The sequence below is a fragment of the Balearica regulorum genome, chromosome 2 (genome assembly GCF_011004875.1).
Source record: "Balearica regulorum gibbericeps isolate bBalReg1 chromosome 2, bBalReg1.pri, whole genome shotgun sequence".
NCBI lineage: Eukaryota > Metazoa > Chordata > Aves > Gruiformes > Gruidae > Balearica > Balearica regulorum.
In genome coordinates this window covers 28,745,680-29,034,037 of record NC_046185.1, presented here as the reverse complement: position 1 = coordinate 29,034,037, position 288,358 = coordinate 28,745,680, and the positions used below count along the sequence as shown (strand labels likewise).

At 37.3% G+C, this 288,358-nt stretch overlaps 1 protein-coding gene across 2 annotated transcripts; it reads right to left on the bottom strand.

The window, feature by feature from the left end:
• Positions 1–71,910: 71,910 nt before the first annotated feature.
• MMP16 (matrix metallopeptidase 16) lies at positions 71,911–257,192 on the bottom strand. 2 transcript variants are annotated; one of them, XM_075743767.1, is made up of 10 exons: positions 256,745–257,191; positions 165,190–165,338; positions 157,771–157,893; positions 145,990–146,294; positions 123,788–123,949; positions 120,735–120,952; positions 96,159–96,297; positions 85,589–85,739; positions 81,019–81,134; positions 71,911–74,781 (listed from the first exon to the last, which is right to left on the bottom strand). In XM_075743767.1, the coding sequence occupies exons 2-10, from the start codon at positions 165,291–165,293 to the stop codon at positions 74,447–74,449; spliced, it is 1,653 nt and encodes a 550-aa protein (XP_075599882.1). In that variant the 5' UTR covers positions 165,294–165,338; positions 256,745–257,191; the 3' UTR covers positions 71,911–74,446. The 2 variants fall into 2 exon arrangements, with proteins under 2 accessions (XP_075599882.1, XP_075599881.1); XM_075743766.1 differs by lacking the exon at positions 165,190–165,338 and having other exon boundaries at positions 256,745–257,192.
• Positions 257,193–288,358: the final 31,166 nt, after the last annotated feature.

Below are 288,358 nucleotides of genomic sequence, written 5' to 3'. Positions count from 1 at the left end.
CTGTCCTGAACTTGGTATGTGTTATATGGAATGCAATCACACTTTGTCTGTGAGGGTTGGCTTGAGAAATTTATCTTTTCCCATGTTAATCTTGCCAGTGATCTGATTATATTGTATAAGCAGGATATTAAACTGAAAGACAGACCCTACCACAAACCCTAGATTCTAACTTGCTTGGAGTAGAATCAATGTATACTCTCTTTGGAAAGCTCTCTTTGTGAACACCTGCTGCATTTATTTAAAAAAAATAAATAAAAAAAAAATATGAAAATATCAGTAGTAGTACTCACAAACATATAATAGTAGTAGCATTGTAGCTCTGATATTGTCTAAGAATAAAATGGAGACAATTTGTTGAGAGATTTTAGATCTTTCACTAAAACATCTGATTTAGCTCAAAGAGACAAGTTATTAGGCCTACAAACCCTTCTACAAATGAAGATAACACAGAAATAAGAAATTGGTCAGTACCAATATCCTAAACTAAGTGTACAGTAAGGAAAAAAAAAATAATCTTTGTTACCCATGTGAAAATTTCAGGCATTACAGATAAGTAAAGCTTAATTCTATTTTAGAACATATTAATAATGTGACCTATCAGTTGCATCCTATACAAGGGTGATTGTATAAGATGATGCACAGATGGTAGTGCCTATCAGCTTCCTCTTCCACCTCATGTCCCCAGCCAGCCCTCCTACCATTTCCCAGTTCCCTCAGTTCCAGGTCCGTGACCTTGCTGGGCGCACGTGGTGGCGGAGGGCTGCCCTTGCAGTTATGGCTGAGCAGTGGCAGCCTGTATCTTTTCTCTCCTTGTCTTAAGGCTGCAAAATGGTGCCAGTTTGGGGGGCAGGGGGTTCATTAGTACTTCTGTTTAAATTCTTGGAGGCCACAACCCATTTTAGATCTGCTTTTAGCAGTGAAAGCTTTGATAGATAGATATGTTTTCTGATAACAGCCTGAAAGTCAGCATAATCTGTGGTGACTTTGCAACTCTTTATCAACTGTGGACTGAAACAAGCAATTTTGGGAGAAACATGTGATCTGGCAGTGCATGAATAATGCTGGCATAACTTGATTGTTTCAGACTGAAATAATAGACAATTGTAAAATGGCAGGTATTGGACACATCTGGTTTTTCATATATGGATTAATCAAATAGCAGAATAATTAGGACTAGGCATTTGGAAGCAGTCTACAACTGAGATGGCTGGTATCAGTATTCTCCTTTCAGGAAAGAACTGACAAAGAGAATAAACTCTTAAATAAGTTAGAATTTTTAGCTTGTGCAACTGTGAATTTTATACAGAACCAAAGTATTGTCATCGCTGTTTCATGCACCATAGTCCTGGAAGGTACTTAACCATTTTCACTACAGTCAGTGGACAAGAAACATTGCATGTTTTGTAGAAAGCTTCAGTTCCTTCAGACGGGGTAGGGGCAATGCTGATGACTATATCAAAAATAGCTATTCCCATTGGCCATTTGCCACTGCCTTTGTCATCATCCATGAAAGAGTCTCCTGTGTCATACTTATACACACATTTTTCCTCTTCTCCCTTCCTAGCATCAGAACCCTAAGGGCACTGGTATTCCCTAACAGCCTTGACCAGCCTCCTCTGGGACCCCTACCTACACCCCTGGGCCCAGCGCTCTGTCTAAGGCCATTGCCCTCAACCTCTGTCTAAGTGTAGCTGTAGGATTATCTGTCTGCAGCCCTGTCTCCCAGATGGACATCAGACCCATCTTCTGGATGAGCCCCTCATGTATCTTGTAGCTCGTCTCTATCCCTGTCTTTGTCCCTTTCTCTCTGTGACCTTGATGGGACTCCTGGTTGGCCCCTGGCCCTGGATCAGCCCCTTGTCCTGTTGATGGACTGACTCTGTTACCAGCCCAGGGCTCTGGCCCCCTGCTCAGCCCCTGGGGTACAGTGCCCTGTCAGTCGTCCACTTCCAGCTCCTGGACCCCTGTCCCTCGGGGAGCAGCTCATCTTTGTTTAGCCCTGACACCAAGTGGGTTCCCTTCCCATTTGTTGTAGCTCTTTAATGATCTGTTTGGAGTTATAATGAATATAAGGCTGTACAGTGAAGAATGGAGAGAGGTGTGACACGAAGTCATGCCATTGAAAACTTGATAGCATTTGAGAGAGTTCAGTTACAGGAGATAAGAAGATAGAGTCCATCTCAAGTAGAAAGGTCAGGAATTGATTTACAGGAGGAAAAGTGCTGTGCATTCCCAGGCTAGACAGATTGCCATTTTCCTTAAGATTTGAGAAGATGATAAATAACCCATGCATTCAATTGAACAAACTTAAAAATAAAAGAGCGCGCTGCATATCTCTGAAATTAAACTACTTTAACTATTTCAATTCATAAGACTTTCTTTAAAAATGAGGTCTGAAGTGTCTATGAGCTTGTAAATTCAAAGATAAGTGAAACTTGGAAACAGATCTTTGCAGTCTTATTGACAAAACACGTAGAGACGTGTTCTGGTATATGTATAATGTAAATGTCAGATTGAAGATCTAAACACGGAATATAAAATATTCCTAGACACTTTTACTAGTTTCTGAAACCACTCTAGTCACTACAAGTAAAACTAAAATAATATGAAACTACAGTGTGATAGTAATATCTTTGTTAGCAGTTGCAGTAATAACAGTGGCGATCATATACCTAGGACTTGATGGTCCAAATAGTGTTGGATAACTTCTGTACATAGTGTTGTATGTGGTGTGTACCTTTTGAACACAGTACATATGTGCCTTTAGGGAAAAAGCACGTAGCTATAGAGGAAAAGCAATAAAGCATATTAGGGAAGAAAATGTAATTCTGTTGATGATAAAAGCTCATAACTAGTCACAGATGGCAAGATGTTAACAATAATGAAGAAAAGGCATGAATGTTCAAGAAATGTTAATGTTCTATAATTAGAAAGAAGCGGAACGCTATATGTATCAGATGAGGACAATTAAATGCTTTTTCAGGCCATTACTAGCCCCAGAGAATAGTAAAAATCTTCTATAGATATACATATTTAATCTGATTGTCTGAATAACATGAACCAAAAAGTCCTGCAAGAGCTGACTGAATCTGGCCTGCTGATACTTTGAATTTTCACAAACTAGGGGATACCAAGGGAATTTTACAAAACTAGAAGAACTTGTGATATGCCAGTAATATAAAGGGCAGAGAAGGCAACGGTGGCAGCTATAGTCAGTTGGATTATTAGTATAAACATTGAGGAGGGGTGTCAGAAAACTGATAAAACAGAGAAGTGATTTAATTAGGCATCAAAGTAATCATAAGTTCTAACCAGCTGGTTTAGGAAAAAAAGAACTTGTGAAGAACAAAGTGCTGATCAATACTGTGGAATACAGATTGTATTTCAGAAAAATGTTATATGCTGTTACATGTTGTTGATAAGTACATTCTAGAATCAGGACCTAAAACCATTGTCTCAGGCCACATGACAAATATGTAGAAAAACCTTTGAAATTTTCTAAAAATTGCTTTTTCTCCTTTTTAAAAATATTTATTTTTAAATTTTAACAAGGGAATTAAAATTGCAAGAGTCCTTTCCTCTGACACTTTTGATATATTGTTAATTTAACTTGTTTAATCTTCTCTTCATTTTTAGAAGGCTCTATCAGCTACCGTATATGTATTTATTCAACATCTGTTTCCAACTAGTATAGTAGACTAAATATAAAATTAAGATGCCAGCATTTTATTTAGTTTTTATTCTAGAAGGGTGGCTATTGTGTGACCACAATATTGCTTCTTCCTACTGTCTCGCTAATATCAAGAGCCCCTCTTCTCTCTCTCTTCTCTCCCTTCCCAGTCATCTTCCCTCAGTCTGCATTCCCCTGGCCTCACTTCCAGCTGAGTGATGGACATTTTTCCTCGTGCTACATCTGGCTGCTGTCTGACCTGCCTGGATCAATTCACCTCAGTAACTCAGCAAAAAACCAAAATCGAACCAAATACATTTCTGACAAGTGAGTCAAAGGAATTGGCTCATTATGCAGCCGGATGAAGACCAGGGCAAGAACACGTAACCAAAGTCATAAAAGAGAGAGCAAGAAGAGGAGTGGAGGGAGTAGGATTCCTCACCTTGGCAACAATGAGCCATTAGATCAGTTCATCTACAGCATCTGATGACACCATTATGAAATGTACCCATTTGCTGTTCTTGTATATGTGCCCTCTGAATCTTCATCTAAGCCAACCTCCATCGACTTCTCTTTTCTTTTGCTACCATTTTTTCCATTTATTCATCTACTGAAAGTAGAATGTGTTTGCAGCGGTGCACTGTCAGATAAGCACCTGTATGAACAAGGAAAAGAAGAAGTAAAGAAGACCAAGTCTACTGATCAGACTATGGCTTTAGTTTATCAGACCAAGGTTTTCAAAAGTGACTTGTCGATTACACATGCATTTTTTCCCTGGAATCTAATAACACACTTTTTCTCATATCATAAGGTATAGAGCAACCAAACTCTCAAAATTGTTAATCTGTTCATGTTTCCCCCAAAACATCTCCAGTCTCTTAGCCACTTTTGAAAACCTCAGCCGTGATGCACTCCACCGAAAGACATTTGATGCCAGTTTCTACGTACAAGCTTATTCATTGGTTTCAGCCTCTTCCAGAAAGACTGCCTGTGGGATAATGCACAGCTGAGTCCCTGTGACTATCCACAGACACTCATTGCCTTTAAGATAGATTCACATGCTCCAGGGTTTGCCTCTGTTTTAGAAATAGTACTTAGATCTTAAAAAGAAAAAAGCTTAAACATACAAATAACTTTCCATGTACAATTCTTTCATGGATGAAACAGTTATGGAAGCTAGGGAATTTTATGTTATTGTGTAGTGTGATGCATTGTACTAAATAAAATTACTAAAATTCCAACATTACTTAAAGAAAGATTTTATTTATTTATTTATTTATTTACTTTCAGTTAGCAGGTCTTTAAAAGATGATCACTGAAAATTAAAATCCTATTTTGGCTTTCATCCTGGGTCATGTCTAGGAATGGATTTAAAAGAATACTGGGCTGCTTTTCAGTCTATCTAAATTCTGATGAAGAGATTGCTACATACTGACATATGAATTGCATTTTATACCTTTGAAAAGTTTTACAACAAAAGAAGAGATAAATGACCAATCCAAAATCTAGTAGTAATCAACTTTATCTGCTTCAAACAAGTATTTAAGTTCACATAATTGACATTTCATCTAGGTTAAATTAATTTAAAGGGAATGGGTATTTTTTGAAATCTTACTGATTGCAAGATGGCCAAGGAATTGAAACCTAAACAAAAACATTCCACTGGGTGGAATGTTATTATTTTGTATAGGAAGGCCTTGAGAAATAACTGTATTACAGCTATGAAGGTTAAATAATTTTATCTGAAAGCAAACATAAGAGATTCCAACATCATCTTCTTCATCTGACATCTCTCATAAGAAATAAAAATTTTGATAGGGTAAATGGGGACTTGTGAAATGACATGAGGAGTATCTAGGTGCACCTATCACTAGTAGTTACAATAATATACACCCTTACATCATTTGAGGCAGTCTTAACCATGTGACCACATTTCCTTTCTTTGTAAGGAACTGTTCTCTCTCTGTAATATGCTTTAGATGTGTTTTGTTTCTACATCGTAAGATTATTTTTAGACCTAGAAAGGTAATATACTGTTTTCTTCTCTTTTCAGTTATTTAGGTTTCATCATAAAATGAATGACTTTTTGCGACTGAAATTAGGGGAATAGGAGTTTGGGCAAGGTGCTTGTTATCCTGTATAAATATGGCATAAGAAGCTAGGATCATTTAACTCAAAATTTACAAGCAAAAACCAACAGATAAACAAATACAGACAAGGGAGAAGCAAGGAAAAAAAGTCTCATCAAAGAGTTTCCTAACATCCCCAAGGCCAGAATTATCTGTGTTCCACTCTAATAAACTGAAAACTTAACCAATGTGTTAATGTGACAGAAGGCATGCTTGCAAGTGAAGGAGTTTGCAAGCACAGAAGAGATTTTCAGCATGGGTTTTCTGTAAGATATATTCCACATTGCAAAGTAGGAATAAGAAAAAATTATTTGAGGGTGAGCCAGCACCATAACAAATGTGTATCTTGACTTTAGCAAGCCAACTGGTAAAATAAAGAAATGATAATAAAAGATAATTTAAGGAATATTTGTCAGTTATCAATTTCATCATTAATATTACTTTTTATTACAGAAACGTGTAAGAATCTCTGACACCGATTAGGTGTCTACTGTGTATTCACTGTGAGATACAATCTCAGATCCATAGAATTTTCTCTATAAAAACACACAGGGTAGAGAATGAAACAGAGGTAATTTGGCTTGCCTACAAGTAAATCAGCAGCAGAGAAGAGGACAGGACTGGAATTTAAGATGATATCCAATGGAATATGATGCTTCTTTTGCTGTTTTGAAAGTATAGCCCTTCTTTAATCCCCATGCTGTTTCTGTTGTTATCAACTGAGGTTCTCTATTTTTTTCGTGGGTGTAGAGCATGATGATGTGCCAGTCCAGTTTTGTGGCTCTGCACATGGTTGTCATGAGTAGCTACAACATGGTCTAGTGGAGGGTGTCCCTGCCCATAGCAGGGGGGTTGGAACTAGATGATCTTTGAGGTCCCTTCCAACCCAAACCATTCTGTGATGATTCTATGATTATGTGCTAAATATAAACAACTGATGCTTGCAAAGGATGTGGTTATTCTTATTTGTAGAATATTGTTATTCTTATTTGTAGAATATTGTTGGGCAGTGATGCAAAAATCAATGTGTGCGAAAGGAAGTGGCAGTCATTGACAAGGAGAGGAACAAATCTTTCAAGGATACAATATCAATGATCTTCAGTCCAATTCAGGAAACAGAAGTCATTCTCTTCCATGTTTTTGTCAAAATACATTCTGAGCTGAGAAAGTCAAAACTAACAAAATCTTCCAAACTCTTTTGAAATATTTGTAGCCCCAGTGCTGAGTCAGCCTTGTCTTAAGAAACACCATCTGTTAGGTATTGAGTAGAAGCATTTCTTCCAGACCTGCTGACTCTGCATGATATAAGTGGTCCAGCAACTCCCAGAGAGTTAGTTAGAAGTTTCAATTTCATAAAACCTACGCATTCAGTGAAAAGGTCTTCTCCTCAACCTGTGCAGCCCGGAGGTGGAGCTTTTATTATTTACATTTGATTTATGCTAGCACCCACAAGCCTGACTGGAGATCTAGGGCTTGTTAAGTACTTCATTTTTTATTTTTTTTTCTCATACACAATAACCAAGAGACAAAAGCAAACCTCAGTGTAACTGGATTAATACCTCAAAATAACTGTGGTCTGTAGAGAAATGATTTATATATACTTAATAAATATATTGGCTCACCTCATTAAAAGCTCTGTTCTTCAAGCATTTTGTGGCATAATAGAATAAATTACTGCAAACATCTAAAAGGACTAAAGATCCCTATGCAAGAGCCTGGACCGTGCAGGACTGACTGTCAGTGTAGTGTTTTATGTGAGTGAAAGCAGTGCTCTGTATTGGAACAGCACAAGGAACATCAGACTGCAGTAAAAAGCACTGACCATTTATTCCCTAGCACTCTGGTCACAAGTTGTGATTCAGACAGACTTTTTTGAATGAACTGTTTATTTACAAAGAAAATATAGAGCAGAACATTATTTCAAGACATACTTTTGAAAATACTGCAGAGACCTGGGCATACAAGGTATGTGCTGTATACTCAATCTAGCTATGCAGCAGATAAGTACATCTTTCTAAGAGACAGTCTGTACAGTGCAAAACAGGTTTAGCCTTTGAATGCAGGGTAATCCCCTCTGCATATCAGAAACCATTCCTAAGTCAAGAAAGAATGAGCATGTGGGACTTGATCAGTTAAAACTAGAAATCTTATTGATTTTGTTTTCAGTAGAACTTTTTGACTTCTTTAATTGTAAAAGTTTGAAAATAAAAAAGAGGTTTAAACCTTCAAACTCCACATATTTATATGACACAAACTCCAAAGTTCTATGGCCTAAAATACTTTGGACGTTGTTTTGTTTTCTCTTCTTACATTGATATAAATTGCAAGAAAATTCAGTGAAGTCCGTTAGTTTATTTTCATGTCAACAGTCAGTCTGGCTTTCTCTTTCTGCTCTCTCAGAATATTTAACTAATATTTAATCCTAATATACTTTTGTCTTCAGTAAAAATGATTATGAGATTCCCACAGCAATATCACAACGATGTATAGATATATAATGTTATGGTAAATTAGGTTTGCATGGCAAGGTAGCAGGGGGGCTACCCTCTGGTCAGTTTGGGTCAGCTGTCCTGGCTGTGTCCCCTCCCAAGATCTTGGCCATGCCCAGCCTACTGGTGGTGGTGGTGGGAGCTGTTGGAGAGACAGCCTTGATGCCACAGGAGCACTGCTCAGCAGCAGCCAAAACACTGGTGTGTTATCAACACCTTGCTCGCTACCAATGCACAGCACAGCACTGTGAGAGCTGCTATGGGGAAAATTAACTCCCTCTCAGCCAGACCCAATACACCCCTGTAAATCATCCAAGAACTTCTGTAAAAGAGCAAGCTGTCTAAACTGAAATTTCTAGGGGAGCAGTAAATAAATATTTTGTTTTCTTTAAGAAAAGTGGCCCAGAACATAGAAAAAATGTTGAGGGAAAGAGCTAGTATTCATGTTATTTGAAAAATAATTGTTTGGTTGGAAGATTTTTGGTCTGTACTATGTTCTAGTGCAGTCCAAAAATGACCAAGATTTAGTGTTTAAAAATATGATTAGCAACCTTAAATTGTTCTCCTGTCTGATGCCGCAAAGAGTCTAGATAATAACAACACTTGTTTTAGATTTCTTCTATAATCTGTCTAAGTACTAGTACCGATACACTCTCCAGATTATGTTGCTGGAAGAGCTTTTGCTCAGTATGATAGCTAGTATTCTTTTGAAGCTGCTTAAAGTTTTCTTTTTCTTTCTTTCTTTTTTTTTTTTTTTTTTAATTCCTCTTTTCCCCCTCTTCTTACAAAGCTTGGAGGATATCCAAAAAAACTGAATTGGACAATTCTTTGTATCCAGTTCCCATGGCAGCTGTTTCTCCAAAAGATCTTTTGTTCCAAAGCCTCTGACTCTGCTGTAGAATAACATAAGTTATGTCAATTTTTCAGTATAGTCTATGTTTGGAAGTAAATGAAGGGCCACCTCGTTGCTATCCAACTTAGCTCTGATTTCCAAGTCATTCATTTAAGATGGGAGTGTTTTTTCATATACTAACTCCTGTATCTTATGAGCAACTTTAATATTTCAGTTCACTTAATATGGAACCTCCATGAGAAGAAAGAAGTGTCAGGAACTTTGAAATACTGAGGCTGCAACCATTTATGCCTGAGCATCACTAGAAATCAATTTTTAACACTGAAGAAGGCCTGAAACATTTGACATTTCATAAATAAGTTACAAATTCTGTTGGATTTGCATTTTCTTCAGATAAGGTTAAAAAAAAAAAAAAAGTGAAAAAAAGGAAACAGAAAAAGAGGCTTACATCTGGAATTAGTCTGAACTATGATTAAAAGGTACTCTTTAAATCCCTTCTTGATTTTCCCTCAGAAAAGTACACAGTTCATGCTCCCACATAGACCAAAGATAAATAAGTTTTCAGAGAAGGAACCACAAGCAACGGTCTCTAAAAGGGTTGCACAGTGAATTATGTGACAGGATTTTCTTGGGTTAATTTGTTGAAGTTTTCATGTTTGGTTTGCTGGTGGTTTTTTTTTTTTTTTTTTTTTCTTTCCCTATTGGCTATATCTCCTGTGGTTTCTAGTTCCTCTGTTTCTCAGACCTGGTGTGTAATCATTTGCCAGCTACACAGACTATTATTCAAATGTATGACTAGTTCAAGATAAATAGTACAATTAAGATACTCACATTGGAAATCTTTTTTGGAAAATTACTTGATGCTGGAGGTGTATCTTGCTACAAAAGGAAAAAAGATGTTTGTTAAATGACCAGAATGCCTATTGTTCTAAAAGTGTAAAAAATATCAGATACAGTAAAATCTTCTTTAAAATAGCACAATCCTAAAGAACAATTTAAAAACTTTATTCTTCCCAGCACTCCAGAGAATAAAGGTTTAGCACTTTTTTTTCCTCTTTGATAGATTTTCTGTTCATGGAATTCCTATTTCTGTGCAAAATTTTCTGATGCAGCGTTTCAAGCATTGTGGGAAATTTACTGGAGCAGACAGAACTACTGGGTTATGCAGATTGCTCTAATGAACGGTTAGGTTTCTAAATGTTATGTAAATCTTACCTTGTGAACATAAATCCTGCTGTAGGTATGGCCTCAGTATCACATAATATATTTGTGGTACAGCAAAGAGTCGAAATCAGATCTTGAAAATTGCACACTATGATCCTTAGACTATCTGTCTCCTCTTGAGACACTTTGTTCTGACGGCATCAGTGGCAATCACTGGTTACAGTATGAGGAGAGATGTCAAAAGAGTTCAGGCTATATGCTGGGTTTAGTCTCTTATCTACAAAACAGCAATGGAAAATGCTTATAAAGCATTTGAACCAGGTTTCTAGACAGCTGGTGGAGTCAGAGAGAAAACACATTAAAAAGTGACAGATTTATGTAAAATTTAGAAAACACTGGGAAGCTTAAAGGAAAAATAATCCTATCTTTGCATAAAAGGATAGAAAGAGAAGATGTAGTCAAATAGGACCCTGTATTCCAGTTATGTAAAATTGTAAAAGACTGGTCACTCCTGGATCTTATGAACCACATAGTTTTAACTGTTTTTCCTTTTTAGATGAAAACCAACAGTCCTGCACTTTGTTCAATGACTTTCATCGGGTTTTGTTTCGTAACATATAGTGTGCTTTTTTTTTTTTTTCTTTTTTTTTAATTTGACTTGTTTGGAGAAATTGTAATTTTGACAATGAGACAAGAATGGGAAAAAAGAATGCTGAACTTCAGAGCATGGTGGAGGATGCTCTGCATGAGCCCCCTTCAGCTTTTCGTGAGCAAAGCCAAGGGTATGAAGCAGTTTTTGGACTCGTTGACTGAAGTAAATACCATCATTACTAACAAACATGAAAGTCAAATGTTCTCTTTCTCAAAATGATTACTTAACAATAAAATATCATAAATGTGATACTTTGTGAGCAACAGAAGCAACTCATCTCAGTTTCCTACTGATTTGTATATTGAGTGTGAGCTCCTGGGTTGGATTCTCTCTATGAAATGTAAGGATCTCACACTATAACCTTTCCATAACACAGTTTATCTGCTTCTCTATCCAATGATCTGGTTTTGTTATTCACAGAAAAGAAGTTTCCAACTCTTCCATGTAATATAATTAAGATTGGACAGAGGGTCTAAAAGCTAATAAGGGGGTTCATGCATATACATACATACACAGAGGCTTATTAAATAAGCCTCATTTCCTTAGGAAACTAAGTAACACATCTCCTGCTTACAAATTGTTTGTGCTAGAAATTAAAGAATGTCTTAAAGGAAAAAAAAAAAAAAAAATCCCTCAACAATCTTCCCATTATCCCCATTTTCTTCATAAATTATTAACAGGAACGTTTTAGTGGAACTTTACCAAACTTTGCCTTAAACATTACCCTTTTAGATAAGCCTGTTAAAGAGGAGATTGAACCTGGACTCCTGGCTAAATTACAGCAGTAGGGGAATTTTAGACTTCAATCTCAGCTCCAACATTTCACACAAATTACATCAGAACTAGCTCTGCATTTTTACTTATAGAACTGGTCTTCCTTCAATAAGGACAAATAAGGAGGCTGAAATCCAGCTTGTAAATACATTTCTGAATTTTGTTTCAGAAATGGAGGAAAATACTTTCCTCTTACAAGTGGTAGATGTAAAGCTTGTCCTTGTTAGATAATCAAAACCAATACGAGTGCATGATGGTTGCTGTTAAATCATAATTGATTTAACTTATCTCACATAATAACCTGCAAATCTAGCAAGCATTTTAAATTGATAGAAATGGAGAATGTCAGAAAAGAATATGGTTCAGAGAAGACTGGAGTGCAACTAATATTAAGTAGAAATCTTGAACAAAAATGCAGGTTTTGGGGTGCATTGTGATTAACTCACATTCATCAATATTGAATGGTGAGGGTGACAAGAAAAGAATATATAGCAGAAAAAGAAGTTTTTCAATACTTAGAGGTAATAGGCAGAACAGGGAACTGTTCCTTCGTAAGAGAAAAACTAAATATGAGGCAAATACTGTGTATAATTTCCATGGGTAGTTGCAGACCTCCAATTATGCCTCCTAAGAAACAGCAGCAAATCTGCTATACAAATTGGTGTTCAGACTTTTAGAGCTGTGGGTGATTATTCATTTCTGTCCTGAATTCATGCTATTACAAAATCTCATGTATTGCAGTTATTTTTGCTCAGCACAGTAGGATCTCTCCAGTTTAATTCATTAATCAATAACATTGACCATGCACCAAGGGTCTAACAAAAACCCTCTGCACCATTGTTTGCCAGTAGCAGTGACTCCAGTCTTGCAAAACACTTTGGGAAAATATTTTTGTCTGCAGAAGAATTTCACACACTGATCTTTTTGAGCAGCAATCAGTCCAGTGAGAAAGAACAAGACCAGAGTAGGAACTAGACCAGGATGCATCACTCGTGAAATGGAGCTGTAAACCACTCAGGAAATCACCTCTTAATCTCTTTTTCTCTTCCCCAATTTGTGTGCCTTCCTTCTCTTTGACATAACTTCTTTAGGGAACACTCACCCTTTTGGTACAGTTCTTGAGTACCTACTGTGATCCTACTTTCAGTAAGGGTTCTGGATGCTGGTGTTAAAGAAGGAATGAAGGCACTACAGAAGTGCAAAATATATTATACAAGTTTAGTTTAAAAGTATTAATACAAATGGAGCTTTCTCGGAGTCCAACCAATTTCCCGAACAGTTGGAATCAGTTTAACTCAAATGAAAGTCTTACCTCACTCTTGGATGTCTTTCTGTCTCTTTCTGTACATTTCTACTACATTTTTGTGGAGAGAAATATCTCAATTTTCAAATTGAGCATGCTGTATTATAGCGACTTGAAGGTGGCCTAATTTTTTCTCATTTCAAATATTCTATTATTAATGAGAAATCCAGCCTAATTATATTTCCGTATGCTTTAAAATTAAAAATGACAGACCTCTGCAGAACATGGAAATATTTTCCAGGTCAGGTATTAACACTAGCATGCACATTGTTTATTTTTTCTGGCAACTGGCCTTTTCTTCTTAAACTCCAAAGTGATGTTAATTTAATAATAGAGGATAAAGTTCAATGCTGCAAAAGCCTTCCTGTCCTATCAGAGCTTATGCATATTTGTGAACCTGCTCCTTCCTCTATCTTAAAACCCAGAAATCCCTTTGGTTACAAAAGGAAATGATTTCTGGATCCTGTGATAGAGGAACAGAGGGATTAATGTCTTGCATCATCTATATTTGAAAGTGTTACAATTGGGATTCAGCAAAATCTGAGTTTAGAGTGTTTTTTTCTATAGGGTGACCTATAACAAGTTTCTGGATTTCCAACTTTTTTATTAAAAAAAAAATATTAAAAAATATGTAAACAGAAAATCAAAATATTATTTATCATGTCTTTTTTCTAGAATTAGAAAATTTGAAGAACAATAAACAAATTAACCTTAAATCTAAACTAATTTGAAGAGCAGTAAACAAGTAAAATCTTCAACACAAACTTATTTTATTTAATTCATTAGGACTATTTAAAATGCTTCACTTTCGTGGTGAATACTTATTAACATTTTGTCAATTTTGTTAGTTCAAATGTTCCAGAAGAGCTTTAGAGAAAAACTGCCTTTATTTCAGACCTAACTATATTTTCTGAAGTACAAAGAAAATACTTTTATCACATACTTTATCTTTCAGTAAAATGAGATAAAACTAGATCTGATATTTCTAATGCTAACTTTAAAAATTGCTCATCTGAATATATTTCCACTAACCAACCAACTCAGTATAAGAAAGGAAGAGGGGAAAAAAAGAGGCTATCAGGAACATACCCAAATACTGTGGCAACCACATTTAGAGCCTTCCATTCAATATTAAACACAAAAATACCAATTTGTATCACCCAGGAAAATGCCCACTGTACTGTTATTTCTGTCTAGCTCAGATGTTTTAAGCTGCATGTTATGATTCATGAATATGATGATTTGAGCAATGTTTGTTGTCAACACCATTCTTCCAAAGAAGTGATTCATATTCATTGCTGTCATATGACACTGGAAAAATGATCAGAAACAAAGATTTCTGACCTGTTTTGCTAACAATATACTCAACAAACTGTTTTCCAAGTCTTCCTACATTATCATGACACTTTGCATATTTCTCCATGATGCAGACTCCATTCACCCAGCTCCTAAACTTAATATTAATTTTCAGTTAGGAAGTGTTCTCACTTCAAAATTCAGGTAGAATAAAACATCATTACATTTTTATTTTTTTTTTAACCTAATAAGGTTTACAGCCCTGGTAGTTGATATAACAGATGGGTAGTTTTGCTCCAAGCCATGCCTCTTAACATCTAGCACAGTTCAGTCATGTCATGGAATCTTCTGGTTTGAAGACAAAGATTAGTCAAAGCATTTCCAAAGTAACATCAAACCAGGAAATCTGAATCCTCCATCAACTGAACCAATGAAATAATTCCTCCTGGAATCTTGCTGGATTTCAGTGTGTCACAGCTTTGATGAGCTTGAGGTGAATCTGCTTTTTCAATATACAATATAACCTCATTACTACAATGTCTGGGGCTGCAGACATTCTACCTGGAGTCAGAAGCACCTCAGAGACATGAAAGCAAAGTTTAAATAATAAGAGAGTAAATCAACAGTTATTGTGCCAAAAGCATGTATGGTAGGTAATATGCTGTTTTCTACTTATTTAGTGTACAATTTTCTGTCCTACTTAAGTTCTATTGACTCATATACTCTTTAAAATTCCTTCTAACACAATGTTGAAGTGAAGCAATATAATTTAAAAATATTAAACTTTCAGCTTCATTAAGTTTGAATATTTTTAAGAAAAAGGAAGTAAGATATCATCAAATATTCTAAGATTCTTTCATTTCTCCAATATTTCTTGAAGGAACAATATACAGTTTAATTAAACAATCCATTATTTTAAAATTATATAATACAGTCAATTTTTTTTCCTGCATTTATTTAGAGTTTTTCAGCAGGAAGACTGTTTGAAATATTTTATGCATTCAGATCAACCACATTGAGCATTACGTGTTCACTGAAAAGAAATATGAGCTAAATTTGAAAAGCATTAACAACCTGGGATGGATTTGTTTGGTTTTTATCCCAAGTATTTCCCTTATGTGATTTAAGGAAGTTAAATATTTGTTTACATATGTAGCATCTCCAATAGAAATAACCAGTTGCTAAGCCCTTTCATGTTCTTTCAAAACATATTATATACACTTTCTGTGCACTTTGTGATTGGAATCTCAAAGACATCTAAAGAAAGCAACTGATCCTGGTAGCCTCCCCGCCAGCTCGGTAAGCATTATCTACGTTTAATAGCTGGAACAACACAGTATCATAAAATGCTCATAACCCAGAAAATTTAAGTGCATTTCAGAAGCCCCTGTAAAAATAATGTGAAAGATTTTGTATTTCAGTATGGATTCAGAAGTTAATTCAGGTAACCAAAATATTTGTAACCCTTTATAGAAAGTTTGGGAAAATCATTTCTCATTTTGAAAACGGGGAAAGTGAAATTCAGAGGTTAGAATATATATGGTGTACACGGAGGTTTTGGTTTAATTTGAATTCGGGACAAAAACTGACTCATGGGAGGTAAATGCTATATGAAGAATGTATTCCATCTTTTCTTGAAAACTAATCTCTTCCCTCAAGTCTGAACAGCCTTGATTCTACCCCTCTCCCCCACTGGACCCCACTCCACAGTGTTTTCCTTGCTGTTTGCCTTTATGAAAACAAGAACTAAAAGAAAGATTTAAAACCAAGTACAATCAGTTCTCCACTTCTCTTGTAGTTATTACTTGTTCCCTGGAATATAAGAATTCATTGCCAAAAGCATTTTGAAAGTATTTTTATATTAAATTCAAAGTCAAATTATAAACCATATCTAAGAAAGGATAGTTACAGCTTTATAATGACACTAAAACACCGTTTACATGTCTGAGAGGTAAGACTGGAAGGCTACAGAAAGCTTATAGTGGGAGTAATAAGTGCAAAATAATATGGGAAAATCTTTTGTATGAAGTGCGACAGAAGATAGAAACAATTGCAAGAAATGGATTGGGCACCTTTTCTCTGCTCTGAAGGAATGATTGACAGTGATGCTGCGATTACTGTAAGAGCAAAGGGCTGTACTCATCAGCTCACTGCTGAGGGCTGAGCTGGCTGAGTCAAACACTATGTCCTCAAAGATCTGTGTTTCCAGAAGATCTTGTTTTGAAAGACAAAACTTTTTCCTCTGCTCTTCTTTGTACATGCAAGCCTTGGGTTTCTACCTCTAAGGTCAGTAACTTGGATACCAAGCTGTAGTCTGCATTACTTTGACTCACAAAATGTATGGAGCTATTTAGTGGAAAACATGACAGGAACATCCCCATACCAAAGCATTCAGCTTCTTGTTCCAGCAAAACCTTTGAACAAAATTCGCCTAAGAGACTTCTCATTTCAGTTTTCCAGGAAAACAGGGTATGGAATCACACAGTAGTAAAGGTTAACCCACAGAGAAGTTACATCAATGCAGAAATTACAGGATACAGTGTCTTCTGCAAACTGATTTCTGTATCTAAATCTTTAGTTCTAAATCTTAGGCAAGTGTTTAACAAGTCAGATCACCACCTATTTTATAAATGGCTTCTGGTTATGCAGATTTCTCTTAAAAAAAGTGGAAAAGTTTATATCTGGCATAATAAAATCACCTCCAATTTATACAGAAGCTCCTAACATTTATATCTTCCCCTTAGCAAGGTAACTCTACTATGGTACCTTGTACCTGGTTTTAAAAGTTCTGGTTTCTAAGCCTTTTCTAATTCTATCTCCTGTTAGGCTTTAAGCTGCTCAGGGAAGTGTTTAGGGTTTTCTTGACTGTCTACTTAAATTTCCAGGAATTACCTGACAACCGTTATACAAGAAATGATCCTAACACTGAATGGTTATCTGAGAGTGGAAAGAGAATTGAGGTGAACATTACATTTGGACAAAACAAGAGATCAAGTGGACGTTCCAGAATACCTCAGTAACATCATTCAAAATCCCATGTATGATCTAAATATCGGTCCAAATCTAAAGACTAATGCTGAGTCTGCTCTAGCCACATGGTAGCAAATTCAGGCTGTGTTCTTTATGTGACTTACGTTGCAATCTCCAGTGGAGCTGGGAAAATTAAAATACAGCTGGCAGAAAGGTCTTTCTACCAGGAAATAAGTACTGTTTAAGGGAATTCACCCTTCAGGGCAGAAAGTCTCTTAGAGGACAGGTGGAGTTTATGTGCCCTGGAGTTAAGCCAGTGAACTACACAAGAAGCAGCACAGATCAGTCAGTCATTTTAACATGCCCACATCTGTGTTCAGAGTAGTTGGAAGCATTTTAAGCATATCGCAAGCCTGCTCGTGCACTAAAAGGGATATAACAACACTGGCCTCAGGTAGGTCACCTGCTTTAGGCTGCGGCAAAGAGGAGGAGGAGGATGTGTTGCACTGGGGAGGACAGACACCATGGCGTAAGGTCTATAACACACCACTGCATCTGAGCCTGCATGTGACTCCATTCTCTGTCAATCTGGATACTTCCACATCGAATTCAGGACATTTTTGACAATCAGTGCCATGGTATTCTGAAATGCAAACCAAAGAGGCCAAATTTTTAGCTGTTTCAGCTACTGTGAGCCATTGACTTAAAGGCAGAAATTCTAACAAAAGTAACTAATTATACAGATTCATATACATTAGAGAAACAGTGGGCAAAATTGTAATTCAGTCATCCTGAACAATAGAAGTAACTATAGGTAAATATTGAAATGCTGTTGTAACTCTTAGAAAAAACAGTGTAGCAAACTACTTGCAGCTCTCTTACCAATCCCTGTGTAGAGCAAGAAACAACCTCATATCGACCTGAGTATCTGCCTGATGGCAACATGAGTATATAGGTGTAGGAAAAGGAAATTTATCCTGCAGAATCTGTATGAGAATAAGCAAAATAAAAAAAGAATGTGGCATGGCTTTTCAGTCATGATCTTAGTTTGCCTTGTGGGCAGTTAGGAAATGTTGCATAACTGTTATTATTACAGTTATGCTTTTAAAACTCAGCAAATCTGCAGCAGAAGTTAGCAGGGACAATTAGCATTCATTAAGCCCTACTAGTCAGCTTTCAGCATGGGACCCACTTAAAATTTCTTATGTATTCTGATTCTTACAGCTCGTTCTTTTATGATATAACTATTGTTTAGCAACAAAAGCCTTTAAATAAACTGGTTTCAATTTAATATACCCCTCCATGTTTTCCCAAAAGAAAAGCCAATGTGAATCCTCTTTCCATATGTAGCATTTCAATGGGGCTTGCAGAAGAAGTCACAATCATTTTGCTGGTGAACATAGACACTGAGAGCAAGATTTCTGTCAGTAGTTCAAAACTAGCCAGCTGGACAGTCTGGGATGTCAGTGAATATTTCCCTCTCCAGAAGTGATAGACTTGCCAAGGTATCCGTGAGTGCCTACTGGTGTCTTTTTCGGCATTGTTCCCTTTTTGAGAGTAATGGAAGAATTAATTAGGGGTACTCTTCACTGGGGGGAAAAAAAGTCCCCAGGTTTACAAATCAGGCTGCCCTAGATGTATTTGGAGGATGATCTCTGTGTTGGGTTTGCATGGCAAGGTTTTGGTAGCGGGGGGGGGGGGGGGGGGGGGGGGGGGCTACAGGGGTGGCTTCTGTGAGAAGCTGCTAGAAGCTTCCCCTGTGTCTGATAGAGCCAATGCCAGCCGGCTCCAAGACGGACCCGCCGCTGGCCAAGGCCAAGCCAATCAGCACCTCTGGGATAACATATTTAAGAAAGACAAAAACAGTTAGAGAGGGGTTTTGCAGCCAGAGAGAGGAGTGAGAAGATGTAAGAACATCTGCAGACACCAAGGTCAGTGCAGAAGGAGGGGGAGGAGGTGCTCCAGGTGCTGGAGCAAGATTCCCCTGCAGCCCGTGGTGAAGACCATGGTGAAGCAGGCTGTCCCCCTGCAGCCCATGGAGGGAGGATGAGGGGGTGTAGCGATTCCACCTGCAGCCCGTGGAGGACCCCACGCCGGAGCAGGTGGAGACACCTGAAGGAGGCTGTGACCCCGTGGGAAGCCCACGCTGGAGCAAGCTCCTGGCAGGACCTGTGGATCCGTGGAGAGAAGAGCCCACGCCAGAGCAGGTTTGCTGGCAGGACTTGTGACCCTGCGGGGGACCCACGCTGGAGCAGTTTGCTCCTGAAGGTCTGCACCCCATGGAAGAAACCCACGCTGGAGCAGTTCATGAAGAACTGTAGTCCATGGGAGAGACTCACGTTGGAGAAGGTCGTGAAGGACTGTCTCCCGTGAGAGGGACTCCATGCTGGAGCAGGGGAACGATGAGAGGAGTCCTCCCCCTGAGGATGAAGAAGCGGCAGAAACACCGTGTGATGAACTGACCGTAACCCCCATTACCCGTCCCCCTGTGCCACTGAGGGGGGGTGGAGGTTGAAGCCGGGAGTGAAGTTGAGCCCGGGAAGATGGGAGGGGTGGGGGGAGGTGTTTTAAGATTTGATTTTATTTCTCATTCCTCTACTCTGTTTTGCTTAGTAATAAATTAGATGAATTCCCTCTCTAAGTTCAGTCTGTTTTGCTCGTGACGATAATTAGTGAGTGATCTCTCCCTGTCCTTATCTCGACCCACAAGCTTTTCATTGTACCTTTTCTCCCCCATCTAGTGAACGAGGGGAGTGATAGAGCGGCTCTGGTGGGCACCTGGCCCCCAGCCAAGTCAACCCACCACATTCTCCCAGCTCTCCACTGGGGCGGAAGGCGTCAGACGGAGCAGCAGACAGCATGGGAAGCAGCCGGATGGCTGCACAGACGTGGCAGCGGGGGTCTAAAGAGCCTCTCCATAGAGGTTCAGGGGGGAGCAGAGCGGCGAGCAGGGGTAGGCTGTGCTGACCACTGCAGGGCAGGGGGAAAGGGAATGAAGGAGATGCTGTCCTTAGCCACACGCCAGAGCCTTGCTGCATGGCCAATGTTGTGTTTACACAAAGCTCATTCCCTGGAAATGAGAAACTGCTGTAAACAGAAATGTGCCTTGAAGCCAAGGAGCACCTGGGGACTTTCATTCTCAGCGTTACAAGAGCTTCACTTCATTCACTCTCACTATGAGAAGGTCCTCTTGTATTCCAAAAGACTGAACCAGAGCAAGTCTGGACTGTCGTTACTAGAAACTTTCTCTGAGTGTTACTTTTGGGAATGGCCAGAAAAATACTTCAGCATTCACTGTAAGTGTTGGCTGTGTCAACAGAGTCAGTAGCAAAATATTTATTCTTCTTCTATGGGCCTTCGAACAGTTTCTAAACTCTTTTAAATGGTTTCTGCTTATTTCAAACTTTGCTATATGATAAGTTAGGGATTTAATTGAGCACAGAAAAAAACAGTGGATAGAGGAACCTACGTGTTCTGTCTTCCAAAGCTCCCATGAAGTGACACACACAGGTCTCTTGGTACAGTCCTAAATCTAGATCTGAGCTAATCTCAAAATCTTATCTTCCAAGAAATAATAGATTTTCTTATCTAAATATCATTCTTATGCAATATTTTTTCCATTCTTCTTGGAAAAATGAGAATCAGCAACCAGGGCACCTGCCAGAAGAAAAAAATACAAGCTGAAGCTTTCTTCCACAATATTTTCACTTAGCGTATTTAAAAATCTCTTAGTTGAAAGAAAAATGTTGCTCATGAATTTGATAACTTCTGAGTATAGAGTCATATTCTGTTATTATAGCAAGCTCTGCTAATTTTCATACAGATTTTTTTTTCTTCAGACTCCTGGAAATGATGAAGTAGTTACGGGTAACTTAAATGGATTTTCCAACATTGTTTAATTTGAAATTTTATGGTATTTTTGCACAACTCTGACCATAGCCAGTATTAAGTAGCAATTTTCCATCTGGGTAGGGTGACATGTCATCCAGATGGTACTGGTGTTTACTCTAAGGCTCTCTAAACATCTGTCTTGCAAAGAATTTAAAGTATTCTTTCCTCTCTGAACAGAAATTACTACTGATTTTTCTGCACTGTAAAAACATTATTTTCAGATTAACAGCAGGCAAGCCATCCCTTACTTCTTTAGGAGAGGTTATGACATAGATCCTGTGGGAGAATAAAGCTTAATTATAAGGATAAAAAGCTTAAACTCTAAGCCTGTCTGTGTTGGATTGGACTGCAAAGAGATAACATGCATGAAAAGTCTCATTTTAGATAAAGTGTTTGTTCCTGTGTCATTCCTATTAACCCACGGGCAAATATCTAATTGTCCAATGGCTCATTTTTGGTTCTGATCTTCTGGGACACCTGAGGTGGTGTGCCATGGAGGTGAGTGGAGCCTGCAGAAGCAGGTGGTGAGGGCTGCTCTCCCTCTTCCCACAGTGAGTCCCTGTTGGCTTTGAGTCTGTCTCGACAGTGCTCCAGACTTGACCTCTCTTCCACGGCTGATGGCTCCTGACCAGCACAGGGGCTGGAAGAGAGGTTTGTTGGCTGTGCTAGAAGTCAAGTTTCACCATGGCGGTGAGCCAGCATGGAGTCCAGATGGGGCTGGCTTCAACAGGAGAGTCTGTGATGAGGACAACAAGCTTAATTTTATGTGAATCAGAACAAATGGAAGATGGGATTCAAAAAAGCCTACATTTCATTATATGTAAGTATATGAGGAGAGAAAACAGAGTTCAGTCTCATTGTGGAGAGGGCTGGGTTGCTGCAAATAAAAACACTATTTGCACATGTAAAATATTTTGCCGTGAAAACCTATAACAACACAAAACTGGATCTCCATTCATTGTAGTTTGCTTACTCACTTGCGGAGCTGATTAGTGTGGATATTCAGCAGGTTCACTAACAGTGTCTGTATCCTGTGTAGTTAGTTGAATGCTTAATTTTACTGTTTGTATAGTAGTGTTACAGGCTGTATGTAGGAACTTTTCAGGATTCTTGTCAGTTACAAATGGACTGATCTCAACACGCTGAAAAACAGACCACATTTCTGAAATAATGCTCTTGTAATGCCCATCAGATCAGATGCAGAGGCATGTTTCAGAGAAATTACTAGTGAAACAGCTAAACTCAGCAGTCTTGAATAGGGCTGTGGACTTCCACAGCTAGCTCAGTTACTCCCATGCTGCGTGACCTTGGTGCAAGATATTTCCTCCTCCTCCTTGTTCCCACTGCGAGCTCTTTAGGCACTGTCGCCTACTGGGTGTTTGTGTAGTAGCTAACATAACAGGGTCCACTAGGCACAACTGTAACACAATTAATTGATATTAGTACATCTAGTCCCACTCTCTGACATTACAGGATTGTTCGCTAAGCAGCATTTTCTAGTGTTAGTGTCGGTCCCTTAATCATTATTTAGCCAAGCTATGCATACATAAGTCTTTTATTCTTCTCTGATAAATCAACCTCTCTAGGTCCTTCGTGCTTTTTATTGCATTTCTCTGAAGGAAGAAGTTAGAAAGGCACTAATAGTAAAGTACTTCTACATTTTTCCTTAATTCTTATCAGTGGTAAAAGTTTTATGTTATTCATACCCAATACATAATACCCATTTCCCAAAAATAGGCTAAACTGATCAAATGGGTTTTGCTTGGAGCATTTCTAACTGTGCCTCAATTTTCATTATACCTCCCACTGACACATTGTTAGCACTTTTCAAGACATGGAATAAAAGTTTCCACTCTCAGCCATATTTTTCAGGTGCCTCACCTGGCCTTCCACTGGTGTGCAAACTTCAGCCAGCACTGCCTTTGGATTCACTGACTCTTGAGTGCAAAGTTTATGGATTTGCATGCCTGAACATGCAAATAGATTGAGAGAAATAAGCTTTATATGAACTCCATATTCCTATAAACACATGGGGGATGGGTGCCAGCATTTAGGCCATGTAGAAAGGACTGTACACAAAACTACATAAAAAAACCATGGGTTTGAATGAGCAGAGGTAGACCTTACTTGTTAAAAATGTATACATTCCATCTTTTCTCTTAAGGAAGAACAGAAGAATGCTAGACACAATTTTATACACAATTTTAGAAGATAAACTGGATAAATTTGGGACTTGACATGTGTCAGTGTCATTCATCTCACATAGTACTCATCTCTCATCTTTAATAGTATATACTTGGTAGTGATCCAAACTTTGAAAGATAGTGCTGATAAAAAGGTGAACTGCAAAAGCTTGCACAGCAAGCAAAGTTAGGTCTACATAGTCTCAGTCATAAATATTTTTTTGCACAGAACTTGCCATATCACCACTAGTCTCTTGGGATCCATGGCTAATAATTATAATATACTTGAGAATTTTTCAGTGAGTAAATTGTTTCTTTTGCAGTGGCAACAGTTGCACGGCTTTAGCTACAGGCAAATTTTGGAGAAGGTACTGATGTCCTCACACTGATAGTTCCTCACATGAGTAAATCCACTGGAGCTGGTGTTCCTATCTGAGTTAATATCTGCTGATGGAAAACTCTGTAAACAGTCTGTGAAGAATAAAAATTATTTTCAAGTTAACTACTGGAAAGAGGGAAAAAGAGATAATTTTTTTTTTAATGAAAGGGATCATGCTAAAGTTGTCAAGAGAGCAAACAAACTAGCATTGCAAGCATAGGCAGAGATATCTAGACCGCTGAGCAGCACAGAACAGATAAAATTACTCCAAACACTTGGTGTTAAGTGTTAATTGCCTGAGCCTCTCTGAGACCATAGGAGTACGCTCTGCTGCACAACCCAGTTCTTATGTAAAGTAATTAAAGACAAGTTTAGGCCAAACTCTTTGACATACATACCACAGATCTTGAGGAAGTTTGTCTAAGTACTTAAGCTTTCTGGTTGGATTTTATCATTGTGGTAGATCAAGCTTTACATCCATGGATGCAGTCCTCAAGGGCTTGATTTTTGTAAAAGTAAAATAATATTTTGAAAATACAAAATAATATTTTGTTCTGGATTTGGCCAGCTTGGCTTAAACCTATGTCCAGTATTGATAATATTCCTGTATATTTTAATTCCACAAATTTTGTAGTGCTGTAACACAGACCAGCCACCTAAATATGTCTTTATCTCTGTATGTTTGAGACATCCCTTTGATTTCAGTGTGATGTCTCATGCATATAAGTGCTCTGCAGGATCAGAGCCAAAGGTTTTAGTATTTTGCAGGACATAGACCTTATAAACTAGACATAACATGTATTATAAAGTAGGTAGATGGCTTTCAGATGCAGACGTAATGCCTGCTCCATGAACCTGTACATATAAAAGAAGAAACTATTATTTTGCAAAAAAAATAAAAATCAGTAAATCAAAATGAAATTATAATATTTTTTATGATTTCCTTGAACACAGAAACCACGTCTCCACACAGTAAGAGTTACTGAGCTCTTACAGAAAATTATTGTAAAAGACTCTGAGACAAGAATCAATAGAGTAACTCTCCTATAGCATGATAAACATGCAGAAATATTGCCTTACGAATTGGCTACAGAATCGAAGTGTCAGGTATAAGCTTCCTTATGTAATCACTAAGTAGGATCATCATGAAGTATTAATGTATTAGTCAATAAAGTAAGTCTAGATAAGGTCAAACACCTTAGGTGTTATCTCTTTAGCTATAATTGCTGTTATAACGTAAGTTTATCAACAGCATGAAACATCCTGCATTTTAGCAGAGAAAAAACTTAGGTGCGTAACAGGTTGTAAAATAAAGCGAAAGAATAAGCAGCACATAACTCTGACATTCATGTTCGTAGGGCTGCTTCTGGAACTAAAGCCTCTTCCCAGGGCTGGTGCTGCCACTGTGCTCCTTTTGCACAAGTTAAATGTTGCAGAGACTGGAGACAGTTTGCCTCTTGGCGGCTTAGGATCCTCCATCCATACTGTGCTCCTTAGTGGGTCATTATACTACGTTCCTGAGGCCGTGACTTAGTGTCCTGGTTTCAGCTGAGAGGGTTCATCTTTTTTTCTTTTTCACAGTAGCTAGTATGGGGCTATGTTTTGGATTTGTGCTGGAAACAACGTTGGTAATATAGAGATGTTTTTGTCATGTTGGGCCTGTTGTAGAGCAGTGCTTACACAGAGCCAAGGCCTTTTCTGCTTCTCGCACTGCTTTGCCAGTGGGACGGCTGGGGGTGCACAAGGAGTTGGGAGGGGACATAGACAGTACAGGTGACCCAAACTAGCCAAAGGGGGTATTCCATACCATGTGACATCATGCTCAGCATAAAGGGGGGGCTAGCCGGGGAGGGGCGGTAGCAGCTCGAGGACGCATGGCTCAGGGACAGTCTGGTTTTGGGACAGGCCTGAGCGTGCAGTCTGAGTTGTACGGTCCTTGGGTGAGAAACTGCATTCTGTATCACCATTTTCGTATACTCTGATAAGTACTGTCTTGGTTTGTTTTGTCTTCCCCTCTCCCTTTGCTATCCTAGTAAACTGTCCTTATACCAACCCACCAGGTCTTGTCTTTTCCTTCCCATTCTCCTCCCCATCCCATTGGGCGGGGGGGGGCGGGGAGTGAACGAGGGGCTGCGTGGTGCTCAGCTGCCGGCTGGGGTAAAACCACGACACTTAGCAATAATGATTCAAAGAAGAGAACCTGGCTAGGTCACCCTGGCTAACATCAGCAACTGAGTGGCCTTGCTGTGCTGTTATTTCTCATGTTCCTCCAGCAAGTCATGTTGTGCCCAGTAGTTTCTCATCCTCTTTTTGGTTAGCCTAACCTTAGGCCAGGGCCTAGCCTTAACACAATTTACAATGCTTTTAAGTGCAATGTGAGTGCAAATGAAAGCACAACACTACTTGCAACTCTCTTGCTGTCAGTTGCAAGTACTACAGGTGTTAGCTGCACAAAGGTAGACCTGTTATGAAATGTTTGCCACTGATGAAATTGTCTGCAAAAGCTGGTCGATACTAGTGCTCGAAGAATACATTTACTCTTACATCATCATCAAGTGTTCCTAGTATTGAAGGGGTTTAGACTTTTATCAATTAGGATATTTTTAAGAAAGAAGAGAAGCTGTATATAGGATGAGAAACAGGCAAGGAATAATGAGAGTGATTCATGTTATACATGACTTTTCTGCTTGTTGACGTATCTTAATGAAACTAGAATATGCCAAAAGCCTTCCACTGATTTCTCATTCTTATATCAATTTAAATGTATTAGGATTTTGATGAAATGCAATCAGTCAGCAAGACACGGTAATTTTCAGTACAAGGTTATTTGCAACTGTACATTCAGAGTTATACAAAATATTATGTACCAGTCATTCAAGGGGATTCATCTCAGTAAATCCATATATTGATTTGAAGCTTTATTGACTACAAGAATAAGCCTGATACAGGCTTGATCTTGGAAGGGGCAGCATCCAGGCACAGTGGTCTGTGAACACAGAATTCACTGACCTTCCTCAGAAATTGGAGGAAGAATTGTCTGTCCTTTCTATTTATATGCCATCTACCAGATTTCAAAGTTAGCAGTGCTGTAGTATAGAGAAACATCATTATCAGCTGCAGTGTCCTGGCAACCCCGAATATAACAACTTAGTCATTTTAACTGGCTGTTAGAAAAAAAAAAACAGGTTTGTAGCATGGACAATTTCCTGAAACTAGTTCATTAATAGTATTTCCTTTATAAGATGTCATTTTGTAATGGGCTGCAGTCTGAAGACATAAAAGTAAGGTTTCAGTCTTTAATCTATATGACCTAATTAGTCAGGAAGTTTACACTAAGCTCATCAGCTGGAAGGCCTCATCGCCTATTTCATAACAATGAATGTGTCTTGATTACATTGTGTTTCCTAAATATTTCATTAATGCTAAGTTGGGAACATTTGTGTTCAGCAGAAATCAGGATGTAAATTTTTGTCTTCTACGTGAGAAGAACAAATGGAGAAGAATAACTAACCTAAACAACTGGGATTATTATTGAAGTTAATGATCTCCTTTGGCAAGCGAGAAAGACCAGCCTGACTTTCAGAAGGATGGATCAACCTCCTTCCGTACTACTGGTAACAAAACCTCTCTGACATCTCTGCAGATCCTGATGAGAATAGATGTAACCATGTTTGAATGGCTGAACAATTTTCTCCCATGTCATTCTATGAATCCTAATGGGCAATTATTTTTTCCTCAAGGCTCGGTTCTTTCTATCATGTCTTCAGTATGCACAAGTGACTTCTAATAGAGACATAAGATAAAGAAGATAAAGAAATTTCCTACTATAATTTGAGACTCCCCCCCTCAAGATTGCAATTTTTTTTACTAATAGCAATTGACGTGCTAAAAGAAATCATATAATTCTAGTCTAACACAACCCTGCAGAACTTAAAATATCAGCAGAAACACACAGGTTTCACCTTTCAGAGTTAATTTGATATTGCCAGGGAAGACTTTTGGGCATTGAAGCTTCATCAGTGCTTCTGAAGCTTCATAAATGTCTAGTATGGTCCTTGGCATGAGCCTGGCCACTCTCCCAAACAATATTTAGATTTGAATTGTGGATTTTCATAGGTCAGAATCCATTCCTCATAGGTAATTTCATGCAGCCTGTTCTGAATCGTAAGAAAGTTTAATGCTATGTAATAATAAACTATGGACTGTGTTCTGCCAGTTGGCTTTAGTGCCAGAGATCAGTCACAAGCCTTTTAATAATCTTGTTCCACATAGAGATCTCATTTGGTTGTGTAGAGCTACTTACCTCTTTCCTCTACTCCCATGACTCTTTTTTTCCCAAATTTGTTTCAATAAATCTGTTCTTCCGTGCATCATTAAGACACTTTAGGAATTCCAAGGAAGTTGTCTTAGAATGAAAAAGATGTCACAGAAAAAAGAAGTCCACCAAGAGGTATTGAACAAGAAGATATGATCTTGGCTAAACAATTCCCTATGCTGCTGATTGCTCCGGGTTTGGGGGATTTACCAAAGAAACATTGTTATACCATTACCTCCTTCTTGTACTTCTTCCGAATCACGTGCAATGGCTACAGGGACTGCTCTGTACCCCTACAGCTATTGTTTTGTTCTTATAAGAAAAAAACAGAAAAATACCCGTGGGAGAGATATTATTGTTCTTTTTCATAAATAGTCTAGGAATTTTTATTACATGCTGGCATCGTGAAAAATAGCAAAGTTTGTAGTCTAGTGTATGAAAATCCATCTTGATGATTAGCATGATTATTGTGGGGTTTTTCCTGCAGTAATTATCCAAAATTAATGAAAGAGGAAAGCAGGAAAGGTTCATATCCTGTTGTACAATAGACTAATTTGCAAAATCTGTTAAGAAGGAGGAGTTACAGTAATATAAAATATCACTCCCAAATATGATTACATTAAATATTGATATTTATCTTTTGACAACAGGCTTTTAGAGAACACCAAAAGATCTATCAATACACACACACACACACACATAAAAATAGTCACACACAGCAGTTTTTAAAATGTAATAAATATTACAACTAAATATATTTTCCTATTGTCATCTATGATTTTCTAGAGAAAATATTAAAAGGCAAAGTAGCAAAACCACATCTATTCTAAATTACACAAACTAGCTGTGAACTAGTGCATAACAGCTTATAAGAACAGTATTGGAAAAGTATGTAGGATTGATCTTGTTCTTACTGAGTTCTGTGGGATGTTGTATCTGGCATTTATTGTAACAGGACTAAATTTTTACTTCTAATTTAATTTTTTTTTTTAAATAACAATTTAGCTATTAAATTCCAGATATTATTCCTGTGCCAGTGACTGATATCAATAAAATGTTTTTTTCATAACCTTGAATTGTAGTCTTCACTGTTTAGTTTTCCCATTATACCTGTTTCAGGCCCATTGTTACATGGTAATTTTATGTTTTAAACTGCAAGCTTAACTGAAATAATTTGGCTTTTCAAAATAGTCTGAATATACTTTAAATTTGATTTTTAATACATTCTAATAAACTTGTACTCATACTAGCAAATCTGCTCTTGAAGTAGTATTTTTTCCACTGGTCCAGTGAACTTCATTTGACTTTTATTTTCTTTTCACAGGAACACGGTGTCAACCAAGATATACTTTGCCGAAAGAAATGTGTTAATCTTCTACATGGTATGTAAAAGGCTACCCTCTCTCTTTGATCTGTCACAGTTTAGATGCTGTCCTACAGAGTATAGAAAGTATTTCTCACAACATGCTGAAACATGTAGAGTTCAAAATTACTTTTTCATCTAAACAAAGCAAATTGTGAATACCTGATTTTAAATTTTGGTTGACAGTGGTTTTGTTCATTAACTACAATTTTGGATACTGTCCATACAAACAATATATGTCAAATTTCATTTGGAAGATAATGTATATAGTGAGACTTTGCAGACTTTTTTTGCCATGTTAATATCATTCTCATTACAGTTTTTCACATTTCTGTCTAGACTGTTTAAAAACAAACTTTCCTAGCATATAGCCAGGACCCAAAATGTTTATATAAATAAATTTCCTTATAATCATAGATCAGTTATGCATATTCTTCAAACACTGATAAAGAGTTAGATATGTCTCTGAGCTAGCTAAGTTTGTGGCATTTTTCTGACAAAACATACCTTACAAAATATATACCATTCTTTCCACAGTAAGTGGATTCTTCTTGACGATAAATCACAGGAAGCTAGAGCAGAGTCATGAATTACTAACAAGAAAGGGTAGTTCTTGTTAGAAATCTAACCATTTGCAGAGATTGAATGTTGTCAATATTTAGCTCCAACCTGGGTTTAGCAAAAAGCTTCTCCCATTTTACTCACTAGTTTTGAATGCCTGTCTTATCCCAGATCCCTCACTTTTTGCTATACACATATATTTCAACTCATGAGGGAGTTTTTCCAGGAAATGGAGCCCACTGCATTAGAATTTTTCATCTTATAGAGCAATTTGTCTGTTCTACTGTCTTTCTCTGTTCTACTGGTAGTACTGAAGTGTACTTACAGAAAAGAAAATATCTGTTTGAGCAAAGAACTGTAGATTGACCTTAGCCCAGAAATGTATATTACTGCCATGTATTTTTATCCTGCGAAGGGTACCCCAGAGCAGCAGTCTCCAAACTGGGTGCCTGCAGACCAGGGGGTGTGCAATCCACTGGGGTTTGGGAAGGAAATATTATTTACATCATTAATGAATAAAATAACAAAATAAGAGTGTTTATTTCATCTTTACCTCATCCTTTTTTAATTTCTAAGGGTCTTGTATGTTTTATAATGTGCATAATATAATATTACAGTAGTAAATATATATGATTTATAAATAAAAAAATATAAATATATTGGGAGTGTGTGCTCAAAAATTTTTGACTGATACAGGTGTCTAATCAAACATGTTTGGAGGCCACAGCCCTCAAGGGCCCCTGTGTAATTACAGAATTGCACAATATCTATAAGCCAGGCAAAGAGCAACCTCTATCTTCCTCTATAGGACTTTGTACTCCAGTGGCAATACTAACTGGAATGGCTGCTGACACACCACTCTGGCTTATCCTACCACCTGGGTTTGTCCCAGAGGCCTCCAAATATATATCATATTTAAATTTTCAGCATCTTGATCTTGGATATGTTACAGATGTTCCTCAGTGGTCAGTACTGGGATCAGCGTTGTTTAACATCTTTGTCAGCAACCTGGACAGTGGGATTGAGTGCACCATCAGCAAGTTTGCCAACACCACCAAGTTGTGTGGTTCCATGGACACGCTGGAGGGGATGGATGCCGTCCAGAGGGACGTTGACAAGCTTGAGAGGTGGGCCCGTGCGAACTTCATGATGTTCAACAAGGCCAAGTCCAAGGTCCTGCATATGGGTGAGGGCAATCCTAAGCATGACTACAGGCTGGGTAGGGAATGGATTGAGACCAGCCCTGAGAAGAAGGACTCAGAGGTGTTGGTGGATGATAAGCTCGACATGACCTGGCAATGTACGCTTGCAGCCCAGAAAGCCAACTGTATCCTGGGCTGCATCAAAAGAAGCATGACCAGCAGGTCGAGGGAGGTGATTTCCCCCATTGTACTCCACTCTTGTGAGACCCCACCTGGAGTACTGCGTCCAGCTTTGGGGTCCCCAGTACAAGAAAGACATTGAGCTGTTGAAGAGAGTCCAGAGAAGGGCCACAAAGACAATGAGAGGGCTGGAGTGCCTCTCCTATGAGGACAGGCTGAGAGAGCTGGGGTTGTTCTCCCTGGAGAAGAGAATGCTCTGGCGAAACCTTACAGCAGCCTTCCAGTACCTAAAGGGGCCTACAAGAAAGCTGGAGAGGGACTGTTTGCAAGGGCATATAGTGATAGGACAAGGGGTAATGCCTTTAAGCTGAAGGAGGGTCTATTTAGCTTAGATGTTAGAAAGAAATTCTTTACTGTGATGAGGCACTGGCACACGTTGCCCAGAGAAGCTGTGGATGCCCCCTCCCTGGAAGTGTTCAAGGCCAGGCTGGATGGGGCTTTGGGCAACCTGGTCTAGTGGAGCGTGTTCCTGCCCATGGCAGGGGAGTTGGAGCTAGATGATCTTTAAGGTCCCTTCCAACCCAAACCACTCTATGATTCTATGATTGATTCTATGATTCTATGATTCATTGCTCATCTAGTCTTATGAATGCTCTATAGCAGGTTTTCTGTATTTCCTTACCTTACTTTTATTTCTCCTTCCTTTCCACCTTGTTCTTTGTGACTATTTCTGTACTCACCCAGTTATTTTATTCTCTTTACCATCCTCTTGTCCTGTGATTGTCCCTATCTCTTTCTTTATCATATGCGCTCATTTCCACATACTTATTCTATGTGACTGCTTCACCACAGAGAAACTTTAATTTCATGCCAATTAAGTAATTACAAACTGCTCCCAAAGACAGGAACAAGTGTAAACAAGAAAGGGAGAAAATAGCAAATGCAACTTTCCTATCTTGTAACTCTCATGCTCTCTTGTTTGCAATCACTTACCTTGTCAGATCTAAGTTTAGACTATAATCTCCTCAAGGCAGAAACCATTTTTCACTTTCCTAGAAACTGTTATGCCATCCTATTGCACTATATAAATATTGGTACACATTTTTAAACACAGTTAATCATTTTGTATGCCACAATGTTCATATGTCCAGCTAAAGAGCGCTTAAAGTCTTATAAATTTTATATGGCAGGTAGTATGCACTTCCTAAAATGGTGTTTCTTTAGAATGCCATATATTGGGTAACTGAGGTAATTAATCATGCTAGAAAATTTGAGCTAATAGAAACATCAATCTTATGCATTTTGCACATGGAAATCTCGCTGGCATCACTGCCAGGAAGAGCAGAGGAGAAAAGCAGTAGGAAAGGAACCACTCTCTATTAGGAGCCGCCCAATCCAGCAGCCTGATGAGGTGTGGTGGCTGCAGTTCCACCCAGCTCATTACCCCAGCCAGCAACGAGGCTGAGCACGTAGTCCCAACAGGTACACAGACAAACACACGTATACAATATGCATATCCACGCATCCAACCACACCAGCTAGCACAAGCAGAAAACAGCACCAGGACACATGCAGGCAGCACCGGTGGCCTTCTTCAGTTCCTCTCTCCGATCCATCAGGTTAAAAGCCTTTTAGTGGAAATGTGCACATGTGTACCATCTGGATCCCTCCAGTAACTGGCCTAGATACTCAGTCTGCACTGGAACTGGCCTCTGGATCCCATTCTCCCCAGTTGTTATCAGCTGGACATAGGAGCCCCAAGACCTGCAACCCCACTCCAGCTGCTGGTACAGACCTACACACACACACAAACATACACACTGTGGATGCATCTAGTAACTGATCTTAGACACTCAATCTAGTAACTTGCCTTGAGATCCTCTTATCTCCTGTTGCCTCATGCACTGGTACACCCACGTGCAAATGGGTCCCTTGGTTGAACCGCAGACCCCATGGTCAGCCCAGTAGCTGGCTTGGTCCTCCTGGTCCTTCTAGTAACCAACTGGCAGATGCGTTGGTCTCTCCAGTGTCCAGCCTTCAGTTCTGGGCATTTCAATACGTGTTTCCCAGGCCACTTACTTACCCTGCTTATCAACTAGTCCGGCTTGACACAAATAATCACACAGTGATATATGTATCCACACACTGTGCGCACACTTCAGTCTCTATGAAAAGGAATGTATGAGGCGCTAGGAGAAACCAACATCAGTCAGAAAAATGGCTGCAAGAATACCATATGCTGATTTCAGCCAGATTAACAGGATCCCAGTATATTTACTTGCAACTGCAGACTGAAGACAAGGGACGGTGAGTAAATATTCATTACTCAGATGTGAAAGAATGGAAAGACTGTCAGCTCCTAGAGGACAAAAAGGCTATTCAAAACTAGCATAAGACAATGCCAGGAGACCTGAGCAGGGCAGGACCCTTTGCCTTCTGTGTCATCTCAAGGAATCCTGCTCAGACCCCCTGGATACAAATGCCTTGGAGTCTGCATACTAGATGGACTGCTTGGACACATCATAGGTTTTAGTGGGTCTGAGTATGTGGGTAAGACCATGTGAGTGTGAATGGATGATATAGGCTTAGTTTTATAATTAAATCACCTTTTCCTGTAATGCCTCAGGCCAATCTTTGCTATATTTCTGTTGCTATAGCATTGGAACATTATTTCCTACAGACTGGCTGAGATGTCATCTTGCTTAACGTATTGACTGAAGTGAATCCCCATTATTAGGTACACTAGAAATTATCTCAAGAATTTCATTAGGTGCTTGACATGTAAATGTTTTGTGTGGCAACATGTCATTCTACCACACCTAAATCTGCTTGTGAATCTGGCTGCATTTCAGTCACGATCCATTCATTAGGAAAGATCTGTTTTGGAAACCTTGTCTGATCAAAATCAAATTTGTTGGCACATTTAATAGGCAATCATTACTGCTGTATTTGACTGCTAAAGGGCTCAAAAACCTACTAAATAATCTCACAACAAATTCTAAATTTACAGAATAATACCTGTACTATGAGTTTGAAACTTCCCCATCCAGCCAGTTGTTGTCTTTTTCTGTATTCACAGAAGTAGTGTTATTTCCATTGTACTATTAAATGACAAATAAACAAGCACAGATTCTTACAATCTTAGAAAAGCTGAATTACTATCAAATAAAGAGGAGTTTGGTCTTTGGAAAAACATCAGGATTTAGTCAAGTGGTTGAAGCTGAATCTAATGAAATACAATTACTTACTGAGCAGCCAGAGTGTGTGGGTGAAGTGAGACTGTGTGAGGGGGAAGGTTTGCGTATGTGATGTATTGCTATTTGTAACCACCCTTCATACACCAGGTGGTACATTTTGCTTCCCTAACAAAAAAAAAAAAAAACAAAAAAACCCACCAAAAAACAAAAACCAAACAAACAAAAAAAACATTTCTCTCCACTACAAAAAAGTGCAATTTTCCTTTTCCTTTTCTTGTTTGTTTTGATATGTGGAGTTGGGGTGTAGAACAGCTGTAATAACAAAAGCTAAAAATATTGTAAGGAACTAGACAAGAAGTGCAGTATACAGGTGACTGCTAAACTTACAGGGATGAAGCACTGAAAGGGCCCAAGGGTCGTATCTCCTTTCGTACCAGACATATTGAGACATGAATGGCAGAGCATTCTAAAGGTAAGAATTTAAATATACAAAATGACTTGTAATGCAATGCAAAAGTTTGTATTTCCTTCTCCCTCTCCTGTAGGAAAGTTTTCCTCATCATTAGAATAATACTGTATCTCTTGGATCCCCTCACTGGCTCCACACATGACTTTCCAGAGAACAGTGTACTTTCTGCAGAGAAGGTGTAAAGTGTGTGTGAAGGTCTAGTGTTTAGGGCACTCTCCTTAGAAGTGAAAAGCCTGAGTTAGACACAGCCATGCTAATAAAAGCTCGAGCCTTAGGTCAGCTACTTCTGTACCTATTGCCCTAACCCTAGACAAGATAGATACTCAAGTCTGGGGAAGGTGAGAGTGAGCTACAGCCTCTCCCCCACCCCCATTTCCCAGTGCATGTATTCATCACCTCCCTGCTCAACACGCTTGGTGCTGCAAATCCCACTCTACAGTGCATACAGTTATGAAAATGCAATTTGCTCTGATCTTTTCTATAATAAGCTTGCCTCTCCCTCCTTCTGATAAATGCTCATTTTCTCATGCTCCGCTTTCAAGACAACTTCTTATGGCAGAAATAGGCAATTAATCCTTACGGGCACAACTACAGGTGCGGTAGCAGAGCCAGTTCCTCCCATACATGAAGACTTAGTTTTTCAGCAGTCACACAGATTACTTTTTTCCCATTTTTACATTTTAAGAGACTTTAAGAAATGTTTATGTGTGTTTGCTGTCCACAGCAGTTACTCTTCAGTTTCAGGTTAATTGATCTTATTGTACATTTTATTTCCCCTGTTAAAGGGAGCTGAGAGCTCTTTTTTCAGTATATGCTTTTTTACACTCATATTCAGCGTGTACACATATATACTCCTTCTTTTATAATATGACTTGTCGAGTTCTCACTCTACTCAGATCAATGACAAGAAGCTACTGAGTTTAAGTCCAGAATTTCATCTACAGATACAGAAAATAAAGCTCCTTCCAGCTTGCTGTTCCAGAAGAGGAACAACCCCTTTTTGCAACAAACATGGTTAAAGTACTGTAATTTATTTGTGAGACAGAATTAAAGACATTTTTGCCATCTGGAGGAAACATTCTGTTACCATGGGTTTGTTTTGAAAATTCAAAAGGTGGCATCCTGGATGCGTAAGCAGAACAAGATTTCTTTTTCAGACACAATGGCCTTACTTGAGCATCTGACAAAGCCAAATGTAACAAGATGCTCTATTCACTGCTTAAATATTTTGGTAGGTAGGTTTGTGTTACAAAATTGGGACTAATTCAGGTTGTTTTCTTCTTCAAAGTCCTAATTTTCTCATCACAAAACCGCTGAAGGAGGGATGTGGTCATTTTCTGTTTAGAATCTTTTTCTCTGAATTTCTCCTTAATTACAGATCTCTTTTCCAAATTTTACCAGCTGCTGCTCTAACAGACGATAAACAAACCAACTTGAGAAGATGTTGAGGAAGATGGAATCAGAAAACACGCATGGGATCTAGAAAAAAAGAAAATCTCCCTATTAGAGAATAGTGAGACTGTGTTTTAGAAAAAGGTTAAGTTACATATTGATTTTTCTTATGTATCAGAGCTCTCCTACAACCATTACAATAAAATCAATAAGTGTATAAAGGATAACTGGATGAAGTCCTGGGTTAAAACTGAATAAAATAACAGTGACAGGTTAATATACAGAAAGTGATGATCCAAGCCAAGTAAGTCAGCAAGTAACTCTAATCTATAGCTGAAAAAGTGAAAGGACTAGCGTCAGGTACTCAGTATAGGGTAAGCAAACTGCTGCATGCAGAGCTCCCAGTCTTCTTTTTACATTTGAAGCCTCACCTTATGTGAGGGTAGAGCACATCCTCAGCTTCTGTTCTCTGGCTTGTCTCAGGTGGATGCTTTTACTTCAAGTCCCCAGATGCAATACAATATACCACCAATGGTGGTACTGATTTTCATATTATTATTCTCTGTTTTCTTGTGTTGTGTGCTGGTTTTGGCTGGGATAGAGTTAATTCCTTTCCTAGTAGCTAGCATGAGGCTGTGTTTTGGATTTATGCTGAAAACAGTGTTGATAACAGAGGGATGTTTTCGTTACTGCTGAGCAGTGCTTACACAGAGCCAAGGCCTTTTCTGCTTCTCACACCACCCCACCAGCCAGTAGGCTGGGGACACAGCTGGGACAGCTGACCCCAACTGACCAAAGGGATATTCCATACCATATGACGTCATGCTTAGCATATAAGGGGCTGGGGAAGAAGAAGGAAGGGGAGGATGCTGGGAATGATGGCGTTTGTCTTCCCAAGTAACTGTTACACGTGATGGAGCCCTGCTTTCCTGGAGATGGCTGAACACCTGCCTGCCCATGGGAAGTGGTGAATGAATTCCTTGTTTTGCTTTGTTTGCGTGCGTGGCTTTTGCTTTACCTATTAAACTGTCTTTATCTCAACCCATGAGTTTTCTCACTTTTACTCTTCTGATTCTCTCCCCCATCCCACTGGTGGGGGAGTGAGAGAGTGGCTGCGTGGTGCTTAGCTGAGGCTGGGTCTAAACCATAACATGTGGGTATTAGAGAGGGTGTTCAATCAACTGAAAATGAATGTATTCAATAAAAAGTCAGTATTTTTTTAATCCATTAATTATTTGTAACTTTTCCCCCCCACACTATCAGATCCACTGTGTTACAGTGTGCTTTTGGGGAGCTTGTGCTATAGCTTCAGTATACATAAGTGAAATGAGATTGATGTTTACTGGGAAGTTGATGGAGATATTTTAGATCTACTCTCTGATCTTACCTGTTTTATTTTGCAAGGGAAAGCTATTCTGACTCACTTTTTTGAAAATACTAAGAACTGAAAAATTTCCAGAAAAAAGTAACTATACTGATGATCCGTAACTAAAACATACTAGGCTAATCCAGTGCTCTGAAACATGTCTTCTTGTCTTTTAGAGAACAACTATCTTAATTTTATATCTACTTTTCATACTAGATCCAAAGTAATAGTCTTGCAGGTCACTGTAGGTAAAAGACAGGTAAGTATCACAGAATCACAGACTGGTAGGGTTTGGAAGGGACTTCTGGAGATCATCTAGTCCAACCTCCCTGCTAAAGCAGATTCACCTAGACCATGTTGCACAGGATCATGTCCAGGTGGGTTTTGAGGAGACTCCACAACCACTCTGGACAGCCTGTTTCAGTCCTCTGTCATCCTCAAAGTAACGAAGTTTTTCCTCACGTTCAGATGGAACTTCCTGTGTTCCAGTTTGTGCCCATTGTCCCTTGTCCTGTCACTGGGCACCATTGAGAAGAGTCTGGCCCCATCCTCTTGACACTCACCTTTTAGAGATTTATAAGTGTTGATGAAATCCCCTCTCGGTCTTCTCTTCACCAGGCTAAACAGCCCCAGCTCTCTCAGCCTTTCCTCATAAGAGACATGCTCCAGTCCCCTCATCATCTTTGTAGCCCTCCGCTGGACTCTCTCCAGTAGTTCCCTGCCTTTCTTGAACTGGGGAGCCCAGAACTGGACACAATATTCCAGGTGTGACCTCACCAGGGCAGAGTAGAGGGGGAGGATAACCTCCCTCGACCTGCTGACCATACTGTCCTTGATGAACCCCAGGATACCATTGGCCTTCTTGGCCATGAGGGCACATTGCTGGCTCATGGAGAGCTTGTTGTCCACCAGGACTTCCAGGTCCTTCTCTGCAGCGCTGCTTCCCAGCAGGTCATCCCCTGACCTCTACTGGTGCTTGGGGTTATTCCTCCCTAGGTGCAGGACCCTACACTTGCCCTTGTTGAATTTCATTTGGCTCCTCTCTGCCCAACTCTCCAGCCTGCCCAGAGCTCGCTGAATGGCAACACAGTCTGGTGCATTGGCCACTCCTCCCAGTTTTGTATTGTCATCAAATTTGCTGAGGGTACACTCCATCCCCTCGCCCAGGTCATTGATGAATATGTTGAACAAGACCAGACCCAGTACTGACCCCTGGGGCACACCACTAGCTACAGGCCTCCAGCTAGACTCTGTGCTGCTTATCACAACACTTCGAGCTCTGCCATTCAGCCAGTTCTCAATCCACTGATGCATGTTGGCAAAATGTGCCCTCTGACTACGGGAGCTGACACGGAACTAAGGATTAGAACTGAGGTCTCACTGCTGGGAAAGGGCTTTTCTTACCTGGCCACCAGAAGGGCTTTGCCTGAATAATTAGTAATCTGGGAAAGCAACTTGAGGGCTACTGAAATAAAACTGGGGGGAAAAGGCTGTGAAGAATCTAAGATGTAAGAGAAATAAAGATTTAAAGGAAGTTGCACTAATTCAGATAAGATTACTATAAGAAGAAAGTTGCCTGAGGAAAAGAATGTAAGAAGCACTGACCTATGACAGGCCTCATCCTTGAATATCCTATGATTGAATATTCTTTTAACTTTTGGGTTTAATTGTTTTCTGGCTTCTCTGGAACACCCCATTTACCAATATTCTTTTTATAAAAGGCATGCACGAGAGCTGGGCACACATCCCACCTCAGCAGCAGCAGCCATACTCACTAGCGGTATCAGATGTTTCTACTACTCAGTGCTCAGCTGTCTGTATGCAATCACTGCAAACCAGAGTGTTATTCTGGAAGCTCACATTCAGCTGATTCTCCACTACGATCTCTCTCAGACTCATTTTTTCCTGGGTTTCATATTGGGAACCCAGCTTACATTCTTTGCTCCCAATGTATTACCTTACACTTAGTGAGACAGAAGCATGTGGATTGCACCCGGTTTACAAGATGATCTAGCTTTCTACATTAGTGACCTGCATTCTTCATTACGTTTACCACTCCCTCAATCTCTGTCAACAGCAAATTTTATCAGTAATGATTTTATGTCTTCCATGTCACTGGCAAACTTTACATATTGTACAACCAAGAATAGCTCCCCAGAGAGGTCCAGTAAAATCAGAAGAGTAGGTGATTCTCCATTCAGAATGACATTCTGAGACATGGAGTTTTAAATCCATTTTAAATATGTCATGTTGATTTTGTATCATTCTGGTTTCTCATTTAAAATCCAGTAAAGTCAAAGTACAAGACTAGAGTTTCACCTTTATCAATAAAATCTGTGATTTTTTCTTTCATCCTATTAATTTGATAAAACGTTTAATCATAACCACCTAGTGATGTTATTATTTAAATGACCCTCCTTTAATAGCAGTGCTTTAATGACTAATTGGTGCTACTGCATGACGAGAACCTGATTAACTGGGACCAAAGTGCCAGTTGTTAAGGCTGCCTATTCAGCTCTCTCTCTGCAGGGATTTAGATGTCTTACCTGAGTATTTGGATTGAAAATATTTATTCATTTGCATATACAACTACTAAGTATTATAACTCAGACAAATCACAAGGAACCAGCTCCTCACAAGGGCTTAAATATCTAGATACCACCTCAGACACTTGCATTTAAAATATAAACTCCCATAATGTACTTTATGTGCTGGTAGCTAACTCTGGAGGGACGTAAATTCCTCAGATGTCTAAGGTTTTACCGGTAAGATATCCTGGATACAGAGCATCTACTGCTGACCCCATGCAAAGCCACAAATGGCATAACAGAAGTGAATTGTTCTTTGTATATGTCAGGAATATTCACAAATTATGTGTTTCCATGTTTAGCTCATCTCTCATGCTTGTCTTAGTAAGTTTTCCAGAACTTCGTTAATGGTTCTGAGCTCTCATATAAGCAGGTGTCTCTTTTACCTAACAGCCCAATGCTTAGAGCAAGACTCATTTATCCACTTAAGAGGGAGTCCAAAACTCACCTTCACAGCCCTTGTTCTATTCAGGTCACATAATCACAAACAAAGCCTTACTTTTATCCCTCAGCTAGATTCAAGGCTCCAGGAGATGTCTCTGACCACAGGGGTCCCACAGGCTGAGACATCTTTTGCAGATAGGTGCCTGTGTGCCTGCTTTCCACAAAGAGTGTCGGGATCTCTTTCCTGAAATGCTTGTAATAGTGGTTGTCTTGGACCTTCATTTCTCTTTCTTTTCTCTCACTTCTTCTAAGCTGACACCACTGTGCTGAATGTACGGACATGCTTCACTCAGTCATTAGATGTTCACCTTTTCATTTTCTTAACTATAAAGGTAGAATAGAGGTATGCAAGGATTTTGAAAAACAGTACTGTTTAAATGAAAAAGAGAACACATATGCAGATGCACATGCCACCTGAAAAATTCTGTTTAGAAAAAACATGCTGACGCAGTCTCAGCACTGGAGCGTGCCTCACTATAACATACTTGGGCAGCTTCAGTGTGTGCAAGTATGCCATGTCTTTTTAATAGGAGACTAAATGACTTACTTACAAATGAGGCTACATAGTCAACAAAAGTGTAAATAACTTACTCAACTATCTGTAAGACCACAAAGCCCTATACTTGAGACTTTTAGATTACTTTGCTGTACAGAGAGATGCCAAGAGATATGATCTGGTAAAGGTAGTTTCCCTGCTTTTTAGTATGGGAAATATATATATTTATATGATTATTGCCCAGGTGTTTGAATTTATTTGACATTTCACGGCCTCGATCTTGCTATGATTTGCCTTCCTTTCTGGATCTGTCCCTCTCTGTTTACCTGCCAGAGGAATGCACCTGACATCTAAGAAGTCTCCTTGATGTATCATAAATGTTCTGATTTAGCACTTGCTGTTTCACCTGATAGGATCAATCTACCCTTTCCACATGCACAGTGTAACACTTCTCTCAATTAGCCCCTATCCACCGAATGTTTAACTGTGCCAGCTACAAGGCCGTGCTTGCTGATGGCTTCTCTTGAGTAATACAGAGCTGCAGTATGTTTGAACTGCTCTCTTTTACATCTGTCTTTCTGATCACTAGATTACTTTTTCTGAATTAAAAATAAAACTGTCATTACAAGGAACAGCAAGCAATGCATCCTGTCTCTCTTTGGCATTCTGATTCTTTTGTTTGAAACAGACCTTGGATCCTATTCTCAGAATAGTTTGAAAGACAAGGTCATATAATACAACTTTCTCATTTAAACAACATTAGGCAGTTATTCTTCAATTCAGACTATCCCATAGTGCTCTGCTCTTATTACATTACAGAGATGAGGACTGCACCTGGGGGGGGAAAAAAAAAAAAAAAAGAAAGAAAAAAGAAAAACAGAATCAAGCCAAAGGAACATTTTACATACATTAACTTCCTGGGGGGAGGGGAGGGGGGAGGATTATTTAAAGTTGATGCTGGGCACCTTCCTTTTTTCAGTCCTTTACAACACACTACAAAATGTTCAACAAATTTCTTTGCTTGTCATGAACAGCCAGCAGTTTCTCTAGTCTTAAAAGGAGTAATCATTGACAGTCAAACACACAATCACTCACATGCCCCAGCCAATAGACACAACACATAAAGAAGACAGATGAAAACATTTTTGTTTAATCTTAAATTCAACACTAGAATTATTTTTTTTCATAAATTTTTCCCTCCTCTCCCAAAAATATCTAGTTTCTAAAGTAACATATGAACATGCACGTATAATAACATGTGAGGTTATTATTTTTCTCAGCATTGGAATAATGTAGGTTATTTTCAAGTCCCTCTCACTCTATAATTTGGTTAAGAACTTCAAGTAAAATACAGGTTCAATACGCACACCTACCATCTTCTTTCTATTTAGCAAAATGGATATGGGGACAGTATCATGTTAACTGACATTAATATCCATCAAGAATAAGCAGGTCAGGAAGGGTCTGTAGAAGATCAGGCTTCCTGTAAGGTCAATGGAAAGACATAGGAACATTGATTCCATCACAAAATAAGCACCTAATATAAATTGCATTCTTCTTTCCTATAGGAAGCCTGTCTGTATAGGGGATGCCTACATCTTCATTCTGGATATGTCTACTTCAAAGCAGTTACTCTGGAAAGAATCTAGATAGCTACTTTAAACTTGACACCCAAAATACATTAAGTGAATCCAACTCCAAAGGATAATCCAAACAAACAAATTTAAAAATTGTTACCAATCACTTCAATAAAAATAAGTCCTAAGACATAAGCATCACTGACTGAGGTAAGGATTCAAAATGGAAAGACACAACTTTTTTTTGCTTTTGCTTTGCCTCCTCTTAACACTATGAACATCATGTCTAGTTCCAGCCAGAAGCCTTATAAATAGTTCCTAAGCCCAAGGAAGAGTCTGAAGGTCTAGATTATGAGATAGAGGAAGTCTCTACTTCTCCCTGTCTAACAATTCAAGTAGGTACTCTTTAATATTACTTGCTAAAACAGGTTCTGCAGACAAGCAGGCCTTAAATGACAGAAACATTATTATGGGCTGATTAAGCAGCTGGGTGGAGCTTTAAAATACTTTTGTGGTATCTAAATGTAGGATCTAATGAGGTGGAAGGTTTCACCCCATCCAAGGTACCTAAATTGGAAAAATCTTCCTAGATCCCTTTACTGTCAGGGAGAGGGAGACACTTCTAGAGGGGGATTCAGGTCCACTGATTCACCCCTCTGGGGGTGGTCTCTCTCTACCTGTTTTGACTTGGAATTTTCCATGTAGTTGCCCATTAACAGGAGAGAGGATGGGAACAATTCAGGCTTTATAATGGATAACAATCTTTCAGTCCTTTGAACATTTTCTCTTTCATGTACTACCCCTTGTTTGTTTGCTTGGTTTTGTGCATTGAATATATACTTTTTTTTTTTTAACACATTAGTGGACAGATATATAGCTATTAAATAAAACATCTGTTATGTGGCTTCCATTATCTGAAAGATAATTGGTTTAGAAGAAAGACTAGAGAGTTGGGGTTGTTCAGCCTGGAGAAGAGAAGGCTCCAGGCAGACCTCACAGCAGCCTTCCAGTACCTGAAGGGGCCTACAGGAAAGCTGGAGAGGAACTGTTTACAAGGGCATGGAGTGATAAGACAAGGGGTAATGGGTTTAAACTGAAAGAGGGTAGATTTAGACTAGACATAAGGAAGAAATTTTTTATGATAAGGGTGGTGAAACACTGACACAGGTTGCTCAGAGAGGCAGTAGATGCCCATCCCTGGAAACACTCAAGGTCAGGTTGGATGGGGCTCTGAGCAACCTGATCTAGTTGAAGATGTCCCTGCTCATTGCAGGGCAGTTGGACTTGATGACCTTTAAGGTCACTTCCAACCCAAACAATTCTATGATTCGATGACAGATGCCAACCAAAATATTATTCTCAGTACTGCCTGGTTATTGCTTGTTCATTTCCCCTCCGGGGGCAGTGCAAGGTATCATTATCCCTAGCTGTGCTCCAAACTTCACATTCTTCAATTATAGTAATTCTTCAATTATTTATGTATGATGTAATTTATGAATTAGATTGCTGTGAATACTCAGCATATCGGTCAAGGATTTTATTGGACCTTCAGTATTTGCATAGTATTTAAATATAATTTCTATTTTCCTCTAACACTGTCACCTGTCATTTTACTATGCATGGTAATGTATTCATTCTCACAGGAGCTTCTACCATAAGTTCAAACACTGCTAAAAGTTAACTTTAAAAAAGTAGGAGTTTTGGAGTGACTGATTTTTTTCAGAAACACAAACTGAAACTAAACAGGTGCCCCAGATGCCTTGCCTATAACTCTGGTAAATCAGCCTTTTTATGTTGTGCAGGAGTCTGGTGATGCCCACCACAGTGATTCACCTCTCTTTATTATATAGACTGTTTGGTTTGCCTGGCTTTCTCCAGTGAGAAGAAAGCAAACACTACTGATGTGTATTACATATCCACTCTTTCCATAATTAGAGGAGTTTTAGTTTTAACAGGCAGCTAAGAACCCCTTAAAATGAGTTGTCCTGTTCTTCTCAGACTCAAAGCAAATTGACATGGTTGTTGGATTTCCTGAAGTTTGTTTAATAAACAAACCAAAGAAAAAGTTAATCTGCAGGAAGATGACAGCAAGCAGTTTAAAGCTGATGGCAGACATTCTTAGACCCTCATCACAGCAAAATTTCATTTGAGCTAAGAGAAAAAAATAACTTTAAATGAGGTGCTGCTATGACAGGTTTTTTATTTAAGTAAAAGCTTGGAGTTATATTCTGGTTCTACACTTTTCTAAATAAAATGGGTTTGCACAACATGAATGGAATCTATCATTACCAATAGCTAAGTAGGGTGATTTTTTCACCTGATATTACGAGGTAAAATTATTTAAGCAACCAAGAACTGTTCCAGTAACTTGTATTAATCTATTGTTTTGGATTATGTAAAATCACAATAATAAAGTTTTTTACTTAAACCAGTATTTATATACTAAGCTTAAATTTCAATCAGCTATTCTCATGTTTCCATCTCTCTGTGAAAAAGTTTTTGTTCATGCTGCAGAACAAGTTTGAAAATTAAAATGCAGTCACTAGGAGAGATAAAACAATGGGAGAGAAAAGGTGATTCATGAGTTATCTTAGATCAACATAAATTGCTAACAACTCTGTGTTCCCCAGACTTCAGATCCAATTAGGTCAGGGCACAATACAAAATGCTAGCATTCAAACCAATTGGACATTGGACTTCTTTATATAAATTCAGGAGAATAAAGCCTGTTCAAATTTAACCTCAGATGCAATGTCAACATCTTAAGTATTTTTACTGGTGTTGTACAATTATGAAAAAAAAACAAAAAAAACCAAAACCCAAAACACCAAAACTCCATAGCTTTAGAGTTCCCATATATCATGAAACTCACTTTCAATGTCATTTATCATTGCATCTGAAGCAAAGCAATAGTCACTGACAGGCTTTTATAGACATAGTTAGTTTACGAATAGAGGCCACTTAAAAGAAGTGGAAGACTGTTTCTCTTTGAGCGACTTCTCAGTTGACAGTATCTGAAGTATCATCTCTTTAGGAAACAAAAGTTTAACTGAATTTTTTTCTTCATTAGAAGTAGAGTTCAGCAGTTGTATGACTGATTTTCTAAACTAAAAATGTCAGCAACGTAGCTGTAGTATTTTTCATGTCTATTAGTTCCATTAAATTTCCCAGCATTGAGCTTACATAGCAGGAAAAAGATCTTATTTTACTATGACTGGATATTTTAAAAGAATGTATACCTTCTCAGAAGTAAAAGAACTGAGATTGTAGAAATCCTACATTAAAAATCCCCCACAAACAAAAAATAATAATGAAAAAACCCCAACCCACAACCAAAAAGAACCCTAAAATCTTTATTGTAATATTTCCCCAAACCAGTTGCAGGGTGTCTATGTTTGCCTGAAATACCTCAAGTTATTTTAATAGATTCAGAATTGCGCAAATCCATCTGCAGGATTATAATAAAGTCACACACCTTTGAGCTAAAGTGTCTAGAAATGGGGAATCCAGAAGAAGGGAAAAGGAGTCCAAAGTAGGCACAAGGATGTGTGAAAATTTCAATTTGCAGCCATTTAGCTGGGAATAGGACTCCACGATTACTTCATAGAATCTTTTCTGTATAGGGTTGCCTTTAAATGACAAATTACATTAAAAAATATCATTTTAATGCTTTTAGCTTTACTTCTGTCATGGAAGCTTCAGTTTAGAAATTAGGCTCTGAAATACAGACTGAAAAATATCCCCTTTTTATGACAAAATTATGCTTTTCAGAGCAAGAACAGTAGTGCATTCACATGCACAACTGACATCTCATGTAATGATCCACAACCTGAAAAATATAAAATAAAGACTATGTTTACTGATAATGATTCGTTAGGATCTCTATCCTGCTGCCAACAGGCACAGGAAAAAGTTCTTAGGCTACATGTGCTGGCTACTCCTAGTGTTGATGGAAGAACTGAAACGTCTTTCAATAGCATCCAAGTGAAAGGAGATCTTTGTTCTGTGTTCTAGTGGGACTGAAAACATACATTTTGAAACTCAAAGGTGTATGCTCTAGGAAGACTTAGAAGATGTCTGTTAACTGAGGAGGCTCCAACAGGGGAAGTTAGACTAAATGTGTCACTGTTAAATTTATGATGAGTTCCAGAGGCCCAGACACTTTTAGGTTCCAAGAAATCTAACAGTAATTCAGAATATGAAGGAAAATTATTTTTGCGTGTACTTCACAAAAGCAGATTCATTGATGGCATAATTCTGTTTGAATAAAATGTTTAAATTTGAAGTTAAAACTTTGTTTACTAGGAACACAAAATATTTCCATGGTACAGCTTGAAAGAGATCAGAAAAAGTATATAAATATTGAAAGTATTTGGTTATTCTATAAGACTCTAGGTATATGTATTACTTGCATATTAGTATTCTAAATATCAAAATGAATAAGAGTTTTCTCCTGACTTACTTTGTTCTTTTATGTTTCATTTAAAAAATCTTAATGATATGAGTGATTGAGAAAAAAAGTGGGTTCAAATTTGGTTTCATACCAGTTATAAGACATTTCAGCTCTTGTGGTGCTCACAGGGATGCTCACCTTGCCAAAACGTCAGGTGACGAGGCAGGAACACGGGTGTAACAGTGCCTGTGAATGGGAGTCCCCAAACTGCTTGAGAGATCATTTCCCCCCAGTTTGAACACAGTAGCAAGGGTAATGACAAACAGGTTAAACAGTAACCAGAGAACCATCAAGGGACTTTTGAAGCACAGGAAGAGTCAGCTCAAGAAGAAGTTTAAGAAATGGGGAAATTTTAATGGTGAGAAGAGAGACTTTAGAGAGGAAAGATAGCAGCAAGGCTGGCATGACCCTGCCCGATACAACCCTGTGGCACCAGGGGCTCTGCATGGACCTGGCAGCATGGGTCCCCACGGCCACCCCAGCAGCAAAAAAAAGTGTAATATTTTAAAAACTGGAGTCCATGGGTATGTTCATCTTGTCTGTCTCTCACAGATAGCCTTATCCTATGGCTCTTCATAGTTTTCACTCCCAGGGTTAGGCAGGCTGTCCTGTACAGAAAAGAAGATTGAATTTTTTGCATCAATCCTTCCAACCAAAGTGGTATTAAGAAAAAGTAAATGAAGGCAGCTGTCCACTCTGCCCCTAGTTAACAAATTATTTGTCCATTTAATGCAGTATGTAGCACACCCCTGAGATGCAGATGAGAGAGAAATTGACAAATAGAAGAGTCCTTCTGTTGATAATTGTTCTACTTCGCATATCTCCCAAGCCAGAGAAATTGCTAAGCTATTTGATGCTGTCTTTTAGTGATGTTTACAACACATTTAGCAATTTAAAATTAGGAGTTTGTAGATATATTGAGGAAAAAGAAAACATTCTGAAAGAATTAGAGTTGCTAACATAATTAACTTGAAGAATCAACATGATAGTAACTTTTGCTCAATACACAATAATCTCAGAAGAGATATTATCCTTACCTCAGTTTTATGAATCATATTTTAACTCATCAAAAATGTTCTTCTGAAAGATTCTAGGTGACTATGAGATGATAACTCCTTTCAGTATGTCACACATCATGGCTTTTTATTGCTGATCAGTCCCTTTCTGCTACAACCACATACCTCAGGCAAGTGAGCCCAATCTCAGGAGCCTATCTCTCTTTAGGAAAGTATTTAAACATACACAGACATGTAAGCTTAATTTCCCTGCTGAACAGGTCTTAATCGTCCTGCTTAAATGCCTCACACATTTGGGGCTATAAAAGCTCTGTATAAATGTATGTGTTTGTGGTGGGTTGACCCTGGCTGAGGGCCAGGTGCCCACCAAAGCCGCTCTATCACTCCCCTCTTTCATTAGACAGGGGAGAAAAAGTACAATGAAAAGCTTATGGGTCGAGATAAGGACAGGGAGAGATCACTCACTAATTATCGTCATGAGCAAAACAGACTGAACTTAGAGAGGGAATTCATCTTATTTATTACTAAGCAAAACAGAGCAGAGGAATGAGAAATAAAACCAAATCTTAAAACACCTCCCCCCACCCCTCCCATCTTCCCGAGCTCAACTTCACTCCCAGCTCCAAACTCTGCACCCCCCCGCAGCAGCACAGGGGAATGGGGAATGGGGGTTACGGTCAGTTCCTCACACGATGTTTCTGCCGCTCCTTCCTCCTCAGGGGGGAGGACTCTTCTTAACGTTCCCCTGCTCCAGCATGGAGTCCCTCTCATGGGAGACAGTCCTTCACGACCTTCTCCAATGTGAGTCTCCTCCACAGGGTGCAGACCTTCAGGACCAGACTGCTCCAGGGTGGGTCCCCCACAGGGTCCCAAGTCCTGTCAGCAAACCTGCTCTGGCGTGGGCTCCTCTCTCCACAGGGTCCACAGGTCCTGCCAGGAGCTTGCTCCAGCGTGGGCTTCCCACAGGGTCACAGCATCCTTCAGGTGCCTCCACCTGCTCCGGCGTGGGGTCCTCCATGGGCTGCAGGTGGAATCTACACCCCCTCACCCTTCCTCCACGGGCTGCAGGGGGACATTCTGCTTCACCATGGTCTTCACCACGGGCTGCAGTGGAATCTCTGCTCCGGTGCCTGGAGAACCTCCTTCCCGTCCTTCTGCACTGACCTTGGTGTCTGCAGAGTTTCTTACATCTTCTCACTCCTCTCTCCGGCTGCAAAAGCGCTCTCTCTAACTGTTGTTTTTTTTCCCTTCTTAACTATATTATCTGTCGTGGTTTTACCCCAGCCGGCAGCTGAGCACCATGCAGCTGCTCGTTCATTCCCCCCCATTGGGATGGGGGAGAGAATCAGAAGAGTAAAAGTGAGAAAACTCATGGGTTGAGATAAAGACAGTTTAATAGGTAAAGCAAAAGCTGCGCGCACAAGCAAAGCAAAGCAAGGAATTCATTCACCACCTCCCATGGGCAGGCAGGTGTTCAGCCATCTCCAGGAAAGCAGGGCTCTGTTACGCATAACAGTGACTTGGGAAGACAAACGCCATCACTCTGAAAGCTGCCGCCCCCCCCCCCCCCCCTTCCCCCAAGCTCCTTATAAACTGAGCATGATGTCATATGGTATGGAATATCCCTTTGGTCAGTTTGGGTCACCTGTCCTGGCTGTGTCCCCTCCCAACTTCTTGTGCACCCCCAGCCATCCCGCTGGCAGGGCAGTGCAAGAAGCAGAAAAGGCCTTGGCCCTGTGTAAACACTGCTCAACAATAGGTCCATAGAACAAAAACATCTCTATATTATCAACGCTGTCTCCAGCACAAATCCAAAACATATCCCCACACTAGCTACTATGAAGAAAATCAACCCTCTCAGCTGAAACCAGGACATTATCACAGAGGCGCTGATTGGCTTGGCCTTGGCCAGCGGTGGGTCCATCTTGGAGCCGGCTGGCATTGGCTCTATCAGACACAGGGGAAGCTTCTAGCAGCTTCTCACAGAAGCCACCCCTGTACGCCCCACCCCCCACCCGCTACCAAAACCTTGCCATGCAAACTCAACACAGTGTTTGAAATTTATCGCTCTTCATAAGTACATGTGAACAGTTCTAATTACCCATTGAAAATCAGCTGTTACTTATTGCATAGCTATTAAAATACATTGAAGCATACCATTCTTCCAGTTAGGTATTTTAACTGATTCAGACATTTACAACATTTAGATATAATCAAGGTTCCTGGAAACTTTGCTGGAATCCTTGCAGGGACTTTGGTTTACCAACAAAGCTTTGAAATGCAGGAAGTTTTGCAAAGATAGTTGTTGCTACAATTTCTTTGCTAAGTTCTCATGTATACTTAGGAAATAGTTTCTAATTAAAGTGAACAATCAAATAGATTATATGTGCAGTGTATGGATGTAGTGGAAAATGTGGAAGTAAGGATGTGTAGTTTGTGAGGATATCTTGTTAGTTGGTAGCTAACACAAAAGACTAGGAAAAGAGACAGGAGAAGTAATAATTAAGCGCCCAGAACCACATACCCTAACGAGCCATAGATAACAGAGACAATATAAAAGACCAGAGCTCTAGTGCCTTGATTGAGACAGGCCATGGATGGAACCACTCAAAGCCTTGAGGAGGTTCAACCAGATGTTTTGTAACTGATAAGAGGGGAGAAACAAGATTATCCTGAGTCTCATGAGAAAGCGGAAACTTATTATGGGATATTTGAAGGGGTTTGTGAGATTGTGAAGTTTATTATGGAACGTTTAGGAGAAGGACCAAAGTAGTGTGTAAGCAAGTTGCTGGTCTGGTACACTTGACTGACTAAGCCCTTCACATGATCATCACAGTCTGTTGAGTCTTTTTATTAAACCCTTCTCCTAAGTGTTTTCCTGTGTGAGTGTGCTCTGTGTGTCTGTGCATGTGTGTGTGTGAGACCTGCTAGTGAGCATGAAGTTGGACTAGCCAGCAAGTAGGAAGAGTGATCTAAGTGTCTACTATGGAAGATAGAGACTGTGGATCTGTCCTGGTTCTGGCAAGGATAGAGTTAATTTCCCAAGGAGCCAGGACAGGTGAGCCAAGCTGGCCGGGGGCTATTCCATACCATGTGATATCATGCTCACCATAAAAGGGGGCTAGGCGGGCAGGGGCGGGTTCGGTGTGTCGGCCTGGCTCCAGGATGCCGCGGAGCCTCTGGTCGGTCGGTGGTAGGATCCGTAAATCGTTCTCTGTTATCACCCATTGTTACTCTCTGTTATCAGCACTGTTGTTAATTGTTTTCCCTCTCCCTTGCTGTCCCAGTAAACTGCCCTTATCCCAACCCTGGAGGCTTTGCCGTTGTTTTTCCGTTCTCCTCCCCATCCTGCTGGGGGAGGGGTGAGCGAGCGGCCCGTGGCACTTAGCTACTGGCTGGGGCTAAACCACGTCAGGATCAAAGAGGCTTAGAGGAGTGAGGTCTGGCAACTAGAGAGATTGAGGCCTGGAGCCAACTACTGGATAGGCTGAGGGTCTAAGGCCAGCTCCTGGTGGCATCCATTTACATGTGCATGGTGCTAGCAAACTGCAAGCTGGACTAGCCAGAGAGTCACACCATAGGTCTGGGGCCAGATACTGGGGAGCAGCTCCTGGAGAGATCCTGGGACAGGGCCAGCCAGCAGAAAGTCCCGTTTGTGAGTGCCTGAGTGTGGGCTCTGTCAGTAATCCTTGAAGCTGATTACCCTGCAGGTGAGAACAGGAGCAGGTTATTGGTATGATTCATGTCTGTGGGAGTCTTGTTTGTGGGCACGTGGTGCCTGCAAGGGCACAGCTCTCCTGCCTGTGTTACTTTGCTGCTGGTTGGTTGGTTGTGTATGCATGTATGCAAGCGTGTATGTGTATTGGGGGTAGCTGCTTGGCCTCACTAGGACCCAAACCTAAGCTGGCTCTTTGGGACTGGACTAGAAGGACTTCCCCAAGACTTTGGCTCTGGTGGGCTGGGAACGATAACTCCCTTGGGTCCTGATGCTCACCGGATTTGGCATCCCTTTATCTCATAGTCCTAAGGGACCCTTCTGAATGACACCTTGCACACAGAGGGTGGGCATTTCAGGTACTGGACTCATAAGCAGCCTTACCCTGATTCCTCCTTCCAGGACCCCCACCCCCACCGGTGTCCCCACATGCCTCCAGAAACCCTAATCCAAACACAAAACCTGTGTGGAGAATACCAAAAGCAATCAATATGACACCAAAAGAGAGAGGATAGCCACCAGTACGCAGAATCAGGGTGCCAATACCCCATTTTGTACAGTAATAGAAAGTTAATTAGGTGAAAACTCTTCCAAAGGAACCTAGAGCCATATCACATGCTATGGAGTAGACCCCCAAAAAGCTATTGAATTTGATCTGGAAACAGACACAATTCTTCCTTGACCTCCAACCTGACAACTGGTGGGATCTGGGGTACGCTAAACAGACATCCAAAAGACTCATTGACAGTACTAAAAGCACAAATGCATTTTTTTCCCATGTCGTGTACCTAGTATGGCCATCCTCTGAATCTCTTAAGGAAGTTGAAATGCAGTTCTGACACAGAATTGTCCAAGTACAAGGGGAAAAAATCTTTTTTGTCCACAAAAGCACCCAGAGGAAAATCTAAAGCATGGAATCAATTTAGTACTGTACAAATACAGTGGAATATGTTTCCTGTTATGTATCAAAAATTCATGGCCAAGTGTTATTGATAAAGAACTCATTTCTGGTACTAAAAGAGGAAAAAATGGTGATGGAAGGGAAATAATGTTAGTGTTATTTCTTTTGTCAGCTATTTTTTCTCATTCTGTTTTGATTTTTATTTTATTGTTCTATTTTGTATCTATGTAAGTAATATGTAGGCTGCTGACAAAATCACTTTTCCTTGGCCTCATTCAGAACACTGGCAAATATATGAAACTTCAGAAAAAACTCTTTAGTTTTCACTGAAGGGAAGATTTTCAATTTCATTGACAAAGTTAATTCTTTTAGGATTAAAATTGTCATTCACATCCAAGATCTGTCTTGACATTTCCTTGTCCATTTGTTTATGAAATATTGTGAAAGAACTGAACAGCTGTTAATTATGGAGGCAACTACTGCAGAAACCCCAGTGCAAAATTATGAGGCAAAATTTGCCTGTGTTACCTTGCTTGCTCCCAAAGGCCAGCAAGATATTACATGCTGGTCATAGCTTATCACCATTATTAAATCCATTAAGGGGTATTAAATAGATTAAAAGCAAGGAATCTTGCTTTTAAACTTACAGATAAAGTGATGATCTCTGTGGAAGCCATCTGAGAAAGTCCTCCTTAATCAGCCACTTTCTACATCACAAATCTTGAATTATTTTCTTAAACCTTAGGGAAAAATCTTTCCTTCTCTTTAGAAGCTAAGACAAATCACTCATTCATTGCTAACTGTACATCAGGTACATATGTTTTACTAAACCTTCCTGTTTGCATATATATATATACACATACTGAATTTTTGACAGGGTAAAAGATTTACAGATAGGCTGAGCACATAGAATTATACTGATTAACCTACTGTGTTAGGGAGGCAAAAGATATATGAAAACTATTCTAAGGATTAATATTTAGTTTTTAATATAGAAGTACTCAGTTGGCCTCAGTGTGCCAAGGCAGACTGTTCATGAGTCACACTGAGTACCAACACACAGAAGCTTGATGACGTAAAGATCTGTATCAGGGAGACTGTCATAATACGATACACTGGAATCCTTGTCTCAGTTTAGGCCTTCATCTGTGTAAAGATTCAATTACTAATGGTGAGCATGACTGTTATTTTAGCTCTCAAAAACATATTTTCAGGATCATTATCCCAAAACTCATCATCCCCCAAGTGGTTGATTATCATTGTGTCTGGTTTCAGTGAAGAGATAGAAAAGAATTACATGCACTTAGCCCATTTAAATATTGATATTAAGTATATCTACTAATGTATGGGTTCATATGAAATACAGAGTTCAGTAAATGAAGATACTTCACATTTACATTTGAAGTCTGTTACCCAAAGCAGTGGGAAGTTTGGTAGTTTACTCCTCACTGAGTCAAGTCAATTTTAACAAATGCTGCTTGTTTACCAACTCAATATATAAACAATTAATGACAGTATGAGATCTAGTCTAGCATCTTGAGCCGCTTCCCCAGAGATGCTACTTTAAATTTGCGTTGTTCTTATTCTTTTCCGCAGTCCTGCATCATAGTGTGTCAGGTCCTGTGTGGAGGACTCCCTGTGTCTCTGGGGGTGGCTTTTATTAAACAGCTCTAAAGAGATTTTGCTTCTTTGCATTTGTCAATTCACTTTTTGTGTATATGTCAACATTCAGTGTCTATGATAATTTGTAACAAGTTGATGAGCATCTTACCTGTGTGTTGTGTAAAATATCTACTTTAAGCTTGCCATCTGTTAGTTTAATTTGATTCACTTACAGGACAAGACAGTGAAAAATAACATCCTATACACTTATTCATAAAACTCATGTTTTTAGACTGTTTTTGTGTTTCCCCTCAGCTATCTTTTTGAAGACTCCTCCTATATGTAGCCATTTCTTATAAAATAGAAAGATCTTTTATAACTTTGCTCATCCTTGTAGCCTTTATCCAAACACAGCTACATGATACAATATTATTACTTTGCTACTATATGAATTTTGACATGCAAGTGGAGAAAAGGAGGCAGAACTTCAAATACAATTCAAGATACAGCTATGTAATGGATTTATACAGCAGCATAATTTTATTATTATTATTTTATTTTGTTCTCTATTCCATTCCTAACAACTTCTAACATCTCATTTACTTTTCTTTGCTGCTATGTGTATTGAACTGACATTGTCATAGATTTCTCTCTCATATTCCTAATAGCTTTTCTCAAACACTAATACTTGGCTCAGAAAGTATCATTATATGTATGAATTTTTTTTTCATGTGTTTCACTTGTACATAATTTCATTTATATGCATTTCATTTCCAAGTCCCTTATATTGTGCAGCTTTTCTTTTTATAATCATTAACACTCATTCCTTGTCTTTATTACTGTTAGTATCATCAGCAAACTTTGCCATATAACTCTTTCCAGATCATTTATGAATATAGTGAATAACAGTCTCCGGCAGAGACTCCTATAAGTTTTATTTATGAGGTCTCTTCATTGTGGAAACTAGGTAATAATGTGCCCCCCCCCCCCCCCCCCCCCCCCCCATTTTTAATAACTAGCTCATCCAGCTAAGGACCTTACCTCCTTTGCTATCACAGATAAATTTCTGTAAGAGTGCTTGGAGAAGTATCTTGCTAAATGCCTTTTGGAAATCCAGAAAAGTGTATCATCAACTTGATTAGCATTATTTACATGTTTCAAGAACACTAATAGATGACTGTTACTAAAGTAATTCTGATTCCACCCTCATACATCATATTTATCCATATGTTTACAAGTCCCTCTCCTATACTCAGTTTGGCCACTAGAGATGACAGTTTACTTGGCTGCTGTTTTTCAGATTTTGTGAAAAGCTCTCTAAAAACATCACTGAAGCTGCAACCACCTTCCAGTCATGAGGCAGTTTTAGGAAGACATGATACAGCACAATTCATAAATAAGTTATTTCTTTTTTCAGTTCCTTCAGAACACTTAAGTTAATTCCAGCAGAAATGTGATACTTATCTTCCTATCAACTATTCTTTAACATCTTATGCTGACATTTCAGCTCAACATGACACTTTGACAATCATATCCAGGCAGATAATTCAACCTCTCCATATTCTTCCACTGATAACACAGATACATAATTTTGCATGTCCACAGAAGTTTATGCCAGAAAACAGTGCCAAGTATACCATCAAATAAAGTAAAATAAACTTAAAGAATGGTTAGGAGGTGTTTCACCTTGGCCAGCAACCAGTCACCCACTGTGTTGGTTTTGCGTGGCAAGGTTTTGGTAGCGGGGGGGCTACAGGGGTGGCTTCTGTGAGAAGCTGCTAGAAGCTTCCCCTGTGTCTGATAGAGCCAATGCCAGCCGGCTCCAAGATGGACCCACCGCTGGCCAAGGCCAAGCCAATCAGCGCCTCTGGGATAACATATTTAAGAAAGAGAAAAACAGTTAGAGAGCGCTTTTGCAGCCAGAGAGAGGAGTGAGAAGATGTAAGAACATCTGCAGACACCAAGGTCAGTGAAGAAGGAGGGGGAGGAGGTGCTCCAGGCGCCGGAGCAAGATTCCCCTGCAGCCCGTGGTGAAGACCATGGTGAGGCAGGCTGTCCCCCTGCAGCCCATGGAGGGAGGATGAGGGGGTGTAGCGATTCCACCTGCAGCCCATGGAGGACCCCACGCCGGAGCAGGTGGAGACACCTGAAGGAGGCTGTGGCCCCGTGGGAAGCCCGCGCTGGAGCAAGCTCCTGGCAGGACCTGTGGATCCGTGGAGAGAGGAGCCCACACCAGAGCAGGTTTGCTGACAGGACTTGTGACCCCGTGGGGGACCCACGCTGGAGCAGTTTGCTCCTGAAGGTCTGCACCCCGTGGAGGAGACTCACGTTGGAGAAGGCCGTGAAGGACTGTCTCCCGTGAGAGGGACCCCACGCTGGAGCGGGGGAACAATGAGTCCTCCCCCTGAGGATGAAGAAGCGGCAGAAACACCGCGTGAGGAACTGACCGTAACCCCCACTCCCCGTCCCCCTGTGCCGCTGGGGGGGTGCAGAGGTTGAAGCCGGGAGTGAAGTTGAGCCCGGGAAGATGGGAGGGGTGGGGGGAGGTGTTTTTAAGATTTGGTTTTATTTCTCATTCCTCTACTCTGTTTTGCTTAGTAATAAATAAGATGAATTCCCTCTCTAAGTTCAGTCTGTTTTGCTCGTGATGATAATTAGAGAATGATCTCTCCCTGTCCTTATCTCGACCCGTAAGTTTTTTTTTTCATTGTACCTTTTCTCCCCTGTCTAATGAAAGAGGGGAGTGATAGAGCGGCTCTGGTGGGCACCTGGCCCTCAGCCAGGGTCAACCCACCACACCCACCCAGATGCTCAATCACTCCATCTCCTCAACAGGAAAGGGGCAGAAAATAGGTTGGAAAACGTCATGGGTTGATATAAAGACAGAGAGATCACTTACCAAGCATATTCATAGGACAAATAGACTCAGGTTGTAGGAAATTAATTTAATGTATTGCCAAATTTGGATAGTGAGAAACAAAGACAAATTAAAACACTACCTTCACCTCATTCTTCCATTTTTCCCAGGCTCAACTTCACTCTTTCATCCCTGACTTTTCTACATTTCTCCTCCCCGGTCAGTGGAGGGGGATGAGAGCTTTGGTCAGTCTGTAACAGCTCCTCTCTGCAGCTCTTTCCTCCCCACACTTTTCCCCTGCTCCAGTGTGGGGCTTCTCCACAGGCTGCCGTCCTTCAGAATGAACCTGCTGCAGTGTAGGGTCCTCCACAGGCTGCAGTGTGCGTATCTTCGCCACCGCGGTCTCTTCCATGGGCCGCAGGGGAATCTCTGCTCCAGCGCCTGGAGCACCTCCTCCCCCTCCTTCTTCTCTGCCCCGGTGCTCACAGGGATATTTCTCACTTTGTTTCTTCACTGCACTGCCTGTGCAGTGTTTTCACCCTTTCTTAAATACATTTTCCCAGAGGCACCACCCACTTGGCTGAGGGGCTCGGCTGTGCTCTGTGGTGGGTCCTGGCTGGAATCAGCTGTGTCTGACATGGACCAGGCCCAACCTCTCCCCACAGAGGCTGCCCCACTGCCAATGCCTGGGCACGGACAGCAGATACAATGGCTGAATCCCTGTAGGCCACCAAGGGGCCCCTGGGAAGGATATCAGGCAACTTGTTCCACTTAGAAAAAAATTGCTGTGACAAATTCAACTGCAGAGTGTGAAGAAACACAGAATCCGCACAGAATTTATCACTGACCCAGCTTAAGACATGCACTGCAAAGAGTCTTTGTTTTCATATCTAAGCTAGTGCCTAAATTCCTTCTGCATTGACTGGAGAGGCAGTATAGAATCAAATCTGTTGCCATAATATTTCTTAAATGAATGCTGAGGAAAAAACAATACTGAGAAATACTGAGAAAAGAGAGCATTGAAAATCCTTCTTCTCTTTCTGGGTTAAGTAAATGAATGACAAAGCTCTCTGGAGATTAAATATCTAAATTTTTCCCTTTTAGATACAGAGGAAAGAAGACTGAGCCGATGAAAGCCATCTAATTCCTAGAGAAGAGCCAGATTGCCCTGAGTTCAGGGGGCTTTAGAGTCCAGAAGTCGCCACACCCTGGGGACAATGCTTCAATGAGTCACCCACCTCCAAATGTGCAATTTACCCAATTCATCAGTTGATGTTGACACAGAGCTCCAGATGTTCCTAGTTCTTTCCCTGGCTGGTGGCTAAGACTAGAGGTAGAGTTGCACTGTCTTCCTCCTTCAGTGCTTCTTAACAGTGAGCTTGTCACCTTGCTTAACAGGTGGACTATTATGAATCATATTTTTGGTGTTCAGGGTATGGAGAGCTTAGACACGCAACTCTGTGTTGGCAGTTCTACTCATTTCAATACAGAGTCTTACAACAGCTGGCCAGTGGTGATTATGTGATTCACCAGGGGTGAAAAAAGTAATCTGACTGTGCTGGGAAGCTGAATTTTATTCCAGTTAGGCTAGTGTTGCCACCACCTAGGTATCTTTCTCACTCCAGCCACAAGACTACAAAAGCAGCTGCAAAACCACTTTATGGTCTATTCAGATGGAAAGAATCAGCCTTAGAGGAACTCCTAAGGCTGCCAGGCTCCAGACTGGGACTAACTGCTGTAATAATCCATGTATGGAGTATGAATGGAAGGAGACATGAGGGAATAAGATTACCAATGCTAAAATAATTACTTTTATGTATAAAGAAGAAAGCTCTGCATGAACTGTACAGCTTCTGAGATAAACAGGCACATATGATTGTGCCAGACTAATTTGGAGAGAGGTGGGAGAGGTGAAGTGAAAGTTTTTGTCCCTCAAGGAATGGCTCCTGCAGCCCGCATCAACAGAGGCATATGTACTACACAGTGCCATGTAGCCTGACCCATCAAAGAAATAATTTAATCTTCAGAACTTTCAATTTCTTGTCTCTCTGAACCACTTAAGTTCAATTCTTTTAATTAACATTTAAATGAGATTACAATTCCCTGTTTGTGTTTTCAAAGGTCATTAGGACTTTATGGCATTAGGCAATGTCCCTTGCATATCAAAGGATTTGAGAAATCTCACATCCAGGCATTTTATACTTTCCCAATACTGTTGATCTGGATTTATTTTGCTGCTTCCTTTTTAACTACTGATTGTACCTGGGCTTGATAAGTAACACAGCCAGAAAAATGTACACAGTCCAGATTTCCCCGAAAGTAAATAGAAACTCCACTGTCAAAATTAATTTCCATATGGTATAAAGCAAAGGTCAGGACTACTCCTTCTAAACACTCTGGTCTTTACTGCTTTTCTCATTTCTCACAGAATGTTTATCTTTCCCCTATTTCAATCTTTGTATTACATTAGTAATATGCTCTGTGTCCTCATTTGTCTGTTCCTTCATCCTCTGTGAGACTTGAGTATACACAGTATAGTAACATTTCTCAGCAAGATGTAAGCTTGTGCTGTATGGTATGAGGCAGCATATAAGCAAAGCACTGTACAAAGAGCTGTGCATGTGACATGGTTTAGCCCCAGCCCCAGCTGAGCACCACGTGCCGCTCGCTCACCCCTCTCCCAGCGGGATGGGGAGGAGAACAGAAAAACAAAGGCAAAGCCTGGAGGGTTGGGATAAGGACAGGTTACTGGGATGGCAAGGGAGAGGGTAACAACAACAGTACTGTTAACAGATATTCACAATGGGTGATAACAGAAAGTAATTTACTGATCCCACTACCGACCAATGCTCAGCCCATCCCAGAGCCACGCCGAGCCCGCCCCTGCCCGACTAGCCCCCTTTTATGGTGAGCATGACGTCACATGGTATGGAATAGCCCCCAGCCAGCTTGGCTCACCTGTCCTGGCTCCTTGTGAAAATTAACTCCATGCTTGCCAGAACCAGGACAGTGTGCAAAAGCTGTAGGTGGCATTCAGCATCACAGTCAGAGGGCATTCAGCACTGCTACCCTCTTTTTCCTCTCACCTATGTCCTGTCCTGCTAATTGATGTCCATATGGGATAGCTCGATGAATGTGTCTTCCCTATGCTGTTTGTAATGTGCAAAGGCTCTGCTACACACATGAATTTCCACAGTGAATCAGTGGAGGCACCTTCCTTACAGATGATAAGAGTGACTTAACTATACCTGAATTTTAGTTGACTCAAACACAAGAAATCAGGAAGTGGTACGCCTGGAAACAGTGTATCTCTGCCTGACACTTGTAAACGGGAGACTCAGGTTTGGTTGTCGCCTGGTCTCCAGCGGTAGTACTCAATTGTAAGACAGTCAGGTGTGCAAGAACATGTCAGATATTTAAACACAGAGAAGCATGTGATGAGCTTCCTTTCCATTTTCCTTCTTTTTTTCTGTTTGTACTGTGATTCCTGACAGTCCTGACATACCTTTTTTTTTTTTTTTTAATTGTGTAAGATCTCTGAGTCTTGCCGTTCCCAGCATCTTTTCCTATTGTCTGCATCTCTGTTCTTCCAGCTGAGGGGTGAAAGGGATACAATTCATTTAACTTACATGTCTTATAAAGAGAAAGAGTCTTAGATTATCTCCCAAATTTAGCTGTCTGTTCAATGGAGAGAGGAACCAATTTCTGAAGGCCACTAGCTAGGGTAAAAATCTGTTACAGTCAGGTAGAGCCCTAATGTGGTTACTTTAGACACGATTTTGGAGCTACAAGTTGACAATTATGCCCTATGCTAGACTTTTAAGGGGCATTTAAGTTCCTGTATCCTAAATTGATTTTCTGATAGACTAGGCCAACGTTGGAAAAGGTCTAACTTTTCTTTACCTCTGAGTTTGCTACAGTTCTGAGTCTAAACAGTGCCTGACTGGTTGTCAGTTATACCCAAACAAGACTTACAAGCTCATCCTTCTTCTAACTGAACTGAACTTCTCATGAACTGAGCTATTTTCAGAACAGGCCTTGTGCCTGCAAGTGTTATACCTGCTGCGATCATATAGCAGGGATGATGCTATCTTATCCAGCATGCCAGAATGATTCCTTGAATAACTGCCTCCCAAAAGAAAACACAGAGTTTATCTCTAAAAGATCTAGCTAGTGCAGTCCAAAAGAAAATCTGCAATTCACACACAGTGTGGACTGCCAGGGAAAGAGGACCTGTAAGAGATTTGGGAGCTGTGAGATCATTCAGATACTCCATATATTCCTTGTAAAACTAGTCCTTCACAGGTAGTAGAGTATTTCCTTAGAAAAGAACAACATGAATAGAAAAGCTCTTCAGGATCTTTTCAACCTGAATCTATTACTCTAATCAAAGTATGAGCAAAGACATGCAGTGGGAAGCTGGCCAGTGTGACAGAGGAACCACTTCCCAGTGTAGAAACAAGGGGAGTGCAGCCACACTTGTCATTTGTCATGGTGAGAATGTTTGACCGATGTAGAAAATCAAAGCAAAAATTATCTATGACAACACAAAAGCACCGCACAATGAATCTCTTCTCTAGCATTAGCAAGTGAGCAAGTCATGGATAACAAGGATGCATTGACATATCACTTCAGGGGAACATTTAAAATAGAAGAATCCTGGAAAAGTGAAGAAAGATAATCAATATGGTGATTAATGACAGTAATTTCACACAAACATCTGGGAAATTAAGCATGCTCTTTAGGAGTTGTTTCTTGCAGTGACTTGTGAAGGGATGAATGATTTGGAAGCCAAACTTCACATCAATATATTGAACAGCATGGTAGCAAAGATACTTATTTCAGCTTGGAAATTTTTCCAGAAATTAAATACTAATATAAAAACATTTTTGAAAAATATTGGTTCTTCAAATACTTTTTTGTTTGTTTTCTTGGATGCTGCTTTACTTTTGCAGCTTACCCACTCTGGTTCTCCTGAATTATAACTCAAATACTTCAGATTAAAAAAAAAAAAAAAAATATCATGGGGGAAAGATCCACTTAAGTGAAAATGTCTACATGTTGCATTTAATGTGACAAACACCGAAGTAAGACAATATGTTTTTATTAAGACTTGGAAAAGCTCCTTTGAATTCTGAATATTTGTGGAGAGGATCATAATGCACCTCGTTTTGGGTTGACAGAGGCTCAAGTGGACATTGATTAGACATTGATCAGAGTCTAGCTTTTTGTACTCGTGAAACACAGTTCAAATGTGCACCTAAACCTTGCATATTTTATAGCAAAAATCTCCAAGTAGATTGAGCTTGTTCCTGGTTTCCTACACACACATGGGTATAAAAACCCTTTAATTCTCTGTAGCCCAAGAAGATTTACATGTTTGCTGACATGAGAGGAACACAGATCTTTGCAAAGCTTTGCAAAGGATGGCCAAAGTTTTACAAAACTCTCCTTGGTATCTTAGTCCTGTAGTCTTCTATTGTGATTTGATTTCAAGAAAACTATTTTTTGTTGTTGTTGTTTTTTATTCTTCAGCTGCTTTCTAATCTGAATCATTAGACTCACTTTTTGTTTACACTATACTTTTCATGATTTTTCTTACACACCAGAAAGGAGTAAATTCAGCCACCTGTTCATCATTTTTGTAGTGTCTGTGACAGCAATGTCTAATGAGGAGCCCTTTAGACATTACAGAAGTAGGTCCACTGTCACAGATTCCACCTCTTTTCCATACAAATTAGTTTTTCCTACCCTACTTTGATTAGGAAAATTAACTAATGTTTCTTTCACCCTGTTCATACCCAGATATGTCCATACTATCTCTATACTTTGTCATTAGCTGTTAGGCATTCCTCTTCTGAGGCTAAAGTCAGCTGTAATGTTTTACAGCAGCTAAAGAGCAGCAGGTATCTATCTTACAGTAATATATACCAATTAAACCACAATGCCTTTATGAAACTTTTTTTTCTGTTCTCTTATTTATTGACAGATTTTTTTTTAATTACAACACAATGAAATGATGGTAAGTACATAAGATGCAATTGTATAAAAAGCCATTTTAACCCTTCCCTTGGTTAAGACACTTACAGCAGACAAGAACTGCCCCACCCCAATTCCCCCCTTCTCAAATGAAAACAAAAAATAAATATAAATTAATAAATATAAAACAAATCACTGCACAGCCCTTAACTCTTTGATTGCCATGGCAAGAACCATAATGACAATTCTAGCATGTGACTTTCTGTGGTTAAAGGTTGCCGCAGCAGTCAAAGGGTTATAGCATTGTAAACATAAGTACTTTGTTGAAAATGTTCAGTCATGTTAATGGTCTACAGCAATGAGATTATTATCATGACCCCTTGACCTTTAATTACACACAATTATAAGGAGTTAAAGAGATAATAGCTTGGTGAGCTGTTACATAGATTAATTAACCCATTTTGTTTAACAATGCACTATGAGGTCTTAATTTACTAATAAAGACAACTTGTGCATAATAAAACACTGTTCGATGCATTGATCAATAAAATCAATGAAAAAATCAGTCTAAGCACCACAAAATTTTGCCTGATTATATCTGACAGTCAATACACTTTAGCACCATTTAGTCAGCCTTGCATTTGCACACAAACAAGCTTTGTGTTTGTCAGTAGAAGCTACCTGAAGGAATAACATATGTCAGTTATAAAAAGGTTACTGTATAGAATGCTGTGTGAGCCAATAAAATAAAATAAAATAAAATAACAATAACAATAATAAAATGAAATTTAGTTGCAGAAAGCAAATAAATGCTCCAGTTATTTCGTTACTAACATATCCTCATAAGCCAAACATGGGCATGAAATGCATATGGGGCTATGCAGAAGAAAGGGAATAAAAATGAGAAATTTGCATCACCCAGAGAAATCATCACATCCATATTCTGACTTATTTTTCAGGCTTGGTAAATTAAATGAACAATTATTGGGTGGTTCAAGAAGTAGAGCTTGGAAAGAGTTGATGTTTAACAATATGTGAGTTTTATGGTCATGTTATGCATAAAACCGTTTTCAGAGATAACCTAACAACTGCACCAAGATCTTTGTCTCTGCATGAAAGGTTGATTTCCTCTTTCTCAGAAGTGGAGGGTACACAAGGAAATCACAGTGCGGGAAGAGTCACAATTGTAGTAGCTTCTAGCTAACATATTGGAACCAGAACAATTTCTGCTGGAATTACAGGGAGGAAGGAATGGCAACAAGATGGAAAATGAACTCACATGCTAAAATGACATCCAACAAGCAGAACTAAGGAAGAAATCAAGTTCTGGTAGATGCAAGAGTACAACACTTGGAAAGAAAGCAAGATGCACATTGTTCAGAAAGTAAGAGAAACAGGAATGTGTATGAAGCGTGGAAACAATGTACCCTTCTTGTACATATCCATATCAAACTGTGATTGACTACGCACTGACAAAACCAGCCATACATGCTTTAACTGTTAACAATACTAACCACAGGACTGGCAAGGAGCAGACATCACCTCCCTCAAATAGCTTCTGATCATATAGGAACACTTATCACATACAATAAACCTACAAAAGTCAAACATCTGCATTTTTCTCTGCAAGCTGTGACTGAACCATGCAATGAATCTGAATCCCAGACTACAGCAGCAGATGTCAGAGAGAACTTTTCATAAATATGTTATTTATGATGCCTAAAAATTAGAATCAATTAGAAAACAATGTATAATAGCAAAGAATTCTGCCATGCAACAGTGCTAGCATATTATGCTACAGGAGTAATGGAATGTAGTTGATGTATGTGTATGAACTGACTTGTTGTAGAGGAAGGACTCCAGCCACATAACTATTGTCTTAATATCCATGACACAGATTATAGGCATCAGAATGAAAAGGAGAAAGAGAAAAGGTTAAAGATGAGAACTGGAACCGCTGGAAATAATACAAATATTTTTGAAATGCAGCTTTCTAGACTGGTGACCTCTCACAGATGGCATAAAGCATGCATGAAATTGGTATGCAGTGACTGGCATCAAAAATAATAGGTCTCTGCTGTTACACCATTGCACTCATGACCAGGTGAGTAGACACAAGATGCAAATAAGGAGTTCATGATGGTCACTGCTGGCTGTACCACGTTATTTTCATAAAAGTCTTAAACGACGGCAGTGTCAATGGATGGCAGAGACTTCAATAATCTGAAGTGAGCAACTTGGAGCATTGTGTTTGGGGACTGGACAATAAACAAGATTTAGTGAAAGATATACATCAAGTTCCTCAGCTGTTCATAGGAGGTTTTAAGGAAGTCCTCCCTTTTCACTGAAGACTCAAAAAGCTGCATTTCCTAGTGACAGACTGTAAAAAGTTGTGTGTGATTAAATGAGATAGACAACAAAATTGTATTTTCTTCTTTTCTCTGTAGAGTGAACAAATAATTTCTCACTTGTCTGACAAAAGCATATAACATTAAATATTGCCTTAATTAGTCAGGAAACATGTCAGGGCACAGTGAAAAAAGGGGGTGGAGGGAAATCAGAAGTTTGATCATATTTATCAATTTACATAAAGAAATAACATGAGATGATCCATCTAAAGGTCATAAATTTCTATTATATCAGGACTGAGATATGGAGACAAAGATACATGGCTGTAATGTAGACTATTAGAGGTAAAATCTTCTTTGTCCTTCAGTATTTCATCCAGTGGAGTTCTTCAAATGACAGATAACTTTTTGGATCTAATTTCAAAAAATAAATGTAAGAACATTTCATTGTGACAAGTTTTTGCACAAGTTTTGCATCAAGCTGGTGTTAGTTTGACTAAATCTGTCTCAAAAGATTTTTGATTGCAGATAAATAATGTGCTCTCTAAATATATTTGTGGTCAGGTTTAGAGTAACTATACTGAGGAGCCTTTTGACTGACTGCTCTCTTACGGGTTATGACACCAAATATAGAATTCAGTGGACTTTCTACAGCTTAACAGGTATGCTTATCAGAGATCCATAATATTTTCAAAGCTATCACCAGCGTTCTGATACTATGTCTTCTTTTTTAATTGTTGATTACGTAGCAGTTACATGGAATTTTAGTGGTGTCAGTAGTCCTTGGCTCTTTCCGTTTATGATAAACTGGTTTTGTACTTGCAATTATAAACCAAAATGTTCTCATTCATTTTCTTATATTCTTCTGAAAATGAAAAATGGAAATGTGCTTATGCTGCTTTTTCTGTGTTTGTCTGCAGCCTTTGGCCAAAAAAAAAAGTTGGCTTTTCTGTGGATCCTAGAAGTTATGGAAAGAAGGTTCATGACTAATTTAAGTTTCCTTTGAGAAAGATTTCAGTAGGGTGTCCTTTAAATCTGTTTTTGTCATCACTGTGATCCAAGGTCTACCACCTTCAAAGGAATGCATATTGATATCAGATGATGACCTGTGTATCTTGAGCATTGAGAACAGAGATACTTGATCTATCCTATAAAATGGTTTTCAGCCAGACACAGTAAGACAGCTCTGTGCATGAATTGACAAGAGATGTCTGCATGGTTTTAGAAACACAGAGAAGATGGATATTAGGCCTATACTTAGTTGACAATGTTTTACCAAATGCATTACATAGAGTAAGAGCTGGGAATAGATTATTTGCATCATCACGCATTCCTTTCATTCTTGATTCCTATTCAAGATTAAATTTTCTTATGTATAACAATCATCTCAGGTATTTCTGTGAGCTGTGTGAGTATTGACAGTGGCTATCCTGAAAGACTTTTTAAATAGTTTTCATCTAACTCATGAGGCATGGCCAGAGTTCATCGCACTTTATCATATGAGGTAAAACACAGCCATGTAAATACAACCCACAGCCTTGAAGGTGTTAACTGTGGTTGTCATGATCATTTAAAACAGCACTGTAGGTTGCTGATGATGTCTTCTGAATACACGCCATCACATGTACCATTTCCTAGCCTATATAACACTCCTTATACCCAGGCAGACAAACTGCTTGGAGCTGACTCCAACACAGTGCTCCTGTAAGATACAAAGATGATCAGTATGTGAGCACTGACAATTCTGTGGCCAAGAATAGCATATACAGTATGTGCATCTCTGTTAGATTCATTGTATGCCTAAATACTGGGCTGTGCATTTCAAGCAGAATATATCAGTTGTACAATAGTAGGTTTTGAGCTATATATAATATCATGTAATTGTGAACACTGACAAAGAGTGTTGTAAATCATCATATGGAAAACCCTACTTTCTTTTCTTTGCAGTTTCAAAATTATAGTAAGAGAACACAGATTTCTTCACACCTTATAAATGAGTTAGCACTGATTGCCTGCTGACCCTAAGCACTCTCAGCTTCCACAAGGCAAATGATTTTATGTATGGCATGAATATGCATGTAGACTGGGTGTTAAACTATGCCAACACATCAGGATGGAAATCTGGATTAGAAACATCATTTTCTGCCTTAACACACCACTCTTTGCAAGTGATGAACCCATCTGGTCATGCACTGATTGGCAGTTACACTGTTCTGGTGCTGGTGGGTAAGTAACATAATACTTCGCTCTTCAAACTCCATTGTCAGATTGCTAAGGGCTAACCAGCTACTTTAGGAAGGTATTTCATCCCAGCCTTCTGTTGCTAATCCCACTTCCCAGAAAGCCAGTTCCCAGAATGATGGATGGGCAAATGGATGATCTAGGACACATGCATGGCACAGAGTAAAAGTGATTATTCCATGTGTTAGTGCCAGATGGCAAGATGGAGAGAATGTTCAGTATATATTTTACTGCAATAGCAAAAAAAAAAAAAAAAAAAAAGACACGAAAGGCTATGAATTAAGATATGCCAATAGCTTGCCAAGGAGATTAATGTTGTAGCTATAAAAAGGATGTGATACAATTTCATAGGATAGAAATTAGTATTAACTAAACAGATAGCTTTGGTTTATGCAGTGGCTATTATAATTATCATCTGTAGACCATGTCATTCTACAGAAGCAGAAGAAACTAAGTTGTATGACTGGAAAGCTTCATGCCATCATAAATGGCTGGCATGTGTAATGATAATTGTTTATGTAGTTTTACTATGACAGCAAGTAGTGCTATGCTGCATGCGCATCCAAGTGTAGAAAATTGTCTTTAGCATGCTAGTTTACATCAGCATTTCTTCATTTATGTCTTCTTTGCCTCTAAAATTTATTTCATCTATACTGTGGGCAGACCAGAGCATTACCTAAGGCTAGCTCCAAAGGGCAAACATACTTTATGTACATCTCTCTCAGAATGTCATCTCTATGTGTATATCATATGACACAATGGGTAGCTGCAACTGCAAATGTTAATAAACTGACTATAATTTGTAGATGATATGTTAAAGCTTATGTATACTGGGAAACAAGATCTGTTCATGATGTATGTGTTTAAAGTTGTCTACATGCTTCTTTGAAATAGATTTTGATTTTAGGAACAGATGCTTGCTGTGGTCACATACTGATAATCCTTCAAAATATGACCTCCTGATTATCACTGGGCTTTCCTAGTTAGAAACATACATCAAATAATGCCACATCATACAAAATCTATGCTGCTTAGATCAAGCACCAAATGGAGCCAGTCTGCAACACGTGATGGTACGCTTTTGACACTTACCATTTTCAGTATCTGTGGCACTGATAACAATGTCTTTCTCTATCAATCTCTGACATCTCAAATGGCAAGTCACAAGAATGGGTTACACAGATTTGACTCACATATTACATTTTTCCACGAGAATAGTGGCAGACAATTCATTGATTTACATGCATAAATCAAAAATGAATATTATGAATATATGTTTATTTACACCTGATTTTGTAACTGACATATGTTTAAATGGTCTTATCTTATGTGAACCACTCTGTCTGCAGTCTGTGTAGAGTGAGCTAAGGAAATACGCTTAATGTTACAGTGCTGGTGTATCAGTCACGGCTATACCATTGTATTCAATAACAGGTTATCTGTTCCTCAGCTCCCACACAGTATTATTTGATTTACAGCATAGCTGAACACCTAAGTAGCCAGTGACATTTGTTCCCTCCGCTGATAATAATCATTTTCCTTATGGCTCATAGGGCTGCAGTCATCTATTTACGCTTCTGGAAATAGAGCTGTCCAAAGACATTCTTGACAACAACAAAAGGCAACAGGGAGCTATTGTTCTGTAATGGCTGCTTCACATCTCCTACTGGCGTGGTGCACAGCTTCCTCCACCTCTGCGATTGATGATAAAACTTAGGCAATATGTCGTGAGAAGATACGGAAGCCAGGACAGAGCAAGCCCCTGAAGTCATATCCTTGCTCCTCAGCCCAGTCATCTTGTGCTATCTCCAATTTAGGCTGCTAATGGTGTGGTGGCTTGCATTTCTACTCTCTTAAAAATGCAGTGCCTGGAACATTCACTGTTCAGTTTGCTATGTGTCTTTTTCAAGGTTTGCCCTAGTGATGGTTCAAATGGAAAAGACCAGAGTAGGAATGTAATGCTTCCATTGCTTATAGGCAGACCTACTTTCTATTCTACGCACTTTTTTCTAACCAACAAGCTAGAATTTGATTCTATATAATTTGGTACCAAAAGCTACATTTAACTGACATTAAGATTATGAAGTAAGACCCAAAAATAAGTTGAAAATTAAAAAATTAAGCCTTGCACTCTGTTCTTAACCCACAGTGCTAATGGCACGGGAGTCTTGACCAAACAACTGGGGAGGTGAAGTACACTTCTAAGAAAAAGTGTAAGTCTGCCCCTTATGTTTGAATCTATTAGCTTCTGTTATTTTCATTCACAAAATTAGCCTTAAAAAATCTTTTTCTTTAATTATCCCCTCCCTTTTCCCCGCTTTGAAAGAAGAAAAAGAACAAAAGTTCATAGGAAGATATAAAATATGTATTATATTTATTCAGGAGACTTGAAAGGGCTCCTTTGGAGCCATTTGAGTCTCTCCATCCCAGCCTATCCAGTAAATATACAGTTACATAGTTTTTTAAATGTATTTTTTGATAAAAATTAATTTGTGTCTACAGTCAATAACCTTTTCATAGGTTTACACATTAAAAGGCCAGAGGAAACACTGCCATCATCTACCCTGGCCTCCTGCATCATACAGATCCATAGTACTCTGAAGATACACAACCCTGTATAGTCAGCTTGATAGACTGTAACTAATTAACACAATGCATATTCAATTTTGTATTGTTCCACAGTACAGATCATGACAATAGCAATATGGAAATGTTTATTAAAAACTTTATGAAAAAAGTTATGGCACATGAGCAGGAACCCAGATTGCAGAACTGAAAATATTTTCAATTTGTTTTTTCTTAATTCTCATAATTATAGGCCCTGGTAGGAAAACAACTATTCAAAAAGTAACATTGTCCAAGAACTTTTACTCACTTCAGTTCAAAACTAAATCAGGCTATATCACTAATTTACTCTGAACTACTATAATTTGAAATCTGCCATACATATGTGGGAATTACAATGACCACAATTGCTCCTACATCTTTTACTTAAATCAAACCTTTATGACTGTGTTTGTTATAACCTACTGAAAATAGGAGTATGTAATAGAAATGCTGACACAATCTTGCTCTGCATGACATAAACATGCCAATATAATATTATTTTTTCTCCTTCTCTCTGTATATAATATATATGCACTTTTAAGTAAAAGAAAATAGATTAAACAATCAACTTATCATGTATTCATGTATCTATGATGTACCATATACCAAGCACTAGACTTATCACACTTACCTTCCTGCATAATTAAAGTTAAATTCTCCAAATACAAACATTTTTGTTACCTTATCAAAGAACAACAGTCAACATGCTCAGCACTTCATTACTGTCAGGGAAACAGTTGCACAAAAAGTTAAAGCTGTCATGAAAGATATTTTGAAATTGAAACAAAATTTTCAAGTGAATAAAAAACCAGATGAGATGTTGTTCTGACTTAAAGATAATATAAAATAAGTTCTCCTACTGCAGAGAAAAACCAAATGCAGAATACGTAGTGGTGTTAGTATTTTCCACCAACTAGCCACGGGACGAAATTGGAACAGCAACACGAATCATTTTGTTCTGTCTGTAGCAGAACATAAAGTTATAGTAGTTTGTTAACAATAAAAATCTCTCCATGGATTAAAATATGCATGTATGTGCATGTGTGCATGATAAGTATACAGACAGACACACACACACACACCCCCCCCCCCTATTTTAATGTATATGGCAAACAGGTATAGAATTCTGAATCCACCAAATGAGCTGATGTGCAGTAAATATCCTATGTTACTTAATTGTCAATTAATCTATATTTTCAGCAACAACTGAATTGGATTTACTAAATAATGCTATGGGATGATACTGGTGCACTTCTAACCTACAGTATGCAGTACCTCTACAAAACATCTCCAAAATGCCATCTGCATTGCATATTTGTTGTAAAACTATATCTTTTTCTAATCTTCATTTTTGTTAGCCGTACATATGTATATCTGTTTATGCTCTAAGAAATAAGTTTGCAATGCTTTATAGCATGCCACATATGTTCATAAAATAAGTCCTCAAATCAATATAAAATCATGTAATTGAACAAAAAGGCATACTATTTTTCATGCTATGCTCAATATAAATATAAATTCAAGGCAGTCAAGCTATCCATTACCAAAATAATAATAACCATAATATATATGTATATATACCTACACTCTCCAAAAAATGATCCAGTTATTTGGATTAAGAAATCAGTAAGAAATTGGTTGAATGTCGTATAAAAGTCTCATTTTATGTAAAAGCCAATACTGGCCATTTCAAGTATTTTAATACTTTCTATAACCTTTTCATTAATAACTAGCTATTCGTAGAAATGATAATTTTATACTGAAAATTGTATTCAAGTTAAATAAAAAGTAACTTCTAGTGTAGTTCATTTTTAGAGTGTGCATGTATACATAGCAAAATACCCTTCTACAGTTCTATCATAAATAGTTTAGTTTATGTCAGTTCTTTTCTAAGAAAACACTTCAACATTTTTTTCTCAAATTTTGGATAATGTATATCAGGCCTTTTAAGAAATAAAACTTATCTTAGTTCATTCGCAACACTAGATTCCCTTCAGTTTGTGCCAGTTTGCAAGTTAAAGGTCAAAGATCAAAGACATAGGACAGTACACTTTAAGGAAATTCGGACAGTGAAGCTGTTCACAGAAGACAACGTTTAACTTGGTAATGACAGTCAACAGGTCAATAATCAAGTTCAAGGCAAGCTGTTCATTGTTGCAAAAGCTACTCCCCTCAAATCCTGGCTTTCATAAAAAACCAGGTGTCTGACTTTTGGGGTGCATCATTCTGACCATCTTTAATAAGTTCACAGCCCAGTGACTGTAAAGCCTATCACTGCAAGAAGCAGCTCCTAAAATCAATAAAGAGGTCTGTCAGTTGCTGACTTTTCTCTAGGAAAAAAATATTGATACAAACCTGCTCTGCAGGTCACATGAAAATGACAATACTGCTGTTAGCACAAATTACACAGAATGACAAAATGCTTTGGTGGTCCCTTGGCTCTGTCAGTGATATCATATTCGGCTGAAGGCCAGAAATTTGGCTAACCCTTTGAGAACTATGGTGAACATGCAAAGGGGTAACACACCAGAGGATACTCATGCAATATCAGAGTCATCGTTTTAGCTTTCCTTTGAAACTGTAACTTTGCCTCTGCAGAGGCAAATTGAATTATCATGCAACATAGTTTAAAAGAGAAATTCAAGATGCTTAAGATAAAAGGCTAAGCTATAAAAGTGTCGCCAGTTCAGAAAAATTCTTGGTAAATGGTAGAAGTTATTAAAATAGGTTTGGTTCCTTTAACCAGAGTAGCTGGTAAATATATTTTGTTTTCTATTTATGTTACAAATGCTTTTCTATCAATAATGCAAATAATTAAAAACACTCACTTGCAGTCACAGGAAATCTGTTTTGAAAAACTGATTTTCTTTTAAAACCTGTATTACCCAAACACAATCCTATAATTTAATGACACCAAGATTAACATCCACCAGACTCTGAAAACGGATGCAATAGTTCTCAAAGGGTTACACCACCAATGTAATACCAGCGTCAAGTTTCTCTATACCATGACTGTTGCTTTAGTTCATTGAAATCCACTTCAGAGACACACTGCTTTTTTACCGTGCTTTGGAATGAGTGCTCCTGACAGACCTATGAAAGGCCTGGGGCAGTTGGCTTGGTACAGCTTGGGAAAGATTATGCAGGAAAACCAACCAAAAATCAAACAAACCAATAAAAAGGTTCTGCTTGACTATAGCAGTGAATATAAATGAGTTTAAAACATCGAGGACGTAGCCCAGAGCAGCTGTAAAAAACACAAAATGAATGTATTATTAAGGCTGTTACTATATTGCAGATATTTTGGCCCCTTGTTTGTTGGAAAATGGCTGTCCGAACAGTCTGAAGTCCTGCGTGTCATCCGAGTCTCCCACCTGACAAAACTGGAAGTAGGAGCATGGGACTTTATCCGTAGCAGACAGAAAGCAATCCTCTTTGGAGACAAAGCTGTTTTGGGTCTTCTCACTTTCCTGAAAGTTCCATTGTGGGTTGTTGTGTTTTTCTAAAAAAATTTACTTTCAGCAAAAAATTTTTCAAAGGGGAACAGGCCTTAAGGGAAAAATGTAGAAACATTGGAGATTTTTTTTTAGTTAATCCTGATAGTTTATCGGGCATTGAGCGCGCAGAGGAAAGGCCTAGAATCGAATGACAAAGAAAGACAAAGGACTGAAGAAACAGCAGATACTGTGTATCATGGAAGCTTCCCAGCTGAGCGAATCGCCACTCATGCGCAGGACAGGCAACCCCCTGGGTTTTAAAGAATCAGCTTTGTTTCAGACTGACAGATGCCCGCTCCTAGCTAGGAAACTGCATAACAGCTCTTGTGTTGAATCTCAAGTTACCACAAACTCCTGGTAGAGAAAGAAAAAAACCAAAACTCTACATCACACCCACTCTTGCATAGAGCGTTTGCAGTACAGTATGTGGCGGGGTGTTCCTTTCCTTTTGAACTGGAACACAGTGTAAACCAAGACAAGGAGGCACAAGGCCAGGATGCAGGGAATGACGATGGCTATGGCTTTCACAGTGCTGGCTGTGTTGTCCAGTTTGATGACAATGTCAACGTCATCTTGAGGGCTGTGTCGGTCTTTATCTCGATCTGTTGGTCCATCACAACCCATAAAATCCTTGAGAATGGATCTAGGATAGCCAGGTTCCACCCGGAGCATCTGGTTATTGAATTTCCAGTACTCTTTTCCTTTGTAGAAATACGTGAAGCCTGAGGAAGAAAATTGCAATTATTCATGGTCATATCAGATCAAATCATGTCATCAACACACCATGACCGAAACTACTACTATCAAATTATTTTGTACTAAAAAAATTAAAAAGATGTAAGCAATAGGTCTTTCAAATCTTCTTTACAAATTTTGTTTCTTTACTGTCTCTAGAAAATCTAACATCAGGGTGGCTTTTATAATTGAATAAACTGGGATTTTATTTTCTTCCATTACTACAAAAAATAAAGGAGTTCTATAGAATATGATCTTCGACAGACCAGGGTCTAGCTGATTTGTTCATTTGCTGAAAACCCAACCAGAGTTGGAATCCTCAGGGCCAGGACTTTGAAGCATCACAACCTCTTCAAGATGGGAAGTCTACTGAAACAAATTGCAATGTTATGCTAGTCAGAAATGAGAACTGACTCTCTTTAATGTCACATAGCATACTGCTCTACTTCAGAAGAAGAAAACTGGAGGAAATAACAGCAGCTTTGCCAAGAGAAAACAGGTGTAACCAGATTTAAGTTTTCTGAAAGAGTTGGTATTTGATCATTCAGGTGCAATCCAATGTTATTACTAAACATGTTTAAATGGAAAAAAACCCAACACTTGACTCCCTGCCAAAAATCTACATTACTTTATTATCCCAGCTGAAAAATGGCATTGATCTGGCAAGAAACAAACCTACAGGATGGGAGAACTTCCTCATACTGTTTATGAACTGAATGCAAGCAGCTGTATTTTTTCTTATCTTTACTTTATAGACCTCAGCTTATTTCCTGCAGTACTAAAGGCCAATGAGAATACTAAGACAATCGGGCACTATTTGTGGTTTCAACAAGGCTTCCTAAAATGATCAGTAACTGGCTATCTGGACATAATATTAGTAATCACCTATTCAAATAGCAGTTAGTTTCTTTCAATTCTAAAAAAATAAAAATTAAAAAAAGAAAATTACTTGATAGTACATTTTTCAGCTCCAACTATGTAAAAAAATCTTCATCATCTATTGCCACTTTTCGGAATATTTAGAATATTTGAACATTCTTCTACATTAACTATGTAATTTAATGTGGCCTTCCCAGCAACTAAAAAGATACTATTTTCCTTTCCTTAATCCCTTGCAGTTTTATTACCTGAGAATGTGCACATGTATCTATAGAAAGATATAATACTGGTTAAAAAGAAAAGAAAAACACAGAGCTATGTGAAACTAGTAGTTAGAAGGCTTGTTCACAAAATATCTTTTATTCTGACTGGAACAAAACCAAAGAGAGGACTTTAAATATAATGAAGTTTTAAAATTTTAGCATATCAAAAGTTCCTTAAAGCAATCTGCAGTCTAAATGAAAAATATTATCAAATGCAAAATTTCAGTATTTTGAGCTACAGGTTACCCTACCTTTGCCTTTCATATAACAACATGTGTGTAAGAAAGCACTGTCCATACTGGCCTTGGAAAAATATTTCCAGCGTGGAAATTTGATATATTATCTCGATTGATATTCTAATACCTATATAGAAATCATATAGAAATATGACATCTCTAAATTTATATTCTTACATATATATATATAGAATACATACATGTGTATATCAGGGGCACATACAAGACAGAATACTGACATTAGTGTTGTTGTTATACATTGAAATATCAAATTAAAATTGTTAAAATCACAGCAGCAAAGCAATCACCAGCCCCTATAAATCCAGTAAAAATTCTTCAATCGGAGCATATTTTCCACTGGAAAACCCCGAAGGTATTTTAAACTTCATTGTCATTTTTCTGAGACAGGAACCAGGATAACAGTCAGTAACAGCTGAAGGATAGCAGTTACGAGCAGAGAAGGGTAGTAATAAGAGACCAAGAAGTTTTACTGCTTCTCATGGCAGAATAAGTGACTTCACACAGCTGTTAAAAGTGATTTCATCTAATCTGCTTGATTTGTTGAGCCTACTTTGGAAGCTGCTCCTTACAATTTGCTAGGTGTTAGTTGCTGAGAGTAGTGAGTGCAATGCCTGACCCAAACAGTATGAAAGGACTTAGCAATCACTAACATTTCAAACAGTAACTCAAATTAGGAGTGGTAGTAAGCATAAAGAAAAAAAAAAAGCTCAACGGGCACATAAAGTAGACTAGTTTTTCTCTTTCTTCTGTTTCTTCTTTCTAAAAATTGCTTCACCATCCACTTTAGCAGAATTTCTAGTTGGGAGGTGAGATTTTCTATGCTGCTCTCAAGGCAGAAAGAAAGATTTCTCCAATCTGAAGAACTTTGTATGATCTCAGATTCCATGGAGCAATAGAAAGGAAATTTCTTCTTCACCTTCTAAGAGTTTCCACCACAGCATTAGAAACAAAATCACATTATGGGAAGTAGCAGGGACACTTTCAAAGATGTTACCTGTACCTTACCAAGCTTCTAGGACACTGAGTCAGGATGCTGACTGGAGTAGGAAATTGTTTTTTCTCATCTTTCCCAGCCTCTTACTGCAAGACTACCCCAAATTTTTGTGGACAGTGAAGAAAAACCCTTTATGATCAGACGTGTTGCAGGTTTTCATTTGCATGGTTTACACAACAGAAAGACAAGGGAAAGAAAAAAGTATTCTTTAAAATGAAATGGATTAACTGGAAGATGTGCTTTCAGATGTGCCATTAAAATCTATATAGTAAAACGTCCTCGTCAGCTCTGCTTCTGCCCAAAGAAAGGAAAATCATTTCAGGCAAAATGTAATCAACTTCTTTCCAATGAAGCTGTGGTACTTCTTATTTACATCAGCTTTTGTTTCTTTCTCTCCTCATACAAACAACAGTGGACTTGTGAACTGTTTCTTAAGATGTCTATTTTCTTGATTTCAGAGAAAATGTCTTAGTGGTCTTCTTGGGAACTTTATGGTGTCATTTTCAGTCCTTTCTGTCCTGATGCCTTTTAGACTTTCTGAGAAGCCCAAGAATGCCTTTTCCCTTCCCCTCCTCCATGATCTCATGTCATGTTTTACCACTCTCCTCATTCAAAGTCAGCCACTGGGGTGAAAAAGAGAAGTGGCTTTGAAGTAACCAAGTGTCTTTCCTGCCTTAGGAATGACTGCTCTGCCTCTGCAGTGTTTTCAAACTCATTGGACTGAGTGTTACAGTAAGATAATTTTCATTTGTAATGAGAGACACATGTACCTGAGCTCAGTACTTATGATGGATAGATGAACAAGGAGCTCCTGGGCAAAGTCAAACAAAAAAGGAAGCCTACAGAGGGTGGAAGCAAGGGCAGGTAGCCTGGGAGGAATAGAGAGAAACTGAGCAGCCAGGGAGCAGGTTAGGAAAGTCAAAGCCCTGATAGAAATTAGTCTGGCCAAGGATGTTAAGGACGACAAGAAAAGCTGCTATAGGTATGTTAGTGATAAGAGGAGGACGACGGAAAATGTGGGTCCCCTCCGGAATGAAACAAGCAACCTGGTTACCCAGGATATGGAGAAGGCTGAGGTGCTCAACGACTTTTTTGCCTCAGTCTTCACTGGCAAGTGCTTGAGCCACACTGCCCAGGTCACAGAAGGCAAAGGCAGGGACTGGGAGAATGCAGAACCACCCACTGTAGAAGATCAGGTGAAGCCAACATGGCTTCACTAAGGGCAAATTGTACTTGACAAATTTGGTGGCCTTCTATGATGGGGTTACAGCCTTGGTGGACAAGGGAAGAGCAACAGATGTCATCTACCTGGACCTGTGCAAGGCATTTGACACTGTCCCACATGACATCCTTGTCTCTAAATTGGACAGACATGGATTCGATGGATGGACCACTTGGTGGATAAGGAATTGGCTGGATGGTCGCACTCAGAGAGTTGTGATGAATGGCTCAATGTCCAAGTGAAGAACAGTGATGAGTGGCGTTCCTCAGGGGTTGGTACTGGGACTGGCACTGTTTGTTGGTGACATGGACAGTGGGATCAATTGCACCATCAGCAAGTTTGCCAAGAACACCAAGCAGCGTGGTGTGGTCGACATGCTGGAGGGAAGGGATGCCATCCAGAGGGACCTTGACAGGCTGGAGAGGTGGGCCCATGCGAACTGCATGAAGGTCAACAAGGCCAAGTGCAAGGTCCTGCACATGGGTCAGGGCAATCCCAAGCACAACTACAGGCTGGGCGAGGAATAGATTGAAAGCAGCCCCGAGGAGAAGGACTTGGGGGTATTGATTGATGAGAAGCTCAACATGAACCAGCAGTGTGCGCTTGCAGCCCAGAAAGCCAACCGTGTCCTGGGCTGCATCAAAAGAGGTGTGACCAGCAGGTCGAGGGAGGTGATCCTGCCCCTCTACTCTGCTCTTGTGAGACCCCACCTGGAGTACTGTGTCCAGCTCTGGGGGCCCCAGTACAGGAGAGACATGGAGCTGTTGGAGAGAGTCCAGAGGAGGGCCACGAAGCTGATCAGAGGGCTGGAGCACCTCTCCTGTGAGGACAGGCTGAGAGAGTTGGGGTTGTTCAGGCTGGAGAAAAGGCGGCTCTGGGGAGATCTAATTGTGGCCTTCCAGTACCTGAAGGGGCCTACAGGAAAGCTGGAGAGGGACTGTTTACAGGGGCATATAGTGATAGGACAAGGGGTAATGGGTTTAAGCTGAAGGAGGGTCGATTTAGATTAGATGTTAGAAAGAAATTCTTTACTCTGAGGGTGGTGAGGCATTGGAACAAGTTGCCCAGAGAGGTTGTGGATGCCCCATCCCTGGAAGTGTTTAAGACCAGGTTGGATGAGGCTTTGGGCAACCTGGTCTAGTGGAGGGTGTCCCTGCCCGTGACAGGGGGGTTGAAACTAGGTGATCTTTGAAGTCCCTTCCAACCCAAACTATTCTATGATTCTATGATGGGGAATGCAATTAAGGTAAGAAAAAAACCCAAACACACCCATGCATACATACATACATATATGTTAAATTCCTTTTGAATGCAAATCTTTTAAAATATGCTTGAAAGGTAATGAAGGGAAGAAAGCAGAGATTATATCCATTACATTTGTTTGTGCATGCATAATGTTTGTTCCCATTTCCACATATATGTATATTTACGAAGTTAGTTATTGAGTGTGATGTATGCACAATATCCTCTTGACTGACCTACTTTCTAGTTAAAAAAAAACAAAACAAATAAATAAAAACAACACAAAAATATTGAGTCTAGCCAAAAGGCCAGATTCCAGAAGGGTTTCTGCTTCTGGATAAAACAGAGACAAAGCAAGGAAGCAATTAAATATATTTCTGAAAAAAAAAACCAAAACCAAAACCAAAACAAAAACAAAACCAAAAAACAGACACCAAAACCCCAAACATTTCCATGGTAAATTATTTAATCAAGTTAAAGGTTGAAATAGGAGACTGAAATGGTTTATATAAGGAAAGAGATCTTTTTATCTACTTAGTAAAAGGAAATTAAAATAATATGGCAATATATATTCGTGTACTGTCTGTGAGGTAAACAGAATAAACTCAGAACCTACTAATAAATAAATCATAAATGCCATACAACAATTCTCCAATAATGATAAGTGACGACAAATGTGTATTTTTATTCCCGTCAAAGGGATCTAAACTCTGCGTGACTGAGGGCTCTGTGGCAGCCTGCCAGCAGCCCCTGGGTAGCACTGAGTTCTCCCAAGATGGAGGAGATTTTGGTTAATCTCATTCTTTGGAGTGTGGCCAGCTGAGATTCTAGGCTCCTGTATGTGATGAGGCATCTTGATATAGGTAATAGCACTTCATACTAACATCCCCATGATCTGCATTTCTGCATCATGGGCTTGTGATATCATCTATTTACATAGATTCTTAGGGATATTTCTGCTTCCCTTTGCTAGTTGTTCAGAATGAAAGTATTATCTTTTAAGCTGTTAAAACAGCCAACACCTTGACAATTCAAAGACAGATATACTGTGTTTAGGAAGCTTGTTTTAAGAGGTACTATAATTCAGCAGAGAACAGCAATAATTAAGTGAATAAAGAAACAAGAAAAAAAGAATGGAAATTAAGGTTTATGATACTAAATTTGAAAGATATTTTCTCCATTGTGTGAAACGGTACATGCAAACAAACAGCTATTTTCACAACAGCAAGTTCTATAGCAGAAAAATATTCTGTTCATAAATCAAGAATTCCTTCGCTATTTAACCTGAATAGTCAATCACGCCTCTACTACTCTACCTCACATAAAGAGTGTTAGTAAATCTTTAAATCAGGAATGTGTTTGCTTACCATTTTCTTTGTGGACAAAAGCTCCCTGAGGAGATTCTGGGATACCTTTCCAAATTGTGATTGGTTTGGGATAACCAGGGTCCATGGATCTCATTTCTTCACTGTACCTCCAGTACCTGAATTTTTTTTTAAAGAATAATAACAATTAAAAAAAAGCAGATGAGTAACTACCTATTTTTTTTTTCCTTCTAATATTTGCTACATTCATTAGGCACAAATCAGAATACTTGATTTTTCTTTTTACTACGGGATTACAAAGGAACCTATTTACTGACTGCACAATTGTTTCATGTAAGCAGAAAGAATATAAAATGGGTTTGCACTTTGACATTTGAATCAGTATGCATCACACTTATAATCGCAGCAATTCTGATGCCTAGGACTTCTGCACAGTGACACAGAGAGATGCAACATATGCAAAAAAATACATTAATGTTTTAGATAACATTTTAATCAAAAAAAATAACAGTACATTCAGACTAAAATACTCTCAGTAATTTTAATTTATCTCCTTATATGTATGCATTACAGTAGCTTTTCATTTCATTAACATCAAATAGATACAGTGTAATACAAAATTCAACCTGCTTTTGTGCATTTTTGCCAGCCAGCCCTTCTCCAATTTAAAAAGCTTCAACATGTAAATTCTAGGAGACCTGAACATGTAAGAAGTATTTACACCTGTGATTTTCTTTACACTTTCAGATGATCTTGATAATTTATTTGTCCTTATGTAGCTGGTTAAATTGCTATGCATATCTTATTATAAACTGTTTCTAAGAATTAACATACTGTATCTCTAGTGTTTCTGTTTATCCTCATATAGTGTTTGGGTGAGTCATTTCATATTTTTATTGGCTCCACTACTTTAAAGCATTCCAATTTAGAGCATAGTTTTCTTGCAGCATTTTTTTTTTTTTTTCCAAAATCAATTTTATTCATGTGAAAAATTACATAAAAATGCAGCCACTCACCATTTCAGGACATAAAGAGCCTGAGAATATAACACTTTCATTGATAATCTGGTCACTGCTAAAAACTTGACCCTTTTTCTAATTTGAATTAATTTGACTTCAGCTTTTAGAAATCCATGTTATGATCATTCCTGATATATTAAAGAGTCCTTAAGTGGATGATATTTTGTCCCTGTGAAGGTACTTAAACACTGTAATCAATTTACGTCTCAATCTTTTTTAAAAACAAAATGGGCTAAACTCCTCTGTATTTCTCTCTGTGGGGCATTTCTCTGGCTTTAAACTTTCAACGAAATTAAAAGGTGACAGATTTCAAGTGGGTTAAGAATTGGCAATTTACATTACAAAGCATTTGTATTTACTTTTTCTTTCTTATGCATAATTTTTTTTTATAGCCTGATTTCTTAATCTAGTCACATATGCATCAGTAACGAGCTAATAAAGCAATGCTCTTTATTTTGAAATGTAGCATCTTTCAGAGCTTAACATGGAGAAACAACATATAGAAGTAGTAAACAAAGCTCTGACATCAATACTACTGCCATCAGTTCTTGCTCGTCTTTTGACTCCGTGTTTCTTCATCCTTAGTTTGTATATTCTCTTTTCATATGTGCCTGTTCTCTCTTTCCCTCTGTTTCTTTACACTCAATCTTTGCTAAGCTTAATATTATATTTTCTAATCTCCATTTTTATCTGCATTTCTTCTTGATCAACTATATTACCTTTTCCTCCATTCCTCTTTCCCAGAACCCTATTTCCTTCCTGCATCCTCATTTTCCTGTTTTCTCTTCCAAACTTTTCACCTTTTTTAGTTCCTTCTTTTACTAACCTCTGGGTTTGGGGTTTTTTTTTGTTTGGTTTTTTTTTTTTTCCCCACTAGGCTGCATGATGGAAATAGACAGTCCTATAGGACTTTCAAAAATATTCATTTTCATTAAAAAACAAGTCTTTGAGGACACACCCAGTGCACACACACAAGTCCCAGAACTGTTGTTTTTTCAGCATTGATGAGAAATCCTATGAGGGAAGGACTGATCATGATACTACCTCAGCAATCTGTGCTGGAATAATGAGCATGTCTACAGGGTAAGGAAAAACCTAGTCCTGATTCTCCTTGGCATGGCAAATATTCACAAGCAGACTCCCAGATGATTTGAGCAATTTGAGCTTTACAAATTATATAAATTGTGTTACTGTATCTCAAAGATTGATAGAGTAACAGAGGGAAAATAAATGAAAGTCCACTTCATGGCTTCAGAAAAAGGGAATTTGGAAAATATTTGCTAAAACATGTTCTTCCCTGATCTAATCCTGTTTATTTAATGTTATTCTGAACTATTGGATGACTAAGCTCTATGAAGAAAAAAAATATTCATTTAAATTCTAAAGTACATAAAGCAGTCACACCAGACAGGGGCATAAACAAGGCCATGTGTCAAGAAGTGTAGCAAACCTGTTATCATCTTGTCCTACACTACTCAGTTCTGGTAGGAGAGGAATGAGAAAGGGCAAAATGTTTTCTGTAGTCATCTTTTGCCCCCTCTTTAGTTTTCATATAATTATTTGGAAGAATTATCTTTACTGTTTAAATGGATCATTTCAAATATTAATAATAATTATCCATACATGAGCTGCTTTAGTCATATGAGTATTAACATACCATTTACTATTTGGACTTTTAAATCTTCTTGCTGGTTTGGGTTTGGTTTTTTTTCTTCATTTTATAGCCAATATTTGATGCTTTGTATTTTATTGCTCTAACTTTTTCATATATACCACTGTTCTGGGACATTTAAATCTGTGTAGACTGCCCTGGAGCTCCTTAACTACAGACTGCTGTCAAAAGAAAGTAAGTATACATGTCCTTGAGTTACATAAGAAGGAACATTCTTTGTTATTTTGATTTCTCCTACCACTGAGAAGCTACATGTATGTTATACCTTTTGCAGGAAAAGATCCACCCTTATAGTTGACATATACATACTACTAAAACCAGCAGGAGAATTCAACTCTAAATTTACATTAAGAAAAAAATGAGATATAAACAATACACGTTGAGAAGCTTAGTGGTATATGGGTTTATTCCCACTGGTGGTCAATATTCTGTAATAGCTCAATTATCTCTGCAAGGCTTATGTCATTCGATCTTCTTCTAATATACTGTATTGCATTTGTATCCTGCTGTGTTTCATTGTGCTTCTTAGCTCTAAGTAGGAACTTCTCCATTAACAGATGTTTTCTCTGATAGTTCTTTTTGTCTTCTGTTATTACCACTAGTGTTTTAGGAAAATTCTTGACTATAAGTAACTGCCTGTGCATGGAAATATAAAAGGATGCTGCTGAATAAACCCTAAAGGAAGTACAGTTCACATAAGATTCCTACAATACACACTTTCCCAGGAGTTTGGAGGTGGAAAATTATTACCTGAAAATGAACTTACATTTTTTTAAAGATCTACTTAACCACAGGAAACAAATCATTTAGGTGGCTTTCTTCTTCACTGTGGAAATTGATTGCTTGAAATGATACCTATTTTTCAAGCACCACAAAAATTTTACTTAGTTATGTACTTTCCTCATCATAAGTGTTGGAGAAATTTTGGTGTTTTTTTTTTTTTTAAAAAAAAAGCTTTAACAATAAAATTGGTAGTAGCAATCTGCCATGCAACAATACTGCTAAAAGTGATCAACTGTAGTGTGTGAAACATATTCTACAATGTGCATTAAATTAATTTCTTAAGTGATCCATGACTACTATTAATATCTCAGATTCCTAAGTACCACACAGTAACAAAAGCAGTCATCATACTTCTAATAAAACTAATGCAAACATTACAATTATTCATAAAGAATAATTTGCCTCAGATTTTACAATTTTGTTCTGTTCTTTACTAATCATAAGTGTTTTTTTCTGAAGGGAACTGTAATATTTATTTAAAAATAATTCCTAGGAAACTGCTCAAATTGTTCTCTAGCTTCCTGGTTTAGCTGTCATTTTCCTTTCTTACCTCATTTTTAAATAGTAGCAGAGAAGCCATTTTCACTGACCTTAAAAAGCTTTGGATCATACATTGCCTGTTTATGTGCTAGGGTTTAGAAATGTGGATAAAAAAGGAGCAGGTACGAGTGTACATACATTGGCAGGGCAACATGAGAAGCTGAAAAGTCCTTGACTGCTTAGCAACAACTAAAATATTAGTGTGTTATCAACATTATTCTCATCCTAAATCCAAAACATAGCACTGTACCAGCTACTAGTAAGAAAATTAACTCTACGCCAGCAGAAAACCAGGACACTACATTACTTTGAATATTTAAGTTTAAAATTGCCACAACTGTGACTTCCCTGTTGACTTATAAAACATAACCTTTCCATTGTATGTACATATACTTATTTCAGTATATACACACAAATATAATTTAGATTTTAAGAAATGTGAAAACAGTATGGCCCTCTATGCAGGAGGAGTTAATTTCATCCACAGAAAATGAACTGTTTAAGTGGCTTGACTTCTTCTTTTGTGAAACAGAGGAAAAGATTAACAGGCTTAGCTGATATCCACCAAGTTGCTTCATTGCAGAATTCCTGTACCAACCTATCTCCTTTGAAGAAGTAGGTTTTCCCAACGTCTTCCCACCAAATTGCTGAATCAATGCCATGGGAAGGAATTCCACTTCCAAGTGTTACCAAATCATGAGGATAACCTGGCTGGAGAGTAGTGTCCTTGAAAACCCAGAACTTGTTACCTGCACAAAAGCAGATATATACACATATGTATATGTGTGTTAATCTTCAGTACTCTCACTATTAATATTAATACATTCCTAAGAAATAAGAAAGACTTCCAAAGGTCTATAGTGGTTCTGCCAAACACAGTAAGATGACAAATGTTCTATCAATGTTCTTTAATGCAAAATTAAATATGCCTTACAGATACCTTGCATTTATAAAGCACCCTTCATTCAATAAGCCCACAGAATAGTTTGATACCAACTATACAGGGATTAAACCCAGGATGAAAATGAAGTAATCTCAGGATGCTCTGTGGTTGATAATGTAATATATTTACAGCAATACTACACAACAGATTTACCTTTCATGAGGAAAGAGGAATGAATTTAAAGAGAAAATGTGGTAAGAAAACAAATAAATAAATAAAAATTGAAATTCCCATCCTTTTACAGACCATATACTTTTATTACTCTGTACTGTCCTTTTCCTCAAGAAGTTAAATTACTTATGAAGGATGTACAGATTATTTCTGAAATTACTATAGAATTTAATTATTTTTTTAATTATATTTTCTTTAGTGTGGCCTAAAGACAGCAAACTGAGGTTCTGAAGTCCCACAGGTGAGAAACTTGTGTTTCTGAAATTAATGGGGGGTTGCCTTTAGTACCATTGGCAGTAAGATTTAACCTTTGATTGTGCGTGACAAATCATTCAAAATCACCCAATAGACTTATTACATGCTGATAATACAAGATAGTTGTGTGACTCTACTTGGTGTTAGCAATGTCTACACAAATCTCAGGTTACCTATACTTTCTTAGGTACAATTAATAGCCTAGTGCCTCCTGGACAGCAACGCTCCGTGGTTGAACCCCTACTGTTGCAGTTACTAGCTAAATATATTGTCTACATAGGGGTGTGCATGTCTACAGAAGCAGCAGTTGCACCAGTGTTTTGCATTATAGCCCCCTCTGTACCTGTTTTTGGAGAGGATACTTCCTGTGCTCTGTCTTGTAACTGGAAAGTTTGCCTCACTAGCCCACAACTCCAGTTTCCCACCTTCAGTTTGCTCTAGCTTCCTAGCCAAGCTCTTCTTCCTCACTGAACACTTCCACAATTATCTCACCTGGTTAATCATTGCATATTAAGCCTTTAGTCTAACACTTTCACCAAAAATTGTGTTGTACTCCAAACTCTTTACTAGAGCCTTCTCAACATACTGTCTCCTGTTCTAGTCTTGCAATTATCTTCTTTTTATGTTTTTGCTTTCTTCTAATTCTTCAAATACACTTCTCACCTGTGAATTTTCAGTAGAGACTTCTCTTTCAAACACAGACAGATCTGGCTGACAAAAAAGGAATAAAGATCCTCATATGCCCCCTAGAAATAGGGAAAAGGGAGCATAATTTGCATTTTATTACTTATCTGAAGAGCTTGCTTTGAGGCCTGTCTTCTCTTTCTTCTGCATTATGTCATTTAGGCTACTGGGACACTCTTTCTAAGCTAGACTGTTGTGTAGGAACCATGTGCTTATTTTCTATTCAATGCACTACCTTCACCTGTGTTTCCAAAAGCACTGATATTTTTAGTAATAATAACAGTGAAGGAGAAGATACTCTTTGGCATCATGTAGACTCTTCTGAATTACATGACAGAATGGTCTAGAGAAGATCAGTGAATGTGTATATTGGATTGGCCTATTGCTTACTTCATTTTGGTCTATCCATTGTTAGTTATGATTTTGATAATATTTAAAATACAAGGAGAAAACTTTAAGAATATATTTTGCTCAAACACATTTGGAAAGAGATCCTAAGAGAGAAAATCATGGCTGTTCATATTAGCCATTGTACTTACCTGTAAGGCTAGGCAGGCTGTTGCACAGACTTAGGAGGTTAAGCACTGTGCTATATAAATATTTTATAAGGAAATGTAATATTACCCTAAAGATCTAGGATCAGGTGTATGCCAGAGTCACCAACATGGAAAATCTGGAGAGCTGTTTTGCAGCTGGTTTTATATTTTATCTGTCCCTCAGTGGTATTAAATGTTTGTTTAAAGGGAATTTTTTTTTAATCTCCCTGTTTGTACTGTAGTGATTTAAAGCATGCTTTCATTTTATCACGGTTTTAATTAGGAGAAGGGATACAGTTTCAGTCCCTCCCATGCTGGGTTTCCAGGGTAAATTTTTTATCAGCTTCTTTACAGCTGCTTGTCACCCACTTCCAAGCACAGACACTACAGTTTGCTCAACCAATCCATCTTCTCTCCCCTGCCAGTTGAAGGAAGAAAGGGTTCAAAGAATAAGTATGTTCAGAGCCATTCGAAGTACTGAAAATAGAAGAGACGCAGAGATCTATGAAGAGCAGTCATGGAAATCTGAGGTCTGTGTTGACCTGGGATTAAGGTCTGTGCTAACCCAACATTTACCTTTACAGAGATTCCTTACAAAATTCACTTACAGGGTTTGATCATGTTAGGGGTGAGCATCTTCAGTCATTCACTGTCCCTCCTCCCATGTGGTTTAGCCTTTTGCCAATTCACATGACCGGACACAAAAGGCTTCAGCTGGTAATAGCAGTTTCAAATGCAACGATAAGAGAAGTCATGTGTTTTGGACCTTACCAGTTGGTACTTATGGTGTGAACAACAGATGGCATCCAGTGAATGACACTGAGCCAGCTCATTTCTGTTTCAGAAGATCATTCAAAATGACAGCTGTTGCACATCATTGAGAGACATATGCTGTGATGTATGTAATGCCATTACCTTTCTCTGTGCCTCACGAGGAATAAAAGTAACAGCAATTGTTTGGTGTAGATCCTTATCAGCCATACACAATGAGTCAAATTTGGCAATTAGCAAGATCAAGTCATACCAAAATAAGCAGGGGTTGAGCACACACCACTGTAAGCGACAGCACCTCTGAGCCACATGTTTGTTGCATATTCAGATATAATGAAACATAAGGAAAGTGTAGATGTGGGAACACAAGACTTAAGTAGGAAACTAAATTCTTCTTCACATAATTTCTTACTAAGAAGCAAATTCTTTCTGGGTAAATAGAGAAAAGGTAAATTAAACTGTATTTTATGGAGACAGTAGGGCATTGAGAGCTCTAACATATGTGAGCAAGAATTCTATTGATTTTAACTAGAGGGAATTGTATTTAACATTTGCTTTGGAAGACATGTTTAGTCTGCTACAACTCTGTTGACTGTTAATAGGAAGGACTGTATATAAGAAATCCAAATGTTCCATCTGCCTGACAGTTTTCACGTTGGTTGTTTTTGTTTGTTTTTTTCTTTGTTTGTTTGTTTCAGGGGTTTTTAGGTGGTTTGTTGATGGGTTGGTTGGTTGGTTTGTTTTCTGTTTAGCTTCTGTCTCTCAGCTGGGGGAAAAGTGGGTGGCTGTTGATCAGAGGATTTCCAAAAAGTCAGAAAAAATTAGAAGCTTTCAGATTCAGAACCAAATATTAGGAGTTAAAACTGAAAACCAGTGCAAAAGATGGCTGACTGTGATGACCATTAGCTCCTTTTATTTCTACCTTACATTTATGTATCTTAAAATGTATTAAAAATGAATGCTTAAGCCAGTATGCTTTCATTTAGCTCATATTTCACTTCTACTAGTAAATAGCCAATAAACTTTGTTAATTGTGATTATAATGGAAATAGAGAATATATGACAAAGATAGAATAGCTATAGTTTGATCCTTCTTATAGATAAGTAACGTTTGTTCAGAGTCCTAACCTATGCCCTTAGAAGAAATCACCACTGTATTTATTTTACAAAGTTGTTTTTTAAGGTCTGGTTGGTGGGTTTGTTATTCTCACAGAGAATAAAGCACCACATGTTTCATGAAGTCTGGCCAGCCTTCAGAATGTTTCATCTCTCTGCTTTTATTCCCTAATGTAAGATCTAATATAATAACAAGCAAAATGGTAAGGTCACAAGCTGAGAATAAAGCAAGTGATAAAAAAGTCAAAATGTCTTACTTATCGTAATAATGCTTTGTTAAATATCATCACTGTAGGGAAACAATTGAGAAGGATGAACTGTGACTGCAATTATTTGAAGTCTCTCAACATCTATCTTTGACATTCTGAAAAAAAATACTGGAAATAAAGGGTATCTATCTGCACTGCTACATTTCACTTAAAATATTGAATATTTAACTCCAGATAGTCTTCAGACTATTTAACTACCTACTGACTACTGCAAACAATTATGAGGTTTTTAGCAACTGCAGTCCTTCCTTTGTAGAATCGGAGTGCTGAATAGTTGTGCTCTGGGTTGTCAGCAACCAAGGTTTTTGTTGATGTTTGTGTTGGTTTTGCGTGGCAAGGTTTTGGTAGCGGGGGGGCTACAGGGGTGGCTTCTGTGAGAAGCTGCTAGAAGCTTCCCCTGTGTCTGACAGAGCCAATGCCAGCCGGCTCCAAGACAGACCCGCCGCTGGCCAAGGCCAAGCCAATCAGCGCCTCTGTGATAACATATTTAAGAAAGACAAAAACAGTTAGAGAGAGCTTTTGCAGCCAGAGAGAGGAGTGAGAAGATGTAAGAACATCTGCAGACACCAAGGTCAGTGAAGAAGGAGGGGGAGGAGGTGCTCCAGGCGCCGGAGCAAGATTCCCCTGCAGCCTGTGGTGAAGACCATGGTGAAGCAGGCTGTCCCCCTGCAGCCCATGGAGGGAGGATGAGGGGGTGTAACGATTCCACCTGCAGCCCGTGGAGGACCCCACGCCGGAGCAGGTGGAGACACCTGAAGGAGGCTGTGACCCCGTGGGAAGCCCGCGCTGCAGCAAGCTCCTGGCAGGACCTGTGGATCCGTGGAGAGAGGAGCCCACGCCAGAGCAGGTTTGCTGGCAGGACTTGTGACCCCGTGGGGGACCCACGCTGGAGCAGTTTGCTCCTGAAGGTCTGCACCCCGTGGAGGAGACTCACGTTGGAGAAGGCCGTGAAGGACTGTCTCCCGTGAGAGGGACCCCACGCTGGAGCGGGGGAACAATGAGTCCTCCCCCTGAGGATGAAGAAGCGGCAGAAACACCGCGTGATGAACTGACCGTAACCCCCACTCCCCGTCCCCCTGTGCCGCTGAGGGGGGGCGGAGGTTGAAGCCGGGAGTGAAGTTGAGCCCGGGAAGATGGGAGGGGTGGGGGGAGGTGTTTTAAGATTTTGGTTTTATTTCTCATTCCTCTACTCTGTTTTGCTTAGTAATAAATAAGATGAATTCCCTCTCTAAGTTCGGTCTGTTTTGCTCGTGATGATAATTAGAGAATGATCTCTCCTTGTCCTTATCTCGACCCGTAAGTTTTCTTTTATTGTAGCTTTTCTCCCCTGTCTAATGAAAGAGGGGAGTGATAGAGCGGCTCTGGTGGGCACCTGGCCCTCAGCCAGGGTCAACCCACCACAATGTTATATGCAATTATGATACGTGTGTACTGCAAGACCTGTGTGGGATATAGCATATAATCACTATAAAGTGTTACAGTGATGAGACTAATTCTCAAAACTTTTAGGAATTCTATTCGATTGAAACCAGTTAAAATTTTAATATCTACTTCTGAAGGGTTTTTTCTACAGTCACCCTTGCTCTTGATCTTAGGTGATCAGGATCAAATGGCAGGATGAAATGCCATCTTACTAGTAACGACAAATTACTATTCATGCTTCCTTTTTTCTCATTCTCTATTTATTTCCCACATTAAGTTTCTGTCATTTCTCTGCTCCATGATCTGACACTATAGTAAATCCATTTTTTAAAATAAAATTGTCAAGCACTGGGAGAAGTGCAGTTGAAAGTTATGATGCTGGCACTGGTAGTATGAATTTTACAGCAGCCTTTCTATTGCTACATTTGCTTTACCATAACATTCAACAGCGCAGATGGCTTGACAATTTCATTTTTAGCACCATATAAATTCCCACAGGTACACAGAATTAATTTTACTATTCACATTTCCTCATTAAAAAAAAAAAAAAAGTATCATGCTGGTGCCCTCTTCTTATTATCAGTCAGCATGGACACCAGCAGTGAATAATAACAAGACTGTAAACATCTGCTTTTTATAAGCAGCCATCCACCAGATTGCTATGTACTTTATGAACATTATGAGGTACAAGGACACAGGCCAAGTATCTTAAGCCACTCAAAATGAGCAAGCATCACTTTGTACTACAAGCATGCTACTGAATTTTTACAATTGTTTTTTCCTTGTGTAAATAAATATTAATTAAAAAAAAGGAAATAAAAGTTAAAATGGTAAAATTTAAAAAAAAAAAACAATAGTCCAATAAAGTTTCAAATCCAAAGAAGACACTTGATCCAATAGTCTTGAACTTGATTCAACTTCATTTTCTACAGATGTCTAACACATTACACATGATCTCACAGGTTGCTCAAGTATTCTCAGGAGAGTAATGTGAAATAGGTATAAATATACTGATAAATTTTATTAGCACAAGTTAAGAATAAGTACATTTCTCATAGCAAAAACAAACTATAAGGACATTTCAAAGGTTCATAAATAAATGTTCCATCCTGAGCTGCCTTCTTATATCATTTGCATACGGCTCGTATTTTACAACATAGCTCCCATTTTAAAAAAGTGTTGGTTGTTAAATACTTTTATACCTTTACTAATCTATATTTCTACTACTGTAAAAAAGTGTACTAATTTCATGAATCTAACTGTATACTCAAAGGGAGGAAAAATCTAATGCTAATAATAAAAGTAATAAAGTTCTAAACGTGTTTTAAAATTTAAATCAACTGTTCCAAATTTTATATTTGCCATTGTGAAAGACAAGGATTGAAACAAACCAAATAGAATATAGATCATTGAAAATAAATGCGATTTGTGGATTTCTAAAGAGAATGTCTCAATCCAAGGTGGTTTGCAAAGTCTATCTTGAGTGCATCTTAAAAATGTCACTGACCTAACAGAATATTGTTTATCCAGAACTTATGACAGTGTAGGCATGTAAGGAGAAGCAAGGTGGCAATTACTCACTAGCAATCACAGATGAGTAAAATTGACTTACTCCTTTCTTCACCTTCCTCAGAGAGTAGAGATACTGCTCCACAAGTATGAAAGCAGGAGTGAAAAATCAGTCAGTCACAGGAGGCCCTGTTTCACACCAGTAAAAAAGCCTCCAAAGTGAATGAGAACAATGGAGATGGAAGGTGTGCCTGGAACCCTCCTCTGAGCATCTGTAGAAGAAGGAATGGCTGTTCTGAAAGGAGGATATTTATGCACTGACCTGTTTCTCCGGTGCACACCAGAGACTCAAGACTCTGTACCTTACAGGCCATTGGATAGTACTGATACCTTGAGAAGTAGTTTTGGAGATCTTATTTAAAAATCTGCAAGTAAATGCTGTCTTCACTTGAACATCACACTTTTTTACTGTGAAGAACTGACCAGCCTTAAAAGGAAGTGATCTGGAAAATGTTTTCTGAGAGGAACGCATAGTGACATTATTCCAGTCTGTGGTGGTTTAACCTCGGCTGGACGCCAAGCATCCACCAAGCTGCTCTATTACTCCCCTCCTCAGCAGGGCAGGGAGGGGAGAAAAATAAGATGGAAAAGACAACCCCAAACTCGTGGGTCAAGGTAAAGGCAGTTTAATGTAGCAAAAGCAAAAGGCCATGTGTGGAAGCAAAGCAAAAGCAAAAGATTATTCTCTACTTCCCATCAACAGGCGATGTACGTCCACTTCCTGGGAAACAGGGCTTCAGTACACATGCTGGTTACTCTGGAAGACAAACGTTGAAAAAAAAACTCCGAATGTCCCTGCCCCATTCCTCTCCCTATCTCTCAGCTTTTATCGCTGAGCAGACATCATATGGTATGGAATACCCCCTTGGTCAGTTTGGGTCACCTGTCCTGTCTTTGTCCCCTCCCAAGATCTTGCCCACCCCCAGCCTACTGCTGAGAGGGGGGGAAATGTTGGAGAGACAGCCTTGATGTGTGCCGGTGCTGCTCAGCAGTAGCCAAACACTGGTGTGTTATCAACACCTTGCTCGCTACCAATACCCAGCATGGCAGTGTGAGGGCTGCTATGGGGAAAATTAACTCCCTCTCAGCCAGACCCAATACACAGTCCAAGCTCTGTGATGGCACTCACTCCACCTCTTCTATTTTTATTCTGAATAATAAACAGAAATGTTGGCTTGGATATGTGATATGTGAACATATCTGTATGGCAGACTTGAGATTCAAAGCTCCTTCTAGAACTTGGTTTGACCAGTTTTACATTGGTAAAGCACACTACCTGAATAATACGTTCTTTAGCAACTGTCAGGTTGTCTGTTTCTAGCACCTTTGGGAGGAAGACGTATACTCTTTTCCCAGGAAGAAATTTTGTGAGGGAATGGAAGAAACAAGACAATACTACCTACAGTCTATTTATATAGACTTCTGCAATCATGTTCCACAAGGCATCTGAGATCCTTGGTTAACAGGAATTTTCAAGAACACACATACAAAAGACTTAGTTGAACCTACTGATTCTGTGGCAGTAGAAAAACATGAATTACAGACAAACACCATCAGGCAGATATTGGAAATCACGAAGAGGAAGAGAAGCAAAGATTCAGGAAAATTCGTGCAAGAAAGACTTTTGACCTTGGCAAATAAAGGGACAATGCAAATGTCACTGGAAAAATAATGAAAGGAACTTTGAAAAGAAAGGTGGAAGAATACCCACAACAGAAAATCCAAGTATCATATGATATCAACTAGAAGGCACAAAACTAGTTGATTTGAAATCAGAGAGCATAAGCTGGGGATGATGAGGAAGGTAAAAACACGATATTCTGACTTCTAAGAGCACAATCCTGCTGCTTTTGCTTGCAGCAATATAATAATCCTGATTATTTTATTTCCCAGGTAGAAAATAGAAAAGTTCCTCTCCTCCCTCTGTTTTTTGTTTTCTGTAACCTACAGCCTACTGAATCACCCTATTCCTCTAAGGCCTAGCAGGAGTAAGTTAGCATTGAGTGAAGAGTTAAATAGTGATAAAACATACTTTGAGGTCACTGGGAAGGAAAAGAAAGCAGGTATAAGACTAAGCTTGATCCTTTCTGTCTGAATCTCAGGTAACAGATCCCATCATTATCAAGGCAGAGGTCTGGAATGCACAGGATGGTTCATCACATAGCAGTGATGAGCAAAGGAGTATCTACAGAATAATCTTTGTATCCTCCCACGTTCCAAGGACCCAAAAATGAAGCAGAGTGATGGAGATTTGGAGGTACCTTGACCATGATTCTTGATTTTATCAACTTTCCAGAGTTTATGACATGAAGTTTATTTCATGGCAACAGAAGTAAAAGCATATGCTGTACTGAAGTCATGTAAATAGAAAATGTACTATATAGTATGTAATTTTCATTATGATTCATACAAAAAATACAATTTCCCTGTTAGTGAAACATACAGTTCATCTTCACTATACTGTTATGCAATGTTTTGACACTTTATTATATATTTTCCATTTAGCATTCCCAAGATGATAATGTTTCCATAATGAATGAAATATTATTTCTATATTGCTGATAATGATTCCACTTGTAAAAATGAATTATTTTTTGATATAACAACTTAAAAAACAATTTTCTACTTTTTTGTAATGAGTTAACAAGTGAATCACTCACAACACTTAATAGCAGAATAATTTTTCAAATATCTATTCAGTTTCTTCTTTGTTCTCCCAAATTATTATCTTGTAGAACATATTTTACATGGTTTTCACTCTTTCGTTGATAAATATGTATTTGTTTAACATATAGGATAATTTTCTCAATAAGTTTAAATTAGATGCATGTTCAAGAACTTTAATTTTGAAGAACAGCTGATGCTTGGAGTGAAACTTTGGAAAGAATGATTAGCAACAATTCAACCTATACAACATATTTTCTGTAGTTTATGCTTCTTTAAATTACTAAATACACATCTATGAAACACCTAATATCACAGTTCTCAGATGAATTAAGTACAGTGGAGTACAATGAGATATATGTAACACATGTGCCATTTAAATATATGCAAATTTCATTTGTAAAAAGGAATGTGCAAAGAGAACAACAACAACAACAAAAGCCCAGCAAACCCTGTGTTCATTCTTGCTTCTTAATCCACATTTTTCAAAAGAATTTCATAGTAGACCACTGCATTACTATTACTCTCTTATTTATACTTCCAAATTTTTATTGAACATCTAAGAGCAAATGATCTGATACTCTGAAAGGTAATCATAAATTAAAGCTGTCACTGCCAAAATGAAAAAACATAACTCATATACTTTTCATTTAACTACCAATTTGCAGCATGATTTACAAATCATTAGTAAAAACAAGCAAGATATTTTCCAAGAAATCATCACAGCCAAAATTATCACACAAAATCTTACTTTTCTTTTTTTCTTACCTTTGAAGAAGACAAAATTCCCCTCACTGTTTTCATAAACTGCATCAATGCTGGGAGGCAGTCCCCTCCAGAAGTAGGTAATCTGCATGGGGTATCCATCCATCACCCTGTTGTTTCTGACTCGCCAAAACCACTGATCCTGGAAACCAAATATACATCTCTTACTATGTTTGAGGCATTTGTATGTGTTCAGTTGCTGTCTTGAAAATACTGAACAGCCTATCCTAGCATTTTTAGAGCATGACCTTTTGCCGTTTGCATAACCATATTTGTGCTTGCATTCGTGTCACATCCACACATTACCACTGTGTCAGAACTAGTTGTTCCCTGAGGTGGGAATAAGCTACCCATGTGAACCGTGTGTTTGGTGCAGACAGCCTTCAGCAGAACATACAGTGTGCTGTATGAGATGATGTCACTTTCTCAACATCATTTCTATAAAAAGCCCAACTTAATATTTGTGACTGACTACAAGGGCTTTTAGACTGAACCGTACGCATATGTGTAAGCCTTATATAAAAAAAGATAGGCTTTGAAAATCAGCTAATTCTGCAAGTCATTATTTTGCAGTGGATGCTAACAGTGAAAGGTTGATAGATACAGCTGTAACATTACTACACCAATCCAATAAGAACTATGCTTTGATGACAACTTTACTGTAGTGAAGATTTGCAGTCTTTATGTATAATATTAAATAGAATGTTTAATATTACAGCCAGTTACAGTGCTAAATCCATTGTCCTGGTAAATCTATCTTGTTGCCATTTAAAATGGCTTCTCCCTGTGGGATATGTTGTTGTTTTAAGTGAGAGTCATAAGGAAGTTGCATTGTTGAGGAATGAGGAATGTTCAAGCTGAGAAATGAGTATGTGACATGTTAGGTGGGTGTTGATAAAGATGTCGTTGTACCTCTTCAGTCTTACAACAACAGTTCCAGTTCATCCAATATTTAGAGATGAAGGATGTGCTAAGCAAGTATTTAACTTTTTACATACCTTTGCATATTTTTACAGTATTAATATTACATAAAACAAAACAAAATCCCTTAAATGATAAAGAAAGTGCTATTCTCTCAGATATCTGACACAGTTTTACATGGCAGTTCAGCCTTCCTTTTATATAGGTCGACGTGCCAAGCAAGAGATCTGTGCTCTTATGAGAACTGGCACAGCTTAGAGAGAAGATTAATACTTTGCAGGAGCAGGCTTATGATGAACTGTATTCGTCATCTTTCCAAATCTGAGATCACAGCTGTCTTGAATTGTTTATCTTTCTAATGACTCAACAGTTTATAAATCTTCACAAAAAAGTATTAGCCCTACAAACACAAAACAGCTCAATATATATACAAAAAAAAATCTTAATCATGTGCATAAATGAGTTTAAAATTGAAAGAGTTGTTTTGAGTCCCAGATTTCTGAGAATGTTAGTATTAAAAAAAGTTCAAGTAGCTTACACAACGTAAAAAATATTAAATTGAAAAGTTGTAATTGTCTGGAAATAATACTGCTAAAATCCCTCACATTTTTTCATGTCTAGGTATTTCATTGATAGTGTAACACAATTGCACTATTTTCATCTGATTAGATTCCTATTTTCAGCTTTTGTTTTTTTACTATAAGATGTATTAAAACATTTAAGGAAGGTCAGCAAAGAACTTTTTTAGGATTAGTTGACTAAATTCCAGTAAGAGAACTGGCTAAACTGGGGGAGTGCAACCTAGAGATACAAGTGTTTAGGAAGGCCTAACTGAAGCATGTGTTCTGAATGCTTGAACAGATAATGTCAACCTCTGTTATTTTTTATTATAGGATGGAGATAAGACAAGAGGGCTTTGAAAAATTAAAATTAGGAGGAATATCTTCAAAGCAGACATTTGGAAATACTTTTTCATTGAAACAGTAATAAATGTTTGAAATGGATTTTCAGGTTAGCTTTTTTAGGCATCATCAATCTAGAAATGACTTAAGGAGGAATGATGTAATGATAAGTCTCAACAGGACAATAGTCTTCATAGTTCTTTGTCCTCCTCAGATTTCTATAAAACCTCAAAAGCCAGGGAATATCTCAGAGAGCAGTTATTAAAGTTTTTTTAAAAAAGGACAAACAAGTAGCAAACTGCAGTGATTTAAAACTGCAGTCTTTGTGATATCTATTACTATCTTCACTACAATGGAACATTCCAATCTTGTTTTTCTTCACTCTAAGATAGAGATAACCCTTTTTATTTGTCTGAATTTTGTTGCAAAAGCACATCTTAGAAAACAATGTTTAGTTGCAGGAAGAACATATCCAGGTCTCATAAAACGTACACCAACTCAGAAAGACAAAGGTGGTAAATGAAACGTTCAAGCTTTCAGGAGACTCCCAACGCAATGTGCATACTCCAGAAAGTCTGGACATCAGTGCTATAGACAAAGGTTATAACATTCTAGGTTGGCTAATGAATTTCAACTTTCAGCTAGTACACCAAAGCAGATCTTTCAGATCACATTAATGTGTTACAAGAAAAGGATTTCTGTAGTTCTAATGATAGGAATGATCTTCTTTCAATCAGGCTTAAACTACATTGTTAAATATTCAATCAATTCCATTGACTGTTGTTTGTTTTGTTTCGTTTGGGTTTTTGGTTTTTATTAAACCCCAAAACCAACCAATCAACCAACCAAAAAAAAAAAAAAAAAAAAGAAAAGCCTGCCCAAAAAACCCCCAAACTTTAAATAGTCATCGCTGTATTCAACAGTTCACAAACTTCTAAGTATTAAGATAGATGTGACTGGAGAAGGAAGCAGTCATTTTGGTTTGGGCAGTACTACACTGCTGATTGGCTGGTACTATCCCATCATGGTCATTTCTGTTATGATATCAAAGTGTCAGTGGAATGACCTCAGTAAAGAGAATAAACATGCATTCTTGAAAGCGACAGAATCTGTAACGAACACAGATTTCACAGTGCAACAAAACCTGCAAAATCAGCAAGTCAACAAAGATCGTCTTCTTGAGAATGAGTTGTGCTTCAGCCTTAGTAATTTTTGGAATATATTTGCATTAAATCATTTTGATAACAAGACCAATAAAATTATATTCTGCAGATCTGGTACTGAGTTGTAGTCAAATTGTGTATTTCGTATTCAATTATAATGGCTTACAGCATAATAGTGAGACTTTTTTTCCCCCTCAAATTCCTTAGAAAACCAGTAAATTGCCCTGCTATACCACAATTAAAATCTTTGCAATAATACAATTATGGCAAAGCTGGAATGTTTGATGCATGCAGCATAGCCTCAGGATTTTGTTTATATATACATATATATGTAGCTATGTATGGTAATGTCAATATTATATATACACAAGCTTTCAACAAGAAATAATTCAAGGTATCTGACAAGAAATTAATTCAGCAAGGTGTTACTGTGTATACATATTCATCCTCGACTGGCACAGGCCTTTTCACCTGAGTCTGATTACAGAAGATCCCCAGTCTATGCTATAGTCACAGACATACTTCAAAAAGAACTATTATCTAAAATGGTATAATGAAAAAAATGAATCTTCAAGATCTTTTTTTTTTTTTCTAATATATGCCTTGTTACTTCCCAAATTCTACAAAGAAATGGGACTACTACTTCTGTACTAATACTACTAGACCAGTGTTCAGTGAGTCACATAACTAGAATTGATTTGACCAGATTTATATGTCTACAATGTAAAAATCTGTTTAGAAACGAATCACTGAACCTGGCACAATAAAGATCATTTATAGAAACATTCTAAGGTAAGCTTCACTTGGTTGTTTACTTCTCTACACTGATTATAAAGGGAATATAGAAACCTAGCTCCTGTTTAGATGTCTGCAATGTGCAAAGTGGGCATCTAAATGCAAGTAAGATAAATACTGTCCATTCTCTACTTTTTGTCTCCTGGGTTCAACCCATCATAATGCAAGGAACATAAAATCATAAGGATGACCACACAGGGGGGCCAGATCAGTGTTCATGTAGGCCTGTATTCTATCTCCAGTGGAGTCACTAGCAAATTAACAGACAAGACTTCAGCCTGGAAGTGGTCGGGCAGTTGGACTAGATGATTGATGTAGGTCCCTTCAAACTGCACTAGTCTAGTCTAGTCTAGTCTAGTCTAGTCTATCCTATCCTATCCTATCCTATCCTACCCTACCCTACCCTACTCTATCCTATCCTATCCTATGACAATAAAACCAAAGGGAACATACAATGACACACTCTCCCAGTCACCCATCACTTGTGGTTCAGGGACCCCCTGAACCAAAGACAATAAATTTGTGACTGATAGCACCCGATAGAGTTTTACTCCTTTGGACTTCTTCCTAAACACATGCACAGAGCATCCACAGCTATCTGCAGAAATATGTATGATAGTTTAATAACTCATAGTCTAAAAAGCCATAAGCAATAAGAAACAGTCACAAATGCTCACTGGTGTTCAGCCTTCATTCACCTTTTTTATTTTTCTTGATAATCAAGAATAGTAGCACTTCAACTGCAAGATCTAATCCAAGATCTTTGTCGCTTCATACTAAAACCATCTTGTAGACAAAATCCTTCTGCTTGTTTTCAGGAAACCTTTCTATACTGTAACATATCTGGCCAATATTAAGGATAAAGGATCTGTGGCTTGAAATAAGATTTTTCTGTGCCATTGCCTTTAATGTCTAAATATTCCATTCCAAAGCATAATTGTGAATATAACATATCATGCTCTCTCTTCTGCTGATGAACCCCATAGACTTCTTATTTTCCTGCGCTATTTTTGGTAGATTTACATGCCATTGAAATAATCATGAACAACAGGGTATTGGTCACCAGTAAAAACTCTACAGGTTTCCACAGAACTAAAATTTTGGAAATGTATAAGTTTAGCATTTTTATGGTCTTATTTAAACAGACAGAAGCAGGCACATGATTTTTCAATAGATGTATTTTTAGAGATAGCCAGACCGACAAGAATCAGCAAGTATCTGGAAATGTCTGAGAGCAGAACTGGAAGCTTGGATCATTTATAAGATTGGGCAAGGTAGGTGTTGGCAGAGGTTCATAGAATAATTTGTTTATGTAAATTTAATTTTCCTGGCTGACTTTCCTATGAACATACTGGACTCAACAGTTTAAGACTGCCAGAGTTCAAACTCTGGAACTCAAGAAACTCTAGCATGTGCCTGTAAAGTATGCCAAGGATCTTTCTGAGGTATCAGATGGGATAGGCTCTGCTTATAGAAAGAATGGATAATTTCAGCACATATAACTAAATGTACATAATTTATCTTAAATAAAGCAATATTTACCAACAATTTTATCATCTGCAATTTGATAAACAGGTACAGGTACTGAAAATGTCTTTTCAACACAGTTCAGCTATTATTGAAATTTGAAAGAAGCGTAGTCCAAGAGAAAGAGTATTCACTTTAAGCAAGCTCTTTTACATTTGAAGAAAATAACTTGAAACATTTTCTCTAACAAAACACAACTCAGTGTATTTGGTTATTCTAATACACACAATTTTGTCTCTTTTCAGAAATACTGTGTATTGAAAAAACTGTTTGTCTTTCCCACTATATTGGTTAAATATACTTCTAATGATTTTATTTCCCCAAAACACATTAACTCCTGCAGACAGGTTGAACACATGACCTTTCACATGCACTCCAATTCCAAGCCTGACAAACACATACATTGAAAGCATAGCTTTTAGTGCCTTTCTTTGCTGGCTAGCAAATACCCTTTTACAAGCATCTGCAGTTACCCAATAGCTCCAAATATATAGATCACTCCTGTGCAGCTGGGATCTTGCATAATAATGGATTATTAAATATTATTACTATAGACATACTAAGTAAATTAAACTTGGACAATTATTCCCAGTTCAAAAAGCAGAACTGAAACAAAAACAAAATCAAAATTGAATTGAAAAGTGAGCAATGTATCTAAGATTCAGAAAATGGGCATTGAGTAAGGAGACACTGTAAACTGTTTCAGAAACACTATTATGGATAAAGAGTAGTAGTAGGATGAACAAGCAGGAGCAGTCACTCAAATTAAGTGTTATGAAATTTGTTTCATTTAGAAGATGAGATACTTCTGAGAAAAAAAAAAAAAAAAGACAATAAAGCTTTTTAGAGAAAACAAACCAAACAAAGGTTGTACATAAATCATTCTGCATTGTCAGTAAATGATCTAGGTATTTTTCCTGTGCATATGTAACTCAGTGATTAGATGAAGGGAATAAAATATAGTACATTGTGTATGATCATAGCAAATACCTTCCTCATAAAAACACTTCTTTATTAACAACTAGGAGAATCTCGAATGGAAGAGTGTATTAGAGTCAAATAATCTGGCTCATAATGGATAATTTTCATACTTTATTGTTAGATAGTCTCCTCCTAATCTTACAATAAATCCATTTTAGCTTTTTAGTGAGGATTGTGTTAAATTGTTTTTCATGTTTGATTCAATGAACTCCTAGCAAAGTGTCTAAACCAAAAAGTTTGTAACTTTCCTTTTATTTATTTCTATTTCATGCTGGTAAACATTGCTGCCATCTCTTTTTTTTTTCCTTCCCCCCCCCCTCCCAAATTAACATTTAACTCTGTACTCTTATGAATAATTAATTTCAATTTCAGTATTTATTCTCACCTTAAACATCTTTCAGTTTCCTTAAGGGACACAACTGATGGGTATGAGAATTAAAAACAATCTCCAGATATTTCAATTCATCCATTATACACAAACTAGTGGAGGTTGTAGTCCAAAATTAATGGAGCTTTCTTCTCTCAACACTTCATTTTCTCCTGTGTCTCTGGACCAAAAACCATTGCCAACAATAAAACACTAATTTGCTACAAAATCTGTGGAGCTCTGCCCTTTATTTTATACCTAATGAACTCTATCTGCAATTCTGTAATGACATGTGACACCCTGACTCAGAGGTCAAAATGATACTCGCTAAAACCAGAAAGACTGCCCAATGTGATAGACATTCTAAAAAATCTATAAAGAGCTAGAAAGAAGAAAAAAAATGAAACCTTTCAAGTGGTAACTTTTTTTAACTACCTTGAGATTGGAGATGAAAATTAAGCTGACTTTAGCAGAAATTAGGTTTTGTGCTGGTATTACAAAGAGTCTTAAACCTGCCTTAAAGGCAGGAAAAGATTTAAGGCAGACAGTGGGCAGGTGAAAAACAAGGACATATCACAACTGTAAATTATAATATTTTGACTATGATTATAAAAATGTGTGTGAAATCCCTAGTAATTTGTGAAATATCCTCACATTCTACAGCAAATATGTCTGTGTGAAATTGTGTCAAGTCAATACTGACTTGATGTTAACATATATATATAGTTCTGTTAAAGGTATTCCACCACCAAAAGATGAAATGAGACACAAAAACAATTTTTTCTATGCCTAGATTCCACAGGATCACTGCTTAGCCTATTTAATTTCAAAAAAACCCCCTCAAATAAAACAAACCCACAAACAAGAAAAGCAAATAAACATAATACTTCTACCCTAAACCAATGTTAATAAAAACTTGAATTCCAAATAATACTGTAGCTTAATATTGACAAACAACATCCCATAACCTACCTCTGATCATGTGTAAAAGCAAGCCTTTTTCAATGGAAGACTAAACATACCCAGCAGCTATGTAAAGAAGGAACAGCAGACTGAAATATTCAGACAAATTCTATCCTACTTTTTTTTCCCATCTGAGTATTACAAAAAAAAGCCAGTGGTAAATAATAAACTAAACTGTTTAGTAACTTTGAATTATTCTCTGACAGAGAAAGAAGAGTTCCAGTTATGGACAGAGAAACTTCCCAGAGGAGAGAACTTGCAGAAACAGTATTTCAAGACTGTCATCCAGAAGGTAATGAAGTTCCCCTACTACACAGCTTTATGGGAGTATTAAGAAACTTCCTGAATTCAGGAAATGCAAGGTATATTTATTGTATCTAAATCAAAATAAATTGGGAATATTCTTTTAAAAATCTTGATCTAATCTCAAAAGACACTTTTCCACATCTACCTCATCAGTTCATGTGAATTTCACCAGAGGATCTAAATGATGGTAATACTGGGCCTGCAGTGTGTTCCTACTCATTTGGGGAATTTCACTATTTCTGTAGTAAACATCAATTTTTAAAATTCCAAATTTGGAATTTATAGCATTTAACTCAAAGGACACCACTGCACAGAACAGGGAAGTTACGGAGCTGAAAAAAGAAGTTACAGTCCAGGGGAATTAAATTTAGAAAAAAAATTGCACAATTCAGCTGTAAGAATGATTGCTGAAATTAATTTTCTTTATTGTTTTGCATTTTTTTAAATGTAGAACTTGCAAGGAAACTTATACATTAGTTTGTACTAAATTCCACAGGAGAAAACAATTGGTTCTAGTGAGACTGGAATCAGACAATGCTACCAATCTAGTTCATTTTAGGAAACAATTAACTAAATGGGCTATTCTATACACACAGAGAATACTTTAGCTCAGCTTATTATTAAGCTGATTCACATTAAAACCAAACAAAGCTCTTTTAAAACTACAAAGGACTGTTATCCATTCATTAACAGACAAACGTATAGTGCATTGAAGATGACTTATCTGAACTTCTAGAAACAATTCATCTTTCCTAATGTGTTTGAGACAACAACATGGTTGTAATAGGGTAAAAACGTGGTCTGAGAACCACTGCGAGTAGTCAGAGCATTTAACACTGCTCAGGAAAACCTCCTATGTTGAGATCCCAAACCTCCTAATAGTCTCCTCACTGGAGACCACCTCACTGGATTCAAAACAAACGGATGCAAAAACATCACCAAATGCTATTGCTAGTTCTGTTGCTTCCTTACATTCCCAAACAACGAATGTACTTCCTTGATGCAATTTCTTAACCACTGTTAATTATAATTTCTTATTGGCATCTAATCAGACACCGAAGCACTCCTCCAGACAAATTAAAGCCATTTTTTTATCATGATCTTATTCTTTTTCATAACAACATGTTAATGCTAACCACCACCATGAGCAAAAGAACTAACTGCTGTGACTCGAAGAAGGAATAGGCAAAAAACTGGTAAACTTACCCATTTGTTGTTTATGGGAAGTACTACACTGAGCTTGCTTCAAAGCGTCTGCCTTCAGCTAAGCCACTGACATGAAAAGTTCACTGGTGTAAATACATTTTCAAGCACAAATATTATCTAGTGATTTTATCTAGGACATCTTTGCTGAGGAGAAGCATTTATTTTTTTTTCTAGTATCTGTTCTTATCTGTTTCTATGTAACTGACAAAGCAAAGTAATGCCAAGTAATTTATTGAAGGTCAAAAATGGCTCTGTTCATGTTACAATCTAGCTTTTTGGCTTCATATTTTGAGTCCTAAATATTTACCTGAATAGCTTCTTTTCTCATTTGAGATATGTGCAAAACTCTTTTTCATTGCTCATGCTGAAATCTATAGCTATGCTATAAAATAAAATAAAATAAAATAAAGAAAATATGAAAAATAACATTTCTTTTTGATAGGAGTCAAAGGTCTATGGCACTCCATATACACAAGCTGCTTTTGCCCCTGTGGTAACATATTTAAGAAAGGGCAAAAGCATTTCTCCTCACTCTGAGGTTTTTTACATTCAAAACACTGTTATGTTCAGTAGCAGAATTGAGTAATTTCTGATTTTCTTTCCAATACACAAAGAGTAATATTGAGTGCCTGACAACAAGCTATACAAGAACTCTGCAATTCTTCAACATGCTTTGAAAAACACCCATGCATATTTAGACTGGATTCTGCAAATCACTCTTTTATGCTATATTTTTCTCATTTGAAAGACAACATTCTTTGTTCAACTATTTCAAAGATGTTTTATTTTGTCTAAAATCATGAACATAAAAGGAATATAAAACTGTTAATACTTTTTTAAAAAAAATGTGAAATTTATTTTGGGTATTGTATGTTGAAATTTTGCTAAATATCTTGCACAATACAACGCAAATATGAAAAAAAGTGCAAAATGCTGTGAACTTACATTACTACTTCTTAAAGAAAATATTAGAAAGCATTCAGCCAAGTACCTCATGCAGTTTGGTCATTTGCTGTGCAGAGTGGTTTTGGATATCTATTTCAATGACTATTAGTATATCCAAGTACTCTGCACTTCCTTGAATATTAAATGTATAAGACATATTACACACAAAGAAAAATAGCTCTTAAAATAGATATTAGGCTTAAAAAAATGCCCAAAGAGGCCATTATTTTTTATTATTATTATTATTTTAAGGAAACAGGCTTGGTATAGAGAACTGCCAGAGAAATGACATCTTTAAATGGATGTAGTGAACATAGCCTACTTGCAGAGGCATCCACAACCATGCCTATAGTTCTCTTCTGGAAGACATACCTTGATTTAAATCCTAGCCCTTGTCTGTCTTCTCAGATGAGTGCAGTAACTAACTACAGTAACTAACTAACTTTCATCTGCACTGGAAACGGCATATGATTGCTGTTGCCCTTTCCAGTGCAGATGAAAACAGTTTTTTAAAAATATCTTCTCTACATTTCAAACTAACAAATTTAAATTACTGCATATGAGGAAATTAATTCTAAAATAAACATCTATAAAGACTGCTATTAGTATTTGGTGTTGTATGGAAGCAATTTATTGAAGTTAAATATTTTTTTTGGTTAATATTTAATTTTGAAATATTGCATCCTCATTTTGTTACAGTTCTTCTCATTAGCAAGTGATTCTTTCATTATATATATGTATACAATTGTATATATGTGTATAATTATATAGTATTTATTAATATATTATATATGGCAGCTTTTTATAAAATTTTTGATGTTTATCCATCTGTCCTCTCTATTTTTCCTGTGTAGACAGTAACAATGGCATTTATCAATTTCTTTTCTTTGTATACATTAACCTTTCAAAACTATTCTGAAGCAATCAAAACCTCTAAGCATCTGTAGAATACTTTCAGTTCAAGGAAAAACTGTTATGCAGAAAACTTTTAAAATTTGCTGCGGTGTCTTTGGTCATCACCAGCATCTGAGTGACACTAGTTCTTATATCACACATGAAATTCAGCAATCTCAGAGACCCCTAACAATACCATGGGTTGAGCTGGGCCTTACGTGGAGGACTACCACATACTGTGTCACTAAAACATACTTGTGAGAGCACTTGGCTTTTCCTGGAAAATCTTCCACATCAGAACTTGTCCAGTGTATCTATTCGGATTACGAGTCTGATAGCTACAGACCTTGTACTATGGTGCAGCTGAAGATGATATTGTGCAGACCTATTGCTTTTCTGATGTGTCCCAAAACGTATTAATGGTAACAGCTCAGATATGTGAGTCATGTCATCAGTGTTTTATCTTTGCCAACTGATCATTCAATTAAACAAGAAAAAGTAACTATCTATCTCCCTTTGGGTGGGTTTCTGTATTCCTAACTGAATTCAGCATTTCAATTCATTCTGATTTTGTCCAAATAACTAAAATGATTGAGACTTTATAAAAAGTTCCTATTGCCACATGATGATGATGAATATGAACAAACAAACAGGCAGCCATTAGAGAGGCACAATAAAGACCTCTAAAGACATCAAATCTAGGCTTGCAGCCAGGAATATCTGGAATGCTCCCATTCCCTCTAATGTTCCGTAGGTAACAGCACACGCACATGAAGTACTGCACAAAACCCTTAACCCACAGGATGAACACTAGACCTTTAAAGAGCAGTTGACTATTTATTTCCCCAGTAGTGATTGTACTTTAAGTCTACAAAGCTGTCAGTAAATTTTCTCAAACCCAGCTCTGTTGCCTGTACACATGGGGAGTTCACATAAAAGTCAAAGTTCCTTGAGTTCCTTGAGCAATGGTACTTCTTCACCACAGAAAGATAAGAAAATTTGGCATTTCTTATTATAAAATAATTACTAATTTTCTTGATTAAAACTGAAAAAAAATTCTCATGGCATTGAGAAAAAAAGTGTTCTGCTGAGGTATATGTTATACTTAGACTGAAAATATCCTAACAATGATAACTCAAATGGAAGAAGTAGACATTTGTAGACATGCCTGTCTATGTAATGTAATTCAAACAAGGGATTCTTGATAGATCCATCTTGGAAATCAGGCAGGTATAGCAGGGGCTAAACAGTGAAAAGGAGTTAAAAGGTTTAATAAATAGTTGCATAGCAATATGAGGTGAAGACCTCTGCTTTGCAGTAGCTATCCTTGTCTCTACAAATAATAGTGTAAAACAGAATTGGAATGCAGATTGGCTTTCTGAGAGGCCTGTGTTTATATGGTTCTTGAAAATATCACTGGATATATGGTGAATATAATGTTTAAATTAAATCTCCTTTTCCAATTACCAACATCTACTTCTTGGTACTTCTCTTACACATTCCCCTCCTGAGGCACTCTGTGGGAAACTGAGTAACCAATATTTTCTATTACAGTTTTCTAGCTTAGCTCTGACGAACATGTGAGCTGATATTCTATTTGAAAGCTCAGTAATACTAATTTTACAACCCCCTTCATTCCCCAAGTCACCACTGATATTACATGCCATATTCTCCACTTTTCTTCCACCATTTTACAGCCTCTTTTACCATTTCATTGAAAAAAAAATAAAAATCAAGAACCTTGAACTACTTTTTTCTCTTTAATAAAATTTTGCAATTCCCTAGAAATAGATAGGATATCAGCATAAAAACATTTTCAAGATTCTTCTCCCAGCTGCACAGTATTCCCTAGCATTCCCTAGCACTATGCCTTACCAAGAATAGCACAGACCTTTGAACAGAAATTTCCTTCCTGGAGAAGACAAAGTGTACCACTTAGGATCCTATAGAGAAATTAAGGAATTTTTTTTTATGCTGTTGTTTGTAATTTATTTTTGCTATCCATCTTGGGCCATGAGAAGAGAATAAGGAATATTTGGGTTTGTGTACCTACATTTTTTTCTGTAATTTTTTTTCCACCTCAGAATTATACTCTATTTCTCATTGGTCTGAAATTGTTGACTCCACATTTGTAAGGAACAGACATACAAATATGTGAAAATAGTCCAGGACAGACTTATCTTTGTCCAAGCAAAACAGACCAACCATTCTCATGAAATCAGAATAACTGTGTTTTCTCTACCTGTCTCTCCTTATCACTTTATCACATGCAATACAATGCTTCACCATCTCCCTGAGGGGTAAGCAGACTATTTTAAAAAGTATTACAAATATGTCTGAGTCATCAGGCTCTCTGTAATGACTCGGTCACTCTCTGAAAATCATAAAAGCCAGAGGAGAGCAAATTAAATTCTCTTTCTTTATTTTTATACCCCAAAACATAGGGATTAAATCAGCATGGAACGGAGGTCATGGGCCTAGACAACCAAAAATTACTGACAATCCAAGAGAAGGTATGGCCTGCTTCATCAAAATTTCTGGATGCAGGCAGGGAAAACACTGAAATAAGTCAAATGGAGAAATTATGGTTAAGCCAATGCCATAAATACTTGTTTCTAGTTTCTTTAACTCAGCTAGATACCACTGTTGAGCTTCCTTTTTTTGTTCCTGTATTATCCTCAGTGGCCATGGAAGTCAACTAATGCAATAAACAGAAGGCCCAAATATCCAAACCTTTTGCCCCAAATCCAGCTATTGTAATTGTGCAATTGAGGAAATAAGTATTCTGAGATAGATTCAAACTAATGAACTAGCTGACTAAACACTTAGGTAATGGACTAAAAAGAAGGTGTTTGTAAATCATCAAATGGCTTACAGAAGTCTACACAAGTCACTTGTAAAGAACAAGATGTGCAGATTTTAAAAATATACAACATGAGTTGAATATATGCTGCTGATAACTAAATGTCATGTTTTTTAGGGTATGAATTAAGCAATAAGCTGTGATAAGGTGATAATGTATGAAAATAGGGGAAGACATGATGTAAGAAACTCTACAAATGAGAGTATGGGGGTTATTTTGGATTCAAGCTGATGCAAGCTAAGATGTTAATATATGCTGTTTGATCTCAGCTTAATGCTTGTGATCTATGAACTTGTGCTGACAACAAAAATAAAAAAAACTGGATACCAAAGCTAGCTTTGAGTAGCATGGGCAAGGCTAAGTAAATCTTCCCCATGGAAGTGGCAGGACTAGAAAAAGACTGCAGAAGTTTCCACTGTAATTAGTGGGTGAACATCTCTTGGACTGAATCAGCTTTGAGGTTGACAGCAATGGCCAAAGAGAAAAACCGGCCACTGAGAGTGGCATATCCAGTAAAGTGCAGCCAACAGTGACATCTGTCATGACAACACAAATATGAAAATAGTAGATATTCGATTGTCTTTGCTCACTGTTTCTGTCACTTAGATACAGGGATTATATCATGAAGAAAGTGAATGAATCTCTAACAGTGAATGTGCAATATCATAAATTATATCTGATTACAGATAAGCTGGGAGTAAATGACTGTGGGTGTTATAAAGAGCTGGCCAGACATCACTCCAAAACATCAGCAAAGGCTCCATCATGATAAGATTGAGGAGAAATGCTGGTAAACTGTTAGGGAGAAAGAGAAAGGTTGAACCCTATCATTATTCTCCTCAGTGAAGATATTCTCACTGGACAGATATGTCAAACCATTAATTAAAATTATCCTTGTCTTATTTTTATTTATAGGCTGGACAAGTAGTATAATCAAATTTGATTTTGGAAAATAGTTTTTGATTTCATATGCTATAACAAGGTAATCTGCTGTTTCTTGTGTTATTCTACCTAATACATATTACTCAAAATAGATAGTATCCCTGTCATGTCAAAGGTACTTAACTTTGAGTGAAATCTTGAATCTGTTACAGTCAATGGAATTTTTTCCATTAGCTTCAACTGGGCCATTTTTCACTCAGTAGGCAAGGAAGGCAACACTTAAAAAAAATATTCAAGCTATAGCTTATAAAAAAGAAGAAAATATAGGATTTAAATAAAAATCCATTATAACTTTTTGATATTTTTCAATAGATTTTCAACAGTTTGAATAGTGTTTCACTGATTTGTTGAAAAAATAAACATGGATGTTGTTCTAAGTTATTTAAGACCTCAACTGTTTAGTACTGCAGCGTTTTGTATAGGAAATGACTAATTCAGAGGAACAAATGAGATTAGTTTCTTTTCATTTAAATGCCTGTTAAACTTCTGCATTGTGGACCCTCAACCCCTTGGGGAAAAAAAAAAAAAGGAAAAAAGAAACAAAGAAATTAAAAATCCCACAAATACTTCTAGAATATAAAACTTTAGCTGTAAATCAAGGTTAAGTAAATATTTCCGAGACTGATCAATACCACTGCTTGAAAAAGCTTACATTACAAGCCATTCCAATTGTTTCCCAAAATGTTTACCTAAATTAGTTGAAAGGCCACAATTTTGTTCAACAAGAAATTTTAATTAAGCCTTTTGCTTGAAGTGTTTCTGCAATTACTCCCTTTGGTTCCATTAGGATGTAGCCCCAATTAAAATGTATTGTTAATATTACAAGATAACACTTGCTGGTGGTATAAAATTGAAGATAGGCCTCCATGTAATTTTAGATTATTCCTTGCTGTGAGTTTTTGCAATTATTTTCTGTCAATAATGCTTTTTTTTTTCTATTCGGTTGCCAATTAAATATTTTTAATCAGTTCACTCAAACACTGAGTCTGTGAAAACAGGCGAGTTCTACAACATTAAATACCTTTTGCACCCTAGTATTCAGTTAAAGCTTTTTGTTCGTAATTTTTGTTGTAGTAAAATGAAAAGTGAAAAAATAATAAAGTCCCAGACTTTAGTCTGTGAGTATAGCAAGGAAATATTGTAACTGTGAGGGAATAAAAATTGGGATTCGATCTTTCAACTTTGATTCACACTGTTAGCCCTTACTCAAGGGATTATGCCCCCTGAGGGCTTATGTACATATATTTTCCCCATTGAGATTCTCTGTCTAGGCTTGAGTTATTCATAAGTAGTAAATCCACCAGATCAAAGTCTTTCATATACATTTGTTTATCTGTATTATTAACGTCTTTCACTTATTTAATAGTACTATGCAGATCTACAATTGTTCTGTATTTCTTGCATTTGATAGTATATAAAACTTGTTCTGATTGAAAGCACAATTAAGTTAATGGTCAACTAGATTTCAGAAGAACCTCTTGACATATGGGGAGAAAAAAGGAATGAACAGTTACATTAAATAACTAAGAAAAATAGCATTTCTAAATACCAAAGTAACACTATATAAGCATGCTATCATTTGTTGCAGGATCCTGTGGATTATTTTTTTGGTGATCAAGAAAAAGTCATAATTCTATTTTTTATTCAGTATCATTACAAGTACTTTCCTAAAAAAAAAAAAAGCCAACAAAAACACTTCTAAAGAATGACTAATTCTTGGAATTTTGGCCTATGACTTACTAATACGTAGTCTCATATTTTTCAGTATTTATTAGATTAAAACTAAATCAGAAATAAGAATTTAAGATTCATGTTCAAACCTTTATGAACATTGTCCCAAAGCCTACCACCACATTTGTATTTGGGTTCACCAAGTACTCGAGTATTTCTGTTAAACTCAGACTGTGCACTCCATTGTGAAAACTCCTGAAGAGTCTGAAGGACCTCTTTTTAATCTGTGAGGACTCTAAAGTAAGGAGTGCACCTTGTGGGTATTAATGGCTCATCATGAGATAGTGAGAGTCTCACAGAGACAGAACTGGGTCAGTCTTCAAATAAAGTGTTTTAGTCCAGAGCCTGACCCTAGAAAGGAAGGTGATTTCCCCTGAAAGCTGAGATAGTGGAAGGAGACATCAGAGGATCTGTCTCTCACAGCTGCAACGGGTGGACATTCCCTACCCTGCATTCCATTGTGGACAGCAGCCACACACCTCCAATCTCCACCTGGTCTCTTCTTCTGAGCTGAATAAAGAAGTCACAAAACAGTCTCCTGACCAAATCTCACTAGCTATTGCTTGTGAGGGCCATATCCCAAAAGAGATGATGGATCAAATGCTACTGGGAAATGAGCGAGTGAAACAATCAAATTTCAGTGAATTCACAGAATCACAAAATGGCTGAGGTTGGAAGGGACCTCTGGAGGTTTTGAGGGAGTATGAAGAAATACTCAATACCTCCTTTGGAGGAAAGTGGGGAAAACAGGTAACACAGAAACATTTTGGCAGGTTATGCCTTTTTAGTGCTCATATTTCAATTACTACACAAAATCACAGAAGAGTTGAGGTTGGAAGGTACCTCTGGAGATCCAACTTCCTCCTTTGCTCAAAGCAGAGTCAGCTACAGTTGACCTGGTCTATATTATCAGCTTTTGAGTATCTCCAAAGATGGAGACCCCATAACTTCTCTGGACAACCTGTTCCAGTGCTTAATCTGTAAGGGTTTACAATGAAAAAGTTTTTCTTACGTGCAAATTGAATTTTAAAAAGGTATTCTGCCTTGTTTTTCTCTCAGGGAAAAGAAAATTCAGAAGGATATTAACCTGTCAGGTCAAGATGATGTCTTGGCAGAGCTGTTAAATCTACCTCTTCTCCTTGGACTGTATTGCAATGCAAATCATGCAAACTTGCAGTACGGAGGTAGTCAAACAACAGGTACCATCATGTCATGCAAAAATTGCTGTGAGGAGAAATAATATGTGTTTTGCATGTGAGAGTTTATTTGGGTCAAGATGGTGTGAGCAATTACATGTTAACAAGATGGTAACACCACTTGCATTAGAAGAAATGCTTGTGTGATACACTCTTGAGTGGTCCACTGTCAAAGACACCAGTGTCTAAGGGATAGCTGCCCTTCAGAAACATCTGAACTGCATGTATAGTGGAACTGTATGGCCTCAGAGGATGAACTGTATCTAATTAAAAGAAAAGCACATATGATGGACGTGAGAGATGCTTAGAACCATCTGCTCTGCTACTGATCAAATCCTTTTACATCGCATAGTTTGCCAATGAAAACATAGCCTTTTGGGAAAAAATAGTACTTTCTTCTGACAAATCTAAAGTCCTGCTGAAGATACTGAGTCACGCATGCTGCTAAGGTTATAATTTTTAATGGGCTAGTACATGAATAATAGGAATTTTATTAGCCAGATAGTACAGATTGTTAATCAGTTCAAGTTGCTTACAAGTTTCAATAACATGTATATCCATTACACTGACGCTCTTGTAAATAAAACCCTAGTAATATAGTTATGATTTTTTAGATCTTTCTATATAGAATATTTATATGTGTACAAATATATCTATAGGTGCTAGACAATAGGTATTGCTATGACTGGGTTGCCATCTTTTGAATGGACATAAAACTATGTAATAAAGTCCAAGACAATTTTTTAAAGGGTGAGGAGGTAGAATGGTCTTTTAACTGAACTATTCTGGTACAATTATTACTGAGGTGATTACATTCTTGCCTAAATTCCTCTGCAGCTGGATGGAATATACTACCTACTTTCCACACAGTGATGAACAGACTGAGCTTTCCATTTTAAACTGGCCAAATGTGTTAGCTAAAACCCTTCCCTAGCTTAGAAGCACACTGAAAGGTTTAGGTAACATCTGGAAAATATTTTTACTTCCATCAGTGAAAATATCCATTTGTCAAAAATAAACAAGCTATGACTTTTTAGTATTCCAGTATGTCCCTGATTTTTTTTCCTTCTTGACATCCTATAATTTGTTTTTGTGCCACAAAACATTCATCCTGTACATTTCCAATGGGCTTGGTCTACTGTGGTACATTGAAGTTCCCACTGAGTTTTTTGCCGCTTTTCTCTTTCCTTTTCAACATATAACCTGACTTAATGCAGCCCTTCTCCCTGATGAGATCAAAAATGGCAGATTCCACCAGATTGTTCTTCCTAACATAATGGTATAAGAAGTAGGGGGAAAGGAGACTGCTCTCTGCAGATTTAGCTACTTCTGAGCTCCTGTTCCCAGTCTTTTACAGCTCAGATGTTAAGTGTTTTTTCCCTCTCAGCTCCCAAAGCGTCTAATTCCACAGCATCCTCTGCTGAACTTTCCCAGGCTGTAGCTGACAGCCCTCACATTCACAGTATCATGCAACAAAAACCAGCTACACAAACAGACCAGGAGAACTTTGAAAAAATGTCTGCTTTCAAATACAGTGGAGTCAAGTCTTATGCTGCAGTGGTTTCTTTGTCTCTACTTTTTATTAGCAGTATTTTGCCTCCATCTCACAGATTTTTTATTAGGCCTAATAGTTATGATTAAATAGCCAATGCTAAAATGCTTTAAAAATTCTTCATGTGTTTACCACATATCAAGAAACAGGATTTTTTTCCTTTTGTGTTTAACAGCATACTCTACATAAATACACAATTCTGAAAGGGATATTAAATGGCATCTATACAGTTATGTATGAAAGCAACTGCAGTCTAAACTAATGCCAAGAGGTAATGACAGCCTAATTGGCTTGGCTTGTTTGGCACATCATAAATGTTTTTACAATGGTTCTTAGCAGATGAAGAGTCAGAAAACAAATATCTGCAAGTTGTGGAGAAATTACTATAAAATAGTAAAACACAGACTGTTAAGGCCTTCCTAAAATTGGTTCCATATTCTACCATCTGTAATGTTAACAATTCAGAAGACATTTCTCTAAGCTGTAAATGCTATGTCTCATGGACAAGCTTCTTTCTCTTATACTTGCATTACATTTCAACAAACACCTTAGTATACGACAGTGATTAAAAATGCTGTTCTTCAAAGAGTGAGTTAACTGTTCCAACATGAATACTGAAACCATTATAGATTATATAGGACCCATTCTTTTGTTTCTTAAGGTTTTAGCATTAGACAAAGACCAGTCCAACTTCTGTGAGATGTTCTTCTATGAGGCAAACCCCTCTGTCACGTAAACAAGGAGCAGTAACCTGTCCCTCTAACTTGCTAATTTACACAGGACAAGTTCCACACACATAGTGCTTACTTTTCTATATGTAACCTGTTCAAAAAACTAAGAATTTTGTTAAAATCTGTGAAACAGAAAAGGACATAAAGAAAAAGGATATCAACAGTAGTAACACAGATTGTTGAAACAGAGCTAGAGGTAATTTTGTTGCCAAGGAACAATCAGCATGTAGAGTCAAACACAAGCGATACATGCCTCAAAAATAACAGAATAAGCAACCACTGTTCCTTGGTCTGCATCCTTTGAGAGACAATATATTCTGTGCAACCATTGGCCCCCCTGAACATTTTTTTTAATGGTTTAAAAGATTCAGAAGATGTTAATGTAGGTACCTTTATTGATAGGACATCCTAGGTTATCTTCATAACTGTTTTGCTACAGAAGACTGGAAAAGCAGTGTGAATTGCACAGAACACAGGCAGAAAGTGGAAATATACGTTGTAAACTTCTTCACTAATGGATCTTTTCTGGTGATCTTAGATAATGGGGTTCCTTTTCATGACACAGTAGCCCTGGATGTACTCTCAGGAGACTTTAAGGAGAAGACAGTACTGTCGGATAGCACATATTCCCGTATACAATAGCTGAGAGGTTTTTCCATTAAAGGCAGACAGTGTCATACTACTCTGCAAAACTTTCTGAGAAAAGGAAGACCAATTTGTTTTTCTCCATTTTCAGCCATTTTCTGTGTCCCAGGGGACTTTTAACTAAACAGAGGGGAAAAAATAGCTGGAGAAGAGATTGGAAATAAGAGTGACAGCTAAATACTAATTGTATTCAGCATAAATACAGAAGCTAACTGGAATCTCAAGAAAAAAAACTTGGCACTCATGAATTTTGGCATAGAAATTCTTCTGTCCTGATTGTTACTTATACCAATTCAAGCATGTATTAAATAATAGCAGTAATTAAAAAACTGCAGTAAATTAAGACAAACTTCATATACTCTAAAATATCAGTTGATGACAACTGAAGCCAATAGTTACAATACATTGATTTTAACATATTTTTCTGCTATAGCATACTGTGTCCCCAAGCCTTTCAGCTAGCAGGGTCATTTTAAGGACATCTTAATTTAAAGAATTCAGGAAGAAGTCCTTTTGGGATAATATATTTATATGTCAGTAATCCATGTATATTTGATGAAAAATATTTTTTTTTCCTTAAAATCCAATAATTTCTCCAAAACAACTGATCTGCAAAATTCTAATTTTAGTTGGTGATCTTTGGGGAATCTTTAACACATTGATTGGGAGGTTTTTTGTGTTTACTGTTCATGGTAGATCAAGAAAAATTCTTCTTTATTTCATTTCTATAACCCTACAATTTTATCAAGTGTTGCTAAGATTGTTACTTTGTCAAAGTGATGGCAAAACAATAAAAAGGGATGGATAAGTGTAAATTCATTTTCCCTTTAAGTTTGCTGTTACTCAGTTTTACTCTGGATATATTCATTTGAGAATGACAGATAGTCTTAAAACCACAGACAAAACTCATCAATTTGACTGAACATAGACATTGTTTCTAATATTCTGATACTCTTAAGTATACCTAATAGCTCAACAGCCAATAGAAAACAATCTTCTTGAAATTAATATTGTTTGTCATCTACTATGAAAATCCACAGTGTATCTCAAACTGTTATCTTTCATGCTTCAATTTTATGTTGTTTAAATTAGAATTTAATTATTCGAAAGGGCTCACATTCTTCAACTCTGTGGCTAAATTCCCAAGAAATTTCAAGGATTATTTAAACAAATTGAGCTCCTGAGCTTGGGACTTGTCCATGAGGTAAAAAGTGGCTATTTTCAATTTGAAATTCGTACATGGCATACATGCCATTCAGAAGGCAGTAAAATCTGCCACTCCAGGATCATTACAGACCTGTGGATAAAGACAAAGAAAGAAAAGGATATAATTTGATTTGCCTCCAACTTTATTAATTTAACTCATCTGGTGACTATCCAGTAATAATTCTTCCAACGAAGGTCATAATTCTTCTTTAGTTGTTTCCACCTGGTACGGTACTGCTATCAATCCCCTCTTCTTCTTTACCTTTCTGTACTTGGCTCTCAGCCCATCACTCATGTCTTCCCAGTCTATCCTTGTACTAACATTAAGAGGCAAGGGCAAAGATGTTTGGTTTTTTTGTTGTGTCAGACCACAGAACCTCCAGCTTGGCTTCCTCCAGTGCTGGATGCTTTCTGTGTGCTAGTCCTTATTCCTGTATATGCCTTCTGAAAATGAGTTCCTGCCCTGCTCCTGCTACAGTCTGACATACTGGGCTTTTCCTTATAACCTACCCCCTGAGATTCTGCAAAGTTGAAAATTACTAACAACCTCTGACTTTTCCAATCCCTTCTCCCCTTCCCTGCTCCTTTCATACTTCTCCCCATACAAAAACCACCCCCCCCCCAAAAAAAAAAATCTTCAACAAATAATGAAACTCCTTTAGCAGACAAAAATCTTCATCAGTAAATTAATGTACAAACCAGAAAGTTAAGGTCTACTAACTCAAACATTCAAAGACACTTGGACTACAAAGTCAAGATTTGTATACTTAAGTAAACATCATTTCTTAACATACTAACCCAACTCATGCCTTGCCATGCTCCCAGGTACCCTGAGGAGAAAAGGGGAACTGTGAGACCCTTAAAGAAATTAATGTGGACAAAGGTCATCTCTTCCTTCCTTCCCAACACGTTGCTTTTATGATTGCAGCAACTTCATTTTGGACAGTCAGACTCTAAATATGAAATCCATAAACACTTTGTTATTGGTCATTTTTCACTGGCAAGGTTTTACCGTGTTTCCTCATTAGCATGTGGATCATAAATGGAGTTTTAATTTTGGAACATAAACACAATTTGCACACTAGTAAGCACACAAACTGTATAGTAAATATGTAATATTAAGACAGTAAGCAGTAAACACTTTTGGAGAAAACTTAATTTGTATTTTCAATCACAATAGGTAAGACTGATTGGTAATGGTGAATCTATTTATCCAGGAACACAGACCTGGCTAGACAGGAAATTTTGTATTAGTGGGATAGCATTTCACTATTTATCGATTTATTTCTAAAATAAATGAGAATATATTCTATTGCTCTTGAGGTGGATGACATGAGATTGAAGTAGGTATTTTAATATCCTGTTTAATGTCAAGTTAGAAAATTAGATTCTTTCTTAACCTTTGAGTTTTAGTCATAAAAAGACTGATGCTTCAGGACCTCCCAGTGTTTGAAGATATACCATCTATTCAAATGGAAAGGGCTGACAGCCCCAGGGCTGGCAAAATCCTTAGCTGTTTACAGGAAATACACTTCCTGTTCATTGGGTTGTGAAGGTAGCTTAATAATTTTGAATGAATTCATGTGAAGCTATTGGCACATATTTTTTCAGGTATGCTAAAGAATGCTGGGTAGCATTGTTAATAAGGTTTATCTGGAATGATAGATTATATATACAAAAAAAAACCCCCAAACATTTAAGGGAGAAATGAGTCGTATCAGAAAGGTCAAAAAAAGCCATTGAACTGTGAGCTTCATGTTTTGAGACAAATTCATTGCACTTCCCTACTTACACTGTTGCTGAAGGGAAAAGTGTTACCTATTCATGCAAAAGGCCCTTCTCTACCTATAATGTTGAAGTTAAAAAGAAGGATATATTTACAAAACAAAGATCCCATATTTCCTATTGCTTAAGCAAATTTGACACACTAATAGTTCAAAATAATAGATTTTCCTGATTCTTGTTTCTGGAACATTTGCACAGCACTACCTGTCAGCAAATTTGTTTAAGATTCAAGAGACTGAATAATAATGATTCTCTAACTATTCTTCAACATTCAATGTCTTCCAGAAATCATACTGCAGATCATCCTAAGGTAGCTTAGATGTCCATGAGTTTTAGCAAAGTCCTTCTACCAAAAGATTGTCTTTAAGTTCAGTTTGTTTATTTTGATTTGCTGCATATACAACATTTATCAGCTCAGAGCAAAAAGATGAATGGAAATAAACAATGACACATTTGCAATAAGATTTTTGTGGCAAAGACCTTTACTTAGATATTGCAGTTTCAGTGCAATCACAACTTCCTTTGTAAATGACAGATCTAATTGTAAAGTTAAAATCATAGCTCCATGAGGGGAAAAAAAAAAATGTTGAAGACACAATATCTACTGTATGTCTAGATGTGGCTGTATTCCCAACAAAATCATTCCTATTATTCATGAGTTGATTTACAATTTTTATCTCTCCATAACATGCAGCATTTTTTTACCCTTACATTTTGAGGCATTATAGTTTCTGCTGACATGGGTATTTTCCCAAAATAGAACATTACAGCAGTCCTCTGCTAGACATTTAAGCCATGTGTATGTTTATTTTTTTAAATTTCTTTCTTGAACTTTCTAACTGTGAGCAAGCTGAGAAAGTCGAGGCATGATAAATGAGAGTTTGCTTTAAAACAAAGAAAAACAAAAAGTATAAGTGTAGACATTTGATGTAACATTGAAAAATTCACAGCGTCCTACCTTGAAAACAAACATTTCCCGGCGAAGAATAGCCAGAGTGTTGAAGTTCCCATCACAGATGTTAGGCTTGGCTCCTGGATAGGAAGGTTTGTCACCAGTGGGTGGCCGGGGAGGTTTAGGTTGCCTGTCATTCTTCCGTGGGTCTGCTGGAGGGATTGACCGATGTGGGGGCACTGTTGGCAGAGGTCTTGTTGGTGGTGGTATCCTGTCAGGTGGACCTTCAAAAATAGCAGCAGGATGTAATTTACATGCCCACATGCACTCAAAGAAGAAATACACAAAAAAACCTGCTGTAAGCAGTGCAAATCCTACGGTGGAAGAGGAATGGAAAAAGTGACCTAATGTACCTTTCCCATGTTGCTAAAACATATAATGAATGACTACCATAAAACCAAGGCATGAATGAAAAAAATAACTACTTTTCACTATCCAGAATCTTCCTTCCTTATTGGAACAACATTCCAATAAAACCTGCAAATGATGCATAGTCCACCATAGTCCAATCATTGACTATTTTACAAAATAAAGGGAAATAAAAAACCTGTTCCTGATAAGATCAGCAGCAGTCAATGGCGTTTCAATGCATATTTGTAACTTCCACCCATCAATACACATGTGCATATATGTGGCATACCTGATATTTCCCACTGACCCAATTTGTAGGCCAAGTAATGTCATGTACATTAGTGACAGGACATTCCCAGCTTTCCCCAATGCTCCTAGGTATAGGAGCTCTTGAAACTGGATTTCAAATCCTAGGCATTCACATAAATAAAAAACATAATTCACATGTTTTCTTCAATATTCTGAAATTAATTACTTCTTATTTTAATTTGTATATTCCAGTGAGTCTTACAAAGCTAGATACCTGATAATTAAAAGAATTGTTCTGAGGATAAAAGGATTAAAAAAACCTTCTAAAGTGAAAAACTAAAACTCTGTACAGTGGTTTTAAAACATTTTTTTTCTTTCAAATAAATTTTCTGTCATAATATACAGAGTTTGATGATAGGTTAAATAACTATCCTACTCATAATTTCTCTATCTGTCAAAGGGTCATCCTAGATGGATGCTGCTCATAACCCTAAAGTCATACTGGATGACTTGCAATGTGTGTACTGAAATTGCCTTTCCCTTTTTACACATATTGTTACATTGACTTATATTTTCAAGGTACAAAAAGTTAAGAAGTTTCAGTTGGATAAGTAAGATTTCTGGAAACAAGATGAATACTTTAATTTTGCTCATTTTATTTAGGCCTCTCTCCAAGTCATTTAAATACAGAATGAATTTGGACTTTTAAAAATAAATATAATTTGCATGACCAGCTTCAGAAAGACTTTTAAATAGTAAGACAACTCTGAAACTGCATAATGGCATTTGAATTTCTGATACTTTTTCAAAAGAAGTATACTTTTTAAAGAACAAGATGGACTATGTAAGGAAATGCATAATGTAATAAGGCATTTATTTCATTCACAATTTTAAGGCTTGTGACATTTATAATTTATAGTTAATAATAGTGCTTCAAGGAATACTGCAGACCAAAGTAATTATTTTAATAGGCGTGACATTTTTATTGAGGCATATGATTCCAGATCACCTCTTGATTTTAAAGGGAGCAAAGCAATCAGTTTGCAGTAGCTCATGTTGGAAAGTTTTTAACCCCAAACCAAAGTTTTCATATGCCATTTGGTGGTGATGTCAGATATTACTTCCCAGGGGTAACACATTTCTTCTAATGTTTAGCCCACAGCTGTTAGAGCTTAGCAGCTAGTTTTCAGCAAAGTGTTCTTGTCTAGCCCTTAAGTCTAGACTACCAACTTATGAGGTCATGAGAAACAACCTTCCTTCCAGCTAATCACATAGGGAAAAAAAAAACCAAACCCACAACCAAACAAAACTTGATCTGCCAATCATTTTGAAATTGTTATTTATGCTTTATGTAAATATTTATCAGTGCTTGTTAATATAAAACACCATGGAGGCTGCAGAGTTCTAGTTAGTACTAGAGTAATTCTACATGATCATAGTTGACTTTTCTAGCTGTAAAGATAAACAAGGAATGGCCCTGATAATATTCAACATAAATCTGACAGTTAAACATTTAAATTGAAAATAATTCTGAGTACAAAATCAAATCCAATACAGAATTAATTGGGGAATTTTAAACAAGACAATTTCAAATGATATGTACTGGATACATAGCATTAACATACCACAGATTTTTCACTGTAGGAGAGAAAAGTAAAATATACTTCTAAAGAAAAAAACCAGACTATTTAACAGATACCAACAGAATCGAAGTCTTTGAAACCAAGAACAAAACCATGTCTTTGGAAATGTAAGGAACAGTCATATGGGAGTTAGTGTTACATTCAACCCATAATCAAAATACTGTTATTGTCTTGGCTTTTTTTTTTTTTTTTAATTTTCAGTTACCTTGCCTTATCCAATTCAATTCAATACCTGTAGAATTTGTTTACATCACATTTATTTACATCACATATGTCTGCTATGTCAGGCCATAAAAAAACTAAACAAACATATTTTAAAGAAGTGGGCCTTTTTCCCCTTAGGGAGTTCAAAATCTTGGGCTGGTAATACCATTCTTTTGAGATCAATTTGCTATATTTATTACAAGAAAGGGTTTTTCTAGGACTACAAATTTTGTACACCTAGGGAACTGTTTAGTATTATAACTGATAAACTGACAAGCAGTCAATTCATCCAGTTACATGAGTTTGGACTGCTGTGGAAATAAGCTTATTATGATTTTTCATAGTTTGGGACCCTTTTGCTGATACTTTCTTTAGGGATTTTTAAAATTAAAATTACTACTCCAGCTGAATGCAAGTTGTGAACAATGATAAACAAAGTAAAAGAGCTTCATCAAAATCTTTGGCCTACGAAGGCCTACAGGAAGGCCTTTGGCATAATAACTGGCACAGTCTAAACTAACAAACTATTTTGGAGAGGTGGTAGGGACAGGAGGACCTCAAATGTATTCTAAAGATTAAAAAATTATGTTGCTTAATTAGAGCATGACATACCGTATATCTTCTGGATGCCCTGTAAATCATCATTAGGTAGTTTGAAGTTGTCAGTTTCCATATACTGGTAAAATGGAGCCATGATTGCAGTGGGATCATTAGAGTGCTCCAAGCCCAGAGCATGTCCCAGTTCATGCACTGCAACTAGAAATAGATCATTTCCTATGAAGAGAGGAAAGGGAAAAAAGACCTTTGAAACTACAAACATAGTAACAGAAATAACACAAGTGGAGGACTCTGCACTTTAAAAACATTTTCACTGGATTTGAATTTTACAAGGTAACACTTAATAATGAATCATAAGGATAATGTGGTAGCAAAGGCAGCTTTCCTTTTTTTTTAAACAAGGAAACCATTTTTGTTACATATAATATATGATCATCTTACAGACACCATAAGCATAATCTTTTTTAACTGATGTACATGATTACTGTAGGGTTCAAGTGTCATACCTCATGTCTAGACTTGTGTGCAATTTCTGACTTGAAGTTGATGCTGCAGTGAACCTGAGTAAAAATGCTTGCATCAATACATAGTTCCAAGAGGAAAATATCCTTGCTGTGTGAGGTAAACTTTACAAACTGAGGACTACCTATTTAGGACAAACCCCACAGGGAACTTAGTCATTCAAGCACTTGCAAACAGACCTCTGCTGATTATTTGTAAATGTCCATTTCTGAATCACCATAACTGCAGTCCTAATGAGGAAAATATGGATGTTGCTCTATCCTTCTCAAAATAGGATGCTCTTATTTATTTCATTGTGTAAGTCCCTTATAAGTGTAGTTGCTTATTTAAGTATTAGAACTTTTTAGTTTTTGTAGGTCTAAAAAATAAAATAACACATTCATGTTATAGACCGATTTAACTTTTTTGTTATATTTTTCTAAAATTCATCTTTTCAGTTTTTATTACAGGATATTGGACACAACTAGAAGTTTTGACAGTAGAATTATGGCACTCTGTGAAGCAAACAAAAATCAAAGCCAATGGGATTATTTCTATAAAAATTTCAGAGCTGGACCTCTATGGTATTAATTTTGTCTGGTTTTATTCATCTAAGACTTAGTTCAGCATATCTTTCTGTGAGTGTTTTGTACAGATTCTGTAGTTTACCTGTCATATTATGAGACTTTGGAAAAATATTTTACATCAGGAGAAAGATTCTGGTCACTTGGAGAGGGTCACATCCAGGATATTGCTCATTTTCACCACCTAGGAATGGGAAGAATCATCCTCTGGAAATGTGATCCTGTCGCACTGACAAGAGAAGTATTCTAGATCAGCAGTTTATGCTGAACATCTAACTTTTAGATGGCTGGACTCAAGTGAAACAGGTGGCACCTACAGTAGGTAGTTTCTTGTTGAAAGAGCAGTATAAATACTGAAAGGCCTATACTGTGGCCTAATAGACAGTTGTATGTTGAAACAAGAAAATGCTTAGTGTTAACTCTGTGAATTCTGTGGAGGTAGACAGTTATTTTCCGCTGCTGGCACTTGATCTGGAATTCTAAGTACTATTATAATATTAATAGTGATAATATTAAAAAGTTGAATTTAGCAAAAAAAAAAAAAAATATATGTAGTTACAGAACTTTGAGGACATAGTTGATAGTGTTTCAATTTTTCAAGTATTTCCTCTTGTTGACACAAAGAAATAAACTTTCTCCCAAGTATATATGAAAGGGGAACCACTTGGCAGTAAATGTCTTCATGATCTATGGATCCATGATGATGTTTGTAAAAAAAAATGTTTGACTGGAAGTGTGGAAACAATCATAACTAAAACTATGTACTTAGTTGACAGAGTCTTTTCATGTCTTTCTGATTCTTAATCCTGAAATATGAAGACTAAATGCTCTTGCTCTTTCATTTAGTACAACTGTGCCGAAAAGTCTTGTCTTTCAAAAATTAATGAGACATAATGTGCTTTCAGAAATGAGAAGAGTTTATCTTGTCATTTATAAATATGTGGTTTCCAGATGAAATATTTTCATGACGATATTTTTTCTTGGGTGTGGTTTTTCAGCAAAGCAGATTCTCAGTGTGCTGTTGTAACAGGTTTGATAAGCTTGACTGCCCCGATGATGAATGCTTTTTATATTTGAATCTGCCCTTCTATATCCAAAGCTGATCTTGACATTCTCTCATATGAATAAGCCACAGCTTCTGTAGCTAATCTCAACATTGGAAGTGATGCACAGGAACAACTCTATAAAGTTTTCATTCTGCACTCATAATGGAATAATTAATATAATTTTTAAAAATGATAAGTTTAAGATGGAAAGACATGAAGGAAAAAAGTTATTACTGTACTATAGCTATTGTACTGTGACATGTCTCTCATTATTTTTCAATTCTTTTCTGTGTTTTATGAAAGTTAAGAGGTCTAACAAAGGTTTATTAGAATGAAATATTTCTTCATCTGGCATTAACTCATATATTTAAGATGCAACTTTCTTTTACTTTTCAGACCTTGTGAAAGGCAAATTTGCCTCCTAGACTTGTGCTTCCTACATGATAATTAAGAATATTAACCAGTCTAGGTCCTATATTTATAATTGTACTAAGTCAGTCACAGTATTTACTGAAGCATTTTCAAATAGTTGTAAATTAATAATATTTGATTCTACCACTATTATTAAGCTGGTCAGTATCAGTAGACCAAAGAGTGTTTTACATGTGGTATTCAACCTTTACTGTTTGAGGTAGAATAGAACAGACTATTTCATTTGGAAGGAACCTACAAAGATCATCTAGTCCAACTGCCTGACTACTTCAGAGCTGACCAAGTTAAAGCATGTTAAGGGCATTATCCAAAAGCCTCTTAAACAATGACAGGCATGGAGTACGAACCACCTGTCCAGGAAGCCTGTTCCAGTGTTTGACCACCCTATTGGTAAAGAAATGCTTCCTAATGTCAAGTCTGAACCTCCCGTGATGCATCTTCAAACCTTTCCCACACATTCTATCCCTGGATACCAGGGAGAGGAGATCAGCATCTCCCTCTCCACTTCCTCTCCTCAAGCAATGAGGTCACCCCTCAACCTTCTTTTCTCCAAACTAGACAAGCCCAAAGTCCTTAGCCACTCCTCATAGAACATGCCTCCCAGCCCTTTCACCAGCTTTGTTGCCCTCCTCTGGGTGCATTCAGTTCAATTGTGGGGCCCAGAACTGCACACAGTACTCCAGGTGAGGCCACACCAACACTGAATACAGTGGGATAATCACCTTTTTTGACTGGCTGTTTATGCTGTGTTTGATGCACCCCAGGATGCGGTTTGCCCTCTTGCTGACTCATATTGAGCTGCTGTCGACCAGCACTCCCAGATCCCTTTCTGCAGGGCCACTTTCCAGCAGAGAGAGATAACTCTTGCCCAGCATTACTCCATCCTAGGTGCAGAAACTGGCATTTTGACTTGTTAATTCTCATCCTATTAATCATTGCCTAATGGTAATGCTAGGAAGTCTGGGAAGTGAACTTGTTACAATTTCTAAAATTTCAAGGAACCACAGTTAACAAATAATCTTAGAAGAGTCTACTGCTTCTCTCTATTTATGCCAGTTATGCAATACATAAGGAATCAATATATCCTTTAGTTGTAAGTCCTCACTGAGTCCTCATAAACATCTCCAGGAATTTCTATATTTTGTTCCATGCTGACCTTGAAGGGGTGTGAATTACATAGCAAAGGGGAAATAAATAAAACACACTGTCATCTACTGGCATATCTTCCTTCTGGGAATACAGATAATGAGCATATGGTAGAGCACTTCCAAAGTAGTACTTCTAAATGACAGTGGGACTATGTCAGAGAACAGGTATTATGCAAGGGGTGGCTGTTTCCTAGTATGTCTTTCTCCTCTGGTCTTTTGGGAAGGGGTGATTATGTGGAAAGAAAAAAATAAATAATCAGCAGCTGACTGCCTCACTGGACTTAGTCAAAGCCTAAGTCTGAAAGTGAAAAAGGCAAAAGGAGTATGAAAAGTAATTTCCACCTCCTGCAATGTAACTTGTAGCCATAAGGGGAGCTATTAAACGTGGTAAAGACAGAGTAGCCTTTGGATAAGGGGGGAAGGGAGAAGGGAGAATAATAGTCTTGCTTGGGGTGACAGTGATTTAACAGGGAACATATTTTCTACTTATAGTCAAATAGCCCCATTATTCACAACAATTTCCATCAGGAGTCATGATTGTCTCCAGGGCATCTTGAATTTAAACTGACCCAAATAACTTAGTGCAGTTGAAACTGAAGTTTAAACCAGTTCAATATGTGTTGTGTGAGAACAATGCAGGTAGGACTTACTACTGTCTTAGTTTCCATCCTTTTTCCCTTGTATATAATTAGATTTCTCCAATTTGGCAACAATTACTCAGTGCCTTTTTTCTTTTGGGACCAGACTTGCCTTGAGCATCTCAATGTTCCTGTAACTAGCTACTGAGAGTGCAGAAGGATAACCCTGAGTGTTCTTTCTTTCTCTCCAGGCTGCACAGAAGTGTACTTGTGACTGCAAGGTGGATAGTAGGCCAACTTCAGTTCCTTGGCCAGTGGTCAGATGAAGAAGTGTAAAGGCAAGTGAACATTCATACTAGTTCCGGCTAGCTTTATTATCATACTGACACTGCATATAATTTTTAAAATATTTTCAATACCCATCATTGAAGAAGAGCATCCCAAATGATTCTATACTTCAGTATACATTAGTCAAGCAGAAATATATATTGCAGTCCACTTGGCAAAAAGAAACACAATCACAAAACTTTAACAAGTCATGAATAACAGTTAAACTACGTATGACTACGATGACTTTTAAATTAAAACTTGCTACTGAAGGATAGGCGATGGTGAATATTCATTGTGATAGTCTCAGTTACATCCTGTTAAATTTCTCTATAGGGTAGTAGAGAAATATTGCAAAATATATTTCACAAGTCCAAAACTTGTGCATCTTGGTTCTTGTGTTCCCCATTAGCACGGAGATTTGGAATACCATGGATATAAGCTCAAAAAGACTGTGATTGTTTTTCTTATTTTATCTCAGGTTTGATTTCACAAGGAAAAAAAAAAAAGATATTGTGTGTAAAGAACTAAGACAAAATGATTATTCTGTACTGACACTTTTCTCTGAGGCTATAAACTATTTCAGGCACTAAATCTGCCTGACTTTACAATCACTGCCCAAACTCCAGAATATGTATTAATATATCAAATATTCAACAGCCAGCACTGTGGAGCATGGTGTATGGGGAAGCCTTTCCTGTAGCTAATATATATGCTATTTTTCAAGTCTACAGATAAGCAAATCTAATATATTTGTCCACAATGAGCTATTAAGAAACCCTATAGAATCATAAAATCATAGAATAGTTTGGGTTGGAAGAGACTTCAAAGATCATCTAGTTCCAACCCCCCTACCATGGGGAGGGACACCCTCCACTAGAACACATTGCCCAAAGCCTCATCCAACCTTGAACACTTCCAGGGATGGGGCCTCCACAACTTCTCTGGGCAACCTGTTCCAGTACCTCACCACTCTAACAGTAAGGAATTTCTTTCTAACATCTAATCTAAATCGACACTCCTTCAGCTTCAACCCTTGTCCTGTCACTACACTCCCTGATAAACAGTCCCTCACCATCTTTCCTGTAGGCCCCCTTCAGGTACTGGTAAGCCACAATTAGGTCTCCCTGGAGCCGCCTTTTCTCCAGACTGAACAATCCCAACTTTCTCAGCCTGTCCTCATAGGAGAGGTGCTCCATCCCTCTGATCAGCTTCGTGGCCCTCTTCTGGACTCGCTCCAACAAACCTAGTTCTGAAGATACTCATTGCCATTTTTAATGGTATGATGTGAGCTTAATTTATCAAAGCAATAGCCTATTGGCTTATCAAGCCTCAGACTCATCACTTGACCATCTTTTTGATGCAGCACTAAATGACCCCTCAGGGCATGTCACTTGGTTCTTCTCCTTAGCATGTGACAGTAACTAACTGCTACAACACATTGTGAGCCAGAGTTGTCCATCATTTAAATGACATGTGACCTCAATTCTGAAAATTTGCCCATCCAGAGAAAAACAAAAAATCTCAAAACTGAATTTCAAATGACAAATAAAATGGAAAACTACAAAAATGTTTTATACATGGACATACACTGTTTCTTCCAAAGATTATTCTACTTCATTTTTCATGTAATGCAGATGAACTATTTCAGATTAAATCCATATGAATCTGAAATATAAATCTGTACAAGAAAGTCTTCTATTACAGCCCTATTATCAACAAGACAGTACCTCAAAGTCAAGTTTATGATTCATCAAAAAATATTACACACCTGCTACCCATGAAGTCTTGTCTAGTGTATTTATAGTTTACATTTTCATTATTCTGTTCATTCCTACCATTGACTCACCAAACCGATGCTGATAATCCCAACTGGCTGAAATGCTGCAAACTTTAGAGTAAGATTCTTACTCTACATAGCATACAGAAAGGAAAAAAAAAAAAAAAAAAAGAAAAAGAAACAAAGAAACAACAGAATTTTGAACTTGCTAATTCAACAGTCAGTAATAAAAGAAAATTCTCTCTCTGACCTTAATGCAATACAGCAGAGTTGAGCATATACATTATGTATGCAGTTACATAAGCAACATATATGCAAATATATGTTATACAGAGACTATACATGGACCTAAATATAAATGATAGGCATACTCTTACCCATATAAAGGTGCCACATTTGCCAGTCTAAGAAATCATATACAGTTGCTTGACAGTATATCTCAAACCTTTGTCATTGGCATTGATATTTGGTAGCTTGGTGGTTCTTTTGGAAAGAAAGTTTTACTAAAAGATGGAGCTGAGATCATGCAGTAGCTTTAAAAAAGAAGAGCAAAACTAAATAATTATGATTTTAAATAAAAATGTATCATCATACATAGTATACCCATTTTCTATCTGAACACAGTGTAACTACTTTGTACACACTGTATTTTAAACAATCATTTTTCAATAACATACCTACACGTGTAGCCTTTTTTCTATTGTGACAAAAAAGAATGACATAAAAATATGCTTCTTTCATTCTATTATTACATATACTAACATATACACTAAAATCTTTGTAAGCTGAATTACTGATATCTATACATATTTGCAGACAGAAAGGGAGGTATAGGCAGTTTGTTGTGTACAAAGTATGTACTAATATACTCTGTGTATAATTTAGTATACCTACACTATATATTTTTGAAAAAACTGTTCTATTTTAAAAAGACCAACAGATTAGTGTGAAATTTAAACTTGTTTGTTTAAAAATTGACAAGGGGATATTCCTATAGGGCAAGATTGTCTTCAGGTGACTCAGTGACAATTGCTGAGATTTGTTAGGGACATGTGAGTTTAGAGGTGTGTATGTCCTTCCTGGCAGTATTCTAATGGTTCTGCATATTGTGGGCATAATTTAGAAGAAGTCAGAAGCCTGATAAATAACATATTTGAGAGGACCTCACATTCCTTTACAATACAGATCAGCCTGTACTTTAGAAGGTAAGGACATGTAAAAGGTAAGAATTTCTGCCTTACTACTTACATTTATTACCAAGCACATTATACAACTTTCTAGTAAATCACTTGAAATGTGTGGTATTAATTACTTCATGTATTTTTAATTTTCTTTCTAAAAAAGTATGGATGAAAGGATATTTCCACTTTGTTTCTCACAGTCTCAATCACTAGTACTGTAAAATTTCACAGACTATTCTGACTAATGAATCAATACCAACCTCTCCAAAGAGTGAGAAGTGAAGCAGCTGGATATGATCCTAGGGGAGGTAAAGAAGACACGAAAGCATGCTGCTTCCCAAAAAGATGTAAATATGATGATGTGTGTTCCTTCCACAAATATAATGCTTATGGTTTTATTTCATGCTTTGAGAAAATCCTGCTGTGAAAATGAACCTAACAAACTAAGAAAAACTACACCTATGATGAATCTCTGTCTCCTGGGATTAACTTCTCTTTAGCTCCTGGGATTAACTGCTTCATCGCTCAGGTCCACTACTGAATTTGCATACTCTTCTCAAACGGTATTTCTATTCTATTAGCAAAAAAGTCATACCGATTAATGGACTGATATTTTGGGTATTTTCATGGTCATCTTTAGATAATAATTATTTAAATTAAATCAAATTAGAATTATAATGGCATTTTGCATTTTGCTAGAAAATATCTTGATAAATTAATTTCTCTCAGCAAGCTCATACCAGTAAAAATGTTTGAAAATGCAGTGGTCATTCTCATAGCATTACAAATGACTTGGTTGCCAAATAATGTTTACGCTATTTTTCCAGTAGTCCTATTGCAATTACCAATGCTGCAAATACTGTAGCAGCCTTATCTACTTATATTCTTTCCTGTCTTCTCTTTGTTGCTGTTTTTAGTTGTTGCTGTGGGAACAACAAGCTGGAGAAGTATTTAATCTCTTTTCTGAAGGCTGTCAGAATGAACACATGCTGGGATTGAAGATTTGGATATGTGCATGAAAAGAGCATGTATCACACAATTCTCAGCTATCCTCCATGGTCCTGTCCTTGAGGATCATTCATGTGAAGGGAATGGACATCTTTCTACCTCTCCTGAGTAAGTGCCAGGCTGGGTGAGAATGAAAGTAAAAGGAACTTAATTGTGCATGAGTCCATATTAAAATCAAATCTTTGCTTTTGACAAAACAAATGTATGTTTTGTCTTTAAGCCACTTAACTAAAATACTGGCATGTTAACACTGTGGCTGCTTTTGTTTTGAAAGGATGTTTATTTTTTTTTTCTTCGTTTCCCCTAATGTTCTGTGTTTCCTGCTATAAAGAGAAATATGTGTAATTACTAGGAGGAAGGTCAAAGTCACGCTGCCAATATTCACAATAGATGTAAGTTGCCATGGGGCAGGAATCTGGAAGGGTCCTACAGATCAGTGAAATCCCCACAACAGAATTACATAGAATTTAATTTATGTATAAATCTTGTGCTTGCTCTCTGCAGAGATAATTTTTTACCCTGTGTCAGTTAAACTATGGAAAGTAATTATATTATACTCCAATTTAACTCACATTAAAGCCATCAAATCCAGATTATTATTCTTACTTTATCATTGTATCTACTTAACATGTGCATATGACTTCAAGATTTTTTAAAGATAAAAAGTGACATAGTTTTGTATATATATATTTGGGAATTTTATGTGAACAGTTCTTCCTTCACTGTTATTTTGCTTGTTTAATTCTTATTAAGGAAAACTATCATCAAGATAGAATTTTCTATGTTTCTTTTTCTTTTTTTCTTCTTGAACTAGTGATAAAAGAAGTAGGAATTTTGAATCCTAATTGGCAAAGCGATTAGGAGAAGGAAAAAATCATTAAAAGTTCTCTGATCTGAAAAGCAGATATGTTTTCTAAGAAGTCTGCAGACTTCAAAGGGAGACCTGATTCAAGTGTGTATCATATTCTAAATTGAGGTAACTTCGAACTGGGGATCATATATATGGAGAAAGTGACAGGAAGACAAATCTGCTACTTTGGTTTTACTTTGATAAAATTTACTCATATGAAATGCTCTGATCTATTGAATAAACCTGCTACTATTAGTGAGTATATCCATATAGGTGTATGTTTCATTCCAGCTAGAGGAACCACTGTGAGCCTCTCTAGCACTCACAGAATACCGCCATTTTGGCACCAGTGACTCTTGGCACTTGTCGGCACGGAGATGCCTCAGCACCCGCAGTGGAGCAGCAGCCTCCAGCATGACAGATTGCAGAGGGCAGAGCAAAGGGTGCTGGAGAGGCCACGATGGTTAGGCAGGCAAGACGTCCTCCTGGGACCCACGCGGAGGAAAGCCTATGCAACAGGATTCTTAGAGAGGAAGATGAAGGCAGGAGTTAGCTGGCCCTGCCAAAGTGCAGGAGAGCTTGGACATGGGAGTGTTAGCTTGGGCAGCGGTCAGTCCTGGCACACTTCCCCTGCGGTGAATCGGGACCTCAGGAGGACCTCAGCCTGGATGGACAGCCGCTGGCACAGGCAGCCCATACTACCAACTATATGTTCAAAATTTAAGTGGTGCAATCCATTTGTGAATTACCATGTTTAGACTAATAGGAGACTGTTTGTCCTGCCATACTGAGAGGGGTGGGAGATAGCCTACACCAGTAATTACCTTTTCTGAGTATAATACTGAACTGTTCCCAAAGCAGGGACAGATTTCTTTGAACCCCAGTTGATGCTGTTATTTGGAAGTACTTATCAGTTCAGTTCTTCTCTCATCGGAAATTGCACATGATTCAACATCACTAGTGGAAGTCATCTAGCTACAGAAAACTGTAACACAAATGTCTATACCTGCACCTTTCACAGCCACTGATGAGAAACAGGTATTTCAGGACATGATTCATCTAGTTTATTTTAGACACCTACTTTAGGATGTGACAAATCTTACCCAGGAAGGCAATATATCTCTCCTCTAACTCTAAAGGGACTCTACAAGATTAATTCAGATATAAACATCAACATTGGGTCAGATTAATTCCACCCCCTCAAGTCTTCTGGCTTCTGACTTAGGTCTTTTCATTTAAGTCAGTGGCAAAATATTAATTATAAAAGTACAGGATGTGGAGTTAAGTGATATATGTACAAAGCCTGGAAGCATTCATCATTGACTTGAACTACAGCCTTAAACCTGTCCATTACAACAAAGCATTTTTCACAAAACAATATTGTTCTTTTAATTTAGCTGGTGCTTTTTGATCTGTCTGTTTTCATCTTTTTTCCCAAACTGATGTTTTAGTTGTAGATGTTTCCAGGTATTGGTGTTAGCTGCTCAGCACTTTTTGAAACTCAAGCCACTTAGGAAGGAGTCTAAATATAGATTAAAAATATTTTGGCCTCAAGAACATATGGTTTGAGCATTCTGAAGTGAAGAATTGTCAGGATAAAGCACAAATTATTCTCTAAGCTTAAGAACACAGATACTGTAGAAAATCTTTCATTAGTTAGTTATATACTATTCTTAAAAATGTCACATACAATATTACCTTATATTTTATGGTTATCTTATATTCTTCTACTTTTGCAACAACAATCCATAAAATTTCTGCCTAATAAATAAATAAATATGTAATTACTGTAAAGTTGTTGTCTCATTCTCTCAGGAAACCATGACAACATCCATAGTAATTGGCAACACGATTTTTCAGATTCCATTTGCGCCTGAAAAGGCAGGGGAAAGCAGAGGCCAGCACAGTAATAATATCCTAGAGAACATCTTCGGGAAAGCTCAGATTTCCTAAAGCTGCTGCTTGGTGAAAAAGTCTCCATGAAGTGGTCCTCACAGCAAACAGAGACTTGAAGATCTTCGGATCACATGAGAGTTGGAGTGCTAAGCCCAGTGACTGCTTTAAATGACAGAAATACCACTTTCTGTTTAAAGGGAGACTTTGAGGATCATAGATAGTTTCTCTTTCCTAAATTATTTCTACCAGCAGATTAGACTGAAAAGAAAAAAAATAATTTCAAGCCATTAATTCACTAGGTGATCTTTTAGTTGTGAACTGATTTCAACTTATCCGCAATAATAAAGGTGATTTTCTCTTTTTTTTAGCACAACATGTTTGAAAGTACGGCTTTTCACAAGCTCTTCGTAGCAAGTAATTGTTGAAGTACCTGAAATTCAGTCTCTGATGTGAAATCTCCTACGTCATAAGGTAGTTCTTTATTATTAGCATTAGTTTTATTAATATTATTTTTATATCATACACTTTAAAGAAATATTCTCTTCTTGTAAGCTGATGGAGAATCCTTACAGAAAAATGCATAGGGGATAAGAAAAAAAAAAGCACTGGAATATATTAAATTCTTTTTTTTCTTCCCCCTTCTCTATAACTTTCTGTCATGTACAAGAATTACATGGAGCTCTCTCAGATTCAGAACTCAGAATCTGTTAATCTTCTTTCTAAGAGGAGGAAAGGTTAAAGTAGGAGCTAGATTTATTTATTTATTTATCGTGTGTGAGGTGTAACTTTTTTTCCCCTTGTCATTCATCCACAGTAACCATGTGTGAGGGGTTGTGGGGTCATAAAAATAATCACGAAGAGTCTGGCCCACATTTTAAGTATGCATTCATTCATTCAAAATACATCTGTTTGCTTGAACAAGAAAAGCCTTCCCAATGCTCTTTTCTAGAAAACTGCAGGGAAAACAAAACCAAACCCAAAAACCCCAGCATTGTTAGTTTCAACTTATTAATAATTTTAACAAACAATTTTCAACTAAATTTCCCCATATTAACTCAGTACTCTTAATATGCTAGTATGAGTGTCTGATCAAATGAATCTAGTTTGGGAAGATAAACTTCTTTTCACTGTTGTATAAACAGTTGTTTGAGACAAAGACATCCTGTGAATGTAGGTGCAACGCTTGCCAAAATTGTCTGCAAGGATCCATTCTGCCTTTCAGCTAGATGTTGTCTTGGCAGTAAAGTTGATGTAACAATGTGAACTTTCCTCATCTATTGGCATGCAAAGTCAGCCAGCTTCATTTTAACACTTTCCATTAGCAGTTTAAGATAGGCTGGCTGATAGCTAACTGAGGCAAATGGCAAATGCAAGCAGTTTGTTCTACTGGCCCTGGTATGTGGGAAGTAACGTTCAGTTCCAGTTTGAATGGATAACGGGAGTTTGGAACTTCCCTAACTACTCCACACAGGCTTGTAATGATCTATGTTTACCTACACCATGATGGAAGCAATATGCAACTTAGTGGCTTAGGTTACACTGCCTTTTTTGGTTTACAGCCTGCATCATGACAACCTTTGTTTGGCTGTTAAGTCATGGTATAAATATCACCTTGCTTCTATAGACACAAAAAACACAACATAAGATGTGCAGAACAGTCTACATTTCCATCGCTTTAAGAATATCACAAAGTCCATCCGCTTGACAGATTCCTGAGCCTCTCTTTCAGTTTGCATAATAGTGCACCTGGCAATTTTAGGCCAAGAAGGAAGCTGAGAGCATGATATTTCACACTGATAGTGCCTGGGAAGTTTTAAAAGCAGCCAGCTAACCACACATCTAGAACACAGGGCTGGACTCATCTGCAAGGCTGCTTTCCCTGACTGCCAGTGTTTAACAGATTTCCATTTTAATGACATGTAAATGAAGTACTTTTTCTCAAAGCTGAAAGGGTGCTCCATGAAAGAAAAAAAACCCCAAAAAATAATAAAACCTAGGTCATTACCTTGCCAACTGTTAATATTTTCCAATATCTGGCTTCCAGCCAGTAAATGGGGTCTAGCAGACAGATCCTCTTCTCCTATGTATAGCCCTATATTTAATGACTGAGCCCTCACAAGCCAGCCAGGGCCATTTATGTTTTTGGGTTTTTTAATCATTCTCCATCTCTTCAATAACTGAAAGGCATCTTTCTATTTTCAAGTGCAACTTCGTGTCCTATGATAATACTTTCAAGGACACATTTTATGCAGCAGACACTGAACGTTTCAGATTTACCATTTTATGTAAGATCTGGATATGGAACAGGTAGGCATATGTACACCAAGCAAGTATAATTCATGGAAGGTTTGGGAAGTTTGAGGACAGATTACACTGTTAAGTTCTATCAGCACAACCTGCACTTACTCATGTGGAAAGACTGGTTTGCTTTTTAAATACTGGAAGCCTTGAGGTTTAGCGATAGCAAGTATTATCTGTGTTAGTTGACTCCTGACTTAAATCGGATTTCGGGGGTGGGGGGTGTGTGGAATGGTGAAATGGAAAGAATCAATTGTTGCTTCGTTTGTTTGTAACTTGCAAAGTTCTTTTAAAAATCATCCTGGCACCTTCATCATTGTGAAATGTTATAAATGTAATAGTTGCTTTTTGCCATCTTTTATAATATTGCTAATTTTCTCATTTTGCACTCAAACAGATTCAGTTTAAAATACAAGTTGTGCTTCCTTGACCTTACAACTACATATAAACAAAGCTGCAACTCAACAGTCTAGGTCTCTTTATCCTGGAAACAAGATATGACAGAGGTCCATAAAATTATGAATGGCATAGTTAAAATTTTTAGGAAATTATTTCCTCACAATATAAGCACCATTCTACCTAAAGTGAATTTATCAATGGCAGGTTCAAAATTCAGAAAGAGGTAGTTTTTCACATCTACTTAAACTATAGAACACATTGCTACAGGATGTTGTGGATACCAAGTGCTTACATGAGTTCAAAAAGAGATTACACCAATTCAAGAAAGGAAATCCCTCAGAGGCTATTAAACACAAAAATATGGCCTGTGGCTCAGAAACTCAATGAGCCACAGATTGCTGCAAGCTAAGAGGGAATATGCAGGGGTTTTGTTGCCATATGTTTGCCCTGCTCTTATTCTCTTCCCTAGGTATCTGTTAATAGCCATAACTGCAGATAGGATATTTTCTAGGATAACCTTTGATCTAAACCCATGTTGGCAATTTCGTGTTTAAAACTATATGCACAAGTGTAATACAATACAAATTCAAAAAGATATTAATCTTTTACATATTTATCCTAGTACAGAACTGGAAAATAAGCATGTGACAACTGCAAGGTCACATTGCTTGGCTACAGATCAAATCTAATATTGATAGCTTATTAAAATATATATATAATCAATGAAGTAAGAGCACTATGCTTTATGACATTAAAGTCATAGTAATATTGTAGCACAGAGCTTCCTTTAATCCAAAATGCTCAGCTTTCTTTATACCTAACCATAGCATAGGATTTGAGCAATGTTTGAGACACAGAGCTCCCTTAGGAGACTTAGTTTTCACAACTCCACGGGTTCATGTTTCCAGCAGCATATATCTCCTGCACTGTGCCAACCACACTGGCAGCCAAAAGAAATTTACTACAAGTTGATCTATGCAGTTCAGAGATCAGGATCTTCATAAATTTTTCTTGGCTGCCAACTCAGTGCCCACAGCAGAATCTAGGCACTAACTAGAGTCCAAGTACATTGCACTAGATACTGTATATGCGTCAGGTCCAAGAAGCTTTTACTTTGCAATCTACAAACAGCACGGTAGAAAGTGACAGGTTGGGGTTTTCTCATTTTATTGCCTGCAAAACTTGAATAATTTTTTGAATGCTGGAGAATTAACAAAAAAACCCTACACCTGAATTCTTGAAGTTTTGAGTTTGTTTTCCTGAAAATACAGCTTTGTGAATATCCAAGTCACAAATATTCCACATCAATGTAAGCACTCTGTGGTAATGTTTTCCTTACATTTAAATGTAACCGTACACTAAAAACATCTGCTACTTCCATAATGGATTTTCACTTGCTATTATTTATTGTATATTCCTTGATGGAAGAACTGGTTTCTGTAGAATTTCAGTATGGTACATTGGTATGGTACATTCAGTAGCTGCATTGGTAAAATTGCTACAGAAGTAAAAAAATAATGCATTTTACTTTGATTTCTATTTCTCTTGCAGATATGAATACAAAGATAAGAGTATCAAACTATCATTACTAATCTAATGTGTTTATCTAAAAAGAGCTTAAACTTAGTTTTTGCCAAATATTTTCTGCCACTGGAAGACACAGTTCTATGGTCAAATTTTAGCTAGTAATTGGTACATTAAGCATCATGTCCAATCAGCTTGAAATCTAAGCTCCCAAGAAATCCTTGTTTTCCCCAAGAGCTACTTCTAAATCTTGCTCTGTTTTAAAAAGCTGCACTTGTGTAAGTAGGTCAATCTTAAATTAATCTAGTTAAATGTAGTGCAGTCTCCATTCAAACTGGTTTAACACTCCCTTAAATTCAGTAATTTCCCAGAAAAAATAACTGCTTTAAACAAGGTTTAAACTAACTTAAGTGCATGTAGCCAGACAAATGTGAAATCAATTTTGATAAATCAATTCAATTTTTTAAATACAGGCAAGATTTTATGCCTTAAGTTAGAGACATTTACCTTCTGACAGATAGCAAAAATATTTTCATAGACTCTCAGTGAAGAAAGGAGAAACATAAATTAAGAAACCATAAAATATATGATCATATATATCAGTAATGGATTTTTGTCTCTATTAGAAAGTAGCGTATATATCTTCATTCTTGGTGGCCCCTTATCTGACTATCTTCCTTTCTGTTCTCTCTACCATAATTTTTAGGATTCCATCTGAGAACTTTCCTATATTTCATAGGAAATGTGTTTATAATAAATCATGCAATAAATCCAGGGAAAAAAGATCAGTGGAAAATATGTAAGGCAATAGTAAGGAAGAACAGATAGCTCTCAGTCATTATTCCCAACTGATAGGAATAGTCTGTGTTTCATTCAACATGCAGGGTAGCCATGACTATTAACTGCAAAATTCATCGCAGCCCTTTCTTTCTTTTCCTGACACTGTCTGCCAAAATGAAACTTCTGAGCAGAGTCACTAGTGAAGGATCCTGGCTTTGATGGGTCGGGGTTGCCAGGGAATATCAGAATGTTATACAAACTTGGTCCATGAAATGGCCCTTGGGGTTTGCTAACAGAACTAGTCAAGACACACAGACTTCTAAAGATGAGACAGCTTTCTCTGAAGTCACTGTTCAGAAGACTATTTTCAGACTCTTCATCTGTCCATCTCTTTGGTCTTACTTCAGAAATGGTGAAGGGTCTGAGATTCATTTAGCTTTTGAAACTGTCTGCTTTTAAATTACTGAGAAAACTACAAACTAAACAGAATAGTTCTTGTTCTCTCCAAGGCTTTGCAAGGGATTTCACAAAACCAAAACCAAAACCAAAACCAAAACCAAAACCACACCAAAAAAAGAACCAAACCAAACAAAACCAAACCAACGACTACAAAAAAAAGAAAACAAAAATCCCAACACCCAAAATCAAGCCAAAAACCAGAACACACACACACACCCCCAAAGCAAATAACACTTCCCCTCCAAAATGCAGCAGCTAATGATCCTAATATGAGGGACACATATCTACTTCATCACTTCAGAAGCAACCCCCACTGTGTAGCAGCTCTTAGATCAAATGTTGCCTCCTTTCTCAAAGTTCTGTTATGGGATCATGGAAAAGCTTCAGTCACATGAGTGAGGCAATGAAATAATATCTAGTGAATACTATATATAATATGTGTTTTGTTTTCTTTCTAATTTGCATTTTCTGAAGTACACATAGGAAAACTAGACTACTGATTTTTTTATGGTTTTATTACTATATAGAAGTAATATTAAGAAGGCAGAGTTGCAAGGTAAATCCTTTTCCTAATTGTGTCATTATAGAAGTACACCTTCCATTTTTTCCAGTAGCAAACATCTATGCTCAGCAGAAATTAACAGCTTTCAAAAGACTGTTGCTCAATGTTAGAACAAAATATGGAGAGTATAAGGAAAAACAAATAATTGCCAATCTTATGATAGGGAAAGCATCTTATCTATAAGACCTTGTGAATGTGTATGGAACATCATGCCGCAGTAACTTGGAGGTGGACAGTATAGGCTCTGAGGCTTAACAGCTTCATAATGAAGTAGATTTTCCAGAAATCCAGCACACTACTTATTCTACCAGAATCTGACACTTCAACCTCTAATTATGTTGCAGTGCATCAAAACATTTCAATGCTGCAGATTTAATAATGGACAGATGAATGCAATATGTGGGAGAGCCTTGTTAAGGCTAATACAGACAGGGCATAGGACATGATTTTTCTGCTAGATACTAGAAAATTTACTACAGAGACAGTCCCTATCCTCCCCACTCACTGACAGTGATTTTGAATTTCATCATAGTGACTTGAAATGTCGCAACTGAAAAAAATACTTTGAAAAATATTTTTGTTGAGGATTTTGACAATACAATATCTCCAAAATATTGCCACTCTTAGCAAGGAGTCATTGTCCTTTTCTGGATTTAGATACATTATCCATTGTCCATAAATTTTTCATTCAAAAAATGAGGTTATATATATCACCTAAATGGATTGGAGTCATGGGAACAATGAAATCTCTCCCTAGCCTCAAGACTGGTATATTAAGATTTCTTTCTTTTCTTTTTTTTTCCTACACTTTTTCCTTCCAGCACTTAAGTTCAGAAGAAAATAAGGATTTAAAGTTTTTCTTAATAAGTGCTGATTTTTCAGGTAGCTACTTATGTAACCTGATTTTTATGTCCTATTTATATTTTCTCTTTTTCATCTTTAAGCGTACATGTTGTGAAATGTTTTCCTGTGATATTCCTATCCTTTCTGATTTGCTACTCCTGAACAGTGTTTCACCTTCAGTGCTTGTTTCCTCCATCCTCTTCTACCATAGTTGCCAAGTACTAGCAGAATAATCTGAGACTGACAAGGAGCATGAGGTACTTCATAAGATGCATGAAGAAACCACCCTGTCCCAAATAATTTACAAACCTAAGGCTCTCATCTCATACTGAAGCCTGAATAGACAGACCATAAAGGAAATGGGTTCTATTATAGGTGAAAAGGCCTACTCACACAGGCCAACATGAAAAGTAGATGTCCTAAAAGAACAATTGGAACATGAAAGCTGACTGGAGGAAGGCTACGGTCCAATGCATACAAACACTTTATCCAAAGTATTGGAAGATTACCAATTCCCTACCTTGCAAAAAAACCCAAATACCTTTTGTCCTCCAGTATATCTTTGCTTCCCTAGCAACAGAAATTCTGTCTTTGTTTCCATTGTTCCCCCATGATGGCAAGTTTCTTGTCCTTCTTTCTGGCCAATAGTTCTGGCATCACCTGCAGCGCTAGGGAAGGAAATTCAAAGAAAAGTCCTCTACAGCTCAGCTGGGGTTAAGGTACCAGCTGTACTCTGCTAACAGGGTATTATGAAAGCAAAGAAATACATCATTTTAGAGAGGCTGCAAGTGTTAAATTGTATGACAGGAGGTTTTTTCCTGAGCGACGAGCCCATTAGTCTTTACTCCTACAAGAGCCTTATTCATTCTTCAGAATGAGGGAGGAGTCAAAGCACAGATCTGTTCCCCGGAACATGATTGATAAGATTGGCCTGTGATCCACAAAAACATACCACTGAAGTGAGAACAAAGGAAAGCAGCACTGCACTGTGGAGATGATGTATTTCTATTGGAATTGTCCTTTCTGTCTAGAACATTGTTAAAACAAAGCAAAACACAAGAAAATCAGGCAAGCATGATAAGCAAAAAAAATCCACCTAAACTCCAAACCTAAAGTATGAAGACACTGCAATTAACTAGTCAGGATAACCATAGGAATTAATTATACTCAGAATGCTGAATTTGTATATGACTTCTTATGTGGAATGAAAACTATTTTTAAAAAGACAACAGTTTATGAAAGTGTTTCAAGAACTTGACTGTCTTTTCTGAGTCAGAGGATATGCAAATTATTTTCATAAGAAGAACAGTATAAGGTGGAGAATGAGGCTAGTACTTTTAAAGAGGATCTTATATTTGCATTTTTGCTGCTAAACAACCAATTGGTCCATATTTTCAAATCACTCTGGAATAACAGAATAGGAATCAGAGAAAATCAGTCTTTTGGGGTGAGAGTTAATTTAAAAATAAAAATGAAAATAAATCACCAAATCTTTTTCCTTTTCTATTGGATTTCTAATAACACTACATGAAGATAGCTATTGGACTATTGGAGCAATGAACCTTAAAAAAAATGACATTCACCTGGGAAAAATGGCTTATAGCTAAGATCATAAATATATTTTTCAACCTTCTGCTTTTCAGTGCTCTGAAACTGAGCTCAAGATGATAGGAAGCCTAAGAGAGCTGTAAGTCTTTTCTTTCTGTCAATCCCAAATGGCATGCTTGTCTTCTTTTTCCACCCAGAATTTTTTTCCAGTCACAAAAATAAATCTAGACATAAGCTAATGCAGTAAGATCATCAGCAGAACTTAGCCTACCTGATAACTGGAAGTCACCAATCAGAGAAATAGGCACTCTATGTATGTATCTACGTATATATCTACGATGAACTGCACGTACACTGCTATTCCTAGAGTTACAATGACATAAGGCTTTTCTCTGGACATCAGCTATGACCTATGGTCCTTGGTTCATACCATCTCAACAATGCAACTAAGAGTTGCCAAAATTCTTCAGAAAACTTGTGTTGGTAAAATATCTATTTTAATTGGCAAGTATTTTGCGCAAATTTGCCGGTCATAAAATGTGGTGGGTTTTCTACCTTGACTATTCCATTCTAACAGAAATAAAGTACATATATTATTAAATTTCCAGAATAAATTTCTGGTGATACCTATTAAACCTTCATGATATAGATATCAAAGCTTTTTTATTATAAAACTTCAATTTTCTAAGATACATAAAAACGTGTTTTTAGTGGTAGTATTTTACTGTCACTTGTTTTTTTTTTCCATTAAAATATCTTAAAATTCATTAATACAAGACATAGCTTTTGAAAACTATTCTACAAAACTCAACCACAAAAAGTCATATAAAGACATGACTGCTTTTTTGCACTCTGAAAATTATTTAAGTTGGAGGAGAAGGAGATAGCCAGAAATTTGCACACTTTCATACAGATTAAAAATATCCATATGTGGAACTGCTCCAAAAGAGTTATCACATTTTAAATTGACACTTTGACTTCAACGTACACATGCCTGTAGATTTTCCTGAGTGCTGGAAGTCATACCACAGAACATTATGTGTAGTGTTGGTCTCTCACTGAGGCCCATAAAATCACCTTAATTTAGCCTGACAATGCTGTAACTGACTACGTACCTACCTGAACTGCACAAACAGAACATGTCCACTGTTTTTCCTTTGACCTAAACTTGTGAAGAGGGCAAATATGAGCAGTGCAATACCACACCACAGATTTTACTCCTGTAAGAATCTACGGCTTAGTCCACAAGAAATAAGCTTCTTTAACCCATTCTGCTGCTAAGGGCTTTCACAGTGCAGTACACTGCTCTTGCTTCACTGACCCTGACACAGCAGAAATATTGCACCGTTAAAACAGTCACAATACCATATTTATACTCCTGAAATATTAACTTAAAGCTTTGTTGCAAACTCTAGGCTACAAATACTGCTACATAAAAAGCTCTGAATTTTACTCTGAAGATCTCAGGTGAGACAGGGAAAAGAAAGGAATTAGATAAAGCCTCTCATTGTTCACAAATTCAGTGTAACATTGAAATACAACAGTTCTGCACTTCTTATTTGTCATCTTCATTGTCTTTTGTATGCCAGAAACATCCTTTTTGTGCACCTGTGCACCCTCTTTTGTGCATCATCGTTTTCTGGAGACTCTCCAACTCTATGAAACTGGCTTAGAGAGATTTGCTTGGAACCAAAACCTGTCAAAGTATCAAAGCATCAAACACAGAATATGTCTACACAAAAACTCTTTGATAGTGTTCTGCAGAGATGCAAAAGCTAGCTTTAACTTAGGTTTCCTAGATAATGGCAGTAATTTAGTCACATGAACTTGGAGCTCGGCAAGGGCCAGAACATAGTTCTGTGAAGAGTAACTTTAAAGAGTATCTTTAATCTTGATTTGGCAAATTTTAAGTATGTCAACTGCACTATGCAGTCACTTATTTGGCTACAGGGAATGTGCAGCTTAAGTAAATTGAAATTATTGTTGGAATTAACAATTCCAAAAGACATTCAAAAGTTATTTGGAAACACCACCTCTGTTCTTAGAGTGGCATCTTTAAGAGTTGACTTTAAATGCTGCCACTGCATCACCATAGAGAAAAATTGTTCTTAAGAACATAAAGAAAAACTGTTCTTAACCTCTCTTATATGACTGCTAAAGGACATTCCACATTTTCCCTAAAGCTAAATAAGATCTATATGGCAAACAATTTCAAAATGAAAGTAGTTTATGTAAACATTCAACAGTACAATGTTTGAATTAACACAAAGGTTCATAAGAAGAATTCAAAGTTTTTCAAGAGATACACATTTTCATACTGTAACTTAAATTTAGACAGAAACTTTTCTGCCTCATATTGTAACAGGCCAATCAACTGAAGATATTTCTAAAATAATGTAGACTTAGGAAAAAAAACTATGTGACTTTAGGGACAGGAAAACATGGAAATAGTTCTGTTAGCTGAAAATTCATGTTTTATATTTATTTTGTTGAAACTGAAATCTTCTCTTACCATCATGATTGGGATTTCCCAAAGTCCATGGCTCATCTGAGTCAAAATGGGTGTCTCCCCCAATTCCTGGGCCAGGGAAGTATGCATGAGCCAAAAATCCTCCCTCCCCATCAAAGGGAGAACTGTCTCCGTGAAAACCTGATGCAAAAATGATTGTAATATCCACGTCCCTCTTGCCATTTTCTAATTCAATATAAGGAACTTCTTCAAATGTTAGAGGAGTTACATTCTGCCACACATCGAAGGCACGGCGAATGGCTTTACGAGTTTCAGCATCACCTACTTTTGGAGTGACGTTCTTTATGCTGAAAGAAACAGAGAAATGTTAAATAGATTAAATTTGGCAGAGTGGAGAGTGACACCAATTACATCCATTTCCCCCTATTATTAAAAGCACTGTGCTTTTAATAAAACGTGCTAGTCTGGCTTTATGTCCTTTAAGTAGAGTATTTTTAAACAAGCTGGTGTAAAATTATTGTGTCAATCTGTGTAGCCCTTTATGCTAGAACTCATTGCATGTTAGCTAGGTTACTCTCAGCAGTACAAAAATCTTATTTTTAGAAGATTAAAAATATTTTTAAATGAAAAATTCTTAACAGTGGGATAACCAGATTAATCAACCACTGACTGTTTACCTCCTGGACCACAATCAGAATCCATCGCAGCTAGAGAACGGCATGTCATTTCTGATCAAAAGGAAAATGTTTCCAGTTAAATGAAATTTTAACTTCTTAGTGAGTCCATTAACAGTAGCAGACCTCCATACTGTGACCACCAACCAGTATTCACAAAGCCTTAAAAACAGTTCTTTTTGCATTTGTAACTGGATAGATAATTCCCTATCAGAAACAAGGCCTTTTTATTTCAATACAGGCTAAGGTGTCCTTTTCTGATCTGATTACTTCTATAAATCTTTCATAAAACTGTAGAATTCATTAGAAAAATCATTCTCTAGAAGACAATTATGTGCTAATTCAGAAATATATATTTAAACAGAACTTTCAGTCTCTACTACTTCTTCAAATGACGCACATCAAAGGCGGCAAAAAAATCATCAGAATTACAGTTGAATTCAGTCACAGTTACTAGTAAATTATAGTGGAAACATCCTTAAAATAACTTCTTTATTTATTTTTATTATTGAATTCAAGGAAAGAATGGCAATAATCAATTTCAGACCTATCCAATTTCCTCCATCATTTTTACTCAATTCATACGACCAGCAAAAACTCTGTTAAGTTTGTGTCTGTTCTGAAACTGCTGCAATTAGATGCTCTTTGTTCATTTGACATGTGCTTGACTGCATATTCAACACAAAGTTCAGAAATTACATAGTTCTAGAGTATATGTAAGACTTATGTAAGTTTACATTGCATAGTGTGTTAATGGAGAACAAAAATATTTTCATGTGTAAAACTGGAATGATTTATTTGTTTGGTGCATTAAATGTGCTTTATTATATGGTATTGTAAGTTTATATAAATGTAAATAAATCCTTCAAGTATAATTTTATAGATTTTAATTCATGTATATAATATTTTGCTCATAGGGTCACATAGAAACCATAAAGTTACCTATTTTGACTTCCACTCAAAAATATTCTTGTATTGAGTCCAATAATGCTAGTCTAACCAAAGCATTGTTTCTTTATAGCTAGTACGTATGTTCCAAAGAGATATCAAGACAGATTAGAAGATAATATACTGTAGAAAATTCACTGCTTCCCTTGATCTTTTGTTCCAAAGATGATTTAATCAGTCATTACATACTTGTGCCTATTTTCTTATTTGTCTGGCTTGTAACATTGGTTCTTGTTCTGCCTTTCTCTTTCACATACATGAGCTTTAAGAACATTTTTCCTCTTTAAAAAAGGACATTTCTGCACTGTGAAGTCATTACCTTTTTGTTGTGTCTTTGAATTTAAAAGTTTGAACTCTTTAAATCTCTTATTATAAGATATTTTCTCCAGTCTATTAAATATTTTCTGTGATTTTCATTGAACTCACTCCAATTTTGCAACGTTCTTTTAAAACTGACTCTCAGAACTACAAAGTACTGCTGTACTAATCTTGCTGTCAGAGAGAAAAAGTCCTCTGATCTGTAGGCATGGACTTACCCTATATGATGTAAATGTCATGTGATTCAAATTGCTTTGTATGATGTCCCTTCTTCATAGTTATTTACTCATCAGTAATTTTATGATCAGTATTGTGTTGATTTTCAGGTGATTAAAAAAATATGGATGCACTGGACCAACTACCAGCCTCCGCAGAACCCCTCTCTGAAAGGTCCCTCCTTTGAGAATTACTTCTCCGAGATGTTTTAGTTAGCAAGTTCATAAACTACTCATCCTGTGCCCCTTGAGAATGTACAGTATTTTATAACCAGAGCGTCATGTGGCACTAAATCAAAACACCTCACAAAGGCACACTTACATTGCCACTACCGAAAACTTGACAACAGTTAACCTAAGAATATCATTTACAAAGCTGATGAATTTTCTCTTATTCAATCCTGCAGTGTGCTCTCTAAAGCACATAAATTGTCTAAAGCACAGCTCACTGAAGGATTAGAGCCTCTATTATTTGCTACATATAATGAATACAGCAAATGAATCAACATGCTTTCATAGAAAATGGAATATGTCTAGCAAAACTGATATTTTGATGTAGGAAAAGTTAGTCTGAAAGTTACTGTTTATTTTTTATTGTTTGTATTTAGGAATGTTAGTAATGGGTAAGTCACACTTTGAGGTTGTGTAAACAGAGCAAAAGGATGGTTATCCCTCTTATGTGGGATATGAGGAAATGGATAAAAACAGATTGGAATTTTGTTTTGGTGGTAAATTGATTAATTATTTGGTCTAAAAGGGTTTGACTCATATTTTAAACCTAATCACTGTACATTTTCTTGCTTTTTCAGTGCACAGAATTAAGTTTTAGTCATTGATTACAAATGAAAAATTGAGCCATTGTGCTAGTTTCACACACATTAACTAGGGGTGATTACCTATAATGGGTGACCTTTTCTAGGGGATTCAGCTATTGAATTAGTTTTGAAATAGTATCCTACATCTCAGGATTCATTGTCAAGAAGAAAGATTTTTCAAAGCATACATTCTGTATTAAAACAAGACAGATTTCTGGCTTCCAAAACAACCTTCTGGAGAGGGCGAGATTATACTGAAAAATGTAGCTTCTAAAAGAAATTAAATAAATCAGTAGTTATTCCAATATAAGAGTATTTCCAGAAAATGATTGTCCATTTTAATGTGTTTAACACAAGCCATGTTCAATCCTAAAAGGGCAAATTCCAAGGGCATGTGCAACATGAATGTTGAAGTTCTCTAACTGGGAACTTTGCTTAGAATAATTCACCAATGTAGATATATGAAATCCAAGTTATTTTACATTTCTTTCATGGCGTTGATCATATAATCTCCAAAGGGGAAGTACACTGAGAAGATCAATCCATACAGATGATGTATCAGCTAATAGAAATTCTAGGACTCATCTCTTAAAAGTCTTTGGTTTAGATATATCACTGCAATAGTAAATAAAGTTTTATATGAGCTCTTTTTCTGTTACATTTGGCTCTTCATCTTAAAGCCAGCAGTCACCTGAAATACTGTTAACTGTCACTGGTAACAACAAAAAACAAACAAACAAACAAAACCCAGAAAAACAAAACAAAAAAAGAAGGGGAACTGGGTATCTTACACGCAATGTGTCCAGATAATGGAGCTCAAGTAAAAATAAGTGGAAGATGTACCAGCTTAGATCCACTCCTACTGCAAGGTGGCAGCATAGCAAGACAAAGGCCATCAAAAATAAAACAATATTTCCTAAGTATTACTTTCCTAACCTCTAAGTCTAGTGATCATTTCGCAGAAAAGATGCTCAATAGAGAGCAAGATCCAATGCTGACCTTGGCCAGATCAGCAGTGCAAACCTTATTAAGAGGCTGAAGAACCTACTCACAATTTCCAAAGGGAAAGTATTTCAGTAAGCAAAAGATGGTGTATAAGATGAAACATTTACTTCAATATAATTTTTTACAAGCTAGTAAACTGAGTGATCATAGAATCACAGAATCATAGAACAGTTTGGGTTGTAAGGAAGACTTAAAGGTCATCTAGTGCAATCCCCTCTGCTATAAGCAGGGACATCTTCAACTAGATCAGGTTGCTCAGAGCCCCATCCAACCTGACCTTAATGTTTTGTATACATTTTGAAAGCTGTTATTCTTAGACAATCACAGCCATGTATCCATTGAATTCAGTATTTTGTGGTTATTACTGCTGTTTGATGCAAACATGGTTTTCAACCTCATAGCTGCTTTTGACATTATAGCTTTTAAATCCATATCTTGCACAAGAACAAGATTTCATCAATGATATGCACTTTTCCCACTGATTTACTATTTCTACAGATGCCTTAAGAGACCTTCTTTTGGAGACTGTTATTCTGAAATTCTCAGTCCTATTGATTTTAGAAAAGCTTTGGGATTTCCTTCCCCTCTTCCTTCTTCCCCAAAATATCCTCCAAAAATTATCCATGTTTCAGTGACACATTTTTGGCTGCAACAGCTTCAGGAGCCTTGCAAGGCTGTCAGGATATACCTCACTTAGCTGTGTAAAATCAGTCATCTGAAATTTAAATACAGTACATTAAGTAGCATATATTTGCCAGTAAATTTCACTATTTCCTTTTTTTCATCCTTAGCTGTCATTAGAACAGCTCATTATATTTTTCACGTAAATTGCTACAATTCTGTATATAAAATCAACCCTTCTGACCCAAGCTAGACCCAAGAGGCAGTTCAGCAAAGGCTGGACAAAGCTCAAAATGCATAAAGCTTATTATTACTGCTTACCTTAGCAGTAATGGCCTCCACAAGAGTTGTAATAACTCAGTGACAGACTTCTTCATGGCCTGTAGACTTTGATACTTCTATTCTCCACTGCATATAATAAATACTGTTTTTAAATTGGTTCTATGCTCATTTGTGCATTAAATCCAGAGTACAAGCTTAACAATATCTTACTACCCTGTTGTGCTGATTAGACTGGATACTAATGAGTGCTTTTAGGTAATTATAACGATGCAAGATGATATCTTATTTTTTTAGAACATAAATATATCATTTAAATATAAACAGGGAAATTATTTCTAGAATGCCATTTCTCTCAAACATCCAAGATTTTCTTGGAGAAAAGTCACAAACTGGAAACCCCATTCCAGAGAAAGAAAGGATGAAGAAGATAAAAGAGTAGGAAATTCAACTAGGCAGGTAAAAAGATGCAGTCAGTAATCTGTTTGAAGTAATTCAATTATAGATCTGTATTTGATATAAAACAGTTAAGATAAAATGAATTGAAACATAGCTTAAATTTGAATAACTTGTTGAAACTACCTTCTCATTGCCATTGCTGTCAAACAAACCTAAACGGAACCAAAGCTTCTCCTTTTTTTTAAACCCACTGCTACTTTTATTGAAATTAATAGATTACTTCTAGTCAAAAGTATATTTCATTTTGCGCCATAATTTCTCTAGAGATACTGTCTAACAAGTTGCTCCATTAATCTCTCACTGATGTGGATTTTCTTAGCTTCAACATCTTTCCATTCTCACTTTACTAACTCTTTGTAGCTATAACCTAAGAATGTTTCTCATGTAAAATGTGATCTGAGTTCATACAGCTCCTGCTTCAGCTGATTAAACCCAAGTCAGAACTATTGCTTTTGATTTTCTTGTTCTGTGACCACATTAAAAGTCAACCAGCTGTTGCTATATTGGAAAGAATTTCTAATTTTCTTGCCTCTTTGGTTTCATGGATAATATTCTCCCCATAATTCATTAAAAGGAGATGAAAAGTGACAAAGAAGAGATTTCCAAGATACAAACCCCAGATTAGCAAAATACTTGACAGATAAGTGCTTTTATGGGAAAAATGTTCTAAGTAATCCCTTATCATAATTTACTACTAATTAATTCAAATTTAATAAATGCAACATAAACATTTACAATTATGGCATACTGGTATTCAAGTATTTAATTATTTCAGGGTTGCTGAAGTAGGTAAGTATTAAAGAAATGAGAACTGATGTTCTTCAATATTTGAATTTTATATGGAAAAGACTGACACTAAAAATACATATAATGAAGAGGTTTTTTTGTTAATTACTGTGGAAAAGCATAACTAATTGGCTTAATTGGTTGTTAAGTAGGAATCCTCTCTCACAACTATAGTTATCTAAACTTTTCATTGCATAAATTTTAGAATCACCACAGTGGAATTTAATCTCCTTTTCTTAGGTGTATTTCACATGTCCTCCCCCCCTTCCATTTGGAGGTTATAAATAAGAGAGAGGTAAATATGCCTAAATCAACACTCTGTAACTGAATATTACATTTTATTCGGATTTCTAAACATTGCCTATAATGGCGCTAGCAGATATCAGGTAGATAGATACTGGAAACCTTCCTGTGTGTCATCAGGATGACTAGAATTGCCTTTTTGATGTTATTTCTAATTGAAAGCTGGTAGGAGATGCAGTTATAATGTGAAAAAGATGTTTAACAGAGCCTTAATTATCATCTAATTCTGCATCCATGCTTACTACAAAAAGGTAATGCTTAGTGTCAAGAATCCCATTAGTCCTTAAGGGTTGAAGCCCCATGGTGGGTAGCCTAACAGTTTATGAGAACTTTATTGTAGAAAACAAGTAGTCTGTCTCGTACAAAATACTATTTTTCAAGATTTGCAGCTGTAAATCATCAGAGTTCCAGCAAAACATCTAAGTAGGAATGCTAAGAACTCATGGGTGGGTCATTTTGAAAACATCTGTCTTCAGAGAACCCTGAAAACTTCTTCAATGTGCTACTCAGAATGCTTTCCACATCTGGATGTATCACTTCTCAATATAAATCTGTACATAGTCGAGCTAAGAACTTCAAAATTTGTTACTGACTTAAATGGTAGGGTTATAGAGCATATAATTAAGTATTTCCATTGCCTTAAAGTCTTGTAGGTCTCACATATACGTCAGGAAAAAATTATATCCAAGTGCAGCCCAAACCTGTAAATGTTTCTGGCATGTTTCAAAATATTTAGTCAGGTACAGCTGAATTAAAGCATAGAATATTGCTAGTATTGAAGAAAAGTTTTCAGACATTTTTTATTCACAAATTTGTTAAAGTTAGGACGTTCTCAGCATCTCTGAAAAAAACCAACAGATAACCATTATTTCCCCTTATTTCTGCTTTTCATTTTTAATGGAAAGACAATATTCTCATGTCTTTATGCTGAAATAGTATAGCCATATATTTCAAAAATAATGCAGTGTGAATGTCATCACAATGCAAACCTTCTATTATCATTTAATATGGACACAAAGCTGACCTTTTTTCATTCATGAGCAAACTGAAATCAAGGAGATTCAGTATGTACTGACTTTGTGACAAGTATGATTAATAAGGTATGCAATTCCTTGATTTAGGAAATATTTTCTAAATATTCCTCTGTAGCAATACACTCAAAACATTATTTTATTAAAAAATCTTGTTGTTACTTTGAATCAACAGGATTTTATCAGTTTTTTTTAATTCAATAATTTCTTACTTTTCAGTGTGGCTTTTAAACCTCCAAGAAAAATTCTCTTTCCATATTCCATGCAATATGGATCCTTCAGACCATAGAAATAACATAGTCTACTGTTAACAAGTCAGATGATAGGACTTGTCATTACATACTGAAGCTCCAAGCTAGCATTAATTAATTTAATGTCCATATCTTTCACCTTCTGTCAGCTTTTGAAGAGCTGAAATCCAGGATATATCCAACTTGTTGAGAAAAGAAAAAGACATTAATTTAGGGCTTGACCCAGTGTCCACTGAAGTCAAGAAAAAGATTAAATTAATTCTACTTGGTTTGGGAGGAAGCCATGATGTTAAGTTTCCCCACAAATTAAAGTACTACATCTCAAATTCATTTTTTTCTTCCTCAAGACAGTAAAATAAAGCAGAATAGCTTTTAAATTATTATTTTACTTTATTTTAAATTGTTGTGAGTTATAAGTAATGGTTATGAGTTATAAGTAATTCAAGGCAAAGCTTTGCTTTTTAGAGAACATGCTCCAATTTTATTTGCAAAAATGTTTTGCAATTGACCAATGACTGACTGCTGGAGTTAAAATTATGAATAGTATGCCCAGAATTCTGATGAGGAGGACTTTATATTCAATAATTATCTGTCTAGAAAGGACATTTATGTTCTATTTTTACAAAGCTGATTGCTTTATTGATTCACATTGTTCCTTCTTTAAAGTACTGAATGATTTACTTCCCTACCAAAAGAGGTGGTGATTGTTTTTTGAGACTCATAAGTGTCTTTGTAAACACCCCCCAACATTTTTTTTTTTAATTAAAAAAAAATCTCTTAATAGGGTTCATAGATTTCCTCTCTGACTCTATATAATGTTCAGACATTGTTGTGTAATCTAATACGGTCTAAAACACTAAGGAAGAATGAAGACCATATCATTAAGATCTCTGTAGTTTGTTCTGTAATAGGGCTATAATTTTCATATGCTCATATGTTCTTCTTCACTCCTATACACTTCTGGCTAGTAAAAAGGTTCAAATAATCATTTTCTGTTTCTCTCTTTGTAAAAATCATCTTATTATATAACATAAGTACTAATAATATTTACAAGGTATACCAGCATGAACTATAGCAGGCAGAAAAGATACAGTAAGTAATATTGCTGTGTAACTTCATTAGAAAGAGAAATTCTAACAAACACCCTATTCACCAGCTCAAATAAGTGGAAAACTGCATTCCCTGAAGGAGAACAAGTGTAATTAATGCAGCACGATGTTCCCAATACTGGAAATCTGCATTTTGATACTGCCTGCACACACACTGTTTTCTAAGAAAAATTATCACCTAAGTCCAAAATGTAATATGTGGCCAAAAAGGACATGATTAACGAAAATTATAATAGTAGGTCACTTCTTTAAAGCTCCATCTTGAACTTTTGGGGAACTGTTTCAGCTTGAAAAATTACAAATTGAAAATATAGAAATGTAGAAAAAATATAAGTCATATGTGTATCTGTTTTGATCCTCTTACCCATGATTACAGGGACAATCTAAGAGGAGATATATTCCTCTTCCAACATTAATTAATTTAAATTTAACAGGTGCCAGCAGCAATACTTGGGGGGGGAAAAATGCATCAGACAGAAAATGCTAGAGTAAAAATATAAATAGACAGTTTAAAATGCGTTTATATGTGATCTCAATTCTATTTTTCCATTAATAATGTCTTGATGTTTTGCCTGAAGTGATAATTACTTTGTTTAAATAGAGCATCTGAGGATATACTCTCAGCCTGAGTAGCCAGACAGATAGTAAGTGGTAAATGTAGCTTTTGGTTTCTTTCAAAAGGCTCCCCTCAGCACTGGAATTGCATCTATTTGACAGTGATGCATACAAAGAAGAACTCCATATCTGCAGATTTCACAGAGTCCAACAAGACTTTATACATTTACAGTATTGTATTAAATATTTTCTTGAAATAAGCTCACCTTACTCTACTCCAATCAAAATCTTTGGCAAAAAAAAAAAGCACTAAATATTTTAGGAAAACCCATTAACTGCTGTTAAGGTCCATGTTCTGTTCATCTATTGGTCTCTTTTTAACATAATTGGTATGTCCACAAAATACTTCTTTTTGCTATTAATCTTCCTTTTCAGAAAAGCTGGTGAGTGCAGTCCTATGACAAAACAACTGTGATGGATGGCATCTTTTGTATTGCTTATTTTGTGTTTTTGTTCTGTTGGGGGGGGAATCTTGGTTTTGGGAGTGGTTTTGGTTTTGGTTTTCTGGGAAGTCAAAGAGGTAGCAGACAGTGAAATGAGGGAGAAAGTGCTCTTTCTTTGGAGGAATTACTAAGCTTGCTTAGCAGACACACTTCAGACTACAAAATTCGACTGGCCGGGAAGACACAAAATGCAGCTGGAAACCTGCAGGTTATAAAGAGACCGAGAAGAGGTGCTGAGAAAAATGGAGCAGACAAGTGATGCTAGAGATATGATCAAACATTTAGGGAACAAAGCAGCTTAAAGTGTCATTCAGTTAACCGGTATTAAGCCTGTAAGCAGGGAATTGCTGGGAAGAACAAAGCAGATGAGAAGTGTGTAAAGAATTTAGTTTCTTTTTTTTGTTGTCCTTATTTGCTTTGAGTTATGTTTTAATTCAGAAAGATTAATATTGTATTTTTCATTCTAATAAAATTTTAGTTTTCTACTTTAAATGTCTTTTGGTCTGTAATTCCTTACAAAAATTACTATAGACTTACTCACTTCAAAGTTCTGGTTGACTGGAGGTCTTGTCAAAGTAAGAGAGTGAACATTTTACCAGAGGGAAGGCAAGTCGTAAATAACTGCTATAAATTCTTCAAAGTGAGAGAGATTACTAGATAGTTGCCACATAGTTTAATACTGGGCACCTTGATTTGTTATTATGATTAATGCCTTGGGTGACAGTACAGAAGATAGACAAGTGGTAAGATTTAGACTGTTGTAAAAAAATCCTGTAATGAAATAGAGAATGAGACTCTACAAATCAGAGAGAGAGATAGCAAACCACACATATTTGCAGGTGACCATGTGTGCCTTGTCATGTGAATGCTTACACATTACATTTGAATTTTGAAATACGGATAAATGTAAAGTGCCACAGGTGGGCATTTGTATTCCGAGCAACTATGCATTACATTTACACTAACAATAAAGGGCTTCAGCCAATGCAACATACTAATCTCAAGGCAGGCAGTTTTCTATTGCATGACATATCAGCGTGTAATGTCTTAAAATAGAATTCTCCAATTCAAACATAAACCGATCAATACTGAGTTACTAATAAAATTATATCTTCACTGTGGTATGAAGAACAGTCTGTATGACTATTAAAGCTTATGAACTTAAGACTTAATACTTATATGGGTTTATGAATAACGGCATCAGTCAATGAATTTGAAAACAATTTTATACCTCAGAACTCACCCTTGTTAGATATTACAGGAATCCTAATGAGATTGTGTAAATTTTCAAACTGCATTGGAATCCTTGATTTGCTGACAAATTGTGAATTTTATATTATATACATGACACTTTCTTTGGCTGACAGAGTTCTAGCAAGTACGCAGTTTACATCTAACTTTCCCTACAAAGGTAAGTTTTGACAGAGTAGGCAACATACTGTGTAAACCACATGACAGACTCCAGAGTTACAGAGAAGTACAGCCCTGCACATACCCCTACAGCCATCATCATGTAAGTAGGAAACGGGTGCATCAGTGACTCACAAAATTATAATCAAACTCATTTGTACTTAGGACAGACCTGTAGGCACCTACGTTTTGCAGAGACTGACTCCTTTCAATAACCTACATGCTTAAGTTAGAGATCTGAGTGTCATTACAGCACTCCTCGTTTCAGAGCAATGTTCCCTGAGAAGTTGCCAAGAGGGTTGAAAGGTATTGGGTGTTACTGGTTACTAAATGCAGGCAGTTTTAATCCCAGAAAATAACTTGGTTCTTACGTAGCACATACATACTTATCCAAGAGGTATCCCAATCAGCATTTTTATATCACATATTAATAATAAACTTCTCAAAATATTGAAAAATATTTTGGAAATTTATATTTACTTTGAATTAAAAGTCAGCACTACTAGTGACATTTGTATATCTATATGAATATCTTTGGTACCTGTAAGTGATATGTTTGTGTTGCCATTTCTGTCCTGTTAACGCGTAGCGTTTCCGACGAATGTTAAATTTGGAGCTACCTCTTGTTTGGTCAGGCACACCACATCGAGGCTTCTTCATCCAGCTGCAAGAAACAGCACCACATAGTTAAAGCAACATGCAAGAAAAATCATATCCACTGCACCCACCTAATAAAAACATCACACTTTTTTGAAGTTACAGTATGGTCAATTTTGTTTCTACGTGCAACAATGACAAATAAAAGGTACAGTTATCTTGTCACCAGATGTATAGTTTGTGGAGCTGCATTACATCCCATGACATTCAGAAACCAATCTCTTTGCTTTTATTTTTCCTGGTTTTCTTTTGCTACAACCTCTGAACAAAAACTTTACAACTGGGCAAGTCTTTCTTGTTAATAAATTATTCTGATTCATTCAAGGTAATTATGATCTGTATTACTAGCTTGCTTGCTGAAGCTGAATTTAAAGCATATACAGAGTGTTTCTCACTTGTAGTGTAATGGGTTATTTAGTTTGAGTAACAGTGACCAAAACCCAGCTAAAATTACTATTTTATATGAGCTGTATAGCTGCAGAAAAATTTACCATCAGGAAGATAGTAAGATTAAAGACATTCATTGCATAAGTAAAAGACAAATCTCCTCTGTTACTTTTCCAGTTCATTTGACTTTATTTCTATCATGCCAAATAATTACTTATGTAAAAGCTATAGTTTTCCAATGGTATTTACCACAAGAGTAGTCATACCCTACATTCAGGCTTGCATGAATGAATTTCTGACCGTTACACTGGCATTTAAGCATTGTTTCATAAATAAATATACACACAGCAGCTGTATGTATGACTGGATGACAGAAAACTCATTTGAAATGTCATCTCAAAATGTAGACTCCTTTTAAAAGACGCACAGGTTACAAAAACTCAAAAAACCCCACCAGCCAAACATTTTTCATCTTTTCCAGTGATATTCCTAGTTTAATATATGCAAAATGAAGAAAACCTTCTTGTTTTGTCCAAAAGAAAACATGGAATATTTGCAGTGCAAAGGAGTAGTGTATGTGTGTGAATAAAAAACTACACAATCTAATGAAATAATCGATTTTTCAGTTGTGTACTCAAGGAATGAGATGTGCATTGTAAGTTTTACACCTACTAATACAAGATAAACCATACTGCATACTGAATGAATTTTTAGAGATAGGCTAATCCAGTCAAAATCAGCCACACTATTTTTCGTAAATCTGTGGGAAGAGGTTTAAAATTACAGCCAGACTTATAATGCTTCATATACGCTGTAGCTATGGATATATAGCAAATTATCATTTAAATGCCTAAGTAGGAGTTAAACTCACCAGCCTGTGGGAAAATACAAAATTTTAGTGAAAGTACCAAGATGGTACTGCACCACACTTGCACGGGTAAAGACTGTAGAAGTGCCTGCAAAAACTTTGATGGGTGACACATCCATCAAGCAGTACAAGCGAGGAAGCCAAAACTTATGAATTTGACTGCATGAACTGAAGACATTGAGTTCATAGTTACCTGTTTCAGATAAGAAACAGGGAATGATTTGCTCTAATTTCAGATAAGAAACAGGGAATGATTTGCTCTAATTTCTGGTCAGAATACAAAGTATGTGAGGGACATAAACCCATTGACTATAATTTGTATTTGCAAGGAACAATCTTCTTTCCCTAGTGCCTGCAAAGACAATACTGCAAAATCTATAAAACTTTACCCCACCAGTATCTGCTGAAACAAAAGCAAGTTCCTCTGCTTTTTTAAAAGAAGTGTCAATTCAACAAAGTAGATGTTAGCGCTTTCTGGGATGAAATATTATTGAAAATTTTAATTTGCTCTAATAAAAGAATATGAATAAAAGCAGCAGATTTTAGTTACAAACCAAAGGGCAGTTCTATTCCTCTTAGTAAAATGATATCATATTTACACTTCAGCAAATGAGATTAAAATTGGCTCAGACCTCAGAAGACTTCTAGACACATTATCAGTAACACTTTTTTTGCAATGCATTTTGGATCAGCATACAGTTACCATGCATTTTAATGACAGGGTATATTTAAAATATGCTGTTGAAATTGCACACGTACATTGCAGAAAAAGACATATACGTAACAAAAGATCAGTTTTATCACCTTAAAGTGATATCACTACATCAAAAGAAAGAAGCAAGATATAAAGCAAAACCAGATAACTATTCTATTTTATTAGAAAGAGAGTACAAAAATGTCAGTCATATAAAATATAATATATATATGTGACCATATATATATATATGGCAATGACTTTAAATCAATTGAATCAGGTCTCCCCCCCCAAAAAAAAAAAAAAAAAAAAAAAAGAGTTTAAATTAGTTAGCTTAACTGATGGAGACCTATTTTAATAACATGGTTTTCTCACTGGCAGGTTAGGGGCAGATAAACATAAATATTCCAAGTTGTGAATTTAAAAAATAATCTTTAAAACTGTTATTGAAATAATCTGTCAAATTATGTCAAAGGTTCAATACTCTTACAGAAAAGAATGTTAGCATAAAATGTTTTAAGATTTAATACAAAAAGTCAAGAACAGTAGGTAGTATGGATTCAAAATTCAACATTGTATTATCTTGCTAGTACTGACAATCCATTTTTAGCAAAACAAAACATAGCCTAAAATAACATGTTATGAAATTCAAGCAGTCATAAATTGTTCTTGATTGATTTTGAAGTGGTATGTACCTATCAAGAACATTATACTTGTGTCCACATTGGTTTGGATGGGCCGGGGATGTTCCATGCTGTCATGCTGTCTGGCCCACTGATGTTCTTACTGTTCTTACATGAGGACTGGGACTGGGAGTGTGGTTCGTACAAAATGTAAATCCCAATGTAGATTAAATGGAAGCCTTTGCACAAGTGGTTCACTAGCTTTCAGGAAAGTATCTTCATGTAAAATTTAAGGAAAGATGCAATTTGCAACTGAAGAGCCAAATCTATCACATTGATCTGAGCTGAACTAAATTTAGCAGTCAGAATTTTAAACAGATTATTACATGGTTAGTAGTGGAGTCCAGTCTTTTCTAGCACAGAAATGAGGCAATGTTAACAACTTCTGGCACATAAATTTTCCTTTTTTTTTTTTCTTTTTTTTTAATATGTTAAAAGTACTTTTTTAAACAGTGATGGTTCTCACACTGACTGGGAAGAAGACTTCATCAGCAATAATCTTTAATGCTCATGACATTTGGAGATATATAGTATGTTATATGTTCTTTCATCTGAGGAGGAATTGACAAACAAAACATTTGTTCCTATTTTCTTCCAAATATAGCTGCTTTTAACATAATATGATCAAGGTATTACATGTACTTGATTGTTTGTTGGAGTTGAATTTTTTTTTTTTTTAAATAATTGTTTTTCATTTTAAAAAGGTGCATATTGGTAATGATTTTGTCTCTCTTTTATCTGTTTCTGAACTTACACAAATCTTTTATGCAGCAGCCCCTCAAAAATAATATTTTATCTGTACTCAATAAAGATGCTTAATTGTGATTAACGCACTCTATCTGTAGACTATGTTGCATCAAATTCCTCTCTGAAACTGAACTTCTCAAAATTCATGCCAGTTACCTGACCATAGCACGTTATTTGGGGGTTAAGAGGAAGAATCTCTTTCTGTCTCCTCACTTTCTCAAGCCTTCAGGAAAAAGTTTTGGTCTAACGTGAAATCAAAACATTAAACCCCCCTACCTTTGGTTAAACACCCACCCTCGTTTACCCTTAATCAAAACTGTTGTTTAGGCTGTATAATGTTGTTGTTGCTGTTGTTGGGTTTGGGTTTCTATTGGCAGAGTTATAGCAAAAAAGGAAAATAAAAAAGGGAGAGTACAACTTGACTTAGTGGCTGGAAAAACTATGGACATTTGTTTAAGGAAACAACTGAATGGCACCCTGAAACTTCTTGTGGAGAGAGATAGATATGTTTTCTAAACATTTTTACTTGTCCCTACTGTATTGCATTATTACAGGCCTTTACTGACTCTCCTCTAATAGGAAGCAGTCAAAGAGTGATGTAAGATACTGCATTTCAACCCTGTTACTGACATTGGTTTGTCTGCAAGGCTTCTCAGTGAGTGTTTCCTGAGGGATCAAGACCTTATGTATACCTTTTGTACAAAAATATTTACTAATAAAATAAACCATGAGTTGATTTCAACAGCTCAAAATTTACTCTTACTATATGATTGATAATTAATACATAAACAGCAGAGATCACACAAATATGACTATATCTTAATTATGAACCTTGAAGTAAACTGGGTTAGAAGCTCATCTGTACATTAAAATAAGCACATTTGCCATTTATTTATAAAGGATGACAAAATAAAAAGAATGCTTTGTTACTATTACATAGATTTAGTCAGCATCCTGTACACAACCATTCTGTCTGTATGCCAAATAGTTTGTAATGTACCCCTTCAAACTGCAAAACGTGTTTTGGAAATAAACATGTATAGCAGTTTTAAGAAAAGACAATAACTAGTCTTTTTCTGCTTACTATGTTTGATTTAGGGATGTGAAAGACCGGGATGCCAACAGCGGGTTCGTTTTCAGAAGTCTCCTTTTTAACGAATCATTGACTATGTTTGGGAATATATAAATGAATGACAGAAAATGCTGTGACACCCCTGCAAATGTCAGACAGTATTTTCATTTGGTTTGCCATTGTCATGATACTTGTGTTGAGAATGTCCCTTACATTTTTATGTCAGTATAATGGTATCTCTTTCCACCACTCACTCTTCCTTATGCATGCATCATACTTCTCAAGCCATTTGGGAAACAAGTTAAAGAATATAGCAAAAACAAGTGAATGGTGAGTAGTAGGGGAAAGATGAACACTTCATATTTATGCATATCAAAATACTCATTGAGGGATTATCTTTTTTTTTCAGAGCAACAAAATCCCCCCAGGAGACTTTTGATGCTGCTGCTGCAGGCATTATTTGTCTGTTAATGTCCCCAAAGTTGGTTCCTATCAAGTCACTACTATAACTTCTCTTAATTGTTTGTCCTTCTGAAGACAGAGGCACATCGTAATCTCTTCTTAAGACATGCTAGAGAAGCAGGTAAATCCTCACGCACAAGTTGAGAACCTATTTTTTTTATGAGGTTCCTCCTGTACTCTTTATTTTGTAATCCCACCATTGTACGTAATCACAACATATTAATCACAGAGCAACAAATGGTAAATTGTCACATATTTCTGGCCAAAGAGAGTATATATACTTTCTGTGTAGATGAAAGGGAAAATCATTTCAAACATTTACAAAATACTGCCATAAATGAACAATTAAAAAAATATTTATCCTTTGTTATATAGTCACATGTCCCAAGAATATTCAGTGGTGTTAATTAATGGTAATTGAGGCCACAGTTTACTTTAATGAGTTTATTTTTTTTTTTCTCAACACCAATGCAAATGTGACAAGTCTTTAAGAATCAGTTCTATTCCCAACTTGACTCAAGTTAATGCAGCTCCAAATGTAGCAAATGCAGCAAAATTGATCCAGCATGAATTATATGTGCCTAAGAGTTGCCATGCTTTAATATATCTTTCTGTGTAGAAGAAAATCATGCATCAAAAGGTCTGGAAGATTCAATATCCATCAGATTGTAACATTAATGTTCTGGACTGCTGTATAGATGGATTTCTTTGTCTCTCACATAGCGGAAGAAGTGAAGATAACCTTCCTGACATGCTGGCCAAGTAGTCAAATTTAGTAAACATAAACCACTTCCCTTTGCAATTAAAGTTTTGTTTTGGTTTGGTTTTTTTTTCAACTCGCTAGCTGATGCTCTAAATTAAGAAATGGCCTCCACTTTTCCTTAGGTTACCACTTTCTATCCTCTCTGTACTGCTAACTGTGAACAGATTATTTTCCTTTTAGTGAAATATATTGCCTCTAACAAAGCTGCCACTAATGTGTCTTTAAAAGGCTACTAGTGAATGATATAGCAGCACACTTCCCTCAAGGATCAATCACTGAAGCTGTATAAAGAACCTTGTCTCTTCACCCTGCACATGGGATCATAAACATATTTTTGAGCATGGCTCTCTCACAAGGCATTTACGGCTATTGCACTGCATATATAGTGCACTGCATGTTCTACGGTCCTTTAAATTCCTAAACCGAGGGATCAACTCACCTCCCCTTAGGGCAGCCCTAAAATCTGCTTTGCTTTATTGCTTTTCAATGCAATAATGCACGTGCCTGTGGAATAAAATGATTTTTCCAATCCTGCCAGCATTTCGGGTAGTCTCTTCCCTAAACTCTAAATGATAGAAAAATCATTCATGTCAGCTACTTTACCAAAAAAGAATAACGAAAGATGACATATCAGGCTGGGGCTGGGAAATGGGAAATGAAGAATAATTCCCCCCCCCCCCCCAAAAAAAAAGCATTTTAGAGAAGTAGTAGAAACATATTTCAACAAAGTAAATGTTGGATATGAAGTGACAGTACTATTTTGTTATTGTTTGCTTTTCAAGCAAAGTAACTTTTTCTAAAATCACAAGACAATATTTATTGCATTTTAATTGGAATGAGTCCAACAAGCACTTCAAATCTTAATCCCATAAACATTTTCTTAATTGTATACTAATACTCTTTTTCTTTCTTTTTTTTTTTTTTTATTTCATTTTCCTGCTCATTTTTAAAATTTGGCATAGTATAGAGTTGTTTGGAAGTGTCTCTTAATAGCTCTGTTTCACAAAGTTTCTCTGTGTTCAGTCTGTCAGTAAAATCAGACACTGCCAGCCTTACGCTACTTCAGAATTGCAAAGGGCATGCAAAACAAATCCAATTTTATTGCATGTTAAAATGGCCACACCTGGCCTTTTGTTACTGGAAACCATTAAATGAATGGGCAAGTGGAATGTGCTAAAATTTTTTTCAATGAGGATAAGGAAATGTACGCTAAAGATTTTCCAGTAAGAAAAGACTCTTTCCCCTGTGAAACATTTCATGAATTCTTGCCATTTTTAATAGATTTCTCCACTTCCACATTGATAACCTTTTGGACCTTTCTTTAGTTAACCCTGAAACATTTTCTTTACAATTACATGCCCAAAGGCAGAGAGCAGTCAGGCAGGTAGACAGGTAGACTACCTGCTACCATGAAATACAGAAGATGAAAAAACCCAAAGAAATAAAATAATAATAATAAAAAATAATTAAAAAAAAGGAGCAAAAGAAACATTTTAACTCTCCATCTGTTGCTGCAACTATCTGGATATCCCAGTCACCCTGCTGCATGTGTTATAAAGTTTTTCCAGTTCTATTTTACCCTGCTTGAAACAGAAAAGTCAAGAGCAGTTCAGTACTGGTTACTTACTCAATTGTGTTCCTGTCCACTTTTCCTGTCATATTAATGCCATAGAACTGCTGCATGGCAGCTATAGCTGATTGCATGGTTTCTGCAGAGCGCAACACCGACATTCGGGGGTCAGTTGGTGGAAGGTAGCCATACTTTTGTAACCATACCTGCAATGACAAGTGCAGTGGCTATTAAATAGAAATTAGAGGTAAATAAATTGCTCCCTAGTAATTAGTTTTGTACCATATATAATGAAGCTTCTAATTCACCAAGCATGAATCCTGTGAGTTTGGGGTTTTTTTTCGTTTTGGTTTTTGTTGTTGTTTTTTTGGTGGTGGTGGTGGGCTTTTTTTCCAGAGAAGAAATTCTTTGGGGCTTGTGTTTCATCTCCTTTATTAAAGATTCTGCTGTTTTAAGACTTACAGTGTTTTCTACCCGAGAGCCAGCTCTCTTTATTATCTGAAACTGCCTGCTTCAATTATTTATTTAATGTATTTATTTATTTGAAGTTACAACTTAAGCACCTATCCCTGGCTCTACGCACTTCAAGAATTTTTTAAAGCAGAAAAAGTATAAAATCTACAATATAAGCCACATATAAATGACTGTCCACAGGATACATAATAATATTTACCAACTACAATAATAAATTCACAATAGCTCTCACACATTTACACTATATTGTTATCATCTTTATATTGTTATTGTCTCTCAAAGAATATGAAAGAGAGGGTGGGGACATAGTCAGCTTTCTGGGAAGAATATAAAAATCACATACTTATAGGCAAAACAGGTGGCCAGGAGATAGTGAAGTAGCAGAGTCTGTGCCTACTTACAGGAAACTCCCTGATAAGAGGATCTTCCTTTTTTAGATTGAGATGGATATAATGCCAACTGTTTATGCTCTTAATTGTGTGGAAGCGAGAGGGAGAAAGTATGGTCCAAATAACAGAAAGCTTTATGGACTAAAGCCAATATCTTAAGAACACCTGGAAAAAACATCTGAAACATGCTGTATCCTTGAGGCAGTATTTCATAAACAAGTGGCTGCAGTTATCTTAATGTTTCTTAAGCATTCTCAAAAATCTAGCCTATACAAAGCACAGTGTAAGATTTTTGAAGCAATGAAAGCACTGATACATCTTTTAAAATGTCTTAGCTTCTCATCCAACAACTGGAACTACTCACTAGAATGAAAGGTACATATATCGCCTCTCTACAAGACACAGTTAAATTGTATTGCTGCAGCTTCACTCTCCCCAGTAACAAAGTACTTGTAACTCCATAAATCTGATCTTCTGTTCTTTAAAAAAACTAATGAATGAATAAATAAAAAAAATTCGTTCAGCCACCTCTTTCAAACGTATCACATCCCAGTTCATGGATTCTGAATCATTACGTTAATGAATGCTATCCACCCACTCTCCCCTCACAATGTGTTGTGGGTTGTTCGCCTCATACAGCACTTCTGAGATTTTATCTGTTTATACACACTGTTAATACAGAGCTTAACACCAAACTGTGTAGTCTGCAATTTTCAGCCTTAAGTTTAACTTGTAGAGTCCACTCGATTCAGCTCCATAGCAGGTTAACCGTGCTGGTGGCGCACTCCCATCTTACAGACCCAGTGAAGAACCTCAGGATGGATCGATTCGTTGATTTGGTTAACTTTACTGACACTGAACATGCTTTATAGGTGAATATTGGCTCAATGTAAATAAAAGATAAAACTAGCACTAAAGAGAGGGGAAATCTTCAGGTTATGAGTTCAGATACTTCTAATTTAAAGAGGTTTACCTTCCCATAGTGCAGTTCAGACAATGCAATGTTCATCTCACAATGTTTGCAAGCTCTACGCAACAGGAAGATACAGTACAGACAGGATTAAAACCCAGACTAACCTCTTTCATTGTCACACTGTCTCTATATACAGGAGCCATTCAGAACAAGAACAAAATTATTTTAATAGATAGGAAGATGCTTTTATTTCCAGTATAAATAAATTGCTAGAATCAGTACCTACATCCAACTTTACATACTTCTGACTTGCACTTTTCAGCTTCAAGTGTGAACACTAAGTTTGTGCTAGATTTTGATCATCACACAAATCAGTTTATGTGTTGCTTTGCACAGGAAGTCTGTTTTTCCTTCCATTATTGGAGGATAGCTCTGAAAGACCAGATAGAGCTGAAAGGTGGGCAAGAGTAATGCAATATGTGGAAACAAGACCATGGAAGTAAGAGATCCGCCTGAGACAGAGTGGGCTGATTTCAATGTATCATGTAGAGTCCATTTGAATTAATATTTACAATGAGTATATTTAAGAAGGGGATTTTTTTGAGATTCATCCTCTCAAGTCATTGCAGAAAAGGCAAGGGAAACAATGTTAAAGACAGCAATACTGAACCAAATGATCAGTCAGGGAAGAAAAATAATTCTGAACAGCATGTCACTATTGTCTAAAATGATGCCCCCTTCTTGCCACTTTCTCAGCATGAATTTGGTATGCAGACACAGAGCAGGGCTTTTCATTACATTCTCTTTCAGGTGCTAAGGGCACACAAAATTACTTGGTAGGTTTGTGAGACCACCTATCACTGCTCAAAACCATCCTCACTGTGGCATAACTGAAGGAGACAGAGGTAGGAGCTACAAGTAACCATATTTATCAAAAGTTAAGCCTTCAGATATCTGAATTAGAAAAGCTATAAAGAGAAAGATAGAAAAAAAAGGTTGGGGAGTACTGCCCATGGGAGAAGGGGAGTAGATAGGACAAACTGGAATCTAGCAGAGTGTTACTGCAGGTACAGGAAAAGGAAAAGAGGGGTGGCTCAGAAACAGCAGGAGAGGACAGTATAGCCTTTCCCCTTCTAAAAAGATCAGTTAAATACAGGATGCCTGACAGTAACTCCCTGTCATTGAATAAAGGAAGTAGACCACCTGGGCCTTCCCTCAGCCTTCAAAATAGCAGCTAGAAGACACAGCCAACATACCAGGAAGTCAGATAACATTCTGAAAGCAAGCTTCTTGTTTTGAGAAGTCACACAAATTGACCTCCAAACTAATAACTGGTGAATGTTTGACAGCTAGTAACATTTAGTAGCACTAAATGCTACTAATCTTCTGTCCTTCTGAGAAAGGATCATGAAACAAGATAAGAGACAACAAATCTGGTTCCTGTTGCATTCCTCAGTTTCCTCAGTCTTATATTAACAAATTTTGAAGGACCTTGGCTCAGTCTGCCGGTTACCTGAAATATGTCCCTCAGATTCTACTGTGCATAGTCCAAATGCTGTGAACTATGGAAGAGAAGCTTAACTTTAAAATTAAGTCCAAAATATATAGATGGGTAAAACAACAAGGAAAGCAAACAGAAGGAGGCAGCCACAGCAGGAGAAGAAAGGAAAACAATTTTCTCACAGTCTTGTATTTTTGAGACAACCTATTAAAGAAATTATGACCACAAGAATTTCCCCCTGCTCCCCCTACTGAAATTAGATATGCGTCTGCCTTAATACACTTAAGCAATGACAATGCAGTGTTGGCAAGCCATCTAGCATCCTGAGAAACTCATCTGTCTTGGAACAAGGAAATAGTGAAGTAGATCCGTCTAACATGTAATGCCTGGGATGCGAACAGAGACCCTTTGCACAAACTCCAAAATGAGTGATATGTCCCATTGCTTTATACAGTTTAGGAAGATAAAATACTGCTACTTCAAGTGAAGTTTTTGGACAGGAATTTCTTGTCCTACAGCAAAATGACAGCCATGGTAACCTCTCATGGTAACCACAGAGAAACACAGCTGGAAGACAATGGGTTGCACCACTTCCCTCTCTATTACAGTGCTTTACTATCCTACTGTTGTGAAGTTTGCCTCAGAGTTGAATCTCCCTTATTATAATTTAAGCCTGTAACTTCTCATTTTACCTGCTACGGGTGAGGGGAACCGATTATTCCTTTCCCCTCTGCAGTAGCCTTTTATGTATTTGAACTCACTTATGTGAGTCACTCTTTCTAATCTTTTTTAAATAAAGAAACCCCTTTTGTTTAATCTTACTTCATTGTCCACATTAACCTCCAGGAGACTAGAAGCTAAAATCTATCTTTACTAAGCATCTGCTTGCACTAGATTTGTATGTTAGTTCCCATTGTTAGCCTATTAACAAACACTGGAGTTTAGCTGAAGAATGTCAGGAGTAATTCAGAAGAACATGGGCACTCAAACATTTCATTTTGGGGAAAAAAAGAAAAATCACCCCCTTCCCCCCCAGTAAAACCCCCAAAAGAAAACAGAAATAAAATTAGCCCCAAAATATTTTTTCACACTAATTGAACTTCAAAGGTTACGTCCCATTTATTTATACATTTTAAAATTATAAACCCAAGTTTTGCACACACTTTTTCCACTAAAAAAATTCCTTCACCATAATTCTACCTTCTCTTTTCATAATTGTAAGGAAAAAAATAAACAGAACCCATTGGTGATGAAACCTGTAGAGATATTAAGAGTTTGTTGTGGACTTGCCACTTCTGCAAGAGCCCATGGAACCTAGTTCTCAGCACATGGGCTGTTATCACTTTCAGATTTTTTACTAGATGCCTAGGATTTGGGGTTTTTTCTGCCATGATGAAAAGATCTTTTAATTTTAGTTTGTAACCGCTACTAATGCTATGCTATATGGATCATCTGGCTATGGAATAGATAGCACTTTGTCACCTGGCTGTACGTTTGTCTCATCTAAATGATAAAGCATAGGCTAACTTGAAGTGTATTAAATACAGCAATGGACTTCAATCATTCAGACCTTTGCTAGTCTGAGAAGAAAGAGTGCTCTTAAAAACAGTATGTTGACACCAAACTATTACTAAGAACAAAGAATATATCATCATTAAAGATTAAGCAAGAACATTATGATGATTAGAGTTTCAGAGAGCTTACTGATTTCTAAGATAGAAGAGAACTTATCAACAAATTATTAACATTCCTGAATGACAGTACATAGTATAAGCTACAGTAGAATTATGTTCTATGAACCTGAAAGCTTATTAAATCAGTCTAATAAAGAACAGATCAAAACAATTTCATAAACACCTTCAGTAGTGCAGTTGCATGTCATTATTATTCATCTATTCTTGTTCCTTTTTTTAGATTTTATGATGCAAACAAAATTTCTATTTGTACTGAGTAAAACTGTGAGATTTCATAAGTTCAAAATATTTTGACTTTTATTTTTTAAAACACTTCCGCCAAAGAGACTATAAGTGAAATGACTTAAAATGTCTGAATAATTCAGGAGACTTATATTTTCAAAACCCATGCATTTAAGAATCTAACTTACACTGATCATTACAGGATTTAGCAGTTCAAGAGCTGATGTAATTTTGAAAAGAAATTGAAGGCTTTTACTATGGTATGGATAAATAAGCTAACTCCAAAATTAGTATCCATATGACCAGGTCATTTCTTTATTTAGGCCAATTAATCATGGCTAACGGTGTGTTTTAATTACAGACTTAACTATTGCAGCTAACATGGACTTTTCAGAGACAACTTGATAGCCAGATGTACTGTTTTCAGCTGAGGTAGAGTTAATTTTCTTTCTAGCAGTCTGTATAGTGCTGTGTTTTGGATTTAGGATGAGAATAATGTTGATAACGCACTGATGTTTTTAGTTGTTGCTAGGTAGTTGTAGTGTCCACACCAAGTCAAGGACTTTTCAGCTTCTCACGCCCTGCCAGGTGCCCAGGAAGCTGGGAGAGCACAGCCAGGACAGCTGACCCAGACTGGCCAAAGGGATATTCCCTGCCATAGAACATCATGCTCCCTGTATATAACTGGGGAAGCCAGCTGGGAGGTGGGATCACTGCTCAGAAACAGACTGGGTATCAGGATTATTTTTTCCTTGTTCATGTGGTGAGCAATTGCATTTGTGCATCACTTGTTGCTGTTGTTGTTGTTGTTGTTGTTATTAATTATTATTATTATCTTCCTTTGTTATCCTATTAAACTCTTTATCTCAACCCATGAGTTTTCTCAGTTTCACTCTTCTGATTCTCTCCCCAATCCCAATAAGGAGGAGTGAGTGGCTGTGTGATATTCACTTCCCAGCTGGGGGTAAACCATGACATCAGATAGACAGAAGTGTTTACACAGAGCATTACAGGGAATCTTCTGCTGTTTTTCCTACCTCATGTAGAAATGTCTACAGAATGAGAATAAGACATATCATAGATAATATAATAGCTCAATGGTTATGAATGTCTTGCTACCTATGGTTGTAATTTGAGATAACTAATCCTAAACAGATCAAAAAGAGCATACATGTTCAGAATACATTAGTCTGGAATGCCTTGAAGCTCAGAAACAAATCCCCTTCTTGGAAATTGTACAGCAATGGAAAAGACCTTAAATAGAATGAACCAAACCAGCAACTATCTTGCTTGTCATTATGAACATGTTAAAAAAGAAAGTTAAAACACCAACTTGAAAAGTTGAGTTCTCCAGTGACCTAAACTAGAAAGTGGTCAACTTCTTTTCTTGTGAATTACTGTGACAACCCCCAAAACCCCCAACTTTGATGCAGTATTGACATAGTTTTAGACACATTAATGTCTTTAATCTTTATTGTGGATTAGATAGTTTGTAACAAGGACTTAATAATTCAAAGAAGTCTGTGGGATGTCTAGGTTGCAGGCTGCACTATAGTAAATACTTTGATGTAGTACTAGAAGTAGCAGAGGTGAGTCGACAGTGGGCCAAAGAGGAGGATAAATTAGGCCTCATCGAGTTCAGTGTTGCTGCAGCTAGATAGCTAGTTCAAAATTAGTTGAGGCATCTCCACAGTTCTAGTATGTATATGCTTATAGATTTTTCTGTGTTCCAGCTTCAAAATGGATGGAAACCTGAACATTCATGTTATAGAAATCTCAGATTTATCAATCTGGATCGTGTATGTCTCTTCCTACATTAAGTCAGGAGAGAGGGGTCTGGAATTTCCCCACACAAGTGTATTGTGACTGAGATAATTTTAAAAGGGAGCTTCTGTTCCCAGTGAGAGGTATTTTCATTGCAAGACTCAAGACTGCAGCCCCAGGCCAGAAGCTCTGCCTGGTTAGTGACTTGAAGCAAAGTCAGAGTCCAAGGAGCGGCAAAAGTAAAAAGACAAAAAGTAAAAAGACAAAAGTAAAAAGACAATGATTTCCTTTCATTTATCATTCAAGTTTAGTTTAAATGTGTTAAATCCTTTGCTTTACTGCCACACTTGTTCCTTATGCAATGTACCTTGAGAGCAGCAGGAGTGGAAGGTGTAAAAGAGCAGCCAGGAGCACCAGGACAGAGACATTTGCAGCTCCCAGGCAGGTGGGAACCTACCAGTAAGTGTCAGATGTAGGATCTGCACGCAACATTGTGCTTGAGATGCTGAAATACACTTGGAACAGGGATCAGATACTACCCAGCTCCAAAGGCAGGAGTTACGTTGTTCATTCGCTGCTTCTACTGAATGTCTGTACCGAGAGTGGGTTACTGTTATAACAACTATGACACAAATCTTTTCCCTGGAAAGAAATTCTTTGTACCTTGATCATTCCCTGCAACAGTATCCACATTTATAACTGACTGCAGAATGTGGACTTTATTCACTAGTTGCTCAGGGAAATTTTCTCCAGTCAATAGAAATCTCTGGAGAAGTCTGGCATGAACCCAGACCAGTGGAAATACTTCCACAAATAAAACTAACAGTTCTAGTAGATGTAAACACTCAATCACAGACCGTATGTTAGGGGACACTGTCCTTACGTCTTACTAGAATTCCTATAGCTTCTAGGAAAATATGAAGTACTCTGCAGGGTAAGGATGCTGTATTGAATAATCTGGCTGGATAAGTCATGACTGCTTCAGGGGAAAAAACAAAACCAAATCCAAAATAAACTTCTAGGGCCACAAAGATGATTAAGGGATTAGAGCATTTCTTCTATGAGGAAAGGCTGAGAGAGCTGGGACTGTTCAGCCTGGAGAAGAGAAGGCTCAGGGGAGACATTATCTATGTGTACAAATATCTGAAGGGCGGGAGTAAAGAAGATGGAGCCAGGTTCTTTTCAGCGGTGCTCAGTGACAGGACTAGAGGCAATTGACACAAAGTGAAACACAGGAGATTCCCTCTCAGCATAAGGAAACACTTTTTCACTGTGAGGGTGGTCAAACACTGGCACAGGTTGCCCAGAGGCATATCTCCATCCTTGGAGATATTCAAAAGCCATCTGGACATGGTCCTGGGGACCCTGCTCTAGGTGGCCCTGCTTGAGCAGGGGGTTGTACCAGATGACTTCCAAAGATCCCTTCCAACCTCAACCATTCTGTGATTCTAGACTTAAGCTCCCAAAACTGCAATATCCTGAAGACTTGTAGAATCCTGCTCATACTGACTCAAACCATGGAAAAGTCCCTGAGGGATTAGAAATCCAGGTAAGTCACTACCAATATTTTTATAGTTTTTTACCCCCAAGGTCTATGGTAATAATTACTCTAAAATTAATACAGATGAATTCTCATATGGTCAAACAAAACAATAGATTCTTTTATGTACACTACTCTCAAACTGAAGTGAATGTATATTTTAGCTCGCACAGAGAAAGGTGCATAGATGCATACAGGAGTACGTCCTGAGGCTGGCTGATTCAAATTAGCAATTCTAACAGACTAGTCAGTTGACTTCAATGCAAAACTTTGGTTTGAAACAGAAGACTGCTAACTGGCTAAGCATGTACTCCTTGGGAATTATGTTTCTAGTAACTGATTTTCTTAGACAGAGACCCTCCTCATGGAGAAGGGGAGACTTCATTTGATATTATAACTCACATGCTTGTATCTAGCATCATTCCAAGATCTCCAAGGCAGGAATAATAGTAGTGGTCTAGGAGGGAAAACATGCCTACATACTTATATTCCTAAACAGTCAGCGTATTTCATGGACCCTCTTACCTTCAGCCTATAAGGCGTTGACACTGTTCCTAAAATGAGAACAAAAAAAAAAGACTGGCAGAGAATCAGGAAATATGAACAACACTAATTATTAGTATTTATGCAGTAGAAGTCAGATGATAGTTTGCTATAAGAAGCATCAAAGTCCCATTGTGCTACACTGAACAAACTAAGAATAAGAGTTAATTCCTTCATCAGAAATAGACACTATATAGTTCAATTTTAAATGAAAAAAAACCAGTTTATAGGAAGGAGAGATTGAGAACCCCTATGTACAAGGAATATTGAGTAATTTAATCTTTTAAACAAGATAAAGTAAAAAAAAATAACTAGTAATTCTTAGTAGTCATCCACAGTCATTGAAATAAAATTGAGGGGACAGTCTTGGAGATAAGATATCTAGCAAAGTATTGTAAGATTAGGGAAAAAAGTCTTTGTGTTCAAAGATGAAAATAAGTCCAAGGAAGTTAATTCTCCACAGAGCTCTCTTTCTACAATACCTATTCAATAACACATTTTGTTTGTGAATCTCAAACTAAGGAAGAACTTGGGTGTAATTTTGCAACTTTTTGCCTGATAGCTAAGTAGTCTGGCTTCTGGTATACATTTTGCAAGAATTGTGGTCTACTTCGACAGCCATCATATTGTGGGGTATGGAGATTGTCCACAAGATTCCATAACCTCCAGTCCCTATATGACTCATTTTATTTATCAAATCTTTTTTCTTTTTTTTTTGCTTCTTCCTCCCCCTCTCTGTGTATCTTCGGAGAGGTTACTCATGTGTTCCTATTTGGAATATCCTTGATCTTTTCTGGGTTTAGATTTTTCTCTTTCTTTTACTACTTTCTATGACTTGTTATATGTAACTGTGGAGTTCATTCAGTTGCCTGGATCCCAGAACACCACTGGCCAGATCAAGGTGATTGGCATATATCAAAAACAATGATGAGTTTGGAGTCAGAACAATTGTGGTTGAGCCACAGGACCATTAGGTGTTCCTGGAAAAATCAACTGGCTTTCATGCTAGCAAAAAATGAGTGATGCTTCCAAACGTTCCTCAGTACAGCATTGCAAGAATTCAGACAGGGCTTAGAATATATAAAATGCTATATAAATGCAACTGTTATTTAGTGATATATCAAGGAAGGCAAGAGTACAAAGTGACTCTTTCATGACACTCCAGAAGATTACCCAACCTTGTCATTGCCTTGGTATTAGCATCTTTGATGCCTATAGCTTTTCAATACCTCACCTACAAGCTCATTATTTTGATCTAATCTACCTATATTGCTGACATTATTTTAACTATGCTTACTATCACAATATTTTACTGTAGAGTTGTTTCTTCTATTTCATTATTTCTAAAAGCAAGCAGGGAACCGAACACAACCAGGGAAACAGAGTTTGCTGCTTAGGTCCTACAGCTTATCACTTTCTTGGACTTTTGTTTCCTCTGTTTTAGATTCCTCAAGAGAAAGGCTTATCTCCCCTCACACACATATGCTAAATAACGAAAGCAATGTATTTTGTAATGAATTCATAGGGACTGCCTCATTATTTTCATCGCCATCCTACAAGCAACAAAGTGTCAAAGTGGTTGGCACTAGCTGGAAACGGCCACAGACTTTTTTAGGCTCTGAAAATATCATTGCAGTCAATCACATACTTCAAAAGAGAGGCATTCATATCAGTAAAAATTAAGCGCAATACAGGATTTTTCCTCATAGACTGTAAAATCATTAGTAGGAGCAGCAACTACATCAGAGAAATCAGAACTGTATACTACCATAAGACTAATGTAAAAAATCTTAGTTATTCGGTATGTCTTCTACAGCACAGTAATAAATTACATTTTGTCACCAAAAAAAAAAAAAAAAAAAAAAAGATACCAACAGTGTGGTAACCAAAAATACATTAATCAGCACTGCCCTTTTTCATATGTCCCAATACGTTGTTTCAAATTATCTTAATAAAAGTACTACAACTTTATTCTAAGACATTTACATAGGAAATACATAAATACATAATGTAACAACAGATGGTGGTGTGCTACTTTAAAAAGGCTTGTGGGAAGGTAGTCCATTGTAATAAAATCAAAAGGTCAAGCTGCAAAGTTCCTTTGGGGAAATCATTATTCAAACCATATCTGTCACATGGTATTTGAATCCATTAGATAAAATAACTTTACTGTTACGTTTTATGCAGTTTTACATCAGTGAACTAGAGGAACTACAAGTTAAACATCTATAGGAAATGCAACTTAGCCAAACCTTTCTTTTCTCCATACCATTTATATTTTTTTTCATTATAATAGTTTTTTCTCATTTTATAAACATAAGAAACATAATATTTTGAATCATAAACACAGCCATTGATATATCTATGCAAATATTTCCTGTATAGATGTCTATATCTTGAATAATCTTATGTTACGGATTAAACTAAAACTGCATTAAAGCAAAAGAATAGAAACACAACAACACATTTTGTATAAGTACTGCATATTTTTTTATGGATTTATACCTCATAGGTTTTTCTACTACATCTTTACAGACAAGATTTCATGTAAATACTGTACTACACATAAACAGCATTTGAGATTCTGTGTCTGAAAAACAACTGGCTACGCTAAAGCCAATAGCAAAGTTGCCTTCAGTGGAAACAGGAGGTATTTAACTGAATCAGATAGTTCCTATATTTTGCTGAATGTTATTTTTACTTTCTTTCCTTTCCATGTCTTTTCAGCAATTAATGATGCCACTTGCAATATAAGCTTTTATGGCACAGCATGTTTGTTTCTCATAGTTAAAAGAGTTTTTAAATATAAATTGATAATAACCCCACTTTTAAATGGTTTTGGTTTTTGTTTTTTTTTTGTCTTCTGCTTTTCAAAATCAGATCTATAAGATGAAAATTAAGATGGTGTACTTCCTTGCTGGATATCATTCCATATTGTAGAAACCCTTCTCTTTTTTTTGCAATCAAGCTGGTATAAAATTTGTGATATTTTCAGTACTATAATAACTCTTTGAAAAATTTGATTCATGTTTTGCTGCTGTAACCTGTAGATAGAAGAAGAACATGGATTTTATAAGTACATAAAATCTACTGATAGTATCAGTTTGTCACTTCCCAGGGAGAGACAAGAAGAGAATGCAATGAACGTAAGAGGCAGTACTGTGGTTTCCCAAATTAGTTTATTTGGTCCACACAGCAGAATGAGAAAAAAAAAACCAAAACCCCAACAAAAAACCCCAAAACAACAACACCCCCCCCCCCCCCCCCCCCCCCAAATGTAAAGACTATAACACAACATCATTTGAAAAAAACCCTTGTAACTTCTGCAAGGAGGCCAGGGAGCTAATAGAGCGGGAAGGAAGGAATATCCTTGAAACGTATGATTTCTTTGAAGCATTCAGTGGGGAGGAAGGAGGGCAACATTCTAATTCAGACATTCTCTTCCTGTTTTGTAGTGAAGACAATCCAATCAGCTACACAGTAACTCCATCTGGGCAGAAGTAGTAAGGATGAAAAGGAAAAGGTAGTACAGAAACCAGCTTGTCCTCTGTGCCATCCTCTTTAGTTTCTGACTTACTCCCCAGTTTTGAAAATGCTGATCCAGTAAAGGAGTTTCCATGGGATATTGATCTGTAATTAATGTTTCCCAATTTCATTTCCAACCCTTCTTCAGCAAACGCCTGTGGGAGTTCACTCTGCCACAGCGAGGGCAGGGATCAATCAGAATCTAGCACTTCCATTTTTACATGCTCGCTTCTAATTATTCTCTTAAATAATTTATGCAAATTACACCTGTCTTATTTTCATCTTGTACATGTGGTTCAAATGGAGTCAGGCAGTGTTCTACAACTGAAGAGGAAACAACAATACTGGTTAAACATTTTTACCTTTTTCTCTTTTAATCATCTTCAACACTGATCACATACCTTTCATAAATCTGTTTTAGCATGAATCACAATAAGTGAATATAGTAGGTTTTATATAGAGAGTTCAAATATTAAATGGCAAGAAAAGGTGAATTTAGTACAGGTAAAACACTGTCCTTGCTTCAAATCACCACCGAATTCATCATAATTCACTCCTGCCATATATGTTAAGGTGAAAAAAAAAGCCAGAAAGTGTAGAGAAATCTATTTTGCTTGCTATAATAAAGACCATATCCATTCTGAAGTAAAACATTCCCTTTCCTTGAAACCACCTCTGTGTGGATCAGTGGCAGAATAGGACCAACTCAGGCTAGCTGCATTAGCCTCCTACTTTCATAAAGACAAAAAAGTCCTCATACCTCAGTTGATAAGTAAGTCTATTTTGCTTGCAGTACACTAACTCACCAGTTGTCTGTAATCCTTTTGCAAGTAGCAGAAAGACTGCATATATTTCAGTACATCTGCAACTCTCCTTTCTATGTCATCCGCTATTTTTGTTAAAGGGCAGGATTACAAAAATAGAAGGGGGGGAAGGGGAAGTGGTGGATTGATGCAAATGAGGGATGTGACAAGGTGATTCCTGCAGGCAGAAAGGGACAGACAGTAATTGCTTCAAAGCAAACCACGGGATTATCTTTTATTAGCTCCCCTATGGGCTATGGTCATGTGTATTGCAATTTCAAAATGTAATAGAACAGTTTTAGCTTTGCTTAATTAGGACCTGATGCTGTGAATTCCTGAGTACTCTCAATAGCCCTAAGTTCAGATGGATGGTCAGAGCACTCAGTACCTGGCAGAACTCAGTCAAGTGTCTGTATCAGCCAACAGTAAGATTAGGATTTACCTATACTTTTATATATATTAAAAAATAAGTTGCTAAAAAAATCAAAATATCAGAAAATGACAGGGAAAATTATATGTGCATGCTTTTCTGTTTTGTTTTTTTTTTTTTTTTTTTCTTCTGAGACACATGGTCTTCCATGCAATTAGGAAGGATAATATGCAAAACAAGTAACCTAGTTCATTTTAGAAATTATACTTGCAATTAATAAACATAATAGGTCCTGTATACTCATAGCAATGTCATTAGTATGCTAATCCTGTGAACATAATGCTTAAGTTTCCCAAGCAGCACTTTTGCTTGCTTTCAGTTTAACATAAGTTTTTTAGACTTGGTATACTATAAACTAGGGGCAAAATTAGAGCTGGGATTACCCCATTCAGCAATTAAATCCAAATTTCCAAAAGCACGTATACATTTTTGTACATGTTCAAACTGAAAATGAGAACCATTTTTGCATGTATTAAAGCTAAGGGTGTTAACAACTGTTTATCTGTGTCTGTATTCATATGCTTAAGAGAAAAATTACACATATTTTTAGTCTCAGAAAAAAAAGAAAAAATATTTTAGTATAGTGCTTGAGTTAGCAATTATTAATGTACTAACTGAATATTTGATTTCTCAGCTTCTTAAGGAAGGAGGATGAAATCTTAGGGAAAAGGAGCAGTGTAAGTTTTGCTATACTGGGAAAAACAAAACAAAACAAAACAAAATAAAATAAAACAAAACCAGAAAAAAACTCCAAACAAACCAAAACAAAAAAACCCCACACACACAACCAGAGCAAACAGGGTTAGGAATCAAATGAAATCCTGCATTTTGCAAACATTAAGCTTGCCTCCAGATTAAGGTATCTCAGAACTGCAACTAAGGAACCAACATGCAAAAACCACCACCCCACCCCTCCCTTCCTGTGACCTATGTATAATGAACAAACAAATACAGATTATGATTGACATGGCATACACTGGTTAGGATACATTGTTCTAGTCCATCCTATCCCAAAACAGAATAGACACACAAAACATTTCCAACTGAGATCTTCCAATAGGTAGTGGACATCATGCAAGTAGTGCTCTCATTTTGCTGTATGACAGCTAAACTAAAGCTTATTTTAGACACTTGGCAATGTTTTTTGACTTCCTACACATAAGCCCTAACAGTATGCTTTTGCATTTTTTGAGGATGATAACTGTATGATAAACAGCTGCACTATGAATTTCATTTTTATCAAGCAAAATCTCCTTACCTTAAAATTCTGCAACAGACTTTTAAAGCAATAATAGCTTTCTAACTCAACAATCTAACTTGGGTTAAAGGCATTTTAAATGTATAATTAGGACTCAAGTCTTTTTTTTTTTTTTTTTTTTTTTTTTTAGTTTAATAGTGGATTTAATAATGCAGCTATTATCTGAACAGAAACTGGTACAAAGGTGACTTCCTGAATCTACAGAAGAGTACTTGAAGTGCTCATGCTGCTCTTTGACAATCTTATAAGGAAGAGCAGGAATATGAACAAGACTTTACTGAGAAGTTCCTAGAGAGTGAAAGCTGTGAGGAATCATATTGCTGAGAAAGCTACCTGTGGCAAACACAGTGATGTAAATGGAGGCTCAGAGAGTGGCAGCAACTTCTCTTTTCTTTCTCTTTCTAGCAGAAAGTCTGAGAAGCGGTAGTGGAGACCAAGTTTGTAACTTGATGCAATCTTGAAGAAAGTTCTTGTATCTTAACAACTATTGAAGGATAGAGCTTCAAAGTTACCAAGCACCTAATAGAAGTAAATTTGAAGACCCTAAGGCATTACCTCAACTATAACCAACCAGTAGTTGTTAAGGCACCTATAGTCATTGAAGCATCTCATGTGTCCTTTCCATGAAGTTCAGCATTAAAACTGTTAAGAACCTAAAGTTGCCAGATGGAAAAATGGAGTTTTCTCCTCATTCAGTTTTATGGATAAAAAGTGAGATACGGCCACATAGCCATTCTGCCAAAAAGTGAGGTACGTCTAATGAACTAAGAGTCTTTAGCACGTGACATTTTTAGATTAATCAAATTTAATTGATCTCTAGTTCCATTTCCTTCCTTTCCTCCTTTCTAAAGCTGAAATACAGTCTTGCTTCAGCATCAGGTAAGTTTTGCAGATGACCTGAAAACAAAGTAAAGCTGAAGGATCTGATAACATCAAAAGCTCTTAACTGATTGTATGTACTCATGCCAGGATCACTATCCCTATCACATGAACTGATAACCATGATAAGAGATTGCAGACTAAGTATGCGACTAAACATGGTAAATGCCACAATGGATTGTCTCAATGGTATTTCATCTCCTGCCTTAGTAAAAACTTTCCATTGGACAATTATGGAATAATTTTGCTATTGGGTTAAATTAATTTTCACCCCATCAGTTAAAGGTTATTTTGCTAGAAAGCAATTTTGACTTCAAACTTTGCTGTCCACTTCAGCTGATCCACATTAATTTTTGAAAAGATAAATAGGAGAACTCAGTTTAGCTTTTCTTATTCTCAAGGTCGATCCTATTTAGTCTCCTCAAAGGAAAAAATATTAATATAGCCCCTTACAAAAAGGCATTCCCTTACTCAAATTTTTCCTCACCTTTTTCTAGAAGAGTCTCTTTTCTTGATCAATCACTTCCTGAGATGAAATTGTCAGAACCTAACAAACACTACATAAGAAAATAGTAACAGCTTAGCTTGATGATATTAAAATATTTCAGAATTTTTAGAATTGTTTTTTAAATGGCCTAACATTTTCCTTTTGCAGCACACTGAACAGCTTTTTTTTGCTGAGCTGTCTGAAACATTGCCCAAGTCTCTGCCTCCAGTGACTACAATTAATTTAGAAATCTGCAATGTGAGTGAGAAATTCAAATTATCCCCTCTAGTATGCATTACCTTATCAGCACTGAATTTCACCTGCCACCCTCAATAAATTGACAACCATTCACTCCAATCCACACATTCTGAGAACTGTAATATAGCACTCAGAAAATAACCTCTCTCTCAAAATAAATTCAAAAATCTCATCATAAACTGACTTCTCAACAAAATCTGTGGGAAAAAGTCTTGCAAGCTAATGGAATAAGTTTCAAAGTTTTAAGAAATATTATTTTCACTAGCACGTTGAAAATCAGGATGGATTGTCTTTTCCACAATGGATGTGCTTTATTTCAAAGCAGAATTAGTTCAGGGAAGTCCTATGACCTTTATTAAGAAAGCATGATCATCAACAGTCTTCTATGAGAACAGGTCTCACATTATTTTCCTCCTAGAGGTAACAATCTTCTTAGAGATAATAATTCTTTATGAAGAGGAAGATGTGATGTGATACATGCACAGTCACCACGGCAGTAGCTATTAGACTTGCATTTTTGCATACTGTGATCTAGAAATCATTACTCTTTCTTTTGTGCCTGTTCACTTTATCTCAGCCCCACAAAACACATGTGGTTGTGACAGCAAAGAGGTAATGCTTACTGTGAAAGAAAGCTGTATATTTAAGGGATATGCATCATCAGAGTTTGGGAGGTCTGGCAGTTGATGCCTCCAGGGAACAGTGCAGAAGACTTAATGAAAAAAAGCAGCGGGGAGTGACAAATAACAGGACACAGGTCTCCAGAGAGACTAATATAGACCAGTCTAGGGATGGAAGGAACTGGAAAAGATTCATGTAGCTTTAGTGAGCACTGAACTGCTTTGTAGGAAAAAGAATCTGAGAGAAATTGATCAAAAGTCTGCTACTGATGTCTGGGATGATGTATTGGCTCAACAGCTGTTTATATAAATGGCTTCATTTGTACACATAAGGTCTAGACAGGTGGAAAACACATCCCTTCACATCCCTTCACCTTAACCAAAGCCAGTTTTCTGTCATATGATTAAAAAAACTTCTTAAAATCTGCTTGCAGAATCAGAATGAACTATTTATTTTGTTTATTTCTGTAGGGTATATAGGGCAGCTTGCATACCAAGTTCTGTACATGTCACTTTTCATAATGGAACACTTGAACTAAATCTTGTAAAATCCTTAGAACTAATTAGTGTGAGAAGAATATATAGAAAGTCTCTGTTCCCAATCTTGTGAAGGTCTTGAAACATTTCAGATAGTGCCAAGTGGTGCACAATTCAGAATTATAATAGAAATGCTTGGCAAGACTTCTTTTTTTCTTCTCCTGACACTAATTTTTATGTTCTGCCTTCCTTCTTAACTTTAAAATACTGAAAACTTGTAACACCAGGAAAGTATCTGAAATCTCTTGGAAATGCTGCTTTGATTATGATATGTATTAAAAATTCTGCTTAAAACTTGAATGCCCACCCATGTAGTACAGATCTGGTACCCTCAGGCACTATTCTGCCATTCTGAAAGGTTTCTAGAGTAGCTGTTTTTTTCTAGAAAGGCATAGAATCTGATTTTAAAATATTCAGACAAAATTTAATTTCCAATCAAGACCAGAAAAGTGTTATTACGGAGAGGTTAATTCAGAACATCATGGACATGTACACATAGAAATCTAACATACGGTTTACATTGCCTTAAAAAATTAGTTTCTCTGAATATTTCACAATTTTAAAGGATTTCTTCTTATAGCAGATCAGATAGGGAAATAATGGTAATCTACTTTCTTAGATGAGGAACTGAAGCAGAGTTAAGGCAAAGAGCCCATTAAGCCTCTGATATAGATGGAAACCCTCTTGCACACAACTGTGCTTCCTCCTGATTCATCAGAACAAACTCTCAAGCTGATACTTTAAAGTTCCTGAAATTGATAGAACTGCTTTCACCTTGATGTTTGACCAAATGCTTTGAAAACATATAAAAATACCCACTAAGGAAGGTTTCAGGACAATTTAAGTCTTTTGCAAAAGAGGAACCACATGAACAAAAGCACATATACTGTTACCATTTATTTCCATATTGAGATATTACAGCCAACATGATAAGGTGTGTTTAACTGTTAGCTAATTCACAATTTGTCTTCTCTTTAAATATATACTTTTTAAAATAAAATCCCCATACTTTTTTAAGTACTAGAGCTTTAAAAATCGGTGCCTGTGACTCTTGTTTTACTAGCTTCACAGATGTGTCCCCGCACTATACTTTGGATCATATATTAATTTCTTAAAATAACTGCAAATTTCTGATACTCCTAAGCAAATGAATATATTTCTATTCTATTAGTATTACAAAATATACAGTAGCAATTAGCACGCTGTGGGTTATTTCTATGAATAATTAAAACAATTGGAAAAAAATAAATCTATATGTATATATATCGTGAAAGTAAAGCAATGAAATACACATATGAAAATGCTTTACTACTTGTTCATCTTTAAAATCATAAAATTCAATTACCTTCAGTTCTCTCCCAGTAAAATTCTGCTCTCACCTATGAAGTACCAGCTAAAATTATCTTTGGAAGTTATTTTTAATGAACATCCAAACAGACCTGTTACTAGAAATGGATCTTTCCCTATTTTAGTGTTATAGATATAGGCATTCAGGTTGTTTTTCCAGCATTTTTGCATACATTCATTGAAAAAGAAGCTAATCAAAAATTTGTGCTAGGGTATACAGAAACTTTACCCCAGAGCTTCAATTTATCCAGAATTTCATTATATTTAATAAATAAATATCATCAATTTTCCATTTTCAGTGTATTTACAGAAATGTGAACAGTTTCATGGAATATTTTCCATTTTTTCTTCTATCAGATATTTTTATGGTTGAAGAGCTGTTATTTGAAATTTATGTATCTCAGGGTTTCTTTAAACTACTAATTGTGGAATATCTGATTCTCTATCTGGTCTTAGTGCAGTACCTATAGTGCAACTCTGTTTTATTTTTGAGACAAACACATTTTCCTTGGATAGCCTAAGCATTATCCCAGATTCCTCGCATTGCTTTGAATTCAGATTTTTGCTATTCCAAAAGATCTTTAGATGATGGAGCTATTCATGAAAATTTCTTTCACAGAAAGAGCAATAAGCAGTCTTTGGTCCCATTCTCCTGTTTCCTATTCTAACCATTGGAATACAAATCCACACTCTTGTACTCTTCTCTGTGGAGGCACTCCCACTACTTCATGTAGCATTCCTCCTACCCAGCAGCATTTCTTCAGAAGGTGGAGAGCTTCAAGCATGCCCCTAGTCTAACATTGCAAGGGACTGTGGCAGAGAAGAGCCAAGAATATGAGTAAATGCTTTATTTACAAGACCAAAATGGAAAACTTGATGACCCCTTAGCACCAGCTATCTGGCAGTACTTTTCAAAGACCACAGTGAACCAGGCACTCAAAGAGCTTATTTAGCTTGACAAAACCTGAAGAGAGTAGATGTCACAGACAGACTTCTCTTTTCCATATTTCTGAGTGGAAGCTGAAGGCACTGTATATCTTGTGCTGATAAATACCCTGTCCTCCCTTCTCTGTAAAAAAGAATCCAGATTTGGAACACGATTTTTTGAATTCTCTTTCCAGACTGAGCCCTGCTAACACTCAACTTTGTCACATTACATCTTCCTGTTTTCCTGGGTCTGACTTTTTCACATGTGATTGCACATGACAGCATATACCACAATGAATGTGAATTTGAACTGCTTAAGCAGCATAGACTCAAAAAAAAATAGGAAAAAGAACATGACAATGAAAACAAGATAGGGACCTACATAGAAGAGCAGGCAACCAAGGGAGCCATTCACCCTTGTGATCCAAGCCAGAAAATCTTTTAAACATCTTCAATGCCCTTGAATGTAAAATTTCCAATGCATCTAGGTTTTTGCAAAGTGACAGGCTCAGAAATGTCACAAAGAGAAGAATAACATGGGTAATTACAATAAATCCTCAGAAGTCCTCACGTGGTAGCTTAAGCTGTTTAAGTCCAGAGCAGCAACTCAGAGGTAGACAGAGAAATCTAATAGTGGACTTGAACACACATTCAGTGTCAGTTGCAAGCAACAAATTATAATCTGGAAATGCTTCTGTTAAAATCAAAAGCCTGGAAAATTAAATCAAGGCCTCTTCAGGAAGATAGCTCAGTAAGTCAGGTGGAACTGTACACAGGCTACATATTATGAGCATTTCTGCATTATATATTTCTAACTGGCTAGGATGGTTATATCATGAAGGGTTTGGGTTTTTTCCAAATAAACCCATATTTTCATTCTGTATACTATTCATTATTAATCTGAAGAATTATAAAATATATAAAAATATATAAACTGCATATCTTCACAGATAGTTGCACATGACTGAACATTACAACGATTGTGAATATGAACTGTTTAAAAAAAAATCTCTCAAATTAGGAATAAAGGAATGAAAACAATACAAGAGCTCATATACATAAATAGTACAATATATCTAATGTACAAAAAATATAGTGAGCCATTAAAATCACATCTATTTCCTCTTTTGTATGTTAATAAATGAAGAAAACCAAAAAGCATGGATTTTCCAACTGGAATTACAGACAGACTGTATATGTACTAGTTTGATTAAGCTAAAATACTTTACACACATTCACTGGGTTTGCAAGCCCGATAGAAATGAGTTAAAAATTTCACAGTGTGTTTACAATTTACTTCCATTACTGTTACATTAACTGTCTCATAGTTTCAAAATACCTTAATGATTATCGTTTGACTCTACTTACTGTTCTTCACAGGTACTTTTCCCTTGTTCTATTGTTTAAAATGCTTTTCATTTAATAAAACATACTTGCATTTCAGTTTACTCTGGCATTGTTTTATTATGGTACATACTTTGTAGTTTTTACTACATAAAAAAGAGACACAAATTGGCAGCTAGGCAGAAGCTTTAAATTTAGGCAGGGAGTGTCCACAAGCACTGTTCTCACCAGGCATTTTTCATGTCCTATGATCAGTGACAAGGCCCATAGATCTATATGACACCTTAAATACTATAATTTTACTGTAACTGATCCCAGGAACAATGGCTTGGCTTTCCTTTCAATATCTTCCATCTTTACAACAAAATCTGTACACACTTAGAAAAAGAAGTCTGTGTTTCACTGTACTTTAACATATCAAAGTAATAATTTTAATGTTGCTTGTAATGCCCAAGGTCTTGTTGATAACCGTGCTTCAATTAATAAAATGAACTGCAAACACGTTGGTTTTCACAAAGTCATAAGTTTATGTTGTTTTTTCAACACTTGATTGTTGAAACATGGAATTAAATCCAGACTCAGATGTCCTCTCCTGTGTGTTACAAATTCATGCAGACTTGCACATGAGGAAAGGCTTAGCTTAAAGCGCATGAAAGTCAGAAGTTCATTATCTAAATGGGATATTATTAAAATTGGGATTAAAGTGGCCTCACCAGATGTTTACTCTTGTGAAATGCTTAAAAGCAACACTAAGTTAGACTTGGCGTCAACTGCTTACTGTCATTTTGATCAAGAATTGATAAAGCCTACTTTTTAAATCTTTTTTGGACTTTAAATAAACTATGACCAATGTTTTGGAAAGACAGTTCACATTTCACCTGATTTTTCTGGCAAAAATTTTATCAATTTTCTGACATGTAATGGTATGACAGATGATTGTTTTGAGAGCTACATTTTCAGATAATGCCCAAATAATACTCAAGTTTTTTATCAGCTTATATTTTACTGACCCAAAATTCAAATACAGTCTCAGTGACAAGGGATCTGATGAAGAACCTCTAAGCAATGCCATCTGTGATGAGAATCTGACATGTTCAGCTTTAAAAAAGGTTAATGCAGAAGGACAACCTTGCTTGCCACATCCATCACAATGGAATTCAGCAGCTTGGATGAAGAAAATGCTTTTCTTTATTCTGATCAATCACACAATATCAGGGCAATATCTCAAAATATTATGAACAAGCACTAACATGTTTGCAAATATTGATTTTTCTTTGATACTGTCACCTTCAAATCTGCATAATACTCCAGTTTAGAAGACTACTTCAAACCATTCAACTTCATAGAACAAATGAATTAGAAAAGTTGTCAGAAAAAATACTTCAGGAAGTAGTGTTCTCTTTAAATCACAACTTTTATGATGCCTCAAATTACTAGTAAAAATGTCTATTTTTAATTGAAAAATAGATATAAGTTTAAATTGTGATTAAGAAATTACAATGTTGTTCAGTCTGACAACCTCCAAGTCATGAAACTACTTTGTTTTATTCGTTCATGAGTTACTCAATCCCATCTACGCAGACAGTGCCCTTCATCAACTTTTCAGTGCTTCTGGTCTGCGAGAACACTTTCAACTTCTGTATGCCTCTTCAAAATGTGACAGCAAGGTAGAAGTACTTCAAGGTGCTTTGCTCAGAGTTCAACTTTTTCTGTGAACATGTCAGAAAAATAGCTACAGTAATCAGGCAACATTTGAGTCTTGAAGGAAGCTTGGTGTTACTTTTTGGTGGTGCCGACTTTGTAGCTATATTGGTAACTATGAAAAATGCAAGTAGAAACAGTACATAGAAGTATGTATAGAGGCAATGAACCCTGTTCAGAACTAAGGCAAATAATGTAGAAAAAACAGTAGGAGTAACACTACAGAAAACTACAGAGTGATAGTCTGGGTCATGCTGCCACTGAAATCGGTAGCAAGCACTGGTTGATCTCTATGGTACAATTCTCTGTGGTACCCTAGCTCTAACTGATCAGTCAAAAGTCTACAAAAGAAGATAAATGTGGCCTCAACTCTGTGGTTATACAATAATCATTTACATATGATGATAATTATTTCTTTGGCAGAATGGAACACTCAGGTAACATTGAATTCAAGAATGTATTTATTCCTTTAAATAGTTCATGGTATCTTTTTACTACCAATGTAACTTACTATAAACAGATTTTATTTTTATTTATTTTTCCAGATGTACTACTTGCTCTAATTCTTTCATCCATATATAGTTGTTTCCCCTTTTGATTTTATTAGCACTGAAAGAACAATTCAGTAATAGCCATATTTAGCATCCTGAACTAGTTAATCCTCTGGAACTATCTAGTGTAGCAGCCTACAGGAAGAAGCACAAACATCAAATAAAATTGGATTGTGAAGAAGATGCTCAGACCTATGATAGTCACTACCATTAACAGTACATCTGCACTGGTTAGATGAGTCAAATATGACGAGAATGATTTAAAGGTTATCGTGTCTCTTAGCTGCTGCAGTGCCACCTAATGAGCATAATCTGCAAAAGTCACCTCAAATTCCACTATTTGTTTTAATTGCATTCTAAAGAGTGCTTCAAAATGAGTGCTCCAAACAAAATGTGGAGTGTGATGTAGACAGAACATGGACAGTATAATGCCACTCTACATGCATGTTGATTTAGTATCTCTGTGTCCCAGTGGAATGGTAAGGAGAAGGGAATCACTTAAGGCTGACCTTAGGTTAAACTGTAAGCGTGTTTTACTTCATCAGTTGTGCCATATGCTTCTTTAACCAAAACCACACAGGTGAAAGCAAGGCAATTATTGAGAAAACACAATGGAAATGCCTCGTAGTTCCCTGGCTAGCCCCCCTTGGTTGTGACATTTTCTAATATGCCATTTTTTCCCCAGGGGTTCCACTGTATTATGAGCAGCCACTCGCAGAGTCAGTGCTGGATCACACGCACACTTAGGAAGTTTCCTGTCCCACCTCTTCCATACGGCGATAGTGGTAGCTGGTGCATCTCTGTGCCAAACTCTGCACAGCTGCAGGAGGGGCCATTTACTGGCAGTAATGAATGACCAACAGTGGTCCTGTGTTCACATCCGCTGTGAACAAGGGAGCAAGATGTCCTCTTTTTTTTTTTTTAATTTTTATTTTTACTATTATTATTTTGCGTGCTGCTTTGAAATAGATGGCGTATGAATTGTGGAAATAAAAATGTATGCCATAGTTTGGTGATCCTTGTTTCAGACTAGAACAACAGCTAGCAAACTGTTCTGCTATATCCAAGATCAATTCAGACTTGATGGCAGCCCGCTGCTGGAAGTGGTGCAGTTCCACACTAGCTACAAAGAAGTCCAGCTAGGACATTTGCATTACAGTGCTGCCTCCACATCTATTGTGCAATGATAATTACTGCAAACAGTGCACACTCCTATTTAAACTCAGTGCTTTCCAGAGACTCAGGATGAACTGTGACTCACACATTTTTAGAGTATGAAATGTATTCAACCTTCCAATCCTGACAGCTTGCACCAAGCTCTCCCCAGCCCCACCTAAAAAACATACATCAGGCAGGAAAGCCAGGCAAAAGGAAGCACAACTGCTGCTGTCCTAAAAGTCCTTTGGGATCACAGGCAACCAGTGCAAGTCAAAGCACACCACTGGGAGTCTTTTTACCTGTGCTCAGAGACTGGCTTTATGAGAAACCAACCTGGCTTGAAGTAATGTTTGCACCATCCACCGCTTAAGATGTGCCAAGCACTGCTTGGTCACAGCTGTGACTCTAAATCAAAATATCTCTTATTTGAAAAAAACCAAACCCAAAAACTCAACAAATACATCTTTCACTTACAAAAGATAAGAGATTCCAGATGGTACAACTGTCAAGGCACATCAGTTTCTGATCCAGTTCCAGCTACCTTGACAGTATTGTCCTTAGTACAGATGCAGACAAAAAAAGTCCAGAAACACAACAGGACAAAAGAGATTTGAATTTCAATTGTAAGGTTCTTTCTCTTTTAAGCTTCTGATAAAAGTCACTTTAAAATAACACAACATTCTGCTATTGCTTTTGACACATAATATGCAGCTATATGTTGTAGATACAATTAAAAAGCCCAACTCTGAAAACAGCTCAATGACGCCAGGCAATACAGTCCAGGCAATACACAATTTAGAATTCTATCAAGCAAAAGCAAAGCAGAACTGATACAGCTGAAGTGTCTAGGAAAATTGACAACTCTAAGATATGAGAATATGTAAATCAGAGAAACTGCACATCCCACAGAGGGAAATGTTGCTGAGACTTGCAAAGGAATATTAGAAAAAAAAAAAAAAAAAAAAAAAAAAAAAGAAAAGAGTTAACCTCAGTTAAGAATGACATTTAATTCTAACCAATTAGAATGATACATAACTTCATAACAAATTTGACTCAAAGTTTTCTCCACTGGTTCATACAGGTTACACCATTACTTTATCCTTTCAAGAATCTTTCTCAGAACATTTGATCATCTGACATTCACAGTTCACCCAGGTACTGCCATGCAAGCTCACAGATCTCGAGGATAAACTAGCTTGTGGCAGGTGACTTCCATGGTCAAAACATAATGTACAAAAGATTTAAGCAAAGCGACCCATGACACCTCACGTGGGAGACCGTTAATTCACAGAACCTTTTGCTGTACATCACAAAATGCTGGATGTCTGGGAAAATTTCAGAAATGGGCGTGCAGAAAGGAAAGGAGAAAGAAAGAGAGAAAAGTGGGATATAAGTATAATGGAAAACACAAAAGACAAGAATAGTAAAATAATATGTATTTAAATGTATATAAGATCTTCATAAACAAAGGTATTTCTAAGCCAAAAAATTAAATTGGGTCTAAATAGGTTCCAATATATGCCTATAGGAAATATTTTGCAGTATACCTATGATGTGTGTAAACCAATTTTATGGTTATTTCCTCATCCACACATAAGCCATATATGGTTTAAGGTGCCTGCCTTACTGCCAGTTGACGTTTTATATATTACTCATATTTGTAAATAATTCCCAAATCATTTTATCAAACATTTTTCTCCATTTGAGGGGAAAAAAAAAACCAAAATGAAAACAAACTCCCCCCAAAACCCTAAACCCTTAAGATTTTTTTGGATGCAAAGAAAAGCAACCATCATAATTTCAAAAAACACAAGCAGCTGATGGATTGGCATCTGGAGGCTGATGACAGCTCTGTGGAGTCTATGGAACATATATGCACTTGAAAGTTTCTACTCTAAGAACAAATACAGAACTGAGCTACCTATTCCTTATCCGAAAGCAGCATGAAAGTCAGAACTATATTTTATAGTCAGATCTGTCTCAGACCAGAAAAGGACACCTGCGCTACTGTTGCTAGTTACCATGCAACCCGGTACGTTTACCCAAACATGTCCAAAGATCACCCACAGTACATCACAACCTCAAGTCCCCACCACCTTCCAATCATATAACAGGCTTTAGACTTCCACTACGAAAGACCAAGAGCCTCACAAATGATACTGCTGAAGCATAGTATCTTTTTTTCAGGATTGTTATGGTGACTTCTTTGGAAACATAGGGTTTGTATCTTGCAGAAAAGACACACTGCTATCACAGGGAAAACATGAGGGTATATTCTGATGAGAGTTTCTTCTACTTGGTTTCTCACGCCTGCACCTGGTGGTGCCATTTATAGCTGTTTGCCATCATAAGCATACTGACCTAAAATGAAAATAGGAACCATTACAGAATGACATGCGTAAGCTTTCTCAAATAAAAACATGCAGGCAGCCATCAGCAGAACTAAATTCATATGATCAACCTGAAGTATGCTCTAAAGCAGCTGTGTGGTGATTATACTGTAAAGAGAGAAACTGCAGCTGGAAAAATCTTCAACAACTTCATATCTTTGCCCTTTGATTATAAAGAAGTAGGAACATAGAGAGAGTTGATATCAACTGCACCTTGCTTCACCACAGCTTCTTTGTGAATTAAATAAATTGCAATACATTTTGAGTTTAGAAGGATCAGACATTCCTTCATGAAGCAGATATTTAAACAGTCTTCCTTCTTAAAAAGCATGCATTTTACATTCTTTTATGTAATTGTATTGTTTGTTTCCATTTATTTGCCCACTTGTCTCTGAACACCTGATTGATACTCTTCCTAAAGGCTATCCCTGCTATCATTCATCTGCCTTCTCTGCCTTCACAGACTTACGTTCAAAGCTCTGCCTCTGCCTTGTTCAACTTTTATACAGTTCTGGATTATTCCCACTAACACCCCATTTGACCTCTCTTCAAACTCCAAGAAAATTTTACCTCTTCTCCTCTTTCAGTACCTGCCTTGTGATTTCAAAGCACAAAGTTTGAGTGCAGTACTTGCTCACTTGCTTCACTCCGGCTTTACCCCAGCTTCCTTCCCTGTGTTTTCTACACGAACATCTTCCATAGCAGATTATAGCCTTTCTGGCAACGGCCCACATGAGTCTACACAGTGCATTACAGGAGATGCTGAGTTTGTTCTGCCCACTCTGAGATAGCCAAGATCTACCTGCTTTACATAGTGTAAAGCCTGAATTTAAAAAGTCCTCCTGAGATATAAAATACATCAGATCAAACTCAGCACTACGTCAATATGTCAATATAGGCACAGACCTTTTTGGACTCAGCTCGACTCACGTTCCTTGGATTTTAAGGGAAGACTTACAAGATTTTAATTTCATTATCTTTTCAGTTACTTTAGTCCTTGTAAAATCAACATATCCTGAATATAGGCCTCCTCTCCTCCCATTCCCACAGACCTTGCATAAACAACAGACCTGATCATCCTCTCATTAATTTTGATGGCTTTGGTGGAATTATTCCTTGCTTATCCTGGTGCAATGAAGGGAACAAGCTGGTCCCCCATACTGCAAGACTTAAATCAAAGTACTGGAGAAAGAATCACTAAGCTTTCTACTGCCTTTTTTTTTTTTTTTTTAATATTGCATTTAATTAATGTTATAAGAATGGTCTATAATAAGCTTCAAATCTGGTTATATATTAACTGTATATTTTTGGTGCCAAACATGCAAGCTGACATAAAGGAAAAACTTCAGAGCCCTGTTTGTCCTATTGAGATGGGCTAGATTCAATTAAAAATAAGAAAATGGCAAAGTAGTAAATTATTTAATCAATTGCAGGTCTGCTTTACTAGAGGTTGCAGTATAATAAACCTTTCTCTAATAAGATTTTACTTTATTACAAATAAAAAAAAAATGAAATATCATCCTGCTTCATGAAAAAACATAAACTGCCAATGCTATCAAAAAATATTTTTTCTGCATTCCATTATATAAGCTGGTACTGCCAAAAGTTACGTAGTGCTTAAAATACATAATTATACTGAATAGCAGGGACAAAGCCCTGAGGAGTTTTAAAATAGAAGATAAAAACCAACACAGTAGATGCAGCTCTGTAGCAGGGAGCCTGGCGTTTGTGTTGCTTGACTTTTACTACTAGAAGTAGACTGACAAGTCAAAATCCAGCTATGATAGATGCAGACATAAGTCAAAATGATTGAAGAGTTATCTGGAAGAGAAAGCAGGGAGGCCTGCTGGATGAGGTGCTCCTATTTTAGCTCAGTGCTTGCAGGGTCTACGAATGCCATGACAGCGACCTTCCACACATCCCCACCAACAGAAACATTTCAGTGGTAGTTATGTTAGGACAGGGAAGCAAGCTCACATGGATTTTCCACTAGATGATAGGTACTTCTTCTTGTATCCCTCTCCTAGAAACCAGTTTCCTAGGTTTTTCTGCCGAGGCTCTTCTGAGGAAGGGAAAGGGAAAGGGAAAGGGAAAGGGAAAGGGAAAGGGAAAGGGGAAGGGGAAGGGGAAGGGGAAGGGGAAGGGGAAGGGGAAGGGGAAGGGGAAGGGGAAGGGGAAGGGGAAGGGGAAGGGGAAGGGGAAGGGGAAGGGGAGGGAAGGGAAGGGAAGGGAAGGGAAGGGAAGGGAAGGGAAGGGAAGGGAAGGGAAGGGAAGGGAAGGGAAGGGAAGGAAAGGAAAGGAAAGGAAAGGAAAGGAAAGGAAAGGAAAGGAAAGGAAAGGAAAGGAAAGGAAAGGAAAGGAAAGGAAAGGAAAGGAAAGGAAAGGAAAGGAAAGGAAAGGAAAGGAAAGGAAAGGAAAGGAAAGGAAAGGAAAGGAAAGGAAAGGAAAGGAAAGGAAAGGAAAGGGGCAGAATAATTTGTTCTTGCTGAGGACTGAAGAAAAAGGTAAATACTAGATTGTCACTTTCTATGTAAGAGAAGAAAATCTGCAAATAAGACCCATGAAAACACATATAAAGACAAGGAAGCAGGTTTTGCTATTAAGTAAAACAAGTATAAGACTGATTTGGAAATGCTCACCATTGACCTACTGGACATCAGCCACATTAAAAAAAAAAAAAAAAAAAGTTGAAATATCTGGTCTCAAAGAGAAGTGAAATGCAAAACTAATCAATGAAGATAAATGAATAATGAAAACTATACCTGTCATTCATTGGACCAGAAACAAAAACATTGCAATGGATGAAGAAATATGATTGCTATTGTTTAAATGGACAGAAGTTCAGCATGACATTGCTTTCATTATCGACAAAACAGCAAATACTTAAATGCTTTCAAGGAACTTTATCGCTTTAGTAAACTTCCATTGAAAAACAACATGACATGGTGGTCTACTATTTATTTTTCAGAATAAACAAACTGTTATAACCAGAGTATAATGTATTAAAGGGAAAATGTGACTGTTTTGCCAGAAAAAAATTTTAAAAAACAACAAACCCAGAGCAAACAACTATTTTATATAATCACTTCAGCTGTGAAAACCAGAAGAATACTCCTAAGTATCACCCATCAGCTGTGCAGGAGCAATTTTTTTTTTTTTTTTTTTTTTTTAACAAAAAAGGTTACATTACTGATGCTCCTGAAGTAATGTCTTTCCTTACTCCACTGTTTCATAAAGCCAAGGATCTTTCTTTTTTTTTTTTTCTTTTTTTTTTTCTCCCCCCCCCCCCCTTATGGAGGCAACAAAGATGGAGATATCTATGGAAATTAATTTTATCATCAATGAAAATAAACCCTGTCCATCTATGCTTTCATATAAACCTCTCAGCTTTTAAATGAAAGGAGAAAATATTTTTGAAAAGAAACTACCAATTATGAAACACGGCCTGTTTTCTTATTGAACCACACAGTTTGAAACAATCTGCTTATGGTTCTCTTGCTTACACAGGCATAAATCAGGAATAACTCTATGAAATCTTGTATAATTGATCTGGTACAAAAGTCATGCAAGCAAATGGAATACCCAGTGCAATTTGTTCTAAGATACTGGTGAAATACCTGTTAGCCTGCCTGAACTACATCTTCCATGAGGAAATCAGTGTGATAGAGGAGATCTAATCTAGTAAGGGAGATAGATAGAAAACAAATGTCAAAATACTGGAATTGCCTGCAGGACAAAATTCGTGATTCCAGCTAGCCCTAATGTGATGCGTTCAGATATGGTGGCCGCCATTTCATCAAATAATCCCAAAATAAACAAGATGATTGAAGCCTGGAGAGGTGATATTCTCCGTCCATAGCAGAGAGACTGCTGTGTTGCAGATGCACATCTGGAGCATCCACAAGACAGAAGAATGTTCATGCAAAGCTGTAGAGAGAGTATCTGTGGAGTAATAAATAGCAGCAGTCTGGCAAGTGACTCACCCTGAGCTGATTCAGAAGTTCTGTTCCCTGCCTCTGTATATGTAAACCTATTCAGAATAAATGATTAATTAGAAGGTATCGTATTTGAGGTAACCTGTCCAGTTCCCCAGATACAAAGACCAAATTAAAAAGCCACATTAAACTAAATAGAAGTTTAAAAAGAATAAAGATGAGGGCAAATCAGAATTTTGACATAGCATTTTGCAAAGAAGCATAAAATTGGAAGGCTGGCCTATTGTACAGGAGTAATGAAGTCACTTGCCTATCCCAAAACAAGAATTAAGTGCATCTAGACTATTCAGGACAGATTTTTTTCCTTAAAAATCCCCAGTGAAAGAGAATCCACACTGTTTCCTCTTAGTCAGCTTCATTCACAAAGGTGAAGGTTTTTCCTAATATCAAATGTAAAATGCTGGGCTTTGATTTGTTGGTTACTTCCGTTTTCTTTCTTTCTTTTTTTTTTTTTAAACTAACCTGTTTATCCACATGGATGTCTTTTGTCTATTACAGTCTTTTATGTACTGAAAGTCTTATTATGAGTTCCAACACTTAGGTGAAATCAATTAAATGTCTTCTCTGTTCGAAAGGGAATTTTCCATACATCTTGTAATTTTGCTACTCTCCTCTGAGCATACTATAATTTTAAGCTCTTTTCTAAAGTATGGAGGCAAAGAATAGACATATTACTTCATAGTCAAGTCTTCATCAGGTGTGGAGTAAAATTAACTTACATACACTGCATATGGCATTGTTGTTAATACAACTAGAATAACATCTGATGTTTATTTTTCAAAAACAACAATTTATTTAGCTGAAAAATCTGTGGTCCACTATAGCACTCAGATACTCTTGTTCAGAATAAATACCTAGTTCTTTATCCTCATTTTGTATTTGCGCATTTCACTCTTCCCCCTAAGAATTTTACACTCATTTATTACTGAATTTCAGCACAGTGATACAAAGCATCTCAAATTTTCCAAGATAATGATCTTTATTTCCTATTGTTCAAAATGCTTCCAAACTCTCACATTTATTCCACAAATTATATGAAGTATATTTGTTAGTCCATTACCAAGTAATTTATGAAAATGTTGAATAAAACCAGGCCCAGCACTGTCTACCCTCCTTGACAGTCAGGCATTGATAACTCAGCTTTAACTATCGTTTCCAGTTATGCACCTTGCCTTAATTTCATCTAGATCATACTGTCCTAATTTATTTATGGATGCCTTTACAGGACAGTGTCAGAAACCTTGCCTGAAGTCAAAATTAATCCTATCTGTTCCCACATCTGATTAATCCAGAAATCCCATCAAAGAAAGTAATTAGAGTATTTTGATGTGACTGGTTTTGACAAAACCATACTAGCTGCTTTTATTACTTTATTGTCTTCTCTGTACCTACACATTGAATGCCTAATAATTTGTTCCAGTAAATTTACCGATGTTGAAATTACACTGATTCATCTATAATTCTACAATAGTCTATTTTTCCTTTCTTAAAGTTAGGTACTATGTTTGCTAATGGTTCAGGGTTTGAGCTGGTTGGGTTTTCTACGTACTTAAGGGCAAATTTAATTGGATCCTGTCAACATGAATACATCGTGTTACATTAATATTCTTTAAATTGGTCCTTCCCAATTCTGTTTGTACCTACTTCGTAATGTTGTTTTGTTAAATACATGCCTGCAGAACTGAAGGGGATTTTTTTCTGTTTCTTGTTATTCTTTCTTGCTAGACAATGGAACAGCACTATCCTTTATCATTATATCATTCTAACATATCGTTCTAACACCTTCAGAACTTTTGCCCCAAAGCTTTCATGTGCCTTATTTGTGTAGCCTGATGCATCCATATTTCTGAGTACACTTCCTGTCTTTCCTCCCCATTGTGATAATTTGCAACTCTGTTTTTAAAATATTGTCTTTCAGTAACTGCTAGCTCTCCTTAACTCATTTATCCTTTATATTTTCTTCCCAGAAGGCCATTTCTACTAGGTCCTCAAGTTCCTTAAAGTATGCGGTTTTGAAGTCAGTTGTTCAGGTTCTTCTACTATGGTTGCTTCTTCCTAAAACCACAAATGTTGCCACTTTCACCCTAATTGGCTTCCAAGTGCAGATTCTCATCCAGTTTCAGAAATCTCTTAGTCATAGCGAAATCTAAAAAAATGCTATTTGTAATAATAACTTCCTTTATCTTTTAAAATAAAGGATGTTGTTCATATGTCAGACCTTCTCTATCCTTACATACCATTTTTGGAATTGAGTAACTGATGCTTTTCAGTTCAACCACACTAAATCTTTCAGGTGTTTCTAGTGACTCTGTTCTTCTGACCAAGCCGTCTACAATAGATTCCAAGAATGGCAATGTCCCTTTTCTTTTCCTTTCATAACTTTATCCAGGCTGGTGAAGGTGTGCTTTCAAGAAGCCTACTTCTCACTTTCTCGCTTGAACATCAGAGAGCTATAAATATGTTTTTCAGATGAAGTATAGCTCTACCAGTTTTTCTTGGCTTGTCTTTTCTAAACGAGTCATACTCTTCTAGCTTCATGGCATCTCAGTGATCCATCCCAATTATATTTCTAGATATGTGTTCACTTCAATTTCTTCCAGTTTATCTTCCAGGTATCTCTGTAGAGAACTCTCAATGTTTGGCAGTTTTAACCTTCTGCTCATTCCTACTATCCTTCTATACTTCCCAGGTTCCTGCGTCAGTTTTCAGGTCTGTGAACACTTCTGTCTATCAGTGATATCTTTACTCACAAATTGGTTCTTCTCATTAACATATTTCAAACTTAAATTAAAAGGGCTGAAAGATGAAGCCAAAACATAGTACCTAACTTTAAAAAAGGAAAAATAGACTATTGTAGAATTATAGATGAATCAGTGTAATTTCAACATCGGCAAATTTACTGGAACAAATTATTAGCCTATGAAGAAAGGCTGAGAGAGTTGAGGTTGTTCAGTTTGGCCAAGAGGAGGCTCTGGGGAGACCTTGTTGCAGCCTTTCAGTACCGAAAGAGGGCATATAAGAAAGATGAAGAGAGACTTTTTACCAAGGCCTGTAGTGGCAGGGCAAGGGGCAACTGTTTTATGCTGGAAAAGGGTAGATTTAGATTGGACATAAGGAAGAAATTTTTTAAAATGACGATGGTGAGACACTGGAACAGGTTGCCCAGAGAAGTTGTGGATGCCCCATCACGGAAAGTGGTCAAGGTCAGGTTGGATGGGGCTTTGAGCAACTTGAGCTAAAGAAAGATGTCGCTGCCTACAGGTGGGTTGTACTGCATGGTCTTTAAAAGGTCATTTCCAATCCAAACCAATCAATGATTCTATGAAATCTGACCCCCCGTCTCCTCTTGGCTGTGCAAGCTGACAATAGACTGTATTCTCTTCCTAAAATTCATCACAAGAATTTTATTAATTGTGTGCCTATATATACATGTATGTTAATAGAAGTGAAATCAAAAAGAAGTGAAAACAAAGGTGTGTACAAAACCTATAAACATCACAATAAATGCTGTTAACCAAATTAATCAAGTCTTTCAATATTAATACTTAAACCAACACAAAAACCATCTGCTACAGACATGTTTTTTAAGAATTCAACATTTTTGTTATTGCTTTAGGCAGAAGTAATGGAATCCTAAGTGCCTTTATGCTTAAGTATTAGGTATGATGTGAATACCTGTCAGTCATGTCCCTTGATCTTATTATTACTGGATTTTTTCATTAAATTATCTTCAGAACTGCAAGAAAATTCTGAATTACAAAGATTATAAGTATGAAAAGAAGTGTGACTTTACTAAAATAACTTAGTTTACAGTAAAATAAGCACTGAAAGAATGTATTCAGAACACTGGACAATACACGGTGCAACTAGCTGCTGGTACATTCAGTGAAGTCACAGCATGGAGATAATTGTGCAACAAGGCTATATCTGCAATAGAAAGTTCCACCATTGACATTACAACATTCAGCTGCAATTTTGAGGCAACCTGCGTAGCACCTTCATTGCACGAGAGAATTCATGGGAATATAGTTCTTTTTTTTATATTAGCAGACAAGTGAAGGAAGATTACTTCCTCAGTAAGTAGGTTTTGGAGAGAACACGGATGCATATATAAATTCATCCATCCTCATAGTAAGAAATATCCAAAGGGCCACTATAGCAGTCTGATTCGTACCATCACAAGCTTCTCTTTGAAAGGAGATGAGCATTTTGCAATATATACTTCACACCTCTTTTTCAAGATAAGCATATCTATTGAAACACTGAACCTGTAAAAACTTTCTATATGAAAAATACAATAATCATATCTATAATTTTATAAGCATATATAGTGATGAAAACATAAATCTATACATGCAAATATTTACACAGTGATATATACTAGGAAATAAAGACATAATTCATATTCTTGAAATGGATATAACGGAACTTCTAAAATCTCTACATATTTTGCATTATATATGTATTAGAAAAATGCAATAAAAATTTGAAATAATCCATTTAAATTCTAAAACTATTGCTCATGTAAAGCTGATTTATTATCTCAGATTAATATTAACTTCAAGACTGAGCACTCCATTGTCCTAAAATCAAAATAAATGAAAAAAGAATTCCAATAAATAGTAAATTCCAATAACGTAGAATATTTTCATAATACTTTCCTCATGTTTCACATAGACTGCTGCAAAAGAAACTGAAACACTGACTTTGTAACTATCACCTAATACAGTGACAGTTTGTATTTTAATTATTTAATTTACATTTAATTAAGATATTGTGGCATTCACATGAGATTTTATCAAAATGTAGTTTTTTATACACAGTTCTGATAAATTAAAACGTTTTTTCAGACTTCTGCAGTATAGCTTAATATTTAAGAGAGGGGGTTTTTTACACTGGTACTAGCAACAGTTTGGAAATTTAACAATCTCTCTATAGCATAAACATTTATGAAAATGTCTATCATTTGTGACATACACGTGCTTAAAAATATTTAAAAATTCCCCAGAGGGTGGTAAGCTCAGTTCCTTGTCCTTTTCTCGATACAGCAATAGGCTATTATTATTGAAAGTTCTCCCAGGGTTTTCTATTTCTTTTAGCTGGACCTAAATATGGTGAGAAGGCAGCTTTCTCTAGAGGAGCCTTTTTAAAGGCTCCTCTAAAATGATCTTATCTTCAGCTTATGTGAGTTTATTCTTGCATTGTCTTCAACAAGATGTAGGAGATGGCTTCTGGGGTCTTTAAGGTTATGTAAACCTAATCATTAGAACCACAACAAAAAAGTTGTAAAGACTTTCCCACCCCAAGATAGATTATTAAATAGATTATTAAATAACTATCAGAGATAGCAAAAAAAGCATTTAATGTATTTCATGATTTCCAAAGGTGCCTTAATCTGGCTCCATTTCGGAGATTGTGTAAACTGTCTTCCTCACACCGTGCTGAATGAAGTGTAATGGAGAAACACTTTTTTCATAGTTTATCTCATTTCAATATTTTAATGATAAATCAGATAATGGCAGTTTATAATGAGTAGTGTGCTCTGGTGCAGAGAATAAACAGAAATTAAAGAAGAGGAAGAAAAGCTGCAAAGATCTAAATACTGAAACTAAATGTCTTCACTAGAAAACAACTTATAAGCTATAACACAATAACCTTTGGAATTGCACAAACATGTCTGGCAAAGCCAATACATCAAGTGCAAACTTTATAGCTCTCTAAAAGTAAGGAGAACATTAAAATCAACAAAAGACCCACTAGCTTCAACAAGATCCAGATTTCGTCATGACACTGTAACACCATCACTGTCACAATTTACTAAAAAAAGTTTCAAAGCTGAAATAAAATTTTAATGGTGAAAATAATGAAAAGTAGTTTTGGAAAGGGTAATGTAGTCTGTGAAAAAGTGACAGGAAAAGTTTCAAGGGAAATTCAAGAATTAAAGAATTTCAAGATTTTTAAAAAAAAAAAAAAGAAAAAGAGGGGTCAGATGTCAGGTTGAATCCATCTTAGACTTTCTTACAAAGAAATTTATTCATCCTTGATGTTAAAATAATGTTAGCTCTGATCTGTTTCTGCAGTAGTCTACACTGCCTGAGCCAACAAAGGAAGATGTTTTTACAGTTTCCACTAGAAAGGAACAAAGCTTTTTCTCTTATTAGCAGAAAATGTTACAGAAATTCAATAACATGTTCCCAAAGTTCACCCTACAAATTGAAGAAAATTCTTTTTCACAGAATTACACTAAGATGCTAAAGAAACTTAAAAGGACATCATTAAAACAATGGTTGAATGTGTTCTAGTTTATATGAACTTTGTCAAAAACTGTAAGTGACATTTTAGCTGAGGAACAGGCCTGTGAGAAAATCACTGAATCAAAGAGGTCAACAGGCTAGAGAGATCTGAAAATGAATTCTTACTGTCATGAGTTGCAGGCACTTGGACAAGTTATATCTTTTTTAATTTAATCTAATTGACTGGAATCAGATCCTTGCTACCAGATTTTCTATCCAAAACCAGATTTATCAGTAAACTAAATGGCATTGTGTTATGCATATTTTTTTACTAAAAATCACATCCAGCAGTGGGTTTCAAGAATCACAGCTACAACAACAGGCAAAAGCTTTGAACTGTACTGAGAATTCTGACCAAGCAGAGTTCTGAAAAGGGTCACTTTTCAGAACTCTGGAGACCTATAAAACAAAGTAGAATGAATTATCCATTACAGGAATTTAAGAAAAAGGATTGTTTTGCAAGTGAATACAGGTCATGTCACAGTTCTTTTATCTAGAGTAGGGGATCCAAACTTTTTAGACTACACACTCTCAATAATATCTTTCATTTCTCAAACACATACTTTCATTACTTAAAAGTTTTAAGTAAAAAAAAAAAAAAAAAAACCAACCAAAAAAACCTCCACAAACAAAAACACTTTAAAAAAATCTGCCTTTCATCATTATAATAAAGCCATGAACTCTTTCGGAGTCAGTTCCAGGATATACGCAAGAATCTGTAGGCTGTAGAATGGAGAGTGCACAGGAAGGAAAGCACACAATGTTCCTAGCAACCTGTAATTTATTCCCTGCAACCTTTTTTTGTACTAGGAGACTCAGTGCTCCCACAGGAAGCAGGTGATCACAAATTCTGAAAGACTTCCTCCCCACTGGCTCCTTTCTGAAAAGTGCAGTTGAAATTGGTAGTCTTAAATTTTATTTTATCATGTACTAACATGACAAAACAACAACAAGGTCATATTTAACACATCATGATTAACTAAAGATTAGATTTCCATGTTTTATGAACAGTAACATGTGTTTAACATTTTATCTTATTAAGAACCTGCAATAGTTCCCAGGACCAAAACCCAAGAGATAGTAGGTGCATGGTGGAATTTGGCTCACTGAACTTTTCCTTGGATTGACTGGGCTTGAGGCATGAGTTTAATGAAGGAGACATATGCGGCTACCAACCCCAGCTTTCAGTTATTTCTTCGCTTCTCCTAGAATCCTTAAGCTTTGTATTTGTTTAATTCTCAGACTAATTTGCACCTTTCTATTTCTGACAAGGCAAAGATGTTATATTTAGCAATTCTAAATAGCTTTTCTCATACTGTCAAATAAATGAGTAGAGATGTGCCTTCAGATCATTTAGGAGAAAACATCTGCCCCTACTCTAGAATTCACCACATTTCAACAGAAAATGTTACAGAAGAATGAAGAGGATGGGGTTTTTTGTGTGATTCTTTTTGTTCTTTTTAATCCCCTGTTTTACTTGGATTTGGAAAAGTTAGCCTAAAATAAGAAGTAATTATGCGTAAGGCTAAGCGCTAAGCCTTAGATGCAAATAAACAGGAGTTATCATCAAGCAATCTATCAATATCTCCTAGCAAACATCTAGAAGTTAATTATACTAATTTCACACATTAATGGCTTTGGACTGCACCTAAAAGAGCCTACAGCCACTTTATGAAAGAAAAAAAAATTAATATCTGCTGTAAGGGTGAATTTGAACAACAATGTACAGCTCCTGTTTACAGCTCTTGTTACTGTGAAATCATATTTAAATTCTTACTCAGTAAGTAGCTAGTGACAACTTTTTGCCTTTGTTGTAGATCTAGCTGTATAAATCTTTATTTGTCCTGGGATTAGATCAAAGAGATGAGCTTTGGATCAGCTAAAGAGACAATCCATTCTCATTCCCTGAATGGAAAATGCCCATTGTGGGCTTCTCCAACAAAGCCATCTTAATTATAGATCCAGCTGCAACCTATCAGAACCATGTAAAAAAAGACCTATATCTAGATTCTAATCTATATACTCACCTCAAAACTAACCTTTTCCCCGACATATTAAGACATCAGCTTATATCATTTGTTGTTACAATTGTGCTAATTCACTTTCAGACTGAAAAATATGCTATCATCCAAACTGTGCTACTCTGCAGGAGTTCCATGCTGCTTTCATTGAAGTTAAGGGGCCTTTTGCCTCTTACTTCAAGACTGCTGTGATATTGTAGCCTTTTAAAGCATACTGTACCCTTCCAATCCACATTTCACTCACAATGTACAGATCTGCTGACCGTCTTCTTTTTATCTGTGCTGAATTCTATAGGGCACAACCAGCTAATTCTGAATAAAGGTTAGATTCAGTTCTGGATAGGCAATAGTCATTAAGGAGACACTAAATTCCCCCTATTTTTTTATACTATATATAAATATGTATTTTTATATAAAAATGTATATTTTTACAAATATTTTATATTTTAGGGTGCAAACAAGGCCACTTCAATGTTTACTTGACTACTGTGATAATTGCCAAGCCAGTTCTCAGTCTTCTGGGTCATTGCTAACTCCTGCTGCGTCATTTCCACAGCAACTCAGAGGCCACATAGGGAGACTTGACCAATGGACCAACAGAAATGAATGAAGGGGAGTCGCTCATACAAATATTCATACACCTCTGCCTCTGGACAGCTAATGAAATATAATCTTACAATTCTTCTGGAACTGCTGAATTGGGAAGTCTGATTTCCTGTCCAACCTGTAGAGTCCAGAGTGTGCTTATGAGAGAGGATGATTTCTAAACCATTACATGATATAGGATTTTCAGTCCCCTTAAGCCTATCTTTTTAAAGAAGACTGAGACCAGAGAACCTACCATAAACCCATATTTTTTCTACTTAATAGTCTAAGATAAGCAACACTTTTTCTCGAAAGCTGTCACTTCTGTAAACTATGTGTACATTCAGCATTTTGCAGTTAGTTTTCTGAAAAGCTTAAAGTTAATTATTACAATGGACTCATAAGAGATTGCACAGCAGATGTCTCCAACTGATTTATTAAAAAAAAAAAATCCAGCACCCCACCCCCTGAAATTATATTTACAATCATTTTACATATACAGTATGTCTTCCATTTTTCAATGATGGATTAGAGGCAAAGGCAAGTAGAGAATCCAGATCTTCTAACTCCAGTGCTCTGCTGTGCCACTTTGGCATTAAATTTCTTCTCTTTCCTTCAAAACAATTAGTGAAATACAGTGCCTACCTACCTAACTATATTAAAAGTGTAACTTAAACAAGAGAGCAGTTTATCTTTTTAATTGAAAAATATGCCAGCAAGTGTCTGTCTTGCAGCTCTCATGAATTAAGTCTATTATAGCACCATCACATTTTGATTTCTGACTTTGTTTAATTACAACTGTGGGTAAATCTCCTTTGCCTGTGGTTAGCATAAAACATTGATATGTATGACCTACAGAAATTTAAAGTCTTAAAATAAACCTAATAAAACCTATTGTCACCTTATTTAAAAGTATTCCAGTATACTCTGCTCATTACCTTCAGTACTTGCAAGATTAGAAATTGTCATTTCCCATTACAAAAGAAAAAATAACGTACCCATATTAACCTACACAACACTGATCTGTGCTTGGGAGATTGATTTAGAAATAATGTTAGTTTACAAATACAGTGTTAAAAGCAGTTGCACGCACACTACAGGCCCACAATTCCCACACCAATTTGTATTTCTACAAATCACTGTTTCTTAGTGTTAACACTGCTTTTCTCTCCTTTTTTGTAGGTGTAAAACACCTACACTGAAAGTGAGAATTGATTTATTAGCACTCTTTTTAAGTAGATCTAAGGCACAAAGATGTATCTATCTGGAGCATCTGTCTACTCTAGTGAAAGAGCAAGGTAACTCTGCAGCCTATTCAGCTTTTTCCAAACTTAAACAAACTCATTTGCATGAGCAGTGATATTAGAGATACTGCTCCTATCTGGGACAGATGCTAGACCCGAGAAACAGCTACTGAATACAGACAAAATCTTTTCTCCAAAGGAGACAGACCACTCCAATTTGCTTCAAATATTACTGATGCGTGGCAGAATGAGGAGCACTAGTTCACTCATGTAGCACAGTTTCCTTACACATAACTGGGTAGGAACACTTGACAGTAGTAGGCATCTAATTGCAGGCACTGAAAAATGATCTTCCTATGTGACAGGGGAAAGGCAAAAGTAGGGCACAAAAAGAAACAAGAAAATGACATGTCTGGCTGAAGTCCACATCCCTGCTTTTCCCGTTAGTACATTTCTTTCCATTACAGATTTACTATTGCAAATTAGTGAAGGATGTAATTCCACCAGAGACAAAACATGACAAATATATTTCTTCTCATTTGCTTTTCTGAGAGGTCTAAACTTCACTTTCAAACTCTGCTTGATTCATACTTAATTGAACTACATGCTATATGTAAACTATATACAAAACACCACTGCAGTAGCCAGCACTGTATATTCTGCTGAGAAGAAACAGATCCCTTTACCTACGCATCCAGTTTTCCATTGTGAAAATTCTAAATTATTTAATCTCTACTAAGGCATTAAAGAAACATGATCATCTATTGCCACATAATGCATTCCCACAAATAATATCAGTGCCAAAATATTATTTTTTCTAAGTGCAATCAAAAAGTTTAGATTTCCTGAGAGTTCAGTGGATTGGCTGAGTACAATCTAATGTATTATCTCTTTCACTTCAGATTTAGGGCCACTTCTTTCAGTCTCTTGTCTTCTGTTTCCTCAGCTATGCAAATAGTAAAATGAAAAGCCTATAATCTATTCCTTCTTTAACTTGCTGAAAATCCACAATATAGTTTTTCTCTCCCAGTGTTTATCCAATAAGTACACAAATGGGTTCATTCTTGATAAAAATGTCAAAACCAAGCCCTGTATCACAGCTTGGTTCAGCTCTGCTGTTCTCAGTGAAAGCTAGTCTGTTGTGATTGAATTATATACTCTACACGCTATAAAGCTCCCTCTGTTTAAGCAATGGGTGATAACCATGGTTAGTTTGGCGCTCTCATGTACAAATTCTAATTGGAGACTTGCAGGTAAGCGGGCTCCTCAGACTCACCTGCCTCATCTCTGGAACGAGCCCTTCGAGCCTTTTAAGTGCCACAGTTAACTGAATACATTTCTCCTAGAAAATGCATGGCTATAACAGAGATGCTGGTTTATCATTAATTTCTTAAACAACAAGTTAATAACAGAACGAACTTGTGTTCAGCAAAGGATTTTCTAAAAGACACAGAAGTGCTGTTCTCCTGAAAAAGAAAATGAGTGGAAAATTAGGAAAAAAAAGAAAGAAAAAAAAGGGGGGGGGGGGGCAAAGTAAGTTATTCAGATAAAGAACAACCTCCTGAATGTAATTCTACTTGTGAAACTTATAACAAACTTTATGCTTATGCAGAAAATATGTTCATTCTCCTCCCTCATATTCCATTTCTGGGCAAAAGCAGCCTTCTTTTTCCAGAGAACATGCTCCTTTTAAAATGTTCCTTCTTCTGCTGTTTCAGTGGAAGTTCTCTTTGCTTTAATGCTCCTGTCATTTGCTACTGCGTTTCTGGCCAGAGAGCTGTTCAGAATAAACGGTCCTGCCTAGAGAACACCCCCACTGTTCCCAAAGGGAATCAATGCCAATAGCTCCTTTTTCCCCTCACATCTTCCTACATCGGGCAATAATTTTCTTGTAGAAAAATTAACTCTTATAGCTTTAGCAATAATCATATTTAAAATAAGACTGAAATCTATTGTGACAGCCATGGGCACACACACAGAAAAAAAACACCCCAAAACACCAAGGACTTCAAAGCCTGGAGGAACCTCAGCCATCATCTGGTCATAGCATGTAGCACAACAGAATATGCTTCTTGAACTAGTGAGCACAGTCAATTTTAAGAGTTGACTCAAGTCCAGAGAGTGTTCTTGTGAAAACTGCACCTCATAGCTCAGTGTTTACTGTTTTTCAATGGATTTTATCAGTTTATAAGTAACAAGATCATAAAGAAGCTCCCAACCCCCCACACCCTTTCCATCTCTCAGCATGCGATCCAGAAAGCTGGCTTCTCTCATACATTCTCCCCAGTAATCTTGATCTAACTTGTACATAGAAAAGGGACAACTGTGGCAAGGATCACTTCTCTGGACTACTGCCCTCATGTGGACATTAATAATTACCTTTATTAAAAATTATGTTTTGGTTTTTGATAATATTTATAAATCCTATACACATATTGAAATATATCTGGAATCTATCCCAAATTCTCCAAATTCTGGACAGATACAAACTCCAGGTGCACATGTTTTTTGAAAAAATGTCTTACAGACTATTTGAAGGCTGGCAACAGCAGACAGGTTGCACAAGCAATTCTGCTCCAAGGCTGTTGCAGATGGTGACTGGGAGTATTTGAGAATGCTCTCCTATGTAATCACTGAGGCAATAAGTGCTCTGAAGCACTTATTGTTCTGAAGCAATAAGGCCTGGAGAGACTGGTCATTTTCAATTTCTAGAAACTCACCTTGGATAAAGGGTAGTTGTATTTCAATCAAGCATGATATGGTTCAAGCAACATTAAAAAACAGATGCATATTTCTGGTCATAAAATTCAATAACAATTTGTTACCTGCTTTTGCTACAGATAGAGCATCATCAGTAAGAGCTGGGATGATATTGCCATATGACCAGTAGTAGAGCATCCAGGATAGTGCTACCAGGATGGATGCTGCCACAGTCTGGAAGAGGCTGGCAGACAGGAGACGGGCAGAAAGCACGGAGAGGCAGTACAGTCAATAAGCTGCATTGCACTTAGACCGTGTGCCCCAACTAAAAAGGAGGGTTACAATCACCTTCACCTGCTGAGTAAATCCAGGCTATATTAGGGTACAAATGACTACACTCCAATTGTTTGTTTGTTGTTTTTTTTTTTGTCTGCTTGTGTTAGTGGTTCAATTACTTTCACATATTTTTAAAGTATACAAGTACAATAGAAAACCTTACTTCTTCACCATAATATTTACAGGTAAAGTATCATCTGTATTAACAAAGAATTTAGTTCTGGCAGCTAATTATTTTGACTGCACAAAAAGAACCCCTACCTTTCATAATATTTGACGTAGTCAGAGGTTAAATTCTTGATTACCTAATCAAACACCTGCATTTTGCAGCACTTGGCTATGTAATTAAAGGTGCAGCACTGAGCTATAGTGTTCAAGGTCAACAACTAAGAAATCAATCATTTAAGTAATAAGCCCTGGCTGACTTTCCTAAAACCATACTTCAGCTGCAAAGTGTTTTTAAATAGATCAAGAAGATGGCTAGGTTATGAAATAGTTGTATTTCGCACTGTCAGACCTTTTCAGAAGTTTTAATTAGAATATGAGCTTCAGACACCTCAGCATAGCATGCCTATTAAGACTCATATAGGTATAATCAGGAGTGGTGCTCAATTATAAGCATGGTATAAAATGATTTTGCCTTGGTATTTCTCCCAAGCTAAACACTTCCCCTCATACTCTAAATGTTATCTTCATTAACTGTATCTTAATAATACCCAGCATTGTGTACTGTAGATATAGTTTATCATGTTTCATTAGGCTGTAATTCAACCAGATATTTAACTACTCAGAATGTAATCGATGTTATCATCTAAGTCAATGGGTCTATTTAAAAGGCATAAAGCCGAGAATTTCTTGTGGCAATTTTGAAGGTTAGTACCAGCACACAGACTGCAGAAGCAGTTGTGATCCAAGGCTGGTGCAGGTCACTGGGAAGATTTAAGATTTGCTCGTGGAAGGACCTTGTCATATTTTGGGGGAAAGAAAACAGTTTCATGCCTGTATCTCACTGAGGGGTGGAAACTAGTGTTTCTTAAGCAAGGCTCTGATCCCACTCATGCAGTGGGCATTTTACCTGAGTAGCTTAGCTAGAATGGAGCATTTGGTCCAAACTGCTTTTCTGAGTTTTGCAATTCAGCACAATACAGAAAAGCAACCCAAAAGCTCCCTGAATGTTTGACTACTCCCTTTCTCCATTCAATATGACCTCAGAGGAGTTAAACATGTCTCATTTTAACTGTTTAAAAATGCAGAATAACACCAGCCATGTGCACTGATGATAGGATTATTGAAAATGTAAATATATTCCCTTTTTCATAACTCTCAAGCACTCAGGTACATGAAAAGTTGGAAGGAACAGCCATATATTGTAGTTCAGTGCAAAAATGCTCATGATATTTTTATAAGGCCACGCTACAAAGGAATAATTAAACAAATTTATGGGTTTTTTTCAGAGCATTTTGAGACTTTTGAATTAATTTTAGTCACTTTTAAGGAACTTAAAATTCTCTTCCAGATTCCTCTGTTCCAGGAAGCAAATACTTCTGTCCTTTTTACTCCATTTCTCAAAGGTTCTCTTTTTATTTGCCGATCCAAAATGTAAAAGACAGATCACAATAAAAGCAAGAACGACTGAAAAGCAGTTACAATTGTTCACTGTTTCACAAAGTGCTGAGTGGAAAGTAAATGGTAGAAAGAAGGAAAGACAAGTGGATAAAGTGTTCCAAACAGGGAGAAATCAATGCATTGTAGTATATGTGAATCTGTTCCGCTGTTACGGTTGCTTTGAAGAGGAAAAAAGTCATATGTGTTTCTTAAGGGTTAAGAAGAAATCTTATCTATTTAGCATAAATACCAGCCCCTCCAAGAGAGAAAAAAAAACCCATATATTTCCAATACAGTCACTTTTTCACATGCTATCATATGCATAACTTAGCTTACATATGCATACTATCTTTAAAGGGAAATCCACTGAAACTGCACTCTCCTCCCACTAAAGCTTCCTGATGGAACTGTGTGAACGTTTCTGCAAAAAAAGGTGTCATGTTTTGTGAAGTATCTTTATCTGCAAAACTAAAGGGTTAAGCTTACAAAAGAATCACAACTTGTGATTATAGGAACTAACTCCTTAACCTATCAACATTTGATCATCATTCTGTACAGGCATTATGTATCTGCCTATAGATCTGTTTAATGAATCCCATACAAAAAGTCCAAAGCCTTTTAATTTCAAATTAGTGGGGAGAAGGTGTTATTTCATTAAACCAGAGGCTAAGTACAGTCTTTATTCCTCATATAGCAGTATGTAAGCCAGTTAAGTTGCAAGCGATATTTACCCTCCTGAATTTGTAAATCATATCAGATTTGAGGGCCTTATATCACTCTTTTTAACCTGCAGCATTTCTTTTAGGGTTTTGTTCGACCTCAGCAAATGGAGTTTCAAACAACTGCTCATAGTATAGTTAAATTTGTCAGAAATTGATACCTACTCTATTATATTAGTGTGGTTCTAATATCTGGGCACACACGATACAGAGCCCTTTAAAACATTAGACTGGAGGTCATTCAGACCAAACCCATTACCCATGAAAAATGGCTTGCTTCCCTTTATTGTCTAATTTCAGTCAAGTGATAGTTCTTAACCGTGCAAATTATTCTCATTTATATGCTTACATAAAGTTATAGTTGTCCATTGTTAAATAAAATGGACATTTCAATGTATAAAGTGTATAAACCATATGCATTTCAAGCTCTACATTCTCAGAAAAGTATACATTAAGAAAATGAGTAAAGAACTTCAAATATCAGCAAGAAATTTGAAGCAAAAAAATATTTTCTCCTTAGCAGTACTCTTCTATTCTTTTTAGGTAAGAAAAATGATCAAATGAGAACTGGCTGAATGGCAGAGCTCAGAGGGTTGTGATAAGCAGCACAGAGTCTAGCTGGAGGCCTGTAGCTAGCGGTGTACCCCAGGGGTCAGTACTGGGTCCAGTCTTGTTCAACATATTCATCAATGACCTGGGCAAGGGGATGGAGTGTACCCTCAGCCAGTTTGCTGACAATACAAAACTGGGAGGAGTGGCCGATGCACCAGAAGGCTGCGCTGCCATTCAGCGAGCTCTGGACAGGCTGGAGAGTTGGGCAGAGAGGAACCAAATGAAATTCAACAAGGGCAAGTGTAGGGTCCTGGAGCTACAGGAAGGAGGTCCTTCTTGGGCAGGAATAACCCCAAGCACCAGTACAGGTTAGGGGTTGACCTGCTGGGAAGCAGCGCTGCAGAGAAGGACCTGGGAGTCCTGGTCGACAACAAGCTCTCCATGAACCAGCAATGTGCCCTCGTGGCCAAGAAGGCCAATGGTATCCTGGGGTGCATCAAGAAGAGTGTGGCCAGGAGGTCGAGGAAGGTTATCCTCCCCCTCTACTCTGCCCTGGTGAGGCCACACCTGGAGTACTGTGTCCAGTTCTGGGCTCCCCAGTTCAAGAAAGACAGGGAACTACTGGAGAGAGTCCAGCGGAGGGCTACAAAGATGATTAGGGGACTGGAGCAGCTCTCGTATGAGGAAAGGCTGAGAGAGCTGGGTTTTTTTAGCCTGGAGAAGAGAAGACTGAGTGGGCATCTGATCAGCACTTATAAATATCTGAAGGGCAGATGTGACAGGACGAGGTGCAGAGGGCACAAAGTGGAACACAGGAAGTTCTGTCTGAACATGAAGAAAAACTTCTTTACTTTGAGGGTAACTGAGCACTGGAACAGGCTGCCCAGAGGTGGTGGAGTCTCCTTCTCTGGAGATATTCAAAACCTGCCTGGACACGATCCTGTGCAACCTGCTCTAGGTGATCCTGCTTTAGCAGGGCAAGTTGGACTAGATGATCTCCAGAGCTCCCATCTAACCCCTACCATTCTGGGGAAAAAAAAAAAAAAACAAACAAAAAAAACAACAAAAAAACAACAAAAAAAACCCACAACCCCCCCCCCCCCAAAAACCAAAACAACAAACAAACAAACAAACAAAACCCCAACCCCCCCCATGTTCTTTATTTTCCAGTGCTTACACTGCAACAACCCTTTAGAAACTGTAAAATAGAGCAAGTGAATATAGAGATACACTTTCACACATTTACACTGATTTATATTTCCATCATTTGGAAAATATTGATTTTTCTTCTTGTGACCTGAACAGAAGGGAAATTTGCATGTCTGAATTTGTCTAAGGAGCAACTTAAACTTGCACAGTGTCTTGACATTCCCATACATCTTTGTCTGCATACTACCATCATTTGACTGATACTTGCATAACGCCAGGAATAGTGATTGCTTTTCACCTGTATCAGCAGAACAATGGATGAATCAAAAATGCTGTGTACTCCACAGAAATAGTGATTTTAAAAATCCTTATATCATAAGGCAGAAAATGACCTGGGTGTGCTGCTTGACAGCTGGCTGAACATGAGCCAGCAGTGTGCCCAGGTGGCCAAGAAGGCCAACAGCATCCTGGCTTGTATCAGAAACAGTGTGGCCAGCAGGTCTAGGGCAGTGATTGTCCCCCTGTACTCGGCACTGGTGAGGCTGTACCTCGAGTGCTGTGTTCAGTTTTGGGCCCCTCACTGCAAGAAAGACATTGAGGTGCTGGAGCATGTCCAGAGACAAGCAATGAAGCTGGTAAAGGGACTGGAGCACAAGTCTTATGAGGAGCGGCTGAGGGAACTGGGGCTGTTCAGCCTGGAGAAAAGGAGGCTGAGGGGAGACCTTATCACTCTCTACAACTACCTGAAAGGAGGTTGTAGTGAGGTGGGTGTTTGTATTTTCTCCCAAGTAACTAGCGAAAGGACAAGAGGAAATGGTCTCAAATTGCATCAGGGAAGATTTAGATTGGATATTAGGAAAATTTTTTTTTGCCGAAAGAGTGGTCAGGCATTGGAACAGGCTGTGCAGAGAGGTGGTGGAGTCACCATCACTGGAGGTGTTCAAAAAATGTGTAGACGTGGCACTTTGGGACATGCTTTAGTAAACACGGTGGTATTGGGTTGATGGTTGGACTTGATGATCTTAGAGGTCTTTTCCAACCTTAAATATTCCATGATTCTGTGATTCTATGATAATACAATAAGAATAACCCAGCCTAGATAAGAGGGATCTGAAGACTATAACCCAGCAGAAGATAAGACTCAATAACTGAGCCTGATTTGATGTCTGACATACGATTCCACAATAAATATATCATCACAGACTAATATCTGGGGGACTTGTGGCTACACTGCAATCAAAGTATTCTGATCACATTACCTTTAAGGACCTGAATAAAAAGCTGGGGTTTGTTTCTTGTACTGCTAATATACTAACAAACACTGCTTTGCTCATGCCCTGAAGAGCTTGACTTCTGGTAAGACAGAGAGGAAAAAAATGCAAGGAATAACTAGTAAATAAGAATTATTTATGTCTCAAAGAAAAAATTAACCAGACAAATAATAATTTATCCATAATATGTTATACATGGATGATACATGGAACCAATTACAAGTTTCCTTATGAATACATAGTTCCAGTTACTTGCAGATATAGATCTTCAAAGGCATTTGGAAAAGGAAGTCTGAGTGACCTTGCGAACAGTCCCTGATTTCTGCTATTATTGCTCTAATTGAGGAAAAAAAAAAAAAGTGTCTTTACAGAGATGTTATTTCCCAATAAAAATTCTTGTGTGCATGCCCCTGTGTAGCAATATTTATTTTTTAAAAAAAGATTTGGCTAAAGAGCCTACCATATTAAAAACTGTAATAAAATCTTCCATGTAATTTATTTGTTTCAGTAGAAAACTGGAGCTGTTCCAGGGTATTTCACTTTGTAGCAGGGAGGCAGTTAGTTGCATTTATAGAACTGCAGTCCATCTTTGAATTACATGTATTTTACTCAGCAGTCACTTACAGACAGAAAAGTATAGTTTTTCAAATAGTAAATCTTAGAGTAATAGCTTTAGCTAGCTGGTACTGTGGGATTAAACTTCTTCAGTAGCTCATCAGCCACAGTTTAGCCCAGTCAAGTTAAATTAAGTTTAGAGGTTCAGGTACAGCTGCCTTTAGCTGATGAGTTCTGGGATAAGCAGTGCAGGTTGTCTATTACTGTTATCGGCCAAGAAAATGTGCAGAACAGCATGTTTCTCTTCAGTTTATATGGGTGAGCTTACACAACGGTTGTCTCTTCATCCCTTCCCCATAAACTAATCTCTTAGCAGAACTTTGCATACTCTAATTTTTTAAGCATATATTGGTATTCTAATTTATTATTGAAATAGCTTTTGCCAGACCTACCTGTGGAGAGCTTACTTTTCTTAACCATTTCTCTGCTATGCTTTGACATCTGCTTCACCTGCTGTGCCTGCAGTCAAGCAGGGCATGTTCTGCAGATGCTTCGTCTCATATTCTTATTTGAGATGTTACCAAAATTTCATCAGCTGGGACATGCTTTTGCAAATGGAGAACAGAATAAGGTAGCAAGTGGGACACTGTCCTGGGAGGGACAGGGACAATGAGAAATGGAAATACAACAGAAGGAGTAATAAATATTGAGAGGTGAAGTTGAAGCAGGAAAGTGAAAGAGAAGACAGAAGGTTTGAGGACAGAGAACAGTTATGAAAGCATTCTAGGAGTAGAATTTTGGTAGGGAGTAAGGTAAACAGATAATAGGAGAAAGTGGAGAAAAGAAAAAGGGAAGAAAGAAAGAAAAAAAAAAAAAGACCCCAAACCAGGAAGCCATAGTGAGGTTTTTTAATACTTTAGGACATGTTCACCTTAGTAATTTCTAGGTATAACAGTGAAAAAATAATTATGTCTATTTAAAAAAAAAAAAAAGTTTTTAAAGCTCTAGATGAGAAAGCAAAATCACCTTTTCTCTGAACTTTTAACTCTGCCTTCATCTCCTAACAGGTAAGTATGTTAGTTGACTTCAATTGATGCAATCCGACTCACCAAAGGAAGGTAGGGCCATGGGGATGCTCCCCAAAAAATATCTTTTCCTAGATGCAAAAATTTGCTCCATTCACAAGAAATACCATCCAAGACACTGCTCAAAACTCATCATCCACATAAAGCTATGCAATACTAACTGGAAATTCAAACAATAGATTAAAACAAAAACAAAAAAACCCTAGCCAATGAAAATGTAATGAAATTTGAGAATTGCTTGCAACACCTTTTTCCTTCTTAGAAATTTCAGCACGTTTCTACTGAAAATAATAAAATCAAGCAAAACATCAAAAACTGGTTTCTAATGACATGTTTCATTAAGGTTGACATTTATTCCCTTTTCAACCACAGCCATGGGAAGCAGATATCAAGTTATTTAACACCCTGTAGAGTATTAAAAGTAGAAAACCGGATAGCAGACAACTCCTTGCAATATCTTTCTGGTAAGGTATTCAAATTGGTAAAAAAAAAAAAAAAAAAAAAAAAAGGCAAATATAGCAAACCCAAGAATATGGCAAAGAGCCTATTTCTGGCTCCCTACTTATAAAAATCCTGACTCGTAATCATATTCTGAACAATCTAAAATAAACATGGATAGATAATTCTGGAAGACTCAAACAGTCAGAGAAGTGCTATCCAACAGGATTAAATAAAATTTTGCAGCTGCAGTCACTTATATTGAGCTAGTACAAGCATTTCAATATAAAGACATAGAAATGAAATGTGCAGTAACACTTTGAACATAAAAGCTCAATACACAAACAGAGTGTGGAATGAAAACATACTATCTGTAAAAAGACAATGCTATTTTCTCCTAATAGGATTCATACACCTTTTAAATTTCAGTGGACAGACAAGAAGAGAAAAATAACTTCTTAGTTATCTTAGTCAGAGAGCTTACAAAAATCAAGCCATCCTGAAGATAAATTTTAAATAAATTATTACTCAGGTTTTACAAATCAGCATTTACATTCACTTACAGAAATATGCAAAATATAGTGGGCATCAGCATCAGCTAAGAGTTTAGCTTACCAGAGACCATATGGGAGGATGTCCCCATAGACTGTGTATCTTGTACTAGCATGGCATCTGTAGTACATAGCAACACTTTATCTGATGTAATAACACCTTCTGCTTTTAGCCTTTCTAAGTTATACAACAAATGATTAAGTGATTTCACCATAAGCAGTCTCACGGAACATTGGCAAGGTGGGATGAATATAGAGAGTTATCATTCCACATGCTAGGCACCTTGTAAGTTAATATATTAAGAGTTACAGCCTAAGTTTATCCTTTTTTAGAAGACTATATCATTTTAAAAAAAAACCTAAAAATGTTAACTTGCAAATTGAGTGGAGGCTCCTGGAGCTCTTTGGTTCCTTACACTGCTTATGTCTGTGGATCAATACATTCCATGAAAATATAATAAAATCAATGTAAACCTCAGTTATTAGCAAATGGCTATCATGCTTTGAAGTTATTCTGTTAGTGAGAACGCAGTAATGTAACCAGCACCATCCACAACACCCAGGCAATAAATCCAGAATGTGTTCACAGCCATGCATCTTCAACAAACATTAAGAGAGCCCAAACAGACTTGTGCTACGAGCTGCAGTCTTTAAAGCAGAGGACCTTCGAGTGGGATAGGTGCTCTCTGTAGACACCGTCTCCCATTGTATCATTGGAATAGTTAACAGAAAATACTGGAAGGAAAGGTGGGAAAATATCAAGAGAAAGATGCTTTCCAACAAAGTCCCTATCTCAATCATGCGCCATAGAAGGATGGCATCACTAAAATTTATTGCAATAAACCTAATACCAGCATTCCTTTTTCCATAGATGTTTTGCCATCAAATATGACCTTTATTATTCTCCAGTATTAGAATACGAATCTAAATATGGAAAGAAAGAGAGAATATGAATGCCATAAAATTAAGGAAGAATGGCATTAATTTATCTCTTTAACCTTCCTCAGAAAAGGGATAAGAAAAATACCTATCACCAGTCTGGATTTACCCAAAGGAAGAGAGACACAAAAATGAAACTCATCCACTACTTCATGGGAGTTTTCATTACAGGAGAAAATAAGTGGAGAGAGAAAACATACTTATTAAATGTTTCTGGTTTAGCAAGTTAGTGTTTTCTGACACGGTCTCTTCCCTACAAAAATTTTATCCTGCTCTTACCTTGTCCTGTCCTATGCTAAAAGCACTGAGCAGGAAATGCTCTCACTGAAGTCATAAAACCAGCAATATATTAAAAAAAAAGCCTTCAGAGTGCTCCGTCTCCCAAGAGCTCCCTTATACTGCCTGCATCCAAAATGATAGCTCTAGTGACAGCTACTGACAGAGCTAGCCCAAGACAGGACCACATTAGAGATTAGTTTTAGAGATTTCTGCAGTTATGTCATGTTCTCGCGCAACAGGGATTAATCAATGACATTACTCTCTTGTTTTATTACACCCTCAATTTAGTATATCATGTATGCTTTTAACATTCTTCACTGATGTGTGAAGTCCGCTTGACCAACCTGTGTTCCATCAAATATTTGAAAGGAAATTATTTTTCAGAATTATAAGAGATGGATTATCCAGAAACCCAGAAAGTCAAATTTTGTACTGCTGTTCCTTAAATATTTTTATCCTTAAAGGCCTTGACTCTCTAATCATATCTCTTAACACCTAAAATATATCTCCAGGTACAATAATCTAATCCTGTTTAAGCAGGGGAAATTCTTTCAGAGTTTTCTCAACACTGGTAAAATGTATGTCATCTTTTGGCTTCAGATAAAGATAGTCTTAGAATATACTATATTTTTTCATTGCCAGGACTGCCTTTGATTAATATTCTGTAAATCAGGATTATTTACACTGTAATAAATATCTACCTAACAGACTATTTCCTATTGCCTATTTTAGAGCAAAACCAGCACAACTGCACCAGTTATAAAAGAGATCCTCTAATTTTATACAGTTGAATTTGATCAAACCTGCCTATTAAATTTGACTGCTGAGGAGATTACAGAGTTTAAGGATTCCTCATTTGTAAAGCTCTCATAACCTCAGGTTATAGGTCCTGAGCACTCTGCACAAAAGTGATATGATTTCCAAACATTTGTAGTTAAGTGGTCAGCCCTCAGCAGGGCTTTTGAAGAACGCTCTTTCGATTCAAGTGCTAACATTTCACCTGAATTTCCATTCAAATGCATTTTAGCTAGAATGACTTTTGGGTATTTTCTTGAAAGGGATTACATAGAAGAAAGAGGTTTCATGTTTGAAAGCACTGTATGTTACATACGTACCCCAGATTGTCTAATGTCACTAAAACATGTGTGAGTCAGTAGTTATTTCCTGCTTGAAAACTGCCACTCATGTCCCAATCCTCTTCATGCAGTACAGTCATTCCATAACTAATCATCAGTAATGAAAAAGTAACACATCTTCCTTCAGTAGAACAACTTCTAACTCAGTTGATATCTAAAGGGATCAAATAAAATCTTTAATAACATGTCTTAGTTTAATTTTCTAACAAGCCATGCCAAATGAAAACCATCCAGGCAACAAATGTGATTATCATGAAATAGGAGGGCCACTCTTCCCATTTCAGTCACTGATATAGATCTCTCATCCCCATTTTCAGTGTGAACATGGGTCTTTATACTTTTTGGTCTAAACTTGGAAGTAATTGCATTAAGAGTGGTCAATTTCAGACTTTTAATTTTTGGCATTGCCTTTAATTTTGAACAGAATTCTCTAGGTCTTTTTTCCTACTTGAAATTTTTTAATAAACCCTATTCCCTATAACTCCTATTTCCATGCATGACTGATTCCTTCCAGTTTTGCTCTCAAAGGAGGATAAAAAAGATTCAGAGATGGGAGCTGGGAGGCAGAATGCTCTGCTTTGCAGAGATGCGCTAATCTTTTTACCATAACACTGTCACTGTTATACGTGGATGAGATCATGCAGTAAGAAACAACAACACTGGTGTCTAGCTGGAGGTAGAACAGAAACTCTTGGCTAAGGAGTAGGAAGAACAGATAAAGAACGAGTGAATAACAAAGGCAGAGAAAAAAGAACTGAGCCAACCTGTGCCAGAATAAATTAATTTTTCAGATTTTTCCACAACCAGGGATGGATATCAAGTTTCTACTAATCTTTCCCAAGAGGTGGCATTTGTCTGCAAGGTCCAGTGAAGGAAGAAACAGTCAGGAGTCTTTTCCTTCTCTGCCCAAGGAAAGGTGGATTTTACAGGTTCTGGGAGAGAGGTTTGGTATCGAGGTAGTTAATGCTGATCCAGGAGATGTTATGTTTCTTCTTACAAGGGCTCATTTAGAACAGCTGTGTTCAAACCTCTGACATGGGAGGCGGATTTTCTATGTGCAGATGCAGGCATTGACTACACAACTTTTAAATAACTCTCCATGATAATTCTAGACTAAGAGAAAACGAGACGTAGCAACACAAAACAGTCAGTGGAAGAGTTGCCACACTTGCTTTGATACTGTTGGAGGCTGGGATTAACCAATCCATTCCATTTCACTCAGTAATAATCAAGGGTCCAGCTGTCCTGCTATGAAACAGGGAGGTACAGCATGGTGGAAACAGGAAAGCGTGTCAGCAGAAAGCAGTGAGACACATCAATGCAGGAAACGGTCTTCATGAAAAAGACTCCTGCTCTTCTGCTTGTAATGTTATCCGGTCACCTGAATTTCCATGCAGACTGGCTCTGAGCTGTAATGCTCTTGCTCTGCATAGGCAGTAAGCGGAATTCCAAGGTATGTCAGCAGGATATAATGCTGCCGGTGGAGTTGCACAAGCTAGCTCAAGTACTAGAGGCAGTATAGTTGCATTATAGAAGTGTTCTGCCACAGCTAATTAGACCAATCACAGAATCATGTTGTGGGAACATACCCTAGGAGAGCTCCTGAGATCTGACACTAGGTTTCTCTTAGATTTTAATTTCCAAGGTGGAGTATCTTTTGTTGAACCTAGACTGCTTTGTACCCTTTGAAACACTTTGGATGCTGAGCTTTCCCATCTAAACTGACTCAGAACACCACAATCAACCCACTAGTTTGGTGGAGCCCTGGCTACTATCATAGCCTTTTGGTTTCTTGTTGGGTAAGTTTCAGACTATTTTGTGAAGCACTTCATAGGTATCAGCAAACACGATTGTCAGCTTCTGTTCCAGGCAGATGCCCAAATCACAACATACTCCAATAGTGAACCCTAAATGATGTGGAACTTCTGGAGCTGTCTCAGTCTTAAAAAACCTGGTCTTTGTAATGTAAACTTATTTCACTTGCAGTGATTTCTCATATCTTCCTACTCTGTTTTACCAAGAAATCTCTTCACTCTTTGAAATCCCCATCAGTCCAATAGTTTTATAAACAGTTATAGAAACAGACTACTTGCTTTTCCTGAATCAGAACAGCCAATTGTTACTCATATCCTTCACCTGGAAGCTTCCTCTATATTGCTTTCACACTTTGATTTAAAAGTGGTACTCTGGTACTCAGAGGAGCAGTTTACACTGCAGGGTGGATGAATTTACCAGTTCATATTCCACTAATGTCTACCCTGACATTAAGAACTTCTTTGGTAAGTTTTCAGTAGATCTGAAAACAGATTTGAATCTTAAGTCTACTGAATTATGGAAAGAGATAAGCCTCTATTCGCATGCATACTTTCCTCCTGCACAATCAATTTTTGTTCTTCATCTAGATACTGTCCTAAAGTATTAACTGTCTGGCTAGGGCATCAGCATTATCATGTTTATGCCCATGCCTGCTTTAACTTTATAATCAGTCACAACATTTCAGGTTTTTTTCTGACCGCTTAGCTAGCTTCCCCTCAAGAATCCTGAACCATACAATCTATTGCAGGGATACACAATTTCTCTTGAATAGAAATGATGAAAAATAAGATGTCAGTGTTCTAGAATGTAATCACAACTACAAGTTTGTGTAATTATTTCTCTGAGGAAAATCTGGACTTCTATCATGACATACCACCTTCTTACGGTATGCTTTAGACTAAGGACTACCATGTATGTTCAATTTCGGCATGCGAGCAGCCTAAATCTAGAGAAATGGCAAGAGCTGTCAATGTTTGAGAAGGAAAAATCACATTGCATTAACTATTATAAGCTTGCCTTTCTCACTTAACCTGTGCAGTGTCTGTGCAGTATTAGCTTAGCAATATTACTGAGCAAAACAAGGATAGGCCCCTGCGAAACTTTCCACATCCTAAAAGGAATGGAAAACTATCCATTTCCATATAACCTTAGTTATTTCAGAAGAAATGCTGATCTCACTGACTTACTGTCTGCTTTTTAAATAACTGTCTTCTCTTTGGATTCAGTTTCTGACTGACAGCCTTCAGTTCATCACAGACTGCTTGCCAGACGCTTCTTCGAAGATTTCAGCATGCATAAGGATATATTAGCAGGATAAGAGACCTGGAAAGCCTGTGTTGATCAAGTTATGCTGAAACTTCCACACCTCTCTTTGTTTTTATGTTCTCTTTACTTTTCTATACACCACTACCATCTCCTCCAATAACACCCAGTTGATGCCCAGTATGGTGCTCTGCCAAAGCTTCTTCATACACAAACTTCATATTTCTGAGCAGCTTTGCAGTCTTTGCTTTAGACACGCAGCAATGCTTATATGTCACGTGTAACCATCAGAAGTAAAAACATATATTAAAGTTATTATTTCCCTACTTTGAACTGTGAACACGAACAGTAATTTTAATGAATGAATGAATGTTCAGCTTCAATGTACCATACAGCTGCTGATATAATAATTCTTTTCAAAAATCAGAGAAATAACACATATAAAAGTATTTCCAGAAATTGACAAATGTTAGATAGCAATAAATCAGCAAGTAGCTTGCAACATCAGCATGCAGATTTACATTGCTGCTATGAAGAAGCTCAGCATGACCCATCAATGTGTGCTTGCAGTCCAGAAAGCCAACTGTGTCCTGGGCTGCATCACAAGAAGCGTGACCAGCAGGTCAAGGGAGGTGATTCTGCCCCTCTACTCCACTCTCATGAGACCCCACCTGGAGTACTGCATCCAGCTCTGGGGGCCCCAGTACAAGAAATCTTGGATGTGTTGGAGAGAGTCCAGAGGAGGGCCACGAAGATAATGAGAGGGCTGGAGCACCTCTCCTATGGTGCAGGTACCAGGCTGAGAGAGTTGGAGTTGTTCAGCCTGGAGAAGAGAAGGCTCTGGGGAGATCTTATAGCAGCCTTCCAAACCTGAAGGGAATCTACAAGAAAGCTGGAGAGGGACTGTTTACAAGGGCATGGAGTGATAGGACACAAGGGAATTCTTTAAGCTGAAAGAGGGTAGATTTAGATTAGATATAAGGGAGAAATTCTTCACTCTGGGAGTGGTGAGGCGCTGGAACAGGTTGCCCAGAGAAGTTGTGGATGCCCCATCCCTGGAAGTGTTCAAGGCCAGGTTGGATGGTGCTTTGGGCAACCTGGTCTAGTGGAGGGTGTCCCTGCCCATGGCAGGGGGTTTGGAACTAGACGATCTTTAAGCCCCTTCTGACCCAAACCATTCTATGATTCTATGATTCTATAAATCTCTTTTGATAGTATTAAATAGGGCCAAGGTTTTAAACACATGCTGTACTTATTTCTATGGAAACTGAAAGTTTGCTTTCATTTGGAGTTGCACACCAAGCAAGCCTTACAAAATCCATATAACCTATTTCAGAAGGAAAAGTGCTCAATTCTGAAACAGTCACTTATCACATCACACCAGAAGTGCTTTCATATGTCCCAACCTACACACCTCACCAGCTAAACCCATAGTGAATGAAAGAAGAAATAACTTGCAGCATTTTCTTGCATGCTACATAGCATCCCCAAGGGGATGAATAAGGACTCTGGATTCATAAGACTGACCCCTGAAAACTGTCATCCATGTACACAATTGCTAAGCCCATGAGGTGTGTGTGCACACATACACACAACTACAGACAGACCAGCACAATCAAAAAATTAATTGATCATCATATTAATAAAAGTCATACAACACTCCCATTATGTATTATTCAGAGAAATACTTCTGCCTGAGTGTGTTTTGGAGGAACATTTAGAAGTGACCCCCCCAAAAAATGCCTTTCCCTCTTCCTTGAAATCCAGTAGGATCATTTTCAGGTGAAATCACAAAACTGTCTGCATGCACAATGGAATGAAACCATTGTAAAAGCATGCACAGGCAGAAATAGAAAATAAAACTACGTCACACACAAGCCTGACTATTTTTCTGAAATTATCTGCTGCTCATTCTTCATTGCAATTACCAGTTTGTGCACATATACCTATATGCTATTCTATACACAGATTATAGCGTAATAAAAATTTTGGTTTGTAGGTCCTTTTAATGTAGTAATTATATCCATACAACTGCAGCTTCTGATTTAGATATGGCTATACCTTCTCTACATTTCATTCTTCATACTGTTATATCTTTTTAACTTCCTGTTTCCACATGTAGAAATAGATAAACCAGTATAGAGCACCTTTACACACATGTCAATTTTACCAAGTTATACTGGAGTAGAGTTTGCTTCTCTACCTGTCTTATTTATTGCTAGGAAATATATTTGTAGGGTGAACAAACTGTGACGGGCAGTTCTTGGTTTTCATTTTTGATGGCAGTTATGAACACTTGCTGGGATGGAATCTGTTGAAAAGGGGATACTGCTCCTTTCTTGGGGAAGACCGCCAAGCCTCCTCAAAGAGAAAAAAGGTCAAGCAAAGGAACCTGCATAAAAGCACAGAGCTGGGAGCCTGGAACTCATCTGAAAAGATGAAGAAAACAATTGCAAGGAGCAGATAACCAGGCCTCACAGCTGATTTTTTTTTTTGGGGGGGGTTGTGTTTTTTGTTTTGTTTTGTTTTTTGTTTTCCCCTGTGGGCTCCACAGGATGCTGCTGAGTTAGGAGGTCAGTGGGTTTTCTGGAAAAAAGGATCAACTCTGGGAAGGCATTTGTATATAAATCCTTTTTATTTCTATTGCCTTTCCTAAGTTCTTTGAATTTTCTTAGGAAGTTAACTAATCTACTTTTATGCTAATAAAATCTAAAGGTAATTTACTTATTTACTTGTTTATTTAAAAGCCTTTTGGTTTTCTTGAAGAGTTTCCTTGTAAGGGAAAGGTCAACACACATCTGCCTCGCAGCTGTGGCTGACTTGGGGTCCCATTACACTAAAATGTAAGTTCTCAAATCAGGAAAGCTTCAGATGTTTCCTGGCAAAAGCAAACACACACCACCACCACCAAGAAAACAAACAAACCAAACAAAACCCCTAACAAACAAAACAATAACAGAATCCAGCTGTACCTAGTATGTTAGTCTTGCAACTTCATGGATTTGGCCATCAGTTCAAGAATTCAAACTCCCCTAACTTGTTACCTCTGACTGCTATCAGACAATCACCTACCAGAAGGAATAAGAAGAGTCTCATGAATAATGATGTCAGATAAATTCACCTATTTGAAACAAGGAAAGCAAAACCACAGCACCAATCACCTCTCTGCAGCCCCATTAGTCTCTACCCTGTTAACAGTGGTCTCACACTGCGACACTGCTGTATAATAGTCCTCAAGTATTTTTTATTCTTACTAATTCCTTAAGTAAAAATTATAAATGTATTTTTGAAGCATATGCTTTCTAGTCAGTCTGAAGTTGTTCCTTTCTAATTTAAAAACAGCAAACTGAATGAGGTCGATTAATTTCAAGGGTAATGTTCATGCTCATTGTCAATGCTAAATATATACCCATATCAGCAGCAATTTCTGGGCAACACAAACAAGAAGGTGGGCAGCTGCAGAGGGCCGGAGCGCAGGGGGAACTATCCAGCAGTGCAAGAAATACGTGGAGTTCTGCTTCCCTTCTTGGCAACTTCTTTTAGAGCTATGCCAAATCACCAAGCCCACGCCAGGCAACATCTTTGCCCTGAGAGCTCATCCCCCCTTGCAGTCTCTACAGAAGCTTAGATGTGTCATGAGAATCATCCCGTGTTTTTCTCAGTTTTATTCATGCAAATGTTCAACTGATGGAAAATACCAGAAGAGGATTAAGGTAATCAGTCACTAAAGGAGATTCAGTCCACTGCACTAACAAACAAGAGTTAAAGTGTCATTTTTTGAGTCATAATTTACAATAGAAACTTCTCCTGCCATATCCCAATTGTGCTGCCTTTTTGAAAGGCAGGCCTAACTAATATGAAAACTCTTAAATAATGTTGGGTTTAATTGCATAAAGTAGGGAAAGTGCATTTCACACTCTTAAATTATGAATTACAGTCTTTACTTCAGCAGAGCTATGAGATCATGCAGTGCATTAAATGTTAATCAGGATATTTTCTTTCAGTTCCTCCTTAAATTTAGGAACATGAGAATGAATTCTGTGGAACAACTTGGGGCAAAACTCTCTTCCCTTTTATCTAGGATGTAAATGACAGATGTAGTAGCAGTGCACTTGAACATCATTTTTCTCTGAGTAAAAACTATATAAAATTGAAACTGACTTACAAAAAATGTTCTCTGTTTCAGAAAACATGTCAGAAAAACATCCAAAATAATATACTAAACTGGATAACAGGCTTTTAACTGTTTTGGGGAAAATTGCTTGCCATTATTATAGTATTTTCAAAAAAGAAATATTTTTTTCCAAGAAGCATAACATGCATTTCCAATGGAATAGGTAAAGTCACATTATCTTAAAGGAACTCTTCATTAAACACAAGCGCAAACTCAAGATGTGCAAACCTCATAATGTTTCTTTAAAATACCATTCATCTTTGCTCCAGACACTTCTATTTCAAGTAACAGAAGAAAACATAAGAAAAAACATGGAGAATATTGTCATTTGATACCATATTATACAGCTAGACCCTTGACAAATCAGTTTTAACTAATGGTATGACAAATTTTTAAGCCTACCGATTAGAGGTTCTACACCTGACTTCTAAACATAGCTGAGCCATTCAGCAATAAACTCAACACAGTGAGGGAAGTATTTTGACCATGACTTTCAAGTGTTTAAAAGAACAGAAAAGATATGGAGGCTGAACTACTTTCTTCGCTAGGTTCAGTGGCAAATGAATGTATTTCAACAGGGCAAAATGGCACATGGAGATGCTATTAAAATAGTCAGTTTTCAAAAATTAATGCTGAAACATCACAGCCAAACTCACACTCTACGTTCCTGGTAGAATTTATTTTTACATGTCCACCAGCTAACACCAGGTTATTTTGAAAGCCAGAGCTGGAAAAATCAGGATATGTCTTACAAATCACTGTAACTATCAATTAGTAATCAAAGCTGGTGAAGGGTCCTGAATTACTTTAGGCCATGGCACTAGCAAGGCGGCCATCACCTTGAATGATTAATGCAAATGACAAGGATTGAAAAATTGATACTAAAAAAAAAAAAAAATCTAAAAATACACATATCTGAAAATAAAATATATTACTTACATGCTCTTACTTTAAAAGCAAAAAGAATCCATTCCCATCTTTCAGTACCTTCTTTAGAATTACGAATTAGCTAAGGTTAATGAGATCAGTCTAATGAGATCTTATAATGGATTTTATCTGCACTGTTGCAATAGTATGTCAAGGAATTTATGTAATACACAGACAATTGTTTTCTCTGATTTCTACAAAGATGCTTTAAATTTTGAAGTCATGTTTTTTGTAAGATTTTACAAGTGAAGTATAAGCTTACATGTTTGATTGTTTGGGAGTAAATATAATCCATGTAATAACAATCCCCAGATGTTCCACCTGTCAAAAATAATATAATCTAAAAGAAAGGAGTACGTAAACTCCAGATTTCAGCTATAAGTAACCACCTAATAGCCTTATGCAGAGCACCACTCCCAGATTCAGAATCAGTTCCCCCAAGAATAATGAATATTGCTATAAATAAAGAAAAATAAAGCTGATAAACTAAGCATGAATAATAAAAAAAGAATAGCACTTGTTGATTATTCACAGAAAATGTGGACTTTATAATTTCATATAGTCAGAAATCTGTTTCCTTTCTGCTGAAGCCATCAATGTCTTCATTGTAGTGTTCTATTACTGTGGTATGTTTGCCTGATAATTTTTTTTTTTTTTTTTATCATTAGCTGTCTGTCTTTGAATTATACTGTATATCTTTACAGTGACTTTGTAAGGTCTTCACATTCTTGTATTCTCTAGACTATAACTGAGCTCTGTATTTACTAATTCATCTTTATTTGCAGCTGGCAGATGCAAAGATGTTAGCTACACTCAGGAGACATTGACATGTGACTTCTTGAAATGTAGAGGAATTACAATTTTCCCTTTAGCAAACTGTTTCATGTTTTATTTTTGAGAAATGTGAGTCCTAAGGCAAAATGAGATTATTAGACTGACTTACTCTCTTTCAAAATAAGGATTTAATAACCAACATGCAGCTTTTTACTTCTAATAACCTTAGCTAGCTAAGGCTTTGGTTAATGGTACTTCTGGTTAAAACAAAAGCAGAGTGCGAGGGGACAGAGTAATCTCAGCCACCTCATTCTGAGTCCCTCCTTGGACTTACAAGCTGCCTGAGCTGTGGAGAGGCTCCTTCTGGATGTGGCTGAAGCTGTAAAGATGAATGGAGTGAAGGTTAGGCACACCGCTCCTTTGCGAGCCACTGATGATGAGAGGTAGCACTGGTAGCATTTCACCGGATTAGTTTAAGACTCAAGTGGACTAATTATACAGTATGCCAAGTAGGGAACGTTCTTTCTGCAGGTGCAGATTTCACGCAGAAAGTCAATGCCATGTTGCCCTGTCAAAACTGAAAGGACGTGGTGAGCCAAGCAACAAAACATACCTGAACTTCAGCCCCTGACACAGACATGCTCCCCACTGAATCCATCAAACAGCTCATTTGTAAAAGCTAACTTAGTGCTGTTGTACAAGGAGGGGTCATAAGATGGATCAAAAATACGCCAAAATACGCCATGGCCAGGGAAAAAACTATTTGAAACATTTCACATTTTTGACATGAACAGATTTAGTCAGTGGTAGTATGAAATCATCTTCTCTCCTTAGAAAGAAAATTATGCGTTCTTCTGAAATAAAGAGCTTTTGAGTCTTATGCATACATGTAATGGCATTCTGCCCTGAAGTACATACACATGAATAATCCTTTATAGACTAAACTTTTAAAATCAGGCTCACTGGTAAAGTTTGTCTCCAATGTCTGAGGTGTCAAACGAAACAGTGTACACTTGATACATTACTTCTTCCCCCAATATTCCAAATTTTCTTCATGCTAGATACAACAGTAACTCCCTACCTGCAGGTATGCCTCAAAACCCAAATTTGCATATATGCGGTTTGGATTTCATACATGTAATCAAGCACAATAACAATGCATAAGCAGAATATAGGTCAGTTAACTTTGTCAGAAACAACTGACAACTACCAAATACTCCTTAGCAAACTTATACAATCATCTAAATACATAAAAACACATCGCAATTTGGGGCATAATTATTTCTGAGCTTAATAATTTGGTGTATGATATTGTCAAACTCTTGTCAAAATTTCTCTCTAAAAAAGCATATTGTTAAAAATGGAAGAACAAAATTGTTCGAACATAAATAAAAGATCACCAAAGGAAAAAAAAAAGAGTATCAACTTACAGAATTATTATTCTCTTATTTTCTGTTCATAACCATTGACAAAATGTGGGTGTCCAGCATGGACAGAGATAAATAGCAGAGCCTTAAGAAAAGCAAGAGCAAGCTGATCCCTCTGCTAGCTGGTGAGAACCCTCAAGCACATCAGTATAAGCTGACTGATGTCACCTTACTGCTCTCCTCGGTTACTCACTAGGAGCCTGTTGCTGTATTTTTTTTCTTCAGCAGACCTAAATAATTCATCAGGGCACAGCATTTCGTGAGCGGGCCACACCACAGGCATCAGGCCAAGACCAAGGTCGCCATGGAGACCTGCATGCATCTTCATCCCCTCTCCCTCCCTTGCCGAGAGAGCCTATGAAAAATGGCTGAGCAGCCGTGCTCATTTCAGCAGTGAACAATAGGTATAATAAAAACAAAACAAAAAAAAAGAAGCAAAATAAGGATATAAAAGCATCTCCTGTAACTGCGTTGAAAGATTTAAATGACAAATGAGTCATTAAGCAGTTCCTATTTGCACTGATACAACTATTATTTTACATAAGAGAAGTACTAACCCCCCTGTTATTAGTAAGAGCTATTGCTGCTCTTCAAACAAACAGATTCTCCTATACATTGCAGATGGCAAATTATTAAAGATACATGCTCTTTAGAACTCATTTTTGTTACTAAAATACAGTCGTAGGGGTAAAACGAAATCCTAACACAGAAATAAGATTTATTGCTTAGATTTCTTTTACCCTCTTATATTATATATAGTTGCTGTACAATACTGATTTTCAGAGTTCTCTCATCATGCTTTAAAAAGACAGGCATATTTATTATCTAAACCAAAAAAAAAAAAAGTAGTCAGATATGCAAAAAATTACATCAAAGAGGAAAAATGCTTTTGAACTGTGTTTATTGAAAGCTGTTTTATTTCTCAATTAATGTTATTCATTAACATCAAACCAGCATTTTTGTATGCTTTATCAATGAAAAAATTAATATCTATTCTGAATTTTTAATAGTAGATCAGCTTAACTTTACAACCAGTAGTCTTTCCTTTTTTTTCCTGCTGCGTATTGCTGTTCTTTGACTATCTTGCTCTCCAGGGACCTTTTATTAAACATCACCATATTTTATTACTCAAAAACACCTGTAAAGTGAGGGCCTGGTCATGTTTTTATTAGTTATATAAAGTACAAACCTTAAAACAAACTACATTAGAATAAAGTTTTTGATTTTTTTCTCACTTCTGTGCCTGTCTATTCCAGAAACCGTATAAAACCACTCCCTCTAGCACATTCCCACATCCTCAAGGTTACGCGTTTATTGGAAAAAGTGATTCTGTGGAATGCTGACATCACACTAATACAACACAGTACTATATATATAACCTTTGTGCTCTCTATAGGTGATAATGGGAAAATTTACAATATGACACCACAAGCACATAAGTCAGAGGACCGCGTGATTTCTATGTGGTAACCCTGAAACCAGAAGAGAAGCATCTCTGACTGCTGTCCCTGGAAGGTCCTTAAAGAGCTTCCCATTGCCTCCAATACACACTCCTGTTTTAGGGCTGCAGAACCCTGAATCTAGCATGGACCAATCTCTTTAAGTTTTTTCTCTATGACTGCCGATCTCACCCTCTGCTTAGGCTCAATGCTGTCTAGCAATATTCTTCTCTATTACTTTCCCTTTCAGATTTTTGGTTTACTAAAAACTGTCAAAGTATAGCAGGGCTGAGTTGGACATACTAGACCTCTTCTTCTGATTTCCAATACTCCCATAGAGATTCTCCATGTTCAAATAAAAGATCATAAACAGAAGCCCCACAGCATTTTGCAGCAGTGTACCCTCTGGCAATTGCATGTGTGTAAGCAAGCCATGCAGAATTTGAGACCAATTGATCCTGAGCTAAAGCTGATAGACAGGAACTGGAAATCAGTGCATTTCTTGAAAAAATGTGAGGAGATAAAAGTCAGGCCACCTCTAATCTCAGAACCACCAGGCCTAATTTAAATCCCAGTACACCCACCAAAACCCACAATATTGATGTATTTCTTTTGCCTTTCCTGTGTAATTATGAAGGACGTAAAAGAGTTAAAAAACAAACAAACAAACAAACCAAAACAAAACAAAACAAAAGCTTTTTTGGGTTTTAGAGAAGGGGTTTTTTGAGGGGTTTTTTTTTGTGGGTTTGGTTTTTTTGGGTTTGGTTTTTTTTTTCAGAATAATGTTTTGGAATGAAACAATCCAGAAATCCAAGTACTAACGTGTGACTGATTCTTACCGTCACATATTTTCTAGACAGAATGCATGTGGGACATCTTTTCACTATTTCATCACACAGAGAACAAAAGTCCCCTTGTCTACAAAGAGACTACTAAATCACCAAAAAAAAAAAAAAAAAAAAAAATCTCTGCTGATGCTCCGAAGCACTCCAGACAGAAAATTAGAACACACAGAATCCCTTTGTTCAATTATGAAATGGTAAAAAATCGAAGGTTAAAGCCTTGCAACTCAGGTAGGGATAGCATGATCTGTTGCTGGAAGCCCAAACTCCACTACAGAAGGAGGGCAGACCTCCGGGTGGAGTTTTTATTCTCGATGATCTAACTGCAGCTTTCTAAGCCAGCTGGCCATTACATTTATTTTCCATTGGATTTGACAGGTCTGGTCTGCCTCCAAGGCTGCACACAGAACAGCCTGAGTATCATGGATCTGAAGACCTCATTATAAATGTGTAAAAAATCCAGATACGGTAACACAAACACCAGCAAATGTTGGACAGCTGAGGAAACGTGCCGAATGGTTCTGATACCCACACTGATTTAAATGGACTAGAAGAGAGTTACTTCCGATCCAGCCCTCATGTAATGCCAGAGCCAGGCCTTTTATTCTATCCTGAACATAAAATAGCTTGGAAAAAGTTGTTATTCATCTGCCTTAAATTGATCTGTTGTTTCATGAATATTGCACTTACATTCCTGTAAATCCTTGCAGCTATTGATGTTAATAAATCTCTTTGATTTTTACAAACTGTTACTTGTAAAAAGAAAAAGAAAAGAAAAAAAACATATAGCTTAATTTGCTTTATTTCTAAAATGTGCAAAGAAAAGGCATAAATGAGAGTCTGTTGACACATTTTACCTTTAGAACACAGCGTAAGTGGAGATGGGGAAAAGTATAAAAAGAACAATTACCATGAAAACTTGCTAGAAATATTGTTACAGATGGATTCAGTGGCTGCTGAGGATATTTGTAGAAAGAAAGAAAATAAAGAAAAATCACATTTTCTGACATACAGTTTATTTTTTTGTTGTCATGATGATGTGGGAGATAGATAGAGGACATCATTGAAAACAGGTTCTTTTAGACTCGGTTTTCAGCCACTGGCCTGCTTTTTCAATGTTCTATGTACAGGAGTCCTACAGCAGACATAAATGTTATTTACAGAGCTTTAGATCCTTTTAAAACAGAAGGTAGAAGTTGTTCATGAGTTGCACTAAATTTCACATTGTCCCAAAGCAATTTCCTCATTCTTCTGTATGCTCTTAAGGGGAGGGAAAAATGGGATAGAATGTACAAGCCTTCGTACTCTTTAAACAGAAGGAGGCCATTTTCTCTTTTCTTTACAGTTGCTTGGGTCTGTTTCCATCTCCTGGTTCCTTTAGCATCCCTTATGCACTCTGCTGTTAGTTATTTGATACACATTCCTTCTTATGCTGTATAAGCCTTGTAGAGAGTGTGGATTACGTGCTGGTGTACAATGGACTTTTAAGTTCATTATTAGGACAATGTGCGACATAGTGGTCTGACACTAAATATTAATCACGATATTAATCATGATGTCTGATCCTGGCTCTTGCAGTGATGTTTGGGGAGATTAACTGATGTGAGTTTCCTTATCTGTATATGTATGATAGGCTAACAAAAGCATCCTAGAAGAATCCCATTTGACAAAGTAAGAATACATAATTTTGTCAAAGGTCTGTTGAAGTTTCACAAGGCTAGAATGATACAAACATACTAGTATCAATACACATGAAGTATTGTGGCTCGCCTTTAATCACACAGATAAAATTATCAAACATCCCACTTATACCTTAACTGGTATATGTGAGGAAGCCTTCTGGAGCAAGAACTTCTGGATCCATACCACGATGCCTTGACTTTACCACCAAACCACAGATAACTCCTATGACATGTGATAGATCCATAGGAATCACTGAGGATTATGGGCTTTTACTGAATGGGATGTTTAAAAAAAGAGTGAGTGTATCTAGAATGTGAAAGGGGCACAGACTGGAGAAAAATAGGACTGTGGCAGAGCAATTGAAAAGTCTGTCTGGAATGATGACTAACATTTTACAGCATATATATACAAGGTTTCAATAAACGTCCTATAAAGCACTACAGAAAGTGCAGAGATAATGCTTTTACATAGCATTATTACCATTGTAAGAATCTGTTTGCTGGTGTTTGTCAAGAATTTTGAACAAGGGCACATTTATATGCAGTAATAATAAAATAGTCATATTTAGCTGCTAGGCAACTATGAAGGAATGTAAGGCTCTTCCTCCAGACTACCACCAAACCTCACTTCATCTGGACACCTTGTATTTCTTCCTATGCACATGGGAATCATGGACACCTATGTTTTGGTTCCACTATTTTAATTGCCATACTGGTTTTGGCTGGGATAGTGTTAATTTTCTGCATAGTAGCTTGTGTCATGTTATGTTTTGGATTTGTGATGAAAAGTGTTGATAGGATAGGGAAGTTTCAGTTATTGCTGATCAGTGCTTACACAGCACCAAGGTCTTTTCGGTTTTTCATGCTGCTCTGCCAGCGAGCAGGCTGGAGCACAAAATGTTGGGAAGGGACACAGCCAGGACAGCTGACCCCAACTGACCAAAGGGATATTCCATAAGACGTGATGCTCATCAATAAAAGCCAAGGGAAGAAGGAGAAGGGATGACATTCAGAATGATGGCGTTTGTCTTCCCAAGTCACCATTATGCGTGATGGAGCCCTGATTTCCTGGAGATGGCTGAACAGCTGCCTGGCCATGGGAAGTGGTGAATCAATTCCTTGTTTTGCTTTGCTTGTGTGCACAGCTTTTGCTTTACCTATTAAACTGTCTTTATCTCAACCCACAAGTTTTCTCACTTTTACCCTTCTGATTCTCTCCCCCATCCCACCAGGGTGAACGTGAGCCAGCAGCTCTGTGGGGGTCAGCTCCCTACTCAGTTTAAGTCATGAAAACTGCTTAACAAAATGCAAGCCTGACTAGCAAAATGAAATGCAGTAGAATGGACATCCGAGTTAGTAAGGGACCTCCCCTAGTTCTCCAACCAAAAGGAGTAAAGTGATCTGGATATATAAACACACACATACTGATTTTTTATCTTTGGAATTGGGGATTTTGGGGTCAGTGTGACTGCTATTGGGAGCCAAATCAACTATCCTTACCTAGCAGGCATAGCAGGTAGAATCAATGGTACTTTCAGGATATTTGTGCTTCACTATACCTTGCATATCCCAAATAGTATCACAGATCTTTATGTCACTCCCATAACATCCTCATAGGCTTGCTTGGGAAGTGTGGGTTAGATGAGTAGACAGTGAGGTGGGTAGAGAACTGGCTGAATGGAAGAGCCCAGAGGGTTGTGATAAGAGGCACAGAGTCTAGCTGGAGGCCTGTAGCTAGTGGTATGCCAGTACTGGGTCCGGTCTTGTTCAACATATTCATCAATCACCTGGGCAAGGGGATGGAGTGTACCCTCAGCAAATTTGCTGATGATACAGAACTAGGAGGAGTGCCCAACACACCAGAAGGCTGCGCTGCCATTCAGCGAGCTCTGGACAGGCTGGAGAGTTGGGCAGAGAGGAACCAAATGAAATTCAACAAGGGCAAGTGTAGGGTCCTGGACCTAGGGAAGAACAAACCCATGCACCAGTACAGGTTAGGGGTTGACCTGCTGGGAAGCAGCACTGCAGAGAAGAAACTGGAAGTCCTGGTCGACAACAAGCTCTCCATGAACCAGCAATGTGCCCTCGTGGCCAAGAAGGCCAATGGTATCCTGGGGTGCATCAAGAAGAGTGTGGCCAGGAGGTCGAGGAAGGTTATCCTCCCCCTCCACTCTGCCCTGGTGAGGCCACACCTGGAGTACTGTGTCCAGTTCTGGGCTACCCAGTTCAAGAAAGACAGGGAACTACTGGAGAGAGTCCAGCGGAGGGCTACAAAGATGATTAGGGGACTGGAGCAGCTCTCGTATGAGGAAAGGCTGAGAGAGCTGGGTTTTTTTAGCCTGGAGAAGAGAAGACTGAGTGGGCATCTGATCAGTACTTATAAATATCTGAAGGGCAGATGTGACAGGACGAGGTGCAGAGGGCACAAAGTGGAACACAGGAAGTTCTGTCTGAACATGAGGAAAAACTTCTTTACTTTGAGGGTAACCGAGCACTGGAACAGGCTGCCCAGAGAGGTGGTGGAGTCTCCTTCTCTGGAGATATTCAAAACCTGCCTGGACACGATCCTGTGCAACCTGCTCTAGGTGATCCTGCTTTAGCAGGGCAAGTTGGACTAGATGATCTCCAGAGATGTCTTCCAACCCCTACCATTCTGTGATTCTGTGACATATGAGCATCATATATTTTAAAAGAAACACTTCACTTGGTCCTTGGCCAAAGAAAGGAGTGACACTGCTAATGCCAATGGAGTGGCAGTGGTGCAATATATCTCATGCTTTCCTCCTTCACACGGAAGGGAAGTGCAAATAATTTGTCCTAGTACATAGTTTAGGCAAAGAGGCTAGGTGAAAGTAGCAACATTTACACCTTGTTCTGCTGGTGATCATTCAGACTAATTTTGAGAGAGAATAATTTCAAGTTGATACAGAAACTATGTCCTCATTTTACATCATGATGAAACACAGGAAAAATATCTCTAGTGATCTGGTACGTATCTACCTGTTACATACAGGTAAGTTAAACATGCTGATAATCATTTGCCACTTTTTTCTTTCAGTGGCTTAAACTGAGGCACTACCTTGAAAATTGTCAGACACCTTATTTAAGGGATCCATAGCTAAGTGTCCCCTGGTTCAAATATCTGCATTGCCTCATTTGATATTTTGCTGTATTTTAACATTTTCTAAATAAAAGAAAAGAAATAAGACTAAATGACTTGAAGCTACTTTGCCAAGCACACAAGAAACATTTCTGGAAAATTATCAGCTACATTATCATCCTGCAAGCAGTACTCCCCTGAATTACAGTTATACCATAGTCTACAGTGTTCAACCAACAGCACTGATGTTAGCAAGAACTAATCCCATGAGTGCAGAGTACAGAGCAAAAGCAACACGAAACATAGTAGCTGGTGACAGGAGATTCCACGGCTGCAGACAGTCCCCTTGCACTTGAACCTGAAGCTTTGTAAGAGAAGTGCTCCGGGTGAAACCACAGCCACACACAGGTCAAAGTAAAACTCCCATTAATTTCAGTCAGGACACAATTTCACTGTAGGAATTTCATTGTTGCTAGTCTTACTGTATTTTCAATAACCTTTCTTCTACTTAGAATAAAGAAGTGAAGTTAAAAAGGGGAGAGGAAGCACCATGTGTTATAGGGTAATAACTATATTTACATAAAGAACAAGAGAGGATCTGAAGAATTGCAGTCCAGTAACTGACTTCACTTTCAGGACAGAAATTGGAAATGCTTGCTATGGCCTCATTTACAAACCTTTAAAACTGTATGCTGCATAGACAAGCAGAGTAACTCAAACTCATAAAAAACTTACACTTGGCAAATTTACTGTATGTATTGCTGATGTGACAGACAATGACAGACAATAAATGTGACACAATGAATATTTCATTTATCTCAATTTCAAATCAGTTAATGCTGCATCACAGAACAGTTTCACCAACTAGGTCAGACATTAGAAAAGTTGTTCATACACATTAAGAACTGGCTTACACAATGAGAATGGAGGGTGTATGATCACGAGAAAACATTTGACTTGTGTAGGAATAATACGGAAGAAATCTTTTTCAATGAGGGTGTTGAGGCACTGGCACAGGTTGCCCAGAGAAGCTGTGGCTGCCCCCTCCCTGGAAGTGTTCAAGGCCAGGTTGGATGGGGCTTTGGGCAACCTGATCTAGAGGAAGGTGTCCCTGCCCATGGCAGGGGTCAGAACTAGGTGACCTTTAAGGTCCCTTCCAACCCAAACCATTCTATGGTTTTATTATTCTAATAAGCACAATAGGTATCAATAGCTTGATTTTGTTTACACAGTTTATACTGAAGACAGTATTTCACAGGGTATCAGAGGAGGCTAATAATATCAATGACAAAAAGCTACTCTGGGCTTTCTCCTTTTCAAGATACTGAATGGTCTAGCTTTCCTAAACACAGTTGTCAATAGCATGCTCTCCCAGATCAAGGCTAAAGTCCTCTGCTACGTACCAGGCTGAGCTTTATAAAGAGGAATGCAAAGGAAAAAAGCAGAGGAAGGCTCATTTTTCCCCCATCTAAGTACTACTCTGAATGCGGTCTTAAAGGCTAATAATACTAGACCATTGCTACTACAGGAGTTCAGAAGGCTACTAGTACATAACACAAATTGATCATCCCACCTCAGTTCCCAAAAATACAGTTTAAATCAATTCTCAGTGGCATTCTTCCTTGACAGTCCGAGGAAGTACCAAACAGTGAAGAGCCTTGGAAACCTCTTTTGACTTACCTCAGCTTCAGCACAGGAGACTCCAAGCACTGGTTGCTTCTTTTGCTTGAATCATCCCAGACAAACACCAGCATACAACTGCCCGCATCCGACAAAGGGGCCTTTGGTTTACTCACCAAAGGGGACATATTTCCCAGCAAAATTTCATCTACTGTGAGACTTTACCCAGAGATATGAGTTGACTGTGAGGCAACACCATAACATTTGCACCATCCACAATCTGCAACCTTAATGGAAGTTTGTAATGTGGAACTGAAAACATATAAACTGTAGGGAAGCATTTCATGAGAGCCAGCTGCACAGGCCATAATCAGAGGTAACAATTAATGTTTCTGCTTCAGCTGACTCCATTGTCTCACCTTGAGACTTGGGTACTGCTTTCTGCAGCTCAGGCTTGATCAACTTTGGTATAGTGTTGGGTAACTTGCCCTGCCACTAACCATTCTAGAGACAATGATGGGAAAAGCCATGTCTATCTCCTCAATAGTCAGTCAATGTAAGTCAAACTTACAACCAAGAAAAACATGATCATAAGAAAGCAGAGATTCAAAAGAAATACAATGCAGGGCAGACAAACAAACTATTGCCTGTCAATCTAATGTATGCAACAAATGACAATAGAATTACTTCAGACTTTTGAAGGTATATCTTTTAGATCATACGTAAAACCTGACTGAGCCCTGGCCCAATACACCAGTATGACCCCACTGAAGACTGATACTAAATAAAGCCCTGATCCTCAGGTCTTTAAATCTGGTTAAATTCTCCTGCTACCATAGAAGTGTCTGAGGCTAATCTTTGTCTGTGGTACCTGGATGATGCAAGTCCAAAGAAATTATTGATATACAAAACCAAACAAAAACCAGAATAATCAGTTTTTCAACACAGTGTATCATCAATATTTTTTGAGAGAAACTGCAATAAATGGTAACAATGACATAGATGTTCTGGAACATCTATGTTGGAGAGAGTCCAGAGGAGGGCCACAAAGGTGATCAGAGGGATGGAGCACCTCTCCTATGAGGACAGGCTGAGAGAGTTGGGATTGTTCAGCCTGGAGAAAAGGGGGCTCCGGGGAGATCTAATTGCATCTTACCAGTAGCTGACGGGGGCCTACAGGAAAGATGGTGAGGGACTGTTCATCAGGGAGTGTAATGAGGACAAGGGGTAATGGGTTTAAGCTGAAGGAAGGTAGATTTAGATTAGATATTAGAAAGAAATTCTTTACTGTTGGAGTGGTGAGGCACTGGCACAGGTTGCCCAAAGAGGTTGTGGAGGCCCCATCCCTGGAAGTGTTCAAGGCCAGGTTGGATGGGGCTTTGGGCAACATGGTCTAGTGGAGGGTGTCCCTGCCCATGGCAGGGGGGTTGGAACTAGATGATCTTTGAGGTCCCTTCCAACCCAAACCATTCTATGATTCTATGATTCTATGAACTTTCCCCTTCACATCTCATCTGAACAGAGTGAATCACCAAGAGGGACAAATTAAGATCAGTTCACTTAAGAACAGTCACCAAAAAAGACTGGTCATGTCTAAATTAAATGTGCCTGAGACCATTCTCCAGCATGAAAAAAATCAATGACACAGCTCACCTCCATACTGTTAAACAGAGTGCCTGAATTCAAATTGTTCAGGAGGTTGTCCTGGGTCAGTAAGTGTGCTAGCTGGTCCATAGTGAAACCATGCTTGAAACAATTTAACTGCTTAGACAGATGAGCTCAGTGCCTGAAGACTTCGCTGGTGTTGCTTAGCTTACCAATATAGACAGAGTTACTCTGATACTGAATTTTATACTTTTTGAAACATGATGTGTTATCTTGAAACTTAACTTCTGCAAGTTAACTTGTCATTAGCTTGGTATCTTGCGTTAAGCAAATCAACAGGTGAAAGACAGAAGTTCCACATGATATGAAAGTTTATCCAAACCTTTCCAGTTTACCATCTGAGCTGCAAATTTCTTAACTTAATTAAAGGTGCTGAAGACTCACACTAGTTTCAGTTAGGTCTGTAATGCAGCAATTTAAACTGTATTGGCACTTTTACATAGAGCTCTCCAGAAAATCTGCAAAAACATTTTTATTATTTTAGTATATTATACATAAACATAGTCAGATCTCTTGTTCATTCAGCATAAACCCATGTGATGTAACTTGAAACTCACAGTGAACTCAAGGGATATCTTCTTGTACAGACTCTGCTTCATCTTATATAAGACAAGGGTTTTATGGTCATCTGGGACTGCATTTCAAATGCTTTTTTGTCTCCAACATTAGTGTGATTAGGCCTTTACATCCGAGCTGGACATAATGAGTTAAATTCATTCTATTATCTTTAGAGAGACCCTTTGTGGGACTACAAAAGCTGAATCTAACCCTATTAATATAAGCAATGAGCAACGCCTGAAGGGATTACCTCCTCTGTTCTTTCAAAACCAAGAGCCACACGATCTACTGCATTTATCTGACATATAACAGTGTGTTTCTGTTTAGCTATTACTTTGAAATTCAGAACTTGCTGTCTCCTTTCTACCCAAGCAATCTTTTCGGAATTGTAGGAAAGAAATGTGGTGGATGTTTTAAAATACCCCCTCATTATACATATATATGGTTAAAATAATGTTGAACTCCCTATTTGCATTATTGAACAAGCAGAATCCCTATTGCCAGGTCTTCCAAAGGCTGTCCTCTGATTTTCAACTCCTGACTCATGAATAAAGTCAATCTTTATGTGAATTCTGAAGTTTAAATTCATATTGTTAGGCAGTCAACTGTCTATCATGTTGTGTCATCCCCTCTCCAATCAATACCCATTGAATATGTATCAATCATTGGCATTTTTCTCATGAAAATATTATCTAAGCAGTCAGCTATTAAGCAGTCCTGTCTTCTTAAATTTCATGTATCTCAATCAAAGTTAAACAAAATAAGACAACAAAATAAAAGAATATAAAAAGAGAAAAAGCATCTGATTACACAGGAGGAAGGAGGATTTATATTATCTAAATACTCATCTAAAAATTCACTATTTAAATACTATTATCTAAATTAAGCTCCTTACTTCACAAATTACTGTTAGTTTATGACTAAAAGTACATGTCACTACTGATATTGATATTTTAATATACTGTTTTTGGAGGTCTAATCTTGAATCTCTAGGACACTGGTCCTACCTCACTACAACTCTCTGTCTCTCACAGATGCTACAAAATACCAAGTTAAGAGTACAAAATCACAAACTTAGTTTAAAAGCAGTAAAATACGTGCTTTTCTTCTCCTGTTAGAGAAATCACAGTACCTGTAAAAATAAAAGCTAAATTTCTGGAGAACTGCCCAGTCCCTGCTGCTGCAAACAATCAGTGGCTAAGTCATAGAATCAAACTTAGGCTTCTCCCTTGGTCAAGCAAAGAATGATGCACAAGGCCAGCCAGTTAGCTGCTGCTAAACAGTTTAATGGTGTTACGCAAGTTTTATAATGGTAGTAGTCATCATATAGTGGAAAACAGTGTTTGTCAGCAGTTAGAATTACTTTGACATTTTGAAGTGGCACATTTTAACAGCAGCAAAAATAGCAGCAAATAGGATTTTGAAGACAATCAAAACTGAAACAAGGTATGAAGTGAGCATTCTGGCTAGTGCTAGATAGGTTTCATCTTAAAGATTTGGTATGTTTCCTGAAGACTTGGCTCACTGGATTGTAATGAAAATATTCAGTTTCTTCTTTAACTGTGATTTTCTGATGTTTGTTTCAGAAAAAATAAAATAAAATAACAAAAATATGTGAACCCAAAAGGTCAAAAAGCAGAAGACAATGAAAAATATTCCAAAAGCCTTTTTATGATTTTTAAACCAGTCTGGTTAGTTCCACAGGCCTTATTCACGACTGTCAGCATTTAATTAAATGCTATTGGAAAAAAAGACTTTCACACATGATATCTGAATAGTGTAAGTGACAAAAAGCAATGAAGCGGAGATCTCAATTGATGCAATGTAGTCCACACTTTTGGTCTAATGCAATAGCTATAGAGTTCATAAGGTAGACAAATGCAGAAGAATAAACATTACAGTCAATGGCTGTCAGCAGAGCTATCAGCCTCGCTGAATGAGGAAAATTACTGCCAGACTGAGGGTATTGGACAAGGAGGAAATCCAGTCCATTACTGCTGATGAGAGAAGTTATACTATGCAAGCTCTTTATTATAGATCCAATCTCAAAACAAGTTAACTTTTTCTCCCCTACATCACTGCCCTACGATTCTTTCTGGAAAGTGGTTCAAGAATGCCAAGATTCAGTTTATGCATAGATAGTGTATCTGCACTTCTTTTTGTACCAATTTTATCCTTTATGTACAGATTAAGCCTATGGATTTCCACACCAATATTTATCGTACATATTTAATATATACATAATCTTAATTTACTCAGTTAAAATGTTTCAAACAGGATGGAGTAAAATCTTGGACCCAATGAAATTAATGGCACAATCTGATCAATTCCGTGAAGTTAGAATCTCATCAAAGTTTCCAGTCATGACCACTAGACACAGAAATCGTATTAGGATAATAAGTACATAAGCAAATAAATAACAGTTATGTAAAAGAAAATAGACCAAATATGGGTGGATTCCCTTCTTCTTTCTGTCTCTAAATAGTTTCTTATCACTGAAACATGGGCAGTGTATGAGGTCCAAAAAAAAAAGAAAGCATGGAGCAAAGGTGTATTTATACTCTCCATTTCTATATAAATCCAAAAGCTGTTGACTTCTTTCAACAACTCTATGAATTTTTTGTTCCAAAGGAAAAAAAAAATTAAAAAAATTATTTCTCATTAGATACTTCACCAAACACCACTACACAATTTTCATCTACACATGTAGCTATTCTGTTTCTAAAGACAAGTTAACACCTACAAAGCCCTTGCATTGTAGGACATTTAATGCTAAAAGTCCCACACTGTCCTTTTCTAGCTATCATGCTAAAGCTAACGGGCATGATGAATTTCTCTTGTATTAGAGTTGGAACATGAGAAAACCTATAGTTGCTTTAGGCTCTCCTGTCCTTAGTCACTCGTAACTTTTACAAAACATCACAGAATGTATTGTTCTAACATTTTTAAAGCTTAGTTTCACCTTAAGAGTCATTTCCTCTGCTGTTGAAAATTTAGAGAAGGAAGGGAATATTCATAAAGACATTAAAAACCCTTTTTAATGAAACAGAATCTTTATTTTGAGCAAAGTTAAAGAAAGAACACATTTCTATAGAATCCAAATCTTTTGGTCCAAAGTAAATTGACATCACCTCCTTAGAAAGATCTTGCATGTAGAGAAAAATTCTCTAATATCTCAGTGGAAAAGGCATCTAAGCAATTAATCTATGAAGAACAATGACTCTGTCTTTATCTGACTGCTGGGACAAAAAGTGAATTCTCTTGGCAGCCAGGAAAAATGATGGGATTATTCACAAAGGAACTAAAATACTGGTTTTTCTCTAAATGAGCCTGTCAGTGCAAAACAATAGAGTAGAGCTAAACATTACAAAGGAAGCTCTTCTGGAATAAAAGATTGCATATATATCACTCTTCTTCCCAAATGCAGACCTAAAAATCAACAGCAGATCTAGTCTCTATACATGATAGCAGAAAACTCATTTAAATAGCACATCAGGTAGGATACTCAGGTATTTCAAATTTTGGACTTACAAGTAAATAAGCAAACATATAAATATAAGCTGGCCAATAACACTCTTATTTTGACCCAGTTAATTTCACAGTTCTGAAGACCTAAAGCAAGTAATGTAAATAAATCAATGAAATTACGTACCTGCCTATGATGAGATCTAAATTCTGGCATTAACACAGAAATGTAAATTTCTGTTGAATTAATCCACATTTTACTTTACACAACAACAGTACTGGAAAACATAGCTAATTATTCTTGAGGGCCTAGGGCTCTTACCCAAAGAAATTACTAAAATGTCATTTTCATTTTTATCTTCTTGGGGACTGTCTATCAGACAATAGACATTTAACAAGTTTATTCTCTAAAATATATTTTCTAATTACTTACTTTTTATAAAAATGCTTAACATTCTGTTCTCTCCCCTCAAGGGAACCAAACAGCTGTTTAGAGGTTTGTATGCTTAGGAAGGAAAGACAGCCTTTAAAATCATTTATAGTAAGGCATCAAATAACAGTCAGAAGCACTAAGTTTATAAAACGTACCAGAAGTATTCGCTGTAAGTTAGGTAATATGCTTTACATGGATTTAAACAGGTCCAGGCCTGGTCTCATTAAGGCTGAAGGCAAAACTGCCTTGTTGCCAGTGGAGAAATGTTGTGTTCTTTATATCCCTAACTAAATATTTAAAATATATTCTGATATAAAGATGTAAGAAAGCATTAGCTTCTTGTGCTAAGGGATAAATGTATTTAATAATGTGCAGGGTATCAGAGTGACAGAGTAAAAATTGTAGTACCATAAAAATGGAGTTCTGCTCTTGGTTTTGTGAGAAGTACAGGTGTCTGGTGTGATCTGAGGTGATCTACATTATCCAGGGGATGGCAGATATATTATCAGACCTTTCCATGCTTTCCTGGAACATTATCTAGAGGCCGAGCAAGATAGACCACAGGGCCTAAACAGCACCAGGCACCTAGACAAATGTAACATATCCCACCATTGCAGAGGGAAGGGATTCAACCCCAAATTACGACACCTGAATGTCAGTGTCTGCCTGAGGGACCCCAGTAGATATAGGTGTCTCAACACTCTCCACAATCATTCAAACTCGGGAACAGGACTCAGATACCTAAACAGAAGCGTCTAGCATCATCTGAGATGACTCAGGACACACAGCCTGGCTTGCTGTTGCTAGCCTAAAAAGATGACATTTTCCTAGGTCTCATGTTATTTCTGCTAGCTTTGTGCACTTCTCGGCCAAGGGCACCTTAAACGGTGCTGGATGCCTACACATAAGAAACTGAATCACACTACTAGTCAATACTAATAGTAGAGCCCAGAGAAAAAATTCAGCTCACTCTGATATGGACATTAACTGATTGGTTGACTGAAGTCGTCTCTCTGTTGCATTGACTTCAGGGACCCGACTGTTATTAATATATAGGAAACATGTTCAGCACATTTGAACACCTAAATTTAAGTACTGTTCTCTCAAACTGAACCCCTTTCCCAATCTAATCCTGCAGCTTGTGCACTTGCTGGAAAATATACCTCATGCAAATCATCCTGCACAAATCTCATCATCAGATTGTATATCAGCAAACAAAATCAACCTTCACAAATAAAATATCTTGAGATCCTTGTTTCACAAGTGTTACATAATTGGTAAAGCATGGACATTATGATAGATCATATGTGCCAGTATCATGAACATCTTTAAGTCTGTGTGTGTGACCACACTAATGATGTAATGTGTGAAACTCAAAAATAATCTTTTTTAACAAAGCGTAATATCTACATATCCATAACACTCCTAGTAATATCTAATTTTATTCACTAGGTAGTAATACTTAAATACAATAAGGCATAGTACTTTGAAAAAATCATCATAAACTAGTGAAGCCCTCCTGAGACAGTGTCAGCAATCCATACACATCTACATATCTTTTAAAATCAGGCAGTGTTAGTGTATTTCAACTGCACTAAGGATTTCAAATGGAGTGAAAATTTCAATCAATCCTTCATTTCACTCTGCTCCTCCTGTATTTTTCATTATGTAAAGTCAAAGAAATACACTGAATTACCAATCAGTGCATGCCATCTATGCTCATAAACAACTCCTGTTATCTTGGATTATAGAACAGGCATCACTTTCTATCAGAAATTGCCTAACCTGAGCCAACCTCAAACTGCTGCCAGTAGCCAAAGGAAAAGTCTATTGAAAAGAATTCTTCTACTGTACTTTTACCAGGGTTTTTTGGGGTTTTGTTTTGGTTTTTGGTTTTTTTTCAATTCCAATTTTGGAAGTCCCACCACTGTGGATTTTAAAACTTAACTTGACAAAACTCCAGCAAATAGATAGTAGTTAGCAATCCTTCACTGGCAGAGAAATAGGCTCTTGATAAGTCTTTCCCATCTCTAATACCTCTGATTCTATGGTTCAATAATGATTGATGATTTTCCTTGACTGCAGGCAATGGTCTGTAGGAAGACAAGCTGAGGGGAAAGAAAAGAAAAAGTAGAAAAAAAAAAAAAAGATGAAAACAAGAGATAAGAAAGAAAGCAGCAAGGAAAAGAAAAGGAGGAAAGTGGAAAGAAGGAAGGAAGGTCATAAGGTGATCTCATGGTACAGGAACACTGAAGAATGAGATTCAGTTTCCACTTCTATCATATTTAACACGTCAGCATAGCAAATCTCTTATTTCCTCTGTGGCTCATCCTCCCACCATTAGGTTTTTAACATCCAGGGGTATGTGAGCAACATGTCTGCATATTAGTAGTGTCTAATAAAAAACATTAATACCTGGAGCAATGGAAGGCCAGTATTTTATTGTATTTCATAAAAATCTACAAATATTCAAACAAAAAGAGAAGCTTAGGTACTGTGATGACAAAGCAACATGACTGTTTGTGGAAGAATTTACTTACTTATTAGTACATTAATTCAAAAATAGAACAGTTTTTAATTTTGCATTGTGTAACATTTACAATCTAATCCAAAATCCATTTATTTGTCAAGACTTTTACATTTATTTAAATACATTTTGAAGTAGTCTAATTGGTTTTGTATTTGGGTAACAAAAATTGCCTTATTCAAACTTTCATTCTGAAAGAGAATGTGATAGTCTCTATCTTCAGTCATCTAATGTCATCCTTCACATAATCCTACTGACAATGTTCTCTACAAGGTTTGTTACTTATGTTTTTAAAAACAAAAAAACCCAAAATTCAACTAAACCCAGCAGAATTTGAAGTGTTATAGACATGTTTCTCACCTTTTCTGCTCTGGTACTTGCGTCTTGAACATACTCACTACTTGAATGATTACACAAATGATCAAATTGAAGTGCTGTATTTATATTTTATGATATCCCTCTACTACTTTCTATGAAAAGAAGTGAAACAGTCCTGAGATGAATGAATGATGAACATATATTTCTGGGTCTTTTACATCACTTCTCTTTTATTGTTCTTCACATGTATTGGAAAAGGCAGCAGATACTCTTCAGTTAGTCACATTCGTGTAAGCTAGGTTACAAAGATGGGTAAGCTATGTGATTGACATGAAGACTCATGATGGAACTGGACACACAACCCACATCTCCAGCCCCACCAGCACAATGCCTCAGTCACTTACATTGCGTCCTTCTTCCTACATATTTAAAAATACATGCAACAGAGAAAGAGATAATAAAGACCTTTCCAAAGCTGACAATCCATGTATGAGTAATGAAGGGTCGAAGTATCAGAATCCAGCACTTCAAAATCAATAAGGAAAAGCGAAAAATGGAACACAGTCCTGGCTTGTGGGGGTGGGGGGGTGGGGGGGTGGGGTGGTGGTGTTTATTTTTTAAAATACATAGAAGTAAGAAGAGACAAAAAAAAAGTCTCACTTGCCAAGACCAAAATCATGCTGTACAGTTAGCAATATAATACTATTACTTCTAGTAGTAATAATAGATTTTATTGCATGGAAGACAGATCATTTCTTTTACTTGCAATTAAATGTATCATTACTATTCTGTACAGCATGTAAACCAGGACATATAGACAAACACAATCCGTCAATTTCTCTGCAAAGACAGAGGGTCAAAGCAGTTCCCTAGAAGAACATCACGCAACCAACGTCTGAGGTGAGAAAGAAAAATATGACAGGATCATCACCTTCAGATCCGGATACAGTACAAAAAGGAAGCAATTTCCTGTTTGGTACACTCTGCAAATATCCACTGATACATTTAAAGGAAGGATGTTTCTTCTTATTTAAAAGGATGCTTGTTTTTTTCTGTTTGGCTATCTATGTTTTAAAGAAATTGATAATTTTCCATCTGCCTTTCAGCTGATAATTTTCTGCAAAAGTGTTCCCCGTGCTACCCTGTATTTCACACTTGTAAGTGGAGATGTGATTACACGTCAGCAAAAATGAACAGGACCAATCAAATGAAACAATGTTTTTTCTACAAGATCATGAGGAAAAAATACTAAAGACCAGATTCTCTGAGGTTAGCATTTCTTTTCAAATTATTTATACAACTGTGAAACCAGTTCAATTGTTTTGTAAAAGGGAAAAACACATAACAGCATCTTCATGCGTTACAGACATGTCCTGTGAGTGGGAAAAGCTGATGAAAATCAATATAGATTTTTCTTACAGCAGTTACTTTGTCCCCCATAACCATGGCCTGGTACAAAGAGTACTGGTGAGTTAATGCAATCAGAAGCTCAAAGCAGAGCACATCAGTCCTAGAGGGACACTCTTTCCCCAAGCTCTGAGCCGTCTGGTATAGACGCAAAGTCACTGCTACCAAGAGGTAGCAGCAGAGAGTCAAAGCTACTTCCACCCTGGCCCTACAGTGACAGATGCTCTTTTAAGATGCAGCCATAAGAAGTTTGTTCCAATATTGCTCTCAATGTACAGAGACACCTTCTACAAATACTCCATAGCACAACTGTCCCATTCCACACTGCTATTCCACACAAGGGTCAATCACGATATGATCCATAAAGAATTAATACAAAGGGCAAAACATTTTTCATCCACAGTCACAAAACAACTGTCAAATAATATGCTTTGTGAATGTTTTCTCACAGTGTAATAAAAACTGCTATTGTTCTACAGAGAGAAAGCATCAAGTGACTTTAATGTTCTACAGAGCTATTGTGGCTCATTGCTTCAGCTGCACATCCCCTGTTGCAGCAGTTTTAATCCCAGAATTGTAAACCCCTTTCCCAATACTGGGCTCAAGCCTCAGCACTTGAGACCGGATTGCGTAATGCTAAGCACTGAAATCAACAGGGGATAAGTTTCCTGACACACTGAAGCCTTGATCTTGAAATTAACAGGAGATTTTAAGCATGACAAAAACACCCGAACAAGCCCCTAAGTCAATTATGTGCTGTAATACCTCAAAAGGTATGCTAGGAACATTATGATCACAGCTGAAGTGCAGATAACTCCTCAGCTGGTATAAACCAGCTGTTAATAAGCAGAGAAACATTGTACCAACAGTTTTGGTTAATAAGTAAAACTACAGAAATTTTTTTTTTCTATTTCTGTAATTTATGTCAACTTTAATTCATCACGGAAATAAATTGTTACCACTTAATTGCTCTTACTGTACAGCAAAGATGCTTATAACGAATGATGATAAGCAGTAACATGAATGAACAGTTGCCAGGCAACCAATAAATAAAGGTTCCAAATAGCATGACCTCTCTTTAAAGGATAAAGCTCTAATCATAATTATTTTTCAAATCCATTTCAGTGCCAACTAAAATCATGTTTGCAGCACTAATCCTGGTCTTCCTCATACAAAATGAAACCAAATCTGTCATTTGACATATCACAGATAACAAATTAAACAGACTCGACCTGCTCCTTCAGATTATGGTCAATAGTGTAGTTTGAGGACAGTGAACAGGTTAGGCAATAAACAGAGAGGTGAGAAGAATAAAGCAATTTAAGTAGGGTAATTAAAATCTTTTTTTAAAAAAGTTACATTGTTACTTTAAGGATCTTCAGAAAGCATCAACACAAAGTCCTCCAGTGTTTAACTCCACAAAATGATCATTCAGTAAAGTAAAAGGATGAGACAGACTTTAAAATACTGGAAACAGATGCAGTTTGAAATGTTTTAAAATCTATATAATACCGCATTCTATCTTTATAAACTCCTACAACTCAGTCTTGCCGAGTGCATAAGCAGAGCCGAGGTGCCTAGAGCAAGCACTGACCTTTTAGATGGATTCAAATAAAACTGACAAAGAGCAGCATAAATCTTAAACCAGTTAAAGAACACAGTATATCCACTCTGAAGAAACAATGAATGTTTGTGCAGGAGTTTTACATTATGCCTTCTGAATAATGGAAAGGGGAGAGCCTGGGCTTGTTCAGCGGTTTTTGGTGGGCGAACAAATTGCGCATTTTTTTTAGGAAGATCTCATGTCAAAAAATAAGGAATACATGTTTTGGTAGGTTTATCTTGCACTACATAAGATGATTACACAAAACTATTTAACCATTTTATTTCTTTAGTAGAATTGAGAATCACTAATAAAAATCTGCAATAGGAAAATAAGATGAAATACAATTATAAACAAACATGTCTTGCAGCTAAGATCTAACACACTATGTCAATTGTGAACTGGGACCATCTTTTCAATCTGTCTTTCAACAAAATCCAGGCAACAGAATCCATAAACTACCTTGCAACATCAGTAGCACAAAATAATCTCACACTTTACAGCAGAAAATTGATCTGCTGGAATTTTTGTAAACAGGAATTATTGTTTAAATTACAGCAGAGAATGCAGTCCGTCAACTAGTAGTCTCCACATGTATTTCTTCCTATCAAATAAGAGCCAGTTCCTTATATAGTAGGTATTTGCCTTCTATGACAGAAAAGTGTTCTGTTGCCTATCAGACACATAACTTTCCAATAATTTTCCTTATCTAGATATATCTGCTCATCAGAAGCCTTTACAGGAGGTTTTCTATGTATCTCTATTTCCTCAGTAATCAAATAGGAAATACACCACATTATATTTATATTTTTATTGACTAATATTTCACCCACTAACCACCTCCACCACCTGAATGCAACAACTCTCCTCTCCGTCCTTCTAATAATTTCAGTTTGAACTTCTTGTTCTAACAAAAATCCAGTTACTTTAGTTGATACCTTATGCAAGAGTGAGATTCAGAATTTAAATAACTGAGAATTATGCATACTGACTGCAACTAAAAACAATGCAGAAGACCCTGTAAATTCCTTTTAGGACGCATGGCACTATTTGTATCAAAACCACCTTAATTGCTTCTCCATAGTTTTGAGCTTGCATGTTAACAAATTATAAAAATACTGTGTTGTGCTTGCAAACCTGACAACAAAAACCACTAGCTGAAAAAGTGTGTAAAGGTGATACTGGAGGATTTTTTCACCTCTCAGGTGTTTATTCCTTTTCAATTACCAGCTGAAGAATTAAACTAGTCTGTTTTTCAGCTTAAAAGACCCAAAGCCTATGGAAGAAAAGGTCACGCATCACCATTCAGCAGGAGCTTGAGGCTAATTGTAAAGTTTATTACAAAGCAAGCAATGGGGTTCTCATCCACTTATTACCATGGAGGAAACTAATAGTATTTTTCTGAAGTTTGGATTTCACTGTATTTTGTTCCACAATATGCAATTTAACTGTTCCACCTCTAAAAATGGGAGGAGAGAAAAGATTGTATTGTTTTAAAGAGTTGCTCACAGTAAAATAAGAGTCATTTTAAGATCTCCCCTAAGGATTCAAGTCTGTATATGTAGTGTTAGAAGAAGGAAAATAGAGCGTAACTGCCAGCTTGAGGAGAGAGATGATGAAGCATGCTTTGTCTCTAGTGTTTCCCATATCACAGATACAGACAATGAAACTAGGTGCGATTCTAAAAACACTTCTTTGCTCAACAGGCTTTATGGTGACATTGTTTTTCAAACTTTTTTACATTGAATATTTAATATTAAATTAAATATACACATACTTATTATTTAAATGCATATATAAACTAACAGATAACATTAGAAGATAAAGTCGCAGGATAATACCAGCTTAAACAGTACAATATTACTAGTTTTAAGAAAACATATAAATATATATATAAAATCTATATGGATGATACTTGTGAAAGACCATCTGTAGACATTCAATAACACACAAAGTAGTTATCTTTGAGCAACATAAGATGTTACTACTATAGTGAGGAACCCAGTGGGAGGGAGAGGGAAGTTGATTGCTCTATCATTTTTTACTAACAAATTATCTTGTGTGTGCTTGTTTCAATTTTACATTTAAAATGTTCTTTTAGTAACTATTATTCCACTTACTACCTCACTGATGGACATTTTCCTCTGCTAGTATACAGAAATAGTTAAAAGTAGTAGAAAAACTCTACATTGATTGACATATTCTTCCGTTAGTGCACTTACTTACTCATTGATGTTATAGTTTTGGACCAACAGCTCAATACTGAGAAGAGGGAGCTAACAGCGTAGTCCTCAGTTTTTCTCATGATGTCAGAAACAATGTCTCACAAAAATGCCACCGGTAATTAGTGAACTTTGAAAATTAATGCTAAAATCTTCCTACCCATAAGACTATGTGAATCTTAAACTTCATCATGAATACTTAAACTATCAGTTTACAATCCTCTCTCATGCAGCTTTATCACAAAGCTTTCACTGAGTCGGAGTGCAAGCGTGCCCCTCCAGAGTCCCGATCTCCATAATCTGAATCCTACTTAGCTATGTCTATTACATGAAATCCTCCATACAAGAAAACATTTCAGGATTGACAACTCAGCTATCATTGGAACCTTGAGGACTTCATCCATGTAGATGTTTGGTTAAAAGACATTTTATTGAGGGACAACAAAATTATAAAGAACAGTAATGTTCATACAAGCTTGTAAACTTCAGCTCTGAGTTTTTCTTTTAAAAGATAACATTATTATTCAATATCTTTGAGCTACAGTAATATCTCCTAAGAATTGTCCTGGCTCACAGCCTAACAAACCCGCATTGAAACAAACAAACAAAAAAATCCAACATTACTACACAGATTTTCTTATCAATCAGGAATACGGATTGAGACAGAATAACAAGAAGAAATAAATGATCCCCACATTTTATAATGTTCAACAGGTATTAACCGTACTTTATTGAGAGACAAGAATGAATGAAAAAAAAAAACCCAAGACCTGCTTTCCCAATCATTCTAAGCATTTGTTCAGTGACATTTCATTCAATTATATGTACACCAGTTCTTTCCTGAACCTTACTTTGCATATTTATTCTTATTGTGATAAGAAATATTTGTCAGATTTTCACAAGTTATTATTAAGTACAACTGTTTTATGCACTTGTGCTGACACAGAGGATTGGACAGCACAATACATATATGCTGTTGCCAAGTCCTTTGCCTCAAATTTCCCAGGCTTTTAGCCTTTGCTGTTCCCCAAAAAAAAAGAAAGTTGAATTTTTGGCACTATGTAAACAACATGAACATGGCAATGGTTGTTCTGGGGTAAATCTCAGGTCCATTTAGCCCAGGACCATGTCACTGACAGCAGTCAAAGGCAGTGGCCTAGGAAAAAGTCCTGTATTAGGACAGCTCTTGAATATTAGAGTAATTCCCTGGAACACTCCTTTGGCTCTCAGCAATCTGTGGCTCAAAGACTTAAACATGAAAAGAGATCGGGAGTGCAAGCATATGACAACATGCTTTGTTTCAGAAAGGCTGGGAGGAAGAACAGGGGATGGTATATTTCAAAAGAGAGAACTATGTGCCCTCACAACACACACACACGCTACTTCATTCCACCCAACAGTGTTTCTGTCTTTGCCCTCAAAGTGTGCTGTTTTCCATATGGAAGAGGTGGCAAAAATGAAAGTGTTTCCCTTCTTTCCTCATAAAACCTCCTTCTGACTGGAGTTGGCCTCCTGTTCATATTCCACTTGACTAAACCAATCTTTTCCTCCTCCCACACTAGCTCCATCTGCTGCCCGTCTCTCCAGCAGAGCCAGATGCCAGCAAAGCAGACTACTGTGGGAGGAGAAAGTTCTGTCCCTGGAATTTCTTCCCTATACCCTGCAGGGGGCCAGCCTGTAAGCCTGGAGAGGAGACAGAGAGCAACTTCCTCTCTTCCACGCTGCCTTCCCCTGCTCGTCAGTGAAAAAGGCAGCTGAGGACACGAGCAAAAGAAGGATAAAACTTCAATATGCGCTCTGAAATTTGTTACTTTAATATTTATATAGCAAAAGTCTCACAATTGTACTCCAGACTCGAGCTTGGTACGCACCTCATAAACAAGTAAGAGGCCATGAGTCCTGCCCCAAAGAGCTTACAATCCAAAAGAAGCAGAGATACACATTTGCGATAAGGAACGAACAAGTGCGACTAAAACATAGATGACAGATTAAAAAAGACTAGGAATTATATTCAGGAGAGTTCTTAATGATGGAGTAAAAAGACAATACTTTCTGGAGAGACAGATACAAGTCAGAGAGAGAAGCTATGGATGCGTGTTGTTAAGCTGAGAGGAGGATTGCATGTGGCAAGGGAAACTCCCTGTAGAGAGCGAAAGACTAGAATGAAGGCAGACATAGGGGAAGAAAAAGTGATTTTTATTTTTTTTTATACATTTGAGGCAACCTTGCATGAGGCAGAGGGAGAAAAAGTATAGGTAAGAACTTTAGACAAAAAGAGAGACAGTCTAGGGACGGAGGAGCATCTGTAGGTGCAGTCTTGCCAGAGACGGTAGCAAGAATGAGTGTCACCGAGTGAGAACAAGAGCTCATATAAAACAAGCAAGTGTGCATATGTGCGAGACAGAGGAAAAGACACAAGAGTTCATTTCTCTGAGAGAAAGAATTGTAGGCACCCATGAGACGAAAGAGACTAGAAACAAGAATGAGGGTGGTGTATGGGTGTAGCAGAAAGTTTGGAGTGGGGCTGGCAGGACAGAAGTGAAGTAACACAGGGATCTAACAGAAAATGAGAATTATGGATTAGAAATTGAAAGAGCACATATTAATTAGGATACATACAAGAAAGATGAAGAAGTTGAACAGACAGGGAAAGGAAGAGGGAAATACATCACATTGAACAGATTGAGAAAAGGGCTCACAGCAGAACGAGGGGAGTGACAGGAGAGGGAAAAAGGAGGAAAGAATATATGCAGAGATGATAATTTCAGTAAAGGAGAATTAGTTAATAAAAGCACTATGTAAAAAACACAAACGGGAAAACTGGGAGTGTATAGAAGAGTGACTAGAAATGGATGTCCACTGAATTCTCACTGTCACTGTAAACTCTTATGGTTTGCCCCATCTAGGTATCCCCATATTTAATCTTTTTCTTCACTTTGAAAAATTCTGTTTCCTGGTCCTCCACACCCTCTAACTTTTGTGCTGTAGTTGCACCTTTATGCCGTTTGTTTCACTATTTCTAGTGGCAACTCTTTTGTTACGTTTACATGGGGAAAAAAAAGAACTTATTTTGTCAAATACTCTGCTACAAAGAAACGTGCCAAAATCTCAAGTTGCTTTCTTCCTGTCCCAATAACGCTCTCTCATTCATTCTTCTTTCAAAAAAAAAAAAAAAAAAAAAAAAAGCCCTGGGGAAGCTCAGCAATACAGCGGTATCTTAAGTCCAAGATATTCACAGAGCCTTCCCTGAGCTGCTGTGTACATACTGCACCTCAGGTCTCCTCTGTGCCCGGGCTGAGGGGTTGTTTCCCGTGTTCCGCGGGCGCGGGCAGCGGGGAGGCAGGGGCTGCGCTCCAGCGCTCAGCATCGCGCTTTGTGCTGCCGCCGATAACGGGATCTCCGGCTGAAACGCATCCATCAGGCGGGGGAACTCAGGGAGGGGAGCTAGCTACCGGCTGCTGGAAAGAAAGCGGACACAGACGTATGCCCTGGCTGCTGGAAGACATGGCTGGCTGGCTATTTGATTTGATTTAGGGGATATTTAAAAAATTAAAAAAAAAAAGAAAAAAAAAAAGAAAAAAGGAAGGGGGGCAAGGGAGAGGGGGAAGCACACACGCTCGCACACGCATACGGCTGATCTTACCTCCACATTGAAATACTGCTCCGCTTTGCACACTGTAGCACATAAAATCCAAAGGAAGGTTTGCAAGAAAAACACCCTGGACTGAGACACGAAATCCAACCGGCTTCCAGTGCTGATGCGAGTACGATCATAGTGAACTGTGCTTCAGTGATGGAAGATCTCTCTCTTTCTCTCTTTGCCTTAAACAAATACACAAACAAACCAACCCCCTCCCCGTGTCGGTGAAGAGCCCGTAGCGCAGGTTCACCCACAGCAGGGGAGGAGGAGGAGCAGACACTTCACAGCACAGGCGGCGGCAGCGGCAGGGTCAGCTCTCGCTCATCCTCACCACCAGTCCCGTAAGGAGGGAATGTGGCGTCCGAGTGCAGCCGCAGCTCCTGCACGACTCCTCTCTGCCCAGCAGCAGCAACCGCCTCCCCGCGTCCTCCTCCCTACTCCTCCTCCTCCCTTCTCCTCCTCCTCCTCTCCACCTTCTCCTCCCCTGCCTCCTCCCCCTCCGCCTCCGCCTCCTCCCGGGGCCGGCCCAGCCGCCCGGCGGCGCGGCTCGGCTCGGCTCGGCTCGGCTCGGCTCGACTCGGCTCGGCTCGGCTCGGCTCGGCTCGGCTCGGCTCGGCTCGGCTCGGCTCGGCTCGGCTCGGCTCGGCTCCCTGCCTCGCCTCGCCCCCCGCCGCTCCCCTCCACTCAGAATGTTCAGCCGAAATCTACATAGCCCCGCCCCGTAGGCCTCTTAAAGGCCGCCGGGCCCGACAAGCGGGCCCTGGTGCGCTGCCGCCGTACGGCCGCGCTCGCCAGGCGGACGGTCGGCTGCAGCTGAGAGGGCTGTCGGAGGGCAGCCGCCTAGGAGGAGCGTGCGGCCTTCCCTCACACGAACAGCCGCAAAAGAGCCGAGTCCGCCGGAGGACGGGCCTCCCCTCCTCACGGAGAGGAACCCGGCGCGATACGAACGTCCCGAGTCCTTCCCCGTTCCCGCAGGGCGCGAGTGCGGTCGGGGGCGGTGTGCGTGTGCCCGGTGGTTACCACACGCACGCACCGCCCGGGCCGGGCTTCCCTGTGCGCCCGGCGGGGTGGGGTGTGCACGCCCCTCCCGTTAAGCGACCGTGAAACGCCCGCTCTGCGGGAGCCGTGCGGAGCCGGTGGGCGGCCGGCGGGGGGGATGTCCCTCAGCCTCGGCGTTCCCCTGCCGCCCCCGAGGGGCCGGGGAGGCGCAGCTCGTCCCAGCCCCGGTGCGGCCCTGTTTAGCGGAGCAAGCCCAGCCGCCTGGCCGCGCTGCCGTGAAACCTCTCTCGGCACGAACCGACACGGACCGCGTCGTGCATCGGCAAATTAAAGTGGTTGGACGGTGACGGCGGCGGAGAGATGGAGTTGGCCGCAGTGCAGCCCTTGGTGGGGAGGGATCACGGCACAGTCATTAGGGGGTCCCGGGGCGGTTTGTTCTTTCCGCAGCGCGGAAGAAAGTCCGAAGTCACCGCTGCCAAAGTTCACAGAAAGTGAGATCACGATAGTGCAGCTGACAGTGATATAAACGAGCCGGACAAAATCTGGCTATTGGGTTGATTGGAAATCTGTTTTAATGCATCCGAATATATAGTCATATATTTAAGGGAAAACAATGGGTGAAATTACCTATAACGTAGACGAACTTTTATGCTGGATATTGTGATGTTCAAAATGCCCAGTGATTATGGCAGATAAACTACTCTTGCAGTGATTTTATGGGTAATGAGACATTTTATGCTGCCTTCGATAAGTTATCCAGTCAAAGGAAGGTGGAATGATCCACAATATTAGTGAAACAAGCTATCACAATAATGCATCTTGAGAAAAAAAAAAAGGGGGGGGGGGGGGAGGAAGCAAGCTTATTGAAAAAAGAAGCAACTTAAAAATTCCAAGATTTGAAGATTTATCTTTTACTTGTTTGGTTATGAAAAACGATGTAAAGATACTTGATCATGGTATGAAACTGCCTGGAAGTAAAAGACATACCTGACAGATGAAATCTCCTTACTCAGATAGTTGAGGTCAGTGGTTAGAATTAAAACACATACAGATTAGATGTATAAAATTTTGACAACAGCCAGTAGCAGGACATAGGAGTGTGGTAGGTTCTCCATCATTTGATATCTGAAGAGTAAGGCAATTATTTCTGAAGAAGTCATGTTCTGCCTAAGCGAAAGTAATGGTATTTAAGCAGAATTTCTTATATTATGTACTTTTTTCATGTTACCTGCTTGATTTTAAAGGCATTTTCTGTTCTTCAGATTGTTAGTCATCTGACTGATGAAATCGTGAAATACAGAGCTGGCAGCAAGCTAGAAGGACCTGTTGGCACTTTGGTGGCCAGTATCGGAAGTCAAAATGATCTTAACAAATTAAAGAAACATCTTGGAACCATCAGGAGGAAACTCAATACTGACAAATGCAAATTATATTTGGGAAGAAAAACCAAAAAGTAAAATCAAAAGGATACTGGTAAAACAGCAGCACTTCAGAGAAGAATCTGGGGGCTGTAATGGACTATAAAGTAAATATGAGTCAGCAACGTGCTACCATTAAAGAAAAAAGACGACAACCACCTTGTGGAGTGTATTAATAGGTGTGCAGTACATCTGACAGGACAAATTATTCTTCTGCTAGGGATTGATGAAGCCAACTGTATTTGGTCTCAAACTGAGGACAGTCCAGAGGAAAATAAAATACTAGAACATTTAGAAAGTAAGACATATGTGTAAAAGTTGAAAGAACGCTATTTATTTAGTCTGAGAAGACTGAGGGTAAATGGTTTCTTTATATGGAATGTGCTGCTGTGAAAAAGACAGATATTTCATTCCTTCTGGGTTTGGGATGAAGGAAAAAATGAATCAACTAAATTATTCAGAAAGTTCAGATTCAATGTTAGACAAAACTTTCTAAAATGTGGTGGTAGTACCATTTGGAACAAGATACCTAGTGGGAGTGTGGAATCTCTTCCATACCGAGGTTTGATAGGCAAAAATATTATGGCTATCCTCTCTCCATTCCTAGGGCAGCGGATTGTAATATGAGACCTCATAATTTTTTTTCTTCTAGTATATCAGTAATTTCTTTCCTTTTATTACTTTATGAATTAATCACTGTAACTAGTGTAAAAGAAACACTAACTTACTAAATTTATACTGTCCTTTTTGTTTTTCCTCCTCCCAAGGGACCTCCTTCTTGTTTGCGCTCCCAGAGAGCACTAGCTTTATTTTTGATGGTGTATTTTGTAAAGTCTGCTATTAGTGTAATACCGGGAAATGGAGATAGATATGTTCCTGTGACTAAAATAGCACTCATCTGCCCTGTCAGGATTGCTGTGGCTTTGTATAAATACAGCTACCTCCTTCCTTTACAATGTATCCATGAGAAGAAGAAAGAAGAAAAGCAATGGTATGAATAGAATGGCGGAGAACGAAAGCACCTGAGTGTTAGTAAGCACATTTGAGAAAGAGAGAGGGAAACCACACGGGTCAAGAAAGGGATTGGTAAGGAAAGAGAGTAGCAGCATGTGAATATGAGTCCCAAGGTAAGAGACAAGGCATACGAAGACCAGAGATCTTCGAAGTGAAAAATATCATTCAGGAACGCTTGTGTGAGGGAAAAAAACGCCAGCAATGATGGGAAAGAGCTTTGAATATTTATGAGTAGACTGTGGACAAGAACATACAGGAGTAGGGTCAGAGCCTCATGGGGACATGTAAGAAGGTAAAAGAGAAATAAAAAAGAATTTAAAACTCCACACAGAGGGTCATTTGTAGATATGTGTGTATGGGATTAGGAGATTAAAGAAAATACAGAAAAAAGCAACAAAGATGAAAGGGCAAATAAAGTCAAGAAGGAAGGAAGCAGGGAAAATGCAATTGGAAAGAAATGGGAAATATTTGTTGAAGTACTTAAATGATTCAAGTCATATACTTTATAAGTGTCATGCAATTTTTATCTTCATCAAATACCATATATTTTCCTCTTCTTGCCTATGGCAGTTGCCAGCAGTAATTAATAAGCAGTGAGCAGATTTGTAGGGAAGCAAAATTGAAAAACTGATGATTTCCATTTAGTTCTAAAACTTTTAGCCTTTTTGAAAGGCAGGAAGAGGTCTGTCTCCAGTGCTCCCAACCAGCCCATTTACTAGCTAAGTTTCTTAGACTCTGTAGACTGTAATCTTTTATGGATGACTATAGTCACAGGTTTACAATGAATGATTACTAGAAACAGACTTAGACATAATTAAACATTCCCATGTCCAACTTTGAACACAGGGCAAAAATCTTCCACTTTATGTCAATTCTGAATAGAAATTCATATGATAACTGAAAATTCAACTTTTACATGTTGTCCTTTCAGCATTTTGTGTTGCTTAGCTGCTGAACTTACCAGCTGGAACTTTTAAAGAGAAGAGAGTTTTACTACAAGATATAATTAACTGCAAAGATTGAGGGTAGATAACACATATCTCACACATCTATATTTATCTCAATAATGCTATATTTAGTTCTGGTTTGGAAAGGATGTTCTAAACACCTGGCCTTTTACTCGTGGAATGAGACTTGCATAGATGTGTCCGTACGAATTCTGTTTGACTGTTTGAAAGGCAACAAATGAGTTTAACAGTGTAGGAGGGGGTATTGCATTGAATATATATTCCTGCCAGGATCACACTCATATTGCCTGTATTCAGGTATCTATCGTTCTTTTTATTTACACAAGGTTCACTGTACGCCTAAGGCTATCTGGTCAGAAATAGATCTGACTTATATTGCCAGTGTGCTTTATTGTGTTGTCTTTCTTACAGCTCCACTGACAGCTTTATAGAGAACCTAACTAAAGATAAATGTAAATGACAATGTAAACCTCACACATAGTTGTAGGATCACAAGAAAAATCCCCAGAGTCACAAAAGTCAGTAACATTTCAGATATTTCGGTTCATGTTTTGGTTGCAATTTTTCACAAAGAGACATTGAAATCAGAGTGGAAGAAAGTCTGAAAGTGCAAAAATTTTTTAAAATATGAAGTTACAAACTGAATTTCTAATTCATAGAGTCATAATGTCATAGAATAATTTAGGTTCAACAAAGCCTCTGTAAATCATAACGTCCAACTACACAAATCAGAGGCAACTTAGATTAGGTTATTCTGGTGCTTGTTCAAGGAATTACGAATAAAGTTAATCTAACCCAATCTAACCAATCATTTCCTAGTCTGCAATATGATTTCTATGTCTCAGGGCGCTATTTTGAGGGTAAAATCTCTTCTGTGAGGCATTTGTCAGACCTTCACTTATTTTGGTCTTTGTGGTGACAATGCCCATTTCAGCAAGTAGAGATGGTATCTTCTAATCTCTTGAAGACAGGAGAAGTGGCTGAGAGAAATAGGTATAGAAAATATAATTCTGTAGCTGAAGACTGAGAGAAATACATATTAAGAGAGAAAGAAGATACAGTGTGAAAGAGAAATGGCTCCTGGAAGAAAAACATCAAGAAGTACACAATAATAATATTTAAAACAAAAAAAAATTTCTTTTTTAATAATAACATTTTCATAAGAACATTTCTAGGAACATGGGTTAATTTTGGATTAGTGAAGAATAGATCCAAAAAATGTACTGAAGCAGCCAAGTCCTTACTTATTTACTCTGAAACGGTTCGTATCAAACTTTATTTTCTCAACATTGTCATAAAAGTAATGTTCATGCTGCTGCTTTTCTTTCCCACTCCTGAGGCATTCTCTCCATGCTTTCTGATTTTGGCTCAGTCTGCAGAGCGAGAAAGTCCCATTCAAGCTTCAAGTCTGTCGGCAATTTCCCAACACACGGTGTCTCAAACTAAAAGGTTCTTTACAGCCAAAGGCTTACGAGTGGTGCAGCTGTCCTTTGGAGTTTACAGTACTGTCAGAATGGCAGTCCGGTGATTGGTGCAAGATCTTAACAATTTGTGTTGAATTATCTCCTTCATTTTTACAAGGTGCCCTGTGTATAAAATTGATATTGTTAACAGCTAAGAGAACACCACAATACACGAACCAGAAATAAATGATGCAGAGCAGTGACAGGTGAGTCTGACGGATTTGAGGAGGAAGACGCGGGGAGTTCTGAGAGAATACTCTGGCATAGCCGAAACAGCCTTGAAAGGTAACAAAGTCCTCTTAAAAATGCTGAAGGGTTTGGTCAAGACAGAAACAAACAGGTGTCTGTCATAAATGCTGTGTTTCAAAAGTTGTGCAAAGGTCTAGTTACTACATGGCTTCTATAACATAAACACGATGGCCTTCATAACTCCGTATCAACTTGAATCTTAGATGGAAGGTAATTTTCCCAGGTTTTGTGTTACTCTAGCCTGGCTGGAAATTCCACATCAACATAGTTAAAATAGACCTTTTTAAAATTACTCTATTAATTAACCTCCCCAAATTAACTGTATTTACAACCTGTGTCATTTACTTTATTGTCCGCAGAAATTATTTTATATTGGTCCATTTTCAGCTTTCAAAACACTATTATTTAGTACATTTTTTTCCATATGTTTACCAGCACAAAGGAGCATTGAAACTGTTATGTGGGGAAAGATGAGTCTTGGTAATTGAGAGTTTGGGAGCAATAGCATTGCATTTGACACTTGAAGAGTAAACCTAGGACTGTGGAAATTTCATAGATGGATTGGAGCATATAGCAAAATGAGTAGTAAAGTAGATAGGAATGTTAACATTTAAATACCTTTGGTGAGTTTCAGGGTTAATTAACAGTGTCATTAATGGAATCACGGCATCTCTTAGAACTATTGTTCTGCAGACTCAAGGAAAAAGTATTATACTTGGCATATATATTCAAGGATATCTTATCATCACAGCATAATTTCTTTACATTATTTGCTTTTGCATGAATTAAAGTTTAGGTTCTAAAAAGGCAGTTCTGCTGCTTTGGTAGCCCAAGAACTGGAGTTACTACCCTTGAAAGCATTGGACACTTATGACTCCTTAAGATCATTTTAGTTTAACAGCATTCATGTATGAGATTTTGGATCAAGAGCCGTTTAGAGAAGAAAACTGCACACTGCTTGTAAATAAAGCAGTGTTAACATAGAACAATAGAAAATAATGTTTTAAAAGGGCAGAGTTTGAAAATGTATCTGAAGAAACAGGAGGGTTCACTCAAGGTAAGTTTATATATTACTCCATTCTGCAATACAGATACACCTGACAGATACCTACACGATAGAAAACAGATATTCAAGTGAGAGAGGGAAAAATCACACACAGAGAATTCAGTTTCTCCGGGTCTATATTCCTCCAACTACAACCTGATTGTTTTTCCTCTTTTATGGGCAACCTTCACTTCCATGCTAGGGTTATCTTAGCATTCTTTGCTATAATTGGTTAATTTTTTGTCATTTGGGAGATAGTGGTCAGGTCAAAGAGGAGTATAATATAATGCATATTCTCATGAGACTAATAGTAAGGTTGCATTGGCAATTTCAACTTTTTAACTTGAATGCTCATGGTCCAATAAGCAACATTTAATAATTTTAGAAATGCAGCTTTTAAGCATGGAAATAATTGAAGTGTGGGAGTGGTTTTATAAACCCAGTTATCCCAAAGTGAAAAAAAGTTGGGAAGGTAAAGGGAAGCAAAGCTTCAGAAAATGAGTTCTTTAGAATAGTAGGGACAGACATATTTACCAGGGCTACGCTATCCGAAAACGCATTGCACACTTACAGGATCTAGCTGCACTATAGAGATAATTTTACCTGTCTTTGGGGAACGTAAAGTTTGGACTCCTCTGTCCATGCTCCTCTGAGTAAACAATGTTCAGTTCCTCTGTTTTAACACAGTTTACTTCTCAATTAGAGCAATGTGAAGATTATCTTCATACTCTTACAGGTGGTTTTTAATTTATATTTGTTCTGGAAGAAGAGGATAGGGAATGATTTTAAAGTCATTAAACTTAAACTGAATTTTAACCCTGTTAACTTTTTTCATCAGTCCAAATTGCATGGCCATCCTGCTGTACTTTGGCTATTCCAGGTGGCAGTGATGAGCCTAGCAACAGCAATTAAAAAAAAAAAAAAGCATAAAATATGTGAAAAAAGGGTGAAGATGCTGGTGTAGATGTGATTGTTGGGAAGGTGGGGAAATTTGTTAGAATCTGATGGGTCTGCCACAATATTACTGTAGCATTTCTGGAGAGGGAAGACCTCATATAAAGAGGCACATTTGAAACCTATCCATGTATATGATTGTATTGTAGGTGTGTGTAGAGCTACAAAAATAGATTTAAATTAATTATAGTTTCTAATGCTGTATCACGCAAAAATTATGGTGAAGGAAAACAACGGGAAGATAAAGTGGTGAAGCACAACTGGAGGTTATTAGCCTTGAAAAGTTTGTTTATACATGGCTACTGGTAACAGTCACAGTGGCAAAAGAGTGAGATAAGCAGTCAGGTTTATATCTGTATTCTGGGAGGAACACATAGAAGAAAAGCACTGTTTATACATTTTTCATGTATATTTTTTAATCTTCCTTAATCTAAGACATACAGGTTTTTATATCTTTCCTCTGTCTTTCTTCTGGGATTTTTCTGGTCTTCCCAATATTATTTTCTTCTAACTTTTGTATTGCAAGACACTTCATAAAAACACAAGAACCTGCTATGCAGTATTTCCATATCATTAAGTGGGGCTCCCAGTAGAGATCCTCCGCGTATTTCTTACTCATGCATAACTGAAGGAGAGGCAGAATTGTGCTTAGACCTTTAGCTTGAGAGAGGCTTCCAAATAGCACTCATACTTTCAGGTTGAAATTTCAAGGCACGCTAACAGATTTGAACACCTAGTTCTCATCAATTTTTATGGGAACTGGACAACCTATCCCCGCAGGCATATTTGAAAACATTAGGCTTTCACTTCATCTATTTCATTGCCCTGTGGTGGAAAGGACAAAATAAAATGAAAGAAAGTAAAAATAGGAGAATTAGAAAAGACACTTGCTAATATGGATAATTGTTTTTAAAAGTGCACTTACTGCTGTTTATTTAGTTGCTTAGTCATCACCTGAGATTCACACAGGGTTTACATTAATTGATTGATATTACAGTTGCCCAACTTGTTAAATGTCTGAAAGCCTTTCTTACTGTTCAGATTATTTAGTATTATTACCATTGTTACTGTGTCCAGTCATTCATAGTGAAAAAATCACTTTCTTCATATAGTGAGTGGGCTTTATGAGGTAAGGGGCCTTTTAGTAGACTTTCAGACCTTCAGCTCTCACTGACCCGAAGACAGATTAAAACATTTGAACCTTTTAGAAAGTTTTTCACATTTTGTTAGAAAATTCTTGTGCTTGTCAGGATGAGTAAAATTTCTGGAGGACAGAGGATGACAACAGTAAAATTAGAAATATGTGAGGTTTTCATTGTAACGCACATACTAATGTTGCTATTCTGCAAGAATGTGTATATGTGTGCATGCACGTCCATGTGAGAGAGAGGGAGAGCACGCAAGACAGAGTTCCAGGTTATCTTAATAAAGAGAATATAATGTCTAGGTTTTCATTACAACTTTCCAGAAAGCTGCCAGAAAGCAGAGTGAGAGATGGAGTTCTGAGACAAAGGCTTCCTGCTTTTCCCAAACCCTTACAGGTACTTATCTTCAAATACATCACGTTCATCCATGTTTAGTAATGAACAAAATAAATGTGAAACATATGCATAGTGTGCTTATGAGAACATATATGTGTATATGCATGGACTAACAGAGATAATGGAGATTAGAGCCATTAAAAGACATTTTCTTATTAGCTATTTGAGCAAGATCCATTTTACCAACTCTAACTTTTCAGTCTGGAACATCAAATCTGTAAATTTACCATTTTTTATTAACCAAATGAGCGAGCTTGTCTGTTCTTTTGTTATCATTACAACTTTCAAACCAGAGTTCATAACAGAATTTATTTGGAAAATTATTTATTTTTATGCTGTTTGTGCTTAATTTTTTACTTAATAGATGTTGATACATACATTTTATTGTTTCTGGCTATCTCTAAGCTTTGTTGGTTTTCTTCCTTAAACAAAGTAGTTCTGAGCAAAGGTTATTGTGGGAACTAAGGGTTAAAAATCTGAATATCCACAGAGTATATTTATATTCAAACCACATAACTGATCAATAGTCAAAAGAAAATAGCTAATTTTACATTTAGATGAGGAATTCAAATACATCTGTAAGTATATGATCACACAGAAAATATTGTGTCATAAGATGACTTATGAAGCTGTGCAGGCTCATACAAAACTTGGAAATTTCCAGTAAGTGTTCTGCAAATAACCTGTGAATTAAAAATCATTTGCTTAAAAATTCAGCTCTTAAAAAGTGTGAAGCAGATATAGATGCATTTCAGCATTCAGGTTGAGGATTCAGGTTTATATGCTGTAGCCTGATACTTTCATTGTCTTCAATGGAAGAAACTTTTACTACCAAAGGACCTGTCCTCAGGAAATCTGTGTTTGACCTAAATAATTTCCTGTATCACAGTACAACTGAATACTTTTCATAACAGAACAGATTAATGTATATGTGACAAGAGAAAGCACTAATAACTTTGAAAACTAAATATTGTTTTAATTTTTATAATATGAATTTCAGGTAAATGCAAAGTCTATGGAACTTAAGTCTTCAGTCTAACAAGATTACTTCAGTATTCAAAAGTGGTTCTGGTATGTATTAAGGGCGCTTTTTCATTATGGCATTTTACAAATATACTTAATAAAATTTAAGCCTTTTTCCTAATCATGCTGTACAGTTCCTTGGATTCTTATTAACTTTTTCCCTTTTAAATCATAACAATATAGGTAACATGGCTTGCCAACACATGCCACATGCTAACTTTTTTCTTTAAAGTAGTATCACTGGATATGTACTTTTCCGGCCCTCAGGAATTTCGGGTTACTTGACAGTGCTTCATACAATGACATTTGGCATCATGGTATTGAACTGGCACCTAGGAATCTCCATTTTCCTATCTTCTCATAGGATCAAAACAGTTCACATTTTGCATTTTCAAGATTTGATGGTTCAGGTTCCAAATTTGTGTAACTGTTTGCTCTATATATTTTAGCTGAATGCTCTGTTCCCTACAAACCACTTAGTTGCCATGACAAAACAAATATTTCCATTTTGCTTGGTACGTTCGCCAATCAGTTTAGTATATTTTTATTTTTTTTCATGGAGAACAGGCAGGGATTTAAGTCTGAAAATGTGAGACAATGCGTGCCTAGGTGATGAAAAAAGTTCCTGTCTTAGTGTAGAGTTTTTAGAAATCCAAGCTCCTTAGCAGTATACTATCATGTTAATTTTACACAGTCTAGAAGAAATAACCATAAGAGGTTGAAAAGGTGTTGGCAAAGTTCAGTTTTCAATAGTTTTGTGTTAGACTGGAAAGGTGGTGCATTTCTGTCGCAGTTGACCCATTCAGGGAACCAGCTTCTCTGAAGCTCTATTCCATCTTTTCATTAATGATTTAAACAATTAAATGAAGGACGTAGCCATTCAGTTTACAAATGACACAACTATTTGTGGAGTTTGCAAGTATTCTGGAGATCAAGGTATGTCAGAGAAAAGATCCCAAATCTGATTAAATCTCATGATGACAATGCAAGTACCATACTATGGGAAAGATGTCATACAGGCAAATACAAAAGGCGGAAGGGCAATGTAGGAAAGACTACAGAAAGGTATAGATGTGCCATAATCTGTATTAAGGTTCATAAGATGTTGCCAAAAAACCATAAATGTCATTCTGATAATGATTTGTGGAAAACTGACAATTCTGAGTGATATTTTTTCTTCCTTCCCAAGTCTCGGCAAGGCTTCAGCAAGAAGTTTAGGTTTGGCCACCATTCTCTGAGAGAAAACAAGCAGAAAGGAGCAACGAAGTGATCAGAGATTTAAAAGCATATGAGAAAGCTTTTTATCTTGGACTGAAAGTTGGATTTGTATAGCCTAGAAAGGAAGACAGTGCAGAGGACATGGTAATGATGTCTATGAAACTGTACAGGTATCATGAAAAGAATACATTTATCCCCCATCATTGTGGGATAAATTTGACTTAATTTAAAACCAAAACATTTAGTTTAGACATTTTTTTCCCCTTGCTGTAATAATATGTAAACATTGGAAGAGGCTACTTAGGAAGGCCATGAAAGTTTTAAAAATAAGAATGTTTCAAGTTAGTCCTGCCTCAAAGCTGAGTATATTGACCAAATGACCAACCCATTGAATTATCTTTTCAATGAATTATAGGTAAACAATGCAATCAACATTAAAAAAATAGCCAATTTGTATTTGACCTGTATAGAAATATTTTTTTTTCCATGGGAAGAATTTTTAACTTGTTCCACTCCTTGAGAATGAATATAGGACAGAGAAATATTTGTATTTCTCCAGTTCATGCATTAAATTTATTTATTAATAATAAATTTCTCATTTCTCCTTTTTTTTTTTTTTTTTTTTTTTTGTCTTTGTCCATAAAGATCCTCACATGATGGGAAGTTTTGTGGGCTTTTGTGGAACACAGTAGTGTGCTGACTAATGGGACTACTCTTTGAAACACTAGTATTCTCTCCCTTCATTTTTGCTGACAGATGATATATTTTTCCTTAGCTCTTGGAACTAAAAGCTTTTCATTTAATGATTAAAAATGTACTTGCTTGGAATGGTATGAGCTTGCCATTCTGAGAACATGATGACAATAATGTGATTGTGATGTAATTACAGTGTATACAGTTTTGGGAAGTGATCTCATTTTCAGAAACCCATAGCTCCTCATAGTAGTTACCAGTACAGTCTCTACACAGATGGGAAAAGGGTAAAGTTTGTCTGGACCCTATGCAGATGCCAATAATCAGACTGTAGCCATCTTTTAAGGCATCTTGTTGTCCTTATCTAAACATGAACTTGAGTATCCTGAATTGTTAGAAATACTGACTACAACAACTTATTTTCTAGATCATTTGCCCTATATTAGTAGATGAATAAGATAAGTAGGTAAGATAAAGTGTTTCTGGTACATGAAGGGAAAAATACAGGAACAGGATAACTTTTGAACCTTGGTCCACATTGTGGAAGACCACCCTGTTATGATCTGTAAAGGGATCATTTCAAGACAAGCAGTGGTACTGGTCACCATATCATTCTTCTGCTTACTGTTTACTGTAGCAAGTTGTCTTATTCAAGCTGTCTACAGCCAGCAAGACCATTGACTTAATTTCAGTAAAGAAGAAGAAAGGAGAAGGAGAAGGAGAAGAAGGAGAAGGAGAAGGATAAAAAATAGCACCTCTGAGCATGTGGTGCCTTATAAACAACTTATGGTCCGTATGGCTAGAAACCTTTCACATGAGTAGGGCACTAGACAGTATGACATAGGAAAACAAAATATGACATCAGTACTGTTTAGAACAACAAACAAAGTGAAGCATGCAAGAGTATGACCTTGTTTTGAGTAACCTACTCTTTATGCAAGTAATTTTCATTAAGGTAAGCTAGTGAATACAGGGAATGATTTCTGTAAATATTAATTTATTTTTTTGTTAATGAATTCAATTCAGCATTGTATTTCTCAGTTGTGTTTTTCTATGAATATTCTAGTGAACTAGAATTAGAGTGCAGGATTGTACCTATTTGGTCAGTTAGCTCTTTTTAAGAAATAGTTCATTTAAAGAAATACTGGAGAATGTTTAGGGAATATGAGTCTTGTACCTGTAAACAAAACTAGGCATGGCAATTCAAATACACTGCAACTGGAAACCTCATCAGCTGCAGCAGGTGAATGGAAAACAAACAAAAAAGTATCCTAGGAACCAAATCTCCACTTTTAAAATGTGAAAGGATACTAATGCCATTCTAATGCACCACCTCTCCTCCTTTGATCTATTATCTGGAATTAAGCTGAAACAGCTCCAGAGAATTTATTTCTGTGGCCCTCAGTCAAAGTCTTTTACTTGTACTGTAGTGTACTTGTAGTGAGAGGAAAGATAATATTTTTTCCCGATGTTTCTGTTCTCTTACTGTGTTCATTCATTTTACTCAAAGAATTTGCAATTATTTCCACTTCATACTGCTCCAAGTGGAGAACAACCCTCTGACAACTGCATGTGAAGGGCAAGAATCTTTGGGTCTCCTTTCTGTTTACACAGTCTTCTCAGAAGTCCCATCCCAAAATCATGTGTACCACTTCAGCAAGTTGGTGAAAAGGAATTTGCTCAGTGATTTTTACAACATAAAGATTAAAGAAATGAAACTAACTGGTCATCCTACATCTCTCATATCTGGGCCACCAGAAGTTAAGATGAAGATAAATGAAAAATTAGTGTTTCAAAAATATAGTCATTACACAGAATCTTTTTTTGTTTGGTTGGGTTTTCTTGGGTTTTTTGGTTGTGGGTTTTTGTGTTTGTTTGTTTGGTTTTTTTAGCTGTGTTACTGTCCTTTTTCATTGCTGCCTCCATATGGACTCTGATGAATTAGATAATTAGTTGTGCACCAGACCAGTTTGAAACTTTGACTTCCTCTACTTTCAAGTACTTCTGATAATTTTACTTTATATCCAATTGTATGTGGGACTCCTGCATACTATAATAGAATGTTCCAGGAAGAGTTTTGCTAATAGTAGGTTGTAAGTATTAAAGTTTTTCCAGTTATACAAAGTCTGCATTGCATTCCTAGAAGTAGGTCATGGGTAGAACTAAGTCTACCCTTCATACTACTCCTCCTTTGCTTGTAGAAACATGGCCAGTTATCTACAGAGCTCAAATTATCTGTAAGATAGAAAAGAGGAAGGAAAGCAAAAGAGTAAAGTGGGGGGAAAAATCATAAGACAGAGCAGCAGCAGAGAAGTAGAACATGAGTTTACAATTTCTGATACATCCCTGAAGAGTATCAGCTTTCTCAGGCATTGCTGTGTCACCATTTCTTGTTAATGACTCTGCCTGTTCCCTCATTCTTTAGGAGACATTTTCACTTTTGTGGTGAATGGAAGAAGCAATCTCTTCCCTGTTCAAAATGATAGGTTGTGTCCGTGACATCTGTCTTAAGGCCACTTTCATGTTGCTCCATAAAAAGGAAAGAGCAGAGCAGAAAAATATAAAAACAACAAGAAAAGAGACAATGAGTGATAAAAAATGATGAGTCAAGCTGAATGGGGAATATCCTTTTCAGATGTAGACAAGAGATTGATTAAATGTGGTAAGGATGAGAAATCAGTGCACCTAAGAGAAAGCAGGAAAAATGATACCATCTGAGAACATCATGATTGGAACAATGGAATGAAGAAATAATGAAGTAATAGGATGAGATCAAGAAGTGGAACTATGAGGCTTTATTACTGCTTGACTGAATAGGGAGAAAAGATCTTTAGTCTGGAAATTGCCAGGAATATGTTGAAACAGCAAGGGCAAAATTACTATGAAAATGTTAAACAAAACCAAGATAAAAGATCCTTGGATCCAGTCACCTCTCTGCCCTACTAATAAATGAACTGTTGTTGCCCTCCAAGTCTGATTTTCAGGTAGTACAGATGAAATCCTGGATCCACTGAAATTCAAAGGGAGGTATGTCATAGAATTACAACCCAGGGATATGAGTTCACCCAGTGTACTGAATATTTGCCTTTATAGTTTGCTGTGTTTTGAAGTATATCTCCTCTGCCTCTTCTATTAAGAGAAATTTCTTGGACAATTACTTGAGCAGTACATATTTTTATTCTCCAAAGTATCCACTATATACCAGCTAAGGCCTTGACTTAACAAGGATGTTTTAAAAGGCAGGGGAAAGATCAAGACTGTAAGTATAAAAAGATGTAGAAAGGGTAACAGCAGGCAGAGGAGCATGTTACCTGTGTGTTTTAAAAAATACATACAGTTTAATGCAACATGGCTAACTTTGTATGCATTTTTGGGAAGGAAAAAGAAGATAGGTCAACTAATGAAAGAAGTGTTTCTCTTTCACTTACACTAATACACTGACTATACAGAGGAAAAAAACAGTATTAATGTAGTCCACTGAGATGCAAGCAAACTCCACATCAGCATTACTTGACATATCCAAATAAAAATGACTTTCTTTCTCATACCGGAAATAAGTTAAAATCCATGGAGTACAAAAAAGTGGAATCTTGCTACTAGATAAATACATATTTTTTCTAGATAATTTAAATATTAGGTTTATTAATATAAAACCACCGATCTAATGGGAAGTGCCTGCAATAAATTTTCAGTTAAAGTTGGCTATCTCAATATCTCATAAAACTAGTCCTAGATTCTTATTCACAAATATTGCTGTAAATTTGGATTTTGTCACTCTTATTCATAGAGTCAGTCCTATAATTTCATAGAATTTTATTAAATTCTTAACAAGATGAGCACAATTCAAACTCACTGAGAATGGCAAATTGATTCGTCAGTATAAGGCATCCACCTTAGTAGCATGTTTTGATATAACGTAGTGCTGGATCACAGTTAATTATAGCCACCCAAATGCTTGTTTACTTTCAACGGTTACATGTGGAGTGGTTTAGAGTTGATCTGATCCCAGGAATAGTACAGGGATAGAATTGTGTACATAGCTGACACACATCTCACTGCTCACCTTGCTCACTCTTAGAAGCCATGTATACGACGCTTTATATCAGTATGGTGATACCTGTATTGTGGAGCACTTGAATGGATCAATTTTTTATTATGGCAGAGGCAAGGTACCCTCTTCCCAGATTCCAGTTCTTTGCTTTCTTCTCCAAGGATGTCTAAGATATACAGTATCTGCCCACACTTTCATAGAATCATAGAATCACAGAATGGTTTGGGTTGGAAGGGACCTTAAAGATCATCTAGTTCCAACCCCCCTGCCATGGGTAGGGACAACCTCCACTAGACCAGGTTGCCCAAAGCCCCATCCAACCTGGCCTTGAACACTTCCAGGGATGGGGCCTCCACAACCTCTTTGGGCAACCTGTGCCAGTGCCTCACCACTCGAACAGTAAAGAATTTCTTTCTAACATCTAATCTAAATCAACCCTCCTTTAGCTTAAACCCATTACCCCTTGCCCTGTCACTACACTCCCTGATAAACAGTCCCTCACCATCTTTCCTGTAGGCTCCCTTCAGGTACTGGTAAGCTGCAATTAGATCTCCCCGGAGCCTTCTCTTCTCCAGGCTGAACAATCCCAACTCTTTCAGCCTGTCCTCATAGGAAAGGTGCTCCAGCCCTCTGATCAGCTTCGTGGCCCTCCTCTGGACTCTCTCCAACAGCTCCATGTCTCTCCTGTACTGGGACCCCCAGAGCCGGATGCAGTACTCCAGGTGGGGTCTCACAAGAGCAGAGTAGAGGGGCAGAATCACCTCCCTCGACCTGCTGGTCACACCTCTTTTGATGCAGCCCAGGACACGGTTGGCTTTCTGGGCTGCAAGCGCATGCTGCCGCCTCATGTTGAGCTTCTCATCATTCAATACCCCCAAGTCCTTCTCCTCAGGGCTGCTTTCAATCCATTCCTCGCCCAGCCTATACTTGTACTTGGGATTGCCCTGACCCATGTGCAGGACCTTGCACTTGGCCTTGTTGAACTTCATGCGGTTCGCACGGGCCCAGCTCTGAAGCCTGCCAAGGTCCCTCTGGATGGCATCCCTTCCCTCCAGCATGTCGACCACACCACACAGCTTGGTGTTGTTGGCAAACTTGCTGAGGGTGCACTCGATCCCACTGTCCATGTCGCCAGCAAAGATGTTGAACAGTGCCGGTCCCAGTACTGAGCCCTGAGGAGCACCACTTGTCACCGTTCTCCACTTGGACATTGAGCCATTGACCACAACTCTTTGACTGCGACAATCCAGCCAATTCCTTATCCACCGAGTGGTCCATCCATCAAATCCATGTCTGTCCAATTTAGAGACAAGGATGTTGTGTGGGACAGTGTCAAATGCTTTGTACAAGTCCAGGTAGATGACGTCAGCTGCCTTTCCCTTATCCACCAAGGCTGTAACCCCATCATAGAAGGCCACCAAGTTTGTCAGGCATGATTTGCCCTTAGTGAAGCCGTGTTGGCTGTCACCAATCACCTCCTTCCTTTCATCTTTCACCACCAGGTTGATGTACACTTCCCCCACTCCCATACAGTAACTCCCAGGTAGGCACCAAATAGTCCAAAGATTATTTGTATTTGCCTAGTTTTGGAGTTCAGCTGTGGAAGCCTCTTCTTTCACAGTCCTTTTGACTTTATTTGGGCATCCCAATGTATTTTTTGCCTAAAAATGGTTGCTGTGCGACCATAGTTGGCAAATTATGCAATCTGAAAACAAATTTTAAATTATACATACAAAATAGCAGTTAAATGCCATTGTTAAAAAGTGTTTAAAATCTCTGAAATGTGTTTGTAAGTGAAAGGTGATTTTTTATTGATGTATTAGGCTTGTGTATGACAGAAGCAGAATAATACTAGAATAGAAAATATTCAGAACAGTGCAAGAAATATGTTGTAGAAAAATTTATCTCTAACTCTTTATGAGCGATGTGTAGAAATCCTGTCCGCCCTTAAAACTCAGAAACATGAAACATGATTCATGAAATTCAAGCAAATATATATTTGGGCCTAATTTAGTGATACTGGATGTAAATTCATTAGGGAAAAATTCTCATTTTATTCAACTGTGTGCCAGGGAGCAGCAAGAGCCCAGCTGATCCATTGAAGAGGATGAACAAGAGCTGAGAGCGGGTGTGGGCAGGCAGGGCAGTGCCCTCCCTGATGAAGGCACAGCCTTACTGCACCAGGGCATGATGATGAGAGGAATAGGGTACATCAACAGTTCCAGATAAGGTGAAATAATGAGTCAAGCCCAGGGTGAGCCCAGGGATCCTCTCAGGACTGTCAGGAGACAGGACTGGGAACAAGGCTTCTACAGCGTAGGTGCAAGGTCTGTCCAGGAACCCTGCAAACCAGGACAGCAGGAGACAGGTCTGGGCTCAGGGACAACTATGACATAACTCAGGGCAGGTCTGGGTGTCCAGACATGAGCTTGGATGAACCCCTGTGCCCATGGGCAGAGGAGGTGGGTGAAGGTCCAGGTGAGGCTGCCTTAGGGTAGCTAAAGCCTATTAATGCACTCAGAGCCCTGACAGTATAAATCCAAAATAATCCCATTCACTTCAAAGCATAAGCAATGGAATTTACAGTAATCAATCTCTCTCAGTCACGTTTTCAAGCCCACTGTGTGCTAAGAAATGGTATAGAAAAATAATGAGTCATTTAATAAATATTTATGTTGCTCCTTATTGTGTGAAATAACTCTTATTGATAGACTCAAAATATTAAAACAACACCCACTGGATGTTTAAAAAGGATTAAATGACCAAATTATGTTAATATTAGAGTTACTGGAACATGTAAATTTGTGGTATTTGTGATGCCATGTCTTACTCCCATTAATCCATATTCCATAAAAATTCAGACATGTCTTATCCCAAAGAGACTTTCATTGATTCCTGTCCCAAATTAAAATATATAAAATATAATTAATTTTAGATATAAAGGCCACATTTACACACATTTGAAAGGGTCTAACTATGCAGATTGATGCTCAGTGCAATTTAAAACAGCAAGTGAGGTTCATTAAACAGTGCTTTTAGAAGTCAATGAGTTAAGTACTTACTCTAGTGGGTTCCTTTTTAAATCTATCTACATCTTTACTCACCTTAACCATCTTTATTAGAACAGTCCTTGCAATTCTAATCTTTATAATGTCATTCAAAAACCAGTTATAGTCAGTGCATGCTGCCCTGATAATTCTGTAACATACTTCTGACTTTGTTTTGTTGCCTTTCAGGGCTTACTGTTTACTTTTTCTCTGATATTATCCAATGCTTGCTCTCTGTCCCCAACAGAAGCTGTGTGAGTTTGACATGCTGACTAATTTCAGAAGTTTAACCAAGCATTGAAGCTACGATAAAACATGAATAATGGTTGAGAGTGATTGAGACTGATTAATGCACACACTGCAGCACTGAAACGACAGTCACCCTCTCAGTCTGATTGTATGGTATGGGCATTAGGTGGTCATGCTATACTGGCTTGGTTGGTGCCACTAAGTAGATTTTGAACTTTTGCTGCAACAGACTTTACTCATTTTTTAATGTAACTCAAGAAATTTCCTGTCTTCAGATACAATTTACATTTTATAATCCCCAACACATACCTTGCAAAAAGTGATTAATGGGATATTTTTCAATCAAGGATATTTTCTGTTTCAGACTCACTGTTCTGTGTTACAGAGTGTATGTTTTTCACATTGTTTTCAGGATAATTTATACAATTGCAAATAAATAAGTCCACTAGAGGGCAATAACATTGCTAATGTAGCTGAAATAACAACATTCCAGTTGATTAAAATATTTAAGTGAGTAAGGAAAGGCACAGGAAATCATGTAAGTAACAGGGTATTTGTTCTGACTTCAGACTGGGAACACTACTTGACCTGCTTCTTTGGTTCTCCTATTCCAGGCATACAAACTAACACCCAGGGTAGACATCTTCACATGTGATGATCCTTTGTTCCATGAGGAGAAATGGGAATGTCAAAAGGACAATTTTGTAAGTAAACGACTTCAGGAACCCCGTTTTCCCAGTGTAATTTAACCTGAGATACAGCCCTTCTGTCTTTAACCTGAACAGTAATCACGTGTTCTACTAGTTAAAATGTCCTTTACGTATATAAAGAAGTTGGGAAAGTAAAATAGTTGTCAAACCATCACCAGTTTCAGCCCTGCTTAGAAAATCCCTTCCTGACCTCCAGAGTACAAATCAGAAAGACTTACTGGTGTCTTTAAAAAGCTATCCTTTAGGAGTATGTACCAACCCTTACAGTATGAGAAGGAGAACATGAGTAAAGAATGGTAGAAGAGACAGAAGAGTAGTTAGGAGTCTCTTTCTAAAATGTTTTGACTGGAAGGAATGGAAGAAAGAATATTCCTGAAGGGGAGAGTCTGAGACCATATTGCCCTGTGTCCACTCACCTTCTCCACCTCATTCCTCAGAGCTTTGCTGGGGCTATCTATCACGTATGTTTCACATCCGATGAAATGAGTAGTGATTTCTACAGTAAGTGAAAACATAATTTTAATTTATTTACAAATGAAATATCTGAAATCTATTTTGCTTTACCTGACTGATGCAAGCCTGGGTAATACAGAAAATATATGAAAATGATGAATACAGTGCAATTTCAGATTTGTACTGGATAAATTATAATGAGGGATTCAGACATATTACAGGTATATTTATAACAGTCTGCTCATTTGTCTTGCTAGATAAGTCTAATTCAAAGCTGTCCATATTGATATTATGAAAGTTTTGGTGGAAGCACATATACATTGAAATAATCTACAAAATACAATAAAACACATCGATCTCATCAGCAAACTATCTCATTTACATAATGAATTCATATATTGATTATGCAAGCAAGATAGGGTAAAGAGGTAGAAAAAACATCTGTAAATTAACTTTTGAGTATGTATAAATTAAGTGTAGAAATGAATTATTAGTGATGTGTGAATAATTTACAATTAGTTTATTTATAGGGTAACTATATTTTTATTTTAATTTTTTTTAGAATATTAATAAACATAGAATTTGAACACGTTTAAAACAGAGTGTTGAAGCAATGTTAGGCTCCTGTATCCTCATTCTCACGGTTGCTTACGTGAACTCCATCAAGGTGTAGTTCTGATAATGCTCAGCATAACTGAGATTAAAACTGAGTGAAAAATAGGTATTAGTGGTTTCCAGAGAACTTCTATTGAGAGAATACATTTTTATCAAGGCAAGTACTGAATGAATTAAGAAAACCTAGAAACTGTATGATGATAGCCAATCATCATTGGAGTGCAATACCAAACAAAAGGTTTTAAACAGTCTATCGGTATTCCTCACCTAGAGCTTGCTATTTTGCTGCTTATTACCACAAAACACACTTCTGTTCTTTAGCATGTACATGTAGCATGTGGCCTTCTATTTTCATGCCAAAAAATAATTCTTTTCTTTAGGCTTTACTGTCACCATAACAAGTGATACATTACCTAGTCTCTTCATAACTAGGGAAGAGAAGCAGCAGCTGAGGTATTTGCAAACAATTCCAATGCACTGATCAAGAACTAGTGAGCTCCAGAGATATTTTTTTATTCCCTGCAGGATTGTTGTCTGTTGTCTAAAAAAAGTAAAGCCTTAAGAAAGAAATTGTCGTAATGTCTTCATGGATACTTTGAAGACCCTCCAGACTCAGGAACTCTGACAACTCTGTTGAGAATTTAATTCCAAACAGAGCCTTCCATAGCAAAATATTTCTAGCCTGTTTGAAAGGAGTTGAACCATGTTTAACAGACAAAACCAGAACTACATCTGGACAGTTTATAAAGGTTTTACATAATTTTGTCTAAGCGCTATTCCATTTGGCATTATGACAAAATTATTCCCTCAATAGTGTGTTTTGCTCCAAGGAAAAATTGCCATTACATGTGAATCCTGGGAACAGCAGCTGAGGAAACTTGAAGAAACACTACTCAGTAGCTGTGGCATTAGGCAGGTTTCTCAGAGGTCTAGGCCTTTCAGGCAGAGGAAATGTGTGTAGGAAATAAGTATGAAGAAATGAGACACCAAAAAGGCACATGTTAGAATATTCTTCTGAAAAAATAATAACATGCAGTTATGAGGAAACAACGAATTCAGCTAATCTATGTTCAGCGGTAAAACTAAATTTGTAGATTTATTTGAACAATTAAAGAAATAAAGGTCTCTTTAAATTTCATCCCAATATTAATGAAGTTTTAATGATATCTCTAGTTACTGTATACACATACACTTACGTGCAAAGTCTGAAGTGGATTAAGGAAATAATAAACATACATATGAAATTATAGGTAAATCAGTTTAAATGGAAATATGTTCCAGATGCCAGAGGAGATGCTGGTAAAATGCCTGGGATGTGACGTCAAAGATGATGAGTAAATAGGGTTTAGTAGTAGCATTGAATTAATCCTGAAGATAAAGTAGCATTGATATATGCTCCGGGAGGAATTCACACAGGAAGCTGTAAACTAGAAGGTCGTAACTGTTGCACTAGATGGATGGGGGAATATATTCTGCTTGAGATTTCTCTCTGGCACAGTGTGGGTGCCCTGTCATGCCAGGGCTGCTGAATTCCTTCTGCCTTGTCATAGGTACCCGGAAGCAGGGGAAATGGAATACGAAACCATCTTTTCCTTTCGCCTGGCTAAATGTTTAGATAAGTCCATAACCTCTCTCTTTTTTTTCCCCAAATATATAGTTTTGGGCATATAGTTTTCCCCAAATATACTGTCTTGGTCATGCAAGATCATGGTATCTGCATCAATTCTGATTTAGCCTAATATCCTCTAGGTAGCATGTATGCAGAAAAAAAACCTCACTTCTAAATATTAAAACTCAGGCTAGAAAGCCTAGAAGGTTTTTATCTCCAGAATGTCCAGGTGAAGTTTTGATATAATAATCTTGCAGGAAAGCCATCTACTCTACCTAGTGCATTGAACATTGTTGTCAGGGCCCTGAGGGCACCGCCAGCCCCAACTGCACCTGCCCAGCCCCCCTGGGGCTCTCCCACCCTGCCCATGGTGCAGGACCCACATCAGCCCCCCGGGCTGTCAGCTTCCTGCCCCAGCAGCGCAGCAGCAGGGCTGGTCTCCAGCTCCCCACAGCCCTGCCCTGCCATGGGGCCTGCCAAGTCGGGTCCACCCACAGGTCCACACCCCAGCCTGTCCGCGTCCCCATCCCTAGGCGGATGCCCAATGCTCCGGGCTGTGTTACCCTCGGTTGCCCTCACCAGACATGAACCTGACCTCTCCACCTGGCTTGACCTCAGACATACCTGATCAGTATGACCTTGTCTGGTCATCCAAACTCTTGGGTGAACCTGTCCACCATTTTCATGGCAGTAATAATGATTGTAAAGCATTAAGAAATAATACAGATTTGAATTGATAATCTTGAAATTGTAAATTCTGCCTCCAGCTACAGACACATGTTGTTCTCTTAAGTTGGTGTGTTAAAACATTATGTCCAATACATTACACTGTAGATCCAGGAACAGCACGGTTAAAATGAACCCCATACTTTATTACAATCAAAGCTTTTTCTGTTACCATGTCTTTACAACTTCAAAACCACCTTCATCATAAGAATATTGTTAAATGTTATGTGAAGTCTTGTCTCCCAAGAACTACATGGTCCTGACATTAAAACTACAGATCCACTCCTGAGGATTTTTGGTAGGAAGGTGTCATACCAACACGCACTTCTATGCAAGTATAAGCCTCTTCTACGTACACCTCAAAATCGAGTGAACTGTCAATAAGTTAACAGCCTCTATTCTTTGCACATGGAAACTTTTCAAATTAGTATTTCAGCAACTTAGGAGATATATTCTTTTTGCCATGTTTTGAAAGGGACCTTAAGTAATCTAACCAAGATCAGAATCCAAGTAGCACAAATAAGATATACTCTTAATAATTGTATATTAGAAAATTGACTCATTTTTAGATTTCTACAAAATATCCATTATAAGTCCATTTTAAGTGGATTAGTGGGCTTTCTTTTTTGGAATTACTAAAACTTGGCAGGAGGTGGAGTAGAAAGAGGATAATCTCCACAGGTTGCTTCTTAGTCAATGAGAAAAGTTCCTCCTGAATGACTAGGACTTTAATTTAACATGCTGAACCACCTCTGGAGGAATCTTTCTACACAGATTATACAAGAAGCCAAAGCATAGACTTAATTAATTATAGGTATAGATATAGTAAGATATATTTAGAAGAAATTGATTTATTTTTTTTTTTCCTGAAGATAAGTCCAAATTTGTAGGCTTTCTCTTCCTACTAAATGATTTTCTGGAAGTCTGAAATTGTGCTATTATGATGCCAGAGGTGGTTAGATCATTAAATGATGTATTTCTGAAAAATCAGAACCAGTGAATCATAGACAGGATGGTTGTGATCCAGATTTGTGCTTAAGTTACAATCTCTGCTAATTTTCTTTGTCTGAAAAGTAATACATAAGTTTTCCCCAAATTTCTAGCCTAGCCAGTAGAAATAACTTTTGGTGAAAAGGTACAAGGAAATATATTGATTTAGAAGCTAAAGAATTTTTGGTTTTATTTCAGTGTCTTAATTTTCTCCATATGATTTACCAATTAGTTTCTCTCAGCAAATTAAGGCAAGAAATGCCATTGGGATAGTTAGATATTTCTTCCTAAAAATTAATCTTCAGGAAGCCATCTCTATGATGAGATGACTCAAAAAGGCAAAAAAAAAAAAAAAGAAAAAAAAAGAAAAGAAGATTATTTCAAGGATTCTTGGTGCCTGGTAGTTAACGCTCCTCAAAAGTGCTGTGGTTTCTTGCTGCCATAATCATTGAAGGTTCCTTATGAATTTGCCATGCCCAGCCTTTTGTGTCTGAGGCACAAGGTACCAGACAAATGAAAGAACCACAATCCTTAACCTAGGGAGTAATAGAGGAACTCCAAAATGTAACTTTCAGTGTCCAGCTCTCACATAGCACTTACTTACTTAAGCAGCCCTCTGGTAAAGTCAGTTACAAAGACAGACTAGATTCACCAGTGTGCCCTGCTCTGAAAAAGTACAATAACTATCAATGCAGCTTTACTGGGGTCTGAATTGTTTGGCATGGTAACAAATCTGCTCTCAACATTTAAAATATTTTTGTTTTTTAAAGGTCGATATTTCGCATCTTTCTGTCATTAGCAGTTATGAAAGGAATATTCTCTGACAGCTTCTTACTTCAGTGTTCTAGTATAAATTGTTTGGTAATTCTTAAAATGTAAGAAAAGATATAGAAAAATCCTCTGCAAAGGTAAAAAACAAAGTTTGCCAACAGCAAAATGCGACTTACTCTTAATTTACCGACACACACTACCAACTCCACTTCTGTGTTAAAATATTTTTTTGTCTCTGGATTATATATTACAAATACAAATGTACATACAGTGGTGACATTCAGTTGTTAACTGACAGACACCTACACACAAAAACAATTTATCATTTCAGCAGTCTAATCAGACATTCAGGCTGATCCATGGTAATTTAAATTAGATTGTTTCACTCCAGTCTGTATCATGGAAGACTTTTTGTACTGTGCAACTTTATCAAGGGATGGAGGAACATGAAATATTTATGCTAAAGACAAAACCACACAAGACCACTTTTCTCAGCTTAATAGCAAGATGTTTGAAGTCTGAAGTTCTCCTACGTGCAAATGAGGCCCATTCTGTAATTACACTCTTAGGTATATAATTCCTGAAGCCAAATAAAGCAAACAGATGAGTAAAAGAACGAAAACAATCACTACTTTTCTTTCTTGATGCGCCTCTACTGTTACTTCCTGAAGGAAAGGCACAAGTGGTAGCTGTTTTTCATACACTTAAAGTCTTTTTCAATCAGGTGTTGAATTATGCAATGAATATGCTTGGACCATTATACAGAGAACTGCCTTGGGTCCACTATAACATTATTAGCCTAAACTGCTTGCAGAGCAATGTCAGAATGATACCAAAAATAATATTTCTGAGCAAGCTACTCTGAATTAGAGCCACTGGCTGTGTCCCTTTGGATGACAAGTGACTTTGGTGATTCTCCTTGAAAAGGATTTTGTGTGTTCATATTAAGAGAAATGCTTATTTCACTGTAAATACAGATGTCTTTAAAAAGTCGAAAGTAGATGTGCCACGATAGAAAAATGGAACTAATTTTAATATTTCTTTTATATTTTCACTGAAGTATACACATTATTATGAACAAAGTAACAGGTAAAACAACTTTAGGATTTGTTTTTCTTCCTTTTCTGTTCAGAGGACTAAGTTAAAATAATAATAATATGAAAAAAAATCCTCAGAGCAACCATATCTGATATCACCTCTTAATGAGTCAATTGTTTCTCCACAGACTGAAACTTATCAGCTCAGATTAACAAATGGATGACAGTGAAGTCTAAAATGCTTTTTTTATGTTGTGCTATATTGATGTCCTATATTTACTTCTCTTCTTGGTTTTCTTTTTCTATTCTTTTTTTCAGTGGTTAAGTTTAATAAAATATCATTTTATTCACTGTCTTTCACATTCAAGGTACCCTGAAGTGTTTTACAAGATAATGAGACACAAGCTGATCTTTTCAATGGATGTGTAAGAAAGAGTAGAATGTATCTAGTAAAAGGAGGGCGGTGATCTACACATCCTCATTTGGGTATTGACCTCATGTGGAACTTTCCTAAATAATAATTGTAGGCAGAGCTTTTACAAGTGGAGGACAGCCTGAGTAGGCAGCCCAAATGTTGTCCCTCCCAAGGGAAGGGATATAGCTGAAGTACCAGTGGAACTTCCCCTGCTCCAACCTCCCAGAGCAGCCTGTGCCAGGCTATCTTCTGAAGTAAAACTTAAAGGGAGAAATGGGGAAAATGCAGCCAGAGCACTAGGACATGTATATTCTTCCTCCTCTCCAGTCACTTATTTGCCTCATACAACATCAGCGCAAATAAATATCCAACTGGATGCAAACTGATATACTTTGATTCTGATGATGGCTGGACTTGATGATCTTAGAGGTCTTTTCCAACCTTAAAGATGCTATGATTCTATGATTCCATGATTTTAAATATTAATGCCTACATCACAAGAGAACTAAATATTGGTTGGGAAAGGTCCCCCTGATATTTTAGGCTGTCACAGATTCGTATATACCGGTATCAGTTAAGTGCTCTTGCCCATATTCCCTGAAATTTCTGCAAAGTATTTTGATGTACCAGATACAAGAAGCCTTTAAATAGTTCAGTGTGACCTAATAACTTTAGGCAGCACTACCAAAACTTTCAAATGTAGCGGATGCATGACTCGCACTCCCCATCCCACCATCCTCTATTCTAGGAGTGGTTTCTAAATTAGCCTTCTAAATTACATCTTCAAGGTAATCATGTTGTCATCCTTCCTGTTACCTCTGTATCGTAGTCATAACATGTTACTCAACTTCTCTCTGCAAGCATCATTTAAATGAAAACACTTATCTCTGAGAATTTATATTTAAAGAAAAGGACCTTAAATATGGTAAGAATTGGCAACAGCACACAAGCACACAGGAATAGATGGTGAGTACCTGATTTTCATACTGAAATACAACTCCGCTGTCTGCATAATGGTTAAGCATACTGATAACCATGTTAGTTTGCATATGACTGAGAGCATTAAGGAGTCCACTTCTAACATATCCTGAATTTCTGTAAGTTAAAATTTGCATAGGCAATAGTTTAAAAGCAACATGTGAAACAGTACAGGAAAATGAAAAGGGAAGATAAAACTAAAGCAGTAAGAATAAACCTATTTTTCCCCCCTCTACTGCATTTTTCAAGGAAAAGGACAAAGCTGTTGGTAGGAATAATAGAATAGTAGAATATGTGATCACATCCAGAGTAAGAGAGAAGAAAAATACTCTTTTTACTCAAAATCAACAAGCAATATGGGTACTAGATACTTTCAAATTTCAGTCTTCTACCATCTGCTTATAATCGAAAAAAGGTCACATATGTAACATATAACAGAGTTTAAGAGAAACTGTGCAATAATAGGTATAATCTAAGAAAATGTATCTCCAGATAGAAAGGAAATAGTCATCAATAGAGTAAGCTGAAGTGGAAATATATGCCCAGACGGACCTTGTGAGACAGAATTGTAGTAGAGAATAGAAAGCCTACAAAGACATATTACATCAAAAACTATCACAGGATGAATCGTCCTTGATAAAAAGCAAACAGACAAAATCTTTAAATAACCTGAAGACTTTCCCAAACCACTTCAGATAACATTGAAAGGAAGTCAGTGTCATTATGAAAAACATGGGTATGCTGTCCAGCTTCTCCAGAGAAATAATGCTCATTTTTTGTGATATAAAAATGAATTCTGACATATTGAGCCACATGAACCATTCAACCATTGACAATTTTTGCTATATATTTTGGCCGATTTGAATTTGAATGCCTATGGTAGGATATCACCAGAAAACAGGATGAGCCTCAGTTATATCAAATTTATTGCCAATAAATTCATTTATTAGGTGGGAAAAAATGACATCAGGGAAACAGCAATTCCTGTGCAGTTACTAGAAGAGGAATAGTAGGCAGAATGCAGGTAAATTGATTATTCAGTGAGATTACTCCAGTCTTCATTTCTTGACAGGTGGTGGTATCCAGCTTTGCCTTAAACCGTGAGAAAAGGAATCCCAGAATAATGAATGGGAAATGACTAGCAATTTATAGAGGTTGTTAATTATCAACTACCTTAACTTCAGAATACCATGAACTCTTGAGAAGCTTTGTATATAATGATGTGATATGGAAATAGAGAGCAGGAGGGAGCATTTGAAGAAAGAAATCAAATCATAAGAAAGTCACTAATCCTGAAGAACCTTACCTCTTCAGAAGCTAGAACAATACATATTATTTTTAAATGATGTTTCAGGCACTGCTGACAGAAAGCAGCATCTGCTGGTAAGTCTTTAGGAACTGTAAAAGGGGGGTAGACCTAAATACATGATTCTTAAAGGTGCTTTTTGTTGTGGATCATTTTTCAGAAGTAATAACATATTTAGTCACATTATTGGTGTTTAAAAAGTTCCATAAAAAAGCTGCAATGAAGATAAAATATTAAAAATATTAAATCTCTTCAGTCTGGAAGGCATGACATTGTATTGCTTAAAAATGGCTCTACTGTATTTGACAGGGTTTTGGTACAGGGGCAGCAGTTGTGACTGGTGTGGGAGGAGACCATGAACTGCCATGAACTGGCCGGTCACAGCCAGTTCTAGCTGGCTCCGAGTGAGCGCTTCATTGTGCACCAAAACCACAGCCAGCCAGAGGAGGTCCAGTGCCATGGCTCTGGCATGTTTAAGAGCAGCAGGCACTATGGAGGGAACAAGATGAAGGAGATGTTGTTGGGGACATGGCTGAAGATGCACTCTTGGAAGGATATGCTCCATGATGAGCAATGTACAATCCTGAAAGACTGCAGCCCATGGATAAGCCACACCATGGAAGGGACATCAATGAGGCACTGTGACTGTGGGTAGCCCTTGCAGGGGCAGGGACAGGGACACCCCTGGGGGTTTGATGGCAACTCAAAACAAGTAAGAAGCAAGGAGTAGCAGAAAGAAATCATTAGGTGCCACCCCCCAACCTCTTGTGCTGTCCATTGCATCAACAGAGGAATTGGGATGGACTGGGTATAACCCACTGTCAAAATAAGGTGAGCCAACACTAGGAAGGGAGTGAGAAAGGTGTTTGACTGAACTTGAGCCTGGCAAAAGGAGAGGAAAGGTGTTTCCTAAGTGTTTAATTGCTTATATCTTTTTTTTTTTTCCTCAGTACCTGTATCAGTAATAAAAATTTTGTTTCAGTTGGCAATAAATTAAAGTCAAGAGTATTTTGCCCACAACTGGCATGGTTTCAAAAGCTTGAATACAGAGAGATATCCAGTAATGGATACAAAACAGGCATGGAGATCCTGGAGATCCAGGAGATCCAGAAAAGGACGACTAAGACCATTGAGGAACTGAAGCATCTCTCATATGAGGGGAGTCTGAGAGTGCTGAAACTGTTCTGCTGAGTGTTCTGGAACTGGAGAAGAAAAGGCTCAAGGGGGATCTTACCAATGTGTACAAATATCTGAATGAAGGGAGTAAAGAAGACAGAGCCAGACTCTCTTCAGTGATGCCCAGTGACAGGAAAAGGAGCAATGAGTCCCATCTGAAACACAGGATGTTCTCTCTGAGCATGAGGAAACTTTTTCACTGTGAGGGTGACCGAGCACTGGTACACATTGTCCAGAGAGGTTTTGAGTCTCCATACTTGGAGATATTCGTAAGCCATCTGGACATTGTCCTGGGAAAACAGCTCAAGGTGACCCTGCTTGAGCAGGGGAGCTTGGACCAGATGATGTCCAAAGGTCCCTGCCAACCTCAGCCACTCTGTGATTCTGTGATACTGTGCGATAGACCCAGCTGTTGTTCCCTTAACAACTCAAGCAATTTGCCAAAAGCAGTATTGAACTGACCAAGGGAGCCACTGGGAAAATACAAAAATTTATTGATTACCTGGAAAAAGAAGGAGTGCTCTCAAAGACTCATTCACCTGTTTGGCACGTACAGAGCCTGCTGTAGAATGGTGGTTAGCAGTAGGTGTTAGCTTTGAATGAAATCACGCACATGCACACACACACACATTATTTACTGTGTTTTCAGACATGTTGCACTTCTTGTTAGAGCTAGAAGCCAAAGAGTATATCTTGTATGCTACAACTGATGTTGCAAATACTTTTTTTCAGTCCCTTTGGCTGCGGAAGCAAGACCCCAGTTTGCCTTTGCCTGGAATGGTGTGCACCTGGAAGCAGCCAACCCAGGGGAATAAAACGAGCCCTACCATCCACTTTGTCATTATCCACCAAACCTTAAGTCAACAGATCTCCAGATTTTTTTTTCCATTACATTGATG

What these genes read in the sequence shown, in the direction of transcription:
- MMP16 (XM_075743766.1), bottom strand. Translation starts at nt 256,875, where the DNA reads ATGATCGTACTCGCATCAGCACTGGAAGCCGGTTGGATTTCGTGTCTC. An exon ending in AGCAGTATTTCAATGTGGAG is followed by an intron (nt 157,894 to 256,744) that starts GTAAGATCAGCC and finishes TGTTTCTTGCAG; the next exon opens with CTGGATGAAGAAGCCTCGAT. An exon ending in TTTTGTCCACAAAGAAAATG is followed by an intron (nt 74,782 to 81,018) that starts GTAAGCAAACAC and finishes TTTCTTCCTCAG; the next exon opens with GCTTCACGTATTTCTACAAA.